The following is a 284,533-nucleotide window of genomic DNA, read 5'->3' as shown; positions in this document are numbered from 1 at the left end:
AGTTGCTTCCTTATAATATTATCTTTGGCCTTGGCTTGCTCATTAGGGGGTTTTTGTAAAGCTGATTTGAGACAATGTTGTTAATAACCGCTATACAAACTTTTTTTTTTTTTAATCTCTGGCCATATGAACAAATACCAGATGTTAAGCTTACCCTCAATAATTTTTAACACCAGCTCCCAGTAATAGATGGTCTCCTCTTCCTCTTCTCTCTTCTTGGAACCTTCCTGACTCCAGCTGATTTGGAACAAGGCTCTGAATGAAGATCGGGAAATCCTTTCACTCATTGTTGTGAAAATGGGTAGGAAATCAACCCAGTTCGCTTTCATTGTATCCCACAGCCTGCCATACGAGTTCAAGCCTTCTGTGAACTGGTTGATCATATTTGATACCCTGTAATTTAAAAATAAAGTTAAAAAAAAGTCAGTTATTAAGTAGCATTTTTATATAGGTGCACTATGTATACAATCACTAACAAAGCAAAAAAACAAACCCACATCTGTTGAAATGGACCATTATTGACCAAATATATAATTATTTTTATAATATAGAACAAAACGTTATAGACATGTTATGATAATGATATTGTTGTGGTGTAATGCACTTTTGCAAGTGGATCAGAAACAACTCAGAAAACATTGTGCCTAACATAAATTAGGAAAAGTATAAAAATGAAATTATTTGAATGATTGCATCTGTAAAATCCATTGAAAATAACCAGGCAAATACAATACTAACTAAATACAGTAACAAACAAACTGAAAATGGATAAAAGGAATTATACAGTAAATGCAATATGCGGCCACATGGTGGCACAGCTGGTAAAGTAATTGTTCAACAACATCATACGTCTAGGGACTTCGAATTTGTTACAATAAATGAACCTCTAGGTAAAAAGTTTAGAAGTGTATGTAATAATAAATGTATAAATGTATTCACAACACAACAATTTCAAAACGATGACTGGCTAAATTAGCATACTAGTGTCTAAAACAAAACAAACACCAGCCAGTGGCCAACCAAAAACAGCATCAATGTGTTAAAATACAACAAACATTAGACAAAATCAAGACTTTTGAACTGAACTAAATAACCACTGTTGTTACTTTTGACGGCTATTCCAGCACGAAGAGCAACCAGAAGAGCTAGCTAACTGCTAATAAACTAGCTTGCTTTTGTCACAGGGATTTAAGTATTGAGTCTTGATTATTTCTTTAAGTCTAACCAAACATATCAACATAAATTTAAATTATTTAAAATATAATATTATTAATCATAACGCCATGATATATGTGCCTTTTAAGTGTCCCTTATAACTTTAGCTGTAATCACCCAGCTAGCCAACTGGTGGTAAAACAGCTTGCATTTCTCAGAAGTAGACATAAGTGGGATTTCAATATTGGATTTAGCTTATTATATTCTTAGTAGTTTTATGAAATAATGGCCTGGCCTGTCAAAATATACATGGGTCATTCTATAATTTGGGGTACATTCCATGTCCAATGATAATAATTATATTTATTCTAACAATTTTCTTTAAAAATGTCATATTTTACCTATTAATGGAAAACATGTTGTTATATCACAAAAACATTATGTGCATCCTATGCTTCATTTAGTTTGAAATTTGTCATGATCTTCCTAAATAAACAGTTTTTGCTGTGTCCATTTTTTAAGTTGAGGGTGCCTTGGTTTCAAAATAACGAATAAAATCATTAAGGGCAACAACATCTATTTTTTTATTTATTTCAAAAGTTTAAATACTAAAGAAAAATATTGTTTTTTAAATTGAGTTTCTCTTTTAAATAATTTAAATATCTTTATTTATTAATGTCCGCAAAAGTTCTGTCAACTATGTTACTAACAGAACTCCACTCAGCAGCTCAAAAATGGTTTGTTCTAAAACTATGTGACCAGCATTACATGATATCATTGTTCTCTGTGGAGGGTATATTGAACAAACTGTGGTGAATGTCCTCTTATTTTTTAAAATATTTTATCTATAATAGAACATTGTCAATGAGTATATTAATTGACTGTCAACTATGTTACATACATTGTTATGGTTAAATTTTTTTTTTATAATTTTAATTCAAATGTATGTTCAAATTAGACATTATTCTGTTCAAGAAATGACATGTGGTCAGTCAGGCAAGGTCTACCACTGAAGTTATGGGTCAAAATAGGGAAATTGTCAAGTATGTTACCTGTCAACTAAGTTACCTAGTAGTCTACATCTACTGTCCCTTTTAAATAAAAAAAATTAATTAATTAATGTTTAAGCTTTGCAAATAGTGGATATGTTACACTAAAGGAATATATTAACTTGAACCACTGATTGTTTAATTGAGAGAGAACATTGTTTTTGTACTTTTTTGGTGATGTGAAATGTACCCCAAATTATAGAATGACCCACATACATTATAACTACTAATTAATGATTACTAACATTAGCCAAGTTAACCTGAAAGCTATGTAGCCTAGCATGCAGGTTCTGAAGGGAAATTGTCGATATACCATGTTTCCAATAATTTACATATGAGAAATGTTAGGGTAAAATCAGGGAGTCTCATTTTCGAATTAAATAATGTCTTTTGTATTAAAGTTTTTATTAGACCAAATGAACAATCTATATAATCAGAATTGGCCACCTCGGAGAAGTTTACCAATTAAAAATTATATTTAAGACATTCTTAGTACACCTAATACCCCACCTGAGGTAAATGTAGTGCCTCACTACATATGAGTAAATCTTGGGAATGTCCTGGATGGAAAGGTTTGGTCCATAAATGCCTGGAAAGCCACAGTCACAAATCCAGTCTCCCAGTTCTTTTTGCATAGTGCAGAGCTCTGCATCTGTCCTACAAGATAAAATCTAAAAAAAAAAAAAAAAAAAAAAAAAAAAAAGAAGAGATCAGGTCAGTTTAGTAAAAAGTAAGAACTAAGGACACTTAATATAATCTGTTGAATAAAACAATGAGCAGATAAAAAGACTCTAACCTTTTGTACTCTTTTTTGGACCTCCAAATCTGGAATAAGGCGCCAGTCAAAGTCTGACAGTTCCGTTTCTACATCACACATGAGCTGGTAAAGACAAGGGTCTAGAGCTTTAAGTCCTGGTCCGCCATGAATTACAGACCAAGCTACCAGTTTCCCAGCCTGCTCGTACTTGCGCTGCTGCAGAGCACTCTGGTCATAGGTGAAGAATAAATGACCCGGCTTTCCCTCGAAAATCCCCAGACTGCTTTGTAGCTCGAGCATCAAAAGTCTGAAAGTCAAAAATGAACTATGTAATCAAACATTTTTAGTATCACAACAAAGTATTTGGACGTTTTATATAACCGTTGGCATTAATTTGAAGTTGCCAACCCCCTTGCAGCTATAACAGTCTCCAGTTTTCTGGAAAGTTTTATTAAAACGTCAAGAATTGGAGTCATAAAAAATTTGCACCCATTCAGGCATGTGGGCATTTGTGAGGGAAGGCATTTGTGTTGAAAGAGAAAGGCTTGGCTTGCAGCTGACGAGGGGTTGAGTTCATGGCTCCATGTAGGCCACTGGAGTTCCTCCACACCAAACTTGACAAATCATGTCTTTTATTTTATAATAATGGCTATATACACCAATTAGCTGCTCAATAATCAACAATTGTGTCCACATACATTTTTCCTTATAGTGTATTTAATGGGGTGGGGTGTATCCTACCCTGAAAAGTGTGTTTTATTATGTACAAGGCTGTCCACCTGTTGCACACTCCATCAATTTGCTTGCTTAATGATATCTGATAATTACTAAAAAAATTATTTCAGTTTTACAGATACTAGAGGATTTATAAAGAATATTGCAAATTGTAAAGATAATGTTATTCTTTACACTAATAGCAAATGACTAATTTCTGCCAAGCAGCTTGGGTTAGCAGCCTACCTAAACAACTCCCTTCTTGGACCCCCGTTGTCGAAAGCCTCTTCACCAGCAAACATAATCTGAGGGGTCTTATTCCAGCCAAAGTTGCTGCTTGATAGGGCATCAAGGGCACTTTTGAGGAGTCTCTTCCTCCAGATGATCACATGCACTTTGCTAGAGCTGATATGCTGCTGCTGAAATGCTCTCAGCAACAACGTGACGTCCTTTTCCTCCTAATGGCCAAAAAGAAAACAGTTTGCGCATTGTCATATCTAAACATTAGCCGGGTCTTACTGGATGGTGATTATACTGTGAATGCAATGCTTCATGAGAGTATAACAATTTATCAAGAAGTGAAAATTGCAAATCCAAGTCCTGAGTCATTACCATTGACGACTGACGACTTTTGTTTGCGTCTTTATCTACGGAAGTCTGTCTGTGCATGGTCCGGTCTGGTCTTTGGGGTGATACTGGTGAATAACGAGGTGATGGCGGGAGACTTGTTTGCCATGTGGATTCTCCTTCGAAGAGTCGTTGGTCTGAATACAAAAAGAATCAATGATGTAATCAGATACTTCCAGAACTTGTCTTGTTGAGTCTGTACTGTGAGGAGATTTCACAACTTCATAGCACACATGACCATCCACAAACAGTAAATGTCTTGACCATTTTTAATCTATTTACATTTGTAATACAATCACTGACAGTGGCATGACAGTTGTCTAAACGTCATCACAGATAAGATTGCATTGCAAAGCTCAGACATGAAAGTGTGCAAATCTTGTGTATGTTGTGAGCATTTTTAATATAAATACTTCTACACTAATTTTGATTTGTACCCATTAGATGCAATTTTTGTAAATCTTATTATTGCATTTGTACTTTTTACAGTTAGGTTAGCATATTTTGTTACAGATAAATGCCACAAAGCATTTAAGTTAAAACAGAGTATGTATCTGTAATATGGATGCTAGTACATATGACCAAAAGTACATGGACACTCTTGTTATCTAATATGTCCAGATGTTTCATGCACTATTGCTAGTGGTGTAAAAAAAATCAAAAATTAATCAAAAATCAAATCAAAAATTTTCTTTAATCTTCAAGCACTTCAAGGGGAGATAAACTTTAGGTGAGGGTCAATCACCTGCCCTTTTCACCTCAGACTAGTTAAGTGTCCTTTATTCTCTAATTTTTTATTCTTTTTTCTTTAACCTCATTATCTTAGTCAGGGTTGCCATGGGTCCGGTTCTACTGGGAAACACTGGGAACCCGCTTGGCCAATAGCACCACTGAGAATTGAACCTGGAAGTAGCTAGCATAATAGGTCACTTCACCACCCAAGTGCCCCCCTCACCCTGCCCCCCTCACCCTGACAATTACAAAGAAACTGATAATGGCCAGCTACCAGATTTGAGTAGTTTCCAGTTCTTTTTTTGTAACTGAATTAGTTTGAACACACATATCTTCGTCCAAACTGATTTTTATAAATTTGAGTTCTTTCGTATGTTTAATGTGGGATTTCGCTTGAAAAAAACCACAACCAGTTAGATGGTTACCTTAATTCTGTGACGCAGAAAGTTTGATAATTATTCTTTGATTTTGTGGCATGGCTTCTTAATTCAGTAAATATTGTGGACTGTATCTGATCACTTTTCTGTGACAGAGAGGAAACTTGTTTAGATGATAATGTATTATCTAAACAAGTTTCTAAACATATGTGTCAGACCTGTTTTAGTGCTTTCTTGTTAACAACTGACTATAGATTCCTACCAGTAAAAGATAACACATTTTTTTAAGCTCAGACATCAATGCACTGACCTTGTGTTTTTATATACCGTATATAAGTGCGCCATTACCTGAATTTACATTCTGATTAGAAATCAGAGTAAGATTTAGCAAGTTGTCCTCCAGTGCTTTGTCTTTTTCTTTTGTTTCATCTGATTGGTCTGATGGAGTAACAGGGCATGATGTGCGATTCTTCTTTCTCGAACCTGAAGCACACATAAATGAAACAAAAAAACACAGTTGTATTTTGAATAACTGTATAATCAATATAATAAATAGTAAAAAAGCTTATTTTAGACTTTTGCAATGTAATTATCTAAGATAATTTAAATTCAGATGCAAATAATCATTTATCAAATGATAAAATCATGAATTTTTGTACATTCATATTGTGTGTCATTTATTCACTAATCCTTAGTAAGTGCTTCATTATGATCAGGCTTATGGTGTGTCCTGTGCCACCTAAAACACTGTGTGCAAGACAGGGATACACACTGGACACAGCCCAATACAAATGCTGCATGATTTTGCATATGTGGGGAAAATATACTACATATTTCACAAACAGTGAATAAAAGACAAGCTGCCAGGACCCTAGAGAAAAATGGCTGTAGTTGCCGATGCATATGAACACTACCCTTAAAATGAATTGTGTGTGTTTGCTTTGATTACCTAAAAGACGCACTGCACTTGTGCTGCCAAAAAGATCCAAAAACACATACAGATGATCATGGACATGCAGTCCTTTTGCCTTCATAAAATACTTATTTCTATCCATTCCACGGATCATCACAAATTTTGCATGGTTCATCCAAAATTCCATTTCTTCACCAAGCTGGCATAACTCCTCAGGAACAGGTGCCACACAGCATTGAAGTGGCTGCATCTGAGCTGTCGGCGGGCTTAAGACAGTCCTTGGGTAGTGGTTCGTAAAACCAACCTTGAAAGCTTTGTGACCATTTTGTGATGAGTCCCCATTTTCGATGCGAATTCGGACCTTTTCGTTCACTTTTACTGGCCGGCAGAGGAAAATGAGTCCGTTTGTGTGGGATGAGGTGTCACTTGAGGCAAGAGATATTTCCTGTGCTGTTTCTTCTGAAAGGAAATGCATTGGACCCAAGCAAAGACGGCCACAAATTCGACCATGCTTTTCTGGAAGGGAACAAACAGTAGACATAAGAGAACAACCAAAAGTTGCTTTCATAGTGTTAAATTACCGTTGACAATGTCTAAATAACTTCTACAATGTTGGATTAGCATCTATAGTGTCAAATTAGCTTTTAGAACACTGGACTAGGATCTACAGTGTTGAATTAGCTATTGATTTGTTTAAATTATATTTATTATATATTTACAATCAAATTGTATTCCGTAAATATACACAAATTTAGAATTTAATGCCAACAACAAGCATTATTCGACTATTCGATTATTTGACTGAACAATAAAGTATAAAAAGGTGTGCTTTATTAAGTAAAGTTTAACATAGTGAATGGGGCATTAACATAGAACAGCAATAAACACAGTGAGCATAACCAGTTCAGCATTCAGTATATGACCTACGTATATAGCACTGTCGCCTCACAGCAAGAAGGTCCTGGGTTCGATCCCCAGGTGGAGCAGTACTGGTCCTTTCTGTGTGGAGTTTGCATGTTCTCCCAGTGTCTGTGTGGGTTTCTCTACGGGAGCTCCGGTTTTCTCCCACAGACAGTCCAAAGACATCCAAGTGAGGTGAACTGGCAGATGTTGGCTTTTGCATATTTTAGTAATAACAGTCTGGATTGACATTTTTGTTCCTGGCACAGAGAACTCAATGAAACATGGACTCATGTGAATCCAGCACAACTTCACACTGTCTTTCAGTTACTTGCAAAGACTAAGCCTTTGGTGGGTCCGCATTTTATACCCAATCATGACACCTTTACCTGTTACCAGTTCAACTGCTTATTGTGGAATGTTTTCAATGATGTAATTGAATATTGTAAAAAAAAAAAATCACTTCTCTATCAATTTTTTTTTTGCAGGCATCAAATACAAAATACAATCAAATCATTCAGCCAAAACATATTATTAAACATAAAAGAACATCGCCTGCTGATAGAGTACTTAAAAAGTAATTATTTTGTACTTTTTAGTGCCACCTTAGCTAAGCTGTTCACACAAACTGGTGCTCACATGCCAACTAATCCACATGAATGCCAGCACCACCCAGTTCAAACCAGCAATAGATCAGTATGTGGCAGCCAAAACTAGCTTAGAGCAGCAACCAGTTAATTCTGGTCTTTGTTGTTCTGTTCTTTTCTTTTCTTGAGCAAGAAAAGAGCTACTTCAGTATTGTATGAGCTAATCAAACACTAAGAGCTAATATTTGTAACAGCTATCACAAACATTAGCATTTTGTCCAAAACAGGTCTAACCAACAGACTAAAACTCTGGATAAGCCTTTATATGACAATCATAAACACAGATATCTAGAAAGCTAGAGTATTTTGAAGACCTTTTGGTGTTAGGTGACAGAGCCTCATCTGGGAGGGCGTTCAGCAAGATTTTGTAGTGTATCAGTGGGAATTTGTGTAAATCACAGTTCAGTAGGGGTGATTCATGGCCCTCTTTAAGTTACTGAAGTTCTTTCACACCAAACTGGTTAAACCGTTTTTAATGGCTCTTGCTTTATGGACACCACACAAGGCTACAATCATGCTGGAACAGCAACAGACCTCTCCCAAACTGTTACTCAAAATTGGAGGCAAGTCATTTATTTTATATACTTAATCCTATACACGTTAGCAATTACTTTGGCTAAAACACCCAAAACTTAACAAGAAGGGCAAGAAGGATGCCCAAATTCTTTTAGCTATTTGTATTAATGTGTATTTATGAAGCCTGAGTATTAGTGATCAACTTATCTTGACATTCAAAATACCACATTAAATCACTATTCCTGTAATGTTAATTGAATTAATGATTTTGATGCCCTCAAAATGACAAATTAAAGTCTAGTTAAAATAATTAAATAAATAATAATAATAAAGAATAAATACATAATAACATAAAATAAAAAAATAAAATTAATACCTTAAAAATAAATAAAAACAATAAATAAAATATGTATCATTATTCCCCAGTTACAAAAACTATGTGCTTAAGTAAACCACGATTAACTGAGTAAGTATTTCTATCAGATGTTAAAAACTGTCAAAGAATTCTACAGAAGACAAAATATTTAACAATAAACAAAAACCGCCATGAGTTTATATAACATTATTTACCATTAATGTTTATCTGACATGTTAATGGCTATGTCATAATAAGAGTATATGTACTTACTCATGATTTGTCTTCCTCACACAGCTTCAGCACAGACGCTCACTAACAAAACAGTTAAAAGTTTTAAAACACAACAGCTACAAAACACAGCTTTACTTTAACGTGTCCATGTTTGCCATGAGACTGAAGAGCAAATTCAACCTGGTTTTTCTTGCTCAACTTTAATCCCACACAGGTGAGAAGGAAATGGGCTGGGCCTCGAGCAGTCAGACATACAGGAAAGTTACCAGTCCAGAAGTCACGTTCTGCTCTTTGTCAAAACATGGTGGCCATTCCAGTGTTAGACAATCTTGAAGGGAGTTTAACAGTACATCATCTTCCTCGTTCTGTAAAATAGTAACTTACCTAAACAAGAAAGTTAAATCTATGAGCGTAAAGTAAAACATGTCTGAACACATGCTTATCTTACTTTTGCTCTACTGTCACATTTCTAGATTCATCTACAGGACCTGCCAAACACATCTGATTATGCAAGTTCACCTGACCTAAAGCCAACACGGGTAGAAAAGGTGAAAAAGTAACAACAGGCATAAAATATTATAAACAGACAAAAACAAACTAAACAACTCCCAAATCTGAACCAATAAGAAAATGACTTTTAAAAAATAATAAATTAAGAAAAGTGGTATTTTTTTTACATTTATACATACATAGTTGTACATTTATAAACATATAGTTTCTCATCTGTCCTTTTCTGTTTTTTGTATTTCTTTTTTACTGTTTTCTTTACTGTTTTGAGTTTCCTGTATGTACATTTACCTTTCTTTTAATTTTTCTTGTTGTCCACTTTTTTCTTTACTTGTCTTTTCGCTGTACCAACAATTATCTGCTTTGTTTTCTTCTTTTTTTCCAATTTACTTAGCCATTTTCTAACCCTTTTTAACCCAGCCGACTGGTAGCAGAGCTGAGGTTCAAACTTGGGAGTTCAGAATCCCAGCACTGGTGTGCTCGCGGATTATCCTGCTGCGACACCTGGGCGCCCACATTGTTTAAACCTTTAGGTACCATCTGGCGTTTCCATAAACTGCTTTCATCATGTTGAGATTAAATGTCATTATTAAAAAAACACATTCAAGAATCAAAAACATGAATATTTAAAGTTTTCTCAGAAGCTAAAGTTTTCTCAGTGTAGTGTAAAAAGCTAAAATACACTTAAACAGGCTGCCAATCCATGACAAGCCATTACGCACTCACCTGTTTAATTATTCATTGTGAGTCATTTTGCATAAAAGCATCGACTAAATGCTGAAAATGTAAATGTTTTACAGACAGTGATAGAAACTTAAATCAGTCACTAAGACCCTGATGCACCCACACTACCATATCACCAAAAATTGAACTCTTAAATTTTTTCTACATCACTTGGCACAATGTTATACAGATGTTCTTAGCAGTTTATCTTGTTTGTTTATTTTTTTTTAGCATTTTAAGCATGACAAAGCATTTTCTGTAAATTCAAATTGAACTGTGAATTTCCTATTTATTAGTACACTGGGACCTTTGTGAAAAACATTATTTACATAATTATTTACATTCTTTATATATGGGTGGCACGGTGGCTCAGTGGGTAGCACTGTCGCCTCACAGCAAGAAGGTCCTGGGTTCGATTCTCAAGTGGAGTGATCCGGGTTCTTTCTATATGGAGTTTGGATGTTCTCCCTGTGTCTGCGTGGATTTCCTCCAGGTGCTCCCTCCCACAGACCAAAAACATGCAAGTGAGGTGAACTGGAGATACAAAATTGTCTGTGACTGTATGTGACATTTAACTTGTACTGATGAATCTTGTGTAACCAGTAACTACCTGTCCTGTCATGAATGTAACCAAAGTGTGTAAAACATGACAGTATGCTGATTATAAATTTAATGTAAAAATTTTATTTAACTTTATGGCATGGTCTACATTCTATTCTATTCTATTCTACAGTTGGTAAATTCTTTGTGTTCATATGAAAAAGGCTGATTTTACAGCACTATTACAACATTAATGAAACAGTCATCTATTTCTAAGGTTGAAAGCGAAACAAAAACTTCAGCACAGTAGTCTTTACTTCATAGGTAGGAGTGATGCATGTTGCAGCAGCTTCTGGTTCATGCCAGTTTTTGGTAGTTCTTGAATTACATCAGACCATCAGGAAAATGTTCCTCTCACTTTCCTTTCAACATAATGTGATGGTTTGGGTTTTTTTCTTGTGACCTTGGTAATGATGCTACTGTTCTATGTACTTCAGTGAGTCACACAGTTAAATTAGACCTATTTAAATAGTCTAACAAGTCATTATAGAATTTGGTTCAACAAATTATTCATTGTAAGTGTTTTCTGTTTATACTTGACACAGTTTTGGAAAACTCACAAAAATTATAAAAGAACTTTGTATTTTTTTCCTAGCTGCAATAGCATAAAGAATGTTGTTGACTGTCAGAAAATAGGAAAGTCCCATTTGAACATTGTTACACAAAATATGCCATGTGAATTCATGCGTTCCTTTCTAATGACTTCACAACTTCACAACTTTCCAACTATCTCTACAGCTTAAATGATTAAAACTAAAACTGAAACTAAAATATATGTTTAAATAAATACAATATCATAAATAAATCTATCTATCTATGTCTCACAAGATTTCTGTCTGCATATCCTATATAATGTGTCATTCTATCAAAAACTACAAAGAAACTAAAGCTAGAAATGTTACTCAAACACTAAATAAAGCTACTACAAAAAAGAAAGTCCCATTCCACTGAGTAAGGTTACTGATGCATTCCTTTCTGATCATCAGACATTATATTTGGATCCACCCCTGCCAAATTGTTTCAGTAAATAAAATGGTGACAATGATAATTAAAACTGTACCTGTTCTATTTCTGATTGTCTAACTGTCACAAACAAAATATGATTCATTTTTTTCTCTTTTTCTCTGATTCCCCCCCCAATTTTCTCCCCTAATCTAGTCATATCCAATTACCCTGAATTCACCTCTAACAATACAACCCTTCACTGCTGACTAAGGAGCTTTGCAACTGACACACACCCCCTCTGACACACGTGCAGTACTGACTGCATCTTTTCACCTGCACGAGGCGAGTTCATATGCAGATCAGCCTTGTGCAAAGAGAGCCACACCCTGATCAGCATTATTTCTCAACCCTGCGCCATCAATCAGCAAGCAGAGGTCGTTTAGTTTTGTTTCTTTCCAGAAATAAAAAATTTGCATTTTGAATCAATGTCTTTTTTGTGAATCCATGTCTTGCTGCATAACCCAAGCTTAGCTTTATCTCTCAGGCAGATCATTTCATACTTCTAAACACATTATGTGACAGACTGTGAAAAGCACAAGGTCACTCAGGTCCTGATGCAGTGCAACACACCCACATCATCAATCTACCACCACCATGATTCACCACTACTATAATGTCATTATTTTAAAATGCTTCATTGATTTTTGCTGGCTGATCACTGCTGGGTAGATTGTAAATAAGAAGCAGTTCTTAATGACTTGCCTGGTTAAATAAAGGTTAAATAAAAAATAAAAAAACCTATCAACTGAAAGAAAAACTCTTATTGTGGTTTGGTGAAGTTAACTTAAAATAGTGTCTTAGTGACAAAGTAATTTTGTAGAAAAAGTGAATGCTCTTACTGGTATTTTGGAAGGTAAAACTGGAGTACCAAAAGGAAACCTAAACTCCACACACAAAAAATTAAAGGCAAAAATTTAACTCAGGACATGGACATCAACACATGATTTGAAACATTTTAGAGTTTTTTTTGTATTTGTCAGATATGAAGCAGTTTACAGAAGCAGTTTTTGAAGCAGAGTACATTACTCACTCTGTAAGAAGCCCAAAGTTTGTGCTGTTCACAATGCTATTGTATTTTTTTGTATTTTTTTAGGTGACATCAAGACCTGACAAGTATTAGGACTGCTTTATTCATTTTAAAGTTAGGTGACATCAGGCACACCCTTTCCTAAGAAGTGTATAAAAACTAAAAGACAATTTATTGGTAATTTAATCAACTTTGTGAAAAACCTTTCCAGAAGACTGAAGGATGTAATAGATTAATAATTTTGGAATAGGATGTCCAACAAAGTCATGCTCAGGTCTTTACATACTGTTGGCTATTCAGTGTAGATATTTTTCTTGTGTTAACATTAATCATAGCCAAACCTTTTTATTACACCAAGCGCTGTCTTAAAACAAGTTTATCCACTTTGATTAGTTGTATACTGACTTTATAAAGAGGACCAGATTATATTGTGGGTGTCGGCTTATAGACATGCCCACACATGCAGACGGAACAAGATGTATAACTTTATAGGACACAAAACATTTTTATTAAAGACATGAACAGTACAACAGCCCTTTTTCAGCTACAAAGGAAATAGGTTTAAAAGCACAGGTTTTCCATGTTTACAACAACAAAGAAAACATACCATGATTTAAAAATGCTAAATTTAGCATGTTTAAAATATGTCTACATTTTAATACCAACACATTTTACACCTGCAGTAACATATTCAGCATCCAGAAACTGTCAGGTCTTGCCAAATTTCTTTGTATGGTACTTTAAAACAAACTTAAAACAAAATAGGAAAGTAAGTACAAAATGATAAGAGCAATGAAGTTTAGTCAGTGATATGCTATTCGGCCAAAACAGTGTGGAAATCTCTCCTAATTATTAGGGTTTATCAGCCACACTTATTGCTAGTGGGTGTAAATTAAAGTTTACACTGCTCATGTTGTTTATTTAATGTTAATCATTATTTAGAAGCTGTGCGGACTGCTACTATTAATTAGCAATCAGCTAAGTTATACAGGAATGGTGAATAAACTGTGCAACTATTGAATATAACACCACAGTTAAAAGGTTTTTAATAATGTTGTGTGGTTAGAACTTCTTGTAAATTAATTAAATGTAAACAACAATGTCAAACAGTGGCAATTTGGTGGTGGTGGGGCTTAAAACAACCCTCCTGTTGCTAGGTCAGTACCTTAATCACCAATGCCCAATGCCCTGCTGTAAAAAAATAAAAATTAAAATTAAAATTAAAAACTGGAATATGAAATATATTACTATTTATATTTGTAATATTCAACTATGTCAGGGATTTGGAAAATAACAATAGAAATGGATCATGAGGTGCAGGATGTTTACAGACAGGTTGCATCAGCCATAAAGTGATAGAAACATTAGCATGCAGTTTCTTGCAAATAAATATCCATGAGAAAATATATTTGGGCTGAATTGTATGTAAATCGCTATAATTTATTCATTAAATTAGATACAGATCAATAAATGTATGAAAATTATAACATCTCCTTGATAACGGGTGGAATATAAAACAGTTCAGGCTAAAGGCAAGGCAAGGCAAGGCAAGTTTATTTGTATAGCACCTTTCATGCACAGTGGCAATTCAAAGTGCTTTACATAAGGAAAAAATTAATTAAAAGCATTAAAACATTCCTGAGATCTAGAACCTCAGAAAGACTTCTTGCAAACATTTAGTTACAATTAAGACAACATGAAATTCAAACAAGAGAGATAAAAAATTAAGGACATGAAAAATTAAAAGAAAATATTGTAAAATATAACCTACAATTTAGGGAATATGAAGGCAGTGGCAGTGACAAAGGCAGTGACTTTGGTTAAAATGAAGGTGAAGAATTCAGCGCCTGTTTATGTGTTGCATAACTTAAACTAAACTAAATTAATACTGGTCTTCTATCAATTTTGGGATTACAAATAAATAATGTTTGTCATAAAAATAAAATATACATTATTGTATTCTCCTCACTGACGCACCACATGATTTGAAAAATGCACAGATTTTGTTGTTTTTTACTTGTGATACTGGGGCCCCCTAGTGGACAAAAGCGGAGTTCTTCATTGTGTTCCGTCACTGCAATACTGTGGCGTCATCTGTATTTTTTAACTCTTTTTTTGTATATTTTGTATACTTTAACCTTTTTCATATTGTTTTTATTTTAGAAAACCGCTTTATCCAGTTCAGGGTCGCGGCGGGTCCGGTTTCATCGGCAAGCACAGGGCGCAGGACAGAAAGACCCTGGACTCTAGATTCTCCGACTGTCTGACTTCTAAATGCAAGAACAGTTGTAGCCTAGCGGTTAAGGTACTAGTAACTGAACTAGAACTAGTAACTGAAAGGTCACTGGTTCAAGCCCCATTACTGCCACGTTGCCACTGTTGGGCCCTTGAGCAAGGTACTTAACCCTTAATTGCTTAGACTGTACAGTATTCTGTCACAGTACTGTAAGTCGCTTTGGATAAAAGTGTATGTCAAGTGCCGAAAATGTAAATGCTACATGTGCTCTAGGCTGTGCAGTTGAGGTTTATGTTAGCACAAGTTAATAAAAGCAAGATTTCCACTGACTGTCTTAAAATAAAACAATTTAAATTAACTTCTAGATTTAGCCCATATTCAAGAGCAATCTAATATACTGTAGTTTTCACTGTAATTAACCACAATTATATTTGTATATCTTTTATTAAATAAATTTTTTTTCCTAATTAAGGGTGCCAGCATTTCAGGGGCTAATATTTTCTTCCTCAGGGCACCTGTATTCAGATAAATAAGTACAAATTTACTCCAAAAAATATTAGAACCCTTGCATTTATTACTTTGTGCTCAGTGCTGCCAAAATATCAGCACTAAGTCTTCTCCTATAATTTTCAATAACATTAAAGACAGAAAAAAGTAACATCACAAGATTCTCTTTGTAATATAGTAATATAATGCTGGGATAAGTCCATGCCAGCTCAAATGATAAATAATACTGTCATTACAGTGAAAGTATATCACACCAAGTACTATAACATTCTGAAAATGTGCGATTTGTAATGATATTGTATTAAATTAGAGAATAATTTTCATTAGTGGTCTCAGACTTTTACCCCCACTGTACACTCCTGGGCAAAACAAAATTAACCAAACACAAAAATTACTTTTAATGGTCCCAATGACAAACTGTTAGTTTGGAAATAAGCAAAAACTAAGAAAATCCACTCTTGAGTTCTGTGGCATTTGTCACTTTGTACTTCTAGTACGTAAAAATAAATTCATAAAAAGATTTAAATGTTTGATATTAACCTCAAACTAACATGGGTGTTCCAAGTTTTCTAAAACATCTTCTGGCTTGTTTATTTTTCATCTAAAGATTAGATGGCCAGAAGTGTGTATACGTTTTCTCCTGTTGATACGTCATTTGCTGTACAGATTGTAAAAACAATCTTGAAATAAATTAAAATTTAAATAAAAAAGTGGTTCAAATAGTGTTTCCAGCCAATGTATATTTATAAATATTGTAACTCAATATATATCGCAGCATATTCCACAAAACCTCTATTTACTTCCTTTTCTTACCTGACAATTCTGACAGCCATCTCAAGTGCTATCTTTTTTTCTGTGTGTAACTGCTGCCTCACACACAGGGCAAAGAGGCCATCAAAAACACACTTATTCCCATCCTGCCACTTCAAAAAGCTATTAATCTGTCACCAACCAATCCAGAGCTGCTAGCCTGCAAAGTGACCAATCAGGCCCAGTGGCACGTTGCACGCTCATGCAGTCCAGGCCCGACAGCTTAACGCTGGTCATCATTATCAAAAGAGTGCCACATCTGTGCAAGGTAGTTCTTATTTATGACCTGAAAGTAAGAAACGGAAATCTGAGGGCATTTATCTGCTGAGTGGGAGTTGGTTACAAGTGGCTAGACGGTTGGTGTTTGTTTTGTGGTTGCAGAGCAAATTATGGAACAAAACAGGTGAAAGTTAAAAGGAAGATTTTTCAAGATTTGCTGACCCACTTTAAGCTGCCAGTTTGGATGGCTTGACTGGCATCAGGCTCTACACCTGACCGATCCTTAACTACTGCTGGACGTATAAAACCTTCAAACTTTCCAATAATCCAGTTATTTGGATATCTTTCCATACTGGATCAAATCAAGACTGGCATTACAAAAGATCATCCTGACGTTAAATTTTAAATATCCACCCTGGATCCATTATTACTCAACAAAGACGACGGACACACGCTGGTTCCCATGGAGCCTAACCTCTCCGGGTCTTTCCTCTTCAACAACCAGTTCCCATCAGACATCAAGGCACCCATGTGTCAGTACTCAGTGCCCAACACCTTTTACAAGCTTGGCCCAACCAACCTGAATGCCCAACTGCAGCCGGGCACACCACACGGCATCACAGACATTTTGGGGCGCTCTTTAGTTGGGGCCCCTGCTAACACCACGTTATTATCGGGCTACTCTAGCATGGGAGGATTCAGTGGCACCATGCCTGCCCCGGGTGTTTATTATAATCGGGATTACACTCCAGCGGCACTGGGAGCTTTTCCCAAACCCAGTGAGTGCCCAGTGGTGAAGGGACGCAGCAGCTGCTGGGTGGAGGGAAACTATGACTGGAGAGGGGCGAGACAACAGTGCAGCAACAGTAAGACAAACTAGTTTTTATTATTATACATTACATTATTTTGTTTAAAATTCGTATAAAAAAAAAACACAAATATGATCTTTTTTTCTTTGTTTTTTTTTCTTAACTGTATGAAGAATGATTATTAATCATGACGAGTTCTAATCATTTAACTAACACTCTTCTTTAGTTAGAATATTTAAATGTGTTTAATAGTTAAACTGCACAAATATTATATTGTTAAATATATGTGTATTCATAATTGTAATTTTTGTTTATATTAACGTCTAATAATTTTGCTTATTTCTTTATAGCAGAACATAAATAATGTTTCTGTATAGCAATATATTATTGTGTAAAAGAATATACTAAAATCTATTATAAATATAATTATTAATGCTGCTTTATAGTGTAATAAATATAAACAAATATAGTTTATTAAAAGAGTAATTTAATATAATAAAAAGTGTAAACAAATATTTTTAGATGTTATGAATAGTATTTTTGTTAATAAGACAAATAATTAAATAAAATAATAAATACAATGTACAACACATCTATATTGTCTAAATAATTGTGAAATGTAAAAATAATTTACACCATTATCAAGTGTAAGTTATTAATATGAAGTAATAATGCTGTGATATATATTTATTCATTAAAAGGAGTTAGGTAAAACATGAAATATGGCATTTATTATTGTATAAAATATTGTTTGTTTCTGTGTAAAAGTATGTCCATCATTTGTAGCATATGGGATTGGTAACTAACAATAATGCTATTAAATATGATTGTTATTAAGGAATAAAGGGGAAAAGACGTGAATGAAAACATACAAAAATAAAAACAATTAAAAATAAAAATAAAGGAATACAAAACTACCTTGACAGATAAAGATTTATAATATAGATATAATATACTATTACTATAACATTGTGTTTCAGATTGTTACAATAGTAATTGTATAAAAAGGTAGTTAAATAAATTTCTAATGTTAAACAATAATACTGCGTTAGGTAAAATTCTAAATGATTGATGCAATTCTAAATGAAATTTTTGCTTTTAATAAAATGAATAAAAATTAAAAATATCTAAATAATAAAAATTTTTACAACATTGTTTCATATAAAATATAATGTACAAGTAATTATAGGACTGATAATTCAATAAAACATTAATAAAACAACGCTAATAAAAATATTTTTTCTAAGAATTTTTTATGTTAAATGTTAATATGTTAGAAGAGTTTAACTACACACTTAAATAAATGATTTTGTTTAGGTATAAGACAACTTGTAATAATGTAATAGTCTTTCAGCTTATTACACTTACTCATAAAACCTCTTAATACAGTTACTATGAATTCTGTAATCACAGTGTAACTAATACTGTAGGCAGGATCTTTCTGAACATACTTATGAATGTATGTGGGAAATGGGAATGAGAAGGAAAAAAACTTTACTTAGATGTTTCGGATTTAAAACACCACTGAAGGCATGAAAGTATGATGTAGACCAGTTCTACAGCCGAGAAAATATAAATGCTATTAATTATTTCTTTAATACGAGAGTATATTTTAATGTTTTGTAAGTAAAAGTACCAAAAACAATTGTGTTTTACAGTAGAAGGTGGCCATTCTGGTGAGACGGTGGGCAGAAAGAAACACACGAGACCCACTTTCAGTGGGCACCAGATTTTTGCCTTGGAGAAGACCTTTGAGCAGACAAAGTACCTTGCAGGACCAGAGAGAGCAAGGCTGGCATACTCACTGGGCATGACTGAGTCGCAGGTCAAGGTAAGAAAATACATTTTTGCCAAATCTTAAAGATTTCAACCTAAACTCTGTCCACCACATCTGTAGTACAAGTGTGATTACCAGTGACAAGAATAGGTTTCTTTTTTTCTGGGGAAAAAAGTGTATACTTAAATTTTATTTAGGGCTGTGAAAAAATTATTTATAATTTTGTTATTGCTTAATAGTTACACCTTAAATTTTAGATCTGTAAACAAAAATACCCAATTCTCAACCACTTGTAAATGGTAAACCAGTTTGGCTAATTGAACAGAGCCAAGGTTGATTTTAGTGAGACTTGCTGAACATAACGCTCACCTAAAACATCTAAACATCTTGAAACTTACCATTCACATCAAGTTTCTAGAAAAACCCTACGCCACAATGGGTAAGTTCCTGAAAAGCTCCCATTGATCTCTGTCCACCTGAAAAGAGTCACAAAGCCACTTTGGAGGCTGTAGGACTTACATTACAGTGAGACTCTTCATATGTAAATGGAGGGAATGGTGAATATACCAAGAAGTGACAAACATGTTACAATTCATTTGATGGTCTAGAAACAGCTTCACAATTTAAAAATCAAGGCAATAATGGAATTTATGAGAGGACAGAAAAAAGTAAACCACAGTTAAACCTGGATGTTTAACCTTTACTGTAAATTGCTGGGTCAGGCCCTGGACAACTTGTTGTTATTAAAAGAAGAATACATTTCAGTCTCTTTCAAAATCTGTTAGGGTTAGAATGTAAAATCATCTGTCCATGAGCCAAATCTGAGGGATAATGGGGTTAGGCAGCTAGATTTATCATACAAAATGACTTTCACAGCACCTGAAAAACTGACAGCTTAGTGTGCATGGCCTTATTAGAACTTATTAAATATGACTGACAGTGCACGTGTGAACCCTCTCAGGTATGGTTCCAGAACCGGCGCACAAAGTGGCGTAAAAAGAGTGCCTCGGAGCCGAGCTCCACTCAGGCGTCCAGAGCCGACAGACAGGACGGTTCAGACAACGAGCTGGAAGACGAAGAGTACTACAAACCCCTCGACCCTGATTCGGATGACGAGAAGATCCGTCTGCTGTTGCGCAAACATCGCCGGGCCTTTTCGGTCCTGCGCCTGGGACCACATCCTGTCTGACTAAAACACACGCCACTCTAGTCACACACATACTCATGTACACATGTATATGCCATAATGCTGCATACTGACACACGGTCATAAATACAGATGCAGACACATGCATTTGATACAATATCACACCTTATACTGAATTATGGATTGCAGAAATTACAATGTGCAACATACCAAGAGGTTCTCACATTACTGTTTTATTAATGTATATACAATTCAAGATTAAGTCTATTATTTATTAAATTTGACCTTACAATGGCGCTAAATTTAAGAGATATTGTGGTAACACTTAGGGTTATATATATAGGGCTGCATAATAATTATGTAAACCCTTTGTGACATCTAACATAAAACTACATAAAATAAAAAGGCATTATCAGTCATTGTTTATTTTGATAAAGTTGACATGATGCTCAATTCAAGTAACAATTTTTACTTCAAATGAATTTTATTATGTTGCTGTGTTATAAAAGATTATTTTATACACATCTCCTAGCCAATCAGAAATCAGATTTTTTTACGTACCTATATATAATAATTTATTTTAATGATCCTAATGAAGGTATAATAACATTTTTTATTTATAACACTTTAATTCAACACTATACCCTATACATTCGGTTCGGGAAGGACACTTCAGTCCAGTCTGGTTAAATTGAATGTCAAAGCTACTTACACTCTTATACACCTGTCACTAGATCTAATATTCAGATGCACCATGTTATGCACCATCAGATTTTAGCATTTGTTTAAAGTTAAGAATCCTGACATAAACAGAATTTTGACTGTAAAACGTCTATTTTCTGTTTTATAGTTTGCTTTAATTCATACTGGGATTTGATACTCAGTTTTAATGTGCACTGTGGTAAACTCTGCCTGTTGCTTGACACCCTCGCTGACCGACGATCACATACCTCCTCCGATCTTTAGTCGGTGACCTGCAGATTCGCACAAAGGACCACGATACTCCCTCTGCATTCTTACGACACTCGTGCTCGACAATAGAAGTTGCTGTTGGAGTGGCAAGGAGATGATTACCCATACGGCATTCACTCTTCCTAAGACAAAGCCAGTTGTGTTGAGTGCCAGAGGGTCTAATTTTATTTTTATTTCTGAGTTTTTACATAAGCTTTTCCTACATTCTTTAATATTGCTTTACATTGTATATGATTTATGTATTGCTTATCAATGGACCACACAGGACCTTCATAATATACCTTAAAATAAAGATATAACTACATCTTCATGTGGGTTTATGTCAGATCTCATGAAGGGCTTATCTACATATTATGTAGCAAGTGTTACCAGGTATCGTTAAGCACAACTTGGTTTTGCTTGATGAGCAATGTAATTAATAAAAAAATACTTGTGCAATACATTTGTGTTGTTGTCTTCACTGTATTATATGAAGTCCAGTTTTGGTAAAATTGTTAAAAAAAACAGTCTCAATTTCATATTTAAGTTTGTTTCTAAACGTACAACAGTATAGCACGTAAAGTATTTGACCAAAAGCACTGTAGCTTGTTGGACACCCCATTCCAAAATCACTGGCATCAATATGAAGTCGCCCCATTTAGTGGCTATACCAACATCTACTCTTCTAAAAATGCTTTGCACAACATTTTAGATTGTGTCTGTGTGAATTTGTGCCTTTGGTCAAAACAGCAATAATGAGAGATCAAGAGAGTTGATGCACCTGTTTGCAATGGGTGTGGCTGACACCCCTAAAATCAATAGAAAGGGTATACCTATACTTCGGCTTTATAGTGCAAGTAACACCCCAGCAAGAATGAAAGGTAAGCAAACACACATACTATTAGATATTTGCTAATTGGATTTGCTGAGGGTTTGGCCATGGTATAATTCAAATATTTAAAATATATAAAAGAAAAGAAAAAAATAATAACAGAACATGGGGAACCTCCTTAGTAACATGGGAAACATTTAGTATAATTAAAGAAGAGCTTGACATTTACCAACATGTTGCTATTAGTAATTATAGAATCAGTATTAATGATAAACAGTATTTTTACTGCATAACTGATGATGATATTGATAGTGCTGTATCAGCAAGCCCTAAAGAGAAGTCATCTTTCAACAATAATGCAATCAGCATATGTCCCGAAAGACACTTGTGTTAAATTGCACATAATGAAGGCAATCAACAGTTCTACACTAATAATTTACCTAAAATAGTCTAGAGTCGAGAGATACTGACCTGATTTCCTACTTTTTATGTAAAATGCACTCTAGACAATGCTGAATTTTAAAGAGGGGGCAACAAGAGTTTTAAACATGGTGACTGGAGCTAAACATTTGTGCTATTGTAAAGAATTGGCTTGCATTACTGAAATGGGATGTTCAGCAAGCTCAAGGTAAGGTGTCCATATACTTTTTGCATAATATAACACACTCTGGAAGCACAGTATATGGACAATAGTATTGAGACACCCCCTTCTAATTATTGACATTTTGTGTTTGTCACAACAAATATCTGACAGGTGTAATACATCAGTTATATCAGAGAAATGACATGCTTCCAACTTTGCAGCAACAGTTTAGGGAAAGCCCTTTTCTGTTCCAACAAGCTCATGGTCAGGTATTTAAACACTTTTGGCCATATAGTGTATACTAAATGAAAAAAAAACGAAAAAAACAAGAATGATTGAATACTCGCTTCCCTAACTGCAGAATGAAGACTATACAGTAAAATGCATGAACAAGGTGGAGGTGATTTTACAGTAAAATGCACATACATTGCTTCTCTATAAACTCAAACGCTTGAATATTGCTTTATTGAAACATAGAATGGGGGTGTGGGGTGATTATATTTTATATCAGAAAGGATGTAAACATTGTGAATAATAAAATCAGTATCAGTAAGTTTTGCAGTAACACCCTCTTACTGATAAGCTACATAAAGCTATCTATATGTGGTTCATTAACAACTGCTGCAGTAACACACAGCAAAACAAAGCTTACATGTTCAACGTTCACATCAGCAGGACAAACTACTACCATCAAACTTCAGTTTTATTCTTTATTTACAGTTTTATACTAAATCTAAGGTAATTATGACTCCGCTCTGTTGAAAAGTAAAAGCTTCAATATAACCTTAAGTAGGAAGCTGACCTTTGAGACAGTGTTTTATCATTTCTTAACAGTGCAAATAAAGGCCTTACAGATAAAATATAGGAACTGAAATGTGATAGCAGGTACCAGCTGACAAGCCATTTAACAAATGTAAGAGGCAATTACTTATTTACAAAATCAAGTAAATGAATTTGTGAATGAATCTGTTAAGGGCTTCCTATTATTTTACCACTTATTATTGTTTGTACCTTTCTCATTTAGTAACAATGTGAACATTTACAGTTCTGGCATTTTGCAGTCACCTTATCCAAAGTGACTTACAGTTGTGACAGTATACAATCCAAGCAATTAAGGGTTAAAGGCCTTGCTCAAGGGCCCAACAGTGGCAACCTGGGAGTGGTGAGGCTTGAACCAGCAACCTTCTGATTACTGGACCAGTACCCTAAACACTAGGCTACAGCTGCCTATAATGGAACATGTACTAACTTTAGGAAGCACACAATAGCACTTGCACTTAAAGCATGTAGTTATGTACAACTGCTGCTCAACAGCCAGGAACATTAGTCTGCCCCATAGGAGTCTCCCAAAGGAGAAAGCTAGGAGTCGAATCGAGAAGAGTCAATGAGTCGACTCCGTATGTGAGGATTCACTCCGAATGATAGCGCCTTTTCTCTGTAGCTTTAGTTAGTCCTAAGTGGAACCGCGACCGTGGCCAGCGCATTAGCTACTCGATCCACCAACACACTGTATTTTCAATGATTCTCTTTCGGCCGTGCTAAAACGAAAAAAAGAGAGGAATCGGGTGAAGTCAATTATCTCGTGAAGGCTCTGAATGAAGTAGAAAGTGCAATTAAAAAGAACGCACTGGCGCGTCAGAATAGATTAGAGGAGCCAGAAAGTGTCCATTTGAAGAGCTCTTTCAAAGTAATGAAACAACACACACATAGACCATCTACCCTACCGGCTTAGTCAAACGACTCAGCAACGCGCCCCAGATTTGGACTCTATTAAATAGAACCGAACACAGGTGTAACGTATTAACGCTGATTAGCGATGCGCCTCCTGGGATTTGTAGTCTTGTTGGGACTACAGCTGGTTGATTTAAACTTCCTGTCCTGAGAGAAAGCTGGCGAAAGACTTGTTTCAAATAGCAGAACTTAGTTCAAGTAACTTAATAAATTCACAGATTGAGAATTTTGATTTAAATGACAGTTCCAGGAATACAGACATTTTCTGTATAAATGACTTGAATATCTATCTATCTATCTATCTATCTATCTATCTATCTATCTATCTATCTATCTATCTATCTATCTATCTATCTATACATATGTCTGTCTGTCTGTCTGTCTGTCTGTCTATCAATCTGTCTGTCTGCAAGCATGCACACACGTTTTTTATGAAGTGGAACAGTATTATAAAATTTTAAGACCCCCTTTTTTCACCTGTTAGTGAGGATTTTAAATGTATATAATTGCCATTTTACTTATTAATCTACACTTAATCAGCCACAAGGACAAATTGAAAACTTGTATTTAATTAACATAAATCATAAAAAACTAAGATCTCTAATTCACATAAATATTTACACAGTTTGCTGTAACGTAAAGTTTTGGACAAATTTTTTGTTTAAATTATTTTTGAGATGTGTCAGGGGTACACTTGTTCAAATGATGTACAGTATATTAACACATGAAATTAAGCAACAAAATATTAAATATCCTGAGTTTATTCTGCCTACAATGAAATAAGAGACAAAGTAAACATAAGAAACACAACATGATTTGTGTAATTTGTATTTTTAATACTGTCCCAAATTTTTCTAATTTGGGGTTATACATAAACTTCTCATTTTAAATAAGAAGACATTCTTTTTTTTTGTTGTTATGATTATGACATCATGACTTTATGCAAATGTGATTATTTTTTGGGGGGTGTTAATATAATTAAGATGAGATTTACCAGGCATGATCCCTCTATCGACTAGCTGGTGCTGAGCAATCAGAAGGAATCCGAAGCACCCGTATCACAGCATCATTAATCTCCTCAAGCGCTAATCACTACCACAAGTCAGTATTTAACTGGCTTTCCTTTTTCACATGCCAATGATCAAGACTGGCTGTCCAAAATGACCTGTCTGAACAAAGAAATTCAAGGAAAAAAAATCCACTTGCACCCATTACTCCTCAAGAGGTTTAAGTCCAATATTTCTTTTGTTTTGGAGCTAGAGTGCAGCTAGCATTAGCAATTTTAGGCAGGTTACTCAGCTAAATGTACACCGAATGTTGTTGATCAGCTGGAAAGTTTTTGGGTATGAAGTTTGCTTCTTTAGTTACAAAGCTACACACAGCTAACAGCTAACAAATCATAGGCATCCAGGAATTGCGCTTGCAATTAAGATATTGTGTATGATTGACATTTGGGCTAAGTGAAATTCGTATAATGTAAAAATAAAATAAATACACCACAAACAAAATAAAAAGGGGAAAAATAAGAATAGTTGAGCAGCACTATTTATTTATTACAAAAGTAAAAATCAGCTTTAACATCAAACATTTAGTTCCAAAAGAGTTTGTGTTATTTTTAATCTCTAAGTCAAACTAAAATGAATGCCTTTTCAAATCTGATTTACCATGCTACAGTATAAAGGGCTGCATCTTCAAATAAAAGTACTGATGTTGACCATTAATGTGCATGTAAATTATGTAAAAAAAACTTGACACAGTTTCACTTCTGAAGTTTATTAGCATGAGAAGTTGAAAAATTACATGGACAATTAATGTAATTACATTAGCAAAGTCTTGTTGAGAAAAGACTAATGGAACCACAGCTTTACAATTTGATAGTGGTTTATGGAGTGAAACAACAAAAAAGAAATTCACAGTACAGTAACAATATGACTTTTTTACATTGGTATAAAAGCATATAATGCTGTTCAAAATGTTTAGCTTTTTTACATTCCACATTAAAATGTGTAAAACAGCACATCAGCAGTGTTAATGCCAATGTTAACAATACACATTTAGGCAGTGGTAGCTCAGTGTTCTGGTTCCAGCACCACCATCACCTTTAGGATGTCACTGTTGGACTCCCAAGCAAACCCTCAATTGCTTGTGTTGTGTCTAGCCACAGTTGTAAGTCACTTTGGATAAGATTGTCTGCTAAATGCCTAAAATGTCAAATGTAAGCATTTCAGTTTGTGTTCCCTTCAAAAACAAATTGGTAGCAAATTTCTTTAATCTTGTGTACAGAACCTGGGGCAGCCAAATGGACAAAATTTTCAATCTGAACATTGTATTTTCACTCTCAAATATGTGATGAGTAAAACGTTTTTCTAATGAAAAATCCCAGACCCTTACTTCAACTACAAAAAAAAAAAATGCTGTTTTTCTCATTTTATATTTTGTTTGTTCTAGAACAGGTGGGTTAAAATTTTAAAAGAGAAATCAGGCTAAAAATAACTGATGTAATATAGTAAAACACAGCATTAAGGCATTACCAGTATGACTATTTAATATGTCCTTATTCGAGTAGATCACCAGATCAATATATTCTCACAGTCCTAATTCAAACAACAACAATGCTTGTTCAAACTCTCTAAAATGCTACTAAACCACAGTGATCAACCTGAATCAATGTACACTTTGATAAAACAAATAAAACACATCCTCAATAAGTGCAAACTTGAACGGCTACCCAAGCCTAAACTGAGTCACAGCTACGAGCAGTGCCATAAATCGCTGCTTCCGTACAAAAGATAAAAACGAGACTGTTAAAAAGTAAAACTGTAGTGTTCAGCTCTCATTATAAAATCATAAACAGCAAATAAACATCAGTGCTTCTCATTCACCAACATCACGGCCTCGTATTGAACTTCAATGCTCTCGAGAGCAATTCATTATGTCTAGCACATCATGGATCAACTCCAACAAGTCCATTATTGACAAATGGGCTGTGCAATTTAACCCTCACACTTAAATTATCGACCTCTTAGTGATTCGTAAAATCCCGTTTGGGGAGGGGGAGGGGGTGTCATTCCGATTGCACAGACAGGGTCAATAAATCCTCGTCGAGTTGAAATAATGGCTCTCTTGTCATCTGTATAATTTGTGTCTAATTAAATTATGGTTAACACATATTGATATTTAGTGAATCAAATTAGCTTTAAATACATAGATTTAATACATATATAAATACATATATTTGAATTGTGATTTCTTTCTTACTTTGTTGAGCCTAATGAGCCATAATTTACCTTAGCCGCATGAATTACAAATATATAATCCATTTAAAGTCTTAAATACAATTAATAAAACCAAATCCATCTTATAGTACCCAAAATATACAAGTGAATCAAATAAAAGTAAAATATTAATAATAATAAATGTAAAGCAACTCAAAAATTAATCTATTAAAAACAGGAGTCAGTATATGCTGAGTGTTTCATACAGGAATATTAAGACACCATAATATAATTCACCTCGCCACCAATTACAAATAAAAGTGTAATATGAATAAAAAAGGAAAACGCTGGGAGTCAGTAACATGATGACTGCTGATGATCAGTGGATCAAAAGTTTGGAACAGTAATTTTAATGTATTATTAATGTATTTTTGATTGTAGTTCATAGAATTCATGTTAGAAATATTTTTAAATTAAGCTTTTAAAATTAAAACATTAATTAAGCATTTTATGTTAAAACAACATCAAATTTTGTATGTGATTTTTTCTTTTTAAAACCTTATTCTTGTTATTTTATTATTATTATTAATATTCAGTTTGTCCAATCTTTGGCAACGCATTAGCACTAATGTCCATTTTTATGGCAAACAGGACATTAAAATGAATTTAATTCAAATGTAATGCAATTAGCTTGGTGTTCACCTAATTAGATATATATATATATATATTTTTTAATTATTATTTTTAATAATTAAATAAACTACACAGTGCTTTTAGTGTATGACTGCCATGAAAACATCCTAAATCCTAAACGTTTTAAATATTTTAAAATTAAGATAAATACACCAGATATTAAAAACTTGGTAATGAACTTGACATTGTTGGTGGAATAAGAAAACACACTCTTGACCTTACAGGTTCTATTAAATCTAGCTCAGACAGTGGTCAGTCCTCACAGTTTTGGTGCTTTCTTATTTGTTTCTGTCCGAAGAAATATTTCATGTGGTGAACCATTCGTCATATTCAACAGAAAAGCCCCACGTTAACAGCTGTGTATTAAGATTCGGTAGCGTTCTGAAGCTCTAATTAAAAATCCGAAGGCCTGTCAGCCAGAGCTGCTCTGGGACAGATTTTCATATTTCACACAGCACTGACGGCTTTCGAATCCGTCCCGGCGGTCAGTGCGTGCATATTCTATTGATCGGAGAATCTGAGTAACAGCACCGTTGAGATACACACAACCACAAGGGCAAGAACAGGGAATGTCCACACTAGGACTGGCCTCAGAATCAACTTAAACAGAAATGTAGACTCCAGAGGCTACAAATGAACGGAAGATTAGACCAAATCCGGAATATCTGGTCACTGTGAGTGTGTTTACTGAGCAGCATGATGGCAGCAGCGAACAGAATGCTGTGTAATTATAATATAATGGAACAATAAGAACAGCCAGTGCTGAAAGCGCCGTGCATGTACATGGCTCTGTCATGCAGTCACACTATGCAGGGTTTGGTCAAAAGATGGAATGTAGGATGAAGAGAAATCAGGAGGACAGTAAAACTGGAGAATATGTCCATGCAGGTTGTGAGTCTGTAGAACAAAACTGTAGAGCAGACCGTAAACCTTCTTTACTGACACACACCAGCAAACCTAAACAAAACAATACAGAAAATAGAAAAATTACCAGTTTATTATAAACTAGTATGTAACTTACCAAAATCTTCAAGTCTATTAAAAATTTGACTTTAATTACATTTTCATTTCATTTTGATGTTTTACCACTGCTTTATCCTGGTCAGGGTCCTGTTGGGTTCATAACCAATCAACCAACCAAACCTGTATGTAGACGCCCAAAATGCCAATAGCACTGCTGGGAATTCCAGCCTTGGATCGCAGTGGTAGTGGCCTCACCAGTCCCCCAACTTTAACTACATTTCAGAACCTTGTTTTTGTGGCTGTATGAGGCGGACAGGGGGAAAAACCCAACCCAGTACCACAATGTGTTGATAAAAAATGTCCATATTTTGATCCAGTAGTGGATCCTTAACAACACTCTTCTTGTCAAATAAACATGAAAAATGCTAATTTCTGGGCTGTGAAGTTCACTTAGCTAGAAATATGCCTAATTCAAGCAAACATGAGGATTATTTATTTATTAGGATTTTAACGTCATGTTTTACACACTTTGTTTACATTCATGACAGGACAGGTAGTTACTGGTTTAATGTTAATGGTTTAATGTTAAACACAGTCATGGACAATTTTGTATCACCAATTCACCTCACTTGCATGTCTTTGGACTGTGGGAGGAAACCGGAGCTCCTGCATGAAGCCCACGCAGACACAGGGAGAACATGTAAACTCCACATAGAAAGGACCCAGGCTGCTCCACCGTGCCGCCGAACATGAGGAAGATGATGACCACTGAGCAAGTTTCCAAGATGGCCAGAACACAAATGGAGCTACTAAACCACATTAAGTCCTGCAAGTTATATTACTTAGGGCTTGTGATGATGCACCCACATAACAACATTGAAGGCAGTGTTATGACAGGACTAGTGAAAAGACTAATTTACATTTACGGCATTTAGCAGACGCCTTTATCCAAAGCGACTTACATTACAGTTACAGTATACAGTCTGAGCAACTGAGGGTTAAGGGCCTTTCTCAGGGGCCCAACAGCAGCAACCTAGCAGTGGTGGGGCTTGAACCAGCCACCTTTGGATTACTAGTCCTGTGTTTTAACCACTAGGCTACAGCTTGCCCTACTCAGAAGATAAAGAAGACCAAGAATAAGCTTAACTGACATTATGATGTGAATTGCATTGTCTAGTACAGGCAACAAGAGACCTATCTGTGCAAAGTGACGTAACATGACCCACTACATACCCAATAACTAAACACACAAGCTTTCTGATTGCACTTACAAATAAGACCAATTTATCTGACCTCCTAGTAAATCCAGACCCCGAAAAGCTAAAGACAGGGATTTTATCATGGAATGAGGACCAAAACAATTAAAACAATTACTGCTTTCAATTTATAGGACCGATATAGAAACCTTAACATCTTCATAATAAGATTTCGATTCAATCCTGAATGATCAACTGCAGTTCTATCCAACAATGATGTACCTCACCATCAGAAACCCGGTCTAATAGCTTTATAACCTATAGTACACACATAAACCTGGCAGCAAAACAAAATCATGGCCGTAAAAATGCCAATACCGGACAGCGGGGCAGGATAGATCACTGACCTGCTATGTGTAACTAATGAACACTGGCATCTTTATGGTGTTTTGCTGGGTGTTACGAACACAGCAAACAGCAAAACACAGAGTATTTAATAGCGATGGATCAGAGAGCTGGAGAGGGTAGAGTTTTTATTGTTCACACGGGAGCAATCCCCCGAGTACTACACTCGTACGGAATAAATGTGAAAGCGTGCACTAGAGTAAAAGTGACTGGACAGGAAGTGAGGAGTCTAAACTTGTGTAGACACATTTTATTCTAACAAATATGTGACTAACATGAATAAAATATAATATGTATATATAACAGTGGTGACTTCTCTAAGACTGCAAGGGAAGCTCAGCTTCCCCTAAAATGTCAAAAATTAAATGGTCAAATATGTACAGTTGTGTTAACATTTCATTGACTACAAATGCATTAGAACACGTTCATCTCGAAGACGAGTTCGTTCAGAATCAGCTACTTATCACAAATCGACTGACTCGAACTTCTCATACATTCCCGTAGCGTCAATGCATTTGCCCGCAGAAGCTGAGCGTCTATTCACTTCAACGGGACTGCATGGAAAAGTTTTTTTCATTGCTTCAAAACTCGCCGGTCATTGGATAAATGCCACGATTTTGTCCCACCCCCGGACGCTGAGCGTCTCTGGAGGTGAATGGAGCTGTGGGCGGGTCTGGACGCTGAGCTTCTGCAAGATGATTGGAGGATCAGTCGAAAGGCTGAATCCCGTTTTGATTGACAGCTATTTTGAGTTCTACACGTCACTTAATCACTGGGAGCTTCATTTTGCGAGTGAAGTCGAAAGACAAACTGCAACCCATTTCAGGCCATTTTCTTGAAAAGGAACAGAGGGCAGAATTTATGTATAAATAAATTGACAAATTTTATGATGTAAGCCGACAATGAGCTTCCCCTCTTTGAAAGACCAGCAGCCGCCACTGATATATTAAGTATTTTCAATTTGATTTATGTTGCATATTTATTTGTTTTTTCCTAAATATATTTATTTACATATTTCATTTTCTTTTCAGTGTTTCCTGGTGGAACTGGACCCACTGCGACCCTGGCCAGGACATGTCGGTTGATGAAAATAAAATAAAAATAAATAAATAAATCGGCACTTCAGGTGCTTGATTGACACAGTGATAAATCACACTACCCACTACCATTGAAAGCTAGGACTGGAATTAATGTGCTATCAGCCGGTCAGGTGTCTACACAGACATGACTGGCTGTATCTGAGAATGAAGGGGTGTCCGAACAACCTAGCCATTGGAAGGTGCCCAAACCGATGCAACCCTCCTTATTTTTATCCGGACTTGGGATCAGCGCTGAGAACGCACTGAGGTGCACCTTCCAATGGCTAGGCTGTTTCAGTCATCACCATTTCCCTCGTACATTAGCCAACCATGTCTGCGCAGATGCCTGACTGGTCGATAGCACCCCTAAGATTCCAACCCAAGCGCCTACATGAGATATATATATATGTAAATATATATATATTTGAAATAAATGTAAATGTAACATGTAAGTTTCAATAAAATTTTAAATAATGACTTAAAACATAAAAAACCTTATCAGTAACTACAACCCCTGGCAAAAATTATGGAATCACCACTCTTGGAAGATGTTCTTTCAATTGTTTAATTTTGTAGAAAAAAAATAAATCACAGACATGCCACAAAACTATCATTTCTCAAACTGTCAACCCTCTGGCATTAAGAAACAATAAAAAAAGAAACAAATATAATAGTTGTGGTCAGTCACAATTGCTTTTTTTTAGATCAAGTAGAGGAAAAAAATATGGAATCACTCAAATCTGAGGAAAAAATTATGGAATCATTAGAAAACACTGCACCATTATTACTTTGTTGCACCACCTCTGGCTTTTATAATGGTTTAAACTCTCTGAGGCATGGAGTTAACTAATGACAAACAGTATTCTTCATCAATCTGCCGTCAACTGTCTCTTGCTGTTGCCAGATCAGCTTGGAACCTTGTCATTGACCATTTTCTTCAATTTCCACCAGAGATTTTCAAATGGATTGAGATCCGGACTATTTGCAGGCCATGCCATTGACATTATATGTTTTCTTGAAGGAAAGTTTTCACGTCCTTTGCCCTATGGCAAGATGCATTATCATCTTGAAAAATGAAGTCATCATCACCAAACATCCTTTCAACTGATGGAATAAGAAAAGCGTCCAAAATTTCAATGTGGACTTTGGCATTTATTGAAGACCATCTCCCCTGTGCCTTTACCCGACATGCAGGCCCATATCATCAACAACTGTGGAAATTAACATGTTTTCTTTAGGTAGTTATCTTCATAAATTTCATTGGACAGACACCAAACAAAAGTTCCAGCATCATCACCTTGCCCAATGCAGATTCGCGATTCATCACTGAAGATCACTTTTATCCAGTCACCCACAGTCCACGATTGCTTTTCTTTAGCCTACTTTAACCTTGTTCTTTTCTTTTTAGGTGTTAATGGTGGCTTTTGTTTGGCTTTTCTGTATGTAAATCCCATTTCTTTTAGGTGATTTCTTACAGTTCAGTCACAGACATTGACTCCACTTTCCGGCCACTTGTTTCTCATTTGTTTTGTTGTGCATTTTCTGTTTTCAAGACATATTGCTTTGTTTTCTATCTTGATGCTTTGATGTCTTACTTGGTCTACCAGTATGCTTCCCTTTTACAACCTTCCCATTTTGTTTGTACTTGGTCCAGATTTTAAACACAGCTTACTGGGAACAACCAACATCTTTTGCGACATTCCACAATGATTTATCTTCTTGAAGGAGTTTTATAATCCTCTCATTTGTTTCAACTGACATATCTTGTGTTGGAACCATGATTCATGACAATCTGCTTTGTGCAACAGCTCTCCAAGGTGTGAGCACTCTTTTTAAACTGAAGAATAATTAGCAAATCTAATCTAATTTTCCTCAGATTTGAGTGATTCCATATTTTTTTCCTCTACTTGATCTAAAAAAAGCAATTGTGACTGACCACAACTATTATATTTGTTTCTTTTTTTTATTGTTTCTTAATGCCAGAAGGTTGACATTTTGAAAAATGATAGTTTTGTGGCATGTCTGTGATTTATTTTTTTTCTACAAAATTAAACAATTGACAGAACATCTTCCAAGAGTGGTGATTCCATAATTTTTGCCAGGGGTTGTATATAGTGCAGAAGTGAAGCTACTTACCATTTCATATTTTGTGTCATTGGATGTTAGTTTTCAGTGCAAAGAACAAGAAAACAGGCTGGAAAACAATTAAATAACAAAACATCACTTTCAAATAAATGTTAGTGCATTATTAATCATTGTTCGTGGTTTTTATGTGTATTATTTACCTTGTGGTCTCCCATGCAGACATTCGGGCCCAGTGTGTTATATACAACATTAGATTCTCCATCTTCTCTCTGTAAACACAACACACAATATACAATGGGGTTCTAAACAACAGACAATTCTGATTAGTCAAAATGTGTTATAATGTTCTATAATTGGCCAGTTATAATACAATAAAATTGATGATATAAAGAAATAACCCATAAGAAAAAGAAGAAAAAAAGAATGCTTTTGTTTGTCATATATACATATACATGAGTACAGTACAATGAAATTCTTTTTCCGCATTTCCTAGATTGTTTGGAAGCTGGGGTCAGAGCGCATAATATACTCATGGAAGAACATCCAATTAGTCCTGCAGTCTGAACAAAACTCAAATAGCTGTTAGAGCAGTGCTCACTCTGTAGATGATGTCCCGTGCACTGTGAGACATGAGGATACGATCACACCAGGACGGGCACCGTGTATTCATGTACTGGGTGGGTTTAGTGTAGTCTTCACTGTAGGGGTAACTGCAACACAACCAAGAAACACAGATCTTACAATGTGTACACATAATAATAATAATAATTTATATTCAGATTAAAAAAGAGGTTGTTCACCTGGGGGGAAAGAGAATCTTCTCTTCTGCAGTGACGTCCTGGAATGCTGCTGTTTCATTGTCGTACTTCAGCAGCTGTGGGAATTAATACGTGGATTTAAGCATACTCATACAAGTCAGTAATTTCTTTCTTGTAGAGCACACCTCGGCATTGTATGGCCCCCGGGCCACATCTGGTTCTTTGGCTGTTTCTAACCGGTCCGCATGAGGTCAGTCGTAATTAGAAATCATACAATGCAATACAATGTTGTTTTTACATAAGTTAACTTTTCTAACGGACTTTGCCCAATTGTCAAATATTTCTTGAAAAAATCTGATTCTAAAGATTTGTGCATCCATGTGGTATTGCTTAAAAATAATCAAAATGCATTAACAAACAAACCCATCACCCCACCCCCCTCGCTATTAGTAAAAAATGATGCTGTATGATGTTTACCTCTCGTCCATTGTTCTCTCTGAAAAGCATGTGGTGTAGGTAATCAAACAGCTTTGTCTCTATATGGAAAAGCACCTGCTGGTATCACAAACAGACAGAAAGAGAATAAATATATTAGGAATGAATTAGGGCAGAGATTATAAGAAAAAACAGAAAGAGAAAAAAGAGACAGATAGAAAGAGGTTAATGCAGGGCACTTTAAGAACAAGCCACTAAACACTGGGAGTACGTCTCTACTAAGGTGGCAGTAAGATGAATCACACCTCAGCATGAGCAATCTTAATGCAGACATGCATTTTCTCCACTGGTAAAAAAAGTCAATATCATCTCGCAAGTCATAAATCTGGCTGGACAGTGTTGGTTATGCTCAGGTGAAAATGGAGAGTGAATGAATCATGTCACATCGGTTCAGGTAATGTGCAGCAGAATAGGCCATGTTCTCCGTCCCAGTACTGGTGTGCAGGCCTGTAGGGTGTTGCCTCTGTGTTCTTTTAACTTGTCCAAAAGTGTTCTGAATGTTCTACATACACATGTGTAAATTTAAGTCTCAGAACCTTTAGAACGAGACATAAGAACAAAGAATTTTGTAGGGCTCTTCATTCTTTTTTAATATGCAGATGTTGTTTTTGCTGCTCTGACCTTTTACTTCTTTTTTCAGACTGAGAGCACATTGTGAAATCCTGTGTGACATACCTGTATTGGGACACCCCTTGTAATTTTTGAATTCATGTCTTTCACCACAACATTTGCTAACAGGTGTAATGAAACACTTATATAAAGGAAATTATATGCTTCCAATTTTGCAGCTACAGTTTATGGAAGGCTCTTCCTTGTTTCAGCTTGACTTGTGCCTCTGTGCACAAAGCAAGCTCTATAAAGAAATCTTGGTTTAAAGAAACTCCAGTGGTCTGCACTGACTTCTGACTTTACGTTGACGTTCAACAAGCTCATGGTCAGGGGTTCAAATACTTTCAATCTTTATTACCCTAATCTTTATTCATATATCCGTATATATCTTGTTCTCATATATCTCATATATCTTGTCTTTGGCTCCTCCTGCCTAAAAACAAACCAAACTGATTATCTTGTACTAAGCAGGAATTACATTCTCCACTTACACTGATTTCTAAGTGTAAGGAGGGAAGCTGATTTAAATAGACATACAAATAATGTGATATTGTGCCTGATTTTTTTCAGAATTCTAAATAAAAATAAATAAGATTCGTTCTCTTTTAAAAATAAACTTGTACCCATTGAGCTGACATAGTGTCAGATTTCTCTAGCAATTACACACCTTGTGGTCGTTGTCTCTCTCTTCATAGATGATTCTTTCCACTTCATTAGTGCTGTCTTTCTTCACAGTTTGCACCTCAGCAGATGTGGAGAGGCTCTGAATACACATACACACTTTTTAGACATTGGAACGCAAAATTTTTTTTGCATAGAAACTAATCTGTACCAATACCACAGATGTCGTGAACACACTAATTAATTATAATTAAAAAATGAACATGACCGTTTTTATAGCATTTATGCACTCAAAGCCATAAAAGGCCATAAAAATCAATTCTTATTCTAACCCTTTTCTGTCCACTGTCTACAAGCGTTTTTTCTGCATTTCTTTTGATAATTTTTCCGTTGACACCTGTTCCGTTTCTGTTATTTTGGCCACTCCTTACTTACGTTAGTTCTCTTGTTTATTCTGGCTCTTCAGCCACAGTATTGTTTTACCTTGACTATTGGATTTCTAAATTCTTGCAGGTACGAAGCTATACCCGGTGCCTCAGTGGCATGGCCAGCCCCATCCCACCCTGTTACACATTCACCTGTCTGTAGTTGTGTTGTATTTGTGTTTGTGCATGCACTCAGATGAAAAAAATACCTGTAGGAGACTTAGTGTGTCGAGGCGGAAGTTAAAATCTCCAAACACGAAGAAGGGCAGAGGACTGTAACTGCTGTCACATACCCTGCAAGCACAATGTTTGTTTCATGTTACCTACTCACACTCTTACATGATTTGAATTTTTTCAAATTTAGTGAAAAAATTTAAAATATCAATTATGATTCTATTTATTACATAAAATGTGTATACTAAAAGCTACCTGCTGATGACATATTGAAGAGCTTTCTGTCGATAGGTGGAGTACACAGATGGACTAGACTTGCATGCTTCAAGGTTAGAAGCATCGTGGAAAAGGTGCACATTTACCAAATCCAGGCCCCTGCAAATAAACACACACACAATTCTTAGAAAGATGTGCCACCAAAGCACAGCTGGCAGACTAGGTGAACATGAGTCTTGAGGACCAGGGTTGAAGCCGCCAAAAAGAGTAAAAAACAACTATTATTCAGTCTTACAGTGCACGTGATGCAATGAGCTGAAATATAAGACAGCATATTTGCTGAATTTGTGAATGTGCGAGAACATTTGTGTTGGTGAGCAACCATGTGTAACTAAGCTAAGTGTGTTTTTATGTGTGTCGTTAAGTCCGCTATAATTAATGAGCTGTCAGAGGGAGTGTCCCTGTCTGAGCCTGTGTACTGTATATGCCTGTGTTAGTACAGTAATTAGTCTCGATATCAATGCTGTCAGTCTTACCAGCTGCTATAATTCAGAAGCTGTCAGGATGTGTGTGTGTGTGTGTGTGTATCTCCCTTTGGTATCGTACACACTGCGCACAGCTGCCGCCATCACTGCTCTGCTATTGTATATCTGATATTAATGCCAATCTTACTGCACTGACACTGCAAATATAAAAGAAAAGCTTTTGTTTCACAGCGGACGCAAGGCCAGGACACACACACACTAAGGAACAGACTTAACGCTTATAAAAGGAATGACTGTGTAGGGCAGTGTGTGAAAGTTTGTGTGTGTTTGTGTGCACTTACTGGTCATGAATCATCCACCGTGTCCTCATGTAACCCTTCCGTGACCACTTTTTCTGGAATAAAAAACATTTAAATTCATATAATCTTATAAAATTAAAAAAAATATATTACTGTACAGGTTTAGTCACATTGTCAATGAAAAAAATAACTATAGAATTATTAATAACAGACTATAAGCAAGCTACTATAAAACTATAATCAATTAACCAATGACTGACTCATTTTTACACTGGGTACAGGGCAGAAAGACAATTCATCGCAGGGCATCAGTCAACCCCCTTCCCTCAGACAGCCAATCATGTCAAGTTAAGTCAAATTTACAGTGGACATCACTTTATACAGTGGACATTGTCTCAAAGCAACTTTAAAGCATCCAAGACCAACAGACTAAAAACCCCTGTCAAGGGCGACAGTGGCAAAGAAAAAATCCATTAAAATTACAGGATGGATTCTGCTAGCACTAGCACTGAGATTCTGAATATCTCGGTTTGAATCTCGGCTCTGCCCCCGGTTGGCTGGGCGTCATCTATCGGGCACAATTGGCTAATTGGCCACTGTGTCTGCTGGGTGGGATGACGGACTATGTGGGTGGGGTCTTTAAAAGCTATGTAAGGACCCTGGTTAGCAGATAGAGGCGCCTGTACAGAAAGCATGGGTGAAAAGAAGGGGCCCACTAGAACTAGGCAGCAATATACCCTCCTTGAATGCAATCAGGGGTCCCCCAGCAGCGGAAGACAAATTGACTATGCTAAATTGGGGGAAAAAGGGGAAGGAAATGCAAAAATAGGAACCACACTCAGAAGGGACCCATCCTCCTTGGGTCTGTGTAGATGATCGGCACAGATATAAAATTTAATTTATTCATGACTTAGAGCTGCCAGTTGGTTTAAATGTTTTTTCCCTTGATTTCCCCCCTCTATCTTGCAATCTAGTCATTTTAAATTCCAGACTGTGAATCCACAGTCACTTGTAAGGAGAACTAAATCACCACATGTTCCCTCTGACACGTGCCCAATCTGCTTCTTATCACCGGCCAGTTCTGGGTGCTCCGTCCAACTCACTCAGGTCCTCTTCAGCACCACTGTGGATTTAAACCCTGAATTCCAGCAACAGAGGGCTAGTGTTGTTTACCGCTGTGCCACCTGCGCACCTTCATGTATCAATCAGTTGGGTAAAAATACGGAATTTTTTAAAGTGATCTACACGTCATACACACACTTACATCAGACCAGAAGTTCCTGGGGAATTTTTCTTTCTCCACTGCGCTGACCACGTCCAGAGAACCCACGTACTTGTTGCGTCCGGTGACCAGTCTGAACTCCTTGGCTAAGGGAGAGAAAAAAAGAGACGAGAGAGGCCGAGGAAATGAGCGAAAGAGAACGAGAGACATGCAAACACGAAAATCAATACACTAATGTTCGCTTTACTCCCACTGCAGCGTGTGCTGAGATCCATAGGACACGAATTTGATGGGGAGCTGAATTCGTCAGCACGCTGAGCTTTATGGTTCTTCTATTAGGCTTCTTCTTAAAGGCTTATTCATGAGACGGCGTGACCAGAATGTACACGCAGCTGAAAGTTAAATTGTCCGTACGACTCCAGGCCAGCTGAACCGAATGAGTAACTGAATTTCTGAAAGATTGTAAAAAAATCATAATGTGATGCAAATAAGCTGCACTGGTGTTTAACTCACATTCCAGTAGAGGAAAACCATCATGCACCAATCAAACTGATAACATGCTCATCTAATGATTAAAATGTAATTATTTGACTGGTGCAGCAGTGTGGCCGCTCTGGCCCACCATCTCTGAGAATTTGTCAACTATGGACCTGGTCAGGCATCTAACACGGGCTGTGCTTGAGGGAGGGAAATCAACAAGGTTTTATATTATACATAAGGCTCTACCTAATTTCCACCACGGACCATGAAATGAGCCTTGTCCCATATAATATGCAATTTGCTGTAAAATTCAAAATTCAAAGTGTGTGTTTAGCGATTTAACGCTTTTCAATCATGTAAGGTTTAAATGCCTCAAGTTTACTGGTTAATTTGCACTATTAGGCCGTCCTTTGAGGTTTTGTCTATTGAATTTCTGCATGTGTCAAACTGGATGGTGCTTCTGAATGGCACCAGACTCAACACAACACTGACCGGGGTAAATAGTTTTAAAAAAATAAGCTAATTAATGTATTAGCTACGTAATTCAAACAAATAAATTCTTACTGTTGAAATCATACAGCTGGCAGTTCTTTAGTGACTTGTGAATGAAGTACATGCTCCCCAGCGCCTGTGAAAACATACAAAGGAAAAGGTTTTATTATTAACATATTACTGGTACAAAACCAAAAAACAAAACTGTGCCAGGTCTGGTATGTGGACCAGATCCGCTGTGGTGACCCCTAAATGTGGGAGCTGAAAAAATATTTAAATAATGAATTTTTACAAGGCTGTAATCACAATATGTCACCCTCATTCAGACATGCTTAAGGGCGGCATGGTGGGTTGCACTGTCGCCTCGCAGCAGAAGACCCTGGGTTTGATTCCCAGGTGAAACGATCCGTGTCCTTTCTGTGTGGAGTTTGCATTTTCTCCCTGTGTCTGTGCGTGGGTTTTGTTCCGGGAGCTCCGGTTTCCTCCCATGACCATGTTTGACATTCAAGACTTGAACTGATTAATGAGTAACTACCTGTCCTGAATGTAACCAAGGTGTGTAAAAAACATGATGTTAAAATCCTAATAAAATAAAATAAATAAAAAAACCGATATTCTTAAAATGCCCCCCAGCTTTGCATAATGTTAGGACCTGTCAGTGTTGATAGTTAACAGTAAGCATGAGTTTTAGCAATGTAATTCCACAACCCACTTACACAATTTTCTAACAACCCAGTTATGAATAAAATAATGTCACTAAAGGCAGATTATTAAAACCCATAACAAACATGCATAGAAATCTGCGCCCCCTCACACACACACACAATCTCAGAGCTGAGAGCGCTTTTAATGTACTGGCTGCAGCCTCTCATCAATCGTGTCTCGCCAAGATCAATATAAACAGAAAATTAAAACAATCACACAGTGATTAAACACGGGAGCAGCAACGCAGTCCTGACGCGGGCTAGAGAAAAATCACCTGCTGTTCTGGGCCACTTCACACCGCAGCGCTAACACCTGACAACTCCTTCAAGACACACACACACACACACACACTCACACACACACACACCTCCTCGAAGCGAGACTGGACGTCCCTATGCGGGAGGGAATAAATCTTAAGTAAAGCAATGTTAGTTTAATATGACGGTGCTTTCTGGTTGACCGGCCCTGAGGCTGGACGGTCCTACAGGGAGCTCTGACCCAGAGGCAGAAAGCCCAGAGTCGCACAAATATAGATGTATTTTTAACCTTAGGGTTCAGATTTACAGGATCAGATACCTTTTCAGGTTTTAAATGTTAGTTTTCCTCTTTAGCATGATGACTAGATCGATTTAGCTAGGCTCGACTTATATAAATATTTTGTCATCAATACTGACAAATTTAACAATCCTTAAAAAATAATAATAATTTTATAATATTAATATTATGATATAACAGCACCAGAAAGTGCTACTAACTTACTAGAAAGTTAACTGGCATTTTAATTCAGAATTAAAGTTGCTGTACATACATTTTTTCTTGACAATTTAAGAAAACCAACAATAAACTTATGTAATAATTATTTTATTTATTTATTTTATTAGGATTTTAATGTAATGTTTTATACTTTGGTTACATTCATGACAGAAACAGTAGTTACTTATTACACAAGATGAACACAGTCATCAAACACAGTCATGGACAATTTTGTATCTTCAATTCACCTCACTTGTATGTCTTTGGACTGTGGAAGGAAACCGGAGCACCTGGAGGAAAACCACGCAGACACGGGGAGAACATGCAAACTCCACACAGAAAGGACCCGGACAGCCCTACCTGGATTGTACCCTTCTTGCTGTGAGGGGGACAGTGCTATAATACAATAATAATTATAATAATAATATACTGTACAATAAGCAATAAGTTTAAAATTAACATTTAGCAATTGTAAAAATATATATAGATATATAGAAACATAAATATATATATAGATAGATGGATAAATATAAATATATATATTTTATATACTTAAAAAAACAAAGGTTGGTCTGGAACACACACACACACGTTAGCCGTGTCCTCATTCTACACTTCTCCGCATTCTCATTCCTCTTACACCGCCTCTATTGATTTGTTATCAGTTTCTGGAGGTTGTAGATCATCACTTTGCTGGGCAGTAGCGTGTGTGTGTGTATGCCAGCAGGCTGCAGCAGTACAAATCGTGTTTTGATAAAAAATCAGTTGTAAGTCAATAGATTTTTATTAAACGCTGCACTGATCTGATTGATGAAGATAGGTGTTGTGCAAAGACTCGTGTGTGTGTGTGTGTGTGTGTGTGTGTGTGTGTTTACCTACTGGAGTTTTTTTTTCTGCATTACCAGTGTATGTGAAATAAAAGTTTATTTCTACCGTTTATATTTATTTGATACATTTTAGGTACTTTAGGTCTGACCCATATCCCCGTGATATGTGCCATTAATTTTGCACAAGCTACATTGTCTTTTGCATATGTTAAATATAGCAAGTAAACATTGTGCATTAAAATGTTTTATACTTTAAAAACAACCAGGCATGTCATTTGACCAGGCATGCTCACAATTAAAAAAAAAAAAAAAAAGTTAGGTTTTCTTCCCATCCTTGGCAAAAGACCACTGTTCCATACACTTGTAATGGGTGCGACCAAACTATCCCGGTTTTATGGGCACAGAAAAGTCACCAGCAGTAGTCTATGACTAACAAGGAATTAGAAGGGAATGACAAAATCAAATGACATTATAATCCTTTCTACACCAGCAAATAAATAATTCATGTTGTTGTGCCGGGTCTACATGTATGTTAGGGGTGTAACGGTGTGTGCGCGTGTGTGTGGTGAGTTTAAGGAGGTGGCTGTGGGGTAAAACAGGCACAGATGTTCAAGATTACCGAAAAACACCCCCCCCCCCCCCCCCCCCCCCCCCCCCCCCCCCCCAAGTTTATTTATCATGGCCAGACTGAGGGTGCTGATCAATAGTTTTAATCTGGACTTAAACGTATTGACTGGTCCTGCTGGCTGGCCACTCCTGCACATTAACCCAGTCCATCAGCCTGTAGCACCAACAAAAAATCCTCTAACACACTCTCACACTTTCCACACACGATGGGTCTATCACTCCTCACCTGGGTGGGTTTAGGGTTAATATCATGCCAATCTCTCTAATGTCAACAATTTAGCCTTTAAATGCTCCACCAGTTCTTAAATACTTTGGCTACAATTGCAGGGAAAGTCGAACCATGCACACACGTTTTCAGCAGGGAATTGAGATGGTGGACAAAATAACAGAAACCCTACCCTTACTTTAAAGTGACTAAATAACAATTACAAACACAGCTACCTGGGTAAGTTCTAATAGATTGTTTTCCAATGAACTGCATGTAGCAGCTTAAAAATGTAAAGATGCAAACGTTTAACCAACAAAAAACTCATTCTTCTGTTAAGGCCGGTTAAAAACACCTCGATTTGTAATGAGAGGGGCCCTACAGATCTCTTTTTCTGTAAAGAGTCGATTACCTCCGCATTAGAAAGTGTAAATTGACTACTCGTAGTACCAGGAAAACTACAAATCCCATGAGATCTAGCGCTCATCAACGTTATCTTATAGCACCTGTTCTCGGAGCCCATTGAAAGGAACAAACATGATTGACTATGTCTGGTGTCCTGGGGATAGCCGATTAGCCTATATATTTGGAGGCACACTTGTAAATGCCCTCTTAGTGTTGGTCCCAAGACTGAATAAAATAAGGAGGGTTTTGTTAGAAAAGGCATTCGGCATAAATCTGTGCCAAGTCAAGTATGTACACCAGAATTATCCACTGTGGTGACCCCTAAATAAGGGAGCAGCCAAAAGGAAAAAAGTAAAAAGTAAATTGGCAGTTATGACAGTTTTACGATTTTAAATTTGCTTCTACACCTCTCCTACTGACCTGACTGTGCCATATTTCTGATCCAAGGTAAATGGCATTATTAGAATTTGCACTGCACATACTGTACTCCAAGTACAGTGGTAGCACAGTGGACAGAGCTTTGGGTTATCAATTGAAATGTTGGGAGTTTGAATCCCAGCTCTGCCAAGCAGCCACTGTTGGGCCCTTAAGCAAGGCCCTTAATCCTCTCCGCTCCAGGGGCGCCGTACAATGGCTGAACCTGTACTCTGACCGCAGCTTCCAAATAAGCTGGGATATGTGAAAAATAATTCATTGTACTGTATATCTGTCTATGTGTCAATGACAAATAAAGGTATTCTATTAATGGGCAGTTGGACAAGCATTCGAAAGGTCGCTGGTTCAAGCCCCACCACTGCCATGTTGCCACTGTTGGGCCCTTAAACAAGGCCCTTAACCCTTAATTGCTTAGACAGTATACCGTCACAGTACTATAAGTCTCATTGGATAAAAGCGTCTGTAAAGTGCCGAAAATGTCAATTTAAACAAACAAACCAGTAACTTAAACACAGTGTCAAACCTCCCCACTCAGTACAAAAAATATCACAACCCTAATCTATTTATAAGTGCTCTGTAGGATGCAGGAAACCAAATGTACTAACGATGAAATTTTACAGGTCAACAAATAAGATTTCAGACCATGGACTAGCGCTCCACCTAGTGGTAAAAACCCGAACTGAACAAGAACACACAGCACTCACTGTAAAGTTGTCCTCTGCTTTGAAGTCTGTGTCTATGTACACACACACTCTGTCAAAGTCTTTCATCTCTGAGCTCGACTCAATGATCCTGCAACATGGGAAAAGCAAAACAAAATGAACACATGCAAGATGTAACGTCCTGAACGGTCACAATTACGCTGGTCGGCAGGTAGAAGAGGCACAGGTGGACGGACAGTGTAGATAGATCCCTCTGAACGACACTTCAAAGCATTCTCTGTGCCTCATCAAACATTACTTGTGACAATTAGTATTATTCGTTTGGCTTCTAACTCGTGTGTGAACAAAGTAGCAAGTATTTTATTGTTTCTTCATGTTGAGTGCATTGTTTCTGCCACAATGTGGTCGCCTACATTATAGTTCCAACCACAATATTGTTCTAGTCCAGTACCTTAACCATTAGTAATCCAAAGGTCACTGGTTCAAGCCAGGTTGCCACTGTTGGTCCTTGAGCAAGGCCCTTAAACCTCAATTGCTTAGACAATATATTGTCACACTACTGTAAGTTGCTTTGGATAAAAGCGTCTGCCCACAGTCCAAAAACATGCAAGTGAGGTGAATTGGAGAAACAAAATTGACCATGACTGTGTTTGACATTAAAGACTTAAACTGATAAATCTTGTGTAACCAGTAATTACCTGTCCTGTCATGAATAAAAAACATGACATTAAAATCCTAATAAATAAATAAATACACTGTATGGCCAAAAGATTCTGGACACCTGGCCATGAGCTTGTTAGGCATGCCGAAATAAAATAAAATCCAAAATAGAGTGATCTCTGCAGGATACTTTCAGCTATAACAGCAGCCACTCTTCTGAGAAGGCTTCTCACAAGACTTTGAAGTATGTCTGTGGGAATTTTTGCCCATTTAGTCAAAAGATTATTTGTATGGCTGGGCACAGATGTTGGTCAAGAAAGCCTTGGTTAATGTTCCAGTTCATTCCAAAGCTGTTCAGTGGGTCTGATGTCAGGGCTCTGTGTAGGCCACTGGAGCTTCTTTAAAACATGCTTGCATTGTGCACAGGGGCACAGACATGCTGGGACATAAAAGGGCCTTTCCTAAACTATTGTTGCAAAGTTGGAAGCATATAATCTACTTTATATAAGTGATTTATTACACCTGTTAACAATTGTGGCTGAAACATGAATTCCATCATTATAAGGGATGTCTGAATACTTGTGTCCATACAGTGTGTCTTTGACTTTTAGACTGGTTTAGAGCGCCAATAACTTTAAAATTTTTCCTGTAAAGAAAAATAAACCTACCAGAAGAAGGTCTCTGCATGGGCCATGTTGGATTTGTAGTCCTTTCCCCCAACCTCCTGAAAGTGCAGGGCAATGAAGCGCGGCTTGTATGTGTCCACAGTCTGTTCATCACACAGAAAAAGAATTTAAAAAATAAATAAAGAATAAAAGACACTCTGCCTTGACTGAGGAGAGCCACAGCCTAACGCGTGCTTCTTTTGATAACAAAAATGGTAACATGCCACTCCTTGATCATGTAACTTCTTTGGAACTCACCGTGAAGAATTCTCGAAGCCAGTCACTCTGGATTTCACCAAGCTAGATAAAGTCAAATAAAAAATAAATAGTTAACATTCTCGCAGGTTATGTATCTGCTGTGTCCATTTACACACATATATTGTATGTTAACATTTATAAGCATACACAAAATTGTGCTTAAAAAGCTAATTTCACAGTGAAAAAAGGATTAAGACACCAAAACTTTAATGCTAGGTACCAAAGCTGTGGTTGGACATTAAAGCTTTAAATCATTTGTATACTTGGGCGGTGTTTTACGTTCTACTAGAGCAGTTGTAGCCTAGAGGTTAAGGTACTGGACTAGTAATCGAAAGGTCGCTGGTTCAAGCCCCACCACTGCTAGGTTTCCACTGTTGGGCCCTTAACCCTCAATTGCTTAGATAATATACTGTCACAGTACTGTCAACTGCTTTGGATGAAAGCATTTGCTAAATGCTGAAAATGTAAATGTACTTGGAAAACTGTCCTCCCCAAAAACCATTCCCCAAAGTAATGGGATACTCTAATGACCTACCAGTGGTAACTGAATTCAAGTCAAGACACTGGCTAGGCCATGCTAGCGCTTTTTTTTTACAAACTTAAGTCTACGTCACAGAGATCATTACTTTACTGAATGTTCGAACAACATTCAGCAAATACAAATTTGACCAGGACAAACAGTATTATGTACATGTTTTTTGGCATTAGTCTGTTGCATAGACAAAACACTAATTGCAATCCAAACAAAGCCACTTTTAGTAAAATTCACACATGTTCCATCATGTTTGTTTGTCATGCAGCTCCCTCACACAGCCGTCACACAGCCAACCGCAGGAGGTAAAAATTGTTTATAAGTGATCTTGTGAAAGCTGTTCCATAAAAGTGGTAAAACAAGAGGTCCAAAAACTCACAAGTACATGTCCACATATTTTTGGCCTTATAGTGTATATTTCTTTTGCAAGTGTATGTGATATTTGACCTCAACTGTATACCGTTGCCATGATACAAAAGTAAATATACAGTGATCATAAATTTTGGCCATATCAGTCATCCTTAGTTTCACATAACTTTTTTAAAACAAACTCACGTCTGTTTTATGGTTTAATCTTTCAGTTACCATGACAACCATAGTATAACTTACCTGAACCTGTGAACAAAACAGGTTTACACGCTGCATACAGAATCTTTCAACCATGAGAATGACATTCTCTTTAAAGCAGATTATGTGCGATGTGGACTATGTTTTTTTTTTCTTTTTTCCTTGACAGAATGGAAAGACGGCAACGTCTATGGAAACTTCTTAATCTCCTGACTCCTGAGAATTTCCTAAATTTGTACCACATCATTTCCTCCCTCTGGGCTTGGATCCAAGGAACGGCCTTTTAAATTATGTTAAGTGCTTTTGAAGCATCCTGTATTTCTGGCTGCACCCAACGTGTTGGTAAGAGAGCCAGAGCGCTGTGGTATGAATGGGCATGTATAAGGAACAATAAAGGAATAATACAGGGTCCTGAAAAGTGCTGTTCAGAGGCAGCTGAATGAGAAGGAAATGACTTCTGGAGTGTTATGCAATGTAATGAGTAACGATAAGACGGTAGCTCTGCATTGTGCAACAGAAGTAAGATCACAGTTTGACCTGAAGAGGAAGAAAGATGTTAAGATGTTCAAAACATATGCAGGCATTTCTTGTTATAGCATGGCTGTGCTCATGTGCACAAAGCATGGTCCATTAAGAAATGATCTGATGAGTTTGTTGGGGCGTAACTCCTTTGGGATGAATTTTGGAGTGTTTACTGCAAGCTAAGGCCTTCTCGTCCGACCTCACAAATGCATCCCAGAGGAGTAAAGCATGTTATAGCTGCAAACAAGAGGCAACTACGTATTAATGCTCACGGTTTCAGAATGGGATGTCTAACTAGCGTATGCTTGGATGTCTAGGTACATTTGGCTGAATATTGTTTACATTAAATGTATTATTGCTTATATACACACTGAACTATATACATATAACAATATGTCAGGTAAAGTTCAGTTCAAATCTGTTGGTCGAGTTTTTTGCTTTACTTTATTTTGGGTGGCACGTTGGCTCTGTGGGTAGCACTGTCGCCTCACATAAAGAAGGTCCTGGGTTTGATTCCCTGGTGGAGCGGTCCTGTGTGGAGTTTGCATGTTCTCCCCGTGTCTGTGTGGGTTTCCTCCCACAGTCCAAAGACATGCAAGTGAGGTGAATTGGAGAGTTTCTGAGTTTCTTTTTGGAAGCTTGTTTTCACAGATCGTACGTCAGAGTTGATCTATTTAGAAAGGTTGAGTAGAGAAATTCTCTGGGGAGAGATATTCATCTGTTTATGATCACAATAAACCCAAACATGAACACTCTCTCCCAAATATGGCCTGAGGAAGCCTGGCACACAGCCAAATTTCCACTGGTGTACAATCACCCCAAAGTCTACACAAACACTTCATAGTGGAGGCAATGCCCTGACAAAACTATTAAAACAACAAATATCAGATATTGAAATGGAGTAAAGATTGTGATCTCAAGCCAAGAGCCTACAAAAAGCATTCCAAAAGGTTTTCTAAGTAAATGAACAAATTTGCCTGGAGGGGAGAGAAGCTGTGAGCAAATGACTGTCAGTGTATCAGAGTTTCCAAGTGTTCACATTTTCAGATTTGTTTTCTTTTCAAACACAAGTGGTGTTTTCGTTAAGCAGTGCCTGTGTAGGACCTTTTATTGTAACTGATTTATTACCAATTTATTATTATAATTATCAGTATTATTATTATACTCTTTTAATAAGAAAAACACACTTTAAATCAAACACACTTCAAAACACACACATTGGTATGCACAAACACATATGCACTAAAACATGCACAAAAGGCATAAAATAATAGGATAAACTACTACTTTAGCTCTGGTTAATCAAATATTCTTACAGTTTTATATAAGGTGAGAGTATCTAATAGAACAGGATGAAATAGAATTATTAAACCTATTTAAGTAAAGTATTACACAACTAAGAAAACATCTGAAAAACACCAAGCTGGACTGGCTTGTTTACATTCCTTCTGCTAGTCACGCTTAAGGCATTCACACAAAAGGCCTTCACTTCACCAAAATCTTTACTGCTCACAAACGCTAACATGTCAGACTGCCTTACTAAATGGCAACGTCTCAAAAGGTTAAGCTAAAAATTTACCCTACGCACCTCTAAAGCTTTTCTATGTTTCGATCACTATTCTTTCCCCTCAGACATAACCAGTCATGAATGTGTACACGCCCCACCACAATGTGCTCTCAGTGCCAGTCCCAAACCAGGATAAAAATAAGGAGAGTTACATCAGGCAGGGCATCTGGTTTAAGAACTGTGTCATATCAAGTATGTGGACCAGAATGATCTGTTGGCGGACCTCTAAAAACATTCCAATGACTACAGTTAAATGAATTATTTACTTTTTAGAGTACTGGGGGTTCTTAACCTGTAACTCAGGCATTATAATGTGTGGTCATAAAACTTAAATTAGGCATTGTGGCTGGGTATTTTCCTTATAGACTGCCTTTTAGAAATATTGTCAGTATCACATTATATCTATAGTGGACACCTATACACTTTTCAACACATGGCCTAAGTAAATCGGCATCAACCTACTTTACAATATTATATACAGAATGTACAGGAATGTAAACAAACAAGCTGCTCCAGCAGTTAAAGGTACTTGTGTGTATACAGCATACAGTAAAGTTTTTTGGTAATAGGACAAGTAATTCAGTAAAAGAAAGCATTGTATAATATTGCAAAAAAAAAGTTATTTAAAAAGTTATGCGTGTATTAATTTTTGGCTTATTCTACAGTACAAATTTTACAGGTGTTATGGGTTAAGGTTCCTGAAACCTGTCAATGAATTCTGCAAAAAGCAACAGACAAAACACATTTTAATGCAAAAATTACTACAAACGATCTAAAATCTAATTGTTAAAAATGACAGAAAAGCCCAAAGTGCTCCATAAACACTGTAATTTTTTTCATCATGCATAAATGGTTTACTTGCAGTTTGGGGCATCCCCTCTAACATTTTTAAATAAAACTTGTTTTATATTAAGCAAGTTTTTACATGTTTAATACATAAATCACAGTTTATTCTTTTTTTTTTCCTTCGGATAAGGCGCTTGGGTGGCGCAGAAGTCTATAGTAATTGTGAAAACCACAAACATGCAAAATGAATAATGCAAGGCAAAGACACTTTAAACAGTGCTCAGTACACACAACTTACTCAGTGTCATCCAGGCTCAGTCTAAAGGAACCAATCCACCTTTTGCATATTTAAGGGGGGTGGGGGAAACTGGAGTACACATTAAGTATATACAAGCAGTGACTAGAAACAAGGTTTGAACCCAGTTCCTCAGGAACCTGAAGTTGTGTGGCAACCAGTGTCTGCATTGAATACCCAATTTACAATTCTGTCATAAAACATGTCATAAAGAAGCTTCCAAAGAATTTCACTGTACTGTACATGTGTATATGACAAATGAAAGTTTCAATCTGTCCTGGATTACCCTGAGTTCAAGGGTTTATAAACGTTTAAACTGATTTGTATGTACAGGCTGCGTTCCAAATCGCATAACAGTGGGCCAAAAAGTGAGTCAGTAGTATTTTAGTAAACACTCTTCAGTACAGTTGTATGCAGTTTGGAACGCGGCCATAAAACTGCCGTCTGTGATGACCGCCGGTCAGTTTCTATTAATACTTATATTCATTAAATAAATACGTTAGTGTAAAGTATATACATTTGTGTTGGGGTTTTTTTCTGTTTAAAATAAAATGTAAAGTCATTTCTGTCTACATTACAGTGCTGCACTGCACTGAACCTTTTAAACGTCTCACCCTGGCGGTCGGCTTCCTGTTGAATTTGAATACAAACACAACCGCGCTTGTAATGGGCGGAGAATCTTCCACAGCGAGTCCAGTGACAGGTGCCCAAAACCCGGGGAGAGGCTGCAACTCCAGTCCGAGGATTCGAAAGTAATGATAGGCAGAGCCGAATTTACTATACTAACTAGTACGTTAAAATAGTACGTACGCTTAGAAGCGTCCATACTACGCAGTACGGTAGTATACGGCTCGTAGCCTAGCGACTGAAAATGATAACGAAGTGCGTAAGAACGCACAAATATTATCGAGGTGTATGAACATTAATGCAACAATGATGTTTTATAATGGTTATAATATATATTATAATATACAATTGTGGATATTATAATGTTTGTTGGCTTGTTTATTGTTAAATTGCTGTTGTATTTTGGTTACCTTAGCACAGTCGCACTAACCGTTGCTAAGTTTTAGAGAGCTGGTATAGCAGGTGTTATAGCAAACTTCTACTTTAGTACACATGGACCCCACCAAGCATCCCAAATATCATACAAAATCAGTACAACACATCCAGTTGTCACCTTATCCCTTGATAAGGGTTATTCATTTAAACATTACACTATTAAATCAGCACTTGTATTATTCCATAAATAACCTGTTACTCAACCTGCAAATAAATATGCATTGGTGTAGTGATGCCTACTTACGTTGTCAAACAAGGAGCCCACATTTGCAGTGACTAGTAAAACGTCCGTCAACGTCTCCATGTTCTCCATGAATTCCAAAAAAAGAAACTAGTCCGAGTAAAAGCTCATAAACGGGAGTGTCTTTCACAACCGGAGCAGTAAAACGATTTACCGATTACAGTAGACTACACTAGAGGCTCTATCTTATCTTCACCACATAGTTCATATTGCTCAAACCGACATGTCTCAGTGTCGCCGTTAACATTGTTCACTTTCTTTAACTTTTCAAATCAAACTGTGAGCTCGACAGCGTTTTGTCTCCTCCTGCATTCATCATACTCGGACGACCGGTTCTTACAGGCATTAACACGAAGCACTGCAGCGTTAGTACAGCACTACATCAACCTCCTGTCTGCCATCGTTTATGCCTAGTAAGCGTCAGATCACGCCCCCTACTATAAACCGAACTGTATTTGGTCACGCCCACCACGTAATGTAAACACTGTACACAGAACACAAACGGGTCTTTAACTCCGCCCACTTGCCTTCAACAATCGCTAACCCCGCCCACAAAAGCTGTGATAAATAGTATGTGAGCTTAACAACGATTGTTAAACCTAGAACAGCACTTTATTTAAACATTTATATGATTTATACCATTTATTTTATCATTTTAAATAAAACCAGAAATACAGCACATTTTAAAATGTAAAATGTAAATAAAATAGGCCTTATACACAGTTAAGTTAAATGTTTTATATACAGTACATGTAATGGACATGTATGTCATGGAAGTATTGATGGTTTTTTAGTAACTAATTCATTAAAACACACACCTTTGTCTAAATAATGTAACTTATATAATAGGTTTATGGCAGGTTTTTAAAAAATGAGCATACAGGAGCAATTCATTTAACTTTGTGATGTCGCTCGACATGATCCTCCACCCAGGACTAGAGGAAGACAAGCATCAAGGCTCTTCTCTGTACTGGCACCCAAGTGGTGGAACAAACTTCCTCTGTCCGAACATCTGAGTCTCTTGCTGTCTTTAAAAAACGATTAAAAACCCATCTTTTTACTAAGCACTTAAGCTGACTTGTACTTACTTACTAACACTATCATTTCTTTAAAAAAAAAACCCAAAAACTTTGGTTCTAACAGGTTTTAGCAGATTTGTGTTCTTGGACTGTTGTTTACTTAAACTAGAGTAAGGTAATGTTTACTATGGAAGCACTTCTGTAAGTCGCTCTGGATAAGAGCGTCTGCTACATGCCGAAAATGTAAATCCTAATACCTCATTAGTGAATATAATTGTCTACAGCTTGTGACTTTCCTGTGCCCAACAGAGTTAGTTTGAGAACACCCATTAAAAAATAAATGGACCTCTCTTGTTCTCATGTCAAAGTCAAAAAGAAAATGCAAACTGCCACATTATGGTAACAGGCAATTTGTTTAAAAGATCAAGTATACAAAACACTCTAAAAACAACCTGCCGTGAATGAGAAGCTGCTGGAATGTGGATGGCACTGTCCACAGTCAAACAAGCTTAACATTACCATAAGCTTTGAGGTTGCTGGACAAAGAAAAAAAGGCATGCCTTTTTTGCATGCCAGTCTCAAGCCCATGGCAGTGTAAAGCTCACTTGACTATGGTCAGAGTCAACCGAGTTTGAGAAGTGTTCAACTTATGGTAGAACTGCATTACAGTCATTCAGTCAGGAAAAAATATTTGCAGAAATTATTTAAATACCCAAGCTGAGATGACCAAAACATATGTATGTAATTAAAAGTGACAATATACCATGTTAATAATTTCTGACTACAGATTCATGTCATTATATATGTTCATTATGTAGTATGTGCACATGTCATTTTCATTAACATATTGAATAATGTGACAGATGTAGAGTATAACTGTAATAACAATAATGATCATATTATTACATAATAATAACTTATTAATTAAATGTGTATGTGCAGTCCTTCCGGACCCATAAACCTGACCAGAATGAAACATTATTTATTTATTTAGTTATTTTTTATATTTTAAAAATAGTCAATAAGCTTTTTCCTACAAGCACAATGTATGAAATGATGTATACTAAAAGTACTATACAGCCTAAATTTACTTGCCCTGTGATGAAGTGGAACCCTGTCTGGTGGTTTTTTCTGCCTATCGCCCAGTGTTTACCAAGAAAACTACTATGGACTAACCACAACCCTGACTCTGACCCTGAATTAAAATGAAATGAGAATAAAATATGCATCAGTATTAGTAATACCACTACACAGGACCTAAAATAAAGCTTTACTAGTACGACATCACGCATGACAAGGCATAAGTTAGAACATTTTTATTGACAGATCAGTTCAGACAGATTCATCAATAGAACTGAGATGTATTTAGCTGATGAATTTGACAATAGCTTAAAACTGATCCAGGGATGTTTTATGAGCCTGGCAGCAGTCTAGTCACTGGCAGCACTGAAAGAAAACCATTATATAAACATAGTCAATACAATGTCTAAAAGGATAAAGCCAGTGTACATTGGCTGTGTTTCAACAGACAGCAAACTTATGCTTCCTACACATTCTTTCTACATTTAGCCTGGACTTAACCCAAGGATGAACATGTTTAAAAGTGTTTGCTGCAGTCTCCAAGTCTTTCATGCAACTGTGTGGGTTTGGTGGATTAGAATAAGTTCTGACTACTACATGATCACTACATGTTCTATCCTATTTAAAAAGCTGAACTCAACACTGGAGTGTGTCATAGTACAGAATCCAAACAGAAATCTTAATTCATGTGCATTTCAGAAGGAGGATTCAGAAACGAATGATCATACAAAAAGCTGCCCGGAAAAAAAGTGCAGCTTGGAAAAGATTATCAGCACAAGTAAACTAGTACGGGAACGTTTTGCACCATTTAGCACTAAGCTAAGCTCTAAATAAGAGGTAGATGTAGTATAATGTCTCCAAATTCTACCATTCTGTACTCCAATAAAAGTATGGCACACAGGATGCAGTTTGGGACATATTCAGTAAATCAACTGTACACAATGTCGCTACCAGTAAAAATGCATTAAAAGTAAATAATGTGTGTGTGCCTCCTTAATTTTGCTGCCAGGCTCTGTAAGAAATTGCACCAACAAAGATGGTACTGGATTGCATAAAAATAAATCTGTGTTACATCTATGTGAACAACATCTACATTGTTTTAAATAATGTAGTAATAAAAGCTGTGTGTTTAAAATGGCAGTGATTTACAAAAACAACCAAACTACCTAATACAGATGAGGTGCTTTAGTCCATTACACACTGTGCATTACAACCTTGTGGAAAGAGTGCACACTTTGCATGTGTTGGGAAGCTTTCAAACTGCTGAAATGTGGTTGTTTGGAGTAAGTAATGCTGTAATGGAGACTAGGTACACATTTAATTGTAAAGGTAAGACAAGGAGAACAAACTGTTTGTAATTTAATGTAATCCCAGTGCATATATTCAATTCAAATTTCACACAATGCCTAAAAAACTGACCATTGTTCTGATTTGCCAAAATGCTCATCTGCACAGTTGACATGCATTTTTGTGAGATTTTTTTACCTGGTGTGTAAAAACTGCAGTTCAGTTCTTTAATTTCATTCACTATAACTATTGCTTCTGCTGCTTTCAGGCCATCCGGTAACTGTTGCTTTTCCACCTTTCTTATCATTATATCAAACTCCACACAGAAAGGACCCGGACCACCCCGCCTGGGAATCGAACCCAGAACCTTCTTGCTGTGAGGTGGCAGTGCTACCCACTGAGCCACCGTGCTGCCCGGTACTATGTTAAAATGTGAATATTTAGAATGAATATATGCACAGAAGTACATTCAATAACAAAAACAAAAGTGTACGAATACTTCACAGCCCAGAAGAACCCCAGTACATCAGTGTTTTTAAGAATTAGTCTCGCTGTCATGCTGACATTCATTACAATGTTCTTAGCAACCAGGTTAGTTTTGAAGATGTGCACATGGTAACATCACACAGCTGCAGCATTATTCATTAATGCCTGGACATTTTTTGTATTTGGTGACACAGACATGAATAAGAACAGAACAGACTGCAGACACCCAGATCCTTTTTCAGGCAACTAAAGCAGGACCTTCAGGCAACTAAAGCAGGACCTCAATAAGACGTGACTGCTTGCCATTTGTTTTCCAGTTTTCAATCGCCTCAGCTCATTTATCGCCTCAGGAGCGACTGCGGTCCTCGTGTGTTCCCACCAGGATCTTGCTGTACAGTTTCTGTTGCTCTTCTTTGAACGTCTCTTTCACTTTGCTGCGCTTCAAGCCGCCATCCCTGCAGACATCGTAAACAAACAGAGATGCACCTAAGCTAACATATTAACCAAAATAAAAAAAAACTTACAATGTAAGTGAGTGTCACAGATAGAAAAGTGAGTGTTGTACAGTAAAATGGATCCTTAGAATCTGGGGTTTGTTCGCCTCCGGGTAATGTCAATGAGGACTTGACATGTTTCACCATGTCCATGTGGGTTTTCTCCGACCTTTTAAAACAAGTCAGTAGCTGGACTAGCTGCTGACTACTAGCTGCTTACTATGTCTGTACGAAAACCTAGTGAGCTCTCTACATAGACAGCATTTTGCATCATCCTACGCACACTGTCCAAATTCTTAGATGCTTAAAATGCTGCCTACTAAGGTGCCTTAGTGATAATCTGAAGCGATAATCTGACGGCTTCCTTAGCGATGAAGGCAATCCCAGCATTCAGTGCAGCACAACTTTTCTCACAAAAAATGACAAATATGACGGACGAATGCAGACCAACAAACAGAGTTCTTTTCAAATGTAAATAAATTCTCACTGATTGTTAATTTGTATAAAGGTGTACACGGGTCATTTGTTTGCAAATTCAGGCTTGTCAGTGACAGTTTCACTGTTTTAGGTACACAGAGTACTTACCACAGCAGATCTACCAGGCCGCCCTGCCTGGCGATTGCAGCTTTAACCCTGTTGGCGAACTGCACGGCATCTTCTCCTTCCTATTAAAACACAACCAGACAAACAGAGTAAATTTGGAGACGTAGAGTGTGTGTTTAGATTTGTTTGTGTGACAGTTTCACAGTGTAAGAGATCATGACCACCTGCTGGATGCAGCATTATAAATAGTACTTTGTGAGCGTTGATGGAGGCAAGAGTGTCTGCCTTTTTTTTGTTATTCACAATACAATCAGCGTGACGAAAGGTCATACTGACACACAAACACACGCATAGGGACAGTGGTAGCCTAGTGGATAGGGCTTTGGGTTATCAACTAAGTTCGAATCCCGGCTCTGCCATGCAGCCACTGTTGGGTCCTTGAGTGAAAAGAGTGAAAAGTTTACAGAATTGGTACATAATTGGGCATAACTGGAGAATTACACAAATGGTCAGTATTTACAAGCAAAGATGCTAAGAAGAAAAATGTCTCAATGCAAGATACAAATAATTTAGCTCTTTCATCATCTGCCATACTATTCTAGTGACATTCAGTACAATCAAGAGTACAGCAGACATGTCAAGGCCAAACCCAGCAGCAAGAGAGGATCACTGGGTTTTTTTCCATTAGCATTCTGTAATATTTAAACTGCCCCTCCTCCATGACCAGGCTGTTTGGCTACCACATCTATTTTGCTTGTTTTCCATGCACTGGTTTAAAGACGCATGACCAGCAGGAGGTGCATTTGCATGTGTTCATGCAAAACCGGACCTTGGCTTCCAAACTGTGGTGGAAAAGGACTGTCTCGCTCAGGATAGATTTGGGAATGATTTGAGTACCAGAAGCACTGATGCAAAGAGAGGGTTGGGCATTCAAGTTAGCAGCTACAAAATCTGGGCATCGTGTGTCATGCTCACCTGTCGGCTCATGGGGGGCAGGTACCACACGCTGCAGACGATTGCCCAACTGCTCATCATGCGCAGGAGATAGTTCACCATGCCAAACTTGCTGCTGTTCCAGAAGGCGTCCCCAAAACGAGGATCATACTGCGCACACATCGATAGCAGACAATAAATACATAATCACCAGGTACAGAAGTCACCAGCTATAGTCCAGCTATACTCATAATAACAAATAAGGAATCAGTGAGTCAAAACACAAGATTAATTGACATTATATATTACATTACTTAATAACATAATTATTTATTAATAATTATAATTATTTAATTATAATAAAAACAATAATCTATATATTCTATACATTATTAGAATAATAATAAAATATAGAATAAAATTCTACATTCTATAAATTAATTCTATGACCCACAATAAAGTTACAACACTCAGATCATTTTTTTCTTGAAGTGGGCCAAAACACAAAATTACATTACATAATTTTTATACCACCAAATAAAAAATAAAAAAAATAATCAATTTCTTCTATGAATTATTCTATAAATTATTAAGATAATAATAATTTATATAATAACACTCTCTTATAAATTCTAAAAAATAATTATTTAAGCCACAATAAGGTTACTAAAACACAAATTCACAAACATTTTTTATCTTGAACTATAAAGATTGTGTTCAGTGGGCCAAAACAAAACATTAATTGACATTATATAAATATAACACCACCAAATAATAATCAAAATAATAATTTATTTATTCTATGAATTATTCTATAAATTATTAAAATAATAATAATTTAAATAATAATAATCTTCTAAAGGGTGTCCCAAAATTCACGCAAGATTTGAATTTGGCGCCATTTGTGCGGTAAAGTGTTGCCAACGAAAAAAAAGACAGCTCACAGTTCAGGGTTATTAAAAATGGAGCGCTTCACGAAAGAACAACGCATTTTCATTGTTGGGCAATATTTTAAAAATAATGAAGGTTTGGCAGCTACAGTTCGCAATTTTCGTACAAAATATGGTCAGAATAGTGATTTAACTTCATTTCGACAAAAGAGTGCGTATGTGCCAGCAAAGCCGTGGAGGCCATTTACCCGATATGCTATTCCATACATAACCCTATACTGTATACTTTATGAATCAATTAAAAATTTACAATTTTTAATTAAAAACCTGTGTTCTCTATCAAAATTACTTCTTGCATGAATTTTGGGACACCCTATATAAACTGTATAAATTAATTCTTTAGGCCACAATAAGGTTACAAAAACTCAAATTCACAAACACTTGTTTTCCTGAACAATAAAGATTGTGTTCCAATAATTCAGTCAGAAAAAAACAGTTGCAGAATGTTAGTTAAGTTAGTTTCAGTTATTTGAGTAAATTGTGCTGGGTTGGAGAAATACAGACCTTGATGGCCACTGGGTAGATGGTGGAAGCGATTTCAAAGCTTCCCTTCTTGAACATCATTACAGATGTATTGTTGATGCAGGTACCTACCACAAAATCACACAACATAAGAGCACATAAAAACCTGAACCTGACCTAAAATTAAAAATCCCTTAGAAGAGCATTTCTGGCAGTGATTTCATGAACTGATTTAAAATCAAATCATTTTCATAATGGAAAAGGGCTTGGCACTTACCTTCGGGGAAAATAAGGATTGGAAGTTTGCTCTTGTCCTCAACGTGATCACTTAGCCTGCAATTATAATGTAGCTTTATGCTGACTTGAAATTCATGCATTTACATTTACAACATTTAGCAGAAGCAAAGTAACTTAGAATTGTAACCGAATACAATGCAAGCAAATGTGGGTTAAGGGTCCTGCTCAGGGGACCAACACTGGTAACTTGGCATTTAAATTTTCCATTTATGTTTTCATGTTTTACAACAGTCCCAGTGTGCGCAACGCAGTACCACACCCATGACAGAACGCCAATCCATTGTGAAGCCTCAGCCAACCCCCTACACACCCCCTAAACACCTCCCCCCCCCATACAGACAGCCAAATGGTTAATAGCAATGATGGGTATCCAAAATGTGGATCCTAGTGGGAAAACCTGAAATGCCATCATCTAAATAAAGAAAAAACTGTATAATCAGGTGTCCACATACTTTTGGCCATACATGATTTATTTAAAATGTCCATTAATAATACCAGTGATAACAAATCCTTTTATCCGCCAGATAATATAATACTACTCAGACCCTAAGATGCTGTGGTTTAAAAACAAAAATGTAATAATATTATTTTCCCTCGCAAATGTTTTGCATTCCCTCTCGAAATATACCATCGAGTCACATTATTATGACCACTTCCTACTTTCAACGGCTGTGGCAGCGTTATTGTCTGGGGAATGTTTTTGTGGCATTCTCTGGGCCCATACATCCATGTGAAAGGCACTCTTAACCAATCTGGGCAGGAATCCATCCTTGCAGATCACGCACACCCATACAGCAAGACAATGTGACATGTCACATGGCTAGAAATGTCCGATATTGATTGGAAGAGCATGACCAAGACTTCCAAATACTACCCTGGCCCCCTAATTCCCCAAACCTGAACTCAACTGAGCATCTGTGGGACCACTTTGATCACTGCGTTCACTCTATTGATGCACATCAGTCAGCATGGCTCTAGATACCTGTGACAACCTACCAGGATCTTATTGAGTCACTACTAGCCTGTCTAGCTGTTGTCCGTGCCGCACACGGCGGTTACTCTAGATATTAACTGGTGGTCAAAATAACGAGACTCAACAGTGTATGTGTTAGTCAGACAATAAACATACATAGGACCAAAAAAGCCCAATAACACTGTCCATGTTAGAGCTTTGTGTTTTTGGCTGTTTTCCAGTTCTGTCTGAGTTTATTCAGCAGTTGTTTGAAACTCACTGTAATTGTAGCTTACTGATATTACAAGAGAACACAACAGCTTAATACACATTCATTACAGGGAAGACCGAATAAGCTCCAGATAGGATCTGTTTTAACATAGAAAAGTGTAGGTCGTGAAGGTGCAGTTCTACCTTTTGGCCACCAGATGTCGGTCTTTGACTTCAGAACGTTCAAACCATATGTGTGGACAAGCCTTTACCATGGACCTCTGAATAATTCCCATCAGCCCTCCGTGGATCTGCCCCACCTAACACACACACAAACACACACAGAGTACTGTATTACTATACCAAGTATAGTTCAGGGGTATTTTTATACATACTGTGATAAACAGTACAACATAAAAGCACTGCACACAGAAGTGTGATTTCGTTTTATCCTTTTTAGGCCATTTGATCTCTACAAGAGTAGCACTGGAAACACATGTCATGTGTTCAACTCGACAGAACACACACATACAAACCCACAAACCCACTTGTTTAACCAACGCTGCACTATCAGATGCTAAACCACATAGGCACTAATGCTATTAAAATAAATACAATCACACGTTCTTACCATTGCATAGCAACCATCGTTGGCTAGTATGAGGACGTCGATGGGTGATGTGTGATTGGCGACGCAGATTCCTCCATTCTTAGGCTTGTTCTCACTAAAAGATGAAATTAAGCACAGACAGACAAAAATGTACATAAATATCTAAAAGGAATATAATCCCTTTCACATTTAAAATCTGTGTAAATGAAATCTGTGTGAATAATTTTTTCCACTTTTCCCCCCAATTTTCTCCCCTAATCTAGTCGTGTCCAATTACCCTGATTGTGTCCTCTATACTGGTTCGACCCTTCACCGCTGACTGAGGACGCCTCTCAACTGACATACGCCCCCTCCGGCACGTACAGTCAGTACAGACTGCATTTTTCACCTGCACGAGTCGAGTTCATACACCGACGGGCACTGTGTACGGAGGGCCACACCCCCATCAGCATTATTCCTCAGCCCTGTGCAGGCGCCATCAGTCAGCCAGCAGGGGCCGCAGCTGCACCAGTTATGAGGACCTATGATCCGACTTTTTACCCCTAACCCTGAACAACAGCCAGTTGTTGTTCATGCAGCCGCCCAACCCAGTCGGAAAACAAAGCAGAGATTCGATACGATGAATTAGAAACTGAGTTTGAGTCTTCGCACGCCCACGGCCTGGTCAGACATAAAAGCCTGTATTTTATGTTCAAGTGCACTGCTGACTGGTATATAGAAGAGCCCAGGAGATGTGGTTGCTGTGTCTGACAGTCCCACAGAAGGAGATGTGGTCTGTGCCTGGCAGTCTCAGTGAGGGTGGCCTATCCTCCCTGCCTTTTATTCCCAATAATGAAGTTTTAAAAGGGTACTGTCTCTTTGCCTGTCAGTCTCAGTTAAGGACTCATTGACTTTCTTTCAATCAGTTTCAATGAAGTTTTAATTTTATTATTAACATAATATTACTTCCATAACTCAAATACTAAGTAGAAACTTGAGCTGTGGGGAGACAGGATGTTACACTGAATGCTGGTGGTGCCTGGCAGAGCACAGCCTGGAAAATTCCTTTCATATCTTACATGCCAGCACAAGTTTTTAAACCATGTCTATAAAACTGCAACTCAAGGGCATATTCCACAACGCAGCATAATATTAAGAACAGAATATAGAATCACTTTTTGTTATCACTTTCCATTTAGTAGTTGGGTTTTAAGTTTTTAAGGAGTTCTTTGATTACAATCAGGGCAAATTTTGTCAGCAAGGTAACAGTACTTTTTAAATGGGTGGTGTCATTTTTTAAATGATTTTTGACAAGTTTCTGATCAGACAAGGTAAAATACATAATAAGGCAGCTGCAATGTATTTATTCAATTATACCTGGACAGAATACCATTAGTACATATATAGTGTGTATGCTCGCTTACCTGTGATGGTAAGTGATGATTGCAGTTAGCGCTCTCGCACAGACACGGTAACACATTAAATGCACTTTCTCACTCAGAAAATTCTTCATCCTACAAGCACATACAACAGTTGGTAACCATTTTTGAACAGTGATTTTGTGGATACACTCACTAACTAACATGAATACATTTGATGTTTACAACTCATTCTTACCTCCCATTAGGCAGAAATCCAACTAAGGTGGTGAGGACAACCAACAGTGTCACACCGGTGATGGCTAATGTCAGTCTGCAACAAAAACATTCTGTTAGTAAAGTGTCTTGAGGGTGCCCGCCCAGGTGGCACAGCGGGATATATTGAACTCCACGGTTCGAATCTCAGCTCTGCTACCGGTTGATTGGGTGCCCTCTAAGGGGCACAATAAGTGGGTGGGGTCTTCAAACACTGAGCAAGGACCCTGATTAGCAGCCAGAGGCACCAGTACAGAAGTAAAGGAGCATAAAGATTGGTGTCTCTCCGTGTGTGACATCCAGCCTCATGTGCAAATCCACCAAGGCAGGGGCGAAAAAGAAGGGGTCAAAGGACTGCGCACGCATCAGAGGGGACGTGGGCCAAGTGAATAAAACCTTCTCAGACGCAGTCATGATCTCCAGCAGTGAAAGACTAATTGGCTATGCTAAATCATGAGAAAAAGGGAGAAAATGCATAAATAAAATGAAGAAACCCTCTCTCAACAGGTGTTTCTAAGATCTCCCATAGATGTTTAACGAGTTGAGATCTGGTTGTAAGGCCATAAAACATGGAATAGGATAGTCAACCTTCCCCAAACTCAATTCATCAAACCTTCTTCCTCAACCTTCCTCAAACACAAGCTCACCAAACTTCCTTCCTACTGTCTCAGATACCAAACACACACACACACACACACACACACACTAGTGTATATTAGGGAATTAATGTAGGTTAAGGTCACAGTCTGGCACCCTGTAATCCCTTTGAAGCTTCACATAGCCTTGAGAAGAAACAGAATTAGCTCAAAATTCAATTTGCCTACAGACCATCTCCAGATAAGCTTCTGTATTGACTGAACTGGTACTAAACCGGTTTCGATTTGAATATTCCAGCTTGGAAATTGTTGGCTTAATAAACCAATACAGAATGGGTGTATTGTGTGTGTGTGTGTGTGTGGGTGTGGGTGTGAGCAAGCGTGTTTGCTTTATTGCCTGTGTATAGATGCAATTTATTGTTCTTCTCTTTTCACTTTATACCAGCTTAGCATAATCAAAAATCATCCAAACTGACATACAGGACTCAGAAAGGTGCTAATAACTTTTAACACTCGTACACATCACCTGAGAGGCAGCAGGAGGCAGTAGCGGATGACCAGGCCAACCCCCCACAGTGCCGTGAGTCGGGTACTGATGTGTCTGAAGTTGTAGTTGCTGCGGGTCAGGAGATTCCAGGACTCCAGCTCCTCTGCGGTAAAGCGCTTGGTCACTTCGTCATCCACGATGCTCTCCACACCACGCCGACAGAAATAAAAGATGTCCGACATGGCAAACTCTGCAGAGGAAGGGGAAGAGCCTGGGGAGGACGTAGTCAGGTCCCGGCTGCTGCCGACACGTCGGATTTCTTTAAGCTCCTCTTCCAGGGAGGTGGGCTCTTTGGCAATGATGCCTAAAATTAAATGAAAGAATAATATGAACTGACTATTATGAGACTGGTAGGGGGTTAAGTTAAAATAAGCACAATTAAAGACATAGCTAGGCAGAAGTACAGTAATGCTGACTTTTGTCATCCTTCTTTTCAAAGCCACAACACCAAACAAAATAATACCTGCCTTCTGAAACAAGCACAGATTTAAAGATTACACTATATGAATTAGGGATGCATCAATACCCTTTTTTCCCAACCGAGTACAAGTACAAGTACATGTATTTTTGTACTTGCCGATACCGATACCAATACCTATTTAGAATGATGGAGTTAATGAGTTAATGAGTTGGAGGTTAATAAATATTTTTGCAATGTTGGTGTTTTGTTGTTATGCTTTGTAGAAAACGATCAGGTCAGAAATACTGTAAAACGTGTGTGTGTGTGCTGGTGTATTCTGATATAAACTATATTATCCCCCTGTCCCACCTGTTTACACTCCTCTCCTGCGTTTCCCCTCACACCGTATCCTGCGTTCTCATTGGCTGTTCGACATGTCACTCATTCCCAGTCGCACATCTCAGATCAGATATCTGACGTGCTAGAAAACTCGATCCGGTCGCCGAGCGCTCGGCGAGTCGGTCGAATCGAGTTGTTGGATAGTTCACACTTAGCGATCGAGAGCCGAGTTTTGATCGCCGAGCGAACGCCGAGTTGCTCCCGAGCCGGCAAATCTAGCGCCGACCAGTCGCCGAGCAAAAATCGTGTAGTGTGAACTAGGCATAACGCAGCAACGTGCACTAGGCACACGGTATCGGATGTTTAGTATCGGAGCCTCGTTTGCGAGGTACAAGTTAATGAGCGCAGTATCGGGCAAATACCCGATACCAGTATCGGTACTCATGCATCTCTAATATGGATAAAAGTATTGGGACTCCCCATCAATAGAGGCTTCTTGACCAACATCAATGCCCAGCCATACAAATGATCTGGAGGGTCAGAAGTTTTTTTATGAGTAATGGTTCACTGCTGTTCAATACAGACATTATAAGGTTAATCTGCACCATGAGACGGACCTAGGAATCCTACGGCAATTCAGTTAGCAATCGGTTAGTCAAAATGTCCAAGACGTTGAAGTCTAAGCAGCTAAAAACACGACGTGGGTACATGAGTTTGGAAAACTCCCAACCCATTCTGTGGATGCAAAAAGGGGTGTGTCAAAACACAGACGAGTACTTTCATCTTTGAGACAGTCGCTATCACAGTTAACTATTAAGGTAGGCTGTGCTGTGTATTGTAGCTTACATTTATTCTATCAGTCAATTTATAAGTGTTATTTAATGACTGCAGTGAAATGTGACAAATAAATGTGTCCAAATGAATCTAGGAATCCAGGTTAGTTTTAAGAACTTTTGAATCTTACTTTACAGTATGTCTGCTGTAGTGAGTACATAATGTATTATGTGTGTGTAGGTAAACACACAGTGAACAGCAGAGCAGAAACATACTGTACATTCACACGCAACACAAGGTCAACACCAAAGCAAACAACAAAACGAGCAGTTAAACACACAGTCAAATGTAACCAGTCCATAGCCTGTTTTATATAATCAGAAAGGGCAGTTTAAAGCTAGAGAATGTAATTTTTTATTATTAATTTTTTGTTATTTATGAAAGGAAAGATTATGCAATACCTTTAATAACTATGTAAATGTAGTTAAATTGATTTAATTCAGCCATATTAAAGGCTTTTAAGGATACGCTGCCCCTTTATAAATATACGTTCTCCTTTAGGATTTTCTGGTAGAGAGCAAAAGTTCTTTTTCCCTCAGTTACTGTAGGCTCTAAAGCAGCAAAGCATCCCCACACTATCACCCTGGCACTAGAATGGTTTTTACTTTTTCCTTTTACAAAATAAAATGATCTATTAAAAGTTTGTGTTTATTTAAGTTTTGTTTGTCAAACAATAGATTTAGTTTGAAGAAGTGAAGCAATTACAAGCGTTCTTCACAAAGTTTCCACACTTTTTAAAACTCTATTAATAAAGTTGAGTGCGTAGCCACTGATGCACCACTGCTTTCACATGAAATCATCATCACATGAAAATCTTCTTCCCCTAAAAGCTTCTTTAAGCGTCCAAAAAGGTGAAAATCAGATGACGCAAAATCCGGACTATAAGCTCTCTCTCAGTTTCTCAAACATGACCAATTACTACTCCTCCCTCCCTCATTTTGGTTTCCAACCAAAATATAAAAGTGCAGAAACTTTTTGAAGATCCCTCGTACAAACTAAAAAATATGCAAAAATAAGAGAATTCAAGATGAGGAACTCACCATTGGCATAGGGTTTATAAACCAGATGATTCTTCTCTTTAGCTTCTCGCTCAATCCTTAACGTAGCCCACTGCAAAACACCCAACACTGTCAGCAACTACAATTCTTTATTATTTTAGCCCAGACTTTTGTATTTTGTTGTATTAAATGTGTTTTGTAGTATGTGTATAATTACAAGCCCTATAAAAAGAAGTTCATTGATTGATGATCGACCGGTCAGTCTTTTTAGGCCAATACTGCTGTTCATTAGTGCAATTAGTCGATGATCGACTTAATTCTGAGCTGGTTGGAGGAGGAGGAGGGGGGTATTCCAACAATCCTACAGCACTAAACTAGTCGGGTAAATTAGTAATTAGTGTTCCATATTGATTTTCTGAAAGAATATTAAATACATCATGATCATATGTTTTCCGCTGGCTCACTTTTAAGTTTGTAGGTGGAAGAGGACGGCCAGCAACAAGATGGATAAATATTATTAGAGGAATAATGAGCAAGCCATTAAAAAGCCTGAAGATCCAAAGAAAAGAGGATGTTCTGGAGAAACACTTATCCATATGGTCGTCAGGAGTCTAAATCGACTTGATAGCACTTAAAATAATAATAAACTAACTTGGTTGAAATTTACTTGCATAAACTATGGAAAACAAAAAGATTATTTGAAACGAATGCTATTTTTGCATCTCATTCCAATGTATTTATTACTTACTGCTGCTTCAGGTTGTGTTTGTTGAAAATGCTAGGCAATAAATCTATACAAGTTTTTTATGATTTTAAATTGCACTGGTTACACTGATGTTCCCAATGTTACAAAACTGCTTCAGACGCCTGAAGAAAGCGATTTTGCAACACTCTCTGCAATAAAACTGGCATGACACAACTCCACAGTCTGGTACATCAGTACACGGTTGCGCCACTGAGTCCTGATTCGATGAAATAATATTTGAGTCAGGTGTCATCTGACATGAACGACTGAACTTCTTAAAGCTTTTCCATTCACATGATGCCACGAAGCACATGCCTAGACTTTTGCATGTCTTGCAATTTGATGCTTCAGGTACTATAAATAAGCACATGCCAAGTTCATTCACTCAGTCTGGTCCCTCTGGTATAAGCTGACCTACATGCAATGCTAGACTTCAATACCCCAAAGATCAATAAAACTTTGTGTTCCAACTTTGTAGCAACAGTTAGGGGAAGGCCCTTTCTTATTCCAGCATGACTGTGCTCCTGTGCAAGGTCCATGACGTACTCTTTCCAAAGTTGTGATATAGAGGAACTCCAGTGTTTTGAAGAGAGCATTGAGCAAAAGAGCCCTCATGTAACATCAGAACACAGCCCTTCCGAAAAAAATAGAATTAAAAGAAAAGGGACAACTTCAGACATGCCAGTAGTTTTGGAATAGGATGTCAAACAAGCACATGATCTAGAGTCCACATACTTTTGGCCATATAGTGTATTTTTGCTGTATAGTGTCCATACTGGACAATTTATGAGTTACAATGGAAAAGATGGTTGAAAGATGAATGATTTATGAATGATTTTTGCTTAGTGAATACTTCTCTTGTCTTGTGAACTTTGAAGCAGGCATCACAGACTCACTCACAGAGATTAAAAATTAAGAAACTACAGACATAAACTTAGTGAATGGAAAGTGTTTCATCTGACAATCTGCAGGGGGACGTTCCTAAATGTTAACCTGTGGCAAAAGTGTTGCATTAACTCAACTCCTGTATTTAGGAATTGCCACAGCGGATCTGGTCCACATACCAGACTTGGTACAGTATTTACGCTGGAAGACCTTCTTGACAAAACCTCCTATTTCTATCTGGACTTGGGACCAGCAGTGAGAGCGCACCCTGTTTCAGCCACGCTTTATCCCCCAGGGCACGGACGTTAGCCAATCATGTCCATGCTGATGCCCTGACCGGCCAATAGCACAGCTGATATTCAAAACCTGGATCCCCAGATCTCAGCAGTAGTGGACTAGCGTACTTTACCACTGTGTGACCCCACTGACTCAACTTGGCATTAAAGTACCAATATTTTTAATATCCTCAATTTACATATATCCTAAAATTTCATACACAGCTTGATACTCACCCCAAACACTTTGAGCAGGGTCTTCATATAGAGCTTTCGGATGCCGAAAGACAGGCCAAAAATGGCTGGCACAATGAAGAAAACCAGAAGCAGAGTAAACCACACAGTGAACGAGATGCCGAGCAGCATGCACAGCAGATTATCAAAAGGAAACCCAAACGAGCCCATTGCTGCAAACACTAAGGACCGGGGGAAACGCTTCTACAAAAAAATTTACTCAGGAAGCGACTGTTCTGACCCAGGTCTGGGTTTATTGTCTCCAGTGCATGATTTAAAACATGTCAAAAATGAGATTTAGTATGTCCAAGAATTGTGGTCCATAGTGTGCCTTTTTTCCAATGGTCCACTTAGCTTCTGCTGTGTAGGAAAATTGCCTCCAGTATTGGTAAGTGGCCTTCCACTATACATTCCTCAACACAATAACAAGGCTTGTATCATTTCCTTTAGTTTGCAGCAGCAGAACTTGTGAAAGGGTGTACACTGTTGATAAAAAGATACCCACAAAACAGCTTCTTATACTTTGTTGAAGTGGATGAAATGTTGAGACCTAGAAACAAAGGAAAACACACAAAGATACAGTTAGTGCACAGTAGTGAAATAAGAGTTGTAGAATAAAGTACAGCTGAATACACTTGTATGTATATCATGTATAGCATGACAATCTTGGGATTAGATTCCTATCCAATTTCTAATATAAAGAACATCACCATGGCTTGTACAAACTAACTGATTTTAAAAAATCATGTTAAAGCGCCCCACACACTAGGTGACAACTGTATACAAAAAGTTAAATAGTAGTAACAGTGGAATCAATCTGGTTAAAAGTTATGTTCTAACTGGCTTTGGGGGATCAGAACAAGGAGCTATTTGAGGTTGTGGCATCCCACAGTTCCAGGAATGGGAGAAGGCTGCCGTGTTACCATAAATCCAGCATTGAATGAAAACGGAGAAGCCATTCATTTAACACTAGCTGGACATGCAGTTCTGCACCACAGAGCTTACATTGTTGGTAAAGATAGCACCGCATATAGAAGAACAGATCAACAAGAATGTGTTGTTCAGCAAGCAAAATGATAGTGAATGTTGTGTGCACATCATCTAATTTGTATTTAATGAATGCAAGAGAATGTAGGCGTTTATTTTTCTGTATATGGTATAGCCTCTCATTTACATTTACATTTGTACATTTACTCTCAAGGCCAGCCATGATCTCTGAAGCAATTATGTCTGGGGAAAGTCTTAGCAAAGTTGGATAGGTAAAACATTTGAAAGCTGTTGTAGACATGCCCCCACGAGCCATAACTTCACTGTGATCCGTGCTGTTTACAAATAAAAAGTTGGCAGACTCCCTTGCCAAATGGACAGCATGGTATGGTATTGTTGTGGTGGTTAACACTCAGCTGCTGTAGTTTACTATGCGACCACTACGGCCCAAAATCCATACCCTCCTGACTAAAACATTCTGACTGCACCTTTAAAACAAATGTAAGCTTTATTGGTATGGAGAGGATGTCGGCTTTTGTAAAGGTATTATGGGAAATGTAGTGTCGTGTAAGGCCCTGTTTTTATGCAATTTTGCTGTGAAATTTAAAATTAAGGTCCGTGTAGTGTATGTAATATGAGACACATTATGCAATATGAGGTGGTCCTAGCAATTAAGTTAGTGTTACAGAATTTTCTGTGGTGTAGTGTGTTTACAATGTTTGATATATGTGTTTACATATTGAGTGTATTTTTGTCCCTTTAAGGATTCCATAATCAATGGAAAAGTGTGCTTCTCTACACACGTGATCATCTCTCTGTAGTCTGTGCTGCGCCTCAAAAGAACAGGACAGCAAAGTATAATGCTCCCGATAGTTTGTCTGTGTACAGTCTATGTACATCTGGGTTCAATAATTTAGTGCTGTACCAGGTTTTGGGATATTTACTTAGTTGGTCACTAACTAAACACTTAAATGTAAATGACATAAAGTAGTAATTTATTAAACATAAATTAGTATTAGATATTTAATAGTATTCTAATAACACTATTATTATACTTATATATGTGTCCAGACTTCTGTATATATAGGATGTCCCTAAAGTCTGGGCACATAAGCAAAATGCATATTTAGCAATATATATATATATATATATATATATAATTATTACTATTACTACATATATGAGGCTGTTAGGAGGTTAGAGAGGATGGATGTACGTTGTCACAGCTGACATTTCAGTTCCACTGCCGCTATAGAAAGTAAGAGTAGAAGTAATGTAACACTTACCAGGTGAAGTAAAGGCGGCCATATAGCTGGTGTAACGGCTGTCAGTTAGTTATTTACCGGTTTTGTCGATTTCACTTCAGCCTTTTCCACCGGACAGAACCGGCACGAGTAAAGACTCTTTTCAGTCCACAAATTCATTTTTTCCCCACCGGTTTTCAGACAAAAAACGCTATCTGGGTTGGGATTGGCTTACAACTGACTTGAGACCCTAATGACAAGTAAACTACCCAATCAGAGTGCAGATATTTGTGTCGGTCCCACCTCCTTCAAGTACAGGAGGCGGAGATAGTTGAAAAACGGTTACAAAAGAGAGTGCAATTCAGACAAGTGTGCGACCGCTATCTAGTGGTTGACGTATTATAACGGTTTTATTTAATTATTTATATATTCATTTTTACTAAATTATGGCAAGAGTCCAGCGTCTCCTGTATTGTTTCGGGCTGCACACATGTACAGCCACTGACCACAGGAAGAGGAATGATTTTTTTTTGTGTAAATGACCACCTCAGTCGTGAATTATTCACATATTTTAAAATGTATGGAAATACATCTAAAGTATGCAAAATGCAGCATACTGCATATACTAATGGGCCAAAACAATTACAGCATTTAGCAGACATTACCAGAATTCAGCAGACCCCTTTGAAAGCAACTGGGGGTGAAGGGCCTTGCTCAATGGCCCAACAGTTGGTGGGGATTAAACCAGCCTGCTTTCTAGTCCAGTACTTTAATCACTGAGCCACAACTGCACAACATTCTTAAATTACAGAATTATTATGTTGTTACAAATTAAGCACTGCCATGCAAAGGTTGGGTGATGGTCCTAATGTTTTGACTCATCTGTATATTCAAAGTATAATGCACTAAAAGAAAGCATTATCTTTAAAAAATTTTAAATGCACATCAATTACAATTACAAAAAAATCTGCAAGTGTATTTAGAGTAAAGCATATTTTTGGTTAAAATGTTTTTTTTAGTGTGAATGAGCAAATGAATAGCAAATGTGTTAGTATTGACAAGCACAGAAATATAAAATAATTCACCAGGATGTACAAAAAATACACCTCCCACATTTCCATACCATAATGCATAAGGTATACCATAATACACTAAAATAACACATTTATTTTAAACATTTAAAACCATCTTCTCAAAATATTTTGGTCACTGGTATTACCAAAAAAAATTCAACGTGTCTTTTCCTGTGTTACATTTTCTTTATTGTGCCAACTGGTATGAATGGTGTGCCAATTGGTACTACTTAGTGGAATAAATAGGCCCAATATGAGCCCTTTTGATGTAAAAATATTTTCCACTACTTGCTTTTTCTTGCTTTTATAGTTGAAACTGTCCCCAAATCAATATGAAAGCATCTAAGATCCAAGGTATCAGTTGATGCACACACCGGAACTAGATTTTGGAATATGCTCTTTAAAGGTCGTGGATGATGTCACAGATGGCCTTTAACCAAAAGAGACAAAGAGATGGATTAAAAAAGCGTTTTGATGTTACTCAGATGTCTGTTTGCCCTGCAGATAGATGTGATTTTTTTCCCTAGAATAACCCAGTTTAACCTTTTAGCTGATCAGCCCAGTCCATAACCTGTCAGTAGGGCAGCTAGATTAAAAGGATGGTCCCTACTAAGAGGGGGCAGGAATTGGGAGACATGTGATTGGCTAACATGGATCTAATACAGCAGGATGTGCAGGTCTACTAGAACATAAATACGTCCAAAGTAAGATGCAGAACGTTTCCCAGCTGTGAGAATTTCACCTACTCAAAAAGTCATCAAGGAGGTAAGAACCAAAGCATGTGAACTTATGATATTGCATTGACAATGCAGGGATATACTTTTTTATTGTTTTAAATTTTTAACTGAAAAATAGAAGTTTGTATTGTTTCAGTTGTTGTTTTGATGTACAGTATAAATTATGAGAGAAAATCAATAATCATAGTTGGGACTTTTTTGTCTTAATGTGTTTGAAAAAGGCTTTGACCTGTTGACAGCTATTTTAAATCTGCAGTTTTGATATAGCTACCAAGGGTCTGCCACAACCCATTCTTAAAAATAAGAAACACATCTACTGGCACAAAACATCATAAATCATGAATATCTATAAAAGAAAATCAGGCATGTAAATAAAGAAGCAATCAGCTTTTAATTTGAAGCAGGAGCATCCAACAGTGACTAATATTTGGGAATCATGAAGTAACAAAAATCAGTGCTGGTGTAGAACCTGTGAGAAGCTGTTAAAAAAGCATTGTAGCGACATTTGTGAAGCCAAGCAACCTGTTGTAAATTGGATTCAGGAACATTCACATTAATTTGCATCCATCAAATACTAATATGGGTGTCATGAGGTGAAAATCAGAGCTAAAATAAATAACTGCAATACAGGCATTGTGAAATCAAGAACTGCTGAAAATATTCTCTTTTTTGTTCACAGATTTTGAATTGCTACTAGAGGTGATGTGGATCCTTCAAAAAGTCCAAGACAGAGCTGAGAGCCTGCCAGTGGAGATCAGTCGACTGGTAGGTAAGAGCTCTGTGGATATCTCAGCTAAGGCAAACCTACTCAACAAACTTCACAGCAACGTCCTGACTCCAGACAAAATCCCAGACTTTTTCCTGCCTCCTAGGCTAAGCAGACGCTCTCTTGAGGCAGTGGAGAACATTGTTACTAATTACCTCTGTGAAAATGAAGCCAACTGCAGCCAGAACTTCCTACCAAAACCTAACATGACTACAGTAATAAAAAGCAATGCTAAGAACAAGGATATCATGGTGCAATTATGTCCAAAAAAATCAATTCCATTTTCATTAAAAAGTTATGAGTCTGGATTTTCTGAGAGTCCAAACACACGGCGCAAGGAGTCACTGTTTCATTCAACATTTTCCAACTACAAGCTGAAACACATAACCAAAAGGGAGGTGCCAAGACTGCCCTCCATAACAGTGCTAAAGGTGAAAAGTTTGGAAAGTGACACCAGTTTATCTGCTGACTCCTCTCCATACAGCTCGCCACCTACAATCAGGAGCAAGCATGATAAAGGCTTCTTGTCATGTTCAACATCCAATGAGTCTCTTCAAAAAGAAGTTCCACAGAGCTCCAGAATTAAGTCTGAAAGTATTACAAAGGCAAATCATGTTGATAAAGTTACCTCATCAACCCTAGCCCCACCCCTACAGTTCCCAGTGGACATGCTGCACTGTCAGGAGCAACTCCATAGCGAGCATGTTCTCCTTTTTCCACACAGAGGATGTATTCGTCTCTCTGCCTGTAGTGTGACCAGAGATCAAGTCACCATCCGAATCCGCGTTATCTCGGTGGAGGACATGCGTGAACCCGGTGACCCCAGACCCCTTCACTGTGGGCTTAACTTGTGCCTGAGCCCAGGCAAGCTACAACGTCAGCATAGTGCCATAATTAGGAACTGTCGCAACCCAGTGTTTAATGAGGACTTCTTCTTTACAAAGCCGGAAGGACAGGAGCTAGGACTGCAGGATTTCTCTCTAAGGGTAAAAGTACTGGAGAAAAGCAGTGGACTGGGGAGAGCAACAGTGCTAGGGGCTGTGGTCAAACCACTCACTGAGCTATTAGCACTATAGCGACACAGCCCTCATGTTTTATTTGCTTTTCTAACAACATCCACTTATCTGAAAGGCTTGCCTTGCTTATGTTGGGTTATCATTATAGCTTACAGTGTCTCAATTCAGCCCAAATGAGTCAAATAGGGTTCAGGTCAGCAAAACAGAGCAGGTCAGTCAAATAGCATACCAAACATTTTTTAGAGATTTGCTTTGTGGTCCATTGGCAATGGCATGCCCAAACAGAAAAAAATAAGTAATTAAAATAAATAAATAAATAATAATTGTCCTTGTATTGATTCAGCTCCTTGAATTTTCTCAATGGGAGAAAGATCTAGACAGCAGGTAGGCCAGTCTAGCACCCACACTGGTCAAATTATGTGCTGATATCCTTCACAGAAGAATGTAGATTTTAAATGCAGTGATGTCTGATAGAACAAAGATTATGGTCAGAGATTTGTATGTGTTTCCATTGAATACCCTGAATCTTTTGATAATATTGTGCACCGTAAAGGATAAAATACACTCAATCATTAAGCAATGTTTTTTTACTGTTGCTGACACATTTATTTAGCAAAGTGGTGAGCATAAACCTGTCCTTGTTTAGGACTAGACTATTTATTAATACTTTTTTTATTACCAAGTCTCTGTGTATATCTTAACAAATGTCATTTTTTACACATACTGTTCTAATAGGACTTAACATTTATACAGTAAGGTGGCACAATAGCACATGTATACAGTGGGGGAAATAAGTATTTGATCCCCTGCTGATTTTGTAAGTTTACCCCCTTACAAAGACTTGAACAGTCTATAATTTTTATGGAAAGTTTATTTTAACAGAGAGAGACAGAATATCAACAAAAAATCCAGAAAAAAACATTAAATAAAAGTTATAAATTAATTTGTATTTAATTAAGGGAAATAAGTATTTAATCCCCTACCAACCAGCAAGAATTCTGACCCCCACAGACCGGTTATGCGCACAAAAGGCACACAAATTAGTCCTGTCCCTGTATAAAAGACTCCTGTCACAGAATCAGTTTCTTCCGTTCAAATCTCTCAACCACCATGGGCAAGACCAAAGAGCTATCAAAGGACGTCAGGGACAAGATTGTAGACCTGCACAAGGCTGGAATGGGCTACAAGACAATCAGCAAGAAGTTTGGTGAGAAAGAGACCACTGTTGGTGCGATCATTCGAAAATGGAAGAAATACAAGATCACAGTCAATCACCCTCACTCTGGAGCTCCATGCAAGATCTCACCTGGTGGGGTAAGAATGATTCTGAGAAAGGTGAGGTCAGCCCAGAATTACACGGGAGGAGCTTGTCAATGATCTCAAGGGAGCTGGGAGCACAGTCACCAAGAAAACCATTAGTAACACACTTCGCCATAATGGATTGAGATCCTGCAGTGCCCGCAAAGTCCCTCTGCTCAAGAAGGCTCATGTACAGGCCCATCTAAAGTTTGCCAATGAACACCTGAATGATTCAGAGAAAGCTTGGGAGAATGTGATATGGTCAGATGAGACCAAAATTGAGCTCTTTGGCATCAACTCCACTCGCCGTGTTTGGAGGGAGAGAAATGCCCGGTGGGGATGGTGTTCTTGGGGTCATATCCAGCATTTCTCTGCTCCCAGCTCCCTTGAGATCATTGACAAGCTCCTCCCGTGTAATTCTGGACTGACCTCATCTTTCTCAGAATCATTCTTACCCCACGAGGTGAGATCTTGCATGGAGCTCCAGAGCGAGGGCGATTGACTGTGATCTTGTATTTCTTCCATTTTCGAATTATCACACCAACAGTGGTCTCTTTCTCACCAAGCTTCTTGCTGATGGTCTTGTAGCCCATTCCAGCCGTGTGCAGGTCTACAATCTTGTCCCTGACGTCCTTTGATAGCTCTTTGGTCTTGCCCATGGTGGTCGAGAGATTTGAACGGAAGAAACTGATTCTGTGACAGGAGTCTTTTATACAGGGACAGGACTAATTTGTGTGCCTTTTGTGCACATAACCGGTTCTGTCTGTCAGAATTCTTGCTGGTTGGTAGGGGATCAAATACTTATTTCCCTTAATTAAATACAAATTAATTTATAACTTTTATTTAATGTTTTTTTCTGGATTTTTTGTTGATATTCTGTCTCTCTCTGTTAAAATAAACCTTCCATAAAAATTATAGACTGTTCAAGTCTTTGTAAGGGGGTAAACTTACAAAATCAGCAGGGGATCAAATACTTATTTCCCCCACTGTACGTATAATAGCACATAATAGCAGGTTGCGTGGGTGCTACATAACAGCAGCGTCAGGGGCGAAACTACTAGGGGGCGATATGTGAGTGACATTCAGCTCAGCCAATCAGAATGCAGCACCTGATTTATACATGTGCATTTGGACGTTCTGCAGTCAGTTAGTTTTGTATATGAGACTCGCCGTATGGCTCCAGCATTGAAGTTCAGGTGCTGGAGCTACCAACATATATGAAATTTGTTGAGGGGGCCCAAAATTCTTTTTTGCACTGAGGCCCATGAGCTCCTAGTTACGCCACTGAGCAGTGTTCTGGGAAATGTAAACCTCCTCTCCAGTCTGTCAGAGATTTGGCCTGAATTCTGGTAGTTGGCATGGTAGTTTATAAATCTCACTTTTTGCTTGTTGCCTTGATCTAGTTATTGTATGTTTCCTCTCTGTTTTAGAAATGGGTTAAAAAAAACTGCAGAAGTGTCCAGTTGTGTCATTGACATAATTAAGAAGTTGATATATTAATGTGATATCTTTGTTTATATTGGTGAATGTAACCAGCTCTTAGCTATAAGTGTAATATATAGTAATTTACCATTATAGTATTTCATACATTCAAGTTATTAGTTGTAAGTTAAAATGAATTTAATTACACAAATGTGTATTTAGATATATTTAAAGGATGTATTTAAACGAACTGTAATAAAATCAATCTTTAACCAAATGGTCTTCTGTAAATTGATATACAGTTGCATGACTAAAGATTGAAAGATAGATGGATTGTTTTTACATTGTTTAAAGCAAATAATGTCCAAATGTCAAATTATTAAATACATTCAAAACAATTACAAGAAAATAAAGTGCAACTGAGGAATAAGCGGTGTATTAGTGGTGTGTAATACTGCAAAATTTGGTATAGATCTGAAACCAATACCGATACTTTTTTTACTATTTTTATGTAAGGGAGAGCAGTGTGACATGATTTATGAGTAAGACATTTATTACTATAATGAACTAAGTCTGAGGTTTTTGTTCAGAACCAATTATATAATAACAAAACATAATTCATCCTTTTCATAGCCCTGTTCTGAAATTAACCCCCCCCCCCACCCAACACACACACACACACACACACACACACACAGCTCCTCTCTCTCTCTCTCTCTCTCTCTCTCTCACTGCTGCATGTGTTCGGCCTCTCAGTGTCCTTAGTCACGTGACCACAACAAAACACAGCAGGACTAAGATGAGCAGTAAGATGTGAGAGGAGCGGCTCTGTACACACATGGTTTCTACTTTCTAATAAAACGGGAGAAACGTGCTGAATGTAGCGGAGAAAAGTAAAACTGAAGTATTAATACTATCGATATAGATGTGCAGTATTCTAACTATACGAAAGACATTACAGCTGTGAGTTCATATCCAAGGTAAACACGGGTACTTGTTAGCTTAGTCGCTAGTGTTAGCTGCTAAGCTAATTGCAGTGATTTCTGTTTTTATAATCACTCTGTGTTTATAACTCTATCATATTAATGTTGTAATACATTTTTGTCAGATTTCTTGTTTCTTGGTGTCTTGCTTTCTTACAATGTTACCATCATGGTGTAATTTCTCTCGGGATAAATAAAGTATCTATCACCACCAAGCGGCTAACTCGTAGTTGTGTTTGCTAAATATGTAAATTTTTTATTGTGACCGAATATTTGTGTTCTTGTTAATTTAAAATAAAATAGATGCTATTCTGTTTACATTTATAAGTACAAAGTCAAAAGAAATTCATCAAAACTAACCCGGCATGAGAGCCTCACTACGCATGCGCAGATGGAATGGGAGCCTCACTACGCATGCTCCGATTCACGAAACTGATCTACGCATCAGGGTCGTTTCGTGAATTTGCGTAAAGTGCGCAAAGTACGTAAAGTGTGTTTGTACTTTACCTGTGTATTATTTACACTATAATTTCTATACAATTGCCCCCATTTCTGTATGTGCAAAAAAGCATTTTCAAAAACGTACAATCTTTTGTCAGAAATAAAAGAAGAATGAAAACATTAAGTAGATCCAAGAGAAAGTTTCAGCATGGAGATTGATACATGCTTTTGCTAGCTTTAAGTGGCATCAAGGACACAAAACAAAATCGTGCACTAGGGCTGCAACGATTAGTCGACGTAGAAGAGAAGAGTTTCATGCACCCCTCAGATGGCTGAGATCTTCACAGACAGCATTCACATGTTTCTCAACGACATGTTATAAATGTTTTTGACTTCCAGAGTGATAACTTCTGAAACATAACAGTTTCTAATGCTGTCCAAAGCTTTCTTATTTCATTGAATTTTTTTTATTGTGATTGTGTATTAATGTTTCAAATATATTTAATTAAACTATCAAGCTTAAGTTTCATATTCATGTTTCATGGGTCATTATTTTAATTTTATATTGGAACTTAAATAACAACAGGGTTTTATGTTAAGGCAGAGATGGAGGGTATGACATAAATAATCGCTGACTAGTCGACTAATCGAAAATAAATAAATAAAATAATCGTCAGATTAGTCGACTACTAAAATAATCGTTAGTTGCAGCCCTATCGTGCACTAATATTAAATGTGGTTTATCGTGCACTAACATTAAATAACCCCACTTTGTTTAAAGTTGTTTAAAGCGGTCAGATTTCTTGTTTCTGGTGCTTTACTTTCTCACAACGTTACTATCATGTCGTATCACCACCAAGCGGCTAACTCATACCATGTAGTTGTGTTTGCTGGGTGAATACATTTGTACATTTTTATTAATGACCGAATACATGTGTCCTTGTTAATTTAAAAAAAAAAAAAAGATGCTATTCTGTTTATGGGTGATTCTTCAATTGGGGGAACTTTTATGTCCCTAAGTTATAAATTTGTGTTAAAAATACTTTATTACAAAACAAATATTTTAGGTATTAAAAAGATCATTCATTGCATCACTAAAAACAATTACATACCAAAATAATTATGATTTTCATTTTTTATGATGATTTAAACATCAGTATTTTGCTACTTTGGCCTTGTCCCCAACCCAGATTTTAAAACTTCTCTGCTCTAATAAAATGCTAAAAAGTGATCAATTCATTATAAAAATCACAATATGAGTTTTATAATAACTTAAAAAGAAACAAAATGGTTTTTTTTTTCATATTTGTACAACCTATGCATATTTTTGAGCAATATATTACTGTCCCCAGCATTATCGTCATTACCGCAACAGTGTATGGTTTCTGTAGGGAATAATTTGAAGGTAACACTTGTTTATGGTGTAACCATAGAAACAAAGACTTGCAAGGAAGCACATGCCAGCCATGAGAGAAGATTAACATTTTAATGTCTGGAAATGTGAGTAATTTAATCATGTATTCCTCCTGATCATAGAGTATATTTATTCAGTGTCATTACCATTTACATCAGTATGGCAGTACTTTACCAAAAAAAAAAAGAAATTTATATGTATTTAAAGTGCATCTTGTACTAGCTGTTGACTAGTTTTAGCAAATCCATGGCGTATCTAGTTTTTTTCTTAAAAAAGTAAAAATTGTCATTACCGCAACACGTCATTACCAACACATAATTACATTTTGCTATGCCACTTCGCAAATAAATATGAAATATTAAAATTCTATATAAGCTCAATTGTAACCATCATTAAGTCTTTGCTCTAGCATTATCTTGACAGAATTAAAACTAAATTATTCCTAATTTTATTTTTCAAAAGTTAAGATGGTCAAAAGAGCCCCCAATTGAAGAATCACCCTTATATTTATAAGCACAAAGTCAAAAGAAAAGTGCACTTATTCACCAAAACACAAACACGGATTAAGAGCCTCAGATTTGCGTAGGTTGCGCAAAGTGCGTAAGGTGCTTCCGTACTTTACGTACGTTTAGTTTGCACTAATATTTCCATAAAATTGCCCCTATTTCTGTATGTGCAAAGCAAAGTATTCAAAAACTTACAATCTTCCAGTGCCTACCAATGTACTGATGTCTGTTAGGATTAACAGCATAACAACATGACGGTACCACAACAGAACACAGCAGAGCAGGAGGGGAGGAGCGAGGTGAGCAGTAAGATGTGAGAGGAGCTGCTACAGTCTGTACACACATCATCTTTACTTTCTGATGAAATGGGAGAAATGTGCTGAATGTTGCTGAGAAAAGTAAACCTAAAGTAAACCGAAGTCCCCTCACACTAGTATCGATCCGGTTCCAATACCAACGTTGGTATCGATAATATCTATATTTGGATCGACTGCGGTAAAGTTAGTTTAATATTCAACATTCGTTTGACATTCGCCATTCCGATCTATATAAATGGTTAAAAAAACACCTAACACCTACTTATTTTACGAATTTTTACACAGATTAAAGTAGGCAACATACTACAAAAATTATTTTATGGTAATTTTAAGATTACATCTATTTATTTAAAGAAAGATTAAAATGGAACCGCTGATCAAGCTCCCACTTCAGCTGACGCGTTAGGGAGCGTCATAAAACTAACAGAGAAACGTAGGAAACATTTACTCTGCACTTATTACAGAGAAATAGATCCATTAAAGTCTTGTAATGTATTGATGGATTCATGTCAAACTATTTTTATACAAACACATCCATGTTTCTCATCTACTACAAACTGTTTTTATGTTTATATTAGATACTGTTTTTATATTTATTTAATTTTAATTTATAGTTAATATCGGTAAATCCATAATAAGTGTGTATCAGAGATAAATTTATTAAACTCTGATATGATTTAATATAATAAAGTCAAATTATTTTTATATACACATATTAATGTCCCTCACATCCTACAAACCTTGTTTTATAGATACTGCTTTTATTTTTATTTTATTTTTATTTATAGTTAAGATCAATAAATCCATAATACTTAATTCAAATAATTTAATATAATAAAGTCAAACTATTTTTTATATACACATATTAATGTCCCTGTAATGTTGGATCGATCCGCCCACCCCAACTGTGTATGGTAATTTTGTTTTGGAGAGCAACATTAGCCATAGGTGCAACTGAAAATATTTTGCCATTATTTGGAATACAAAACGATGTAAAGTGAAAATAAAGAAAATAACATTCAGTGCTTAGAATGTATGTGCTCAATAACTTTATATCTAATATTCACTACTGTATTTAACATTAGAAGTACTATGGGTGTAACATGTTGACACAAGGGGGCAGACATGAGCTTCCTGTAACCAGCCCTGCACTGGCAAAAGTTGAATGGATGAAAAACTGCTTATCTGAAATTACATTCTTTAATCAAAGATAATCGTAATTAACATGTGTAGCATATAAACATTATCACTAATTCTGACCCGTACTCACACAGTGATATACAAACCTGTATGCAGGCTCACATGCTTTATGAGGTGGTACATGTTAGGTTGAGGGCAGCACTGAGCAGGAATAAAGACCTTCTTAATTAGTCCAATAAAACCCCAAGTGTCTGTTCTAATGGACAGATGAATGTGCAGGGGAAGCTACAGAGGACCTTTGAGTTAACCGCTGTCAAACAGGCAATTAGCACAAAATGAATCATGTGGGCACCTTCGAACACTCATCACTGGCGTAAATGAAGGATTAGCATGGCAGAAATCAACGCAAACACGTCAACACTCAAATGCACACACGTGTATTTCAATAGAGTAAAACTTTCTTTATTTTATCATAGATTAATGTGAAACTGTTAAGACATTTACAATGTACAAAGTCTTCTGTATTTAATCCTTTAAGCCTCAGCTGTGTGGTTTATACACCTCTTAAATATATAGTTGCAATCTAAAATATTCAACCCCCACCCCATGTTAAATGGTATTATGGTGACGTGTATAGAACAGAATAAAAATAGACAACATCAAGTCTCAGTAGACAGTGAAAGAATATTCATTGATACATTTAAGCAATTTTTATAAGTTGAAATAATTTTGAGTTTAAATGAAAAACTGTTATTCAACCCCCAGCCTCAGTGCTTGGTGGAGCATAACCTTTAATAAGCTCCTGGCACCTCTCTTGTTTAATCTTTATCCTTTTGTCTAGTAAAAAAAAAAGCTTCCAGCTTATTGAGGTTTGACGACTCCCTGTTAAACAACATTTTTCAAAAACAAACTGGTAATTACTGACACCGATCTGTGTATTATGTCTGATTATGTAGACTGGTTTGACATATTATGATGTAATCAGCATTTGCCAAATACATACACCAAAAGTCTGAGACCCCTAATAAAAATGGTTATATTTCACATATTTATTTAATATAATATTTTAATTAAAAATTTAACATTTGCTTAAAGTAGCAATTGAAAGAATAAGATAAAAAGAAAATCTGACCCTTTATACAAAGCAAGTGACATGGTCATTTTCCCAAATGTGCTCACTTGCTTTTTCACTATTTGTCTTGGACTTTTGGGCATCACTGTATATATATATGGTCTTGAATACATCGCTGCATTAAATGCTTCTAAAGTTTTCCTCTAAGGTCTCCAAAGGAGATCTAGAAACTAAAGTGACCCCTGTATTTATTACATTACTTTAATAATTCATGAGACTTCATTACTGAAAGTAGCCTATTCTGTAATAATTATGTATATTAAAAGCCATCAAATTGAACCTTGTTCAACGCATAGAAATGAAAATTATTTCATTAACCAAAATGCAGAAAGGAAGAATTATTATGACCTCCTTCTCCTGTCCAGGTGACCTCTCCTCATTTCTAGCTAATGCAAGCTGGAAGAGGTTTTTATTGGAGCTGGCTTGGATAATGATACAGAGGACAGGCAGAAGACACATGCTCAGTAACAGAGTTCAGCTGTGAGAGAACTACCAGCTGGTGGCTGTCGAGCAAACCTCTGCCACACATGAATCACTTTGAGAGTTACACAGCCAAACGTTTATGGACATCTCTCCTAATGACTAAGTCCAAGTGTTTTGGCCACATCCATTGCTAACAGGTGTTATCTTTACAAAATTGGTGTTATCTTTACAAAATTGGCCAGTGATAGCTCAGTGGTTAAGGTACTGGACTAGTAAACAGAAGGTTGCCGGTTCAAGCCCCGCCACCACCAAGTTGCCACTGTTGGGTCCCTGAGCAAGGCCCTTAACCCTCAATTGCTCATTGTGTTCCGCTCACTGTGTAAGTCGCTTTGGATAAAAGCGTCTGCTAAATGCTGTAAATGTAAATTTTACATTTTACTATTTGGTATGATCATATTTATAATAAGTGAACAATAGCTTAAAATTTATATAGGATCAAAGAAAATCTGACCTTTAGTACAAAGAAATTGACATGTTCAGCTTAACAAAGGGTGGCACGGTGGCTCAGTGGGTTTGATTCCCAGGCGGGGCGGTCTGTGTCCTCTCTCTGGAGTTTGCATGTTCTCCCTGTGTGTGCGTGGGTTTCCTCCAGGAGCGCTGGTTTCCTCCCACAGTCCAAAAAGCAGTCAAATGAATTGGAGACACTGAATTGCCCTAAAGGTGAATGGGTGTGTGTATGTGTGTGTGTGTCTGCCCTGCGATGGACTGGCGCCCCGTCCAGGGTGTTACTGTGTGCCTTGCGCCCATTGAAAAGCTGGGATAGGCTCCAGCATGACAAACGTGCGACCCTAATTGGATAAGCCGCTAAGACAGTGAGTGAGTGAGCGAGTTTAACAAAAGTATGTGAACACCTCTCCTAATTACTAAGTCCAAGCGTTTTGGCCACATTCATTGCTAACAGATGTAAATGATCAATTATATTAAATCAATTACACGTTCTATTTCGGAATAAAATTGTTCTATTTTACATATTTATTTAATATAATGTTTCAATTAAAATTATATCTTGAGACTTATAATGAGTGAACAATAGCTTTGAACTTCAAAGTCTGAACATGTGCTGCCATGGAAAGAATAGGACCAAAGAAAATCTGACCTTTGGTACAGTACCAGTGGCCTGCTCAGAGCCCTGCCCTAAATCTTACTGGACACCTTTGGGATAATTTGAAACGATGAATCTGAGACAGGCATTCCCATCCAGAATATTTGTATGTATAAATTATTTATGTGTGTAAAAATTAAACTCGTTACTAAAGCAATAGCTACAATAAATTAAACAATGAATCGATCACTGCAATTAAGTGTTTTAAGAAATTAAGATACACCAGTTTGCACCACATTTGCTGGAATATGGAACCTAATACTTTACCAACTTGCTGGGCTGCTACTGCTAATTAGGAACCTAATGAATTAAGCTGCTAATTATAAGGGACGGGTCTTTCAGGTTATTAAGAGGCGATCATAGAATGTCACCTCCAGCCTGTTTAAGTCAAAGTAATTAAAATTAATATCTCATATCTGATTCACCCTGTCAGCAGGGATTGGAGCACCAGTTTAACCAAGACTTTATTCTATTCATCATTTTCAGGTAATTATTATGAAAGGATTAAACATGCAAAAATAACGTGATCATTTACATTGTAATGATGTTTAATCAAAACAATGGTAATGTTGCTTGGTACAAATTCTACAAGGCTCTGAAATGATGTACTCTATTAAATATAATACTGTTCTGTGCTGCAGTGGGTCCAGTTTCACAGGGAAACACTAGGCATAAGGCAGGAATACCCTGGGTAGGGTGCAAGTCCATCGAGCTGTTGTCAGATAGGGTTTAAGTAGTTTTGCTATTAACCCGAATAGAAAAGGCATTTATTTTCTGCATTATTACATTTAATTCTGCCTTAGTTTTAAAAAAACATGTATTCCTCTATTCTAGTTTTGAACAATTTTAAGTTAGCTAATTTTTAAAATAAACACTTTTATTTAGAATGATTAGAACCTTATTTGGAGACTTTAAATATATGAACACAATTTTACTATCAATATTCTAAAACTGCTTATTAAACTTTAAAACATAAAAGCCTTTTAAAACATAGTGGAGTACTGTAATGATTTGGACTTTTAGGAAGTAAACCGACAGTCTGGACCTTTAATTTTAATTGAATATCTATGCTATACGATAATAAACTAATCTTAACTATGTCAGCAAAACCCCTACTGTTCCAAACACCAAATGTGCACTATAGTTGAGAATATGCACACATTTGATTACTTCTTTCTGCATCTGTGCAGATACATATCTTTGGTTTTTGCACTGCTTATCCTATCCTGCCTAGCATTTTTACACGCACCACAGAGGCTTGTTGGATTTTAACCTAGTTGTTTACTACAAGCTTCTGCAGTGTTAACAGGGTAGCCACTTTTGGGAAGATTCATTACTGTTTAAGTTTATTTTTCATTGGGCAATAATGGCTCTAGAACTACAAAGTGCTTCTATATGGTAAGTGAACTAATAAAATGGAGTGTAGAAACAAGGATGTGGTCATAATGTTATGCCACTGTATATATATATTGCTTATAAAGGCCTTTTATTTTAGTGCACATTGCTGAAAATGTTCTATTTAAGTGCAAGTTAGATTAAACAGGACTGGCAGTAACCAAGTCTGGGTGGGTCAAGTGTATTTAAAGCAAATTATCAATTGAGTTCATTGAATGACTGAGTAGCTTAGTAGGTTTGTTTGTTTAATAGGATTTTAAGGTCATGTTTTTTTACACTTTGGTTACATTCATGACAGGAATGGTAGTTACTCATTACACAAGATTCATCAGTTCACAAGTTATATCAAACACAGTCATGGACAATTTAGTATCTCCAGTTCACCTCACTTGCATGTCTTTGGACTGTGGGAGGAAACCGGAGCTCCCGGAGGAAACCCACGCGGACACGGGGAGAACATGCAAACTCCACACAGAAGGGACCCGGACCGCCCCACCTGGGGATCGAACCCAGGACCTTCTTGCTGTGAGGCGACAGTGCTACCCACTTAGCCACCGTGCCGCCCAGCTTAGTAGGTAAATACAATACAAGTTAAAAAAAAACAGGTCAGGTGGTGTTGGCAAACATTCGTCAATCAAAAAAAGCTACAATTTAAGAATTATATTTTGTGTTTACTCAGATTGTTTATGTCATATAAAGACAATAAGAATGGATGAATGGACAGATAGACGGAAAGACAGAAGAATGTATAGATACACAGACATGGCAAGTTTGTCCTCATCAATATTGACTAAGCTTGGCTCCGTGGGTGTACTTTTTACCTCACTCGGCTGCTTGTGCATCTAAATTATTTGTTCAGAAGCAGGTTCTGTACACTCCTAGGGTGTGTGTGTGTGCGCGCGACTGTAGGTGTACAAGTGCGCCTTTGCCATGCTAAACAGTCACACTCTCAATGGCCTGCAGACCGGCAGCTTTTGTCCTCTGAAGAGGACCAGCTTCTGAACTTCAAAGCCAAAATTATGTCAAGATGAGAAAGACAAAACGACTTTATCAAACAGGGGCTTTTGAAGATCAACCTCGGTGTTCTGCGTCCACGGCAGCAGTCATCAATTGTCCAGCACACGCAAGCCATAAACCTGAACCTCTTCACCTACACACTCATACACACACTCATACACACACTCGAACATGACCTTTAATCAGATTCACCACTGCACTAAATTACATCATTTCATTATTCTAGTTACCACTTTATTCTGATCAGAGTCACTGAGTAAAAAGACGGAATGTCCCAGACAGGGCACAAATCTGTCCCAGGGTATTATACCCACTCACTGATACACTCACCCACATGTTTTTGGACCTGTGGGAGGAAACTGGAGCACCCAGAGGAAACCCATACAGAGACAGACAGAACATGCAAACTCCACACAGATAGGACCCTGGTCGCAAGTCGGGGAATTAAACCCAGACCCTTCTTGCTGTGAGGCGACAACACTACCCACTGTACCACCGTAATTACATTCATTAATGTTTTATAATTAAAATGTAAATTATAAACCATTAGGTTAGACATATTAGCAGTAAGTTGTCCTCAATAAGTATGCTACATAAGGTGTACCTAGAAGCATATATTAAGATTTCAATCCATTATGAATACACTAAAATTATTTAGATGTTATCAATAATATTATTTAGACTAGTTTAGTCAATGAATAAAAAAAAATCATGTCAATAAAATGCTACACCTGTTTACAACACATTCAGTAGTGACTAATAATGTATATTGTTGTTCCCAAGGCTTCCGTGGAGAAATAATGTGACTGTAATTAGAACCACACGAGGATGTTTTTCTATTAATACAATCTAAGCTCATAGTAATAATATTAATAGAAGACATAATAAATCAGGTCTGGATTTTTTTTTAAACTGTGTATGTGTGGCTCATTTGTGTTTAACTTTGTCTCCCTTTTGATATCTATTCGGCCCTTGTTTTTTTTTGTCCCATGATAAAGATTTGCAGCAGTCTATGGCCAAAAGCATCTAATCACCTGACCATGAGCTTGGTCATCCCTTTCCAAAGCCATATACAGAACATTTATTTGGAATTAACCATCCACTTATATACAATAGCCTCCTTTTCTCTAGATTTCCAAGGATGTTGGACCAAAAGGCCTGGCTCGTAATCTTAGTTATTATTTATTCCAATAGTATTCAGAATGGTTGAGACTGGTTCATACTGAACTGATTAAACATGTCTTTGTAGAACTCATTTTGTACACAGGTGCACATTTATTAGTGTTTATGAATACAGTATATAATCTGTATATATAAGCCTGTAATATAACTACTCTTTTATATTCTCTAATTTGACCTTATAAGCAGGTATGCTATCCAGTCAACATATAATATAGATATAGCTTATGTAAGGCCATGCAGATATGTTTTTGGTGGTTAGAAAATCATCAAGCAATTAAAAACATTTACATACTGACCAACAAATAGCTCTTACGGTATCTGTGAAGAAAAATAATATGACTATAATTTAAAACAGTAGTATATGTATGTTTATCTGTATCAATATAATAACATTTTTAATACCCACTCTTGTTTAAAAGAGAACTGAAATGAAATGGTCCCAGCCACTAGAAAAAAGTAAAAGATTACTTCTGATTATCAAGCATTAAATGCCAGTTTGCTAAAAAAAAATGAATGGCGTCTGAAAATTTAGCTCCTTTTCACCTCATTCCGCAATGACAAATACAACCCCAATTTTGTTTTGTGCCAGATACCACAGCACACCTTTAGGGGTCTAGTAGAGTCCATGCCTTGATGGGTCAGGGCTGTTTTGGCAGCAAAAGGGGGACCAAAACAATATTAGGAAGGTGGTCATAATGTTATGCCTCATCGGTGTACACTCTCATTCCAAATTTTGCACCTTGGCTGCAATTCGCTCCAAGGTGTATCACTGTTACATTACCTTTCAACAACATTCACAAATGATGTAGTTCTGATAGTGAACTTTATTCCCATTCTTGCTTTATAGAATAATTAAGCTGCTAAACAGTCCAGATTTTCCATGTTTCATTCATAGCACTTTATACTGGGCCACATGTCTGACTAAAGGGAGGCCAGTCTAGCATCTGTACAGACTTACTATAAACTCAATTGTTGTAAGACATGCTGAATGTGGCTTGTAATTGTCTTGCTAAAACAAGCAGGGATGCCTGTACCCATCATGTATGGTTGTAGTTAGCAATGTCATTGCTCTCAACATATTCCCATATCTTGCCAGATTACTACCTTTTATCTTTGCACTAGTAATACTTGAATGGTCCTTTTCCATTTTGTAAAAAATATTAGATAGGTTTACCACAGCACCAAAGACGAAGCCATGAACTGAATTTGGGGGAGACCAAATCTACAAGGGAAGGAAGGGGAATTCTACAATATTCTTGCCATGTTACCAAATTATTGGAACACTGACAAATCCTAACATTACACAAAGCTAGTGAGTGGAATATGTTTATTTATAATTTGTACATATTGGGGGGGCATTTTGACCATATCTGAATATTGGGGGGACATGTGATTATAGCCTTGCACAGCACATATTTTTTTATTCTACATCAGTCCATCTCAGATGAGATTGAGCCCAGAAAATTTGATGCCATATTTTGATGCTTTGATATATGGGTTTTTCTTTGCGCAGTACAGTGATAACTTGCATGTAGAGCCCATGTGGTTATGTACATTACAAAGGCATGTTGGTTTTAAATGCAGCACCATCTGAGGAAAGGTCACCAGCATTGAATTTGGTTTTTAATTCTATAATATTATGACGTAGAGAGTAAAATCCCTAAATCCCTAAATGTCCATGTGTATGTTAAGAAAAATTGTTAGACTATTGGTGAAATTTTAGCCTTATGCTTAGTTTTTTTAAATTCTGTGCTTAGACAGAGTTATAACAGCACCACTTGTTATATATTTACCTGTAATTGTTGATCATTCCCAATTGCCTCTGTCCCAACTTTAAAAATGTGCTGCAGGTATCAAATTAGGAATTAGTGTACCAATAAATAAGTGTATCAATAAATCAATAAAGTTTAAAATTTGCTGTATTTGCTATTTAAATTTACAATTACCCTTGATCACTAGCTCCGACCATTGCATTTAATCCTCCGTCTTTCTTTAACAGCTTATTATTTTTTGTTTATTTATTATGTTTACTTCAAATACTGTTCAATATGAACAAATACAGGAAGTTTTAGTAATTTTCTCCTCAAATTCTTGGAGAAATGGTGAAACCTCTTTAGGTTTCATGTAAATGTAACTAATCTTAACCTATAGTGTTTTATAAAATATGGAAAAATATGGATCTAGGGACAAATATTGCAAATTATTCTATGGCTATAAATATTATGTTGTATTATATTACATTATAATTATAAATTATGTTTGCTTCTTTTTCCTTCTGTTTTAAATTAATAATAAACGGGTAAAAAAATTAGTTAACAAATAGGAAATATAACTGAATAATAAACCAAGTCCATGAATTAAACATAAAAATAAAAAATAAGGATGAGATCAACAAGTTTTAGCTGGTCTTAATTATAAAACATAGATTCCAGGCTTTTCTAATAATAGAATAATACTTAGAGTCTGACTGAAAAGAATATAGTTATAATTGTAGATAAAACTTAAAGTGTTAAACACAGCCCAGAAATAATATTTTATATACAATATTAGGAAATTCTAAATATTTAAAATAATAAAGTGCATTACAGTAACCATACTATACATTATTCAAATAAATTTGTCTTGTAAAAATATGTAATTAAAAATCTTTAAAGAGATAAGTTCTGAAATTTCTGCAGCAACATATGTTAATAATCTGTGTACACAAAATTCTAAATTAATAAAAAATAATGTGTGTAAAGGAAGAATGCAAAGAATTTGACTTTAAATCAAATTAAATTTATTTAAAAAAAGGTGTCATAAATATTTAAAAGTATATTGTTCTCACTGAAAAGCCTCAAGTCATTTATTCTCTGCTTCAGTTTCATCATGATAAATTATTAAATAATACAAATATATTGTAACAATTCCCATATATTAGGCAATTTAATAATTTAGCAGTTTATACAATGTGTCTAGCATTAAGGCTGTTTTATGGGAGTCAATAAAATACTCCCAACATGTTTGAAGCTCATCATAAACGTTAACATTTCTGTACATAAAACATTTCAAACATTTTACAGAATTTACTCATGTCTTACTTTGGATGTGATTTCTTCCTAACGCAGTGCATTCCACAAGAGCATCTTTACAAAGGCAAACATGCATGCCAGGCATGCCATGATCTGTACAAATATCCCAAAATTCATCTGAATTTATACAACTGAGTACAGCATTACAAATTGTTCATACAGTCTAATAAAGGGGAAAGCTGAAAAAGATGAAATTTGGTGGACTACATAGAGCCTCCAAAAATGTCACTTGAATTTGTAAATCATAAAAAAGATAAATCCCATTAAATAGAGAAAGTTTTGCCTTTTAAGCATGATTGTTACTACACATTATATAACCTAGCTAGGATTTGCCAGAAGTGCCATATGCAAAGTCTGGATTCTGTACAGAATAAGATAAATACAATATAGTCACTATTAAATAACAGTAAAATGTTCCACTTTGTGGCATCTTCGTCAGTGCCGCATGCCATCGTTTGTGCCACTCACTTGCCGAAGAATGCAGCAGTACATACCGTCATGACACGGCTGCCTTTATCCTGTATTTCAAAACTAAAGAAGAGATGCGTGAAGTCCTCCGTTTTTGTCCTCCATCAGATCTGTCACTTCTCTGTCCATTCTGCTGCACAACTGAGCCGTTCCAGATGCCAGGCCTGTCAAAGAAGGCATGGCACCTAATGTTGGGGTGGGCTTGATAGGAACAGGCACGGCTGGCATAGTAGGACTACCTGAATGATGATACAACCCCTTGACTGTCACCCCAAACGGTGGGTACTCAGATGACACAGGCGTTGCCTCAGACAGGACACCTACATGCGGCCAGACAGAGTTGACCACTCCAGGCACTGAGTAGCCCAGGTGATGCATGACAGAAGCTATAGGAAGCCCACCTGCCATCACACCCTTGTAGTCTCGTCCGATCAGGCTCTCAATAGCAAAGGGATGCTTGAAACCTCCGGTCTGTCCACCCCCCAGGGCATAGCTCTGGAAATGTGAGAGTCGTCCCATGGTGCCCAGGTAATCAGGGTGTCCCATGCTGAACTTTCCTGCATGCTGGTGAGCATGATGTGGGTGATGATGCTGGGCGTGAGGGTGATACGGGTGCAGAATAGGAGCACTCTTGCAAGCAGCGTGCTCCATCCGGAGGACCTTGAAGCGCTTGCGGCGGCGCAGAAAGCTTCCATTTTCGAACATGTCGCCACAGTCTGGGTGAAGTGCCCAGAAGCTGCCTTTGCCCGGCTGGTCTGGGCGTCGTGGGATCTTGATGAAGCAGTCGTTGAAGGAGAGGTTGTGGCGAAGAGAGTTCTGCCAGCGCTGTGTGTTCTCACGGTAGTAAGGGAAGCGGTCCATGATGAATTTGTAGATGTCACTGAGGGGGAGCATCTTCTCTGATGAGTTCTGGATTGCCATGGCGGTCAGGGAGATGTATGAGTATGGAGGTTTCTGGTCACTGTACGAGTTCTTGCCCGGTCGTGGCATGGCTCTTACTGTTTTTTTTTCTTTTAGAATATTTCAGCTTGAGTCAGTTGAGTCAAGATGAGTCAGTTCAATGGAAAGTAATCAGCTTTTAAAAATGTTCCCGTTGGAGTTAAAAAGGCATCCATCATTTGCAGGTGCACAGCATCTCTCTCTGGCCTGTTCATTGATTTTATGCAATCCTATACAAATCCTATAAAAAACTACTACTCTGCTACTACTTTAAATTAATTCGTGTTCAAATAAAATTTCATATCGCTAGTTCAAAGTTTAAAAGTTACCTCGTTGCGCATTCTGTGCGCCTCACCTGCGTCCTGATGCGCGCAAAGTTACCAGAGATCCACCGCATCCCGCAAGCCTGACTTTTATGTGCTTGTGCCTCCACGACCCTCTTCCGATGAATATTAGAGGTTCCGACCCCCTGCGAGTCTGGGAGGGGGGGTTGTGAAATAGGGGGAGGATCCGATTGCATATGCACTTATAGGCAACTTCATCTGCGCCAATCAGAAGCGCTGTCGACAAATCACCTCGCTAATAATGATCATGCGCCTTGGGATAGATGTGAATAACATCACTTAACAGTTTGTGTACAATAAAATAGGCTAATAGACCGATATTGCGTACAATAACTGTAAACTAACTAAATCTACTTTACTTACTTAAAAAAAAATAAAGCAGCCTGTAATTGTTACTAACCTTGTCACTGACAATTCAGTAAAGTTAATCTTTGTGGCACCAAAATTCTTATTAAAACCAGCCATCAACATGTTTTTCTAAGGTATTTTCTATGTTTTTAATTATGTAAACATGTCAGCTGTTCCTGAAACTGTATAATATTTAAACACTAAAAGGTCCTGCTATAAAAAGTGACAGATACATAAACATGGCATCCTCAGTCTAATAAAGGGGAAAGCTGAAAAAGATGACATTTGGTGGACTATATAGAACATCCAAAAACGTCACTTGAATTTGTAAATCATAAATAGAATAGAAAAGGTTTTGCCTTTTAACCTTATTGTTACTACACATTATATAACCTAGCTAGGATTTGCCAGAAGTGCCATATGCAAAGTCTGGATTCTGAACAGAATAAGATAAATACAATATAGTCAGTATTAAATAACAGTAAAATGTTCCACTTTGTAGCATCTTCGTCAGTTTTAAATTATGTAAACATGTCAGCTGTTTCTAAAGTCTGGAAAATATTAAATCACAAAAAAATGTACTGCTATCAAAAGTGACAGATATGTAAACATGGCCTATACATAAATAACTTCTTAGGATATTATAGATTAGTATAATTATTATTTATAATTATTTTTTTATTGGTGCCACAAAGAAAACAATCAGTTACCAATTGTACATATAGAAAGGTAACATGATCTTTTCTGACACCTTTATTTTAAAGTTTGTCAAAACAGCCAAGATAAACTGACTTTCTATGTATTTTATTTAAACAAAAAATCCTCTAATTAACATAATGCAGGTTCATTCTTGTATATGCCACAAATTACAAACAGTAGAATAAATGCTGTGCTGTAAAAATTTTCGACCTTTGATAAAGCGTTTAATTTCAGTAATAACCGTGAATTGAGATGGCTATAAACTTTTACAGCTGCTCGTATGAATTTTATTATAGATTAAGATGCCAAACTAACTCAATTAGACATTTTAACGTCACAAAAAGGGCTGTAAATTTAATAAAACGTATGTGATAAGTGGATGGAATGACCCTAACAGGCAACTTTTTTACTCAATATCTGCGCTATTTTACGCAATAATAAAAATAATCATTTATTATTGCGCAACAATAATAATAATATTGTTGCGCATATTGTTGCGCATTAATGATCATTATAATCTATTATTGTGTACTATAGATAAGGCGTTCAAATGTATATATGACCGACAGATAAAACGCGAACCAACGCCAGTGCGTCTCACCTCCTTCTTCCTGGCCTATACATATCCTTTTAATCTAAAAGAAAAGTAAAATACTAATGTTTAAGGTGTTAAATTCCATATAACACATTTACATTTACAGGTAAATAAATAATATAAGTCACGTGAGGGAGTAAACAACAGAAGACCTGAGTAGCCCGACTCAGCGCGCGCGCGCCTCGGCTCGCGACTCCCGGCGGCTCGAGGAATACATTAGAATAATTAGACCTGCCGTGATTTACCTTCCTGAGAGAAAAGTCCAGCTATCGACCCAAATTAAAAGCTCTCGGCCTAGATTATGTGATGAATATTCAAAGCGGTGTCAATTAATTGCAGCAGATCTCTCTCATTACGCTGCTGGAGTGTTTCAGTCCTCCAGTTTAAAGGGTCAGTGGTGAACAAGTGCCCTAATGAGATTAACACCTACTGCCCATTCATTCAGTATTCAATCAGAATATTCATTTCAGTAACTGAACATTGTGTGCTAAGATTTACATAGAAAAGAAACCAGTATTTAACCACTTTTGTTTTGTAATTTGATATACTTCCAGTTAGGGCTGGGCGGTATGACAGTACATTCGGTATTCGATTTTTCATATACCGCAATACCGTAGCATAGTTCATTTCATCAGCTGTAGGCTTCAGTAGGCAGCAAATCATATAATATTGTTCGCCGCTAAAAGCACTATAAAGTGCCGTGCAGATTAGATACAGCTCCCGAGTTAGCCAGGTAGTGTTAGCATGACAGTGTTAACAGATAACAGAGGTTTCCTTAATATGGTGAAAAAAATACACAAAAAACAGATGGAGGATGAAGAGAGGAAGACCAAATATGTACTGGAAGAACCTGCCAAGAAAATGAGGCGAGTCAGCAGTTTAGAACAGACTAAAACACTATATACTGCACGGTTTGTCAAGCCACGGCTGCTGCAAACAACGACATTATGAACGCAGTAAGGACACTATTCCTCTACAGACAGTCGAGAAAGAAGCTTTCAGAACAATAACTAAAACACTGGATTCCAGGAATGTCTTACGGGGTGAAAATACTTCAGGTCAGTTGCTAAACCAACGTTATAAGCAAGCTGGACTCCAAGAGAACATGCAAACTTAAAAAAGGATCCTAACTGCCCAGTCGCAGAATATTAACCATGCGCTTCTTGCTGAGGCAACAACATTACCCACTGAGCCACTGTGCTGCCAGGCACTTCTCAAATCTTAGTAAATTCATTTAACTTTATGCAATTTTAGCAACTTTCTGAAATTTTATGTGACACAATATCACATTGGGCTTCCAGAAATTAGGCTATTTTTATCAGTATAAGCTGTTCATTTATAGATACCTTGACTCTAAAGTGACCTGGTCTGGATGGAACCTGTGACAGGTTATTGCAATATATGCTACTATATGCAAACCCCACACAGAGAAGAACTTGCCGCAAGGACTGAACCCAGATCCTCAGGTCTCTGCAGCAACAACAACACCTGCTGTGTCCCTTTAAATTCCTTTTGTTGTACATAGCAAATATAATATTTCTCCAGAGAAACAAACAGATACTAGAATCTTTTTTAAAGAGTAAAGCTCAAGTTCAAAACATGGACTTTATCCTAGTCAGGGTCATGGCAGATCCAGTTTTACTGGGAAACAACTGGCACAAGGCAGGAATTCTCTGGACAGGGTACTAATCCAATGTCTGTGTAGGTGCCCAGTTGGCTGACAGCACAGATAAAATTCGAACACTGATCTTAAAAGAGTGGGCTAGAAAAATAAAATTAAAATTTTAATTGATTTTAGTCTGACACGGTGGTGCAGCTGGTGTAGTGGGTGCCACAAAGAACTATAAAATCCTCGGCTCTGATCACTGTGAAATGTTTTGCCAGTTCTTTGTCTTTGTCAGTTTTTGCCTATTATGCTTTAGGTCTTTATTATAACACAGTGACCTGCCAACTGTTTTCTTACAGAAATTCAGAAATTTAAGCCACACCAAGCACAATGTATGAAACTAATTAATTAATTCATATATTTTTTTTATTTTAATAATGCACTTGTAATTAACCCATATGTTTCTAACTAAAAGTGATCATGACCACACAATTACCATCATATTTATATTCAGTTAGCTCCATAATTATTGACAATAAACTAAACACACTACAATACACACTAAATTATTCTCATTTGCCACAAATAATCAGCAAAATAGACATTTTTATTAATAATGTTTCTACTGTATATATTTTGTATACTGATTATAATAATAATAATAATCAATTTTATTTATAGGCGCCTTTCAGGACTCTCAAGGTCACCGTACATAAAAGAATAAAATCAAAGCAAAAAACATATACAAACAACATAAAACAGCAATAAAAACAGGGAAGAAATTTTAAAAAATATATAAAGTCACGGGAGCAGGCTAAAGACTGTATGCTGTCCTAAACAGGTGAGTTTTGAGGCGTGATTTAAAAATGTCCAGAGAGTCAATATTACGAATATCTGGTGGGAGGGAATTCCAGAGACGGGGGGCCAAGCGGCTAAAAGCTCTAGACCCCATGGTAGTCAAATGGGCTGGAGAGACAAAAAGACTAATGGATAAGGAAGATCTAAACACTGTTTAGTGTTTAGAATGTTTAGAAACTCTAGAAAGTAGTCATCCATGGCATTCTGCAATATGGCTAGATAAGATAATGCACAAATGAAATGACAAGTGTGTTAACCTTCATTAATTATGCATTGACTAAAACAGGTATATAACAATGCTCATATTCGCTGTTTTTTCCCATATTTTTAGCGGTTGCCACAGTGGTCTGCATACCAGACTTGGCACAGTTTTACGCTGGTTCCCCTTCCTGACACAACCCTAATACACCAAGAGCGCACTGACAATTGTCATTCCCAATGGCTAGGCTGTTTTGGCCTTCTTCCCGGACCTTAGCCAATTATGTCTGTGCAGGCGCCTGACCGCCTGATAGCACTAGTGAGATTTGAATCCTGGATCCTTGTATGTTACATTCCTACATTTTGTTAACATGTTAACACTTGTTAACAACATTAATTCTTTAAATCTACAATTAGATGCAATTTGAATGACATTTTCATTACATTTTCATCAACTACTTTATCCTGGTCAGGGTTGCAATGGCCCAGTTTTACCAGGACACACTGTGCACAAGGCAGATATACCATGTACAGAGTGCCAACGACTGAAATTCACACTTGGATCTCTGCGGTGGTGGGCTAACCTTATTGAATAAACATTGGGCTAGCTGGGGAGGAAAATTAAGAAGAAATGACTCAGTTGCCTGGAGGACCTGGAACAATTCTAACTGAGTTGTGCTTTTAAAGTTCTTAATCATCATCACCATAATCATGCATAACGATAAAAGACTTGGTTCTATAAATCCGGAGGTTGCCATTTTTAAATATAATATTAAAATCGTAGGTTTGTATATTTATTTATTTATAAGAATGTTAACGTCATGTTTTACACACTGTGGTTACATTCATGACAGAACAGGTAGTTACTCCGGTAGTTACTGGTTACACAGGATTCATTAGGTTAATGTCAAAAACAGTCATGGACAATTTAGTATCTCCAATTCACCTCACTTGCATGTCTTTAGACTGTGGGAGGAAACCGGAGCTCCTGGAGGAAACCCACACAGACATGGGGAGAACATGCAAACTCCACACAGAAAGGATTTTTGTATAAGGCACTAACCCACCATAAGTAAGAGTGCTAATTCTGGAGCCAACTGTAGGTTTAGATTCTTCACTTTTTAAGTAGTTTACAGCTTAATATATCTGTTTAAGGGAAGTTCGTTTTCTTTAATATATCGTAAGAGTCTTACTTTCTACATGGCTTCTGTAGGTAATTATAATGCAATAAACGTGATCCTTTATCGTTGCCTTAAGAAACCTTGTAGCATCAGGCGCTTTTTGTCCCTTGACCAATAAGGTATTTATAAAAGCACATGAGAGACGTATGATTGCCAAGCGCTGCTTCTTGTCTTGTCACCGCGAGGCCTGGCCGTGTTGTTGGTGTTTTTTAGATCAATATTAAACCTGCTTCCCACAAAGCGCAGTGTTAAGTAGACACCACGCTGCTGATACGCATAAGAAATTAATTAGATGTTTTTCTTCTTTCTTTTTTTTTTTTTAAAAGCAGCATTCAAGTGCTGGACAAATAACAACTTGTAAAGCGCACCTTCTGGGCATATCGAGCATATGCTTGGAATTATCCTTAATGGACTAATTACATAAATTACTCGTTAATTTTACAGCACATCAATTATAAAAGATATATCAATTAATTTGGCATAAATTAAAGGGCTGAACGTGGCAAAAAAGGAAAGTGGGAGATGAGTGTGCGAGGAGGGGGGTCTGCACTGGGGCCGCGAGGCGTGTGTGTGTGCATGCATTGTGTTTGTGTGTGTGTGTGTGATGTAGAGGGTGTGGGGGGGTTTGTCTGTTTGTTCCAAAGATGCTAATAATTATTTTTGCAGCTCTGGGCGAAAGACTGCAACTCTCATTTTGGAATAGGAGGTGAAGAAAAGCCGCAATCACCGAGACAATCATAATGGCAGGGACCCCTCAGTAAGTGATCATGAGGCATTTAAATCAATTAGAGGGGTCCTGCTGGGAAATAGTGTTCAGGGCCACCTCTTGATTTATTAATAACCATAACCATTGTGATGCCTTTAATCCTCCGTATGGTCTGCCACTAGCTTTAAATGTCCAGGTTAATGTTTCGGGACATAGACGCTCCTTTAACTCCATGTTAAAAGTCCATGAATCTTCCATTAATTTCGAAAGCACATTTAAAGGCGTACACTTCCTGTTACTGCTTACTGAATTTGAACATTACTGTAGGCCTATATGCAGAGAATAGCACAATATTTACACAGAATTAATTCCAAACCATATTTTGTGTGCACATTAATCCTGATTTTATACAATCTAGCGTATCATCAAAAAAATAGAGATGCTAAAAAAAGGCATCTTGACAAACATCATCCCCTCCCGGCCTACCAGGATAAAGAGGTTTAAAGGAGATTCTTATAAAGGCTAGAAGGAAATGATATCCAGTGTTTATTTATTCCATTTTCATTTATAAAATTTAGCAGACACTTTTATCCAAATCTATTTACAATTTTGACTAACTACAGTGAAAGACACTAAGTGTTAAGGGCCTTGCTCAAGTGCCCACAGTTGCGGTGGTGTGGTTTGAATCAGCAACCTTCTAATTACTAGTTCAGTACCTTAACCACTGAGCTACTGCACTCATTCCTTAATAAAGAGCTCCTTATTGCATAGCAGTGCCAAATACAAAGCCCATAAAGACATGGCTTGATAAAATAGTATAAAGGAACTTACAAAGTCCTGACCTCAACCCCATTATCCACTCTAAGATAACTTAACAGGATAAAATGATTGCATGCCAGGCCTTCTAGTCCATCCAACAGAGTTTCATGTGGTTGACCTTACAAATGCTCCTTCTACTGAACCCAAAACACACATTTATTTTTACTGATGTTACTGATGTCAGTTTTACTGATGTTTCAAGTGTTCATGTAAAGAAGGCTGACAAATGTAATCAGATCTGATCCGAGTGTTTCTATAATGTTGATTGTTTGCTAGAACGGAAGAACCATATCGGGTGGCACAGCTGGTAGCCAGTGCCTCACAGTAACATGGGTTCTCGAACCTCGCTTTCAGTTGCATGTATTGTATATATGGATTGTGGATTTGCTTCAGGTACTTGCTTCAGCTTTTTTTTCCTTGCATGCCAGGCTTTCTAGTCGACCTTACAAATGCTCCTTCTACTGAACGGGCACAAATTCCCAAAACACACATTCCAAAATCTTGTCCAAAGCCTTTCCAGAAGAGTGCAGGTTGTTGTAGCTGCAAAGGATTTGGAACAAGCATATGGTCGGGTGTCCACATACTTTTGGCCATGTACTGTATGTCTTTTTTTGAGCTTATTAACTTCAAGTCATTTTTACTGATGTTTTAAAGTGTTGATGTAAAAAATCTCTGATCTGAGTGTTTCTATAATGTTTATTGTTTGCTAGAACGGAAGAACCATATCGGGTGGCACAGCTGGTAGCCTCACTTTCAGTTGCATGTATTGCGTATGGGAATTGTGGATTTGCTTCAGGTACTCAGTTTTCCCTTCACCTCCCAAAACATGTCTGTCAGTAAAAGAATTAGATGATGTGTGATGCCCTGCACCCTGTGATGTTGTGATGCCCTGTGAATTCCTGTCTGGCACCCGGCAAACAAATGAATGTCATATAGTCATTTTTTCTGACAGTTTTAAGATTTTTAGGTCTGAGTCCATCTCTCACTTGCCCCCTCGTCTATATGTTTAAAGCCTAAAAAATTTATCCCTGTCACCAAACACACACTTACTGTATGGAGAGAAAGTACACTTAAACACACACAATGTCAAGAAATATACTATGACAAATAAATCAACGTGTGCTTTTATATATACTTACACTCTGGCTTACTGGAATTTTGATCACACACACCCACCTTTTCTATCTCCACACACACACACACACACACACACACATACGCACGGCCTCTGTTTCTTTTCTCTCCCCTGGTGGGAGCTTAGTGAATCGTGCAGTTGGCTGAGTTCCAGTCTGTCTCTCTCCATTACCGCCCCCCACCCATCACCCCTAAGGGGCACCAGTAGCCCTTATCTACTACAACTCATTCTCTCCAGTTGCATCTAATGATAACATCACTATCCCTCACTTACTTCTACCTAACACCAAAAACCCACAGAGACTCTGCACAGGTCCGGCTAAAATATTCAGGGAGCCTCCGAATTTATTCACACACAGTCAGATCATACAAAAACATTTTTGGCAACTACAAGGCCAAAAGTACATGAACACCTGACCATGAGCTTGTCATACAGTTCATTCTAAATCCATAGACACTTCTTTGCAGCTGTAATAACCACCATTATTTTGGAAAAGCTTTCCACATGAGTTTGGGAGGTGTCTGTGGTCATTTGTTCCCATTCATTCAAACAATATTGTCAGGTCAGGCACTGATGTTGGAAAAAAAGTTCAGGCTCACAGTAGAAGTTCCAGTTACAAATCTGTGCAAGCCACTTGTGTTCCTCCAAGCTTTATGTTCTAGCTTGGTCGTGCTGGAACATAAAGGAGTTTTGCCTAAAAGGTTGCCAAAATCTGGAAGCATTTAGATGATTTTTTAAATTGGCCTCAAATACCTGCTAACAAACGGTGGGGCAAAAACACCTGAGCTCAATAATAAGAAAGCATGTTCACATAATTTTGGCCATATTGTGTGAATTTATGCATAAATAGGTAAATATCATATTGAAAAAAAATTTCAATATTCAAACCTGTAAGTTTTCAATGAAATTTGTATTTCATTTTCATGGGTTTTTTTAAATGCATTTTCTTCCTTTTTCTCCCAATTTTTAGCGCGTCCAATCTTTAACCAATTGCGTTATGCTTCCTCTCTACTGGTGCTGACCCCCACCCCTGATTGAGGAGAGCAAATTGACACACGTCCCCCCCGAAACGTGAGCTGTAGCCGACTGCATTTTTTCACCTGCCGAGCCGAGTTCATATACGAATCAGCCCTGTGCACGGAGAGCCACACCCTTATCAGCATTATTCCTCTCTCTGTGCAGACGCCATAAACCAGCCAGCAGAGGTCATAATTGCATCAGTAATAAGGTCCCGATCCAGCTCCCTAACCCTGTATGAAACAACAGCCAAACGTTGTTCATAAAGTTTACCAGCCCAGCCAGATGGCAGAGCTGAGATTTGATACGATGTATTCGAAATCCCAGCTCTGGTGAGCTAGCATATTTTAGCGCTGCGCCACCTGAGCGGCCCTCATTTTCATGTTTTACCACCACCGGTTTACTCTGGTCAGGGACACTGTGAGGCCTGTTTTCACAGAATGACTTGACGCAATTCATTCGATTACATCACAATCGATTTGGCCTTAAAGGGTCTTGCTCAAGGGCCCAACAGTGGCAATCGGGCAGTGGTGGGGCTTGAACCAGCAACCAGTACTTTAACCACTGAACGTGGTGTGACTAGGAACTCCAATGGCCTACACAGAGCCCATCTTACACCTTTGGGATTTTAACATCAATACCTGAGTTTACAATTTCTCTTTTTCAAATGACTGGTCACAAATTCCCATACACACTTAAAAATCTTGTGGAAACCTTCCCAAAACAGTAAACGCTGCCATAGCCAGGGACCTACATTACATTAATGCCCATGATTTTGGAAAGGTCTGGTGTCATACTTGTCAAACGTTCGGCCAAATATCATTTTACCAGAAAAATAAAACACAGCAGACATTAATTAGTCATCAAGGCTAAAATTAATACAAACAACTGATTCAACCGACATGTAAACGCCTACGGCACAATGCCAAATAATGTTGTTTTAGATAAAGAAACACTAAAATGAATTTGCTGGCATTCTTAATATCTTTCAAAGATATTAGGACGCTCTGTGTGTCAGAATACATTTGCAAACCCGAGTGGGGTGCCAAGCTTTGTAACCAAACAGCTAAAGGGCATAAGTAAAGGCAGACTGATATTTGCCAAGTGGCTAATGTACCACTTTCAAGAACCTGTGACAAAGATTTATATAACAGCAGTGTTTACCAGTTTCATATTTCTTTCTTGAGTGCCATGAAACACTGCATGCATACTTCTCATTCAATAATTTAGCAAGTTACTTAATTATTTAGTTAGTCATTTATGTAAACATTAAACTCTAATATCTATATTTAGTATTGAATTTAAAGTCATCTGATATGCACATTCGGGTTTTAGCATGTTTAGCACTAAATCTCTTTACATTATTTAACATGGGTAGCACTGTCGCCTCACAGCAAAAAGGTCCTGGGTTCGATCCCCAGGTGGGGAGGTCCGAGTCCTTTCTGTGTGGAGTTTGAATGTTCTCCCCATGTCTCGGCGTGGGTTTCCTCTGGGTGCTCGGTTTCCTTCCACAGTCCAAAGACGTGCAAGTGAGGTGAATTAGAGACACTAAATTGTCCATGACTGTGTTTAATATAACCTTGTGAACTGGTGAACCCTGTGTGGTGAGTGACTAGGGTTCCTGTCATTAATGTATCTGTGTAAAACATAAAATCCTAATAAACAAACAAACAAACAAACATTATTAAACAACAAAGTGTTAACACATTAGGAAAACCTACAGAAAAACACAGTCTGCAAATCTTTCAATTAAGGAGCAAAGTTATCCAGCACATATATCACTGTTAAAAATAGGTTATTATTTATGATGCAACACAATGTTAATGTTGTATTACAGTAGTAAGATCTTAGTGGTTAAGGTACAGAACTAGGTTGCCACTGTTGGGTCTTTGAGCAAGAACCTTATTCTCAATTACTTTAACTGTAAATGTAAATAGCATAGCATAGCGTAGCAATTAAGGTCGATTGGATATAAGCATCTGCCAAATGCTGTAAATGTGATTGTGATGGACATGGTAATGTAATGGTAGTGTGATGGTGTGGGGGTGCTTTGCTACATCAGGACCTGAATTTCTCAGGGATAATTAGAAAATACAGGAGGAAAATGTAACTTAATCTGTCCATGGGTGGAAGCTGAGGTGTAAATAAAATGATAAAAGAATACCTTTATTTTTAATATATACATATACAGTTGTACAGTACAACGAGATTCTTTCTTCACATATCCCAGCTTGTTTGGAAGCTGGGGTCAGAGTGCCCAGAGTGACCTGGAACCAAAATAGATGCTGTTACATGACATTAAACCAGCATTTTATGTCTGAAATCCAAGTACTTGGACTAATTTAAAGCAGTTCTGGAGTAGAGAGGGTTAAGGGCCTTGCTCAAGGGGCCAACAGTGGCAGAATGAGCCATGATTCAAACTTTTAAACTTTCAATTGATAGCCAAAAGCTCTACCCAATTGGGTTATGATCCAAAATAATCCAAGTTCACATCTGAAATCTGTTAGGGTTCAGTTTTGACCTGGAACCAACAAAGATGCTCTGACATGACCTTACACAAGCATTTTATGTCTGAAATCCAAGCACTTTAACTAATTTGTAGCAGTTCTGCCAAAAATGGTAGAAATATTTGTAAAAGTAAGTATTTGGACACCTGATCATGAGCTTGTTGGACATCCTATTCCAAAAACAAATGGTATTAAAATAAAGTGACGTCTGTGTGATCTCTTCAGTTAGAACAACAACCACTATTCTGAGAAGGCGTCCAACAAGTATGCCTGTGGGAATTTGTATTTGTGTCCATATAGTCAAAAAAGCATTTGTATGCCTGGGCACTGATGTTGGTCAAAAAAGCCTCAATTGATGTTCCAGTTCATTCCAAAGCTGTTCAGTGAAGTTGAGGTCAGAGCTCTGTGCAGACCACTGGAGTTTCTTTAAACCGAGATTCTCTTTATGGCTTTATAGAATTTGCTTTGTTTACAGGGGCGCAGTCATGCTGGTACAGGAAAGGGCCATTCCTAAACTGTTGCTGCAAAGCTGGAACCATATAATGTCCTGTTTGCAATTTTGTGGCTGAAAGATATAAATTCAGCCCAATGCTTTTTGTCCATATAGTGCACCTTTGTTACAATGGTCATAAGAGTATAAAGATCACTTTTTGTTTTTCTATATCTGCTCATGTACTCATGTGCATCTCGTTCTTGGATAAAAATAGAGACAGTTAGAAGAAGGAAAGCATTATGCACAATTAGCAACCAGAAAAACTTGCAAATATTTACAAGCAAAGTCACTCAGGAGCTGGCTCATTAGCTGCCTTTAACCTGGAGTCAATTGTGCTTCAAACCAACCGACAAGAAAAACAGCACAATGAAAATATGTTCACTCCAACAAATAGAGGCAGTATAATGTATTTTTGCTTGTCACTAGGAGGTACCCTCAAGGGTAAATATGTTTTTACCTTTAGTGTGTATATTATGTACATTACATAGGATAGTACACTATTATACTATAAGCTTGTTGTGGTAGCTCAGCTGTTAAGGTACTGGACTATTAATCAGAAGGTTGCTTGTTTAAGGCTTATTGCCACCAAGTTGCTGCTGTTGGGTCCCTAACCAAGTCCCCTATTCCTCAGTTGCTTATATTTTATGCAGTCATAATTGTTAAGTTACTTTGGAAACGTTTCCTTTATATGCATAATACAAAGTTGAACCCTAAATGAGTTTTATGTACCTTCCCATGTAAACCGACATAGTAAATATACACTAATTAAAACCACCTCCTTGTTTCTACACTCACTTTCCTTTTTATCAGTATGGAGGAACAAACTATGCTTTCTGTGTCCTTTAACCAGACAGAAAAAGAAATAGGTAGAATATGAAGTAAATGAACCCACATGTTGTGCTGTTGATAACACTTTCTTAGCATTAAAACTGCTCCAAGTAGGCTGCTCAGGTGGCACAGCGGTAAAATACGCTAGCACGGCTTGGCGGCTATATGAACAACGTTTGGCTGTTGTTCATCCAGGGAGGAAGCCTCATAACTGATGCAGTTACGACCTCTGCTCGCTGATTGATGCCGTCTGCACAGAGGAATAATGCGATCAGGGTGTGGCTCTCCATGCACAAGGCTGATCCGCATATGAACTCACCTCGTGCAGGTGAAAAGATGTGTCGGAGGGGACGTGTGTCAGTTTGCTCTCCTCAATCAGGGGTGGGGGTCAGCACCAGTAGAGAGGAAGCATAACGCAATTGGGTAAAAATTGGACGTGCTAAAAATCGTGAGAAAAAAAGTAATTAAATGTGAATTTGGACGTTGATAGCTTGAATCTATAAGTGTAATCGCTATTAAATTACATTACTGGAGGACAATTCTAATAACCAACGTTTAGTTAAATTAAAGTGTGATTGTAATTACTGATTTGGTAAATGCACCCAACTGACAAAAGTTTTGTAATCAAAAGTCTGTGTACTTATATTTGTTTAGCCAATAGTGGCGTCTTGTTATATCTACGCTATGTTGGTTGTTCTCTGCCCCTTTCACTTCTTTATGATCCCATTAAGCTAGCTCTTCTTTTCCAAGTAACTTTTCCCTAGAATATCAAGCACACGCTGATGAAAACAATAGAAAAAATAAGCACTTGCGCTAAGAGGCTGCAGAGTTCAAAAGATTTAAACCCCCTGCGCTACAAAACTGCCTCCCCAGCTATGAGGCGTCAAGTGTCGTAGACGGCGAGACGATCTCCTCAATGGCCTCTCATACGGCTCCGGCTCACAGCTCTCACTCCGCCTAAACTCTTAATGCTCTCGCCTTCTTGCTGCCTCAGATTTTCATAAAAAGTCGTTTCGCGTGCCCTCGCTGCCCAGTGTGCGATACCGGGCTATGTGTAAAATAAATGATGTATATAGCTGTAGGGGGATATCCGACCTCCCCCGGCACTACCTTGGTGTCCAAGGAACATTGAACATTAGATCCTCGTTTAGTGAATAAATAAGCATTCAACTGAATGGCAGTGTTAGCCACGGACTTCGGTGCATATTTTACCAGAAAAGGAGTTAAGCCATTAGGGAGTTAATATCAAATAAATCTCCACTGGTCGGGCAGGCAGCGAGGGACCGGCGGCTCTGCAGCGCCCTGTTGGGTTACTAATGACCTGCGCAGGATTCAAATGAAGCCGTTATACGCATGTCATTTGCAGTATGTATATATTTATATATTATCTTCTAATTGTGTTTGAGAAGAGAACAAAGCCACGGCCACAGCATTTACGACGACGGCCTTAAACGCTTTACACAGGACTAAACAAACTTATTTCAATTAGTAAGAGATGGCTTGAGTGTGTGTGAATGTGTGTGTGTAGAGAATATGCAGATCAGAAGCAATGATGTGCACTCTATGAGGAAAAATAAGTACAAAGCTGATGGAGCTGGTGATCATTCTACTATGTTATCTCAGTTATTAATTATATCTCAGCAAATGTATTGTTTAGTAATAAGTTGTGTTATCATTTTTCTATAAGATTTTAAGTGTTAAAAGGGAATAACCCTTTGATTACAGATTAATCTGTATTATATATTATTTACATTATTTACATTTAATATTGAAGTGATTTTCTTGAACGTGGCTCCACGTTGTAGTATATTTAATGTTTTGTCACCAGTGATCTCTGAGATGAGCGTCACATGGATTTTGTATGTTTTGCGAAGCTTTTCAATTAAGATATTTCCGGTGAATGTTGCATACGCCTATTAGGTAGAATATACTGTACGTATGCAACATGAATATATGACTTACACTGATCAGCCATAACATTAAAACACCTCCTTGTTTCTACACTCTTTGTCCATTTTTGCCCTTTGTAGTTCTACAATTACTGACTGTAGTCCATCTATTTCCCTACATACTTTTTTAGCCTGTTTTCACCCTGTTCTTCAATGGTCAGGACCCCCACAGGACCACCACAGAGCAGATATTATTTAGGTGGTGGATGATTCTCATGACATTGTGGTGGTGTGTTAGTGTGTGTTGTGCTGGTATGAGTGGATCAGACACAGCAGCGCTGCTGGAGTTTTTAAATACAATGTCCACTCACTGTCCACTCTATTAGACACTCCTACCTAGTTGGTCCACCTTGTAGATGTAAAGTCAGAGACGATCGCTCATCTATTGCTGCTGTTTGAGTTGGTCATGTTCTAAGCCTGATCAGTGTATATGCTTTCCCAGTGTCCAGGTTAATTTCTTCCTGATTCTCCTTTACCTCAACAAGACATGCCAAAGGTGAACTGGCAAATCTAAATTACCACAAAAAGTATGTAAGTGAATGAGTAAGTATCTAGTACACTGCAATGGATTGATGCCCCATCTAAAGTGCATTCCTGTTCCGCTCCCAGTGTTTCCCCGGTGCCTGCAGATACCCTGAATAAATTGCTGTGTAACACCTTAATGCTTACATTTTTGGCATTTAGCTGATGATTTTAACCGACAGTACTGTGACAGAACATTGAGGGTAAGGGCCTTGCTCAAGGGTCAACAGTGGCAACCTGGCAGTGTTGAGGCTTGAACTAGTGACCTTTCTATTACTAGTCAAGTACCTTAACCGTGAGGCTACAAATGCTTCTATATTGTTTATTAGCCCTACATGTTGCATACTGGTTGCAAATAGTATGCGGGGCAGCACGGTGGCTAAGTGGGTAGCACTGTCGCCTCACAGCAAGAAGGTCCTGTGCGGCGGTCTGGGTCCTTTCTGTGTGGAGCTTGCATGTTCTCCCCGTGTCTGTGTGGGTTTACTCCGGGTGCTCTGGTTTCCTCCCACAGTCCAAAGACATGCAAGAAAGGTGAATTGGAGATACAAAATTGTCCATGACTGTGTTTGATATAACCTTGTGAACTGAGGAATCTTGTGTAATGAGTAAGTACCGTTTCTGTCATGAATGTAACCAAAGTGTAAAACATGATGTTAAAATCCTAATAAACAAACAAACAAACAAATAGTATGCGAATAGCTCCTTATGTAACATCTAGCTTGGCTTTGTAGACTGGGCCAGTGATAGCTCAGTGGTTAAGGTACTGGAGTAGTAAACAGAAGGTTGCCGGTTCAAGCCCCGCCACCACCAAGTTGCCACTGTTGGGTCCCTGAGCAAGACCCTTAACCCTCAATTGCTCATTGTGTTCCGCTCAATGTGTAAGTCGCTTTGGATAAAAGCGTCTGCTAAATGCTGAAAATGTAAATGTAGACCAAAAAATAGTCAAATTTTGCTTGTAGAATTAATATAAACAATATAAACACAATGAAAGAATTTACTTTACTTTACTCCGTCACAAGGCACAAGTTCCGTCCATATTTTAAGGCATAGATGACGGGTTTTTAATATATCAATCAGAAGATTATCATGCTTAAATATGACTTTCAGGCAGGTACATCAAAGTGGTTATTTTTCCAAAGGTAAATAACATTCATTTATCTTTTCCAGCACAGCACTTGTTTTAAAAGGAGGAAGGACTTTTCCCTTGTTCTCGAGGCTAATTAAAACTTCTGAAAAAAAAAAAAATTCCAGCGAGTTCTCAGCAGAGCATCCGAGCCATCTGGTGCTCTTCCCTTCTCTTCCCTCTACTCACTTTCTCCATCTTTCTCACTGCTGGTGCAATTAAATACACACGAGAGACCCTGCTTAGTAAACAGCGTTACACTTTCTGTTTGAATTAGCCTCCTATTCCCCAACAACAACCAAAACATCCATTGAGAGGAGCGTTCAGATTAATCGTGCTCCGACATGCCAGTCAGGACGCCAATCTACGAGCACCGTCGTTGTAAATATGCCGTGCTAACTGCGCCTCATTGTTTTGCATGATGTGTAGAATAACAAACTGTTTATATTCGCAGTGTACACAGTGATATTTTGTGGGAAGAGGGGAAAATAGTAAGTGTTGAATCTAAAAAAAATGTTTTGCCTAAAACATCTTACACAAGTTATTAGCATAATGTCAGTTGTTTTTTGTTTTGAAGGTCTATTACATTTCTTATAAATGAGTTTATATACAATATTCTCTGTACTCTATCTAGTCCTTGTTTATGAGTGGAAATTCAAAGGGAAAATTTGTCAGGTGCAGTGTATACCTACCTGTATACGCAAATAAGATCTGTAAAAAAAAGACTATTCATTTACAGTCCTGGACAAAAATGTTGGCACTCTTGCAATTCTTTTAGAAAATGCACCACTTCTCCCAGAAAAGTACGAATGCTCCAGTATTTACATGTTTATTTCTTTTGTTTGCTCCAATCCACCTTGGAGAATTAATTAAACCTTGCATTAAAGCCTGGACAATCTCAAGGCTACAAGTCCATCTCTAGAGAATTTACTGTTCGGGTACCCACTGTGCAAAACATCATTAAGAAGTTTACAGCCCATGGCACTGTCACTGACCCTCCTGGATGTGGACAGAAGAGAAAAATAGTTTGAAGATTGCAACAGGGATTATTTGAATGGTGGATTGATTACTAGTGGAGGAATCTCAAAACAGCAGTTGGCAAAAGAACGGCCAAAATTCCAGTAGAGAAGAGTAAGAAATGCTAAGAGTAATTTCAGTGTGCTACCAAATATTAAGTTAAGGGTACCAATAATTTTGTCCAGTCCATTTTTGGAGTTCTGTGGAATTACTGTATATTACATTGACTTTTTTTATTATAATGTTTTTTCTAATTAGGTTTTTTTTCTCTGCAATTCAAAACAAGCAAAAAAATTATTAATAATATTAACAATAATAATACATTTTAATAACAAAACATTTGCAATTGCAACAGTTTTCTGGAAGAAGTGGTGCAATTTCTCATGACGCTTTTATCCAAAGTGACTTACAATACTGACAGTATATTCTCTAAGCAATTGAAGGTTAAGGGCCAACAGTGACAACCTGGAAGTGGTGGGGCTTGAACCAGCGACCTTGTGATTACTAGTCCAGCACCTTAACCGCTAGGCTACAACTGCATAAAAATCAATCAATCTCTTATTGTTTTCTCTAACGTATCAATTATTTAAGTTGCTAAAGAAAGCAGCTTTAAGGCACAACAAGGAAAAAACTTTTGTCCATAAATGTTTAACTATGTCAGGATTTCTGTTGTCCTCTTTACAGTTTTATTATAAAGTTGTGCATTTTTCCAGGTTTGTGTATGCAGTTGCTATTTTGACCAGAAAAGGCAGAAATGTAAACAAACAAGCTGCTCTATAAGTTAATGTACATATTTAAATTAATTCAGATTTTTATGCAATTTAAAAATAGAGCCGCCTACATAATTTAAAGGAAAAGATAAATGTAGTAGCCTAAACAAGACAAAAAAAATTAATATTATTAATTATTAATAATATATTAGTATATTAGTGTGGCGACAATAAGATTTATAAGATAGAACAATAAAGTTAATGCACTAATTGACTTTAGCTTAAGTATATATTTAAAATAATTACATTATTAATTCTAGTTTGTAGATTATTTTAAAAATGTACATCATTTCAGTACAATACATACAAAAAAGCCTGTATATTTATTATTTATTTATATACTGTTAAGGTCGCTAAGGATTTAATGTGTTTCCTGTAAAACATTTAATTATAAAATTATTAGCAAAACGCATCTAGATTTTCTAATACATTTAATAGTAGTTTTTTAAAATTAAATTTCCTGTAAAAGCTAAAGAATTCGAGCAGAAAATGTTAAAAACATAAGAGTATTTTAAGTGATTAACTACAACATCTATTTTTTTTATAAAGCTTAAGATAAATGTACCAAAATAAATGAAAAGGAAAAGATCTTAATACATGACAGCATGGCAGCAAGCCACCAATTGCTAGCGAGTAGGAAAAAAAACCTTACTATAAACATTTAACTACTACTTTGCATCTATATTTATGGAGCAAAAGATAAATGAAGCAAAGGAAATGGAAAGGAAAAGATAGATATGATAGTTTGGAAGCGATTGTGAGGTTTGTAGCTAACCATGGTCCAGTAATTAGCATGTGCAGACGCTACGTTGGTTAGCAGTCCTCGTGCTGAGGAGTTGATGAACTGTGCCAGAGATAAAAGCCTGGAGCCACACACAAATAAATCTGTCATTTCACACGTTATCATATTCATGAGTGTGTGTGTGTGTGTGTGTGTGTGTGTGTGACTGCAGATGTTACAATAGTTGTGCATCTTTAAAATGTGTTTGGGAAACGATCGACAGCTTTTTCAGACCAGAAGTTTTTTTTCTCCCTCTCAGGGAACAAGAGTACATGCTGCTAGTGTTTTTGCCATTTGGGCGAAAACGAGCAGAGAGCTAACGATGTTTGTCGTGTGACTCTGAGCCGCCTGTTTGTTTATGCTAGGCCAGCTCTGCCCAGCGCCGCCTGTAAATAATTACCCACCCTAATTATGGCCTGGAGTTAGCGAACGCGCTAAATGCTTTTCTGATGAGCACTGCCCTGAGTTAGCAGGTGCTGGGCTGGCCCTCCTAGGGACTCAGATTAAGTAGGGGGGCTCTTTTCCCTCTCGCGCTTTACCTCCTTCCCTCGTGTCCCACAGGCTGATCCGGTTGTGTGTGGGTTTGCGCCCCCAAAGGAGAATACCCCCCAAAGAATAATGTGTTTTACGCAGGGGGGCTGACTCTCCACAAGGGGTGGTATTCCATGTGCAGCTGCCCTAATGCAAGATCCATTACAGTGCCCTAAAAATGGCCTCGCTTTTGACACAACTTGGTCATTAAGATGTGTCTTGCTGACAAAAATCAAAAAGTGTTTGAAGCTTTTACGGTCCTTGGTTCATTCCAAAGTTTTTTTGGGAGATAATGGCCAATGCCTAATGGGTTGAGATTGAATGAAATCTTAATCAGGTTTGTGGCTTTAAAGTTGCAGTGCACAACTTTTGGGCATACTGAGACCCCTCTGGTGGAACTATATTACCACAAACTTACATCATGCAGAAATTCCACGTTTTGCACCTTATGGGTTAAGCTGATGGTGGCAAGTGACACTTAAGTAGACATTTAAGTTTGCCAATCCATCACATGGTTGCAGCCCTCCCCAAGATATTGCCAATCATGTCTGTGTAGCTAGTTGGCTGGTCGATAGCACCGTTGAAATCCAGGTTTGAATTAATTAGTGTAATAGATCACTGTGCGCCACCCGAGCATCATACGATTCTTTATTATAATAAAGAGTGCATAAAATGTCATTGGTGTCACAAGCAGTACTGGTAACACACGGGTAACATGGACCCCACAGTCTCTCAGATTATTCTCACCAAATAAAGTCCTACATAAAATATTTAAATAAATAATTTACCTAGATCAAACTCATTTTCTCTACATGCTACAATACTCGACACCAATGACAAGATTTAAAAAGTGCAGGAATTTATTTCACCTTGAAGAAACCCGTATAGACACTAGAAAAATGTCAGACCTTTTACACATGGTGACCAGAGGACAGGTTTAAAACCCTATAGCGGTGTGACACCCACACTACCTACTACACAACGCTGTCACCCCACAAAAAAACCAAATCATGAAAATGAATCAAGTACTTTGATCAACAACATCAACAACATTTCCCTACATAGTACGGGTTACACTATTGACAAATCTATGAAATGATACAGAAAGGCATCTAATCCACATACTTGCATGGTCTGTGGGACGAAAGGAAACCAGAGTACATGGACAAAGCACCAGCAGACACTGATTTGAGTTTTGCATTTTCTTTGTATCTGTGTGGGCTTTCTGTGGGTACTCTGGTCTCCCCACTTGTCCAAAAATATGACACGGTGGATTGGCCACTGTAAATTACCACTAGATGTAAGTGCAGTGTTGCAACTCCCTGGGATTTCTTCTCCAAGATCTTGGGATTTGGGGGATTGACTTGGGATTTGGAGATTTGCCAAGTAATCTTGGGATTTTTAATTTGCACTCAAGCAATTGGAATGACAAAGCGTACTACTACTAAATAATAACTTTTGGTTGTCGATGGCTACTGTACATTTATTTCCTTACTTACTTTTCTTGGACGCGAGAACGTGACGTCACGTATGTTGTCATCCTGTGCATTTCACTTCTGTTTTTTTGGTAATTGTTGATAGATTGCAGGAATAAATCTGTGTCAATCGTTGTAGTGTAAACAGTTTAAAATTGGATTTTCTCATGGCATCGTTTAGTTGATAGTAATAGTGAATTAGACTAGACTGGACACTCTCTGGGTTTGAAATACATTAATAATTTATTAATATTACAATTTGTAAATATTAATACTGATGATTTTCTTTGTCAGTTAACTTGCGATTTTTGTTTTTGTGAATAATTGTGAAAATACGTTATACTGTATATTACTTCGGATCTTTAGTACAATCTTGGGATTTTTGTGGCAAAAATCTGGCAACATTGTGTAAGTGTATGATTAAGTGGTGCCCTGTCCAGACTGTATTTCTGCCTTGAGTCCAGTTTCTCCTGGAGGTTTCAGACCCAAAACCACCCTAAACATGCAGTTTAAGTGTTAAGTAAAAAGAAATAAATGTTCACAGTGTCTCAAGTTGATTTACCTGTTACTAAATTTCCATTTTGTGTTAAAGATTAAGCACCACATTCCTACAATAAGCTCTGTAAGCATGTCATCAGTGGCACACACGGTGGCACACACATAGGCTTGCAGCTTTTGCCCAAAAGTCAAAATGCAAATGGGGTTGAAGTCAAGCAATGAATGAAAATGTGAAACTTTGAACCTTTACCGTAGGTCTGCATCTTTTTGGAAGAGCTGCGCACGGGGCCATGCCAAGACTCAGCGTGTTAAATAGAAGCATGTCGTAGCATCAAACTTTTACCCCCCATGATCGTTCCCAGTCTGTCTCCAGAAACTTGTGCAGACTTGCATTATGTCAGCTCGCGCTTTGCCACCCCATTTGCTGTAGCCGTACCGCTGTGAGCACAGACAGACTTATCAATCAAACGCGGCTTGATGGATTCTTCAGAACGATTCAGCAATCGCCTCAGAAGAGCCGTAGAGTCTCGGAGCGATTTTTTTTTTTTTGGTTTTGTTTTGTTGTCTCTTTTTTTCTTTGACAAAAGGGTATGCAAAGAGTGTAAATGGATGAACGGTTGATTGATTCTCACCAGCGATGCTGTCGACAGCAGGAAATGTGTTTTTGCATTGACTGTTGTTTGCCTGGGAATTTGCGCGGGACATGAGTTATCGAGCACGAGTTTGGACCTTAAGGCGATTTTACATTAATGTGTATAATGATGACAGGTCGGAGGAGCCGAGATCTGCTGCTTAACAGTCGTTACCTGTGGAGAGACTGAGAAAAAGAGGAAAAGATGGAGAATACATTACAAGAGATCAGAATAAAGTGGGCGGCAAAGATGAGATAACGTATTGAGGACAGACAGATCATACTGACAGACCGGCAACCTTAATTATTGATCAGCAGGTGCTGAATGTTTGCAGTCCCAGTCTGATTCTGATTCCTTATTGTTGTCTTTTACAAAGAAATCCATTCATACCTCTGTGACAACAACAAAAAGTTTACCTACAATGATCAATGAAATATATTGTTTTTATTATTAAGATTTTATATACAGTCCATACATTCACTCCAGCTCCTGATTAGTAGTACTAATACTCTAATGCTAGTAATAGTTGTGCAAGGAGAATAGGTCCCTGTACCACTCAAGGTTTTTTTATTATTATAATTTTAAGGTATTTTTTCCTTGCCACTGCTGCCCTTTTTAGATGTTTTGGAGTTAAGCATGTCTTAAATTATCCTATGGCATCCAACAGACACAAATGGCTGCATCTGTGAATAAGAGGTCGCACCAGGGTTTCTACTATCACAGGAAAAAGGTGAAGGCAACACAATTGGGTATAAAAGAATAATCCACCAAAAGCTACTTCCAAAGAATTAAAGGACCATCCAGTCTGTTATCAGTAAAAGGTGCGGAAAATCTGTAATACGACCAAACTTCAAACAAACTGTAATTGAAGCACAGTAGTAAATTTTGGGGCCCTGGAACTGTGAAGCATTAACACTAACTATGCCACCATACTATCCCATCATTTTAAATATGTGTATTATTTTATAGTGGTTTTATTATAATTAAATCCCAGATAATAATTGCAATTTGTAGAATTATTGACAAATAATGTTGTAGGCAAAACTCTCACAGGCTGGTCAAGGACTGGAACCAACAATCAATCTAATGTGCTAGGACACTACCACTGAAGTCCGAGTTTAAATCTCAGCTGTGTCACCGACCTGGCATCCAACAGACACAAATGGCTGTATCTGTGGGTAAGAGGTTACACCAGGGTTTCTGCTATCACAGCAAAAAGGTGAGGGCAACATAATTGGAAATGAAAGAAGAATACACCAAAAGCTAATGCTAAAGAATAAAAGGACCATCCAGACTGTTATCAGTGAAAGGTTGTGAAAACCAAAATCTATATATATATTATATTATATATTATATATATTGGGGTTTTTAGAGAGACTTTTGCTGCCTATTTGCGGGCTATTTTAGCAAAACAATGTCAGGCCTTCTTTGGCATGCTCTACAACAGTGTGGCTTTGTAAACACAGAAAGTGTGTGCTTAACTGACCTGCCTGTAGCCCAGATCTGTCTCCTATTATAAGTGTATTGCACATCATGAAGAGGAGAAACAGACAACATTGACCAAAAATTTTGAAGATGCTGAACTCGTATTTATCAAGAATGTGCAAAACTTTTACTTGCAAAACTGCAACAATTAGTGTCCTAAAATATTAAAAGCTGTAATTAATAGAACAGGTATTGTAACACAGTGGTAAACCTGTTTTTTGGAGTGTGTTGCATGCATCAAATTTTAAATGTGTTTAAATATACAAAATACAATTAAGGCAGTCAGTGAAACATTGGAAATCTTTTAGGTCATGTTTTCATAGTGGCTTTATCATAATAAAATTTCCAAGTAATATTTGCAATTTGCAAATGACATATGAAGTTGCAAACCTGTTATGAATTATGCTTCATTTTTCCAAAACAAATGTGTAAGAATTCAGCCAGTGGGTGTCACTAAAGGCCCTGCCTTTCGAAGTTATTGTCGTGGCCAAACGTGTAAATGAAATTTACCATTCCTCTTTTAACTTGCCTCGTTGGAACTCGTGTAGTTCCCTCATGTCTGATAGTCTGATTGATAGAGCTCATTTACAGTTGATACATGATGTTAATGTTAATAACCTGTATAGAACTCACCTGGGCTTCTGTGCATTTTGAGACTGTAAGCTTTTAAGCATTAAATCATTTTCTATTATATAAAATTCAGTGTATCAAATCATATTACATTATACATACAAAAATCACATCATAGTCCATTATACATATAAATGCCAAATCATATTTTATGATACATATATAAGAGCTAACTGTAAAAGGTCTTTTATGGTTGAAACACAGCAGTAATTCTAATCAACCTGATAAAACCCATCAGTGCTTTAAACTTTAAATGTGATTCACCAACTTTAAACTTGATTATCTTTCTTATTTAATGAGTAAATCAAAATAGTATCATTGTAAACTCTGTATTGTAATTTCAATCTTTTAACAACCGTAAAACCGTCAAGTATGGCGGCAAAAAATCAACCCCCTAAAAATGATCATTTCTAAGTTATGTTTACATTAAAATTGCTAAATCAAAAACAGAAACTGTTAAGATGACAAACATATCTTTTCTTTTAGCTGCACGGGTCGCCAGAGCAGATCTGGTCCACATACCAGACAGTTTTTACCCCCGATGTCCTTCCTGATGTCCTTCCTCCATATTTTTATCCAGGCTTAGGACTGGCACTGACAAGCGTACCTCTTAATGGCTAGGCTGTTTCGGCCACCACCCTCCCTACAGACATTGGTGCAGACGCCCGCCCTGTCGATTGCGTTTCTGAGATTCGAACCCAGAATCCTTGGATCTCAGTGGTAGTGGGCTTGCATACTTTGGTGCTACGACACCCGAGCGCCAGGATGACAAACATAAGCATTCATATTCAAGTTATAAACATAAATAATACATTTTGCACAAACATCATTTGTAATTAAACTACCTTAAAGTTATTTAAAACTGGATTATTTAAGACAACTCCAAAACATTTTCAGTTCTAACAGTTATGCTATATACACAAACAAAATTAGCAATTATACTGCAGTTGATTTCTTTTTTTGTGGTTTTCTACAAAGAAACTCATAAAAGTCACATTTTTTCAACAAACAAACATTTCTACATGTACTATTCTCCTTCAAACATAAATTAATCGCTGTAGATACTTTTTCTCGACTTTTCTAAACACACACGGGGGTCCCATTACATAGCAGTCAATCTTCAAACGACAAAGTGTTAAAGAAAAAAAAAACACAAGGCGAAGGAAGAGAAAGCCATTCTCCGGAGACAAACAAAACCATTAATTAAAACAAGCTCTCAAGCATCAATCTAGCTGCCTGTCACAAAATTATCATAATCTGAGAATGTTGGGAGTCTGCAGAGTAAACAGTTAATTTAAGGAGCATTAATCAAAAAGTGGCTCTCTCTCTACCCCTCTCTGTGATTTGACACTTGCACTTCTTCATTTAACTGCACTTTTTGACGCCAAATGGGGGCAACTTTTCAATTTTTTACTTTAAAGGCCAACTCTATATGGAAGTAATTCTGTCTCTGAAGTCTTGAACAAAGGAATACAAATGTTTTACAGCCGCTTTACCCTTGTCAGGGTCGTGGTGGGTCCAGGGACAATGCATTAACACACCTTGGACAGGACACCAATCCATTGCAGCACCTTGGCCATTTCCCTCCCTCAGACATAGCCAATCATGTCTATATGTAGACGCCCGATTGGCTGAATCCCATTTGGGGATTTGAACCCTGGATCCCTGCAGAAGTGGGCTAGCTAATTTAGGGGAAAAAGGGATTGGGTTCAAAACATTTTTAGTCCTAACAGTTATGCTATATACACAAACAAAATTAGCAATTATACTGGAGTTGATTTCTTTTTTGTGGTTTCCTACAAAGAAACTCATAAAAGTCACATTTTTCCAACAAACAAACATTTGTACATGTACTATTCTCCTTCAAACATAAATTAATCGCTGTAGAAACTTTTTCAGGCACAATGCATTAACACACCTTGGACAGGACACCAATCCATTGCAGCACCTCGTCATCTCCTTCCCTCAAACATAGCCAATCAAGTCTATATGTAGACAACCGATTGGCTAAATCCCAGTTGAGGATTTGAACCCTGGATCCCTGCAGTAATGGGCTAGCACAATTTAGGGAAAAAGGGAGTAAATTCAATTCTAAATAAATTCAACTTGGTGGCCATAAAGCTCTGTTTTTTTTCTCATATGACATTGGTTCCTTTCAAAGTTCATTGAGCATGTAGTGAACTTGTGATGCTTACATTGTTGGTTAAATAGAAATATTTTTCTTTTGGATAGTCCCAAATTGTATGTTGGCACAAAAGTGGTGTCTAATCCAAAATCCTAAACCTAAGATGCTTGGAGAAAATTTTGCCTCTTCAGCCTCCTTCTCATTTGATGTGGGGGCAAAAATAAAATGTTTTGTGCTTCTGTTAAATGACAATGGGAATTTAATATGTCTTACATATTTATTCTGCATGGAAACAAGAAGTCATGGTGACTGCTTAAGGGTTCCTAAACAATCAGCTGAAGTCAAAACAGTAAAATGTAAATAAAAACCTGTGTAGTAATGCCAATAAGTGTGACACGTTAGTTACATATATGCACGTATGTTCAGACTGAGCTTGAACCATACAAACATTTTCGTGACCCTTTTAGCCATCTTCAACCAAGGGTGCCAATTATTCTTGAACTGATTGTTTATTACAGTGACAGACAACAATATACGAGTGTTAGCATAGAAGAAAATGCATCTTATATGCTGCCAGAGAAAAAATGGAAATCTTTTGTTTTGTATTGAACTTGCTGTGGAGTATCAGAGCAAGACAGATGGTAAGAGACTATCATCCCAGTTTGGATCCGGATAACTTTTCCTTTACAGCAGAGATGGAATATTTTTATGCTTCATTAACCATGCATTACTTGCTTCATTTTAACTCTGTTTTAACCACATACAGTGAGTTATCTAAGACATTCAGAGATAGATCTGATACATTCTGTGAATAACATACCTTCTTTGGTGTGCGCAGAGAAGGAATATTTGGTGCTGTTTTGACTTTATTCATTTTACCACATCTTGAGTGTTTCCAGTTGGTAAAAATACCACTAGGTATACACAACCTCAATAAGTGCATTAAGCCAATCATGGTTTATTCTTGTGAAACTGTTATGGCTTGCGAAATATACAACATACATGCGTCATACATCACTTGTAAATTTGTGAGTGTGATTGCTAAGCAAACCTAAAATGTAACAATGTATCATTTTCTTGTTTGGTCCAGACCAAGAAAACCAAACTACGGTATAAACACGACCGTGATCATTTGTTGTTGCAAAAATTCCTTGTAATTCCTTATGGGGCAGAACGTTGGCTTGGTGGGCAGCACTGTTTCCTCACAGCAAGAAGATCTTGGGTTTGTTTCCCAGGTGGAGCGGTCTGACATGCGATTGTGGTGAATTGGAGATACAAAATTACAAGCTTGAACTAATGAATCTTGTGTAACCAGTAACTACCTGTCCTGTCATGAATGTAACCAAAGTGAGTAAAACATGATGTTAAAATCCTAATAAATAAAAATGTCCTGTTTTGTAATTATAATTGGCTAACTAGCTACTTATAAACTTTAATATTTGCCATATGGCTTTGTTGCTATGTGGTTGTTTGGCAGACAATGGGCTTAACTAAGTTATTTTATACAGACTTCCAGTCAAGTTATGGATATTACTTTCTTTTTTCTATTTTTTATGTTGGGGAGCTCTCAAAGTTTCTTTTTTTTGCTGGACAGGAACAACACACGTGTTCACTGACACATATAAAGCAGCTGATATGACTTCTTACAGAAAGCATGTCCAGAGGACCACACTATACACTCTCCATATTCATCCACCGCTCATACTATGGCAATTCTCCTTCGATCCTTCTCTTCCTCAAACACACCCAACTGTGTATGTTGAGCACCCGGTCAGGTGGTGGGTAACCAAACTTTAATGGGATGGATTCTTGTTTGTTTTTTGCTCAGTGTTTTATTATATATAAACACAAATTATTATTTTTTATGTAAAACATGATAAATTCCATATTTGTAAAAATAATAATAGAACTGCATATATGATACTTCATAATTACAAATGATCGATTTACAGAAAAATGTTTTTCTTTGGAGATTAATATTTTGTTATATTATTTTATAATGTAATTATTTTAGATATATTAAGATATAACAAAAATTGTAGAGCGCATATTATCGGCTACTTTTTTCATTTTAATTTGGTTTGCTGAGTAGCACCTCCAAGTACTGGTACTGGGTATCACCAGCTTTGTTCATGGGACTCATGATCTAACCATTTCCTGCCATTCTAAAACATTCCTGCCATATCAACACTGACGGGTCCTGACATTACGCAAAGCTTGTGAATGTATCCACAAAGTTGAATCAGTTCATCTGGACACAAGTTTGTTGTAGAGATACATTTTGTTCCTGGCCAGAAGAGGTCGATCTTCTATGTTGGGCCATCCATTTCGCCAGTGGCTGTTTAGTTTCCCCGATGTACAGTTCCCGGCAATCCTCCTCCATTTTTATGTCAGTATATTGGAGGGGCATTTTGAGCATATATGAGTATTGGAGGATATTATGATTATGACCTTGCACTGTTCTCAATTTTCATTTTACCTACCTTAATTCTAAATAAGGACAAAGTCTGTATTTTATTGTTGCATTTTCAGGGCCTTGTGTCGGAGATACCTTTCTAAACATCTGATGGCAATTGGGTCGACGTCTGTGTCAAACTTATTTGCAAATAAATGGTGCTGCTCTAGAATCCACTGTAAATCCCCTGCCCCATACACACAAATATTTCGGATATGAATGCCATGACAACGAGGGTAAACTGCATCGAATCCCAGCTCATGGGGTCCCCACTTGACTAGCCGGGAGATGCTGTGAATGTCTGAGATGTCATATTTTGAATGCGGTCGCAGGAAACCCGGAACACCAGGTATGCGCTGGAGTGTGGCCCACAGAAGCTCATCTGGGCTGTAGGTATCATTTGCCCACTCCATTAGCATTTGAGCATTGGGGTCTTCAAGCACAAACCGTACAAATTCCCGGCTCACAACAATATAAGCGCCACCGGAAAATATTTTTAGGGTAAAAGGTGGTGGCTCTTTGTTAAGGTTGGTTGCCCTGATTATGCCATTTATCAAACGGTGCTTTTTCATCCATCTGTGATTTTTACTAGAGGGCATGGTCTCAGTCTCTAAACTGTTGGCACCTGCCAGTGCTTTAAGGGCACGCACTATTTCTAGGTTGGTTTTGATTGGGAAATCCTGCCCACACAAGTTGATGAAGTACTTCCAGTGGTTGCTGACCTGGTAAAGATCCTTCATGCAGTTGATGTCGGCCTGCACGCGACTCCAGCTGGCATAGTAAACACGTTCACGCCTACTGACCAAGAAAACGTTATCAAAGCAAGAAACAATGCCACTTATCCCTGTCATAACGGACATGGGGGCTTTTTTATCCACATGGACACAGTAGAAGTTCTGAGGAGTGTATATAGACCTCAAAAGCCGCTCAAAATTCTGCACTTTGTGGTGGACTACAATAGAATACGCCACTGAGAATGCTTTTTCCTCCGTACTCAGTGGGACTGAAAGGTATTTACGAGACCTACGGTACTTTTCGCAGTTATTTGTAAGCTCGATGTACTGTGCATCAGGTATGTATGTGTGGTTTTTAAAGCTTTTTGTGATGGTCAATATCTTGCTGAGTTCAATTTCATCAGCGTCTCCATTTAAAATCATCTCGCAGTCACAGACATCTTCTGCAGTTTCGTTATCTCTGAAGTCCAGCCAACTGCGGTGGGCTGTCTTCTTTTTTTTATGGGTAACCCTGAAAAGTATGAGCATGAAGAGCAGACCTCCAGTAAACAGCCACCATGTGATTCTTCTTAATTGCATGTTTATAGAAGAACTCCCAGGATCCCTAGGGTGGTAAAATTGTGATATGTCAGGACTGGACATACTCGTATTGTAAGAACACTTTTAAGATTTTATTTTGAATGGACAAAATTACAACCCATAACTCTACACTTATTCAACCACAATGTAAAAGCATGTTTTAGTTGAAAAAAAAACAATTTTATATATATATATATATATATACACACAAATACATACACCGATCAGACTTTATGACCACTGACAGGTGAAGTGAATAACACTGAACACTGACTCTTCATCACGGCACCTGTTAGTGGGTGGGATATGTTAGGCAGCAAGTGAACATTTTATTTTTAAAGTTGATGTGTTAGAAGCAGGAAAAATGGGCGAGCGTAAGGATTTGAGCGAGTTTGACAAGGGCCAAATTGTGATGGCTAGACGACTGGGTCAGAGCATCTCCAAAACTACAGCTCTTGTGGGGTGTTCCCGGTCTGCAGTGGTCAGTATCTATCAAAAGTGGTCCAAGGAAGGAACAGTGGTAAACCGGTGACAGCTTCATGGGCGACCAAGACTCATTGATGCACGTGTGGAGCGAAGGCTGGCCCGTGTGGTCCGATCCAACACACGAGCTACTGTAGCTCAAATTGCTGAAGAAGTTAAAGCTGGTTCTGATAGAAAGGTGTCAGAATACACAGAGCATCACAGTTTGTTGCGTATGGGGCTGCACAGCCGCAAACCAGTCAGTTAGGAAGGTGGTTTTAATGTTATGGCTGATCGGTGTGTGTATATATACTGTATATACACTCCTAACTAGAGGCTAGGGACTTTTATACTGAAGGGAAAGACACATGGAGCTCGTCATGTCCTGCTTTATGTTTACCACCCATTTTTCGCCAAACTCTACCGCATGAGGCGGATCTGTCGGAATATGGGCGGGGAGAAAACTTTGTACTGTCAGTTCTCGTCTGTTCATTTTACAGATCCGTAGTTCCACTTTATTATACAAACATTAAGGTTTCTATACGGCTGTGGGATATTTTTCAGAGCTTATAACCGTGTCGGCCGATGTATTTGTTTTATCTAATATTGTCGTCTTCAGTTGTAGTTCATTGCGACAGTATATTGACCGGTGAGCTCTAGAAGGATCGAGAGGGTCATCAGTAGCTGCGTAAGGTTTTTTTCTCTTCTCACACAGAAGCTAGGCTATAAAGACTTTTTACTACAGTAAGTGTTCATTATTTGGACGCGGACATGAGGTACCTGCCGTATTTTTGCCGCGGAGAAGTGATACGTGGATTTGGGAGAGGAAGCAAAGAGCTTGGGATCCCAACAGGTAAATCATACAGTGGTCAAAGCGGTTACTGTTGGCTGTATATCAAATGGTTGTATGCAGCCTATAAAGGTGATCTAAGTAAGGTGGAAACAAACGGACACTTCACCCAAAATAGTCCACTTAATGTTCTGAAGGAATGTCGTTTGGGATTTAGCATACATACTAGCGACCTCAGGCAAGGGTACAGTCAGCATAACCATCTGAGCTGTATTTGAAATAGCTTTGTATTCTTTATACATGAACACTACCCAGAGTAAGAACTACTAGGCATTTTTCCCATGTAGAGGAAAAAGTGTACTACTCAGTGTACTAAATCTGTCAACAATATGTTATTGGGTATTTAACCATAAACACCACAATGCATGTGACTACCGGCGAGGTTACAGCTATCCAAGCTGTACCTCAAATAGCTTCTTATTTATTATATATTCTCATTACATAGTGTAAAAATTAATTAATGGGCACTTCACTCTACTTAGTGAATTATATCTTCCAGCAATGTATCATTTGGTATTCAGTCAGAAACACCACAAGTGACTACCGGCAAGACTACAGCTAGCATAATTATCTGATCTGTATCTTAAATAGCTACGTGTTCTTCTCATACGCACACTACGTAGGGCATGAACTAACGGTCATTTCACCCTACTTAGTGTACTATATCTTCCCTTGGCTTGTCATTTAGTATTCAGCCAGGTCATTCAGCAGATGTGTGCGACTAATGTCGAAGTCGGTGAAAATTTCTGGGCTGTTTTAAATATATTGGTGTTCACTGTGTATGAGCACTACGTAGTGTATGAACTAATAGTTTATGTGCCGTACGTAGTGCACTACAGTGTGTCATTTAGTATTCGTCCACACATACTAGCGAGTAAATTAATTACCAGTCAGGTAACCAAGCAAAACTAGCTTGTTTATATACAGTGGGGGGAAATAAGTATTTGATCCCCTGCTGATTTTGTAAGTTTACCCCCTTACAAAGACTTGAACAGTCTATAATTTATATGGAAGGTTTATTTTAACAGAGAGAGACAGAATATCAACCAAAAATCCAGAAAAAAAACCATTAAATAAAAGTTATAAATTAATTTGTATTTAATTAAGGGAAATAAGTATTTGATCCCCTACCAACCAGCAAGAATTCTGACCCCCACAGACCGGTTATGTGCCCATGAGGCACACAAATTAGTCCTGTCCCTGTATAAAAGACTCCTGTCACAGAATCAGTTTCTTCCGTTCAAATCTCTCGACCACCATGGGCAAGACCAAAGAGCTATCAAAGGACGTCAGGGACAAGATTGTAGACCTGCACACGGCTGGAATGGGCTACAAGACCATCAGCAAGAAGCTTGGTGAGAAAGAGACCACTGTTGGTGCGATAATTCGAAAATGGAAGAAATACAAGATCACAGTCAATCGCCCTCGCTCTGGAGCTCCATGCAGGATCTCACCTGGTGGGGTAAGAATGATTCTGAGAAAGGTGAGGTCAGTCCAGAATTACACGGGAGGAGCTTGTCAATGATCTCAAGGGAGCTGGGAGCAAGAACACCATCCCCACTGGGCATTTCTCTGCCTCCAAACACAGCAAGTGGAGTTGATGCCAAAGAGCTAAATTTTGGTCTCATCTGACCATATCACATTCTCCCAAGCTTTCTCTGAATCATTCAGGTGTTCATTGGCAAACTTCAGACGGGCCTGTACATGAGCCTTCTTGAGCAGAGGGACTTTGCGGGCACTGCAGGATCTCAATCCATTACGGCGAAGTGTGTTACTAATGGTTTTCTTGGTGACTGTGCTCCCAGCTCCCTTAAGATCATTGACAAGCTCCTCCCGTGTAATTCTGGACTGACCTCACCTTTCTCAGAATCATCAACCACAAGTGACTACCGGCAAGACTACAGCTAGCATAATTATCTGATCTGTATCTTAAATAGCTACGTGTTCTTCTCATACGCACACTACGTAGGGCATGAACTAACGGTCATTTCACCCTACTTAGTGTACTATATCTTCCCTTGGCTTGTCATTTAGTATTCAGCCAGGTCATTCAGCAGATGTGTGCGACTAATGTCGAAGTCGGTGAAAATTTCTGGGCTGTGTTTTAAATATATTGGTGTTCACTGTGTATGAGCACTACGTAGTGTATGAACTAATAGTTTATGTGCCGTACGTAGTGCACTACAGTGTGTCATTTAGTATTCGTCCACACATACTAGCGAGTAAATTAATTACCAGTCAGGTAACCAAGCAAAACTAGCTTGTTTATATACAGTGGGGGGAAATAAGTATTTGATCCCCTGCTGATTTTGTAAGTTTACCCCCTTACAAAGACTTGAACAGTCTATAATTTATATGGAAGGTTTATTTTAACAGAGAGAGACAGAATATCAACCAAAAATCCAGAAAAAAAACCATTAAATAAAAGTTATAAATTAATTTGTATTTAATTAAGGGAAATAAGTATTTGATCCCCTACCAACCAGCAAGAATTCTGACCCCCACAGACCGGTTATGTGCCCATGAGGCACACAAATTAGTCCTGTCCCTGTATAAAAGACTCCTGTCACAGAATCAGTTTCTTCCGTTCAAATCTCTCGACCACCATGGGCAAGACCAAAGAGCTATCAAAGGACGTCAGGGACAAGATTGTAGACCTGCACACGGCTGGAATGGGCTACAAGACCATCAGCAAGAAGCTTGGTGAGAAAGAGACCACTGTTGGTGCGATAATTCGAAAATGGAAGAAATACAAGATCACAGTCAATCGCCCTCGCTCTGGAGCTCCATGCAGGATCTCACCTGGTGGGGTAAGAATGATTCTGAGAAAGGTGAGGTCAGTCCAGAATTACACGGGAGGAGCTTGTCAATGATCTCAAGGGAGCTGGGAGCAAGAACACCATCCCCACTGGGCATTTCTCTGCCTCCAAACACAGCAAGTGGAGTTGATGCCAAAGAGCTAAATTTTGGTCTCATCTGACCATATCACATTCTCCCAAGCTTTCTCTGAATCATTCAGGTGTTCATTGGCAAACTTCAGACGGGCCTGTACATGAGCCTTCTTGAGCAGAGGGACTTTGCGGGCACTGCAGGATCTCAATCCATTACGGCGAAGTGTGTTACTAATGGTTTTCTTGGTGACTGTGCTCCCAGCTCCCTTAAGATCATTGACAAGCTCCTCCCGTGTAATTCTGGACTGACCTCACCTTTCTCAGAATCATTCTTACCCCACCAGGTGAGATCTTGCATGGAGCTCCAGAGCGAGGGTGATTGACTGTGATCTTGTATTTCTTTCATTTTCGAATTATCACACCAACAGTGGTCTCTTTCTCACCAAGCTTCTTGCTGATGGTCTTGTAGCCCATTCCAGCCGTGTGCAGGTCTACAATCTTGTCCCTGACGTCCTTTGATAGCTCTTTGGTCTTGCCCATGGTGGTCGAGAGATTTGAACGGAAGAAACAGGAGTCTTTTATACAGGGACAGGACTAATTTGTGTGCCTTTTGTGCACATAACCGGTCTGTGGGGGTCAGAATTCTTGCTGGTTGGTAGGGGATCAAATACTTATTTCCCTTAATTAAATACAAATTAATTTATAAGTTTTATTTAATGTTTTTTTTCTGCATTTTTTGTTGATATTCTGTCTCTCTCTGTTAAAATAAACCTTCCATAAAAATTATAGACTGTTCAAGTCTTTGTAAGGGGGTAAACTTACAAAATCAGCAGGGGATCAATTACTTATTTCCCCCACTGTATATATATATATATATAAGAAGAGAAACCTACTAAGTTAAACTGTAATTGTGTTTTTAATTTGTAAACACTAAGTTAAACTGTAGATGGTTTTAATAGTACATTCAGTTTTTATTTAAATGAAAAGTTTATGTTTACAGACTTACAGACGAATGCATGTGCAAACGCTAGCATAAAGCAGCCTAAATGTTTGTTATTAGTCCACAGATATTTGGACAGATACTGGAGTAGCTTCAAGCAGGCCATAACTTATTGTAAACACTAATTAAAGGTTTTGTCTAAGAGTCTATAGAGAAACTGCAGGTGAATAATTAAATATCTATTTTATACATACCACAGCAAACTTTCCAGAGTCAGTGGTGGACAGTCTGCCTGCTGATATCATCACTGGCATCTATTACGGCTGGGCACGGGTAGACAGCGGGGACATCCATAAGATGGTGATGAGCATAGGCTGGAACCCATACTACAAAAACACGAAGAAATCTATGGTGAGTGTATGATTTCAATTTAAAATCCAAATACTTGCATTATTATGAATTTGCACTTCCACTCTTTTATCTCTGGGAAGGATTTGTACAAGATTTTGAAATTTGTCAGAGCATCTCCAAAACTACAGCTCTTGTGGGGTGTTCCCGGTCTGCAGTGGTCAGTATCTATCAAAAGTGGTCCAAGAAAGGAACAGTGGTAAACCGGTGACAGCTTCATGGGCGGCCAAGGCTCATTGATGCACATGTGGAGCGAAGGCTGGCCCGTGTGGTCCGATCCAACAGACGAGCTACTGTAGCATCAAAAAGGCAATGGGTATAAAAGGACTAACAGGATCTTGAACATTCCTAGTGATACCATGGAATACTGTCTGGACTGTCCAAACTTGTAGTGCAGCAGCAAACCTGCTTGGCTGCTTAGCAATCTCATGAGGACAACAAAGAAAAACCCCTGTGTCACTGCAAAAAGTTTACAGGACGTCCCGATGAAGGCTGGGATAAATGTATCAGGGGCTACCATAAGATCATTTAACAACTAAGCCTTCTTGACCAGACTCCACATTTATTCTGCTGCAGGAACTGGCATTCTTGACCCTACTAAAGCATATTAAGGAGCAATTTTAGGCCTTCTGGGGTGAAATTGGACCTTGTTGATATTTGGACTTTCCAACAAGACAATGATCCCAAGCACACTTCTAAATTAACCAAAGCTAATCTTTGGTGGTGTTTAAATAAAGCAGTTCCAACATGAAAGCCATTAAACGTCAAAAGCTGGAAGCTTTGACACTAGAAGAATTGTTGACGATACCACATGAGAGATGTGTCAGAAACTTGTTGGCACTCACCAAAATTATTAGATCATATTACAGTTTATAAAGGCAAAAAAATGTGATATAATAATAGTGAACATAGACATTTTTTTAATTGACATAAATTATTTTTTAACATACATCTATATGTTTCACTAACATATGCTGGTATTTGTATGGCTCATTTTTCTGACAGGAAACACATTTAATCCACACGTTTAAAGATGATTTCTATGGCCAGATGTTGAGTGTGGTTATGGTTGGCTACATTCGTCCGGAAAGAGGATTCAACTCACTCGGTAGAATTCACTCACATTCACTAATGTTGTTTGTTTGATTTTTAAACTCCAAAATAGCCTTTTCTTGCAACAAGAAAACAAAAATATGGCATTTGCCTGGAAATTACATTTAATATGTTAATTGATATGTTAACTGATATGTTAATTAATATGTTGCATATGTTCAGATAAATATGTTCAGCTTACCATGTTGATGACAGAGTTGTTAAATATAAGATTTTATATAAGCACTTAGTTGATAGTTTGTTTACACCTACCTTGTAGCTAAGTTTTTCTATTTTATTTCTTCTTTTATAGGTGCACATTGTAGAAGGGTAGTTACTGACTTAGGACTATTTTTATAGTTATAAAGCCTTAGTCCAAACACACCACGTTAGGCAAGTGTAGAGAAGTGAATAAACTCCCCAGCACAGCAACAGTGTCAACAAACAACTTAGTGAGAAACATAGCGGAACTCATTGTGGCTAAAGTCGAAAAATGCAGGATGGGTGTTAGAGGGCACGGGTGGTTGGTACTGATGCACTGACTAACAGCCAAAAAAAACTCATGTTTGTTTTATAACTCTCCAGATGAGCTGAAAGCAGCGATTCACAGTGACATTGAAGAGGCGAAGAGGAAGCTGGACCTGCCTGAGCATATAAAACTTAAAGAGGACAACTTCTTCACAGTGTCTATATCCAAAACAAGCAATCAGATCTTAAATGGTCACTGAACAGAGAGAACCCATCACTTTATCGGTTGATTTAGGGTAAAGCCACTGTGGCATCTACGCATTAAAATGTTATTTTTGTACACAGGGCATTTTTTGCAAGGTTTACTGTTTATGTTTGAGTTTGGTGCCTCTGACTGGTGCAGGCACTGACTGTCTCTGGTTCTCCCTGTACTTTTCCAAGGTTACTTCCTGAAGAAGCTGGATTTCACAGTTTTTTTTTGTTTTGTTTTTTTCGTCAAAGACAGCAGTGATGTTTCCTCTGCCATTTTACAACACTAAATTGAATAATTGTTTCCACAGCGAGGGATGTCAAACATTCTACTAATGCAAGGGATGGGATTTTTCTAGTAGGGAGTAAATCCTACCAAAACTGAAACTTTTTGAGAGTTATGGCTGGGTCTAGAAACCCTGAGGTACTGGACTAGTGATCAGAAACTTACTGGTTCAATTCTTACTATTATTCAGTTGCCACCATTGGGCCTCTTAGCAAGACTTTTAACCCTCAATTGTGTGCATGGCATTTGATCATAACTGTAAGTCATTCTGGATAAAATTGTCCGTAGATGTGAATGTTAGTATCCAAACTACGAGTATATTTGACAGTGTATGTTTTTTCTCTATTTCGGTTTGAAATCCAAATAAAAATACCATTTCTGACTATGTAAAACTTTTTAAATAGTTAGTTTAGGTAAGTAAGGGTCATTACATCTTACTTCTTATGTCTGTATTTATATTACCAAGACTCCTGTTTTTTTTTTTCTTTTTTGGATTCTTTAAAGTTAGATCAATCATAGTAAAGTTAGAATTTAAAATCTAGAGTTATACCTCATCCTCTGGCTTTATCCCAGTCTGGTTGAGTTTATGTTTATGCTCGTGTGCATTTGTGTGGACAGAAAACATTCTGATACGAACTCTGCATTTTCAAATGTATTTATCTGTGTGAATTTATAGTCTGAGCATGAAAGTCTGCTGATCTGACTGATTGGGCACAGTGGCTCAGCAGATGTTGGGATTTCCTCCCACATTCATGAGAAATTGATATGAGGAAGAGAGTAAATGGGTACGTTTGTGATGCTCTGCTGCCTTGTCTGACCCTGACAGAATAAAGTAGTTATTGAGGACAAATGAGAGTAAAATAGCCAGGGTGCCTGAGAGAAATGAAGTAACTGGATGAAGTAAAACCTTGTTAAAACTAAGTATGTCAATTTGACTGATTCTGCTGATTGTAATTTTTAAATGAAGACTATGTTTTATCTTAAAGTGATTGTGTTGCATATGTTCAAATGAATATGTTGAGCTGTATATCTTGATTATAGAGTTATTAAACATAAGATTTTATATAAGAACTTGGTTGATAGTTTGTTTACACATACTTTGTAACTATTTTTTTTTACTTCTTTTCTACTTCTTTTATAGGTGCACATTGTAGTTGTAGTAGTAGTGTAGTTACTGACTTTTTTATAGACATTTTGTCAGCTCTTCTCTACCCGGCCTGTTTGTATCTGAAAGATGAAAAATTTTCATGCCCCCCCCTTGTTTAACTTTGTTAAAAAAACTTCAAAGATCATGAATGTTCCTTTCACCTATATTTCAGTAATTTCTGTTGTACTTGACTTTATCAAACCACTTTTTGACATATCACTGAACTGCTCCTTCAATCAGTCTGCTATTTCAAAAATTAAATATGAAATAACATTTGCAAACACTACAAAAAAGATAACAAAGTTAAATCTGTACCAAAAAAAAAGTAATTTGTGAGAGTTCAAGTCTTACCACTGTATTAGTATCTGTTTTTCTTCATTACCTCTCCATTTTGTATATCTAGACCAGGGGTGCCCATACTTTCGTGGCTTGAGATCTACTGTTTCAGTTGGCCTCATCATTTTTCAAAAAAAGCTTTGAAGCTTTTTTAAATGCACTTCAGTTCCTATTTTGATATTCAGCAGGGCGGGCTGAGGCGTAGTCATGGTAACAAACCGCAAATGAAACAAACAGTGGCCACAGTTCATGTCAGTCACGCTGAGCTGTTTGAAAAACCCCCCGGGCCACACTTTGAGAAACGCTGGTATAGAGAAACACCAAAGTCCAAACACACCGAGTTAGAGAAGTGAATAAACTCCCCAGCACAGCAACAGTGTCAACAAACAACTTAGTGAGAAACTTAGCGGAACTCACCGTGGCTAAAGTAAAAAATAAAATGCGGGATGGGTGTTAGAGGGCTCGGGTGGGACTCTGGTGTTGCTGAAGTGTCCAAGTTGGTCAACAATGTCCATCGGAACCAGTGAATGTAAACAGTAAAGTTGTAAGAAAAGAACAGGAGCACCAGAGAAACAGTTATGCTAAAAAAAAAACGGAAAAGAGGAAGAATGGCTGAAGGAAAACCAAAAATCCAGAGAGAAGCTGCAGCCACAACACGCACTGCGTTCTCTCAAACCGGAAATCTCACATTACAAATAAAAAAAAACAATTTAATATTTAGGGGTTTGATGAGAAGTGGACAGCACAGACAGAAAGCCATGCTTCTCCACTAATCACTTAATCATTAATGAGGGGATTTCATGGGTAAAGTGTTGCCATACTAGTCAAGTATCAAAGTACCAAAAGTCAAAAATGTATATTTGAGTCTAGTGCACACTACACTACGATTATTATTATATTTTTAAAGCTGTACAACAAAATCAAAATCAGTGTCAGGAGTGTATTACAGTTTGCTTTCTGCCATTCATTGTGAACTATTTGTGATTAATTAGCACCACTATACCAACCTTAGAGGTACAGTGAGCAACTAAACGTCTTTGTCCTGGATAATGAATTTTATTATGGCTATTTACAATTTGGGTTGGCACGGTGGCTCACAGCAAGAAGGTCCTGGATTCGATTCCCAGGCGGAGCGGTCCGGGTCCTTTTTGTGTGGAGTTCTTATGTTCTCCCTGTGTTTGTGAGGGTTTCCTCCGGGAGTTCTGGTTTGCTCACACAGTCCAAAGACATGTTAGTCTGGTGAATTGGAGACACTAAATTGTCCATAACTGTGTTTGACATTAAATATTTGAACGAATAACTACCTGTTCAGTCATGGGTGTGACCAAAGTGTGTAAAACATGATGTTAAAATCTAAATAAATAAATAAAAATATATTTTGGCTATTCACAACCAAGCAGCTTAAATAATGTTTTAAAAATTCAGAGTGTGCTGATGTTGCACAGCTCTAGGCTTATTGGTTTGATTCTTTGATCATTTTCTTTGGTTACCGTCTGGGTAGAGTTTGGCTTGTTATCACAACACCTGTGTTGGTTTTCTTTAGATAATATTGATCTTCCCTCATCTACAATTAAAATGCCAATAGGAGAATGGATTGGCTTCTCGGTGCTTGGGGCTAATATTGACAAGAGTCTGTTTATTCTTATTTGATAAAGCAAATAAGTAAATGAATAAAAACATACCACACAATCTAAAAATCTAGTCAGTGGTCCTGTTTTGGTCCCTTTTTATTAAGGATCGATTTAGAGGGGTTAAACTAACTGAATACCAACACAGTGCATTGATATGGCATAGACCTGCAAACTAACCAGTGAAATATGTTACATTGTACAGCCAAATGTATGTGAACATCAGGCAGTGGGCTTTTGGAGACCACACTTCAAAATGATAAGCAGGATATGGTGCTTGATATGGAAGGAATTTGTGTTTCAGTTTATCCCAAAAGTCCTTCATGTGGTTGGGGTCAGGGTGGTGTGATGGTACAGGAGTTCCACACCAAACTCATGAAACCATGTCTTTATTAGCATTTCCAAATTGTTGGCACAAGATTTGAAGCATCAAGTACAATTGAGGGCGGCACAGTGGCTCAGTGGGTAGCCTCACAGCAAGGCTGCGTGAGATTCCCCTGGGAGCTCCGGTTTCCTCCCACAGTCCAAAAACATGCAGTCAGGTTAATTGGAGACACTGAATTGCCCAACAGGTGAATGGGTGTGTGTATAAGATGATGGACTGGTGCCCTGTCCAGGGAGTTACTGTGTGCCTTGCGTCTATTAAAAAAAAACTGGGATAGGCTCGCAACCCTGATTGGATAAGCGGTTAAGAAAGTGAGTGAGTAAGTATAATTGATTGTTTACACCTGTCCACATACTTTTGACCATATAGTGTAAACCTTATAAATTGGCAACAGTGTTTTACTCCTGTTAATCACTCGTAACATGAGTTAATGTGATGTAAAAATAACATGGACTGTATTTAACTGTGAGTTTTGTGCTTCAATGAGCTCAATAATCTTGACCTTATTAAATGAATGATAGTGTGATATGATAGTGTTCTAAAGACACAACATTGATATCTTTAGTACAGTTTTTTGTACACACAGTTCCACACATTTCTCATTAAATAAAATAAAGATAATTAAATAAAACTATTAAAATGTATTATTATTTTTTGTTGTTGTTGAGTAAAATATACTCACTACTAAAAAAGTGTAATGGCACCAACAGACAAAAGCTGCTGCAAGCTGAAATGTAAAAAAAAATATAAATGAATTGAAAAATGAGGGAAATATATACATTTATTCCATTAAAAACATTACTAAGCATATAAAAGTTATTTATTTATTAAGATTTTAATGTCATGTTTTACACACTTTGGTTACATTCATGACAGAAACGGTAGTTACTCATTACACAAGATTCATCAGTTCATGTTTAATGTCAAACACAGTCATGGACAATTTTGTATTTCCAATTCACCTCACTTGCACGTCTTTGGACTGTCGGAGGAAACCGGAGCTCCCGGAGGAAACCCACGCAGACACGGGGAGAACATGCAAACTCCACACAGAAAGGACCCGGACCGCACCGCCTGGGGATGGAACCGAGGACAGTGCTACCCACTGAGGCACTGTGCCGCCTGCATAAAAAGTACTATAAAACATTTTTGCACAAATAGGTATGTGTTCCTTCAACACCAGTGACCAGAATATAACATTATTCTGCATTTAAAACACTTAACTAAAAGTTCCAGTCAGAAACACCTGCAATAATCACATATTGTGTTTAAAAAAATAATTAAAAATCTGGAAGTCATATTTTAAACCCATTTTAAACCCTATTAACACATGGTACTTACTCTACTTCTGTCTCTTGACCCGTATTCAGTTCAAATATTTATAGTAATACAGTTTCTTACCAGTTATTTAATGGATATTGTAGATAAGTTCTCATAACTGACGCTGGACATCACTGTAAGTGATTATTCTGTGTAAGCTAATGAGCTAATGAAGTCAGTGCACTTACAGTTTCCCCTCATTATCTTTCCACGTCAATTCACTTCATCACAATAATCTGATTAGTCCTCGAGCAGCAGTAGCATTTATAAGCAAAAGCAGATTCACTCATAGAAATTAAATTTGAGTTGTGACATGTCACAACTATATGTTTTGAATGGCCTAAACATGTTTTACATATTCAAATGATGTTATACAGTGTGTATCCATGCAGTTTTCCAGAGAAACCAGGTTTAATAAGACTCAATAGTCAAACCGGTTTGGTTGTGGTTCTTTTAAGCTTGAACAATGCTTGTTAATTATCACAAGAAAAAAGACAGTGTTACCTGTGTTTTAAATTAAATTTTAGGTAACACACATTTTTTGTTATTGTGCACTACATTTTTAAACATAGTAATTGTAAAAGTATTTTTGTACATACAAAGAATATATTGAACCTTTTTAAACCTAAAGACTAAACAATATTTTACCAAAGGTGTCTAAACTACAAGCACTAGTACTGACTATGACAGATTTGGATGTAATGCAGTCATCTGTAATAAATCATGTTAGATCTTATTTTGGAAAATGTTACCAAAAATCTTTGGTGAAGCAGTTCTGGGTGATCATGTTTTACCATCATCAGTAATGTTAATAGCTATTATCAAACTTGTTCTGCTGACAGATGTCGAATGAATAACTCCTGCTAAGGGCAATATGCTTCGCCTTTTGCTTTGCCCTTCACTTAAAAGTTTACTTTATAGTCAAGTTTTTACAGTAAAACACTTTGTTTGGCTCTTTTTGGTAATAAAGTCAATAAAGTTATTTTATTAATTTTTGTACTTTTATTAAAACAGTACAGTACAAGATTATTCATCACAGAATTGAGACCAAATAACCAGTTAGATGTTGAAGGAGAAGAATGTTCCAGAACACTGTAAACCTCATTGTTTAAATAGATTGATTAAAATGAGAAATAACATTTGAATATATATTAATCAGTTTTAAAAATTTATAATTATCAAACTATTAACTTTTAATTTAGTACAATAATGTATTACAATAAAGTTGTATTTTAACAGCACAGATAAAAAGCTTGAATTCATACATGAACATTCTGTACATTTAAACTAAATGAGCACTTTGTTTGTTAGTGAACTCTGCTCTCTCTTTCTGCTTCTTCACAAGTTTTGGTGAGTGCTTTTCTGTCATTTCTGTTCTCTTTGGTGAAGTAAATATTTAATAATTAAATAAATAATATTAGTAATAGTAAAATGAAATATGTAAAACTTTATAAAAAACATATAAAGCTAAACTTTCAACGAATTGAGCATGTTAGCAAACAACCTTGGTTACTTTTTAGCTAAAGCTAATGTTACCTCAGACAGACTAGCCAGCTAGCTAACAAGCAGGCAAACACTATATATTTGTATATTTAACATTATGCATTCAAAACCCAAAACTCTTCTGAACTATCTATCTAACTAATATAACTTATATGGCCAAAAGTATGTGGACACATGACCATGAGCTTGTAAACACCCCATTCTAAAACCCTGGGCACTTTTTTACACAGAACTGTGACTTTATGGATTTGTTTTATGCTCAGGGGCACCATCATGTTATTGTTTAGCTTAAATAATAAAGTAAAAATGTTCTAGTCACAAAACTTTTTCAGTTTGACATTGAATCTGAGTGCATCCAGTAAGGTCATTAAGTGTTACAACAACAAGGTATTAAAAAGGTAAACAGGTATATAAACTGCAATAATAAGTCCTAAGCACTTCTTAAATCATAGTTAAATAGTTCTACATCATCATACTCCAAATCTTCTTCCTCTTGATCTACAAGGCCGTACTTAAATTTATGATACACCACCCCATCCTGCCCCATGTACACAATCTCATCCTCATTGTCGTCCTCATCCTCTTCTTCATCATCTTCATCCTTGTCACAGTACTCAGCCTGAATTCTGTCTCGAAGCGTGGCCGTGGTAAAAGCGGGTTCTTTTTCCAGTTTTGTGTAGCCTTTTGATTTGAAAGAGGAGAAGGAGGGCAGTTTTAGCTTTAGGTGTAAATGCATAAAGAGGAAAACCAGCAGCCCTAAGCCTATTAATAGGAATATAGCGATGAGTGTGACAAGGCCAGGGTTGCCTGCAGGAACATCCTCTCTGCTGTGAAAGTTGAAGTTGACTCCAAGTATGCATTCATCTGGAGGAGCTGTAAGTAAGAACATTTGAACAAAATCAGAGGGCCAGAACATGCTAAGACAGAAAAAAAGCAAAATCCTGTTTCTTAGTCAAGTCTGAGATTTGTATTTTGTAAAATTGTGTATTATGGAGAGCTCTCATTAAATATTCTACATTATTCTTATTGCTCAGAATATAAATGTAACCTAATACTAATCCATAAAATCATACTTCCACCCTTTAAGTTTGCACCCGATGGTTTTGAGTTTGACACCTACTCAAAATGTATTAAGCATGAATTACAATACTTTACCATCTCGGCACTGACAGCATTCCCAGGGAAGTGGGGTCGAGTCCATATGTTTGTCCTCTCCGCAGCATGTTAAACACCTCCCATCCTCTGAGCGGCGCTCTAGAGCGTGGCAATCAGTGCAGTTGTAGGGTCCCGGGCCTTTACACTCTGTACATGATGAGTCACATTCTACACATTCAACCTCTGGATTCTGTGCATGACAAGAAGACAGCAAGTTTGGTCTTTGGTATAACAAAGCTAATGGATCTGAATTACTATGTAATTGCATGACATGGAGCCATAATTCCAGCTTACAAGCAACTTTTTAATTGAATCAAATTAAAAGCAAGTCAAGCTGAATCAAACACTTAATTTCCAGAAAAGTTTTGTAAAATGCAATAAAAACAAGAATCTGTCATTTGTTTATTCATTTGAATGTTTATTTAATCGATAAAATTACTTTTAATGATTGCCAGCAACACACTCAAACTATAGAGCTAGAGTTATAAAAGTTATACAATATTCAAGTTCATTTTCAAGTTAGGTGTAAAAGGAGAATCTACCAATGGCTCAGTCTCTGCAAGCAAAGATGGGTTGTGGCTCATTAATTTGAGCCAAACAAACAGACAGAAAGAACATTTTTAATGCAAGATTTATAAATCATTTAGACCTTTTACCGTCAACTGTACATAATATTGTCAAAAGATTCAGGGAATCCTGAGAAATCTAAGTAAGTGTAGGGAAATGTGCTGAATGTGTTGAATGTGTGCGACTTTTAAGCCCTCAGACAGCACTGCATGAAAAACCATCATGCTGCTGTAATAAATAGAGCCACATGGGCTCTGGAGTACTTCAGAAAATCATTGTCACTTAACACAGTCTACCACTGCATCAGGAAATGCAACCGGAAACTCTATTACGCAAAGAAACAAACAGAGCTGAGTAATTTTGAGCTGAGTTCTCATCTCAGATTGACCAAATGGCAGTGGAAATGTGTGCTGTGTATCCTCAGTTCCCAATGATTAAAAACTGAAATTAATTAGAAAACTTTTTGAGTGTGTTACAGGCATCATATTTTCAGTAAAACATTGGAAATCTGTTCATTGGTCAGTTAAATAAAGGTTCAACATGATTAACAAATCAAAACAGAAATTCTTAGAAGAAACCTATGTTCAAAAACTTCACATGTAAATTTAATGTAAAGTACAGACTGCATTACCTCAGAGATAGCATACTGTCCAGCAAGACAAAGTGACGAGCAAATTCCTCCAATTTGTTTGAAGCCTTCGTAGCATGATGAGCAGTGAAGCGGCCCAGATTCTGCAAAATAGGGTAAACAAATATATTACCATTAATACTGACCTTCAAATGAATGTTTTAATAGAGAATCAATGCAAAATGATTATCCAAACACATTGATTACACTATTCAGACAAACAATTTCTAAATTTCTATTTTTTCATTTGTTCACTGGAATACTTAAAAAGATAATCAAACAGTGTTTAGAAGTAACTTACTTTCACAGGTTTTGCAGGATGGGTGACAAAGTTCACACACTCTCTTCCACTTGTCCACAAAGTAGTTTGATGGACACACATGCACACATGTACCCTTCTGCTTTAAGAGGAAGTAACCCTGACTACAGCCCAGACAATGTGTGTCACCTCTGCCTGAACACTCCTCACAGGACGGGTCACAAGGCTCACATGTCCTATTGACTGTGTCACCAAAGAATCTGCATTAAAAAAGTGCAGAGATCATTAACATTTTGTATAACTACCTATAAATAAATTACAACACTCATAGGCACTCGGGTGGCACTGTGGGCTACTTTTTTTTCCCCATATTTTGGGGTCACCAAAGTGGATCTGGTCCACATATCAGACTGGCACAGTTTTTATGCCGGATGCCCTGCCTCATGCAACCCTTCTATTTCTATCTGGGCTTGGGAGAAGTTATTTAATTTCTCTTACATAAACATACATATTATATTTATATTAAACGAAATAAATATGTTATTTTTACATTGCCTTTTTAGGGTGAAATAAATGTGTTAGAATGTAATATTGGCCTTGGTAAATCTGAAAGAAACACAGGTCATTTAGGTTCCTATCAAATTATCCTCATCAATTACAGTGGTACCTTGTAACTCAACATCCCCTAAACTCAAAATCTTTGAAACTCAACGCCCTTCATCGAAAAATGTGTACCCTTAAACTCAACGTTTCCCTTAAACTCAGCGTGTTCAGTTTGTTTTAAAAAAAATTTCCATTATTATTTTCAATTAACAACGGACAGCCTTTTTTTTCAGCGCTCAACTTGAGTGGTGCGGTAAAACTCTGAAAGCCTCCACGTGTCTCTTTGTCTAGCAGGATTTTTCTCCCGTTTCACTTTTAAACTTGTGTTACAGTTCATGGTTCTGAGGATTCTAAGAATCAGCTTTTTATTTTAATGGGGTTTTTTTTATATTATATTTGTGTTATTTTTGTGTATAGGTGTCAAAAACAACCCCATTTTTTTACTTATGCCTAAAATATATGTCCATGGAACAAATTAATAGGTTTCCCATACATCCTTATGGGAAAAAAACCTTGAAACTCAACGTCTTTTAAACACCACTCCCAGAACTAATTGATGTTGAGTTTCAAGGTACCACTGTATCTGTACACAGTGTTACACTGAATTGTATTTGACTTTAGCTTTTTTATTCCTAAAAAACTGGTTGTGATAAATATTTGACATTTGGCCGAAGCCTTCAATGTATTGGCGCCCTGTCTAATGTTTTCCTGTCCTGCACCCACTGTTTTCCCTATATAAATAATAAGGCTAAATCAGTAGCAATGCGTTAAACAAGTGCAGCTGTAAGGTTTTGTTTAATCTTTGAAAAACATTCAAATAAAAAATAATAAAAAATAACTGTATTTTATGTTTTAACAAGATTAAGCTGATTTACCAAAATATACATTTCCTATAGCCCTATTACTAAGCTTTACCAGATGTTAGTAATTCTCCCTATATTTATATGTTTACACAATTGTGTGGTGGCATTTCTAGAAGGAATAAACACAATTTCTAGAAGAAAATAACACGTTATTGTATCAAGTACTTAAAACTGTGCTATATTGTACTGTGTGTTATATACTGTTAACTGAATCCGTTTTTATATGAGACCTGTCATGCTGTAATGTAGACGAGAGCTACACACATTTGTTGTTTGTGAGTGTGGCGCCCTCTAGTGTTGCTATCGTGCCAATTGCTTGTCATCCTGACTAGCAGAATAATTATATTATTCATTTATTAGGATTTTAACGTCATGTTTTACACACTTTGGTTACATTCATGACAGAAACAGTAGTTACTCGTTTAATCAGTTTACAAGTTTAATGTCAAACACAGTCATGGACAATTTTGTATCTCCAATTCACCGCACTTGCATGTCTTTGGACTGTGGGAGGAAACCGGCGCTCCCGGAGGAAACCCACGCGGACACGGGGAGAACATGCAAACTCCACACAGAAAGGATCCGGACCGCCCATCCTGGGGATTGAACCCAGGACCTTCTTGCTGTGAGCATGAAATTGCACCGATGAACTTTATTTTCTGCTACATTTCGTTAATATGAACCACGTAAACAAATTAGAAATTAGAAAACATGCTTTCAGTTTGAAGGCAGACATTTAAAGATACCTGGAAGGACATCTCTCCAGACAGGTGTTTCTTAACCGGAAGTGTCCTTCTTTGCAAGTAAAGCATTCATTACTGTGATGTCCACTGCATGTTGCACAGGTCACATGACACTTCACACACGCACCCTCTTTTATATCGCTGTAATAACCATCCGGGCATTTAGAAACACACATGTGATCTGCACAGACAACATTAATAATAGTATTAATATTAATAATAACAATTAAATAATAATAATGATGATGACGATGAACAGTCACCACCAACAAAAAAAGATGGCCACAACCACCACCAACAACAAAAATAATAATAAAAATTAACAGTCACCACCAACAACTACATGATTGGCTATGTCTGAAAGGGGGTTGGCTAAAGCCCTGAGATGGATTGGAGCCCTGCACTTGCACCTACTGTTTCCAAGTGGAACCGGACCCACTGTGACCCTGACCTGAACAAAGCAGTTGATGACCCTGACCTGAAAGCAGTTCAGTACCTATTACATTTAATTAACTGCTGACTAAGTAATCAAGGGGGCAAGTAGTTTTTAAAATACAATATTGGGAATATAATGAGGTACTATGGCAGTAATAAAAGGTGCATACATTATACTAAACCAGAACACTTTCAGTCTATATACAAATGAAAATCATTTCACTAATTGTTTACCTACAAAGTGGACCGACACTACATGGTCAAAAGTATATGGACATGAGATGTATAACCATGAGATTGCTAAAAATACTAATATAGAGTATAGCTGAAATGGTAAAAAGTGTTCCAAGGTAAAGGAGGACTCACTGTGAAGATAATTGTCAGGGTGGCAGCTAATACACTGATGTTCATTTGGACCTGAACAGCCGAGGCAGTTGACATGGCATGGTTTGCACTTTTCATCTTCATCCATGAACATGCTTAAAGAGCATTTGCTATAAAACTCACAGTGCCCATTAACATCTTTTCTCATGCCGGGCTGGCAGGTGAGGCACGAGGAGGGATGGGGATCAGAGCAAGTCTGGCAGGACTCATGACAGTCTGCAAGAGAGAGACACAGTTAGTATTAGCCATTTATTTTAATGTAATTCTATTTTAAGGAGAAATTATCCTAATGTACAGAATTACATGCAACACTGACCTGTGCAGAATGAAATCAGGCCCTGACTTTTGTGACCAGGATTACTATTTTGAACGTAAGTAGGGTACCTAATGTTTAGTTCATCTGTTTATGTGTTAGGTTGTAGATTTATTTTGACTGCGGCACACTATTTATTTTACTACGTGTCTAGCTTTCTGAAGCCAGCCTTTCAGATTCAGTATTTGTGTAACCAGTAGAGAAAAAACTATGCAGATGTTTGTTATGAAGTTTTGCTCTGTGAGGAGAGTCAACAGCTACACATCAAAAAGTGTGAGAAATGTTTTGATTAAACAATTCTCTACTGCAGCATTTAGTCAAAATACAAATCCATCCAAAGTGAATTAACCAATCAGAGTCATGAGTCAACCAAGACAAACATCAGAAGAGACAAAACATTGGAATGATTTACAGTTTTACACTGACCCAAGTACTTGGAGAAACTAGGAAAAATTTATTGCACTGAAAGCCATATGAACAGCCAGAGACTGTAACAGAAAGCTGTCCAACATCTGTGCAGCATCTGGTTGTGCAATGTCTAACTTTTTGTTTGTACAGTGGCAGCCTTGGCTTGTGTGGTTTGTGTGGTTTGGTTTCCATATTCCGATATGATTCATTTAATTATGACAAATTAGGAGATAAAAAAAAGGTTTTATTTCAGAAAACTGATCTTTAAATTCCAGACTGGATGTTAAAATATTTCAGCCTTAGAATGTACACAAGAATAACTCCCTCTTAACCACCGAGGGTTTGTTTATCGATGTTAAAACACTTAAATTTTTAACTCATTTAATTTCACATCCAAATTTAAAGGGGTGTAAAAATATTATGCTGTTGCTGTCTTTACTACCATAGTCATTCTGATCAGGGACATGGTCAGTCCTGTTCCACCTGAATCCACTGGGATCACTGCAGTAATGCACCCTGATTCATTATTGTGTACCACATACTTTCACATACTCATTCACTCACACATTCACTCACATTCCCAGTCAAGCCAGCTTCATATCATTAGTTAATGATAATTATTAGGAATTTTCTTGGGACACTCCAGATTCTCCAGATTACACAGGATTATGTTTGAGATTGCAATACCCCTGCTGGTGGGTATCTTCGTCGCCTCAAAGCAAGAAGCTCCTGGGTTTGATTTCAGGGTGGAGCGGTCCGGGTCTTTTCTGTGTGGAGTTTGTATGTCCTCCCCGTGTCTGCGTGGGTTTCCTCCGGTAGCTCCGGTTTCCTCCCACAGTCCAAAGACGTGCAAGTGAGGTGAACTGGAGATACAAAATTGTCCATGACTGTGTCTGACATTAAAGACATGAACTGATGAATCTTGTGTAACAAGTAACTACCATTTCTGTCATGAATGTAACCAAAGTGTGTAAAAAACCATGTTAAATTTCTAATAAATAATTAAACATTACCCCTGCATTCAGTCTTTTCCCGGTAGGTGTTCCAGGGGCAGGTGAAACGACATTGTCCGTTGTAACGTACAGCTGAGGAAGATCGACATGATATGCAGTCGTCTGCATCAGGTCCATCACAGGTTGCACAATCATCATGACAGCTTTCACACTTCTTTTCATGCTTGTTTGTAAAGTAGTGTTTAGGACAGTCTTCCAAACATCTGCCTTCATGCAGGAAACTGTACTGCTCACATTCTGAAAAAAGGGCAGTGATTAAACTGTTAGAATTTGTGCACTAGGTTCTAGTGTCTGAATTGACATCGATTTCTAAACTGTCTAATCTGTATTTTTTATTCTTGATAATACACGCTAAGCACATTGATTATACTTTGTCTGAATAGAAAACCTTAATGTTTATTCATAGAGTTTTAGATATCAGATGTCAAGTGTCTACAGTACCAGTGAATGTTTTCAATATTGCACCTCTAGAGTATTACATGCCCCATTTCTGGTAATTTTTTCATTTATTTTTATTTATTTATTCATTTTTCTCCATTTTTCCCCAATTTTAGTGTAGCCAATTAGTCTTCTGCTGCTGGGGGTCCCAATCACATCCAAGGAGGGTATATTTACCTGCCTCACGCCCCCTTTGATGTGTGTGCAGTCCTTCAATCCCTTCTTATTTGCCCATACTTTGGGTATGCACAGGAGGCCGGATATTGTGCACCGATCTCCATGCTCCTTCACTTCTGTTCTGGCACCTCGGGCTGCTAGGGACTGTACACAGCGTTGAAGACCCCACCCACTTATTAGTCCGGTCTTTCCCACTCAGCAGACTGGTGGCCAATTTTTTTTTCTGATGCAGGCCTGCTAGGTGGCGCCCATCCGACCGGTAGCACAGCTGTGATTTGAGAATTTTCTAGTTTTTTAACACCCAAAATGCAACAGATTCATAGTCCTTACCACTACACCGGCCTGCTTCATCACATTGGGTGCAGCTATGTGGGCAGCGTTCACACCTTTCTTCTTTAACGTAGAAGCCCTGAGGGCAGTGCCCCACACAGGTATTTTTGTAGAGCAAGTACTGCTTCTCACAGCTCAAACAATGACTTGGATCATTTTCACACGACGCACACTGTTCACCACAGCTACGGCACTTACCCTCTTCAGGGTAACCCCTGTAGAGAGGACAACAAGGTATGTCTGATTTAGACTTGTGCCAGTATTACATTTATATATGTGTATATGAATGTAAAAATCTAACTGTATTTTACTCAAAATGCAGGAAAAATTATAATAAAAATTACAATAGAATTAATACAGACGGACAGACAGGTCCATGAGAAATTGACTGCATGTGGACACACCTTTGGCACTGGGTGACACATAAACCGTTCTGTAGGTAGAGGTGGTCTCTACATTTAAGGCACTGTTGGGCTTCCTGGCACACAATACATCCTGGCAAGCATTCCTCACAGTGCCCACTTGTCTTGTTTCCAAACAAACCTGCAGAGCAGGACGATACACACGAATGGCTGTCTGGAAGTAGAAATAAACCTGTGCACACAGAGACAGACACATTCACACTTTAGACCCTGGAAATATTCTAGAAATAATGGAAATACACTATTTGACCAAATATATTATAATAGTATTTATAATTCTATAAAGTCTTATAAAGTTCCGGTGTTTCAGTCACACTCATTGCTAACAGATGTATAAAATCATTAATGTAAACCGTACATATGCTTTTGGGAAAGGTCTGTCCCTTTTTCAGCATGAGTGTGCCCCTGTGTATAAGGTGATGTTCATAAGGACGTGGTTTGACAGGTTTGGTGTTAAGGAACTTCAGTGGCCTGGACAAAGATTAAACATCTTCAGATGAACTTTTTTAGGTCAAGCCCTCTTGATCAACATGAGTGCCCTAACTCACAAATGCTTTTTAGAGTTTTGACAGTTAGACACACATAGACAGCCAACTCCATATTAATGCCGTGGATTAAAATGGGCTATCAACAAGGTCATGATCAGGTTTGCACATACTTTTGGTCTGTCGTGGCAAAATAAGGTCAGACGATCAAAGAAAACGAAGATTACAGTTGACTGGAAGGGAGATCGTGGGTTCTTACAGCAGTGTATTAGCTGAAGAGTAAAGAACAGAACTGTGGGCCTCCATTTATACTGCTCTAGTCACATAGTCACATAGTCACATTACTGTTTTAGCACTTAATTCTGTGGTAACTGTTGCTTATTTGCATACAACATCTTGCAATGGCTTAATGACAGACATGTTGCTAATCTCTGTATTCAGATTAGACTAAGCATCAAATCTAACCTTTCCACTACAGGTCTTAAAGCCTGCCTCAGGATTAAAGATTTGTTTACTCAGCACACTTACCATCAGCACAGATATTACAATTGTCAGCACCAGGTCCCCAGCATAGCATACAGGAAGAATGACATCGCTCACATTCCCCTTTACCTATACATCACACATAACGAGGTAAACAAAGCACCAAGTTGGACAATGCCTACTGTTAAATGGTAGATGTAAAGCATTATTTGCAGTGGTACGAGTATTATTAAGTAATAGTACAATTAAACAAAGCACCAAGTTGGACAATGCCTACTGTTAAATGGTAGATGTAAAGCATTATTTGCAGTGGTACGAGTATTATTAAGTAATAGTACAATTAACTGTTTACATAATTAAATATTCATGAAGTCTCTAATCAAGGAAAGAGTATTTATTGATACATATGAGCAATTCTGATAACATAGTTCAACATCATTTTGAACATCTAGTTCTGCAAAAGCTCTCAGCTTATTGAGGTTTGATGATGTTTGTGCTGCAACTGCTTTCTTTAAATCCCACCATTATAATATCATCATTGGTTATTGTCTTTAGGGGGTTGAGTATTTCTGATTGCAACTGTAGGCGTTGAGTAATAGGTTTGATTATGTATGTATTTAGAATAGAATAGATAGAATGCCTTTATTTGTCATATATACATATACACATGTACAGTACAATTAAATTCTTTTTTCCGCATATCCCAGCTTGTTTTGGAAGCTGGAGTCAGAACATAGGGTCAGCCATCGAACAGCGCCCATGGAGCAGAGAGGGTTAAGGGCCTTGCTCAAGGGCCCAACAGTGGCAGAATGGCAGAGCTGGGATTTGAACTCTCAACCTTTTAATTGATAGCCCAAAGCTCCTCCCACTAGGCTACCACTGTCCACAGTCCTCACAAAAGTACTGAAATTATTTAGCCAATAATTTGTAGTAGTTTCTTTGGCTGCAGTTTTACCTGCAGTTTTTTGGGATGCATCTTTACAAGCTTAACACGCATCGATTTGTGCAGTTTATCCCATTTTCCATGGCAGAAAAGTCAAGGGGTCTGAATACTTTTGTATCAATTAACTGTATATTAAAATGACCACTATAAAACTATCTCAGAGACCCAAAGTGCTCTGTTCCTATGTCTAAGGATTAGGATTTTGTGGTGAATTGTGTCAGATGTAGAACTAAGGTGGAGTAAGAGCAGCTCTGCACCAACCTCGAGTCATTCATAACACACACAAGTGCTGTCTGGGTACTATAGTTGGTACAAGCATCTGACTAAAGTTTTTTAAAATAAATAATTAAAAAACAGTCAGATCCATGTTTTGATTGTTTTTGGCTGCACCAATGTTGTCTCAACAGCGTTTGGGGAAAATGCCAGTGGGGGAAAAAAAAATTTAATTCATTCTTTAATCCTTAACACAGTTTATTTTTACTTGTTAGGGTTAAAAGATTAAAAGAAGGTACATGGAGATTAAGTTAAACCATTGAATTGTTCCCTCAAGCCTTTCAGCTATCCTGGATTAAAGCAAAGAAAGAATTGACTTACTGTTGGGAAAGTGGATTGGCCCACAATTCAAAGTCATGTCAGTGCTCACACACTTCCCTTCTACTAAGTGCATGTTGTCTTCACAGGAGTCGCAATCATCATAGAACGGGCCACCACATGAGCGACACTCAGGGTGACAAGGCTCACACTCGTTTCTGGCATTTGCATAAAAACCTTCTTCACACTGTGATACACATGTGCCATCTAAATGTAAACAAGATACATAGGCAGATAAATTTGGTGTATTATTGCACCACTAACTGTTTTAGATGCACAATAATAATCTAATTCTAATTATTCAAGTCATCAGAGAAGCGAAATCCAATAACTTAGACATCTGGATTTTAGCCAGATAGGCTAACTGGTCATTAGCGCATGTAGCCTTAGTCGTTAAACTGTTTCAGCCCTAGAAGAGTCTGTGCCAGCCTCACAAACTACTGCTTAGCTACAGTAAAGGAAACAAGTGTTCAACCACTTATATTTATATATATATATTTTTTTTTTCCACAATTTTCCTCCCAATCTAGTTGCATCCAATTACCCAATTGCATTACGCTTCCTCTCTACTGATACTGATCTTCACTTCTGATTGAGGAGAGCGAGACTGACACACGCCCCCCTCCGACACGTGTGCAGTAGCCAACTGCATCTTTTCACCTAAGCGAGGCGAGTTCATATGCGGATCAGCTTTGTGTACGGAGAGCCACACCCTGAATAATGCATTATCCCTCGACCCTGTGCAGGCGCCATCAACCAGCCAGCAGGGGTCGTAATTGTATCAGTTATGAGGTCCCTATGCGGCTTCCAACCCTGTATGAACAACAAGCCAATCGTTGTTCACGTAGCCGCCTAGCCCAGCCGGATGGCAAAGCTGAGTTTCAAACCGACAAGTTCAAAATGTCAGCTCTGGTGTGCTAGCATGTTTTACCGCTGCACCACCTGAACGGCGAAAATCAATGTTTTAATGGAAGTTTATTATTGTTTTTCATTACTACTTTAGCTTTATTACTTGTACAGATCCAATTGATTATTCTTAATAAGTAGACCTGACTATTGACTGACTGATGCAGAAGTCTTTTATTATCAGATTATCAGTGTGTCTAAGCCTGTACTTGCACTTTTCAGATGACCTTGTACGTAGAAACACATTTAATAATCTACACCGGCCGACCACATGATGAAGAAGGCAAAAATGTTACAAGAGCACAACATAATGAAATACAGTATTCCAAATTCCAGTCTAAGACAGACAGTATTCAGACAGTTTCAACATAGCTATTTCTCCTCTCGGCTGTTATTGGGGTAAGAGGTTGTTATGGGCTGGTATGAGCATGTCTATCCAACCTCACCTGCCAATCATATAAAATCTCTATTTTTTGCCCCTAGGATACCACACACACACAGACAAAAATGCATTCACTTGCATTCAGCCATCAGACACTCAGATTTTTACAAGTGGAATGTATGCATATGCATCCTGTCACCTGAGAGATAGTAGTTCTCTTCACAGAGGTAACACTGAGACTCATCACAGTTGATGCAGTTATCTTCACATTCAGTGCATGTCATTGTATTGGTATTTTCAAATGCCTTTTCTGGACAAATCCTGTGGCAACTGGTCCAAAATCTGAAAAAATCAAACCAAAATTATTACAATTATAATAAAAATTATTGGTACAGAAAAAAATACAGTAAAACATATATTAAACCATGTCATAAAGCACACACAATACCTATACTGTTTGATAATAACCTGTATAATTGCTCAGATGTAATTTTAGTTACATGCTTAATGCTTTAAGCCTTAAATAGATAAAATAGACACCTCTCCTAATTACAGAGTTTAGATGTTTCAGCCTGTGTATAAAATAAATTATGTGTCTCCATACACAAAGCTACCCACTGAGGAGAAACTCCATTGGCCTGGAGCCCTGACCTTAACCCTATTGAACATCTTTCGGATGAATTGAAACGTACACTAGATACAGACACAATCCAAAACCTTGAGAAAAGTCTTTCTAAGTCTTTTGGAGACCAACTCTATATTACTGACCACTATTTCAAATAGGAAGTCTAATACGCTCAAGGTCAGGTGTCCACATATTTTTGCCCTTATAGTATAATAGATTCTGAATAGAAAAATTCAAGGACAAGCTACCAATATCTCACTCTAAGGTTAAGCATTTGTAATGGCATATACAACACATATTGTGTTTTAATGGCTTGCATTTGAGTATAAAATTGCTCCTAGCTTTAGCTACACAAAGCAAAGTCAGGTTACATAATGTATTGTTATAACTGTTCATGCAGCAATCATGCAGAAATAATCCTACATTACACAAGACTTACTTGTAATAGCCACTCAGACAGGACATGCAATGCTCAGGATTAACTGAAAATAAAAAGAGTACGGTTATTATTATTATTATTATTAATAGTAGTAGTAGAAGTATTAGCAGTAGTAGTATTAGTTTGGAGATTATATCAAGCACCAATTGTATTCATTAGTACTAAGTTTAAATAAAATCCTGGTTTAATAAAACAACATATTATATCCAAATATTATAGATGAACTCCTGACTAAAATTGTAGCATTGGTCATTGCACTGGTTGCACTTACTATTGTGTTCAGTAAAATATAAACTAGTTACCTACCAGCACAGGGCATCAGTGTTAACACTGAACACTGCAAACACTGTTTGGATATTGGCTGTAAGAATGTCATTAACTACTTTATCCTGGTTGTCATGTTAAAACCTTATCCTGAATTAACATTGTGGGTATATAATTACTGACTATAGCCCATCTGTTGCTCTGTCTACTTTTTTACCTTCCTGTACCCAATTTATCAATTGAAGGGACCTCCACTGAACAAGTCTTTGGGTGGAGGACCATTCTCAGGACTGCAATGATACTTACATGGTAATAACATGGTAGTGTGTGTTGTACTGGTGTGAGTGTATCAGGTGCAGCAGTGTTGCTGGGATTATGCTCCAATTCATGTGATCACACAGTGTATCAAAAATGCTCATAGACTTCCATTGCAAGTGGTTTTCTGTTCTTTTTACTAGTACAGGCAAACATGTTGAAGCTATTGTCAATGGTAATCACTTAGAGAGGCGGTAGGAAGCGATGAAGTTGTACAAAGGTTCCTATGAGCAAACGCATATTTAAACAGACCTGCCGGTAAGCCTGATTTCAGCCATCTGCCACATCTGTGATTTTTGTTGATTGCTAGACATGTTGTCATTATTTTGTTAAAAAACATCTTAACTTGTTTACCCGACTTTTCAGGATTTACATACTTGCCTAAGGTTTGGGTTTTCACAATGCCATCTGATAAAACTCGACAGAAAATTTTGGATGAAAACCCTCCATGTGGCTCCAAAGAGGGTTTTCATACAAGATCAGTCTTGAAAAGCTCAAACGTTCATTTCCCCACAGACCAAAAAGAGAAATGATGAAACTTGAGGAGCGCTCCATCAGCCTGCATCTCCCTCATGTTTAATCTGATCCAGTTGTCCTGTGTTTGGTTACGCACTTATCCCAACAGCACTGGCGGGCGTCTAGGACTTTGATGATCCACACATGATATGGAGTCACTTAGTTTCATCTTTATCATCTTTCCAGCTCCATAATTCAAACAGATAAATAGAACTTGTGAGAAAAACAGCAAGCTATGGCTATTATCTTTCAATCCCGGAACACTCACACAGGGGCACAGTGTAGCTTGCTTCTTTCAGTATGATAACAGACTGTGTGAGTTAAGTAAGAAGGTTTATGATGGTAAAACCCTCATATCAGCCAGTATCAAAGATTTGAAATTAACAATGCTATGCACTGTGATTGCCCTTCTTCCCAGAGGATTGGAGACTGTTAGAGCAGCATTTAAGGCACCTTGAACATCTTGGTTTAGATCTTAACTGGAAGTTCCGGAGTTATAGCAGTTCCAGGATTTTAATAAGATTTGAACTGTTCCTTTTTAAGAACTACATTTGAAACAGGGGCTTCTTTTTTAGTGATAGCCTCCAAGCCCATAGCTATGTAAAGCTCACTTGCCACCCATGTTCCAGCAGGTTTTAATTCAAGGCGGACCTATTTTTTTTTTAATTATAGACCCATTTCATTTTCTTTCTGCATAAGAGAGTTTTTGGGTTTGTTTTAACACTGGCAAAAAAAATCACAATTCTACATACTTCAGTCAAACTAGCCCTATTAATACAGAGAGGAAAAAATCAACAGCTATAGTCAATCATAACAACTACTAAGCAATTAGAAGAAAAGTTGCAGTAAACCTCATTTGTGCATATAGTCATCAAGAAAAAAAAACCCAATAGCTGTTATGTCAATATAACATACAGTCTGATAAATTCTGAGACTTAAATACAATGTTAGCCTGATGTACAGCAGTACCCTGCTGACAATACCTGCATAATTATCAGAATGTGTATCATAATGTCATGTAATGTCAATTATTTGCAATACCAGTATCATATCATCCTATCACTTGGAATTATCACCTACCACTGAGACACTTCTGACAGCCTTCTTCACAAGGAACACAGTCCTCATGATCTGTGTCAGTAGCCTCACCTGTACAGATGATAAACTATAGTTAGTTAAACTGGTGAAGTCACATCATCATTACATGAAAATGTCCAAAAAGGTGGAAATCAGATGGCGCTAAATCCAGACTATAAACTCTCTTAGACACGGCAGATTACTACTCCTCTCACCCTCACCGTTTCCAACTAAAATATAAAAGTGCGGAAACTCGTATATCCATCCATCCATCCATCCATCCATCCATCCATCCATCCATCCATCCATCCATCCATCCATCCATCCATCCATCCATCCATCCATCCATCCATCCATCCATCCATCCATCCATCCATCCATCCATCCATCCATCCATCCATCCATCCATCCATCCATCCATCCATCCATCCATCCATCCATGGAAAGGAACGGAACGTCAATTTAATTGAAGACCAGGTCTTCTCCATTGTCATTACTGCCTAAAGTTCTAAATGATCATTTGACTAAATAGCAACAAACTTTCCACATATACACTCCAAAATCTTGTGGAAAGCCTTCCTGAAAGAGTGTAGGCTGTTGTACATGCAGAGACGGGCAACTACATGTTAATGGACACAGTTTTGAAATAGGATATAGGAATAGGCTATATGGTGTTATATTGTAAGTACAAACATGTGAGTTTGTATTGGAGAATTGTGTGTGTGGTAAAGAATGAGAACGGGAATGTAACTGTATGTATGTAAGAATGTGTGCAGTGACGTGTAAAGCCCGTGGGACATGGCAGAGGATCTGTTTATACACGTCTGCCAATAATGATAAGAATTTGAGTACTTCAGCTCTGTCGTAGTTTTGCTTATTTTATATGTAGTAAACAGATGATATTAGATCATCTGCACTGCATGATGTCAGATGGTGTTACAAACTGTACTCGCAGATGCAGTAAAAAAGAAGGGTCTGAAATAGAATTGGAACCTTGTGTACTTCTGTGTGTACATGTTTCGTATTTGTTTAATCCTATATAGCATCAACACATCTGTAGATACAGATAAATACAGAAAATGCAATACAGATCAAATTATTTTCAGTACGCGTATCTGATGAGAAAAGAAAAGAAGGTTAAATTGAAACACACTCATAATGCAAATTAAATAAAAGCAATTGTAGTGGAGACTAAGAAATATTTACACACAACCTCAAATCAAAACCGGCCTTGCCTGGTAGTTCCAGTGTTCTTTGAACAGAAATATGCAAGGTACATCATATGGCCAATAATTCTAATTCTTAAGTTTAGGTGTCTCAAACAGAGCCATTGCTAACAGGTGTATAAAATCAACTAAATTTCCAACTTGACATCAGTGGAATGTTCACCAAGCTCATGGCCAGGTGTCCAAATACTGAACTACACTTCAAAGCATGTGTGCCATATCACATGTTATTTGCTACACCTAGGAGAAACACTTTAAAAAGTGTTCCTATGACTCTATTCGGGCCCTTTGACTCCCTGATTTTCTAATTAGCTTCTGTTATATATTCTGCAGTTATATAAATAAATACATAAGCTACAAATATTAAACAGTTCTGGAAAACGGATATTCCACTAGCACACCAGCGCTGGGATTCTGAACTCTCCTGGTTCGAATCTTAGCTCTGCTACCGGTCGGGTGGGAGCCCTCTAGCGGGCACAATTGGCAGTGCCAGTCTGCTGGGTGGAAAAGACTGGATAAATAAGTGGATGGGGTCTTCAAATGCTGTGCAAGGACCCTGACACCTATACAGAAGTGGAGGTCATGGAGATCGGTGCGTGGCTCTCTAAGCGCAATATCTGGTCTAATGTGCAAATCCACCAAAGTATGGGTGAATAAAAAGGGGTCAAGGGACTGCGCATGCATCGGAGGGGGTGTGGGGCGGGCGAATATACCCTCCTCGGACGTGATCGGAATTCCCAGCAGCGGAAATGCATTAAAAAAAAAAAAAAAAAACACTTCCAGAAAGTGCAATACTGATCTGTCTATAGTATTGCTACCATCGATTTGTGTCATTTGCCTGATCCACCTCCCAAAGCAAATCAGAAAATTCAGGAATCTGTGTATAAAATTATGTTTTCTACATAATCTTTCCCATATTGTTCCTTAAAACACGAAAAAAATTACTGCCTGTGTTAAATATATACAATGATGGAAAAAAGGAAAATTAGCAGAAGTAAAACAGTAAACTGACCCTCTCCACATTCCAGTTTAGTACAGATTCCATTCTTAGAGTAGAAGTTGGAGGCACAGTGGATGCAGTGGTTCTCGCTGGTACACGTGATGCAGTTTGGAGCGCAGGGTTCACAGGTACTTTTTGCTGAATGATAGTGTGATGCTGGGCAGCTGTCTAAGCACTCGCCGTTAAACAAGTAGTGCTCCAGTCCAAACCTGTCTGCACAAAAAAACACTCACTTTTGGTTTGTTAATATATCAATTATCTTATGTTTCTTTACTTAGTATATTTACAGGAAGTGACTTCTGAGTAGAAGAAATTTGGCTAGCTATACTAGCATTTAGCTGCATTCTCTAACAGATTTGTAAGGTTTTTGCTAAATACAATTAGCATACAGTATTTCTGTACAGTTACTTAATTTGTTAATTTGTTGTAGTATTTTAGCACAATTAGCATGTTTTATACAAATCTGGTTCATTGTAAACAAGCCCATATCAGAATAATACATTCAAATATCTTTGCCTTTTTTAGCTTATTGTAACTTTGCTTCTGTGCTAAACTGACTGGTGACACATTCCTACTAATCGATAAATCGAGTTTTGGGTGACAAATGATCAATAGCCAAGTCCTCAAGTCTAACAAAGTTTATTTAGAAAAGGTTTGGTTCTCCTCAGGCCTCACCAGCTGGTATCTGTACTTCTGCTTTCAGAGATCAATCAATGCAAGTCAGAGAGACACAGACCCCGTGCGCAGGGTTCAACGTGCTTTTATAATTTTGCCCACACCTTCTGAGTTCTTTGTTCTCATGGTCTGTTCAAACCAGTCCTAATTAATTCTTTCAGATGTTACTTTCTCAGCGCCATTGACCTTGTCCGAGGCACCGGACCGGCCTTATCGGTATAAGGTATTTAGGGAGTTCTTCTATGGAGCTGTGTGCTACCAATTATCTGTTCACTCCCTTCCTGTAGCTACTCACCTCGACCTCGCACCAACACAATCGTAACTCAGTTTTATTATGCTATAACCTACACATTGCTAATTGATGGGGTGTCCAATTTTTATTTTTCTAACACTACCTAGCTTAGCTACTGTTTTATACGTGTTTAATGCACCTTTTATATATTATATATATATTTTTTATTAGTTTTAGAAATTTTTTTCTGTATTAGCTTCTGTGTTGTGATGTGACTAGTTATCCATATGTTATTTCCCCTAGAAGAATATTGATGCTAGCTATACTAGCCTAGCATTTAGCTGCATTCACTCTGCATTCTCTCCAGCTCATAGTGCTAACAGATTTGTAGGTCCTTTGCTAAGTACAATTAACATACAATATTTCTGTACAGTTACTTTATTCATTAATTTGGCTGCTTTGTTGTAGTATTTTTAGCATGTTTTATACAAATCTGGTTCACTGTAAACATATATCAGAGTAATACATTAACTTTTCCTTTTTTGATCTTGGTTGACTGGAGCAAAGCTAATTAGCACAGCTAGCTTATTGTAACTTTGCTTCTGTGCTAAGTTGACTGGTGACACATTTCTAACTAGCTTAGCTACTATTTCATCTGTGTTTAATGCAACTTTTATAAATTATATTTTTCTTTATCAGTTTCAGACATTTTCTATTAGCTTCTACACTGTGATGTAATATTTATTTGATGTATATAAAATATACATAAAGGAGGTCATGTTAAATAGGAACTGAGGTGTATGTTGTCAGCCCTAATCCGTAGCCTGTACACCTTACAATGTTTCAGGAGTTTTAGCTGTTTCTGTGATTTCTGTGACCCTAGATGTTTTATGAAGCTACCTTTGCTGCAGCTGGTGCATTTATCAGGACCCTGGTCATTACACTCTTGGCATGTATGGTGGCAATTATGACACTGCCTGTCCCTTTCATACTTCCCAGAGCCGCACTTAAGTACACAGCTGCCATGATCATAAAACCTGTTTAAAAAAGATCACATTTAGTGTCACAGAGTTTACATCTTCAACAATCGTCCAGTCACACAGCTGTGGGTGTAGGGTCAATGTAAGCAAACAGATAAGGTGGAGTAGGGAAATATGACAAAAGCAATTTTGCCAGCACAATATCTGTATATTGATCAAGCCCACCAAGTACCCATGTTGGCTTTACGCATATATATTCTAGGCTTCCCTTTTTTCTTTCAGTAACGAGTGCATTAAGGGTGGCCAAGCTCTAGTGTTGACCCATATGACCTGACTCAGCTGGCTTTCCAGTGCTAAGGTCCATTTATTTTTGGATTAGAATTTCCTATACTGTGTACACAAAAGCACAAAATTCTCATTAAAGCCACTGTAAGTTGTAGCATTAGAATTTCGCATAGTTATCTGTGTGCATTTGAGCAAGTAGTGTTCTGGCATCTGTAAAACCGATTCTTCTTAACCATGACATACTACAGGGCAGTCCACCTGGGCCCCAGTTATATGTAGAGCTCATCAAGAGAGCATTTTTGTCATTGACTTACCTAGTAAGCAAACAGCTCAGGCAGTCATCACTATGTGGTCCATGGCATGTGTGGCATGTAATGTCACATGGTTGGCATTTTCTCTTATCATCAACATATTGACCTGAAAAAGACATACAGTAATTGTTCAATCTACACCTCTGACAAAAATATGTAAACAATATGACTCTATGACTTCTTTCTGTCACCAGTGTAAAGAAAGGTACTAAGTAAAGTACTAGGAAAGAAAAAATACTTACCCGTTTTACTGTTTTTAATGATTTATATGGGCCTCAGGGAAGCCAAAATTATTCGTTTGAGATTCTAGACAATGCAATGACATTAAAGATAGATAGACAATTTAAAATACTTGTAGCAAATGCATGTAAGCCCCACACCATAATGAAATCACATTTAGTAGTGAGCAACTGGTAATCATCACTTCAAGTACAATTCATTAGAATCACCTAGTGAATCACATTACCTTGAAATTTTCAAAAGATTTCAGTGCACTTGCTAAGAAACAGCTTTGAAAATTTAAAATAAAGTCATTTGGATGTTTTTTTTGTAATACACTGAAACTAAATTCATACAGAAAAAAACATACACTATACATAGTCATTATGTAGTTATAAACAGCTCTGATCTAATCCCAAAACTACTAACAATTCATTGAAACACAGGGCAGGAATAAATCCTGGACAAGGACGACATTTCATCACAGGAAAACAGAATCACACATTTTCTTACTCATATCTAGGTGTATGTTCTAGGGAGGTAAGTGGAAACCGTAGTATCAAGAGGAACCCCATATACTGTAGATACAAAGGCAAAGCTGAAACCCAATGTACAGCAGACATTTTACCAGCTGCATCCTTATGATGCCTCTTTTTTCTATGTTTTAAACTATATTTATTATTAAAAGCAGCTTTATATGCACTATATGGTCAAAACTATTTGGACACCTGACCATGAGCTTGTTGGACATCCTATTTCAAAAACAAATAGTATTAAAATAAAGTGACCTCATGTGATCTTTTCTGCTATAACATCTACTCTCACAAGAATTTGTCTATGGGAATTTGTGCTTGTTCAGTCAAATGAACATTTGTATAGCTGTGCACTGATGGTCAAGGAAGTCTCACTTATATGCGAGTTCATTCCAAAGCTCAGGGTTCTGTGCAGGCCACTGGAGTTTCCTAAATCCAAGCTTTTCTAAATGTCTTAATAGACCTTGCTTTGTGCACATGCACAGTCATGCTGAAAAGGAAAAAGAGCCTCCCCTAAACTGCTGCCACAAAGTTAAAAGCACATCATTAACTTTATATAATTAATTTATTGAAGCTGTTAACAAATGCTCTGGCTGAAACACATGCATTCACTGATTAGAAGGGGTGTCCCAATACTTTTGTCCATATAGTGTGATTTGTTTCCAGTCCTAAAAAATCTAAAAAGATAGTAATACACTGATCCGAGACTGACACTAGCCTTAATGCTGGCTACGTATCACATAAAATTAGACACATTTTCCAGTTTAGACTTCAAGTCTGTGCTCCTGCTGTATTTTTGCATGACTGTGTGTAATGTAAACTGATCTTGCAGACGAACAAGAGACTCATTTCATCATACAAACTGACACAATCACCTAGGTGACTTTCCTAAACAGAATCATCCAGAAAGTCAACATGGTTACTGTGAGGACGTCAGTAATAGCACGGTATCAACCTGTACTCAGAACTCTTACACTGGCTATTGTGTTAAATCAACATTAAACACCTTTGGGATGAATTGGAATGTTGATTGCAAGCCAGGCCTTCTTGCTCATCCTCATTGCCTGGACTTACCAAAGCTCTTTTCACTGAATAGACACAAATGTCCACACACTGTTACAGTCTATATGGGGACCAAGTGCAAATTACTGCCCAAAGTTTTGGAATCGGATGTCAAACAAGCTCATTATCAAGTGTCCACATACTTTTGGTCACATAGTGCACCTTTTAAAATGTTTTAACAGTACATAAACAAAGGCTTTAATATGTTAGATTTAATAAGTTTTTGTCCCTGAAGGAGACAAATGACATTCAGCACGACCTCTAACCACGAACTGATGGATGGATTTGTGAGCAGCTGGGAGATTTCCCATAAAACAGCAGGAGGTCTAGAGCACACCGACCTACGTACTGACCTCAGCCTTACGCTCCAGTACACCCTTCTGAATTCTGATTATCTTTAACAAAACACTCACTAATGACCCTTAATGAACCTTTCTGACCTTACGTAACCCCAATTGTCAATCATTTGTCCTAAAGAGCTGGAATTAACAGGCCAAAGCCACAGTCATACATCATTCCTTGAAAGCAAAGCGTGAACAGATTTCTTCCCGGCTGGCCGATAGCACTGCTAAGATTCAAAGCCAGAATAACGTTATAGACCTCTGCACCACCGGAGCACCAATTCACATCCAATCAAACAAAACTGAATAAATTAATTAGGTAAAAAAATAAAATCAGTTTGTATAACTTAGTATTATTTCTTTTATTTTTACTTGTTAAGACTTTAACGTCATGTTTTACACACTTTTGGTTACATTCATGACAGGACAGGTAGTTTCTCATTACACAAGATTCATCAGTTCACAAGTTTAACATCAAACACAGTCATGGACAATTTTGTATCTCCAATTCACCTCACTTGCACGTCTTTGGACTGTGGGAGAAAACCAGAGCTCCCGGAGGAAACCCACACAGACACAGGGAGAACATGCAAACTCCACACAGAAAGGACCTGGACCGCTCCACCTGGGAATCGATCCCAGGACCTTCTTGCTGTGAGGCGACAGTGCTACCCACTGAGTCAGTGTGCCGCTTGTATAACCCAGTATAATATTAAATAACAGTGTGCTTTTTTTATAATTAATCTACACAACCTGGGATTTGTATTAGTTTGACTAGGATGCTTGTATTAGCTTGACGAGGAGCTTTTAATGTTTGAACCAGGCACCCAGTCCCTCAATAATGACAAAAAAGAAAGAAAAAACTTCTAATAAACTTCTGAAAAACTAATAATATTAGTAATTGGTTGCCAGCTATTTGAACCAGATTGCAATTATTTGATTATTAAGCTCAGAGGGCAATTATATTTTTAATGGTGATATGGGTGTTAAATACTTTGTTAATTGTAATGTGTAATGTTTAAGTTCTCTTTCTGTACTGCTTGTGTTTGGTTGCGATGACTAGATGAGCTGTCCAAGCTACGACGGTTATGAAATTTTAACTGTAAATAAATGACATCAGCTCGCTTTGGGAGGTTTCCAACCAAAATGAAATAAGTAAGAGCAGAAATGTACAGGAATCAGAATTCATCTATTTATATCAAGTATTTTAAATATTTCTTGGCACACACACTGTCAGATTATTTATTTTAAATCCTTTTTAAAGACTTTCTGAAGCAAGAGGGCACAAAAGTGAAAGATCACTTAGAAGGAAATGGGCACAGCTGACAACAGGCTGAAAGTGCATTTATTCTGTCTTTTCTAAACCCATTGTCCTTATTTAATAGGGGTTTGTCTTGCCCCAGACACAAATGACTCTGTATTATTGTGGTCAATCTGTGAATTGTTCTGTTCACAACAAAGAAGCCCTTTTGTGAGAAAACAAGAAAAGCAAAGCATTCATACATCACAACCAACTGAAAATTCTCCATCAGTTTCACACTAAAGTACAACATATAATTATTTAATCCCAAGGAACACGGCTAAATGATAGGTAACGCATCAACTATCAATACAATATTAAATATTTGAAATTTTTTTATGGCTTTTATTTAACTTAAAAATCTAATCAAATATTTATTATTGCAGATCATAACCTTGCCATGTCTAAAAAGACATGTCAAAAACAAACAAAAAAGCATTTGTTTTAGAATAGGACGTAGAACAAGCTTATGTTCCGGTGTCTATATACTTTTGCTCATATAGTGTTTTTCACCAGTATCCTAAGTCAGTTCCAGACAGTTTACATAATTACATAATCACCCATCTTGCTCAACAAACACAGATTTGGCCTTCTGCACCCCTACATTTGTCATAGAGCACAAAAGCAACATGTGGTTGCACCACAAACACGATGTTTTAAATATGAGATGTTTCAAACACTGAAACTACAGAAACAACTTTACTGTGGCTAAAGCATTCTCACAAATACACGTGTTACTAGACTAGTAATCAAAAGGTCGCTGGTTCAAGCCCCACCACTGCTAGGTTGTCACAGTTGGGCCCTTGAGCAAGGTCCTTAACCCTCAATTGCTTAGATAGTACAATGTCACAGTGCTGTAAGTTGTTTTAGATAAAAGCATCTCAGAAAATGTGTTTCATTTTGTGTGGCATACGCTTTTTTAATGTACATCGATTATACCTCCAGTGGAACATGGCAAGCGGATAGTATGATGGTATGTGGGTGCTTTGCTGCATTAAAACCCAGACAAACTCGTTGCTGAGGGTCACTGACTTAATGTCAGGATTTCTTAATGTAGGATTCACCTGTCCATGAGCTGAAGCTGAGGTGGAATTGTTTGTTTGTTTATTAGGATTTTTAACGTCATGTTTGACACTTTTGGTTACATTCATGACAGGAACGATAGTTACTCGTTACTATCACTATCATCACTTTATACAAGGTTATATCGAACACAGTCATGGACAATTTTGTACGAATTAGACAAGTCCTGACTTGAACCCAATATATATAGGCAGTGACCTGAAACCAGCAGTTTAACTCAGTTATATAAAGAAAATTGCAAAGCAAATAAAAAATATATATATATATATATATATAGTCATTACTGCTAACAGTGGGAGTCTGGATCAGTTTGTACATTAAAATAACCACTTATTATAACCACTGGTTTATCCTGGTGAGGGTCGCAGTGGGTCTGGCTTCACTGAAATCACTGGGCGCAATGCAGGAACACACCTCTGACAAACCATTGCCGGGCCTTGGCCAATCATGCCTCTAATGTAGACGACTTTCCAGTTAATAGCACAACTGGATCCCAGTGGTACTGGGCTTGCATAATTTTACATCTGCGCCACCCAATCGCCCACCTCAATGTTTTGCTTTATGGTCTAAAATCATTCGGTGTGACAAATATGCAATATCAGGAACTGTTACTGTCATCAAAGGAACTATTACTGTTTCCACTCCAGTTCTAAAAAGCAAAATGTTCTTAAAGAAGTAATTTAAGAACTTTTCAAACTTAAAAATTAAATAAATAAAAAACATTTGCTTTATTTTTGTTTTCTCAGACGAGCCTTGTTTTTATTTTAAAGTTAATAAAAAGATCAGTAAACAGTACTGTCCAGTTCTCTCTATGAGGGTCCTTACTACAGTTGTGAAAGTTTGCTAAAAACAAATATAAAATTTCATTTTAATAATAATAATAAAAAAACAAATCCCCCATTACAAGGTTATTAGTGTTCAAAATACATATGTACAATAAAAATAAAAACAAATCATCGTCAGAACAAAATAGTTGTGGAACGTATAACATACGGATTTATATATTCCTATAGATAAGTTACGTAACATTTCATATAATGCATTTACGCGTGGCGTGGCGTGACAGGACGAGAACGCTCTTTCGAACGATCCTCTTTTTTAGTCGGATAATCTGTAACATTTTTATATGGAAATTTTTTATAAATAAAAGGTTACATCATCTCAAAGCACATGGCCTAAAATGAAATGAATCCATTATTCATAAATAAACCATAGAATTATATATTTAAAAAACCAAATTAAAAAAAAGAAGAGAAAGAAAAAAAACATGTGTATTGGTGAAATATTTCTAACATGTAAGAAGTACCGTTCATAAATCTAAATACTTTCTCTGTATATTCAGACTGTTTAGAATTCAAGCTCGTCTCTTTAGCAAAAAAAAAAAAAAAAGTACCTGTATAAACATCCAGAGTTCTGCTCATGTCTGTTTAATAAAAGGAAAAAAAAGACCAACGATAAAACTAAAATAAATTCTTTGACTTCACAGATAAGTGTCGGACCCTGTCTGGTACAGTGGTTCCAGCATAACATTGCAGGGGGGATTGGAACTCTTGTCCCCGCAATAATACCACAAATGTGTAACATTCCCATATCAATAGCACCAGTTACATTTGTGATAAACATCTTTCTTAAAAGGAATATATAAGAATGGATTATGCATTATATTCTATAACATATAAACTACTTTAAAAATTCTAGTCTGAAGAATAAACTATGCTGCGCCGGCTGCTCTGTCCTACACTATCAGTCCCACTATCCAAAAACGAGTAGTTTAAAATAGAATTCAAATAATTTGTAATAATTTGCATAAACAGTCACAGGAAGGCTGATTAGAAATGAAAAGATGACGTTTTATTGACGGTTTGATAAACAGTGCAGTGCAGAGTCCACACGTGAACCCATTTCATGCTTGGCAAGTTTTTTCCATTATATTATACCTCATATTTGATCCTTTTTTTTTTTTAAGGGGAGGGGGGTGGACTAGTCATCACAGAATACCTGCTTTCATTCTAGTTATTTCATCATTCGCCGCTTGGACACAATGAGTGCATTTACACGTGTTGAAAATAGAATAATTCAAAGACCTAATCAACAGTTTACCTAAAAGTAACCTGATAACAGGAAAGGGTTTTAGAAAACAGGATCAGGTTTGAGACACGGCACTTTAGATGACTGGCTGAAGCAGCGCCTCACCTCTGCTCCTAAATATTTCATGCTGATGTGCTATGTACAACAGTCCAAAAGAGTGACCTCAATATGATCAGACGTGGGAATTTGTATGGCTGGGCATTGATGTTGGTCCATCAAGCCACAACTGATGTTCCAGTTCATTCCAAAGCTGTTTGGTAGCGCTGACGTCAAGCATGCAAGCCACTGGAGTTTCTTTAAACCAAGATTTTTTTAAATAGCTTTATAGACCTTGCTTAGTGCACAGAAGCACAGTCATGCTGGAGCATATCATCAGCTGAAACACTTGAATTCAAGTGAATTACAAGGGGTGTCGTAGTCATGTAGAATATTTAATCACTTGTGCCTTTACAGTGCACCCTTAATCTTGCACTGTATTAAAATATACATATATTTGAATGATAAAATATTAAAGGAACCAGCTTTTTATATTTATTTAGCAGGAACTGCCTCAATGTGTGAGGAGATGCTGTTTTCTATGGAAGACCTTTCATCCGCTTTTGATTACGTAGCATGCACTACCCTCAGATCACAAATTGACAATGGTACAAGTGCAGTATCCACAGCCAATAAACGCTGAGACTACAAACTCTGCCGCCTGTGCACGCACCAGGTCTGTCTGATGTAAAAGCAGACGTACTGTTAAATAACAGCATAAAACCCAAAAGGAGCAGCTTTAGTCAGGGTGCAACCGAACACTCTTTGTCCGTGGCCACCACACCTGTTACGGCCACATGATTACGCAGGTCGTGACAGGCTACCTGCTCTACAGTAGGCAGAACAAATCGCTTCATTCAAAGCCTCTAAGGTAGTTTGATCTTGTGCGTCATGTACAGATGTTAAGGCATGCTGTGTGGACGTAGCGTTCCCCAAACCCCGCACTGCTGGGATGAATAGCATTGACTGAACGGTCTTTCATTCCATTCTGGAACACCAGGCGCAGGTCCAGTGCTGGACATCACATACTCGGTCATTTATACCCACCTGTTTATGCACACTCACTCACTAAATTGCAGGGGCAATTTTGAGTAACCAATCCATGTAGTGGCTTGTTTTGGGATGTGGAAGGAAATTGGAATATCATCAATGATGTGGTTACTATTTTTTTTTTTTTTTTTTTTCTCTCTTTACACACTAGGCGGTTAAACATGCAGCCGTTTGTTCCAAGTAGTAGAAATACAAATGAGCTAAGATTAAGCGGACACACAGTCTGAATGACATGATTATTCCGCTAAAATACCTGGTTTGAGGATCTTGTTGTATCCTGTTTATACGACTGTTTGAATAATCTGATCTGGTAATGATTGCACATGTAAACACACTCATTGCCGACTATGAATGAAACCATTCACTGGGGACTTTGAAGAAACTTCTTGAGAGGCTTTTATTTTGTTTTGCAAACCTTGTTTGATTAAAAAAATATTTAATACGTATGCTGATATGTTTGGGGGAGGCACACACACACACACACACACACAACAAACATACATTTGAAACAGAGCCTGAGGTGACATATTTCTGAACAGTGAGGAGTTACGGGTAATTACGTTACTGGTAGAATCCGTCACTCCAAATAAGGCCAAACCTTTGCTGTACTGTAGTGTAAATAAAAAAAAAACGGTGTGCTGTACTCCACCATACAGCCGTCCGTTTGCTCAGAGAGTTGTAGCTAAAACGCACTGAAATAGTAAAAGCAATAAGGGCTTCAGCGATGGTTTCCAATTTATTTAAAAATGCACAAACTGGGTTTGTCGTCTTTCATCTTACCTTAAAAAGAAAAACCAAACCAAAGGAACAGCACTTGTTACGGCAGCATGCCTCTCCGATTTTTACCTCTGGACCCAAATAATAACAATTAAAAAAAAAAGATACAAAACATTTGGCATCCATGCTTTGGTCACAAAATACTGACATGTATGATTAATTACCGATCCCAGTCGCAAAACGCCCTGACAGGTTTGTTCAAAAACAAAACAAAATAAAACAAAAACGCACGCAGAGGTAAAGGTAGGTTTGTTGTAGTTCTGACCCCGAGAAACCTCCCAGTGTAGTCCTGTGTCAGAAGTTCCCGGCTGGAAATATAAATTAGCAGAATGTGAGCGGCGGACCAGGCCGTAACGGTTCCTTCAGCCCTTTTGAGAACACGTTCTACAGCACAGCTGTTGCAGAACTTTCCTCTGGCACAGATTGTTCTTTTTCACCAACACACAGAAACTGCCCTCAGCCCATGATTCTTCATTTGCTTTCCACAGAGCAGGAAGAGGAGAGAGGAGAGGAGAAAAAAAAAAAAAAGCCCAGCGACGAGGATCAGGCGATCAGATCGGGACAGGTAGGCAGGAAACAGGGTTGAAATCCAGCAGATCGGGCGGAGGAAGAGACGGGTCCGTGTTTGATTGGGAATCCATTGTGAAAGAGGTGAAAAGGGCCAGAGAGAGAGGAAAGGAGAACAAACATTTAGAAATTGATCAGAAATCACACAGTGTAACCCATTCCGGGTGTCAATTTTACAGTCTCAGGTTCGATTATTGTGATAATTTAATTGATCATAGAAAATAGCTGCAAGTTATAAAAAAAAGGCCCTAATTCACGGCCGTTAATTAATTTGCACTATGAGGTGGTCCTAGTGTAACCGAGCATCTTTAGAGTTTGCTGAGTTTATAAAGTAAGAACTAAACTGTATATAGACAAACTATCAGAAGCATAATACTTTACTGGCTTGTTCTTTTGAGGCACAGCACAGACTACACAGAGATGATCACGTGTGTGGAGAAGCACACTTTTCCATTGATTATGGAATAACCAAAGAGACAAAAATGCACTCAATGTGTAAACACACACATCAAATTAATTATATTATTCAATTTATGAGTGTTATTAAATGACTCTGTGATTTTTTTAAATATGAGGTCCGTGAATTTAGTAAAGCCCTAGTTATAACACAAGTGCTCTTCACTGTCAAAATAACCCAGTATATAGATTTTACACTGGCAGTTATGGGTCCCAGTGCTTTTACTTACTTTTACTAGCTAAAGTTCAGTACCAAAGTCTGCAGTTTCATATCAAGTACTAGATATTTTTCCACTGCACACACCAAAACAAGCACTGGAACGAAACGAAACCAACTGCGACTCAGAAGTTCTACTAAGTTTTAGTTCACTCAAGTTGAGAAATGACTCTAGCACTCAGGTTGCCCACCAGAGCTTATGAGCTCAAATTTCAGCTCTACTATCGACCGGCCGGGAGACTATACGGACAATAATTGGCCGTCAGGATTCCTCATAACTGCTGCACTAATGGCCTCGGGTGGCTGATTGATGGTGCCAGCACAGAGACAAGGGATAATGGGGATTGACACACGACTCTCCATGCGCAATATGGATCTGCATATGATCCCGACTCATTTAGGTGAAACAGAACCAATCGGCTACTGCACACTTGTTACAGGGGGCGAGTTAGTTACAACCCTCCTCGGTCAAAAGTAGAGGTCTGCAGCAGTAGAGGTGAAATAAATTTTTTTTTAAAGTGAATAAAATGGTTCCAGTGACGTTAAGACGTGTGCATCGAACGATTAATCTCCAAGAAGCACCTCAGTTTTCTTATACTGATGACTTTAAAACTGTTCATTCATTTTTTTATATTCGTTTTACCACCACTTTATCCTGGTCAGGGTCACGGTGCAGCTGGTTTCCAGGAATCACTGGGTGCAATGTTGCAATACACCCCGGACAAAATACCAATTCATCACATGGCCTCAGCAGTGAGGTCCAGTGAGTTGCTGGGCTCCTAATTAAAATGTTGCTTGTTCAAGCCCCACTTCTGCAAAGGTGTCACTGTTGGGTCCTTGAGCAAGGCCCTTAATCCAAAAATTGCTTGGACTGAATACAGTCACAACTACAAGTCAATTTGGACTGCAAATGAGACCTGAAGTAACATTCGCTTGCCAAAAATGTTCAAACTAAAATGATTAAACACTAATAATCACGGCTTAACACACAGCATGTCATTAAAAATCTCAATAAAGGTTAATCTCAGGACACTGGCTGTACAGACTGACCTCAGACAGGAACACAACCCCATGATAAAAAAAAGCAAGAGAAAATATTCTACAGAAAGACAGGACTGAATGTATTGTCTATAACTCACCATCTTTGCAGATAGTGCTGATGACACACACCCCGTTTTCTAAGTTATAGCCGTTAACACAGGTGCTGCAGTTCCTCTCCCCCGGGCCTGAGCATGTGTAACACGTGTGATCACACCTGAGACAGGAAGCAAATTAAGGCACTCAGGCTTTAGAGTAACAGACATGTCTCTAATTACCGGGGCGGGCTTTACTGGACAGATAGTTAAGTGTAAGCATGGCGCGGTACTCACTTGCGACAGGATTTCTGGATCTCTCCGTTTTCGGCAGTTTGTTCGGCCATGTAGTAACCGGCGCTGCAGCTGAGCACACAGCGCCACTCCTCAAGATAGTAGCCGTCCGCACATTTAGTGCACGCCTCCATGCCAGTACCTGAAAACAAGACCTGTTTAGACCATCAAGTATTCAGGGGCAGTTGTAGCCTAGCGGTTAAGGTACTGGACTAGTAAGCACAAGGTTGCTGGTTCAAACTCCACCACTGCCAGGTTGGCACTGTTGGGCCCTTGAGCAAGGCCCTGAACACTCAATTGCTTAGACTGTATACTGTAAGTCGCTTTGGATAAAAGCGTCTGCTAAATGCTGAAAATGTAAATATTCAGAGTCTCTGAAATTAGCAATAGAAGTAGAAGAAGTGACCGCTGCAGGGCAGCATTGGGATGCATGGGAGGCATGGTTGGGTGTAGGCTTGCCAGGTGTTCAAAGTGTTTAACTGAACAAACTGTGAAGAACCTTTCTGAAAGATGATCCAAGCTATTGTGCCCCCATGCTCAGGGTTAACAGGGTAATAAATTCCACAGGGATTATTATTTTCAACATTTTTTAAATTCTAAATAAGATGGAACATCACTACCCACTACCCAGATGAGTATGCAAGAAAGTCTTTTGGGTCCTTGTTTCCTTCACTACTAGAACTTTGACTGGAAGCAGGTTCTCTTGTCTGAAAAAATAGATCCACGTGCCTGGGTAGTGGTCGAATCTTACAACAAGACAAGGATCCATAATAAACATTCAAATCCAAACACAAAATGAAATCAAGTTTCTGACAAAGCTATCAAAACCCCTGGCCTAAACCCCTGGCCTACACCCCAGTAAAGCAGCAGGGTGAGCTAACAAGAAGAGACAACAGAGCCTAGAGAATCTAGTCAATACAGAGTACTGAGTACTCTCACATTCCTTGCTTTGGATTTTCCAACCTTATAAGGCAATATAAAAAAATAATGTAATGGCAACACAACTGCACTATGTGTTTTTTTCTATTTATTTCTTTTCCCCTCAGTTTTTCTCCAAATCTAGTTGGATCCATTGACCCAAACGCATGTTGCCCTCTCTACTGCTGATAAACCTCCACTCCTGACCAAAGAGGGCCGTAACTAACACGCTCCCATTGAGATGGAAAGTAGTTGCTGATCTCTTCTTGCATAACCTGCATAAGGCGGGATTATATGGAGATCCGTATTGGGCATATCTCCAGTGTTCCCCGTTTCTGTGGAGGTGCCATCAATCAGCCAGTAGAGGTCAGAACTGCAGCAGTTGAGGAGTCCCTTTCAACCGTCCCTTCCTCAGGCATGCCAATTGTTGTCTATAAAGGTGCCCAGCCAGCCGATAACAGAGTTAAGATTCACTGAGAGTCTGAAAACTGGGCTGAAAACACTATTTAAGCATCCAATCAATAAAAAAAAATTCTGATTTCATTTTCTATAGCAAAAAAATAGCCTTCAATGAAAAAGTGCCAAAACATGGACCCAACTAACAGCTGGTTGTTTCATGTGTTATCTGGATTTCACTCATGGTCAATATAAAACTGATGTCATGTACTGGAAAAGGTTTTGGTTGTCAAATGTAAATTGAAGAGCTGATTTCATTTACATGTGTATAACATCTGGCTGAAGTTTCCTTTTCTACACCGAACATGGGGGTGTTTTTCATCTCAATAAATAAAATCATCATTATTATCAATTAAATAATCAGCTGTATAAGGTGAGAGAAAAGGTGGATACAGGTGGATACCTGCACATGTGCTACAAGTTGGATGGCACTGTTCACACATCCGTTTGTGGCCGTTATAGTATGTGCCAGGTTCACAGTTTAGCTGGCACTTATTCCCTTGTAGACTAGAAGTGACAGAAAGAGAAATAAAAAAGAGAAAGAACAAATTAGACATTAACACTTGCAAACTTTTCTGTGTTGCTTCAGCACATGTTGATTTTTCATACTTATAAACCTTGAAAAATGGATTATTAATTTATTAGACATGCAAATCAACCTGTAAACACTGTTTTCAACAACAACAACAACCAAAATGTTCTTCTTTTAGGCATCATTTGTTTTTAAGCCCAAACACTACATGGCCAAACGTATTTGGACACCTGAGCTTGTTGGTCATCCTATTTCAAAAACAAATGGTATTAAATAGTGAGTGACCTCTGTGTGATCTTTTCAGCTAGAACAGCCGCCACTCTTCTGAAAAGGCTTTTCACAAGACTTTGTCTCTGGGAATTTGTGCCTGTTCAGTCAGTCATGGTGGTCAAGAAAGCCTTAATTGATGTTCCAGTTCATTCCAAAGTTGGGCTCTGTGTAGGCCACTGGAGTTTCTTTAAACCAAGTTTTTCTTTTTTTCTTTGTAGACCATGCTTGTTGGACAAACAGTGCTTGTTGAAACAGGAAAGGGCCATCCCTAAACTGTTGCTGCAACATTGAAAGCATATAATTTCCTTTATATGTGATATAAGTGATTTATTACATGTTAGCAATTGTGGCTGGAACACATAAATTCAATCATTAGAAGGCGTGTCCTAATACTTTTGGCCATATAGTGTATATAGCCACATAAGCAAGTGCAGTTGAACTTCTCAGGTATAGACAGGCACAAAGACGTTATCATATTTAAATAAAGAGTCAACACAGCTTGCTAGCCAGCTAACATTAGTGTACTAGCTAGCACAGGGAATAATATCTCAGCACGCCGCTCATAGAGCGTCTCGTTTTGTGTTTCTTTGCTCTCTGCAGTGCTGCGTGTGAGTCTAATGGCTGCCATATGCTCTGATTCGTACAGGTGTGTGACCAGGCCAATCCAGTTCCATTCAATCAAACCCCAGTCCTGCCTTTCATTATCCCCCCTAATGTGTGATTTAACGTTCAGTTTCTTTTTTACCATTGTCTTCACCACAGCAGTGTTATCATGGTCTCAAACCTGGCTTAGAAATGTATAATGTGCTAAAATTTATTAATAACGGCGGTAGTCTAAATAAGTCTGGCAAGTGAACTAAAGTCAGGATTAAAGTTCAAACCGTGTGGGTTCGGAGCGATCACTTCTGGAACATATTTCAAAATTGTTCACAGAACCCATCTGCTGCACATTAGAGAGGATTCATGACCAGAACCTGCTTCTCTTTTATTCTTTCTTCTTTCCACATCTCTTCCTCCTCTCATCTCTTCTCGCTATAGCTTGGCACAGCTGGGAAATCTGAAATGAACTAAATCTCTACGTATGTTTCATTTCACGTCTGAACCCCAGGACTTGGACCACATGTTTTAAAAGTGGGTTTTTGGCAACTTACATTGCATGAAGAATCAACGTGGAATAGTTTTCAATGATGCAAGAGCACCAGCGACTTAATACTCTGGCTTAACATAAATGGATGGACCTAGGCATGCAAGGACCTAAAGAGCCTCAAAAGTAGGTTGAAAATATTCAACTATTTTTGTTTTGGTAATTTAGTATGAGCACATACTGTACATCAAGCACATATATCTACTTTATTTATTTATTTATTTATGCATTTTCCCTGCCTTTTTGCTCCCAATTTAGCGTAGTCAATTTGTCTTCCGCTGTTGGGGATCCCTGATTGCATTCGAGGAGGGTTTATTTTCTGCTCACACTTCCTCCAACCCATGCGCAGTCCTTAGCGGACCCTTTCTTTTCCACCCATGCACTCTGCACAGGCGCCTCTATCTGCTAATCAGGGTCCTTACACAGCATTAGAACCCCACCCACATAGTCCGGTCATCCCACCCTAGCAGACACGATAGCCAATTAGTGTTTGCTGCAGGCACTGCCAATTATGCCCGCTAGATGGTGCCCAGCCGACCGGTGGCAACACATAGTTACGAACCGAGGAGTTCAGTGTATCCCGCTGCGCCACCCGGGCGCCTACATATATCTGAGTTATATGAGTTTGAATATCATAAGTTCGAATCTCAGCAGAATCACTGATCGGTTAGGCGTCCATCAAACACAATTGGCAGTGTCTGAGGGAGCAAAGGTCGGACAGGGTTTCTTTTTGCTGCCACACGCAAGCAGCCATACTAAATTTGGTCACCCTTCTTGGTCAGGGATCTTGCGTACCTGGGTGGAGCTAGAAACAGTGGAAACCATACATTGGTCAAGTGCAAATGTCACAGAGCCGCCACTGGACTGAGACAATCAGTGGTCAGTGGACAAAATGCAAGTTTCAATCAACATAAGATCAAAAGAGGATGTGGAACGGGACCTCGAAGCCAAAACAGGACTACAGAAATATAGCAAAATCAGAAATCAACCCTATTGCAAATTTGCTCTCAGGGCCTCATGAAGAATCCCATCATCACCTCACCTTCAATAAACTCCTTTTTTCATGAGTACCCATAAGCACATGGAAATAAGTGATAGCACTGTACAGTAGGTACAGTACTGATATTTATAATAGTTTAGGATTTTTAATTAGGAGTACTGTGTTGTACTATGGGTTACCGCACAATGACAAAACACATTAGTTACACAGAATGTTAGTGATGAAAACCACTAAGCCGTAAAGAAAACCAGTAACATTGCAGACCAAATCCTGGCTTGATCGAAACACTTCACTAAATACAATGAACAGGACTCACCTGAGCCGTGGTTTACATTCCGTGCAGACGTTTGCTGAAGTACATTTCTTGCAGTTCTCGCTGCATTTCCGACACGTGCTGGCGTCTGTGAAGGAAAGCGTCGAGTCAGACATCAAATGCAAAGCAATTATCCCATTAAAATCATTAGAAGTCATTAGACGTTGGCGTGTTAGTAAAAATGTGTTCAAGAGTCTGAGGTTTGGAGAGGAAGCGAGTTACTGAAAAGGGTACACAAAATCACACATTTCTCCACTGTGACTCACTTACTACAGCAATGTACCTCTAACTTCAAAAATATGCAGACGCCTCTGGGATGGCTGGTTTCAATGGGCTAGATCACATTACATAAACGTACATTTGGGATTTAATGTAATTATGTATTATTTTTGGCATGTTAAAATGGAATGAATTAATTAATTATCCCTTTTGTCCACACTCATTAGGATACTCGCTTCATTTGCATTTCATACGCATATCTGATTTGGCACAGTTTTTTTGCCAGATGCCCCTCCTAATGCAACCCTCCTATTTATCCAAGCTTGGGACTAGCACTAACGTTGCACTAATGTGTGTTCCCACAAGAGTTAGGTTCATGTAATACCATGCATGGTCTGTATTTGTGAGCCCAGCCCGGGATTCGAACCCCAGCTTTTACTAATGGTGTTTACTAATACGCCACAAAAGCTAAATAATCTAAAAATGGAACACAAATCTTTTTCTTTAAATCTAATCTTTAAAGGCCACAGCAAGTGAGTTTAGGATTTAGATACATGCGATGCGATTGCTATCATAAATGCAAACCATTTCCCTATTGTCTACCTTTTTCACAGATTACTAGTCATCATATTTGTCCTCACAATGCCACAGATATGTTTTAAAATAGAATATGACAGTTCAGCGTTTTGTGAAACACTAAGAATTAGATCCTCCCCAGCATATCTGTGCGTCTCTTCTGGCTACGTCATGTGAGCAATTAGTCTGGTGGTGTAAATCCATGCGACACGCAGCGCTCAAGTTAGCGAAGCTGCAAGGTAAGCGTCAATGCCTCCAAGAGGGACAATGGCACAACCAGCAGATGTTTCAAAGATTAATAAAAGATGGCATAGCCTACCTTAAGAGTTGGAAGCTACAATACACAGACTACCTTAAGAGTTGGAAGCTACAATACACAGACTACCTTAAGAGTTGGAAGCTACAATACACAGCCTACCCTAAGAGTTGGAAGCTACAATACACAGCCTACCCTAAGAGTTGAATGTAAACCTAGAGTACATCCAGTGACTGTCTCTAAAAATTCTCATCAGTGTTTTGACACCCTCCCCCCAGGCATCCACAGAATTGATTGGGAGTTTTCCAAACTTGGTTACCCTAATCGTGTTTTAGCTGGTTTCCACTTCGACATCTTGGACATTTTGATTAAGCGATTGCTAACTGAATTGCCGTAGGGTTGCTAGAACCACCTCATAGTGCAAATTAACCAGTAAACATGAGGGACTTGAAAGGTACACCAATGAAAAATGTTATATTGCTAAACACACACCTTAAAGTTTGAATTTCACAGGAAATTGCATGTTACATGGGAAATGGTTAATTTCAAGGTCCATGGCAAGATTTTTTATGGCTGGGAATTAGGTAGGGTCTTACTTCTGGAGGAAACACATATTGGCATGGAGGTGGGCAGCACACAAAGTACCTGCACCACCATGATGCCAAAATTTGTAAATATTTTGCACTTTGACTATTTTGCATACAAAATTTTTGTATCTGTTCTCAGTGTTTCTAGACAGCACTGAACACACTGCAATCCTGGCCAAGATATAGTGTTCAAAGAAAGCGAATGAATGACAATATGAAAACGTTCAGTGGTAGAAGACAGTGTGAACTGTAACTCACCGTGGTCTAAGTAGGTGCCCTCGGGACAGGTATAGACGCACGTATTGGATCCCTCTCTGAGGTAAAGACCAGGCCGACAGGACGTGCACTGATCGCTGCGACTGCCGATGCAGGACTCGCACAAAGGCGAACACTTCTTACAGCGTCTCTTATCGTCGCGGAAAAAGCCAGACGGACACTCGGACACACACATCCTAAGAGGAAAGCGAAAGAGGAAAGGGGGAGGGGCAGGGAGCAAAACAGAGACATTAAAGGACAAGCCGTTTGAGACAGACAACACAATGCCTGACAGCCACGACGAGAAGCTTTCTCCTGGCAACAAGCTGAAAAACTCATGGGCTGCAGATGTGTGCCTCTGTGTGTGTGCCCGTGGAAAAGTTTTTAGAGAAAACAGAATCAATCACCAGCTCACACAGATGCCTGTAAGTGAGGGATGTTAGTAGGGCCATGCTGGCACACAGCTGTTATCAGCGTGGGCCCTGTTGTTTTTTTCTGTAGCTTAATTGATCTTAACACATTTTCTCTTCAACACATCAAGTCAGATTCACAGGAAACATTTTACAGTCTGCTAAAAACCCCACTGGATTCAATAAAATCTCCCACTGGGACTCAAAGAGTTTCTGAAGAAAATCATAGCACTTAGCAGCTCAGAATTGTTTTTTTAAAGGATTTTGATAATATTGAGAATGCTAATATGCTAGTGCGTATGCACATTTTTCTACTTTCACCTTCAGTAACCACTAATCCATCCTGATAAAGGTCAGTCACTGCACAAGACTGTATATACATATATATATAAATTTTCCTCCCAACCTTGTTGAGCAAATTACCATTACATTATGCTTCCTCTCTACTGATGGTATCTCCACTCCTGACTAAGGAGAGCCGTGACTAACACACGCCCGACACGGTTGCAGTAGCCAACTGCATCTTTTTACCTACACGAAGCGAGTTCATATGTGGATCAGCTTTGTGTACAGAGAGACACAACCTGAGAGACACCCCCGTCTCTGTGCAGGCGCCATCAATCAGCCAGCAGAGATCGTAATTGCATTAGTCATGAGGAATCCCCTCTGGCTCCCACCCTTGAACAACAGCCAAGCGTTTTTGGTGTAGGTTTTGAACCGACTAGTTTGAAATGTCAGCTCTGGTGTGCCAGCGTGTTTTACCGCTGCGCCACCTGAGCACCTTAATATAATCTTAACACGGTACCAGTCCACTTCCCGGCATGTGGCATGTTTATGCAAGCCTCAAAGTCACAGCAACTTACAATTTTGACATAATACAATCCAGCCAATTCAGTCATTCACTTAATATAAATATACTGCCCCCAGTTTCTGATATTTCGTCCACCCCTTTGTATATACTGAGCTACGTTGTACCTGGTGTTGTTCTTGAACTTGAGGAAGTAGTGCAGGCAGTTGATGCACTGGTGGGGTCCAGGGCCCTCACAGCGATTCTCACTGCACTCCGGGTCGCAGGGACCTGACAATAAAGGACCCAATTAGAAAACGGAACCGTAACAGCAAAACCTTGGACATACGATGACTCTAATATTAGCAAGATTAAAGCTCAACGTACCCACATACTCCTCGCTGTACTCATCCTCTACTGGAGACTCCACTACGGAGCGAGGCTTGTCGCTGCGGGAGGCGTACGGGTGCACTGAGGTGCCATAAAGCACCAGCGACCACTCCTTCAGTTTGCCTAAAAAACACAGAAAATGGTCAGAAAATGTTCCTGTTTAACCTGTCATCCAAAATTAGTCTTGATGCCTTAGCATCTGTGGCTAGGAAAACAAGATAGCATAAACAGCTAAGCAATTATGGAGCCAATTTAGGTCACAATGAGTCAATTCTAGGTAACAGTGGGCAGTAAGAACTATTCTTTAAGTTTGATGACTTGCCGAGTGATGTTAACTTGATTGGTAAAAGACTCATTTCAGTAAGACTCATTTCACGCTAGTGGGTAGTAATTAGCAATTAAATTGAATAAAAATATGTTACGAGTTACAAGCTGGGTATCTGATGCGCATGAATACCTGGAGCTTTCTGACTCCGGAGTTGTGAGGGCGAGTCGTAGATCTCCAGGACCCAATCTCCAGCAGCTTTCTCCCCCCAACAGTGTGTCGTCATGAACTCCCAGTTCTTAAAGCCCTCCATTGAGTGGTCAAACAGCCTGCAGTGGACACAAAACTACACTAAAACTTCATGGCATTTTTGCAGGCATTCTGTGATGTACGTTGTGCATAGTCTATGTTCCATAAATGACTGGACACATTCCAAAGCACTTCAGAACCTTGTAGTATCACTAAATATACCAATGATTGGTTACTGGTAGCCATGGGCAACATGTAGATTCTTATTTTATTTATCTGTTATTAATTATAATTGTTCTGATTTTACAAACCTCTCATCTTCTGATACCTCTATTAATTTCGGCAAATGCTGCACCCCAACTGTGCACTTGTGGAAATGTCACAAAGATGGGATTATGGTAATTTTTAAAAGAGGGAATGTAGGGGCACTTGTGTGGCAAAACAGGGACTTGGCTGTGTCCTAAAAATGGAAGGCCTAGATGGGATTCCACATGCAACCAGATGCAACAGCATCCAACTCTCTGGTCAAATGGGCATCATAAACGAATGAGAAAAACCTGAGTATAGCGTGTTCCTCTGTACATTATGGAAAAAGGAAGAGCCAGATGGCTTTGCATGTGGTGTGGGCTAGTATGAGGTCAGAGTGACCGTAGTGATTGAGTTTGAATGATTTTGATAAAGGTAAAATTGTTACGGCCAGACGACTACAATGAAGTATCTCTGAAAAAGTAAGGTGCTCGTAAGCAGTCGTGGTCAGTTCCTACTAACAGTGGTCTGCTGTCAGAAAACATTGAAGCCATGGCGTCTGGTACAGACCAACAGAAGAGCTACTGCATCAAACCCTTCGGTGTATGGGGCTGCATAGTTGCAGGCCAGTCAAAGTGCCCATGCGAGCTCCTGTCCACCATTGAAAGCACATACAATAGACATGCAGGCATTGGAACTGGACATTGGAGCAATAGAAGATGGTCGACTGGTCCAATAAATCCAGATTTCTACAAGACCATGTGGACAGACGGGCATGTGTGCATCGTTTAAGATGGCATCATAGGACGATCCATCCCCCAACAAACAGAAGCTGAAGGACCTGCTGGTAGAGTTGTGGTTCCAGATACCACATGACGCAGCATATCAAGCAGGTGGTCCAAATGTTCTGGCTTATCTAGTACATCTTGGACAATGATACGTATTGTTCTCACGTGTCCAAACTTTACATTACCTGTTGGCAAGGAGCTGTGATTTCGTCCCTGAAGGTGAGGTCAGATTAATGGACAGGTCCCCTCGTCTCGGGTGAGTGATGGTGATCCGTACAACCACGTGCTCCAAATAAATGACGTGATGATTCGCATTATCTGTGCAGCCCGTGGCTTTGTAAACGGACCGGACGACGTGCTCCGGGCGAATCGTCCTTTAAAGGAAAAGATTAAAACTTGTATGAGCTACTTAGACATGCAATGATATGTTAGGGTTGGTGGTTGCCATGGTGATGAGGCATATACTGAGATGAGAGTAAAACTACCTCATCTGCTTATCAGCATTTTCTACACATATGTGCTGCTGAGGGACCTGCTTCCATCGCTCGGCTTCTTTCACCATGGCCTCTGCATCCATGAGCCCGAAGCCGTACAGATGACTCACTGTAAATAAATGCAACAAACACAAAATCAAACTCACATACAAAAAAATGCAACAGCTATTTTATCTTAATAAGGTGCCGAATAATTACATTTCCCAGTAATAAGGCGGTAATAACAAAGAATTGTGTATAATTACAGCCTTACAACAGGTTCTGTTTTGTATCCAAATACAGTGTATGCACAAAAGTATAAGGACGCCCCTTTTAATTTTTGAATTCATGTGTTGCAGCCACAGCAGTTGCTAACAGGTGTATTAAATCAATTGTATAAAGGAAATTATATGCTTCCGACTTTGAACAACAGTTTAGGGACAGGGGCAGCACGGTGGCTAAGTGGGTAGCACTGTCGCCTCACAGCAAGAAGGTCCTGGGTTCAATCCCCAGGCGGGGCGGGGGGGTCCGGGTCCTTTCTGTGTGGAGTTTGCATGTTTCCCCCGTGTCTGTGTGGGTTTCCTCCGAGAGCTCCGGTTTCCTCCCACAGTCCAAAAACATGCAGTCAGGTTTATTGGGGACACTGAATTGCCCTATAGGTGAATGGATGTGTGTGTATGTGTGTCTGCCCTGCGATGGACTGGCGCCCCGTCCAGGGTGTTACTGTGTGCCTTGCGCCCGTTGAAAAGCTGGGATAAGCTCCAGCACCCCCTCCCCCCGCGACCCTAATTGGATTAATGGTTAAGACAGTGAGTGAGTGAGTGAGTGAGTGAGTGAGTGGGTTCATGTTCTAGCATGAAAAAGCAATGTCTATAAACATTAATCGCGGCTTTCCTGACCAGCCATACACAAATTCCCACAGACATACTTCAAAGTATTGTCAGAAGTCTTCTCATAACAGTGGTTGTTGTTCTAGCGAAAAAGATCACATAGAGGTCACTCTATTTTATTACCACTGGTATTAAAAGCACATGATCAGGTGTCCAAATACTTTTGGCCATAAAATGTATGTGGACACTTGACCACCCTGCGATTATAACAGCAACCGTTCTTTTGAGACGGTTTCCACAGGATTTTGGTGCACGTCTGTTGGAATTGTTGCCTGCTTATTCAAAAGGGCATTTGCATGAGAAGGCCTGACTCACAATTGACATTCCAATTCATCCCACAGATGTTTAATAAGCTAGAGGTTAGAGCTCTGTGCAGGCCACTGGAGTTCTTTATGGTCTTTATAGACCTCACTATGGATCTAAGCACTGAGGGACAGTCATGCACCAACGGGAACTGGACTTGTCCCAAAGTGTTGCCAAATTTGGTAGTTAAGTTCCTTTTGTTTTAAAGGCGATCAGGTGTGCGGTCTTTTGTGGTAGCCCATCACCAATGAGATGGGTTTAGTTATCAGTGGTGGCATCTATAAAGACATGATTGGATAGGTCTGAGAAATAGGGATATGGCCAAGCCCTGTGATGGATTGGCGCCCTGTTAAGTTTTCTGAGTTTCCTGGTGAAAGTGGAGCAGCCGTGACTCCTACCAGGATCAAGTATCATCAAGATAAATATGAAAGTGTGTCTAAACCACCTGAATGCAGTATTGAAAGAATTGGTACCGTTGTATCCTGCTGCATTGGTTTTCCAGTCAGGAGCGCTGAGGTGGCCAGCACGCGAGGTTTTTACAATGATGTGCTGTACATCCCTCCAGGTCAGCAAAGGGCTGCACACAAAAAACATAATCAGAACATTCAAAACAAGCAAACAAAGGCACTACAATCTGGTAAGAGCCACACTGCTTTCCTCATTGTGTGTATTCACAAAGTAAGACCAAATGAAGTGACAATTCATTCTAATGTAAGTTTGCAAACACTTGGGATTCCAGAGACAAATATAATAGAAAAATAGCAACATCTGACTTTACTGTTAAGAGTTCATCAGTTTGTGCTAATGTTATATCTAGGGGTGCTCAGGTTGCGAAATGGTAAAGTATGCTAAGATTCGAACTCTGGATTTCAGCAGTGCCATCAGTCAGGCAGGCATCTGCAAGGACATGATTGGCTAGTGTCCAAGGGGGTTTGCTGTGGGCGAAACAGCCAGCCATTGGGGGGTGTATTTGTCAGTGCTTTTTTCTTTTTTTGTGTTGTTCCAATGCAAGCAAGAGAAATTACCAAAGCATTAGTAATTGCAACAACTCTCTAGAGAGAAGATTAAGTAGAAATAGATCATTCACAATCAACATGCCATTAAAACATGCAGTGCCAATCATCCACCTGTCACTTGCTCACTACATAGTGTATAACCCAATTACACTTTTGAAGCTATTTAGTGGACTTCAGATATAGACAGAGGGTATGCTTAGTTAAACCTAGTGGATTAGACATGCTTCTATTCAAATGTGGTCTTACTTTGCCTCCAGTGCGAGAGCGATGATCCCAGCAGCCATGGGAGCCGAGGCTGAAGTTCCAGTGTGACTGTCCGTGCAGCGCTGCCTCAGATCTGTAGTGATCTGCAAAAAGAGAAAGAGGATGAGGTGAGTAAGCTAGGCTGGAAAGAGCATGATGGTGCTGTTGTGAGTGTGAACAAATAAAACAGTCAACAGTTCACCATGTTCAAAGCCAGATGACCATTGCCAGCGTATAAATTTACGTGACACATAGCCAGATACGTGGTAAAACACCAGTTGGCACATCTGTTTATTTTCTCGAATGCCTCTTCAGTAGAAAGAGTTAAACAAAGGGTAGCGATCACAAAACCCACCAAAACGTTTACTGCACGAGATGTGATAACCAGAGTGAACTAAAAACAACACAAATCTACAAAGAAAACACAACAAACCCTCTTATATGATTGGTGGACTTCTTTACATGCACACTTCACAATATTAGGGGGAAAATATGAATAAATATACAGCTGGTTGTTGAAACAGCACCACTGTAGCGGAATTTATGACTTCATGAAGGGATCTGTAAATCCCCTCAGAGATTTGGAAGTCGAACCATAGCTTTGAACTTGTGCTAAATACCTTCAGAGTCTTTGTCATGTCAAGCCGTATTACACAGTACAGTGGATGCATTATAGCGAGCGCTGAGAGCAGATACCTGCCACAACCTCTAACTGAACTGTATTAGTATAGTAGTTAGAAATGAGAGAGTCTGATGAGCCTGAATAACAGAACTGAAATGCATTAGCAAAGAAAAAACGATGCCCTAAAGTTCAAATCCACACTGTTTGGAATCTGGCAAAGCCAATTTCTGAATGTTTCATTATGGATTTATAGAAAGGCCAGTTGTGTGTGATTTTCAGTTTGGAATTCCAATTCCTGAGTTGACTGAAGAATGATCACTCTGCTAGGTTGGGGTCAAAACATTTAAAACACGTGATTAATTTTGGTCGTAATCAAACCTGCCATCATTTGCATTTACACACAGAAGAAGTAATAATACTCGGCCATTTGAACAGTGAAAAAATGTTAATGTTTGTTTGTTTGTTTGTTTTTATAATGCCATGTTGTCATATATATGATATTCACGGCAGGAATCAGTGTTTTATGCTAGTTTTATTGATCTGGTATTATATACAGTATATGTTTCAGTCTTGTATTACTGATAAATTTGAGGTTTATTTCTTTATTATCTTGGATAAGTATTTCTTTAAATGTATCGGATGTGTTTTTTGAATGTGTATTAGGATGTGTTTTATTGCATTCTTTGCAAAGTCTGGGGTCTCCTAGTATTAAGTGTTGGTGTGTCAATCTGGAATGGCCTATTCTACATCTAGTGTAGATAACTTGGTCTATAAGTTTCCCATAGTGTATTTTTGGTTTATTTCTGACATTGGGGTGAATCTTGTGTAGTTTATTATTGGTTTGTGTGTTCCATTCATGCTGAAAAAATGTTATAGATGTGGGTGCTCGGGTGGCACAGCGATCAACTATGCTAGCCCACTATCGCTGGGAACCAGGGTTCTAGTCTGCAGCGGTGCTATTGGCCAGTGATATTGGCCAGTCAGGCATCTACATAAAGAAAAATGGCTACATCTGTTCTAAGGGAAAGGGGATGTAAGGTAAATCGGACCCACTGTGACTCTTGTCTTTATATTTTGGTCCATTTTAATTTCCTTTTTCATTTTTATGGCTGGTTATTTTACGGTAGGTGAAACTGTTCTTGTGTTCTCTTGTGTAAGACTAGTGCTTAAGGTACTGGACTAGTGGTTATCATTTCCAGCTATCTGGCAGGTGATAAGAAGTGGCCACAGATTGATGAGTCGGAGGGAACGTGTGGTTATCCAGCTCTCCTGGATCAGATCGAGGGTTGTGCAAGAAAAATCTGATTCACAAGTATGAAATGGAATTGACTAGATTGAGAGATAAAGAGGAAATATCCAGAAAAAGGAGGGTTTATGATTGGAGCAGTTGGCTGGAGTATGTTTTCCATGGCATGGGTAAGGTGCAAACAAATGCTAGGTCTAAGTGCTGAACGTGTAAAATCACAAGCATATAGAAATAAAACGTACAATTTTACGGTCGTAGTTTTCCCCGCTGCTGTATGTAGTGGTGAGCGTGGAGGCGCACTCCTCCAGGTACCAGGGTTTGCGTCCGCTTTCTGCCGTGCTGCTGATGGAGATTGTGTAGATGCTGTTCGTATAGCCGTCACACGAGCAGTGATCTCGACTCCTCCCACCGTTGCCTGATGCCCACACAAAAATGGAGCCCCGGCCCTTCCTACCCTATGGAGAAACAGTAGGAGAAAAAAGGAAGAGGTCGTTTGTTACCTTGTCAGCACTTTATACTGGAATGTAATTCAGTGTGTACCATATTTGTAAATGATAAAGGGTGCAATATCCTTTTGTACAGGAAGTAGAAAGTGTTGGTAACTACATATTCCAGACTCCCTTGCACTGCTTGGTTTTTCCTTCATAAGCCCTGTACAGTGCAGGGTAAACAAAGTACCATCATACAGAGTATTAAAATAAAATGTAACCCATTTTACCCACTAGTCTACAACTGTCTTCCCATAGTGCACCTTATTATAATGCTGCATCATAACAGCAACACTAAGCACTTAGTTTGAGACACAGTCTCACCCTCTTTAGAACAGGGTGCTGTGCACATGTATGTGACCTGTTTATGGGTGTGGTGGTGCAGACAGGCGGATTAGGTAGAGTATATAATAAGCGCTTTACCTGTCGGATGCCGTTCTCGAAGGCCTGCTTGGCCAGGGCGGCGGGCCCGTCTACGGTTTTCCCGTCGTCGTCTGGACCCCAGCTGGCACTGTAGATATCGATGTGCTGCGGGTGCAAACTGAGCGACCTGGCCTCCACCATGTCCGTTACATCTCCATCCAACATGCGCACACCTGTACGATACAGAAAGCAAACGCTCGTTCTGGAAACGGATCTGAACTGACATATGTAAACGGATTTAATACAAGAAGGCTTTAAACTCAAGGCTTGAGTGGGAAAGAATAGAGAAAGGAAAAGAGAGAGAGGTCAGAGCCACAGAGTTGGGAGAAAATGGGTAAGAATAGCGTACAACACTCACCCCCGATCTTGGCGTTGTAGGCAATACCCACAGTGCAGTGGGAGTTGTTGGCTGATGCAGCCACTTCCCCAGCACACCGCGTTCCATGCCTAAAGAGGACACAGAACATCAGTATATACACAAACAAGCGTAAACAATCAGAGACCTCAATCATGTACGTACTACTAACCACAGCAATGCAATTGCGCACACACAAATAGAGAGGAAGAAAAACAGAAAGATGCATAACAGAGAGGTCAGTGAGAAACTGTGCAATGCAGAGACAATAAGAGAGACATTGAGAAAGACACAGTAAAAGAGAAATGCAAGACTCAAAACGCAGTGAGAGAAAGCCTGAGATAGGGTGAACGAATGACAGAAAATGGAAGAAAGCGAGCAAGAAAACGAGAAAGAGAAACAGAGTAAAAGAGAGAGAAACAGCAAGAGAAAAGGAATGGGAGAAAGTGGAAGAAAGTGGCCAAGAAATGAGAAATACAGTGAGCGAGACAGATCAAGAGAGAGCAAGAAAGATAAAGAATGAGAGAGAGAGCAAAAAATGGGAGAAAGTGGAAGAAAGTAAGCGAGAGAGAAAAAGAGAAAGCGGGTGAGAGAGGAAGAGCGCGAGAGATGAAGAGAGAGGTTACAGGGTTAGAGCAGCAACAGCTGTGCTGAAACTAAACATTCTCTCTTCGTGCCAAGCCAGCTCGAACACGGTGGCTAAATATTTAAGCTGTTGAGGAAAAACATTCGCGAGTTTTCCAGAATCTGCGTGCAGACGGCACGTGGAGGAATTCTTAATGTCACGGCCGACGCCGACCGAACCCAAATAAATCAGATTCACTGGCGAGGAGAAGAAAAAAACGATCCGCTTCTATCATGTCAGGGTCAGAGAGCGAACATGAATTCTGCTGTGGAACCTCCAGCAGAGAACATCTGCAGAGAAAAACTCACGCTGTCATGGTTACCTCCGTCTCCGGTCCCAACTATTTCAGAAGAAGAAACAAACAGCCGCGGCGCTACCAGATCCTAGGACAAGTCGGTGTCTGGTAGCCACGGCAACCATCGGTTTACGGTGTCAAAGCCTATTATATTAAAGCGGAGGATCCGATGTTGATGTGAACAACATCACACTGGTGGGTTATATTTCTTTTCTTTAGTTTGTTTTGCAGGCTGAACCTCAAACGTGGGGGCAAACATCGTCTGGCTATCGACCTGGCCGGCCGACAAACATGCACAATTTTTCATTCTATTTCCATGCATTTTTTTTTACCTTTTTCTGCCAATCTAGTATCCGATTAGTTTGATTATATCCCTCCGCCACTGCTGCAGACCTCTACCCTGGTAGAGAAGGGTCATACCTAAAACGCCCCCTCCGGCATGAGTGCAGTTGCCAAGCGCATCTTTTCACACATGGATTAGGATCACACACTGCTCTCCATTATCCCCTGTCTATATGCACGTGCCATTAACCAACCAGCATTGATGAGCAAACCAGACGTTAGCCAATCGTTGCCAATCATGTCTGCATGTCTGCCAGCTCGCAAGCTTGAAATCTCAGCACTGGTGGGATAGCCTGTTTTACCACTGCGCCACCCGAGTTCCCTACCAACAGGCGCCTACCAACTGTGAGAGAAGGTGCGCAATAGATGATCAGGAAATAGCTAACACATCTAACAAATCTCCAAATACAATACGGCTCGGCTCTCTGTAAAAAATCAGCTAGCATACCAGCGCTGAGATTCTGAGCTCCAGGGTTTGAATCCCGGCTTTGCTACCAGATGGCTGGGCGCCCTCTAGCAGGCACAATTTGCCAATGCCTGCAGCAGACAAAATTGGCTTCTAGTCTGCTGGGTGGGAAAGATCGGACTAAGGGGAGGAGTTATCAGCGTTGTGTACGGCTCTTGGTTGCCCAGGGCGCAGAGATCAGGGCGTGGCTCTCTGTAAGTGAAGCCAACCTCACACACAAATCCACCAAAGTATGGGAGAATAAGAAGGGATTGATGGACTGCGCATATGCTGAAGGGTGTGTGTTAGGCACCCTACACATACACCCTCCTTGAACTCCAACGGGGTGACCAGCAGTGGATTGTCTATGCTAAATTGGGAGAAAAAGGGGGTAAAATGCATTGCCTGTCCGCACCTCTCCTAGGTCAGGCCAGGGTGGTGCATGCAACCGAGTAATTACAATGAGGGAACCTAGAAAGGCTGAAAATGCTCCTTTTACACAGAAAGGTCATTTTTGCGAATGTTTTACTCAGTAAAATCTCAAGACTTTCCTGTACGGGTGTACAGGAACATCCTAAAGCTTTGTTCCGTTTGTTGTTGTGGTACTGGACTGTGTGTCTGTCCACATCTGCAGGATAAATTCACGTCAATGAGAATAGCAGAACATCGTCCTCCTCGGCTTACGCAGCACAACCAGGACAGCATTTTCCACAGCCCACACAGTCACCAAAACGTACGTCTTAAATCAAGAATTACACAAGAAATGGAGAAAACAATAGAATCTTGATAAGATTTATAAAATATTAAAGACATAGTAAGGAGTAAGACTATCCTTTGCTTTCATTTACTGAAATGAAGTCATTAAAGTCCTTAAAAGCTATTAGAGCATTTTTCAGGAAGAGGAACTTCCAGTTCCTCTGGGAATGGGCTGTGCAGATCTTTGCAGTATGTGTCTCCTCCATAGTAGGTGTTTAACTTCATCTAAACATTTGTTAAACAATTCTTAAATAATTTCAGCTGTAAGCATGGGAAGTGGGAACATCAAGAATTCTGAGAGAGGCTGATTTTGGTCTAGTCAGGTCTCTTTTTGTCACTTTCCACTTTTTGCAAGAGCTTCTTAGCTGGAATGGTTCAATAAAGGCTTTTTGTGGTACACCCTGGTTTAGAGGGTGGCCTGACTTGGGCAGTATGGCTGGAATTTCGTATATTCGTCACTTCTATGTGAAGTAATGAACTAAGCTCCAAGCAGGTTTAGTTTCTTTAAGCTGGCCTTGGTTCCTCCTTCAGAACGAGGCTTTTGGAGTTAGATCAGAGGTCATTTTAAAGCTTTTCGACTTTGATTTGCTTTACTGACCGCCTCTTTAACACTGACCGCCTTAAAATTTGAAACATGATTGTGTATTGAAATAGTAATTGAAAGGTTGCAGGTTCAAGCCTCACCACTGCCAGATTGTGACTGTTGGGCCCTCAATTACTTAGACTGTATACTCTCATGGTACTGTAAGTCTGGGCAACAAGCTTGCATTGATCTATTTCTTTTATGTTACTTTTGATACTTTTATTTGTGCTTTTGATACTTTTTGTTCTTTCTACTGTACATCGCGTCTGCGGCCGGTGGTGAACGGTGGATGAGTTTTCCTGGGATCGGCACGATGTTGAACTATTCCGTTGACCAGCTGAGGAAGTTCAACAACTGCACTACTCCATCGTGTATTTCAGTCATCAAACAGCTTGGACTCCTTCGCCGGCCTCGTTATATTCACAGGGGCTCCCGGAGAAAGCTTGTTTATCTTCGAAACGGTAACGCTATTCCATTCTTCTGGTCAGCCGTGCGCACTGTCGCTCCGCAAACACGTCATCAGAGCGCTGCTGCCTTGCACACCAGTAGCGGTGTAGTCTCCATGACAACGCTGTCCACGGAGTGGGATAGGAAACGCGGAGTGGACTTAGCAAATCTCCGTTCTCTTCCTCGTTCATCACAGCCAACTACACAACAATACCACTTGAAAATGGCATTGCTTAATGTTCGTTCACTCAACACAAAAAGTACTGTACTCAGTGAATTTATATCTGACAGTGAACTAGACTTTTTCTGTCTCACTGAAACTAGGCATAAACCCTTGGATTATTTTACGTTAAATCAGACCACGCCAATGGGATACTCGTATATTGATGAACCTCGTATGGAAGGGCGAGGTGGTGGTGTTGCTGCAGTCTATAGGGATGATATTAAAATAACCACTTTGTCTTTTCCTGCTGCTCTTTCTTTTGAACACCTGGCTTTCAAGTTGTCAGGGCCTACTCCTCTGGTCACTGCTGTAGTTTATCGTCCGCCAAAGCCAAACGCTTCCTTTCTCTCTGATTTTTCAGATTTTTTAACCCAGTTTAGTGCCCTCTCATCCTCTGTACTGCTTATGGGTGATTTTAACATCCATATTGATGACAACAACTGTAAATTTGCCAGGGAATTTTTGGAATTGTTACAGTGTTTTAATTTCACACAACATATACATTTTCCAACTCATAAAAAAGGTCATACTCTTGACCTTGTCTGCTCTACTGGTGTCCTAGTTCATCAGCCGTCCAGCCATGACCTTACTGTCTCTGATCATTTGACAATCATCATGGACATTGAGGTCACTAGGCCCATCACTAGAGCTAAACGTAAAATATCCTTCAGGAATCTTCAATATATCTCTCCCTCTGCTTTCTCAGATTCTCTTGTTAAAAAGATGTCTGTCTGTCCTGTACTGTCTAGTAATTCATCTGACCTTGTCGATTACTATAATGACATACTCGCCTCATGTCTTGATGAGCTGGCTCCTTTGAGAACCAAATTTGTTTCATTTAGTCATTCTGCACCATGGTACACAATTGAGCTTCACCAAATGAAATCCCGTAAACGCCAGCTTGAAAGACTTTATAAGAAAACCGGTCTAACAGTACATTATCAGATTTATTCTGATTATCTTCAACATTACAAAGACGCTCTTACGGCAGCCCGATCCACTTACTATTCCGAACTCATACATGCTGGATCAACAAATCCTAAGACTCTCTTTTCCACAATAAATAAACTTCTCAAACCAGTTGACAATACTACCAATTCCTTTACAGTTGACAAGTGTAACTCTTACCTCTCATTTTTTCAAACAAAAGTTGAGAATATCCACAATTTTCTGACAGTTTCCCCTGTCATCTCTGTTTCTCCGCCTATCTCATCTCAATTTATTACCCAGCCTCTGTCTCAGTTCTCACCTGTGTCTCTTTTGGACCTATCTGAGATCTTAACAGGGATGCGAAGCTCCACTTGTGTTTTGGATCCTGCTCCATCAAAACTTGTTAAGGGTTGTTTTCCAGTTATCTCATCACTTATCACAGAGATAATCAATTCCTCTCTTAGTTCTGGCTCAGTCCCTCAATCACTCAAATTGGCTGCTGTTACTCCCATACTTAAAAAACCTGGACTTGACTCTAACATTATGAGTAACTTTCGGCCCATTTCCAATCTTCCATTTCTGTCGAAAATACTGGAACGTGTTGTTGCCTCACAGCTCAAAGATCACCTAAATTCCAATAATCTATTTGAATCATTTCAGTCTGGTTTCCGCCCCCAGCACAGCACTGAGTCAGCCCTCCTCAAAGTCACAAATGACCTTCTTCTTTCCTCAGACTCTGGACAAATTAATATTCTCGTCCTCCTTGATCTTACTGCAGCTTTTGACACCATTAATCACTCCATTCTTCTGTCCCGCCTTGAATCCTCTGTCAACATCACTGGTACTGCCCTTTTGTGGTTAAGGTCATATCTCGTAAACAGACAACAGTTTGTTAATATCAACAATTGTAGTTCTGCCATTGCTCCACTGTCCCAAGGCGTTCCCCAAGGCTCAGTGTTAGGTCCCCTTTTGTTTATTCTTTATATGCTCCCCCTTGGTGACATCATACGTCGGCATGGTTTACATTTCCACTGCTATGCTGATGATATTCAGCTTTACATCTCCTCCAAATCCATTAATACTGAACTTCACTCCACTCTGACAAATTGCATCACTGAAATGAAATTGTGGATGAAAGCTAATTTCCTCAAATTAAACTGTGAAAAATCAGATATGATCATCGTAGGTCCTACAACCCTGGCAAAAACCACAAAAAATTTTCAAATTACCATTGATAATGACACTTTGTCTCCGTCTTCTAACATCCGAAATCTTGGTGTAATTTTTGATAGCAACCTCTCTTTTGACCGCCATGTAAATCACATCACCAAAACTGCTTTCTTTCATCTAAAAAACATAGCACGTCTACGTCCATCACTCTCCTTTTCTGCCGCCGAAACCTTGATTCATGCTTTTATTACATCCAGAATTGATTATTGCAATAGCATCCTTTATGGTACATCTAACAAAATCCTAAAAAAACTTCAGTATATCCAGAATTCAGCTGCTCGCCTCCTTACTCATACTCGCTCCCGTGATCATATTACACCTGTTCTACAAAAACTTCATTGGCTTCCCGTTGCTCAACGCATTCAATTCAAAATTCTTCTATTCACTCACAAAGCTCTCCATAATCAGGCCCCATCCTACCTCACCGACCTGCTCCATCAGCACATTCCCTCCCGTAGCCTTCGCTCTTCTGAGGCTAACCTACTGTCCATACCCTCTAGGACCAAGCACCGGACCTGGGGTGACAGGGCCTTTTCCATAGCTGCTCCATCTTTATGGAATGCTCTCCCCAAACACCTACGAGATTGTCCTGACCTGTCCAAATTCAAGTCACTTCTCAAAACTCATCTATTCAATATGGCATTTAACTTGTAACAACACGAAATAAATGCTTTTATTTTTGCTATTCTTTTTAATAGTTTTTATACTTAGATCACGACAGAAATGTGAAGTCCTAGATCCTAAAACTTGTAAAGTTTTCAGTTTCCTGATTGCATGTAAATCTGTCCTGTTTCTGTCTAATTTTAAGAAATTGTTCTATATTTGTTGTTCTCTCTCATAATTTAGCTAATTTTTAATGAACTGTCTTATGCTGCTCTCTTTGTTTTTATCTTAATTATTCTTGATGTTGATGTACTATTTTGATTTTGTACTATGATTTGTATGGTGTATGTACGTATTTGTTTTGATTATTTGTCTTATGTAAAGCGTCTTTGAGTATCTTGAAAAGCGCTATATAAATAAAATGTATTATTATTATTATTATTATTATTATTCATGGTGCAGCACTTCAAACAAAACCTCAGAGACACCGAATCATATTTCAGCCACTTCAGCCGACAAGGCAAATAAAGCCAATGCAAATATACTCTAGAAATAGTCGCCGGCTTTTGCATATGATCCAGCGCCAATAGACTGAGCGGATTTCATTATTATAGAACAATCCCACAGCCAGTAAACAGTATATCATAATTAGTACCCTTTAAATACATGTCACTTGAATTCAGCAGACATCCAACATAAGAACGCTCCCCGGGCAGACAATATTCTGTAGAACATGCCTATACACGCCATAAAAAGCTTCTCGGAACCACACACTTCCTCCCATCAAGAGCAATAGGTTCAAATTCTCCCCCACAGTTTCCTCGGGCCATGGAATCGCTTATGAATAGTCGTAGTGAAGCTTTCGAAGGCTTTAGAAATAAGCAAGATTGATCTGTCTAGCCGAAAGATAATAGTTCAAACACACTGATGACATCACAGAAGAACAAGGTAGTTTCAGAAAGCTCTGATCAGGAAAACAATGTGTGTGAACTTAGTGGGGAAACTTGAGCTTTAGAAAGAAAGGCTGGGGAAGAAAAACTGCTTAAAAAGATAAACACAAAGAGAACTGAGAACTATATACAGCCAGTTCCAGAATAATTGGCACACTTGGTAAAGATGGGTAGAAATATAATATGTGGTTTGTTAGATTCATTTTTACATTGAAAATAGGATAGAAAATCGAACCTGAAAGAATATTTAAATTAATTTGTCACTGGGAATCAAAACCAGCGGGTGTGAGCTAGCGAACACCATGAACAGAATATAAAAAATTTTGAAATATGAAAGTGTGAGAAAGCACAAGAGAGAGAAAAAAGAGCAAAAGAATGAGAGAAAGTGAGCAAAAATGAGAAACTGGGTGACTGGGAAAAAGAGAAAGAGTGTAAAAAAACAAGAAAAGAGAGAGAGCAAGTGTGAGACTATGGGGTTAAAAAAAAAAAAAGTGTGGTTTGTTAGCTTAATTTTTACACTGAAAATAGTATAGACAGTCAAACCTATCAACCAAATATTACTAGGGATGTAACGATGCACCACAAGACAGTTAAAAATCGGTGCACATGTGCCACAATTCGAATCGGTTATTCATTTAAGGTGAATCGATATTCACTTTAAACAGCAAAGGGGACTGGCACCAGCGCTGAGATTCTGAAATCCTTGGTTCAAAACTCGGCATTGCCACCGGTCGGCTGGGCATAATTGGCAGTGCCTGCAGCAGATACTAATTGGCCACCGTGGGATCTTCATATGCTGTGCAAGGACACTGATTGGCAGAGAGACGCACGCCTGTGCAGAATGCAGGGGCAATAAGAGGACTGTTGGAAAGAGGCATAGACAGCGACGTGCTCTCCTCAAATGCAATCAGGTGTCTTAATTTTTACACTGAAAATTGTAAAAAAATCGAACCTGAATTTCATTTATTCGTCAATGGGAACATTACAAAATGAAATAAAAATAACTTTCTATTTAATGGTCGGTTTCTATTAAACTGCAGCATTGCTCCCTGAAGAGAAAATCTCTGGTGCTGAAAAGGAAACCCAGGCCAAACCTTCCTGCCCAACTTTCCAAAAATGCTGTGCTGCCATCTGGCACGGGCTTACACACACCGGCTGAGTGGAAGCCACAGACCAACATGTACCCACAGCGGGGAGATCCATCTCCTCACCACACAGCAAACATCCACATTCCCAAACCACACGCCACTCTCAGAACTGCTCTTATAAACACTCTCTAGCAGCCTTAATAGTGGTGGGTTCCCCCGGCCGAGGGCTGCACTCTTACTTGTTCTCGTTGCTGACGTCGTATCTGGGCATGGGGTCTGGATCGTCTCCATTTACATCATAACTGGCCTGGTTATCCTGCACATAGACGAGAGGAAAGAAAAAGATCTTAGAAACATTTTAAATAAGAAGACAAAAGACACACCGGTGTTTCTCATAGCCAAAAAACAAACAGTGAGTGTGATAACATGCACATAATCTGATAACTGTAGGTAATAGTTGGATTACTGAAGCTACAAGCTAGGCAGCACCACCACACTCCATAGGACACAACGGCTCATGTGGTTCTCATGTAAATGTGCCATAAGTCTGTCTAAAATCCCACTCAGCAACAATGGTACAATCAAACATTTGCAGGTCACCCACCCATGGATGCTGCCCTATAGCAAGATCTTGGCTTTTTCACCTACTTGTTGTGGAATGTTTCAAAACAGTGTAGCTTGAATATTTTATAAACTTCTGACTCTCATTTAGCCCTGTCCCAAAAAATTTTTAACAGATTCTTGTTTTTAGTGCATTTTACAAAATACCCCAACTCATTCCAAGTAGATTTCTTAAATTAGGTCAATGAATTAAGTCAAAGAAAACTACCTCAGAAACAACCATTACATACTCACATAGTTCTCTACGAGATCTGGGTGGTTCCGCTCGATGCCATCATCCAGAATAGTAACCACCACATCTTTACCCGTGTAGCCCCTTTTCCAGGCACCCAAGATGTTCATGTCCGACTGACAGTTATGAATGTTTTCATTGCAGTGCTGTCAGGAAACAAAGCAAAGAGGTAATCAAAAACGCTGCCATCATTAACCCGACTTAATGAACATCAGATTTCAAGATAAAAAATAAATCGATTTAAGCCATTAGCCAAAAAAACATGATTGGTACCAAATGCAGGATGGAATCTCTGGTGGGCCGTTAGAACACCTGTTGTAATACAAGTTTCAGGTACTTTTCTGATATTCTAGAAGACTAGAAGCAGATGGGAGAGGTGCTAGGTTATCCTTACATGAACAAGAGAATGGTATAATGAGGTAAGTGATACCAAAAAAGACTGTAAAGCACACCATGACATCAAGAGATTTGGTTTTATTTGTGGCATGAATATGGACGCCTTCATCAAACAGCCAAAAATGAAGAAACATCTCTAGTGGAAACCTTTTATAATGATGATTTTTTTTTTAAACGCTTTAAGCATTCCTTGCAACACCAATATCAAGCAATGCCACCTTTACTGAACCACTTCCATTTATTTAAGTAATTATAAATTATATTATAATACGGTACACTGGTAGCCTAATGGGTAGAGCTTTGGGGTATCGTAAAGAATTTTGTCGGTCCAAACAAGACTGTTAGGCCTTTGAGCAAGTCCCTCAACCTTATTGACTCCATACTATTATATTATCCAACAAATGTAACCAACCTGATAACATGAGCACAACACCTTTCTTTAAACCCAGATTTGAAACTGTGGACCATCTTTCACATTAATTGAGCTTTTGACTGTGGCATCCGGGTCAAAGTATTACCATCATCTGATTTACATTAACCATTAACAGAGCAAAGCAGCATTCTCTATAAACCTATTCTCCAATGTGCTGATTTATCATAGATGTCTATCAGTTCCTCTAATTACCGTCCATAGTCCCAATAAATCAAATCGGTTTTTAAATCATGACTAAACAGCTGATGGAAAGACCGACTACAGAACAGTAGCAGGCGGACTGATGAGAAACTAGGACAGAGTGTAAATGAGAAACTAGATCCATGATGTTATATTGATATAAACAGTTAAAATGTCAACATGAAGTCCATGTGTTATAGAAACTGTGTGCTTTAGTACTAATACAATAACACACAGTTACACAATAGGGTCAAAGGTATTTGGACACCTGACCATGAGCTTGTTTGACATCCCATGTCAAAAACAAATGGTATTAAAATAGTGATCCCATGTGATCTTTTCAGCTGTGACGACCCCTAAAATTTCCAAAGAAAAAAAATGATGTAAAAAACTCTTATTATTCCAAACAATAACATCTGTTATTAATAATCCAACCTGGCGTTTTTCAAAATCAAACCAAATAAGGTAATAAATCAGAACAGAAATGACAATAATACAAATCATCATTATCTTTATGTTGTACCACCACTTTATCTTAGTCAGGGTTCCTGGAATCCGAACAGGATGCCAATCCATCCCGGGACCTTAAGCAATCCCCCCCCCCCCCAAGACATAAATAATCATGTTTGTATGTAGACACCCGACTGGCTGATAGCAGTGCTGGAGAATAGAACCCTGGATTCTAGTGTAATTTTCCCCTGCACCACCCCAGCACCCCGTGATTGTTTATGATTAGCTTAATCTTGTACTAAAAGTGTTCAAAAATATAAACTTCAAGTAAATCATTCCTTAGATATAAAAAACAAAAGAGATTTCCAACTCAAGTACAATAGATGATCTGTGATGTTTTTAGTGTTTTTTCTCTTCGAAAGCTCAGAAAAAGTTTAGACAGAAGTATAGATTTGTTTCCAATCTGTCCGCCTCTTTCAAGAAGCTAAAACTGGGTTGTGGTTGAGTATTCCAACAGGACAATGATTTAAAACTTCCCAAAATCCACTCTAACCTCATTTTCATCAGGTGAACACCATCAAAACATGAGATGAGACAAAGTGTAGAATCCTAAGAAAGGACATAAGTGCCTCATTAAGCATTATGGGAGAAGACTCAGTGCTAATGTTTGTCTTGTAATATGAGGTGGACTTAATGTCCATGATTTCAAGACAATCAAAGATTCAGAACAAATATACGATCATTCTAAAAGTATGACCATATGAAATGATGAATTGACTCTTTTCTATAGTGGAAAAACATGGCGGGACAATAAAACAAAAGCGTGTTTATACTGTACAATCCAACAACATGAAATGTCCACGCTTATTGCTACACTACCCACACATGCTAAAAGGTCAAGGTTCACTCAGATGAGCCTATGCTGAAAACAGGCCAGTAAAAGACCCTGAACTGGTCCTGTACGGTACACAGCACAGTTTCCCTAACAAATAAAACTAGGCCTTGTCACAATAATGACATAATCAGGGCTATGTGATGTGGATTTTCTCAGGTGATGGCAACAGCAGCTAAGTAGGATTTTCCAGACAATCACTTAGTAACGTAGCTTAAAGTCTTAGGATGGACGGTCAGCACAGAACTGGTAGGTATGTGTACCGCAGGGTCATAACTGATGTAGAATTTGCCTGTTTGTAGTTTCAATCCTATATCAGTCTTTTAGCTCTTTACATCTGGATATAAGGATTTATTGACATGTTAGCAATTAGCTTAGCATTAGCCTAGCCAATTTACAGAAAATCGCTGTAGAAAGTGGAAGCTGTCAGTACAGAAGCAGGTGCATGAAATGCAGGTACAGAAATTCAATGCAGGACGTGATTTGTTTTACTCACGATGTACCACATGCTACTCCATTTAGCATCATTGAAGAATATGGAGTCAGGCTGGACCAAGCTGGTATGGCTGGCCTTGACAGGACCTGGGTACGAGGGTTTATAATCTCTCTTTACTCTCCTTTTTACCACCTGCTGCTGAATCCACTTCACCTAAAAGAGAGCAAATGTGTTTAAGTTCATTTACTTGTTTACTAATTACTTCTCATGTTTTACCACTGCTTTGTTCTGATCAAGGCTGCTGTAGGTTTGGCTTCCTCGTAGCACCATACTCAGACAGGATGCCAATCTATTGCTGGGCCTCGACCATCCCATTTTCCTTTCAGACATAGCCAATAATGTTTGTATGGGGACGCCCGGGCGTCCAATAGCACTACTGGAAACCTGGGATTGGAAAACTGGAACCCAGCAGTAGTGGGCTAGCAAAGAGCCCTACTTTGTTTATCCAGACATTAAAGTACACGCCCTGTCATGGACTGGCAAACAGTCTGGAGTGTTTCATGCCTTTCGGCCAGTGAATCTGTCCCACCGCGAAACTGAATTAAATGAAGAGGCACCAAGAGCATTAATGAAGTCAGGCTGATGATAAATAAGTAGGCCTGGTTCACAGTCGACATTCTAATTCATCCCAAATGTGTTTAATGTGGTTGAGGTCAGAGCTCTGTGCATGCAACTGGAGTTCCTTTACACCAAACATATCAAACCATGTTCTTGAGGATCTGCAAGGGTCTTCCCCAAACTGCTACAAAAAAGGATTGAAGCGTATTTTTTTGAATCCAGAATTTATTTTATTGACCTGTTAGCACAGGGGATTCACACAGGGCATAAAGTGACCGCAAATCCACTGCTTGCTGGTGAAAAGAAGTGGCCGGCGACTACACGCGTGTCTGTGTCTGTTCTCGTCTCTAATAATTTAATTAGTTAATGGGATTGACTTAAGTGTTGAAACATCACTGCTTGGATTGATTTTTTTCCCAGTGCTTGGACAGTCTCTGTTTTCAATAGCGTTTGTTGGAAAAACGTGGTTTTATCCTGCTGTGCTGAACAATATAATAGGAATAAGTTACTCAACTTATTGGACCATTTATCAATGATCAAAGTTCATTTGTGAAAGGAGCTGATCATATGTGCACAAAATGCTTCAGCACAAGAGCACTGAACTAGACGGTTGCATCAGCATATGTAGACACACATTGTTTATATCAGCATTTCAAACGAGACCGTGACCAACTGGTAGCAGATGTCCGACCAGTCTAATATCCACATTTTTACAATCTGTTTAAATTACCCACAGAATCAACGTTTGCTTTAGAGCGCTGGGCCGAAAAAGTACATATAGACCCGTAAGACACCCAGGTGTGTGGTCTCCATGGTGACAGCCTGACCTTTGGGTCCATGGAGATAAAGCTGTGTGTGCCGCGGCTGGAGAGCGTCGACCTTTTTATCGTCCGGCTGTGGAAGAAGTGGTAGTAGTCCTTCAGGTCGCCGATCTATAGGAATGACAAAAAGCAACAGTTAAGATCCTGCGAACCTCAGAATGCCATCAAATGCAAATGTAAATACTGTAAAAAATGTTCATTCCAATATAGATAAACAGCGCCGCTAAATCGACTGAAATCCTTTGTGCTGAATGGATCCAGGATTCCGGATTTTGCTGTTGTTTCCGATGATTTATAGATAGCCCCTACCAGCAGTGCTGAATATATAGGTAGGTCAACAAGGCCAAGTTTAGACATCTGACTTGAGTTGAGCAAATGTTAACATGGCACTGAATTTGCCTTTCAAGAAAAAGAAAATTTCCTGCCCCGGGTTGTACATTTAAAATCCAAACAGAATTTTGGGACCTGACTCAAAAAATAAATTAGAACAATTTTACCTGGTTTTTATTGTCGTTTAGCATGTTCACTGCCCTCATGGAAAACACAACCTACTGTGAAATATCCACGTCAGTAGGCGCACATGTGACGTTACCACATAATAAAGCAAAAGTAACAAACACTGTCTAGAAATTGCTGGACAGTCTAAACATAGCCTAAGAATATCAAAGAACAGTGGTACAGGGGTTTAGGGACTGGACTAGTAACCAGAAGGTTGCCAGTTCAAGGCCCAACCCTGCCAAGTTGCCACTGTTGAGCACCAGAGTAACAAGGTTCTTAACCCTCAATGGCTCAAGCTGAATTCTGTCATAACTGGACAAGTCATTTCAATAAATAATCAATAATCTGAAGGGATGTCCACATACTTTGTAGGAAAGTGGTAACTCAGTAGTTAAAATACTCTACTGGTAATCAAAAGGTTACTGGTTGAAGACCCACGTCTGCCAAGTTGGCACTTTTGGGCCCTTGAACCAGGTCCTTTATATCTTAGTATTTATTTATCACATTTGTAAGTGGCTTACATAGATAAAAGTATCAAGGCTCTTGCCACCTTAATTAGTCCACAGAATACGATCCCAAAATTCTTGGGGTCATCTGGATATTTTTTTGCGAAACTGTTGTTGTTTATCAGTGGTTCATGCCTTGCAACTCTTCCATGGATGCAACTTTTGCCCAGTGTATTTCTTCTAGTGGCATCATGTACATTGACCTTAACTGATCCCTCTAATCTTTCGGTGCTTGCCTTGGTGCCTTTGTGGCCTCTCGGATTAATCATTGATGTGTTCTTGGTGAAATTGTGGTAGACTGTCCATTTCTAGGAAGTTCACCACTGTTGTAAGGTTTCTCTGTGGATAATTGCTCCTACTGTGGTTCGCTGGAATCCTAGAGCCTTAGCAATGGATTTGCACCCTTTCCAGACTGGTAAATATTAATGACTGTTTCATCTGTATTCAAATCTATTTGGAATTTGCTGCTTTTAAGACTTTCTAACCTGCTCACATGACCAGACAGGTCTAGTTAAGTGATGTTTAGGGTCAACAGCTCTGACAGTAATCATGCCTGGTTGTTGCAAATAAACTGGCTGGTTTAGTAGCTAGGGGGCAATTACTTTTTCACATAGGGCCAAGTGAGGCCTTATTTATTACTTCAATAAATAAAACTTTACTTGGGTTATTTTTTATATTATATCTAGTTTGATTATCTGAAAAATAAACAAAATACAAACCAGATCAGTCAGATGAAAATCAATGTGCATGCTCAGTTTCTTTGTTCTGGGTCAAAGTTTCTCCAAATGCATTTAGTGCGCTTCTCTAATCTTCCAAAAATTATGTTACACATCTGCATCTGTTCTCAAGTTTGTGCAATACATACAGTACGCTTACTCACTGCTTCACTAGATCACTCTCTGACCGTGTGTAGAAAGCGGCTATGGATCAGGAGAAGTGGTGGTGCTTTTTTAAATGCTGCTAAATAAGGTGGAACACAAACTTTGTGATGTTACGGAAAATCAATAACTTTAAAATTAAAAATTGGAATGACATAATTAATCTAAAATAATAAGTGAAAAAAAACTTAATTTGGAGGTGGAAAAAGGTCCAGGACTCCTTTGGTATCTAATATCGGGTCAACTTCTGTAAGTTGCAATTTGGATCATCCAGTCCATCACGGGCCCGGCCATCCACATGATCTTGGAGAACAGGATTCATTAAACCAGTCGACTTTCTTCCATATTTCTGATGTCCAGTTCTGATGCCTGCGTGCCCATTGTGGGTGCTTTTAACAGTGGACAGGAGTTAGCAATTTAACTGGCCACAGAAGGGTCCGATTCCACTGTGTATTGTGACACATTCACTTCATCAGCAGAATTAAAATGATCTGCAATTTGAGCCACAGTAGATCATCTATTGGTCCTTACAAGCTCCATAGCCTTCATGTCCACCCAGCAACCTGGTGGCTGATCTTGGCTTGTCCCTTCTCAGACCACTTTTGGTGGGTAATTATCACGGCTGCATGTGAGCACCCGCTGCCGTTTCAGAGGTCATTCAGTGACTACCATCTTTATGTTAAAATACCATCTGTAGGTAAAACACTAGCACACCAGAGCTGACATCTCGAACTTGTCGGTTCAAATCTCAGCTCTGCTACCGGCAGGCTGGGCGCCTACACGAAAAATGCTTGGCTTGTTCGGAGAGACATTGCCTGAGTGGATTCCTCATAACTGGTCCAGATATGAACTCGCCTAGTGCAGATAAAAATATTGTCACACTTGTTGGAGGGGGCGTGTGTTAGTCATGGCTCTCCTCAATCAGGAGTGGAGGTCAACATCAGTAGAGGGGAATCGTAATGCAATTAGGTAATTGGATACGACTAAATTGTCAACTGTGGGAAAAATGCAAAAAAATGACACACAACTGTTAAAAATATACAGTACATTGCCATGAGCATTTTTGAGCTGTGTTCCAAATGTTTTGGCTCATCACTTCCACGCAGTAGGGCACAGTCAGGTCAGTTATATAAAAAAATGCAAAAATAGATCTGCAATAATATCAGCCCCAGATCCAAGCACTAATAATAATAAAATCAATCACTTAGGAAGACATTACTCGGTGTGTTAGCTTATTTAAGCACCAGCCAGCTATAAAAATATAAAACAAACAGACACATTCAGTAGTGCAACACAAATCTGGGGGCCTCCCAGGACGTTACGAGACAGGGCCCCCTTTACAAGGACGGCCGTCATGCAGAAACTTTAAAGAGGGGGCTGGGTACGACACTAGAATGAGTATGTCAATGGACTGCACACTTGAAGGGCGATGTGAACAGACACCCAAATAGGTTCACTACACGTTATTAATACAAAGTGATCTGTTAACGCCAAAGTATCATGAATGGAATCCCACTATTTTTTCCCCTGAGAATATGTGTAAATTATTATTATTTCAGTACCTCCTAGTGGGCTAGTTAACACTCAGTATTTATTACGCATGACGGGAAACAGACTCATAAATCTGTAGAAATAAAATACAGTGGTACCTTGTAACTCGACGTCCCCTAAACTCAAAATCTTCAAAACTTGGAAACTTGGTCGAGAAATTCATACCCTTAAACTCCTCTTAACTCAACGTGTTCAGCTTTTTTAGAAATTGATTTATTTAATTTCAAATTAACAACGAACAGCCTCTTTGTTCAGCGCTTGGTTTGGGCTATGCAGTAAGACATCAAAGTGCACATATGAGACGAATCTGCATTTGTGTGTAATAACCTGTCAAATTAACTCTAAAATCATCCACATGTATCTGTGTTTAGTTGGATTTTTTTCCTGTTTCACTGTTAAACTTGTGTTAATAGTTCAGGGTTCTGAGAAATTGTAAGAATCAGCTTTTTTAGGGAGAGTCTAAAACTTAACGTGACAATGTATTAAGAGAACGACACAGGAACACTAAACCTCTCTTAATTATTACTGCTCATAAGTTCTCTCCACTAATGAAATTCCTCGCTCGTTTTAGTACAAAAAGTTACGTTAAGCTATTTTGCTGCTTCTTATGTGAATGCGTCTTTACTAAATGGAATACGGTATTCCAACATCAAGTATCTCCATAATTAAGGAGCATAAGGAAACAATAAAGAAGTAAAGGTAAAAAACAGGTTTTATTGTATTTTTTATCGATTTTTAACTGTTTTTCATTGTATTTCAGTGTTTTTTTTTATATTATATTTGTGTTATTTTTAGTGTATAAGTGTCAAAACAACCCCATTATTTTAAATTAGCCTAAAAATGATCAGTCCCATGGAACCAGAAAAATACCTTAAAACTCAACGCCTTTTAAACTGAATACCACTCCCAGAACCAATTGACATTGAGTTTCAAGGTACCACTGTACTATGAATCGAAACATTAAAAGAAGGAAATCCTGACAATACATGAGGAGCTGATAAATCCACTGTGCTGTCCCATATTTAGGGCACCAATACAGCAGATCATGCTGGTCTGCCAACCTGATCTGACCCATCTGACTCAACCTTCTCTATTTTATCCAGGTTTGGGACCTCCCAGTGGCTGGGTTGTTCGACCACCCCAGTCTCAGCCACCCGAGCACTATTAATATACAATGACTCTTCATTGTTCATATTATCATCATTATTTTTCTTAATAATATTCTTATTACTGCTGGCAAATCACATTTCCTGCCTGACAGAACTAAAGAACTCATCAATTCACCTAATCGTGAACATGTTCCTACATCTGTACGTGCATACCTGGATAGGGTGGTTGCATTTTTTTTTTATTAACTCATGAGGTATTAACTGCACACGTGTATTCCAGCATTGAAACAACTGGAAGTTTCCACAGAAGTGAGGCTGGTCTATTATTGATAATCAAATCTAAATGGGTTCACTGGAAATTGACTGATAGTGGAAGTTGATGCCATTGCCGAATTATCTCTTATACACATTCTTCAAGGACTTTTAGACAGTGATGTTCACAATACAAGTCTCTAAACCACAAACCAATGTCTGATTACATTACATACATGTACATTTGGGATACAGTAGATCTGCACAAATCCTAGAAACACTTGTTACAAGCTTGTCTTAGCATTGCCCCCCATGTTTTTTTATTTATGGAAATATCCAAGTCCCCTAAACACTCCATCAACAGTTACTGCTTGCACAACACCCAGGCTGGCTAAGGATGTCTCCAGGCTACCTCCTTACACACATCCTTCATCACATCCAACATAGCAGGAAGGGATTCCCTATCCAACCTTCTCTCCCAAAAACACTGGCAGTGGTTTCAATCCAGGTCAGAGGTGCTATGAGACTGAAACCCATGTCTGTATGGTGATGGGATAGTGTATAGGACCGCTGCACCACATAAGCAGCCAATTTGTTAATTTATCTGCACATTTTAGTGCAAAGTGGACCATATTTAAAGTTTTCTAAAAAAAAAAAAATCAACATTTGTTAATTGTAAAGAATTTGATTTCTTGTGTTTGAATAACTTGAAATGTAAGCAATGGAATTTGACCAGGGGTGTGTAAAGTTTTGCATAAGACTGCAAAAGTGTAGAAGAACTGTAGACAGATCATCATCAGGCTATATTGATTCCAATGAGCGTGTCATTATTGGCTCACAGACACATATTTCCCGGTCACACAAATGACTCAGTGTCCAGAGTCCAATGTTGTGTAATTCACTACGCTTGAAACACTGATTGACCCAAGTTTCCAAGTGATAAAGTAAATAAAAACAGATTTTTCATGCTTTACATGCTTTTTCATACAAATAATAACTGAAAAGGAATCTTCAAAACACAATGTCATGGCTAGAACATTGTGTCCGATTGGGTTTTACACAACTTGGCCGCTAAGCATACACAAAAGTATTGGGACACACTTTCTTCTTAACTTCATGTGTTTTAGCCACAGCGTTTGCAAACAGGTGTAATAAATCAGTTATAAAAAGAAAGTCTATGCCAACATCAGTGCCTAGCCATGCAAATGCTCTTCTTACTGCATGGGCACAAATTCCCACAAACATCCTTCAAGTCATAAATTTGCAGACTGTATAGACTGTAACTTCCTTGTGCCCATTTAAATTGGGCTAGTCTGACTGACCCTATCACAAGGTACAGTATCATAAGAGTAGAACAGTATCTCTTGGCCACAGCAGCCTCGAAGCTTCAGCTTCCTTTCAAATATGCACTTTGCACCCATATAAACAGAGCTGGCTTGACTGGACTCTTTCCAAGAAAAGAAGCTTGCTTGACAGTGGATACTATCATTTGTGTTCTAACAGCTTTATATTTATTAAAGACCCTTTTTTGGTGGTATTGGGATCATATCTGAGCATCTGGACCAAACATCTTTCAGCACATGGTAAATGTTTGAATGTTCTAGGAGAAGATCAATGACCAGGTAGGGGAATGTGTCTAATCTCACCAAAGCTAAATCCATTTCTAATATTGTAAAAACTGGTCTACCAAAGTCTGTTTAGTGTTAAAAAGGACCACCATGTACAGTTCAATAAGATTATTCCTCATTATCTTTAGAGCCTTGTACTTTGGCTTACTTTGCTGTAGGCCTCCTTTACCAATAAAAACACATTGAACATCATGAACTGTTTGGAGTAGGGACGTCAATGATTAACTGGTTAACCTATAACCGACATAGAAGTCATTATTTGATTAATGCTTTAATGCTCTTTGTTAAAATCGCCTTTTAGATTCATTTCCAACAGTTGATGATTGATCCTGACTGAGAGCGCAGCTGCAGTATTAACTATGAGGCTACGTAGACACAGAGTGCGTGTGCTTGACTGGCCTGCCTGCAGTCCAGATCTGTCTCCTATTAAAAATGTATGACGTATTAAAAATAAGAGAATCGGACAACACAGACCACTGAAACACGTCTCTGTCCCAACTGTTTCGAGAGTGTTCTAAGCCATCAAATTTAAATGTGGTTATATTTACAAAATACTCTTGTTTTGTACTTTCATGTTTTTAATGCATTTAACAAGACGTCCATTTGCCTCATTAAGGTCTCCTCGTTACCTCATTAATTTTCCACAAGGAAACTTTAATTCTGTGGACAGAAATCAACTTCTTCTCGTGAAGGAACTTCAGTGGTCTGCAAAGAGACCTGATCTCAACCTAATTAAACAGCTTTGGGATGAACTGGAATGTGGAGCCAGCACTTCTTAACCACCAGTTCCCGATGCTGGTGAAATGCTATTTATACTGACTGAACAGTAATTCCTCATACACATTCCAAAATCTTGTGAAAAGCCCTCCCAGAGATGTGAAACTGTTTGGATTGTGCAACAACACTGAACCTGTCAATCACAAGAGACAGACTTGCTGTCTCGAACCTCATCTTTCTACATCTGATCCTGCAACATCTGCACCCCACGGAAGCGGCTCAGATTCTAGTTCAGTTCTAGTTCATATCCACTACTGTTAGGTGAACCTTTGTCTGCCTTTACGTTCCATGTCTCCATTTCCAATACAAACCATTAAGATCGCAGCCACAGCCTGGATCAAGTCCTCACTTTCCAGGCCTCATAATACTCTTCTTCAGATTATGTACGCTCTTTGCTTCAGAATTCCACACCTGCACACCAGCTCAGAGGGGGCCTGACGTGTCCTAATCCTAGATCCAAGCATAACACCAGTCAAGATCTCACCGTTCTAGTGTCCTGGCTTCTGCCCGAGAAAGGTGCAGTGACCCCTTTTGTTAAATCTGAAGCTGTGCTTGGGATGTCTATTATGCAAGCCGGTTTCAAAACTCAGCGAAGCTATTGGTCAGCTGGGTGTATACACAGACATAATAATCTAGGTCAGGTGAAATGCCTTTATTCGTCATATATACTGTAGATATAATATGTACAAGGGCAGTCATTGTACGGCGTCCCTGAAGCTGAGATGTTTTAAGGGCTTTGCTCAAGGGTGGATTCAATTCCACAACCTTCCAGTTAACCGACAGCTCTACCCACTAGGCTACTACTGCCCCTTGATCGACATGACTGACATGATGTCTGAGAAAGGGTGGCCGAATCCCTGCGACGGATTGGCACCCAGGGTTTCCCAGTGGAGCCAGACCCGCTGCAACCCTGACTACGATAAAGCAGTTAAAGCCCTCAGGTGGCACAGTGGTCTATTATGCTAGCTCACCATCACTGGGATCCTGGTTTGAATTTCAGCTGTGCTATCAACCAGTCGGGCATCTACACAGACATGAAGCCCTGCGATGGATTGGCGCCCAGTCCAGGGTATTCCTACCTCACATCCAGTGTTTCCTAGTGTAGAGCCGTGCTGGCTTTGACCCTGATTAGTCTGAAGACATTCCTATTAGAACAATACCAAAGATAATGCTACCTGTTCACATTTTTACATTTTGCATTTGTTGGTTGTGCATTTTACTCATCTTTAATTTATAAAGTTTAATCCAAAAAACTGGATTGGGAAACACCAAGGTGTAAGACCTGCAGCAGGCCGCTCTTTACCTCTCATCTCTAAAAGTATGGCCAACATTATGCGTCATCATGTTTTGGACCTTGTACTTTGGCCACTGTGCTGTCTACCTACTTGGCATAAACAACACAAATAAAAAGTATGGAGACACTTCAAATAAATAGTTTGCTCTGAAGTTTTTCTCAAAAGTCTCGGAACACATGCAGTAAATACACAAGAAGCTACAGGCCAACAGAATATTCTCATCTTTTTACATTAAAATGTATTAAACTTTTACTCTGGTTGAAACTGTCCAACGTCATAATGTTAAATAGATGCTTTTACATGTTTTTTTGTAATTACTTTGTTTTTTGTAAAAGCAGTGTCTGAGTTTTGGGGGTCCAATTTGGCTCACAGATACAAAAGGCGCATTGCTGCTAAAAATGCGACCTCTGCTGGCCACAGACAATGACGCGCCCCCTCTGACATGTGCGCCAGATACTGCACACTATGGTGCTCTGTGATTTAACCACCCTTTGTACAAGAACCTGAACCAGCCAGCAGAGGTCGCAATTGCAGCAGCAGTGAGGACCTAGTGTAACCTCCTCCCACAGACACAGCAAACTGTTGGATGCTCGGCCAGGCATGGTCTCTGAAAGCGTAAGATTTAGACCGCTGTGCCACACGGGCACCAAAAACGACACAATTTTACATATCAATTCTGCTTTTTTTTTCTTTCAGCTGTTTCTGGGTCGCCACAACAGTTGTGGTCCACATACCTGATGTGCCAGTTTTTACGCTAGACTCAAAACATATCTTCCTTAATGTGGCATGGGCGAGTTACCTTTGATGGTATAAACAATGCAAAGAAGCCTAAAGAGGTCTCCATCATGGCTAAAGAAGCCTTCATCATGAAGAATAAAAAAATATGAAACTATAGCAATGCTGCCTAGGTTAGGACATCACTGTAGACATGACCAACAAACTAGATGGGCACTTGTAGCAATCAGTCATGTAAATATGCCATATATAAGCCAGAAAACAGCCCAAAGTAAATAAAATTTAAATAAACAGCTATGAACACCTGCCCAGTCTGTAAGTTTCAAAAGTGGACAATAAAATCTTACAGAGCAAGTGCACAAAATGACTCAGGAACAAAGTCTGTCAAAAAAGTGGTGTCCAAAAAAAGTGTTAAACTAGGTCAATCTACTGAAATTTACAGATCCATGTCAAATCTTTCCAAAGTGGGAAACTCCAAGTTAGCTCTAAGAGTACAGATGATGCCAAGTGAGGCAGAAGACTCTATCATGAAAAAGTAAACAAATATGAATCTGTAGCCATGCTGCCTAGGTCAGACCAAACTGCATGATTTCAGGTTTAACTTATGGACAATCCTTCAAACCCTAGCTACAGATCTAAACAATCATTTGATTCATAAATTGATAGACAGTTAGTCTTCACTGACATGTCCAGATACATCTAAAACTAGGTGAAACTTCCAGACCGCAGGTCCAGACCAGAACTTCTCAGTGGCGACTTCAAGTTAACTTGGAGAGTACAGATGATGCCAAGTAAGGCAGGAGAAGACTCTATCATTAAGAAATAAACTAATATGAATCTGTAGCCATGCTGCCTAGGTCAGTCCACCCTTCTAAAAAGGGTCAACAAACTAGAAGTGAATATTATAATTTCATGTTTAACTAATGGACAATCCTTCAAACTTTAGCTACAGATCTAAATAATCATTTGATTCATAAACTGGTACACACAGTAAGTCTTCACTGACATGTCCAGATACATCTGAAACTAGGTGAAACTTTTACATTGCCGGTCCAGACCAGAACTTCTCAGTGGCGACTCCAAGTTAACTTTTAGAGTACAGATGATGCCAAGTGAGGCAGGAGAAGACTATCATGATGAAGTAAACTAATATGAATCTGTAGCCATGCTGCCTAGGTCAGACCACCCTTCTAAAAAGGGTCAACAAACTAGTAGTGAATATTATAATTTCATGTTTAACTTATGGACAATCCTTCAAACCCTAGCTACAGATCTAAACAATCATTTGATTCATAAATTGATAGACAGTTAGTCTTCACTGACATGTCCAGATACATCTAAAACTAGGTGAAACTTCCAGACTGCAGGTCCAGACCAGAACTTCTCAGTGGCGACTTCAAGTTAACTTGGAGAGTACAGATGATGCCAAGTGAGGCAGGAGAAGATTCTATCATTAAGAAATAAACTAATATGAATCTGTAGCCATGCTGCCTAGGTCAGACCACCCTTCTAAAAAGGGTTAACAAAGTAGAACAACACTTGTTAAATAAATATTATGATTTCAGGTTGAACTTCAACAATCCTTCAAATCTAAACAGTCATTTGATTCATAAATTGATAGACAGTTAGTCTTCACTGACATGTCCAGATGTATCTGAAACTAGGTGAAACTTTTAGACCGCAGGTCCAGACCAGAACTTCTCAGTGGTGACTCCAAGTTAACTTGGAGAGCACAGAGGATGCAAAGTGAGGCCAGAGAACGGTGTAAATCCGGCACCAGAATGACAGAATTGTGTAAGGAAAGCCCTACCTGGCCCAGGTTCTTGTATCCGTATCTTTGTGCTATATGTTCCGCCAGCTCGTTGCCGCCGGTAATGCGAACCGCCCAGTGGTTGGTGTAAACCCGAGCTCTCGGAGCGGCGATGCCGAAGCACAGAGCCAGGACACACAGCGAGCCCAAACTGCGCAAAGAGCCGTCCACAACCATGTTTATCCCCCGCTGTCTCTCTCTATCCGCTCCCGCTCGGCAAAGCAGTCCAACTCGGTCGTACCGCAGAGCAGGGATTCTCACCGAACTGTGCGCTTGACCTCCACATAGGCTGGAGAGAGAGAGAGTCCGAGCCGAGCTGCTCCAATCCTCGGATCAGTGTGCTTCTACGTGTGCGCATGCGCGTGCGTGTTCCCCGTGTTTGCGTCCTTTAGCCTCGCAGCGCATATAGCGTTCCCTCAGCGCTCCGTACCCACCGCTCCGACCCACAGCCGACCGTGCTCAGCGCGGCTTCGGTCAATTTTGGTAGGAGACGGTTCTGTTAGTTCTCTCACCCCTCGGTTTTTTGGTAAAGTGGAGCTGGAGCTTCTAGCGCCGCCCTCAAACAACTAGCGACACTGTGGAGTAGCTTAAGGGGAGCGTGGAAGAGGTTCGGAACTCCGCTGGGTCCTAAACACTCCCTGACAGGTCTGGACTACACAGTACTAGCACATCAAACGGGCTGCTAATTTATGGGACGCTAAAAGGGTCAGGCCTATAATTCAAGGTTCGAATTACAGGGGGATTGGGAAGGGGGTCTGACCCTCCTAATTAATACCTGGGCTCCCCCAAAAAAGGTAAAAACAACAATTCAGTTGGGTGGTTAGTTTGCTATACTGTAACTTCAGGCAAAAGCATTCACCAGCGTGCAGTTGACAATAGAATTCATTCATTCTTCTTCATTTTCTTATCCGCTTATACAATTAGGGTCGCGGGGGGGGGGGGGGGGGGGGGGTGCTGGAGCCTATCCCAGCTTTTCAATGGGCGCAAGGCACACAGTAACACCCTGGACGGGGCACCAGTCCATCCCAGGGCAGACACACGTATACACACACACACACACACACACACACACACCCATTCACTTATAGGGCAATTCAGTGTCTCCAATTAACCTGACTGCATGTTTTTGGACTGTGGGAGGAAACTGGAGCTCCCGGATGAAAACCCACGTGGACACGGGAAGAACATGCAAACTCTGCACAAAAAGGACCCGGACCGCCCCGCCTGGGGATCAAACCCAGGACCTTCTTGCTGTGAGGCGAATTCAGAATAAAAAAAAAACAATAAAGTGTATTGAATAAGCTAGATAGCTAATTACAGTAATATTAAATACTGTATAATAAACCATAATGAACGAGACCAGAAATTGTATGGTCCATTTTAGCAGTGTCCGAAATCATATTGTTCCAGGCATGAATACGGGAAATATACATATACATTTTAAATATACATAAGTTGACCCCCCCACCAATTTCCACTAAATTGTTAACTAATCAGGGCCGCCATGAGGAATTCTGGGCTCCCTAAAATTACCATGCACTTGAGCCCCTGCTTTACCAAAACCTGTCCCGCTGTTTTTATATTGACATCAATCTGACAGACAGATGAATGGAACGGCAGACAGTTAAAAAGTTGTAAAAACACTAGTGAGGTTGGAGGTATTTAGCGTCTTTTGTTTCTAGTGCGATATATCCACCTAAAATCTACACTAAACGCAGGCCGCTCAGGTGGCGCAGCGGTAAAGTACGCTAGCGCACCAGAGTTGGGGTTTCGAATACATCGAATCGAATCTCAGCTCTGCCTCGAATCTGAACAGATTGGCTGTTGTTCAGGGTTAGGGGTAAAAAGTCGGATCATTGGTCCTCATAACTGGTGCAACTGCGGCCCCTGCTGGCTGACTGATGGCGCCTGCCCAGCACTGAGGAATAATGCTGATGGGGGTGTGACCCTCCGTACACAGTGCCCCTCGGTGTATGAACTCGACTTGTGCAGGTGAAAAATGCAGTCTGTACTGACTGTACGTGCCGGCTGGGGCGTATGTCAGTTGAGAGGCGTCTTCAGTCAGCGGTGAAGGGTCGAACCAGTATAGAGGACGCAATCAGGGTAATTGGACACGACTAGATTAGGGATGGGGGGGGAATCTACACTAAACGCTAAGACAGGAAAATATTATTAAGACTCCACAAATTAATAATATTGCTGCAGTAAGGCTGCATTCACATGATACACGGTAAAACCGCTTTTGTGCCAGCCCTGCTAGTGTTTTCTATGGAGTGAGGCGTTGCCACTTTCCTCGCGGCTAAGCATCAGATTTGTCGCATTGACTCATGATTTTTACCGTTTGCCAATCTGATTGAACTTTGGACCAGTTTGCCGCTATCCTTTTCAAAGCACCAACAATGAGACAAACTGTTAATAAGACATTGTCCGAAGCAAACCACAGACATGGCAGAGAGAAACTGATTCTTACACAGCCAGCAGAATGCGAGCGAAAGGCTTAAACGCTCTGGTAAGCAGCAACATGTGCCCAGCCTCACGGTGAATGAAGCACAAAATGCTCATCATGTGAATACAGCCTACGAAATATATAGCTTTTTGCAACATTATGGTCCAGTTCTGACACATTCTGCTTGACTGATTTTATAAGGTTACGAGGGGCCCTCTGATGAGCTATTCTATACATTTTAACAGGAGTTTTTTTGGAAACTGGCTTTTTTTTTAGAAGTTATCTTGACTTGCTCTGAGTTGTTGCCTTGCAGACAACATCCAGATTTAGTTTCCTGCTAGATTAGATTACATTCTCCTCTGATATGTATCACTTTATGTGTGTTTTCTTTAACAGCACATTGTAACCCAGTTTTTGGGAAAATATCCAAGCCTTCTTCCTCCAGTCATTCTTTTTCCAACAAATGATGACGTATTTTTATTGAATCCAAGTGCAAATTGCACAATCATTTTATTACAGCATAAACAGGAACATATTTTAGGTACATATGGTAGAAACAGCAATTTTGTTTGTTTTGCAAAAGAGTTTGCAAGGAGTTTAATTTATTTATTAGAATTTTAACATGTTTTACACTTTGGTTACATTCATGCCAGGACCTGTGGTTACCAGTTACACATAATTCATCAGTTGAAGTTCAATTTTAAACATCATTACTGGCGATTTTGTATCTTCAAATCACCTAACTTACACGTCTTTAGGCTTTGAGAGTCTTTAGACTTTGATTAAGGTCACTGAACACCTTTGGGACGTCCAGCATCGGTGTCTAATGTGCTGGGCATCTTGTGGAAAACTTTTCCAGATGATTGGGGGCCGGTATAGCCAGAAACTGGGAACAAACTCCTTATAAATGCTAATAGGTTTGGAACAGTTTGGGTTTTCAACAAGCTCTTCGTCATGTGTCCACATACTTTTGACCATATAGTGTAGCTTACAGAAAATTGAGGAAATGTACTTACTAGTGATTGATTGTTTTTGTAACTGTGGCCTGGTTTCTTCCACCTGCACATTTAGCAGCGACCAGCAGTGTGAACCTGCACTAATTACAGCTGACGACAAACGATGAGGGGGGCAGGAATATCACATGGTCCTTGTAAAACCACATGAAAGAGATGCAAACACCCCACCATTCAGGGCTGCATATTCATTTAAAGTAGCCCAAAAAGGAGGAAAAAAACACACACACACATGAAAACTTTGGAGTGAAATCAACTATCCAGCTCACAGAGGAAGCAAGCAGCCCCATTCAGCACCAACTCGCTACCAGGAGAAATGGAAGGGGGGTGCAAATCCTGCGTGACAGCCGTTTACCCCGTGAGACAAACACCCCCTCCTCCTTAAGTGTCTTTCTTTTGTCCAAAGGATCTGAGGATGGCTAATAGTGACAGCTCTGCCCCCAATCCTCCATCTCGCATTCCTATGCACATTCCTATTGCCGCTCCATGCGACATCAACAATTTGGGGAGCATGAATAAAAGCAATGAAGTGTGTTTTATACCAGGGACTGAAATCAACACCCACCACCTGCTAAAAACAGGGCAAAGTTGGCAGTGATGTGTAACTATAAAACTTGCCTAAGTAAATGTTCAAATAAATAAAAATGTCACATGACTTAAAATGACTAAATAAGAATAAACAAATAACGGCACAATTTTGTAATTTGGTTGATTGACCACATGCACAGTTGAGGTCAAAATGGTATGTACACATGCAAGAGACAAATGAGACTTTCTGTGACTAAATGACTGGAACACACACTCTATAAAAATTTAATTTCTTAAACATAAACATAACTGACTACAGTTGAAGACTTAAGTCTGAGCCACAAGCATTACAATGGGAAAGTCCTGAATACTTAGAAAGGGTTTAACAGATTTAACCATGGTTTAATCACGGACGTCGGGAAGAAAGTTTAATCTCTCACTTTTTGCTAAAAAAAGAAATTTGTCCAGATGGTCAGGTACAACCCAGAAACCAAAAAACGGCTGTCATGATTTGGTAAATGCTTTTTCAAAATTGGCACGTTCCGGTTTGTCCTGAGGTTGTTGAACGAAAAAGTCTTCTGTTAGAGAGTCGTGCACTCAGATAAAACAAAGATTGAGTTATTTTACCAAAGTATGTTTGGAGGTGAAAAGGTGTTTCAAACATAGTGGACGTGGTATTATGGTTTGTGCTGAAATGAACTAAGAGACAGATAACCAATGATCAGCTATGCTGTATGTATGAGCGTTCTTCAAAAAGTTTCCGCACTTTTTAAAAACTCTATTTATGAAGAACTTGAAAAACAATTTGCATTACTTTTCTACAGTCACCTTTCCATGCATTTTTCCCAGCGCCTTACCAACTTTTTAATGCCATCTGCAAAAATCTTTTTTGGTTGAGTGTATAGCCACTGATGCACCACTGCTTTCACATCATCATCATATGAAAATCTTCTTCCCCTTAAAGCTTCTTTGAGCATCCAAAAAGGTGCAAATCAGATGGAGCTAAATCCGGATTATAAGCTCTCTCTCAGTCTCTCAGACACGACACGAGAATTACTACTCCTCCCACCCTCAACTTTTCCAACCAAAATATAAAAGTGCGGAAACTTTTTGAAGATCCGTCGTATATTTCATGAGTCATGATTCTTATTGCTTCTAGAAAACCCAGAAAGAATCCAAAATTAAAACGTATAAAAGATCAAAACAGTGCTTCAAAGAGGCCAAATACTGAATGCCTTATTCTTAAGTGTAATAATCCCCCATAACCATTTTAGAAATCATATTGGTGTATGTCAAATGTAAACAAACTGCTTTAGTAAAACTTTATAAAATAGTTGCTAAATGTCCCCAAATTACAGTCACAAAGTAGCCTAACCTCAGAAAAAAATGAAAACCACTACAAGCTTCACAAAACTGGAATTCATGACAGGATTGCCATTACTATTTAAAAAAATACTTAGATTCCTAGGTAACGGAAAAGTCAGTCATATGTTCATTATATTGTTTACATCCAGAGGGATTTTTTAGAGGGAAACCAATTGATGTCTTTAGCCCACAATGCAAAATGCTAAATATAGAGAAAACATAGTAAATATTGAATATATATTGTGTCTTGTATAAATGGTGTGGCTTAATGTTAATGCCCTGTAACAGTAAGCTATATGAGCATTTATCATTAGAACATTATTAGACCACCCCAAATTTCAAACATCCCTAAAATGTGCATACATGGACAAAATGTGATTTATATGAATAGGTTTTGTGCGCACATTCCACAAAATGTTTTGGACCAGCTGATGACAGCCGTCCTCCTCTGAACTGTAGCTATTTGGCTGGTGTGCGTCTGGGCTCTAAAAAACACTTGAGAAACATCTTTTCAAAGGGAGGCCCCCTTTTTTTACTCAATTAGATGCAAGCTTTATTTAGACATTGCACAGACTGCTCTTCTCGACCTGCATGTGTGAGTGGTGCGGGCTGCAGGAAAACAAGCCGCTGCAGACACAATAGTGCCTCTGTAGCCCCTCACTATAGTGTAGGATCCACCAATGTGAGCAGGTGATGAGTGGAACCCCCCAACAAACAAGAACTGGAGAGATGGTGTGCTAAAAAATTGAGACTTACTGTAGCCAAAATTTGTATCTGCAGAACAATGTGTGTGTAAGATTAACTGAATGTGACACACAATCATAAAGGTTTTTAAAAAGGTTTGGGCACTGTTTGACAAATCATGCCTGTTATGCAGTTATGTGCTGCAGTTAACACTGATATTATGGAAAGACAAAATGTTAAATAACATCATAGATCAGTCATTATTTAGCTTAGTTTTTAAAATACAGTGAGCAGAAAGAAGTATTTATCATATTATATATTATACATATTACATATTATATTATATATTATTTATGGCAAATTGTCACGTTTAAGAGGGTCTTATTGGTTGACTTGCGATTTTAAAATCCTTCATTCGTTTTTCCGTGGGATTTAGGTCAGGAGATTGACTAGGCCAAAGTTTGGTACTTCAAAGTGTTCTAACTAATCTCATAATAAGTCTCATGTACTAATGTTCATGTACTAATTTTTTATGAACATTTTTCATCTTGTTTTCTTTTTGTGTGGGGTGTAGAAACAGATGATTGTGGTCTAGTGTTGTGCTTTATTGCTGTTTATGTTGTTCTTCCTTCAAAGTCTTTGCTTGTGACTGCTGACTGATACACTGATCAGCCATAACATTAAAACCACCTCCTTGTTTCTACACTCACTGTCCATTTTATCAGCTCCACTTGCCATATAGAAGCACTTTGTAGTTCTACAATTACTGACTGTAGTCCATCTAATTTTTTTTAAGCTTTCTTCATGTTCTTCAATGGTCAGGACCCCCACAGGACCACCACAGAGCAGGTATTATTTAGGTAGTGGATCATTCTCAGCACTGCAGTGACACTGACACTGGTGGTGTGTTAGTATGTGTTGTGCTGGTATGAGTGGATCAGACACAGCAGCGCTGCTGGAATTTTTAAACACTGTGTCCACTCACTGTCCACTCTATTAGACACTCCTACCTAGTTGGTCCACCTTGTAGATGTAAAGTCAGAGACGATCGCTCATCTATTGCTGCTGTTTGAGTTGGTCATCTTCTAGACCTTCATCAGTGGTCACATGACGCTGCCCACGGGGGCGCTGTTGGCTGGATGTTTTTGGTTGGTGGACTATTCTCAGTCCAGCAGGGACAGTGAGGTGTTTAAAAACTCCAGCAGCGCTGATGTGTATTATCCACTCATACCAGCACAACACACACTAACACACCACCACCATGTCATTGTCACTGCAGTGCTGACAATGACCCACCACTTAAATAGTACCTACTCTGTGGGGGTCCTGACCATTGAAGAACAGGGTGAAAGCAGGCTAAAAAAAGAACTTTAAAGTGCTTCTATATGGTAAGTGGAGCTGATAAAATGGACAGTGAGTGTAGAAACAAGGAGGTGGTCATATTTCATGTTATGGCTGATTGGTGTATATACTATACTGTATATACTAACTGTATATGTCCGCTCAAGCAGCGTCTGACTGCATATACATTCATGATCCCATAAGAGTTCTAAAATCAGGAGAGACGAATGTGGCGGACATAGAAGCTTGCTGCAGGCAACACGTGTATCTCATCCTCTTGTGTACAGAACATTTAGCCTACTATATATAGTGTGGTGTGTGCACAACGTCCAAATCACATACCATCCTCTTTTACAGAATGTGTTATAGACATTAAGCAGCACATACCTGTATATACTTATGTCTGAGATGTCATTGTAAAATGTTGTGTAGTCTAGCTGTCTGGGGATGATTTGTGGTTACTTTTACACATGCAGAAAATCAAACTAGTTGTACTGACAGGGATGTTTAAGCTGTTTGCCATAACTCTGTAGCTGTGTAATATTTTTATCTTTGAGAACTTTTGTTTTATATTTAAGAAGTTTATGTACCTTTGAAATTTTTGCTGCTAATTGTTTAAATTGAAACCAAGTGCAATTTGCACAAAAAGTAGTTTTTTACATTTATTTTATTCAGCATTTATATTTACATACTATTTACATAGAAACTGGCTACTTTTAAAATTGCGACTAAATAGTTTTTTTTAAAGCATAATACCTTTTCCAAACAGATCTTTCCATTCCTAACTCTTTATGCTTAGAAATAAGATAGTATGTCAAAAGCCATTTGACAGTTGTCCACCTTAATGCAAATACACCAGTTTATACAGTCTGTTCAGATCAAAATAATAGTTTAACCCTGTGTTATTTATTAGACTGACCTAGCAGTGTCATGGACAATGTTGCCCTGAGTTGTCATGACATTTATCTGCTCAGTAGTGTCATGTCACCCTTATTGATTGTTTCCATGAAAGCAAAAATGAGCTGTTATACATCAGAACAGCTTGTTGTACTTAATGTTCTGGGATGTCATTTAGAACAACCCTCATAAATGACTGCTCTGATCTAATAAAATCTTGGCTGTCCCTCCACCCAGTCCTGTAAAATTGATATACACACACACACACACACACACACACACACACATATATATATATACAGTGTATCACAAAAGTGAGTACACCCCTCACATTTCTGCAAATATTTTATTATATCTTTTCATGGGACAACACTATAGAAATAAAACTTGGATATAACTTAGAGTAGTCAGTGTACAGCTTGTATAGCAGTGTAGATTTACTGTCTTCTGAAAATAACTCAACACACAGCCATTAATGTCTAAATGGCTGGCAACATAAGTGAGTACACCCCACAGTGAACATGTCGAAATTGTGCCCAAAGTGTCAATATTTTGTGTGACCACCATTATTATCCAGCACTGCCTTAACCCTCCTGGGCATGAAATTCACCAGAGTTGCACAGGTTGCTACTGGAATCCTCTTCCACTCCTCCATGATGGCATCACGGAGCTGGTGGATGTTAGACACCTTGAACTCCTCCACCTTCCACTTGAGGATGCGCCACAGGTGCTCAATTGGGTTTAGTCCATCACCTTTACCTTCAGCTTCCTCAGCAAGGCAGTTGTCATCTTGGAGGTTGTGTTTGGGGTCGTTATCCTGTTGGAAAACTGCCATGAGGCCCAGTTTTCGAAGGGAGGGGATCATGCTTTGTTTCAGAATGTCACAGTACATGTTGGAATTCATGTTTCCCTCAATGAACTGCAGCTTCCCAGTGCCAGCAACACTCATGCAGCCCAAGACCATGATGCTACCACCACCATGCTTGACTGTAGGCAAGATACAGTTGTCTTGGTACTTCTCACCAGGGCGCCACCACACATGCTGGACACCATCTGAGCCAAACAAGTTTATCTTGGTCTCGTCAGACCACAGGGCATTCCAGTAATCCATGTTCTTGGACTGCTTGTTTTCAGCAAACTGTTTGCTGGCTTTCTTGTGCGTCAGCTTCCTTCTGGGATGACGACCATGTAGACCGAGTTGATGCAGTGTGCGGTGTATGGTCTGAGCACTGACAGGCTGACCTCCCATGTCTTCAACCTCTGCAGCAATGCTGGCAGCACTCATGTGTCTATTTTTTAAAGCCAACCTCTGGATATGACGCCGAACACGTGGACTCAACTTCTTTGGTCGACCCTGGCGAAGCCTGTTCCGAGTGGAACCTGTCCTGGAAAACCGCTGTATGACCTTGGCCACCATGCTGTAGCTCAGTTTCAGGGTGTTAGCAATCTTCTTATAGCCCAGGCCATCTTTGTGGAGAGCAACAATTCTATTTCTCACATCCTCAGAGAGTTCTTTGCCATGAGGTGCCATGTTGAATATCCAGTGGCCAGTATGAGAGAATTGTACCCAAAACACCAAATTTAACAGCCCTGCTCCCCATTTACACCTGGGACCTTGACACATGACACCAGGGAGGGACAACGACACATTTGGGCACAATTTGGACATGTTCATTGTGGGGTGTACTCACTTATGTTGCCAGCTATTTAGACATTAATGGCTGTGTGTTGAGTTATTTTCAGAAGGCAGTAAATCTACACTGCTATACAAGCTGTACACTGACTACTCTAAGTTATATCCAAGTTTCATGTCTATAGTGTTGTCCCATAAAAAGATATAATGAAATATTTGCAGAAATGTGAGGGGTGTACTCACTTTTGTGATACACTGTATATATATATATATATATATATATATATATATATATATATATATATAGTTGTACTATAAAACAACTTAATACCATTCCCCTAATTAATTTTGTTTTACTGTGTGTGAATATAAAGTGTATAAATGTACCAGAAGTATATTAAACAAACAAAATTAAACACTTACTGTATTTCCCAGTACTGTGTTTATATGAAACCTAAAGTCATACCTCCCTCTAGCGGTTACTAACAGAACTGCCCGCTCAACACTGGGACCAATGTTATTGTTTATTCATCTCCATCGACCGCATCTTTGTGACTGGGGTCACTTAAGAGTTTTCTTTCTTTCTTCACCCATTAAAAGTACATTAAACAGTAGTATCTTTTTTTTACCTTATGTTTACATGGAAATTTGTCCAGTTGCCACGAATAAGAAGCTGCTGGAAAACAGGAGTTTTTTCAGGAGTGAAGGAGGTGGGGTTGTCATCATGTACATTTTAATGGGTGCAGAAAACTAGGCCTATTTATATAAGCAGCTGTAGTAAAGTGACAAGTAAAACATACACACTAGTACGGATATCAAGGCCCTAGACATAAATCGAATATTCCTGTCATATTAACCACTGATGGGAACACAGACAGATCCTACCTTATGCAGCTATTAAGAGTCATATGTTTATAATTTTGACATCAGTATAATGGGACATTTTGTGCATATCTGGAAATGTAAGAACTTTCTAGACCACTAAATTCATGACTGTATTTTTTGACCCATTAGTTCCAATCCAGCACAGGGCTTTGGTCATACCCAATGCCCCTAGATGTAGCCCATCATGTCCGTGTAGACACCCAGCCGAAGTGGGCTAGTGTAATAGAGCACTGCGCTACCAGAGCACCCAGAAGATCCCAAATCACATTCTACAGTACTAAAGAGTTTGCTTTAACAGTAACTCTTTACCATTTAATGGAGGAGGAAAAAGTTGAGATACAGCCCTTTTTTCTTTTGAAGGTGCATTTAGTAGTAACCACCAGACTAAATCACACTTGGTAGAGCAGAGCAGCCCATTACATCAGTTGTTTGTAACAAAATATTTGGACCAGTGTCGAGTAATCACATTTACTCAAACATAAGAACTATTAGACACGCAAATCTAAAATGTAAATTATAAAACGGATAGTTCCGGTCCTAAAATCTGATTGGCTGAGCCGCGTTCGAAGCCGTTGTAAAATCCCCGATAAACTCACACCTATGACCACCTCACATCATTCCATATTAATACGCCACTGAAAAGAAAAATTTAATGTTATTTTCGCCCTCATGTTGCCTAGCAACACTGTTAATCGAACTATTTTGCGTCGCGGAAGAATGCTTTATTGTAAGTCTATACACGATAAATACATTTATGAATTAAACATTGTTGTATTTATTATATTTTATGTTGACCGCCGTTTTATAAAAGCAATAAGCCACTCGAGACCGTACGTTACTGTTACGATTTTAGCACGGGGAAAGAAGTTTTAGGCACTCCGCTTCGCGTCGTGCCAAAAACGTCATCCCCGTGCTAAAATCACAGTAACGTACGGCCTCTCGTGGCTTATTGCTTTAGTACCTTAGAACATGAAGATAACTTGACTGGAATTTAACCTTTAGAAATATTAGCTTATTTACAGCTGCTAGTATGTGAGGATCCTTTTCTAGTAGCTCAGAAGAAACTCCTTTAAACACACAAGAGAGAAATAAATGCAGCGTACAGCAGGAATGAATAGCTCAGAACCTTTATTTAGAGGGCAACAGAAGTTCAATATATAAAACTTGTGGGTTTCTTGGTGTGATAACCTTTAAAGCCAGTGGAAAGAACAACATCTAGCAGACGCCATTTCTTCCTGTTACCACAGAAAAGCCCGTCATGTAACAACCAAAGCATTTAATGCTTTTCTTTCAATAAAATGAACCTCTCCCGAAATCCCCCAACTTTCGTCTTCCTCCTTTATCAAAACTCAGGCTCTCAAGGCAATGTCGTTTATCCCAGTCTTCCTCCGTCTGCGTTCTCGCTACATCTTTGCCATTTTTAAAAAGTAAACAAAAGCTAAACATCCTTCAAAAAATAAAATGGAGCGACCACGTTTCATGTTCGGCTTTTTAACATTTACAGTATATATAAATACTTACATTAATATTTTACATGAAATTTAATTTGGAGGAGGAAAACCAGCAAACACAAAAGAAATGAGCAGAGGAAAACTATGCAGGGGGGGTCAGGGAGAGATTGTGTGTGTGTGTGTGTGTTCAGGCCAGCTGCAGCTCTGAAAGATGAGGATCATCATGGTGTTTCCAGTATGGGATCAGTTGGCCCAGTAGGGGGAGTTGCTGTAGCTGGACTTTGCTTGGCTCTTCTGCAAGCTGCTGGACTGACTGCGCTGAGCCTGTAGAGAAACACACACAGATTACAATGTCTTTATATGAGATCATGCTTTCATCTTGTTTAAATCTTATTTTTAGGCAAGGCCTTACTCTGCATGTGTTACAACAGAGTACCCTCATAGACAGAGTGCATGTGCTTGACTAGCCTGCCAGCTGTCCAGGAGGGTCCAAAAAATGGGTCGCAAACAGAAATAATAATAAAACAAATTTTAACAGGCACAAAACGTTCTTGTACACAAATGTCCCATTGTGAAGGCTTTACATTACATCTTGTAAACCACAGTGGGACCACATTAACACGATATTTATGAATGAAGTATATATGTTTTGTGTTTCATTTTAAAACATTGTGTTGCCTGAGTCGCGATAAGTCATGGACAAAATGTGGATCGCTTGAGCACCTGAAATGTTGCATTAAACTAGAATGGGCCAAAAATTCCACCAGTAGAACTACAACATTTAGTATAGTTACCAAACCCTAAAAAGTGGCATTAAGAAAAAAATATATATGCCTCTGTCCCAACTTTTTTGAGGCATCAAGCAGGCATCACATTATTTTATTTCAAAATACTTACAAAATACAAGTTAAATTGAAATATTTTGTCAGTTAAATAACAGGTTATGACAATTGACAAATAACAGATGTCCCAACTTTTCTGGAAATGCCGTTTTTATAAGGTAACTCGATCCAACACTTCAGTATCCCTAGGTCAGTTTGTACCTGTGTGTCCTGGGCCATGTGGTGGTGCAGCAGCTGGGAGGGAGGCTGCTGATGAGGCATGATGTGTAGGAAGGGTGGGGCATAGCCAGGTGCTCCTCCTGGGTTCAGGGGGCCTGTGCCTCCCAAAGCAGAAGGAAGGCTAAACGTCGGCGGGGTCACAGTGGGGAATCCCTGTTTATCAAATGACTGGCGACAAATATAAAACAAACAAAATAGTAATTTAGCATTTTAATTCATATGATAATCAAAAATTAATATATGTTTTTTTGGGTGCCAGTCTCATACTTGTGTCTTGCTGTAAACTGTTCCACTGAGGTCAGAGCTGGCAGAGCCGGACAATCCAGGTGCTGCAAAGGAGAAGGTTTAAAGTCAAATGTCACTGAAGTTTAACAACATTAGGCAAAATGTTAACATTAAAAGGAGAATATTTAATATTAAATCAAGACACTAGAATTAAACAGTGAAGGAAAGTACAAAAGACCTTTCACTGAGTTGTTGCTTGACTTGGCTTGTGACTGAGAGCTGCCACCATATCCTCCTTTCACATAATCCCCGGCATGAGCTTGAGACAGGTCATCAAAACCTGCAGGGATATACAAGGGAGAGAAGCATTTCAAATCCAGTGTTCAATAAAGGATTCAGATCAAGGTCGTGTTGTATCAGATTGTGCACCTGTAAACTACCCCCCCTTCAATTTTTGTGCCATATGCAATCATATTCAGCCACCTTCAACTACACTCCCTTGGCCTCCCAGTATAATTACTGAGATCCACAAGTGCAATCTTCTCAAAATAGTTTACCACTCAAAACAGCTGCTCCAGAAATAAAACCCTTGCTGAAACGTTAGCCGGCTGACCTGATGCGTAGGCGTGTCCTCCATAACCCGTCTGATGCTGGTACTGGGTGTGCTGCTTCGCCGAGGCAGTGGGCATGAAGACTGTGGGGCCGTACTGGAAGGCACTGGGAACGCCTGGCATGCCGGGGTAGTAGGGTAAGCTAGTGTAGCCATAGCCGGGTGGCAGAGGAGGGTTGAGGAAGGCCTGGCCAGGATTCTGTGGTGCTTGTGTTTGAACTGTGCCAGGCTCAGACTGCGAAGAAGCGACCGAGGACAGGCTGGTGGAGGGTGCTGGGGACGGCGCCTCAGCCCGAGCAAATTTGGTGGCGTCACCTTGAGGGTGTAATAGCAAAAAGAAAACACTATTAGTGGTAGAACTGATTTAAAGGATTGCGTTTGAAGCTGCAATTTAACAAAGAAGAATAATATTACACCAAAACTACTAGCTCAATGTGGTTTACAAAGAGGGCAGTCACCTGAGTAAGGGTTGTTTGCTAATCCTCCATCTCTGCCAGCAAGTGTGGTCGTACCAGGGAAGGCGGTCATCCCATAATAATCCTACAAAGACAAACAGTTGTTTATTTATTTTAAATGTCACGTGGTACCCACATTCAGTCATTCAGACAATTTTGTATCTCCAGTTCACCTCACTTGCATGTCTTTGGACTGTGGGAGGAAACCGGGGTACGCAGAAGAAAGACGAGAACATGCAAACTTCACACAGAAAAGACCCAAACCCAGGACCTTCTCGCTGCGAGGCGGCAGTGCTACCCACCGAGCCACCGTTCCACCCCAAACAGTTGTTTAAATGTTTTTTTTTTCATAAACCACTTTATACTGGACATGGTTGTGGTAGGTCTGGTTGTACGAGGAAACACTGGGCACAAAGACAGGAATACCCTGGACAGGTCGCCAATCTATCACAAGGCTTCAGCTAAAGACAAACAAATCTGTCTGTGTAGCAACAGTGGTAGGCTAGTGTAATACACTGCTGGACACCAGAGACCAGCGGTAAAATTCAAAAGGAAAACAAGAGTTCAATTACAAAATAGACCATGAAGGCTTGCAAGCTACATTTGTCTAATAACAGAAGCAAAACTGTACGGAAACTTCACACACTATGTACAATAAATATGTATCTATGTATCTAAGGACGGCTGTAAATTTCGGTAAGTCATGAACGAGTAAGCATCGTTACTCACCATGGGCATGCGTGACTGCATCATCTGCAGGTCCTCATAGCCATAGATCTGCTTCAAAGAATAAAGCATTAATTCCAGTGTTTTGCACTTAACACGATCTACCAAACCAGTAAAACTCAAAATCCTCTTGACTTACAGGGTATGCAGGAAGCAGTCCTCCAGGCCCCATAATGTACTGACTAGCCAACAGTGGGGGTACACCTTGAGCCAGGTTGGGTGGTGCTTTACCTGAACAATGGGACACAAAATGGGACAGCGATTATGAATAAGTTTTGATAACAGTGGTACATAAAAAATAATAAACAATGGCAAACAGCTCACCAGAGGTGGCAGTGGTGGTCTGCAGTGGTGCTGAGCGGCCAGTGGAAGGAGCCAAGTGCCCGTTGGTAGAAAGGCCTGGTGCACCAGTAATCAGGCCGTTAGAGTTAAGTGCCGAGTTTGAAAAGCCAGAGAGACCCCCACTGGCATCACCGGCCACCTGAGACTGGGGGGATTGAATAAAGTTATTACAATATTAACAGAAAAATAAATAAACACACCTGAATGAAAAACGAAGTACTTACATTGAGCCCAGTACTGACAGGGACTGTAGAGCCCATCGTGGTTCCACTGCTCACATGACTACTGAGAGAATGAACAAGAAACATGATCAGTAAGGAAAAAAGCAATCTAATATTAGTGATTAGATTCATCCCAATTACATTCTTAATTCCCCCCAAGGCATGCTGACTAATCCTTGGTGCGATGGCTTCTGGTGTGGAGATACCTGCTGAGGGAGGGAAGTGCAGTGCTGGGTGTAGGAGCCGGTGCAGATGATGAGGACGATGAGACCATGCCGTTCTCGGTGGGCAGAGATGTGGAAATGGACTGGGGAGTGCTTAAGGGGGCTGCTAGAAAGAGAAATATTACAGATGTTTATCTGGCTGTACATTCTGTCCATTCAACCAGATGTCAACTATCATTAAACTTAAAAGTATTTTGAGTACCTAGTATACACACTAGCATGCTTAGTATGTATTACCATGTTATATTTACATTCTCAGCATTTAGCAGACGCTTTTATCCAAAGCAACTTACAATTATGACTGATACAACTGGATCAATTGAGGGTTAGGGGCCTTACTCAGGGGCCCAACAGTGGCAACTTGGTGTTGTGGCTTGAACCGGCAACCTTCTGATTACAATCCAGTACCTTAAGCACTGAGCTACCACTGCCCTACCCATGTGATTGACCCTGCTAGTCTGAACACTAGGCTAGTACATTACTGCAATTCCTACCAGAATGTACAATAGTTCTTACAATACTAGGTCATGTAGCAAGGTGTAAGCTGTACACCACATCATAACTGCATATGAAACAAGAATGTGAACTTACCAGCTAGTGTACTTGATGTCCGTACCTCAATGAATCCATTCTGCAGGAAAAAAGACAAGTTACATAACATAATAAAAATAATAATATAATTCTAATGTCATTTATTTAACAATCTCATGTCGCAAACACACCAGAAAAATTATTCTGAAACGCAGACTATATACAGCTATGTTGTTGGGCTTACAGTGAGAGGGGTGGTGGAGGAAGTGGTGGTGGTGGAGGTTTCCTTGCACAGACTGGAGGGTTCTGTTCTGGATGACGTGGTAACAGCAGGAGCTGTGGCACTGGGTAATCCCAGGGAAGGAGATGGATACCTGGGCTCCATCATTGATGTAGGCAGTGCAGGAGAAAGACCAGTAACCGGCTCACTGAAATGACAAATGCTGCAGTTTTTACTGACAGAACAGATTAAATTGTCTCTGCAAACACTCGGTTATAAATGAGCTGCCATTAACGCATGCACATGTCTCAGTCACCTGACAGTGCTTGATTTGGAGTACAGGCTTTTCTGGCTCTGAGAAACAGAAACTGGAGGATCTTGACTGGCTGCTTCTGAATGAGCTGAGCTTTCCACTGTCGACTCGGATGCAAAATCCAGAGCGCCGAACTGCACGTTCAGGCCAGACACATCAGCAGAGCCTGGCATCTCCACTGCCGACGAGGGGATCTAGGGAGCCAAAGTATACGATTAAACTACGTAAATTTCACACGCCTTGTGGTACGTTTCCGCTAGCATGCCTTGGAGCTGGTTAGCGTTTGTATCAGGATGGTTTGATATTGGATATGGTATATCAAGCTTACCACAACCACATTGATTTGTATCAAGTTCTGCCCTGCCTAATAAATCTGTATATGAGCTGTTTACAATGCATTTTAAAGCAAATAATAGAAATGCATACAGTCCAGAGATTTCACTGCACAATTGTTATTTACAACTTTAAAGTTTCTTATTAAGGATGTGTCATTATTAAATCAAAACATAAACTTTTCCATAAAACCAGTGGTCATTTTAGCAGTTAGGGTGACAACAGTTAACCAGTGACCTTCCAATTACTAGTCCAGTAAAATTTTGTGAAAATGTACATTACTGTATAATAAGACAAATGCCCAGAGTCAATTATATTGTACAAAAATGATCTATTACTTTATATCACCCAAAATACTTTTTGTTATGGCCTATGGCGCCATCAGCCAATGAGCGAAGAGAGCGACATGCTTACACTCAAATTACACTCTATAAAACCAAGAAGCCATAACAATACCCAGGAATCTTACTCACTGGTAGACAATGGGCAAGTAAGCAAACCTCATTAAAACAAGTTGAGGCAAATGCTAAACACGCTAGTATTGCAATACTTTAATAGTTGACAATATTCCAACTGTATCCACACAAATGATTTTAACGATGTTTTTCTACCCTGACACACATAAGTGCATTCATTACAGAAATCCTAAAGCTACGGCATGTCTTCCTGATCTGTAAGACAACTGGTCACGTCTATATGCATACTAGAGTAAAAAGAAACACAATAGCATGTTTTGGGGCCTTACCTTAGAAGGTGGGGGTAGTCTGCGTCTCTGGGGCCTGATTTGTTTGGGCTGGTGAGGTTCTATGCTCATGATGGGAGCACTAACCTCTACCGGAGGTTTCAAGGCAGAGCGAGCAGTTTCGTAAGGGGATAGCGGAGGAGACGGGTTTTGGCCCTGAGCTGGCGGGTCCGTTTGGAGCATGGGGTTCTGGTGCTGTGTGAGCTGACTGAGGATGGGGGAGGGTTCAAGCTGAACATTCAGATCCACTGCAGAAAATCATAAGAGACAAGTACTGTACTTTAGTGCCCTGTATTCAAAGTGCTATTGTATTACTTTAATGCATTTGCACTTGAATTTCGAAATGGATGTTATTGCGATATAAAGCAGCATTACTGAGTTTCAAACTCCACAACTCACATGGTGCCACTGTAACCGGGATCTCCACTTTGGGTTCATTCAAAGCTCCAGGTGCAGGTGCGGTAGGAGGACTTGGTTCTCCCATAGGGCTGTCGTTCCTCAGGGAGACTGGTGTCTGGCTGGGCAGAGAGCTGATTGTACTGACTGGCTCGGCTTTGTGTACGTCAGGATGATATGGTCTAGATGTCATAGACTAAAGACAAAGAACAGGAAATAATTGGAAATGACATTTTAAACTAACAACAGACTCAGAGAAAATGAGTAGGTCATGTTTCACAAACAAGGTTCTAATGCTTAAATCGAAGTCTAAACTGGAATTGCTTTTCCACTAAAATAGAGACGGTTGCCAGTCAGTAAAACCAGTTGTGTCAGCCCTGCAATTCTGGAGAGAAAATGCCAGTGACCACTGGTTTCTGTGAAGTTACACTGATGATGCTAATAAAAGCCTCTATAGAACCTTCACATTAATACAAATTAAACAGAGGAATTAAATCAATGATCTGATAATAAAACAACTGCCTAGAAGGAAAAAGGCAACTACATTTCAAAAATAACATGTACAGGCAAGTGTCAGCTGGCACACATGCATGAAAACTATTTATAGGATGCACACTGGGATACAGTTACATAATACAGAACTAAAACTTAAAAACAAACACGTTTTATGTAGTCATGTCTTGAATATCTCACCATCCAGACCAATAAGCATTACAGTAATATTGGCTTAAAGACTATGCACCAAAATCAGCACCATAAAGCTCAAATGAAACATGGACAAAGAAACCCTTTATGCTTTGTGGTTGGTATACAAAAGTTATTTAGTTGCAATAACCAAAAGAAAGGAAAAGAGAAGGCTACCAGTCTTGCCAAAGAGATCTAAATAAAGTTGTACCATACACCTGGTGAAGGCATATGACAAAATAATAGCTGTACTATTTTGTACTATTTAGTTTGACTTATATATTGGCAAAAAACCAAAAGCTCACGTGTGTTCACAAATATCAGTCACTAAAGAACTGCTGCAACAGTTAAATTCCCCAAATAAATGTCACTAATGTGCTTTTATCATCAAAGTGTGTGTATGGCAAACAAAGAGTAGTACAAATGTGTCCACCCCTTAAACCAAGGCAACCACTATAAGCCTTGCAAGTATGTGCGTGCTTGTGTTTACCGAGGCAGCATGGGCGTAGGTACCAGCAGCAGCAGAGGCATAGCTGTTGGAAGCAGCTGAAGCATAGCTGTGGGTGTGTGTGCGAGCTGCATTCTGCTGAGAGTTGGTGAACACCAGGCTTTGTGTAAGCGGCTCTGGGGACGACTGCTCAAAGCCAGCCAGCTCGGAGTCCACCTCTGAAGCTTTAGGCAACAGGGAAGTCAGATCAACCCTGCCAACAAAAAAAATAAAAATAAAAGATAAAAAATTTCAATCTGGCAACAGACTGATGTGATTTTCTTTAAGTAAATTCACCTGCCGGCATGTAGAGATTAGTACATTGGAGTAGGACCATTAATGATTAATTAATAAACCAACAAATTAACCATTGCTCAATTAATGCTGATTTCAACTGGGGTGGGGGCTGTCAGGCTAAAAATACAGTGTACAATCTAGGGAATTATTTAGGGTTAGGGCTCCATATAACAGACATTAAAGCTACTTCTGCCCAAGTCACACACTACAGTGCCAAACAGTTTATTACTGCCAAGTAGTTATATTACTTACAACGCACCAATTTGTCAATCGGGACAGAACTGAGAATTCTATGAAAACAAGGCTTGTAATTTTGCTTAATGATTAAGTAATTTTGCATATGTGGTTGTTTGTGGATTGAATTCTTCCAGCATTATTCATTGCCAATTTTTAATGACTTCTTTTATATGAACAATTGTGTTCAGAAATGGGCAGTTGAGCTCACAGAACCCCCACTTGTAACCCCATCAAGAGAACAGGCTGAATTCCTCTTTTCATGTCTTAAAAAAAGTCATGGAAGACCATTACATTTTTTGTAGCTGTTGGAGTTTACACCTACCCCTGTCCAGCTGTTCCTTGGTTCTGGGAAGTAAGTGCAAAGGAGGCAGTGAACACTTTGGTCTCAGAAAGCTTAAAAAAGAAAAATAATAAAAGTAAAATGAGCAAAACCCAATTAAAACACACTAAATTTGGATAGACGTTTATTAAAACACTTACATCTTCATTCCAGTCTTCTGCAGCCCATTCTTCCAGATTTCTCCAGTTTCCTAACATGCAGAGAGCAAAATCATACTGAGACCCTACATTCATATTTAAAAAACTTTAGGTTATACATTATATACGTCATGTCTGAAAATATATTCTTTAAATAAGACAATATATATAATACTATAACCACAGCTTTGGAGATAAGAAGGAACAATGTACCATCAGTAGTATTGTTGGCAGAGTCTCCAGGATCAGCAGAGCCAGAATTTTCAGGAGGGTTAAATGCTCTGCACACCAAAGAGAGAGGCAAGCAAATGATATTAGATCAAGAGCATCACACTCAGAACCTAAAATGCACCATCTGTAAATTCACGTTTCTGTATATTACTGGTAATTAATTGGTACAAAAATGTCATGCTATGCCGTATGTGTATCAAGTATCCACTACTTGTACCAGTCCCATGAGCAGAAAGCAAAAGGTTACTATCCAACTATCCCTCACCAAACTATACAAACTTCCCTCACCAAAAACACAGTCTACCTAGTTCATTGAGAACCGCAGGGATTTGAATGTAGGAGCTTAAAGTCTCACATACCCCTTTTCCACCAAAAAAAAAACATGGCTCTTGAACCAGTTCTGTTCAGGTTTCTCTGAACCTTGGTGTTCTGTAGAGAACCGACGCGTGTTTCCACCAGTTTTTAAGAACCAAGCCTGCGTCATCAACAGTGGGCGTTACTTAACGAAGTTAAGAGCAGTAATATCATGGCGGAGCGTGTAGATTATGTGCGAGCATTTGTGCTGCTGTTACAGATGTTTGTTTTTATGTAAAGAGCATAGATCTAACAACCGGTGATAAGAAGACGAGACTTGTTTGTCTCAGTTGTTGTTTTCTTTAGTTTATTGACGTGAGAAGCGTTTTGCGCTTCGGTTTCACAGCGACTCTCGGCTCAAATAGCCGATTTGCTCAGCGCTCGACTTGAGCGGTGAAAGATCACTAAAGCTCCACAACACGAACATCCATCTGTGTGAAATAACCATCAAATCCACTCTAAAATACCACATGTATCTGTGTTTAGCTGGATTTACTTCACGTGTGGTGCTTATGCAGCTCGGGGAATTGAAAAAGCTTCACGCTTTATTTGTCACGTTAAGCGGTGTTCGTTCTGTCCGGGTCACTTTTATCTCGTAATATCACACAATTCACCTTTTTAAGGGGCTTTGAAAATATCAGCGGCAAACTGGCTCAAATGTAATCAGGTGAAGTTTAAAAGATAAAAATGCAGCATTAAGCTCCATACGAGACCCCAGCTGCCGGCATTGTTGCTAACGCTATGCTGTACAACATGACACGCCCACTGACGGACGTCACGGTTCGGGCTGAAAAACCAAGTATTCTGTGGTGCCAGATTGGCCCGCTAGTTCGCTGTCTGGAACCTCTTTTTTTCGGTGGAAACACACGGAACCGGTACAAAGTCAAGTTCGGGAACCAGAACGGGCTCCGTGCCACGTCAGTGGAAAAGGGGTAACAGTGGTGGGCTAGTGACCCAGAATCTTTTCAGTTAGTACATGCTCACAAGCTTACTTAGGCCTTTCACAAATTGCTACAAATATGTAAGCATAGAAAATTTTTTACATAAACTGTCGATTATCTTTAAGTAATGTCAGGACAGGTAGTTACTCATTACACAAGATTAATCAGTTCAAGTTCAATGTCAAACACGGTCATGGACAATTTTGTATCTCCAATTCACCTCACTTGCATGTCTTTGGACTGTGGGAGGAAACCCACACAAACACGGAGAGAACATGCAAACCACACAGACCACAAGGACCAGGAATTGAACCCAGGAGCTCCTTTCCCATATACATACACTAAATAGATATACATACACATACATACACTAAAAGCTAAAACAATAGAAGTCTTAATCTAACACTAGAGCATGACCAAGTGCATCAGCACAGTGAGGGGATGAAGTGGGAGTGATGGATTAGAAGCAAAGTAGAAAAATGACACTGTACTCACCCAATTCCCTGAGAGAACCTGTACCCCACATCTCCCCTGCCTCGTCCTCTGCCTCCGGCACCTAAACACCCAAAATGAAATAACATTTCAAACACTGCTGCACACACACAGGACTTTTTAAATGTTCAACCCTTGACTTTTATCCTAACAAGTGACCCCATGACAATTTCCTAATGAATCCCATAATCCAGATCTTTATTCTGAACAGTACACATTAGGGATGTACATTTTGGCAGTTTCTTCTTCAAGCGACCATCATTGTCATTAGCCTACAATAATAATTCCCGACCATATTAGTGTAGTTATTGTAAGCCAAGAAGATTTCTACCATTTTACTGGGACATGAAGAAAGGAATCCATATGTGCAGAGTTCACCATGTAATCTAAATACAAACAAACTAAACAGCTTCCGTTTTCAATTGTAATGTTAATAGATCCATAGACTGCAGCGCACTTTTGTTGAAAGAGTATATACACACAGTTGGTGCAGGCATACTGATAGTGGTTGAGCCTTAAATCAGCAGTCTGAACTCACACTCAACTCAAACCAAGAGTCAGCTGCTGAAAATGAATTTCAACGACCATTTTAAACAACAACTGTAATAAAACAGTGACTTCTCTGTGAGCTATCCGTTCATCATTAGTATCGCTAGTGCACTCTGCAGAAAATGTCATTCTACCTTCCTTACATAACAGAAAGCCACAAACAAGCTGCCAGCTTTTCTACGCATGGCTTACGTCATACGTCCACTTGGTCTCTGCCTACAGCTGCTCTACCCAGTGCATTCCTTCAATTTCGTAGCCTGCTAATGATGTTAAAGCGTGACACAAATAGCAACATAGCATCAAGTACTAAGAGCACCAACTGTGGGATCAGAGTCGAGACCCTTATCAGTAAACCTTCTTTAGACTTCAGGATTAAGTGTGCTGGCATTTAACATGCATTTAATAGCTTTTCTTCTGTGACAAGAGCATGATCTGGAATATCAGGAATCAGGAATTTTTTTAATATAGTCTTTTATTCCTTAAATTAAAGACAGACTTTTCCTCTATATCCTGAAAAAAACTGACGTATATACAAACAATGGTGAGACTGCGATTGTGTTAGAGAGACTATACATAGGTTATATTGTTTTACATGGGTGTATGACTTTACATAAGTCGTATTACAGAATATTTTATTTTACCTCATGACAAATATTTTAATGGTGTAACAGGAAAATATGCTAGTCCACTACTGCTGAAACCCAGGGTCTAAATCACAGTGGTGCTATAGGTCGATCAGGCATGACATTTGTTTGACTGTATGTGGTTTAAATGCTCAGAGTTTGTATGATAATGATGTTATGATAATTTAGATAAATGTTAGGATGAAATAAAAGTGTTTGTTTATTTGGCTTAAGATCATATTTTCACTATTTTACTTAACAATGATTAAAAATAAGGCACGCAATTAATCACTGCCTGCTGTTCTTTTGGAGTGGAACCGAAGTTGTATGGACTGAACAACAGCGCTACATAAAATGGGACAAAGCCATTATGTGACAGAATACTAACCTCTCCCTCTTCCTCTGCGCCCACGTTCACCTCCTCTTTCTCCCGGAATAGAGTCAAACCCATTTTCCTCCGAGCGACCTACAAAAACACTTAGTTTTAATCCAAAAACATATAATCTTTAACTAAACGACATTCAATACTAATGTGTTAAACATGAAAGCTGTATATATACACTTCCACACACCTTCGTAGTTGCGACTGGCTCCACGACCACGTCTGGGTGGCCCGCCGCGACCCCTTCCCTCCCTGTCGATCCGTCTTTCTTTGCTTTCAGCCGGCACACCTTCTTTCCCCACACTCTTCTTTTTCCCCACCGTCTCCCAGGAGTCCTGAATGAATATTAGCCACATACAAGTCAGCTAATCACATTTGTGGCCTGATCAGCTATAAGTGAAATCATTGGGAATTGGACAGTCACTACAGCCAGAAAGCAGTACGCCACATAAGCTCACAGAATGGGATCACAGAGTAATAAAGTATGACTCTCTGGAAGCAATATCAGCACAATAACTATTGGCTAAGAGTTTAATGGATTAGGTTTTCATGGCCAAGCAGCCACACACAAGCCAAGGATCATGAACGTAAGTAAATTAGACCATTATTGGACTCTGGAGCACGATCTACATTCATGGCAATAAGTAGGTGTTTTATCCAAAGTAACTACTAAATGCCATAGCAAATTACAGTTGTCTAATTACATACCAAGAATTGAGGTTTGGAGGTCCTGCTCACAGGCTCAACAAGTACCAACTTTTTAGTGGTGAGGCTTAAACCAACAACCTTCTGAATAGCAGTTAAGCATCCTATTTGTTCAGCTAGCAATGTGTATTTAGAAGACAACTACCAAGGCAACTATAATGTTTGATGAAACTATAAAGGGCTTAATGGTCAGTCTCTGATTTTATTGATTTTAGGCTGGGTGCATTAGTTCAAGTAAAAGTGCTTTACAGCATACAATTAAATTATACAGACTGGTGTGCTTATTGCTCTTTTAATCAGCTTAAGGATAGCAGTATGACATGACAATGCACCAAAGCCCAGCACAAGGTTTATACAGCTTTATATGTCAGGCACAGATAATGTGTAAATAAGCCTAGCACAATAAAGGAACGTGTGACATAAATAAATATCCAGTCATGTTCCAAAATCAAGTAAAATTCATATTGCTAGAGAACAGGCTGCAGCAGGTAGCAGCAAAGAAGGGCAGTGTCATGTTTAAAGCACACGGTTTCTATGTGCTTTTGTTCGTGTAGCCCATTGCAACTAAACCAATATAACAAACAGTGGTTACAGTTGAATACGCAACTTTATGAGTTAAAACACTATGCAGCTAAAAAACATAGACTTCATGGTTCATTTTAATACACTTGGTGTCAGGTGTTTACATATATTCTGGCCACACAGTAGTTTTTAAAATTTCGCAGAAAAGATAATATCCTGCTTACCTTGACAGGAACCTCCTCTAACAGGAAGTTGATGGCTTTGTTGACATCACTGTTGCAGTCATGAAGGGCCACCATGCACTCATCTTGATTGCGACCTGTGACCTCAATAAGCTACAACACACACAAGTTCATACATTAAGAAAATGTCTTTATCTTGGGATAAATGACATTAAAGGCAACTTAACTCACCTGTTTGACTTTCCCTTCAAAATCTGCATCGTTTTTGTCAATCATCTGCGCAAGGCGAATCTGTTCTGCTGTGGCCTGAAAACAAATGGTTACAATCACAGGAGTTACTCTTTGTTTATCGGAATATTGCTAAAATTATAACTCCACAACTATACTTTGCCATCTAGACAATTTTTCAGCTGTTACTGTTCGTAGCTGTGTCTAAAACAAGCCTTACAAATGACAGGTTGACACTGTTGGGCCCCTGAGCAAGACCCCTAACCCACATTTGCCTGGATTGTATAGAGTCACAATTGTAATTCACTTTGGATAAAAGGCTCTGTTAACTGCCTTACATGTATATAAAGGTCAGAAGATACTATAGAATAGCATATTAACATAATTGTTCAAAACAACAGCACAAGCAATGTCTCATAAGCAAATATAATAAGGCCAAACCAAATACATTTCAAAAAAAATTTCACACAACCACCCCCCAACGGTTACAAGTAGGGTGCTTATAATGGGCTGCAACAGAAAATCAAGTATACATGTTTCCTTTTTAAAGCAGCCAGATTTAAAAAACCTTAGTAGGCAGGTTTACATGTCAAAACGTGACAACAGAAAACAGCAGCAGTGTCCATTTTTAGACACAGTCCTTGTTTAACCTTAGTTGGTTTTTGTTTTGGTGGGTGTGTTACCTACCTGGATCTGTTTCTGTGACTGTGAGGTGTGTGAGGTTTGTGGCTGCACTCGGTCCCGAGTACTCCGGGCTGCGTCAGTTACCACTGAAGTCATGTTAAACAGTATATACAAAATAATGTACAAAGTAGAAAAGTCTAGAAGAGAAGGAAGAACATAAAGCATCAATCAATACATGTCTCTGAGACACACATCAAACAAGAACCAAAGAGAGAAATGTGTTCTTAAAAATGTGGGTAAACAGAAATAAGTGACAGGTGCAAAAACAGCAATCACACTGCTAGTCTAACTACAGTACTGTAAGAGTACCACGAGGGCTCTTGGGCAGCTGCTTAAATATAGCACGGTTTAAGGTTACACCATGCGCAATCCCTTTCTAACTTATAATCTGTCTCAAAAACAACTGGGCAGGAAATAAACACTGTGTCATGCGAGCAAGAGTGTGTACAGACTGGGACATAAACTGGTTATTTGCCTTTGTGGTGATTAATATACATGTTATGCAGCACACAAAGACATGCTTTTATGGCCTCAAGCCAAAGACTCACTATTGTCAGAGCCACTCAAACTGGTTTTGTGTCTAAGCTACAAAAAACTGGGTTTAGCAGAATGAATCATCAATAATAATTATGCTACAGCAGTTACCTAAAGCCTTGAATGATTTCAAACAGCTGACATTTCCAACCACATGCAGCAACAACTACTACAGTGTGAATGCACTGACATGACCTGATTGCCATATAATAAGAAATCTGTGAATTGTCTGTTGCATGTTTGGCACAAACGTGCTGACTGCTTATGTCAATATTGCTCTCTGTTCATCTGTCAAACAGGAAGCCAAATTAAACAAACACGAATTTGAAATGCAGTTAATGTCAGATTTGACCAAAGCTTGTAATTTAGAATTTGTGAAGTCTGTCTAAGCTCCTTTAATTATGAATTTATGCTGGCAAAGTCAGGGCAATATCCAACTCTGAGTGAGGTATAGAACAATGTATTAACATGGTTTCTAACACCGTCTACAGTAATAGGTGTATCAGTAAGTACAATGGCTCTACTTTTCAATTAGTAAACTGTGGTATTAACTTTAGACTAATCAAATACAGACATACAATGGGTTTAATCTGTGACCATAACTGACATGATTGATTTCCAACCCCACGATGTGTAAAAGTTGTAAACAACCTTCCAAAGCTCAGGTCGAACAACTCTCCCCCAACTAGTATGTTTACAGGAACAGCTGTTGGGCTGTCAAGCTAGCTTTTATTTGCAAACAAGGCAGATCATTCTGTACAAATACTGTTTTAAATAACCTGACCTTAGGCTACACTTTATTCCCTGCTGTAACACACTGTTTATTAACCAAATTAGGTTTTTATGTCAAGTTAGCAAATGCAAATCCTTACCAATGTGTCGTGGTGTTCCTTATTTAACACTTAAGCTGTTTAAACTCTTTTTAGGGTCAACTTGCGCGCAGAAATTATACTTCGTGATCCAAATGCCTTCGTACAAAACGTACTGTGTTATTCTGTCCCACAGAAGCCTAAAGCCGCCTGATCAGAATGGTTACCAGGTTACATAATACACTACATGTAACACAATGCGGGCTAGCAAAACTCCACAGTTTTGCCCCTAAATGTATCAGTCAAACAGCTGCATTTAAATTCGTGTTTTCTTATCTTATTTAAGACTGTCCGACAACAAACGAGCAAGTTACGTAATGCCTATATTAATATCAACAGCTGACTTTAGCTAAGCAGAAGGCTAACGTCAGTCAGCACGGCGGCGTCTTCAAATGCGCACTACTGTACTAGATAGTACGTAAACTGGTTCACCAGCGATTTTCTACATACTATTTTTAACGTTCTACTTAGTACGTAGTGCGCATTTCGAAACGTAGCCGTGGTTATCCTTAACCGTCACACAAACTGGAGACAAACTTTCACATACCAGTAAATAAACTACTCTACACGAATTCAAACATGTTACACTTTTGGTAATTCCGAATAGAATTAGACTATAGGATTAGAAAAAGAAATTAGAATTATTTCAAGTAACTTAGCACTTCGCTAGTTTGCTAAGTATCAAACGCACATGCTAACTCGGCTAAAGCAAACCAAACTAAACCGAAACAAATACTCGGCTCAATCCCATACGAAGTTCATCCAGATAAGAAGCGCACTACATAGTGCGCGTGGATCAGTATTACATAAATCACCTATAGTGAACAAAACAAGGGTGTAGGACGCAATTTGAAATTGACCCCGCGCCGCAACCGTAATAGCAACGTTAAACTGTCGGATGTTCTAGAAGCCCGAATTTAATTCATTTCAGTTCTATGTTGTTGTTCAAATCATTAAAATACTATACATGTTAAAGCACAGAGTAGAAATGTGACGTTTTAATGAGAATACCGAGCGTGAACACATACCCTCTCAGCTCGGTGAACGGTAATGTTTTTACCTGCACACAGCACACCACGCTTCCCTCATGCAGTGTGTGGGGAGAAGCCGTGTAGCAACAGGAAACAGCACAGGGCTTCAGTCAAAATAAAAGTCCACAGGAATCGAAATGACTACTAGTTTCATGTCTTTTTGTGACTGTGATTAATACACTTCTCTGTCCAAAACATTTAATGATTTGAGTTCTTTCATAAATTTATTGTGTTTTCTAAAAATACCACAAAATCTGTCACACGTATTATTATTTATTTTATTAGTATTTTAACATCATGTTTTACACACTTTGTTTACATTAATGACAGGACATATACAGGGGTTGGACAAAATAACTGAAACACCTGTCATTTTAGTGTGGGAGGTTTCATGGCTAAATTGGACCAGTCTGGTGGCCAATCTTCATTAATTGCACATTGCACCAGTTAGAGCAGAGTGTGAAGGTTCAATTAGTAGGGTAAGAGCACAGTTTTGCTCAAAATATTGCAATGCACACAACATTATGGGTGACATACCAGAGTTCAAAAGAGGACAAATTGTTGGTGCACGTCTTGCTGGCGCATCTGTGACCAAGACAGCAAGTCTTTGTGATGTATCAAGAACCACGGTATCCAGAGTAATGTCAGCATACCACCAAGAAGGACAAACCACATCCAACAGGATTAACTGTGGACGCAAGAGGAAGCTGTCTGAAAGGGATGTTCGGGTGCTAACCCGGATTGTATCCAAAAAACATAAAACCACGGCTGCCCAAATCACGGCAGAATTAAATGTGCACCTCAACTCTCCTGTTTCCACCAGAACTGTCCGTCGGGAGCTCCACAGGGTCGATATACACGGCCGGGCTGCTATAGCCAAACCTTTGGTCACTCGTGCCGATGCCAAACGTCGGTTTCAATGGTGCAAGGAGCGCAAATCTTGGGCTGTGGACAATGTGAAACATGTATTGTTCTCTGATGAGTCCACCTTTACTGTTTTCCCCACATCCGGGAGAGTTACGGTGTGGAGAAGCCCCAAAGAAGCGTACCACCCAGACTGTTGCATGCCCAGAGTGAAGCATGGGGGTGGATCAGTGATGGTTTGGGCTGCCATATCATGGCATTCCCTTGGCCCAATACTTGTGCTAGATGGGCGCGTCACTGCCAAGGACTACCGAACCATTCTGGAGGACCATGTGCATCCAATGGCGGTGCCGTGTATCAGGATGACAATGCACCAATACACACAGCAAGACTGGTGAAAGATTGGTTTGATGAACATGAAAGTGAAGTTGAACATCTCCCATGGCCTGCACAGTCACCAGATCTAAATATTATTGAGCCACTTTGGGGTGTTTTGGAGAAGCGAGTCAGGAAACGTTTTCCTCCACCAGCATCACGTAGTGACCTGGCCACTATCCTGCAAGAAGAATGGCTTAAAATCCCTCTGACCACTGTGCAGGACTTGTATATGTCATTTCCAAGACGAATTGACGCTGTATTGGCCGCAAAAGGAGGCCCTACACCATACTAATAAATTATTGTGGTCTAAAACCAGGTGTTTCAGTTATTTTGTCCAACCCCTGTAGTTACTGGTTACACAAGATTCATCAGTTCGCAAGTCCAACACAATCATGGACAATTTTGTATCTCTAATTTACCTTACTTGCAATTTACCTTTGGACAGTGGAGGAAACCTGAGCTCCCAGAGAAAACCCACGCAGACATGGGGAGAACATGCAAACTTCACACAGAAAAGGACCCGGACCGCTTCACCTGGGAATCGAACCCAGGACCTTCTTGCTGTGAGGCGACAGTGCTACCCACAGATGCACCGTGCCACCCCACAAGCATTACAATGGGAAAGTCTTGAGAGCTTTGTACAGATCTCACAAGGCAAATGATAGGGTCTGGAAACTGTCCCATTATGCTAGGAAAACATTTGTCCACCTGGTCAGATTTATTTTACTAACCACTAAAAACTGTCTACAGTTTGGCATGGGGACTGATGTGCAATTAAAAAAAAAGGTTAGCTTCAAATTCAGTGCCTCAATGCTGTCAAGCATGCCCATGCTGGTATAATGCCTTGGATTTGTTTTGCAGTAAATGAAACGTACATTGCAGAAAATGGAAAGACTAATAGTTCCAACAGGACATATACATTAAAAACCTTAAAATACAAAAATATATTAGGAATGGTCCAATCAGGCTTAAATTAGGCTTGTGGAATGGGCTCATTGATTCATCGATTCCCTGGTAGAAAACCATGAATTTTGATAAAACTTCAAAGCCAAAGATTTAACCAGAAAAAGGTTTTGCCAGCAGCTTTCTGATGATTATTAAACGTGACCAAACAAAATTTTGTCTGTATTTTCTTTCTCTTTTTTGTATTTCTTCTATTTGATATTCCAATTAAATAAACCTTTGCTATAATGAATTGAAGTAATTGAACATTATACAAGAAGGTTTCAAAACTACATTCAGATTAGAAAGCCAATAGTCTGTTTAATAACCTAATTCTGTTTGGGAAAATTTTTGAGTAATTTGTAGTAAATGTATTATCTTATAATCTTAGTGTGTCAACAATCTTAAAACACTTAGTTGTGTCCTTTGTTGCTTAAAAATCTGAAAATCTATTTTACCACAATACACTGTATGTGGTACCACATGTTTACTTTGGGATACAGTTAATGATCATATTTATGTTTAATCGTTCTACAGCAAGAGTTCCCAGTTACAGTATAGGACTGCCAAGATTTACACAAGAGCCCACACATTACAGCACATTACATTTTAAACCATTACATCCTCACTAATCCACATGGACCAATCAGCCAAAAATGACTTATCAGGTTAAAACCAATCACATTGCTCCTTACTGTTATTCCTGCATACACTGAAGCCACTGAGTCAACAAAAAGAACTGATTTCTTAAACTACACTTTTAAAGTGGATCTGTGTGCTCTCTGATCATTTGGTTATTTCACTTCTCATATCTGTGATTAACAGTCAACCAAGAACTAATAATCTCAGCTCTGATATATTCTACTCTAAAGTGTTGGGACATTCTTTCAGTGACACATTTTGTTGGACTCTACTCACTTTGATGACACTGTCCTCTGTTCCACATTTTGGGCAAATATGGCAGCTTTGGTGTCACTTTTCCTGGCTTCGGTTTTAGTTAATACAGCTTTGTTAGTGTCTCAGGTAGAAAAGGTAAGTGAATAAATTGATGATTTGTTATTCATTTAAATAATAGTTTAAAGTCCACTGACCTTTATCTCTGGTTTGGTACATAAACAGTTTGTATTAGATGTCAGAATTGAAATACATGGAAGTGTCTGATTATTTTACCACATGTTTTCTTTTTAACTCACTTAATGTTTATGTGTTTAGAACTAGCACTTTTATAGATTTCTAACTACATCCTATTCTTTCTTTAAATGATTTTTTACAGTCACTGTCACCTCAAGATGTATTTTATTATTTTGACACAATTTCAACATCATCAGGTAATGATTTAGTAAAAAAAAAAAGGGATACATACAATATAGGAATAGTTGTACACATTGGGTCTAAACAGTGTATTCATTTTAAATATGATTTACTTCGTAGTGTCCGAGTTTGAGCTTGTGTGGGTAAATTGCTTCAGACATGAGTCAGACGAAACACATTGTTCATTTCATGCCCAGGGGACGGGCTTTCAGCTCATCCAGCGAAAAGCTGAGCAGTCATTATCTTGCCCCACCAACCTGGAACATGTCCTTAATTTTACAACGAGTGTGATAAAGAAAAGGGAAAATATGTGTTGTGAGACACTTGACCTGCTGAAACCAGAAAAAACAAGAACTCTTGTGTCTATGTGCGATGAAAAACTTGTAAGATGTTTTTTTTCATCCTGTAAAATTATCATGTAGTTAATAATTTCAATATTTACAATATTTTAATGTTATGCTTTCTTTTCTTCACTTCAGCAAGGCCTGCTTCTGTTGCAGTCAAAACAGCTCTACATTCGTCCGTTGTTAGAAAAACATTCGCATTACTTAAGAAATCAATCAGGAGTACCACACCTGCTTCTCCCACACTCACGTCCTTCAGTGACACACCTCCAACAGAGTAAGTGATCGACCACTTTTCAATAGTAGATCATTCGTTTATTTTCATGAACTGCTTCATATTGGTTGGGGTCGCGATGGGATTGGTGCCACCTGAAAACACTGGCCGGCAAGGCAGGAATACAACTTGCATAGGGCATGGCAACACACTCCCTCGCTCACACCCAGAGAAAGTCAATCCATCTTCTGCATGGTTTTGTAGGGTTAGAGAAACTACAAGAAGGAAGTACTAGAAGGAAGAATGTAAATGTGTTTTTTTTCAAATAGTGAAATCAGAAATCAGAAAGTAGGATCAAACCTAGATAGCTAGTAACCATATTGTGCTGCAACCACTTTACCATCTGTGCCCACTCTACCAATCTCTCGAATCTTTCTTAGGTCATCCTAGGCCACAGAGGTCACTTTCAAGTGCAGAGGTCACTCATTTAGAGTTGCTGGTTGTGGTGGGTCCTGATGTCCAAGAAGTTCACAAGCAGGACACAGAAAGATACATCCTCACCAACCTGAACATTGTAAGTATAATCAGTGTAACTATACACTGATTGCTGCCTCAAATTAGGTAGTTGGGTTCCAATCAGAACCTTGATCAAACCTCCAAAACTTTAATACTTATTATTTGCAGCCACTCACATGTGGACGTACCTCTGGTTTTTGGATCTTTGTCCTGATGAATAGCCCAATTATACTTTAACTTTAGCTCTTGACTGAACTATAGGTGTATAACAGCATCTTGGTCCTAATCCAGCAAAGCACCACCACATTATCACACTACCAACACAACTGTCGATGTAACATTCTTACAATAAAAAACTGCATTTTTACCAGACTCATTTTGATGCTTTTATTTGGCAGAAGGTCTGACAGAAACAGATATTTTTCTTGATTAGCAGTGGTTTTCTTCGTGTTTCCGTTCCTTCTTATTTTTGTTGATTCTCTTTGGTATTGTGTAGTCATGAATATAGACCGTAGCTGATGTGAGAGTCATATGTAGTTCCTATGATGTTTTTCTGAGATTTATTTTGATTCCTGTAATAGTTGTCGCTAAGTAACAGGCTGGCCACTCATGTAGATTAAGCATTGTTCCATGTTTCCATGTTTCATGTGGGGCAAGCCATAGCCTAGTGGTTAAGGTACTGGACTAGTAATCAGAAGGTCGTTGGTTCAAGCCCCACTACTGCCAGGTTGCTGCTGTTGAGCCCTTGAGCAAGACCCTTAACCCTCAATTGCTCAGACTGTATACTGTTACAGTACTGTAAGTCGCTTTGGATAAAAGCGTCTGCTAAATGCTGAAAATTTAAATGTAAAATGTGAAAATAATGGCTTTACTGTTACTTAGCTTAACCTAAATGTAGTGAGTCCAATAGATGTTTGCTTCAGTATTTCTGTACTGGCTAGCATGTTGTAGCTAACAAGTATCTTCCCATCAGGCATCAGAGCTCTTAAGAGATGTAACTCTAGGGGCAAATATAAGAGTTCATCTGGTCCGTATGATCATCCTCACCGAGCCAGAGGTAAACAACATTTAAACTTTATTATTTTATTATCCTATCCCATAGTGCTGAGTAGTGCAGCATCATACCAACTCTTTCATTTCCAGCCAGAGATTCAGATCTCAGAAAACATAACTTCCTCTCTAAAAAGTGTATGTGAGTGGGGTCATAAAGTTAATCCCCCCTCTGATTCTGACCCTCTGCATGCGGATCTGCTCCTATACATCACCAGGTACAAACACAACCAGAAAATTCCCTGTAATTACATTTTATGATCATTCATGTGTTTTATTTGCACAGTTTAATTTATCTGTATTTGTTACCCCCTACAAGGTTTGATCTGGTCCTACCCAATGGAAATAAACTAGTGAGGGGTGTGACCCAGCTGGGCGGAGTCTGTTCTAGCCAGTGGAACTGTGTAATTACTGAAGACACAGGCTTTGACCTGGGGATCACTATTGCACATGAGATTGGACACAGGTATCACTACTTTATCCTGTTCAGGGTCATGGTGGGTTCAGATTTCCCAGAATCACTGAGCACATTGCAGTAACTGTCTGTATATAGACCCTCCAATTGGCCAGTAGCCCCACTGGATATTCGAACCCTGGATGACAGTTGTAGTGGGCTGGCGTGCTTTACCACTGCACCCTGAGCACCCATATTTTTGTTGACTTATTGAATCTTAGTGATGGCCAAATTATTGGGTTCAAGTGTTTATTGTTGTGAGGCAAAAAAAGTAAAGAGGACAAATTGCTAAGAATTTGTATTGACACCCACTCATTATTATTACATTTATATTTAACATAACATTACTAATATTAACATTATACATTTTATTTTTGGGAGGGACTTACAATATTTACAATGCTTTACATTGCCAAACTGGTTTTATTTAAGTAATGTTTGAAATTCAACAGGTCTGATATTTATTACACTTTTTTTGGCTAGTGAAATTAAACCCCAGTTGTCACATGAATTTGACAACTGGGGTCAATGCAGGTCAACGCAGGTCGATGCAGGCGCTCAGGTGGCGCAGCGGTAAAATACGCTAGCACACCAGAGCTGACATTTCGAACACGTCGGTTTGAAACTCAGCTCTGCCATCCGGCTGGGCTGGGCGCCTACATGAACAATGATTGGCTGTTGTTCATACAGGGTGGGAAGCCGGACCAGGGACTCCTCATAACTGGTGCAATTACGGCCTCTACTGGCTGATTAATGGCGTCTGCACAGAGCGAGGAATAATGCGTCGATCAGGGTGTGGCTCTACGTACACAAAGCTGAACCGCATATGAACTCGCCTCGTGCAGGTGAAAAGATGCAGTCGGTACTGTACGCGTGTCGGAAGGTAGAAGGTGGAGGGTAGAATCGGTAGAGGGGAAGCATAATGCAATCAGGGTGATTGGATACGACTAAATTAGAGAGAAAATTTAAAGTCAGTTTGATTAGTAAAATACATAAGTGACAAATATGCAAAAATAGAGATATTAAGAAAGGGGCAAATACTTTTTCACAGCACTGTAAGGTCGAATAGGGTTTCTCCTAATTGGCTGTCTGTGATTTTCATTCCAGTTTTGGCATAAACCATGATGGTATCGGAAACACGTGCAGCAGTAGTGGATTTATAATGGCGTCTGATGGTGGTTACAACAGTGTAGATCTCACCTGGTCCCAATGCAGTAGAACCCAGCTAGATAACTTCTACAGGTACACACTTAGTGACTGATCATGCTATACAAACAAAAAGGAATTTTTAATATGTCTGAGTACTGAAGTATTATAAATATAAGAAATATTGTGTAGTACAGGCAAGGCAGAGTGTTTAAAGGACGTACCAGTGCTGGGAGGATCACTGCAGGAATGGAAGCCTGGTCTGTATTATGGTGTGGATGATCAATGTCGTATTGCGTTTGGGAGCACAGCCACCGCCTGCTCCTTCTCCAGCAATGACATGGTGAGAGATTATTATTAACGGCATTAACTCATGTACACGTTCTCAGTTTTATTATGTAATTTACAAGAAAAATTTAAAACCTGTTTTTAGGCTACCTGCCGATTTCTGTCCTGCCACATCGTCCCTGGTGACCGTACTTCATGTACCAGACTTCTCGTGCCGTTGTTGGATGGCACTGAATGTGGGCTGAATCAGGTATCTGCCAAACAGAGACATTCCAGTCATTCCTGTGTGTATAAGTTTCTTTTGCATGATTTGGTTTCTGTAACTGTTCTGCAATAGCTGGTAACCTCTAAATGCCCATATGAATAGAACTAGTTTAATTGCACTTATTAGGCTGTGCAGATCTCAGTGGATCATTGATTTTACAAATTATTGAATTATTATTGAACCTTCTTTAAAGCACGATGGTAGTAGTATAATGTGCTGGAGCTGTTACACAGATGCGTCTACACACACATGATCAGCTATGTCTGAGAAGAGGGATGGCTGAAGCCCTGCAATGGATTGGCGGCCTATCCAGGCCTATTCCTGCTTAGTGCGTTGTGTTTTCCAATGGAGCAGGACCCACTGTGACCCTGCTCAGGATAAAGAGGTTGATGAAAATGAAATTATAAAATGAACAATAAATGATATGTGTAAAGTATATTTTGAACCAGAAAACCCACAATTAACTGAAATGCATGAGGTCATGTTTTGGGGGGTGGGGGTGGGGAAGTCCAGGGGATAAAGAAACATGTTCCAATCATTGGGTCACAGATACGTACATATTTAACAAAACCACTAGAAATGTGTGTTTGTTTTAGTGGTGTCTAAAGGGCCGTTGCGTGTCACCATCCAAACTGAGTGCCTCTATGGTGGTTCATGGCTCCTGGTCATCCTGGTCTGCATTTTCCCCCTGCTCACGGACCTGTGGAGGAGGTATTACTCACCGCAGGAGAGAGTGCAACAACCCCAGGTATAAACGCCAAGTGCTGGTTGTGTGTGTCTGTAACATCTACACATAACCATGACAAGTAAGCAAGTGTATATAAGAAGAACTGGTCATATACGGCTTATTAAAACATGACTCAACAAGGACTGCATGCGAGTCTCTGATGTCTGTCTTTGCTTAGGCCAGCATTCGGAGGGAAAGACTGTGAGGGAGAGAGCACAGAGGCTGAACTTTGTCATCGACAGGTAAAGTTCCACTGGTCATGTTTACAATCGTCCTCCATAGATCAGTTTGTCCAACTGCCGCATCGACCTTACATGATTCAGTATTCAGTGCTTTGATCTATTTCAGGTAGGTCAATTACAGAGAAATTGTGATTGCCTTGAGTTTCTTACAATCAAAATAATACATTAATAAATTATAGATTTATTCATTTTTGTGTATTTACAAAGTTTAAGAACTCATCTCATAGTTGTGATTTATCCATCTGATGCAGTTTTTCTTTGTCTTTGTTGTAGCCATGTGAAAGTAACCAGCTTGAATTCATGGCCCAGCAGTGCTCAGATACAGACCATCAACCCCTGTTGCTTTCTCCAGATTCATCTAGAATCTACTCCTGGATCCCTGCAGTTGGTTTCAGCTCTGGTAAGCAAACACAACAGTTATAAAAGATGACGGTTATGCAATGCCTACCAAAACAAACTTCTCTTCCTGTTGCGTCCAGTAATGTATGGTTCATCTCTCTGTACATGGTGTTCAGGTGATGCTCAGTGTAAGCTGATGTGTCGCTCTCGTGAGCAGGACTTCATGGTGAATCGTGGCTCTCAGTTCATTGATGGGACCAGGTGTGAACCTGATGTTCCTGTGCCTGCTGGCTTGGTTACAGCCTGCCTTAATGGACAGTGCCAGGTAGTAATCCACTAATGTACCTGAAAAAGTTCCAAAAGATACAAGTCAAAGCAATTAAAAATGCCTACATTTCTACCTTTTAAAGAAAGAGAGTGCGGACGGTCAGCAGTTCAGTAATTTAATTCGACCTGAACCTTTTGTAGAAAGAAATTTGACGTTGGTCAGTTTCACAGTAGTGCCAGATACAAAGCTAATTTTGGAAATATGATAACATTGTATAGAATTTTGAAGAAATTACAATTAAAAGCATAGTTTCAGAGCTTAAATATAAATATTATTCAGATCTACTGTTGTCCCCTGGTGGTCTTTTCTTAGGTGTTCGGCTGTGATGGAGTATTGCATTCTCAGAAATTGGAGGATGTGTGTGGGGTGTGTGGAGGAAATGGATCCTCCTGCCACCTTATTACTGGTTCCTACACAGCTGGAGAAGCTCTGGGTGACATATCTTCATTCTGTAGAAAACTACACATTGGGCTGTACAGTTTTATTCAACAAAAATATCTCTTTTTTGTATTTTAGAGTATGTGACTTTTCTCATTCTGCCAGTGAATGCTTCTCGGGTTGGCATTGTTAACTGGAATCCTGTGTTTACACACATGGGTAAGACCAGGGAAAAGCTGATCAGAGCCAATACAAGAAGAATAATACATAGATATGTACATATGGTGTATAATTGTATGCTTTTTTTGTGCAGCTGTGATGGTGAACAATGAATATATTGTAGCTGGAACAGGGGATATAGCGTTGAATACCACCTATCCTTCACCTCTGGAAGAGAATAACATCATCTATAATCTCTACCTCACATCTGATCTTCTACCTCACACAGAAGAGCTTATTCTGTCTGGACCAATCTCAAATAAGATGCACATTCAGGTGTGTGGCCTGACTGACAGTAAATGTTACATTATTGCATGCTGTTTGTGCTAAAACATAGGAATGTTTCTATGAAGTCATTTAAATGTCCATGTGTTAAATATGTACATGGTTTGAATATGTAAAATAAAATGCTGTAATAATTTTGATCATAAGAATTTTGTGTGTAGGTGTACAGAAAATATGGAAGGGAGTACGGAGACATCACCAGCCCAAATATCACCTACAAGTACTACATGCCTGGCACTGAAACAAGGGAGAAGATTGTTGAAGGTCGATGGTCCACCATCATTTTACCATGTTCTGTTACCTGTAGCTCAGGTAAAATAGATTTTTAAAAACTTAGGAATCTTGATAATAACATAAATCAAGCAAAATCAATGTCCAGCAGCATACACACCACACATTTATAAGTGTATATATGATACATGATTTATATTGTTTTAATTTATAATAATATTTATATTTATTATAATATTTATTTTCTGACATGTTCTCTTGTTAGGACTTAAAATGCAGCTCAACTGTGTCTGAATTTTGGTTAGGCTGACTTGTTGACATGCTTTCTACACTCACCGTCCACTGCGCATGCGTCCTTGTATGGCTTTACTCTTCTCTCTAAGTCCCGCCTTCTCCCACGAATGATTGGTCAAACTGCTTGTACACGCATTCGATCTAACTGCTTATCGGTCATTACTGTCAGTACTAGTTGGTGTGCAATACTGCAAAATTTGGTATTGATCCGATACACAAACACATGGAATAAGAGCCTCACTGCGCATGCTCCGATTCATTTGCGTAGGGTGCGCAAGGTGCGTCCGTACTTTACGTACATATAATTTGCACTATTATTTCCATAAAAATACCAATGTTGGTATCGATAATATCGATATTTGGATCGATCCGCCCACCACTAAGTACCACAGCAACAGTCAGAGAGCTTGTACTAGCTTAGCCACATTAGCTGCAGAAACGAAGCTCAAATGATGTCCAAACACAAACTCACAAAGTTCCTAAAAAAAAAAAACATAAAATTTGTTATGCTACTAAAAACTACACAATAAAAATAATTAGTCTAGTGACATATGGGCATCTATGTATCATGTTTGATACTTTCATTCTACTTCAAAGCTTATTTACTTTAATAGTCAAAAATTGATGAAAAAAATTATTTCTTTGCATTTGCATAAGCCCAAAATGATGCCAAATATTTTGTAAAGTGTTTGTGTTGTAATGACTCTGCTACCCAGGGATCCAGAGGGTTATTCAGAAATGTACTGACATAAACACCAAAGAACACCTGGAAGATCAACTCTGTGGCTCAGTTCCTCAAAAACCAGCCATTCTGCAGCCTTGCCACCGGCCCGACTGCCCACCCCGGTACCCACTTTATATTTATGCATATGGTTTTAAAATAAGCTGTCCAACAACCCCAGGGTCAGGTGTCCACATACTTTTGACCAAATAGTGTTAAGTTGATAATTGATTAACATACTTACTGTGGTCATTTGGTGGAGACAAATATACATTTAAAAAAGTAATCAATAGTAAATAAAAAGCAATAGCATTATCCATTACTGTCATTTTGTCCATTACTGTATATGTATGTACCCTGTTACTTTGCAGTTGGGTGCTGTGGGAATTTGGGCCATGCAGCGCACCTTGTGGTGTAGGACAGCGGCTGCGGTCTGTGACATGCATGCAGAAACAGGGGAAAGAAACTGTAGTGCTGGCAGATTTTGAATGCTCCGAGTCTACTAAACCTTCCACAAAAGAGACCTGCAATACCCAACTGTGCCCGGCCAGGTAATGGAGTCTCTTGTAGTTTGGTGGAGACCTTGAACCTCAGAAATGGCTTTCCTAACCATTTTAAGAGGTTTTCTTCAAGATTTTGTTTAGGCCAGGTACTGATTTTGAACGAAAAGTCCATACTTTCAATTAATATTCCATTTCCTCCCAATGGTGTTGATGAGGTTGGATCAGGGTTCTGTGCATGCCACTGGAATTCGATTCCTTCACATCGAACTCATCAAGCCATGCCTTTATGGACCCCACTAAATGGATGCTGCACAAGAGTATAGCTGCAACAGCAAAATAACTTCCCCAAGTTGATTGAGTGATACACCTGTAACTAGAACACTTATGTGGTGTCCACATGCTTTTTGCATTACAGTGTACATTCACAAAGTTGTTTCTTTTTATGTGTGCAGATGGCAGGTCTCAGAGCCTGGAGATTGTTCAGCCGTGTGTGGTCCAGGTGAGGCTCACAGAACAGTATCCTGCATCCGCTCCCACCATGGAGCTGACTCAGAGGTAGATGAAAGTCTTTGTTCACAGCCCAAACCATCTGAACATGTGCCATGCGTGGTGGATGTGTGCCCAATTGGCTGGGAGAAACATGGGGAGGTAAAGTATGTTGTTTATATGATTTTATATTCTAGTGTAAGAAAGCAAAGCCAAATTTACAAATGAGTAAACCCTGACAAAAAATTTATATCAAAGTAATACAAAAATCTGTAATGACCTGATGTGTCTTCTAGGATCAGAAAAGCCTTACAGGGTCAGTTTCTACAATGACCCGGTCCAAAATAATTCCAGTGTACGTGTGGAGTCCTGTGATTGGCCACTGCACCAAGACTTGTGGAAATGGTAAAACACATTATTGGCATTCTGTTCACCATCCAAATAGGCCTAATTTCAGTCAACCAGTTCTTAAACTTGGATCATGTAGATCTAAAGAGCACTACATGTCTCACGAGTTTGGTGACAATGTACTGGTGTGTTTGTGTGCAGGCACTCAGCAGATATGGTTCTCATGTGTAGACCACCAATCACGCCTAGATGTTCCAGAGTTCCTTTGTGACCGCTTAAGTAAACCTGAGCCATATACACAGCCTTGTTCCCAATTATCATGCCCAGCCACGTGAGTATACGCCAACCATTATAGCTTTGTTATGTGGTCTTGTGGTGAGTGAACTGACTATTTTGTGTACTAGGTGGCGTTACATGCAGGGAGTTTGCAGTGTATCGTGTGGAGGCGGTGTTGCCAGACGGGTGCTGTTCTGCTCACAGCAGGCTGCAGAGGGAGGACGAGGAGACGCAGAGGTGGTGCTACCAGACTCCTCCTGTCTGTCTGCCTCTAGACCTCTTGAGGTGGTGTCATGTAACACTGACCCCTGTCCAGCAAGGTGAACCAACTTGTAGGCAATGGGTCAAAACGTGCTCATATTCTATGGATTAGATGTTAAGCATTCTAATATGGACTCTTGGAGCCACAGGTCCATGTCATGTGTGCTAATATGTGCCTATTTTTTTTTCTTTTTATATTGTAGGTGGCAGGCTGGAGAACGGGGTGTGTGTTCAGTGTCCTGTGGTCTTGGTGTGGCAGTGAGGAGGGTCTGGTGTGTACAGTTTGATGGTAGGGTGGAGAGACAGGTGGAGGAGGAGAGGTGTAAAGAAAGCACAAATCCTCCGCTCACAGTGCCCTGCTTCACCCAGGCCTGCTCCTTTCACTGGGCTGTACAAGAGTGGACAGAGGTACAAAAGTGTCACATGAAGAATCAAACTCATTGTGTAATACATATTTTCAATCACAGTGTTAAGATGGATTTCCACTGACATTCCGGAACATTCAACATGATTGGCTATGTTTGAGGGGATGGGGAGGAGGCCTTGTGATGGACTGATGTCCTGTCTGGTATGTGTTACTGCATTGCACCCAAAGATTCAGAGGGACTGGATCAATCACGAGCCTGCCCAGGATAAACAGGTGGTAAAACATAAAAATGAAATAAAACATTTTCACCCCAGTTTTAATCAATAAACAAACAAGTAAGAAACATGTGCAACAACAGTACATATGTATATGTATAGTATATATGTACATATGGCCAAAAGTCTATGGACACCCATCCTCAAAATTAAGCTTAGGTGGTTTAGTCACATCTATTGCTATCAGATAAAAAAACCCACAATAATAAAATGGTCCTGTTATCGGTGACTCCAGTGGAAACACATCTTAAGACTTGATTGATAACCATGAATTTTCCCACTTCCTCAGATACTCTCTCTCTCTTTTTACAGTGCTCTGTCTCATGTGGTTATGGGATCCAGTCTCGTACAGTCTCATGTGTTGGCCCATCCAGTCCTCTGCCCATCAGCCCTCTCCTCTGCGTCCACCTTCCTAAACCCATTACAATCCAGGCCTGCTACAGTGACGACTGCTTTACCCAGACTTTAAGCAATGTTTCTTCTAGTCAGCAACCAGAGACACAGAGCCAGAAGGGAGAGGAGAATACGACCACATCTGCACCTCCTGGAGGAAATGAAAAGTTCTCCGGCATTCTTCCTACAGTGCCTGTTTTGGGAAGCACCACATCAGTACCAACAGAAACACCACAAAGCAGTTAAGTGGCAAGAACAAAAAAGATGATTGTCATAAATTTAAAGCAATATTCGTAATGTTTAATCTTATGTTTATGTACAGCATCTGCTGCATAAAATGGACAGCTGACGCCCATGGAATGTTGTTCAGTACCATCAATAGTCTTCTTTTTTGATGGTACTAGGCAGAATTAGGGGCACAAGACCCCTGCAAATGTGAAAAAGCAATTATAACTTATCCTTATTATAACCTTATCCTTTATTGCTTATACTTCCCATTATATTTAACACCCACAAACGGTACTGTGGGCACTCCAGAGCTGACATCTTGAACTCGCAAGTTCTAACTCGCTGGGCACCTATACAGACAATGATTTGGATCTTCATATGAACTTGCCTCGTGAAGGTGATAAGCAGTCAGCTACTGCATACGTCTCAAAGCAGGTGTGTCACAGCCACGGCCTTCCTCGGTCAATAGAGGAGGTGAAATGCGATCAGGTAATTGAATTGGGAGGAAAACTGGGAGGAAATTTGGAAAACAATACACTCCACAGTACTGCACAGTATGTTAGACAGGTGGGTTCACACAGGGAACAGTATTGGCTATGGAGAATTATGCACTGCTCTCCATTATTCCCTGTCTCTGTGCAGGCGCTATCGACCAGCCAGCAGAGGCTGCATCTGCAGCAGCAATTTAGAATCACTTCGGCCCGCCCACCCTCAGTCATAGCCAATCATGTCCCTGTAGGCGCCCGGCTGGTAGATAGCGTTGATCACTGTTGCAGCCTGTGTCTCAGCTGTAAAAAAGCTTGAGAACCACTGTATGACACTATAGATGTATTACAAACAATTATAGGATAATAGAATATTAATACGATGAAATATTAATATTAATAGATTGAGGGATGCTTGTAGACCTTAAACGAGTTACTCATTGACTATCTGCTTCAGGTTTTTGTGGGCAGCTCTTCCTTCAGGACACGGGAATCATCGACTTACGGAACGTCAGTGAGAAAAGGTGTTTCATCTCAATCGGTCGTCCTCTGGAAGAAGTCATCCAAATCAAAATTGAGTCCAGCTCTCTTAATTGCAGGCACAGTGAGTAAAACTATATTGCCAAACAAATAGTGTCCAGTTTATTAGGTACTTTGTTCCCTGCACTAATTGGACATTTTATTAGTTACTGTACATCTAGCATATGTGAATTTTTTTAATCTTCTAAATGCATTTCATGCCACTCTTTTTGTGTGTGATAAAGCAGACATGGGAACTATTGGTGTCAATATTGTAGTTGGATGTTTTGTACAATATAATAATTAATAAATACTTTTGTATTATGTTATGATCTGAGGGCAGCACGGTGGCTCAGTGGGTAGCACTGTCGCCTCACAGCAAGAAGGTCCTGGGGTCGATTCCCAGGTGGAGCAGTTAGGGTTCTTTCTATGTGGAGTTTGCATGTTCTCCAGTTTCCTCCCACAGTCCAAATACATGCAGTCAGGCTAATTGGAGATACTAAAGTCCCCCTAGGTATGAGTGTGTGTTTCGCCCAGTGAATCAGACCCATTGCACTCATTTGATATGAAATGATTACATATAACGCATAGGCAATAACAGATGCACTTGTACTATGTACTGTATATGGTGATGGCTAACATGGCTTACGTGCATGTGGTTGTCTGTTCAGAGGAGAACCTGGCACTTTATGAAAGACTGTCTCTGAGAAGATTTTGTGAAAAGATGGCTGGGAAGTCCTTCACTACCCGCTCTAATGTTTTGCTAGTGCGCCAAAGCCGTCTCACCCCCGGCACTGGAGTGTTGCTGTCCTATAGCAGTGAGAAGAACATGAAGAAAAGCCATCATGAAGGTCAGTTAAAGAATACCACTAGACATATGTATATTCCCTCTGAAAGAAAAATACTAACACTGGCCATCACTGTTCTTCAGATTGTGACATTCAGCTTTTCTCCTCAACTGGTCTGATCGAGAACCCAGTTAGGGTTGCATCATCTTTATCGCCCAGTGCTCGGTCCTGTCGGGTGTTTATCGATGCTCCGCCCGCAAAGAGGATACAAATTAAGGCACTTTCTGTGTTCAATGCAACCTCCTCAGACTCCACATATGTGCTGGTGAGAAATCATGTCTCACTCAAACAGACATAGATCATATTCAAGATTCATCAAAAGTTTACATACACTTGTGAGGGAAATGTAATTGCAGATTTTTATGCAGCTTTAAGGACTCCCCCTCCGTGTTTAGTCATTTTAGTCATGTCCAATTCTCTATTACAATTCTTGTAACACGTGTCAAATCGCCGGCTGCTTGTTTACACCAGCCAGTGGTGTATGAAACAGCTGTACTGCAAATAGAGCCACAACCAGACAGCAAGAGTTGTGGTTAAGGTACTGGATTAGTGATCAGAAGGTTGCTGGTTCAAGCCCCACCACTGCCAAGTTGCTACTGTTTGCCACAGACTAGCACACACCCCCTCCGACACGTGTGCACTGCCAGTCTTACAGAGAGCCAGATTGTATACAGAGAGTCATGCTATGCCCTCTGTGAATAATCCACCACTTGAGCAGGTGCCTCAACCAGCCAGCAGAGGTCACAGTTGAAGCACCTATTTTATGGCAGCTTCCTGTAGTTTGTGGCTCTTAATCTGAGCATTGGAATTCACATTTATCCCCTTTAATTATAGGGTGATAGTGAGGATTTTCTTCCCAACCTTGGGTAGAGACACCATTAAATCAGTAATCTAAGTTGCTGTACAAAACAAACACAATAATCTTATAAATGAGCTTACGTTTGTGATTTTCTTGCAAGTCACAGAAAAAGAAGTGCCAAGAATGTCATGACCCTTATATAGTGTGTGTAAACTTTTGATCTGAACTGTGTTAACGGAACACTGCAGCATTTTTCAAGCTTATCTTTATCCACTGCATTCATACAAATATTAAGGGAAGTTACCACAACTAATTTAAGCTTATTTACTGTGTTGAGAAATTGTAAAAATGTTGACATACATTTAAAATAGAAGTTAAAACCACATGGCCTGAAAAATGAAGTTAAAACCACAATGTCTTGCTACCTTTTAATTGTAGTTGTTTGGTAACTTTGTACCACATGAGCAATACAATAAAAAGCTAAACTTGAGCTTTCATTAGAGGTAAACCTACGTTATTGGTAACTAGTTCTTTGTTTTATCAACTTAGTGGTATGGATTTACAGAAAGAGCTGAAATGTTTAATTGTGGGCACTGAGTGGCGCTATTCACTAATGCTATAAAAGCGGTCCTCAAACTATATCATCATTAAAGACATCAGGAAACATGATTCAACTTTATGTATTCATGTGTTTTACCTGAATTGTTCAATTGGAGTTCACCAAAAGGCATCACATTAGAATTGGAACTACTTTCTGGTGTATCTGGATACCCCTAGACTTAAGTAAAATAGATATGAATATATGCTTTTATCCAAATAGACTTACAGTACTGTGAAAGTCTAAGCAATTATGGGTTAAGGGCCTTCCTTAAGGGAAACACAGACTAATATGTTTACATAATTAATAAACTATGAAATGGACAGAGTTCAAAACTGGTAAATCCACAGGAACACAAGAAACCAGAAATAAGAAAAACACATGAACAAAGTCTGGCTTAAAAGTAATAACTAACCAGGAGAAATGAGACACAAGCAAGCATAATAATAGAAACAAACCAATAATCAGATATAGTGGAGACAAGACCAAATAAAAACCAAACAACGTACATGCTGAAGATGCCAAATAAATTAGGTTAAAAATGCTTAAATATTCTTTGAACTATTTAGATGAAGGGACTACAAATAAAAAGAAACATACTATAAAATAATTATTTCTGTTAAAAATCCACCATGTTTGTTTTCTCAGATTCGAGACGTGGATGCAGTAAAAACCACAGTGTTCAAGGGGACACAGCTGTTTCAGTGGAGTTCCACAGGAAGCAGGGCAGAAGTGGAATTCCATGGGGAATACCAGCAAATGCAGGGGACATTTAGAGCCGAGTATTCTTATGTAGCACCCGAGGAGTCTAAATGATCCTAACTGTTTAAGAGTTTCTTCTTGAGCTTGACAGGAAACTAGTGTTCTTATGTTCTTTTAATGTATACATTCAACTAGCCCCATTGATAGGCCTATTTATATGGGCACAGAGAAGTTGCCAGCTGGAATTAGAAGGCCATGCCACAAAGCTAAATGACACACAAACTTTCTAGATCGGAGAATTATCAATAATTTGTTGCATGTATATTTGTAACCTAGACTTGTAAAATCAAATTTGTGTTGCAATAGTCATGGATATTCCAACATGTCCCTTGCAAATGTGTGTAAACTTTCAACTTCAACTGTATCATGTTCGTTCTCAGAAACACAAATCTAATTATCTATATATTTTTTTTTTTTACCATTTTGTAAAGAAAGTCAGTATGTCCTAGAGTTTACATGTACTATGTCCAAATATATATTTCTCTAAATAAATATGTAGTTATAGATACACACAGACTTGTTAAGTGCTCGAGTTGGTATGGAATACGGCAAATTTCAGTAAACGGCAACATTAAGTAAACAACACAAACTAAAATACTGGAGGAGCATCGAATAGACGAATAGCTTAGCAACATTTTGTTGTTGTGTTTCCTTCACTAATTTTCCGCCAACGCCAGAGTTTTATCTTGAAATGTTGTGGGGGAAAACAGTCATGGTAAGTTGATAAAAAGAAAAAAATAAGGGCAGGAAAACTGTAGCTTCTCTGGAGTTGATGTTCCTCATGAGAACACATGCTGGTATTTTAAACACATCATGTGTCATGTATCTTCTTCCCCAGTGCGACACAGGTTTCCACTCAGGTCATTTCGACCTGCTTTGTCACTTGGGTGTCTGCTCAAGAAGAGCCTTCATATCAAGCAGAGCGTCCTCGAGGAAGCATGCTAATTTGGTGGCGTTGGTGTCCTCACAGCTGTTAAACGCAGTCACAGCAACATTGATGTGGTCATCCATTGGGTTGTAGCAGACACCATAACCATCTGGTACCATTGGCCCAATGCACATGTAACAGTCCGTCTTTGATCCAACCTGGCAAAGCATGAGGGCACCACTGTGACATCTTTGTTAGCATACAATTTATACACCATGCATAATTTATTCAATAAATTATCCAAATACACTCACATGATGGATAACTTGCTCTCTGTGGTTCTTTTTTCAGGATAAAGCATAGTCTACCCCAGGGCTTTTCAAACTTTTTTTCAAGCAACCCACATTATGTCCATGGCCCCATAAACACATCTGCATCTTATTCTCTTTGTTTTGCTCTGTATAATCTGGTCACACTGTGGTTTACAAGATGTAACATAAAGTCTCCACAATGGGGCGATCACGTACAAGTTCATTGGTGATTATGTGCCTGTTAAAATGTGTTCATTTAATTATTATTATATTTCTCTGTGACCCATTTTTTGGGCTTGCTACCCTTAGCCCCAACGTTTGAAACCCCCTGGTCTATAATACTTTCCAAACAGGTTTCTGAAGCCTTCAGACTAATCTGGACTTCAATAAGTAGAGCTGGGCAGTCCGAAAGACACCCTATTAAAATCTTAAACTGACACGATAGATGTAAATGTTCTACCAGCTTTCTCAACGACACATAAATCCAGCAACTACATCTCTGTAGAGGCCATCCTAGGATGCACATAGATCTCTCAGACTTTGCACCATAGGTGTGTGATTTATGATACAAGATTTGTGCTATCCGTTTAAATATGGTATGTGGGTTTTCTTTGGATGCTATTTCGGAAGCCCTACTAGTACCCATTAGTAAGAGATAAATCCCATACCTGACTGGTGAAGAGGTTGAAATGCATGGCTACAGCAAAGGATGTATCCATGAAAATCTCAGGGAGAGACGTCAGATCTTCAATGCTCTGCATCTTCAGCCCAAGCAGGTGCCTGTCTATAGCCTGCCCATGAATAGCCTGAATACAAACATGATATCAATACAATAATGTCAAATCTTTGCACATAGCACTTATTCTCGCTCCATGTAATAAGACTCCTACCATGTGTGTGTAATCCCGATGACTTTTGATGGCCTTTTCAAGCTGTACCAGCTTCTCTGTGTTCTACCAAAGCATGCATTGCATGTTAATGACAAACCGTCAAGTAATAGCAAAGAGCAAATTGGTAACCATAATGTAACAAGCAAGGTGATAACATTTACATAAACTAAAAATACTGACCTGCTTGGACGAATCATCCATGCATTGGATGAATTTGAGTGCATCTGTTGAAGTTGAGCGGATAGTTTCTGTTCTGCCCAGTTTGAACATGCGTAGTGAGGCACTTTCATAAGTTGAGCAGCACTCCTGGTACATTCTAATCCAGCAACAAGACAGATCAAAGTAAATAAATGGCCTCAAACGGCAAAACAAAGATGCTAAATTATTTCTTTATTGTGTTCGAAGAGGGCCCTATAAAAATCTAATTTGCTTAACAAGGGATCTGAACTTGTTTTCAATGTCTGTAGTAACCCAGTCCTTTCTTTTATTATTATTATTACTTGTATTATTATCACAGGAGTCGATTCATCAGTGTGATTATCACAGTCCTACAATACTGGGGTTTACAACAACAGTTCATGAATGGTTAGTTGTTTAGCCGTGTAAAATTAGCTAATGTATGTGCATACCTGTATCTATGTAAATACCTGTCTCTTAATTGCTGCCTTTCATTTGGATCCAAAGCCTTATAATAAAAGCAAATAAGATCTAATAGTAAAATAGGAGAGTGTATTTAGTCCTCTAGTTCCTCATTACAGTGTGTGCATGTTAGTATTTGCATGTAAGATTTAAATGATACAGCAAGGTGATAAAGTTTACATCGTGTCGTTAAATATGAATGCTGCCAGTGCTAATAAAGTGTCCAGCCAGAATAATAGCAGGCATCACCTCAGAAACCTAACCTACCTGTAATATGCCAGCTGCAGAGCCATTTGGATGAAAGCATCTGGGCTAGTTTTAAACGTCTTGAGGTATTTCCTTCCATAGTGAGAGAAGTTAAGAACTCGTACATCCAGGTCATGCACCATTCTGCAGAGAAGGAGGACTCAAGTTATAACACATGAAATATTTACTGGCAAGTAACTGCTAAAAGTTGTAAATTTAACATGGCCTGACATTGCATGAAAAGCCTTGGAGAAGCTAAACCGAAATATAAAGGATAGTACAAGCATAAGAAACGTTCTCACATGTTCATGTTCTGCTTGGCTTTCTCAATGTCCTTTTTGATTTCAGGTGTTATGTTGAAGCGGAGTTTCTGTGGCATGGGCAGTGGTATCATGGGGGTTCGTACCATCTCTGTTTTTTTCCTGAAACATATTACATCGATTAGGTACAGAGTTTATGGGGAAAGAAAAATTTATTCTTACTAACAGTGTTATAAAAAGTCATTGCCTTTTTTCTGATCGCCTATTATTTCATGTTTATTATTATACATAATTACATATAATTGAACAAAACATTACGTTACACAATAAAAATTATTTAAAACAAAACACTTTTGGTGTAAACATGATTTTATTTTATTGAGCAAAAACGTGATTCAACTATCATTCATTCATTGTCTGTTTTACCACCGCTTTATCCTGGTTGGGGTCATGTGGACCAAGGAGTTACCATGCCGCCCTTCAACTATCATGTTCAATTAAAGCTTTGGGTTCCAAAAAAGAAGTTTAATGGTCACACAATCATGGTCACACAATCATGTGTGTAGACGCTCAGCTGGCCGATAGCATAATATACTGGTGGACTAGAATAATATATTGCTTTGCCACCGGAATGCCATGTTGGAAGGATATACGTAATTGACATGTTAGCAATGGGCGCAATTTTAATACCTGAACCCTCCTCCTCCTCATAGGGACTGTATGTAAAGGGCCGACTGGCCACTAGCACCTCTGGGTGCTAATCTATGTTGGTGTAGTATGTGCTGACCTGCATGTGCTAGTTGCAGTGATTCGTAACAAATACTTACAGTAAACAAGAACCTTTCAAGCACAGTTGCAAACATAAGCTTGTTTTGAAAACACACTCACACACAAAATATGTTTGACACTGTAACCTACATGTACTCAACCACATGGTCCATCAGAAACACAATAGGAGGCCCCTCAGCAGAAGCGTGCTCATACGTCAGTCCACACGATCCATCCTCCCCTACTATAAACTGAGATGAAACAGAAGACGACATAGTTAACAGCATTAGGATTTGGATCTGGTTTACTCTGATATAAACATAAACAAGCTTTTCACATTGGTTTTAAAACACTGCCTTAATTTTTCAGCATTCTAAACCACACACTTCAGACCAATTGGGTATTTGGTGTCAAACAATCCTGCTATCATAGGATTTTTATTTTCACTAAATCAATGTTTTCTGCCAAAAAAAGCTCAAGCTTCGATTTGTTGAGTTGAATTGTGCACAATTGTCATATAGGACGTTATAGGACGAGTCTGCTGCTTTACTGGCAGATAGCACCAGGCCTTCACATGATACACTATATGGCCAAGACTATAGCTGCGTCCGGAATATGCGTTCCATACTCAATAGTACGCGAAATGAGTACGCGAGAGCGGTTAGTATGTCCGAATACATAGTGCAAATAAAGAGGTACGTGAGAAGTACCCGGATGACCTACTTATTGGGCAGCCATGTTTGAGTATGCAAGCGATGCACACTTGCGGTCCGCTAATGTATCCCATAATGCAACTGGAGCTGCGTAGGCATTCAAAGCGGAATAAGAAACAAGAAAGATAGCGGAGTCCTCTGTTTACAAGTGTAAGTAAGTTTTTAAAGACGAATAAATAACAAAAAAGCGATAAATATCCAACATTTTGGCGAGTGGGGTTTGTAATGAGTCTGTAACTATGGTGATATTACGTCATCACGTCCTTACGTCATCACTTGATGTTAGTAAGATGGCGGATGTAGTACGTAGCGGTGTTGTGTGCATACTGCATACTTCTGTACTGAAAGTATGTACTTTTTTACCTGCCGAGTAGTGCATACTTCCTCCAATCTAGTACGTACTCTGTAAGTATGCAATTCCGGACGCAGCTTATGTGTAAAAAACGCACTTGTAAGGGTGGTGTGTGGTGAATAATAATAATAAAGTTGACCTTTATTGCTTTTACTGTTATTATTCACTAGCACATGGTTTGGACCAGGTGTTGCAAGTATTCATTGAAAAATGCGGCGGCCTGTGGGAAATGTAGTTATATATTATACTATGGCGCACCACTGGGCACTTTCTATTTCCCATGGTAGCAGCAGTTCAAATCTCACCCGCGCTATCAGCTGGTCGAACGTCTACACAGACATAATAGGTTATGTCTGAGGGAGAAAGTGGGGTATGCCCAGCCAGGTCAGCTATTGTGTTCCACTATTGTGTTCCATCACTAGCATGTAAACAGGCTCTACCACTGACCTGTAGTGTTTTATCAAACCAGCGGTTACCACTGTTCCAGCGACTCCCTCCGCCATGTAGCATCTGAGCAGCGACTTTACTGTAGTAGATCTCATCTGAAACGCGTGGCATCGGGGCATCTAGACACACTAAGAAGATGCTCTTCTGGATTGCCCTCACTGACTCCTTATTGGTCTTGTCTGTAAAATAAACATCACAAGTCAAACAGCCTCATGTGGCAACGTTAAGCAAAGCTGATTCAGTACTGCTGGTGTAAATTACCTTTGATTAGATTGTTGTAGGCCTTGCCCCAGGTGTTGCGGTGGTTTGAGGTGAGGATGCCGATAGGCTCTTTATTAGACTGTAATGAAGAATTCCAGATCTTTTCTAACTGCATGTAGATCTGATCCACCGTCAGCGGGGTGCCGTCACTGTTGAGGACATCCAACACAAAATACTACACAAAGGAAATGGAAAAAGAGGGTGAAAATTAATGTAAAAAGAGTGAATCTTTAGTTATTGTGGGTGTTTGCTTGTAATTGCTGCTGCTAAATATAGCACAACCAGTTGTTAAGTTTAGGGGGTGATATAGGTGTTGAATAACCTTCCTTTCATTAAATGAAATAATTGCAGGCGCTCGGGTGGCACAGCAGTCTAACACACTATTATGCCTCTGTGGAGTGTTTGAACTTATGACTCTTAATCTCAGTAGAGCCATTAGCCTAGCCAGGCATCCACACAAAAACAGTTGGGCATATTTGAAGGAGGGAAGGTCAGACAGGGTCTTTTCCTGCTGCTAACACAGTTGGCTGTGTTTAAGGTAGGCCTCTCCTTGTGCGATACGACTGTGGGAAGCCAACACTGCCAGGTGATAAGAAGCGGCAGCAGATTGGACACGTGTCAGAGGGGGCATGTGGTGATTTGGGGCTCCTTGATCAGATTAGATAGATAGATAGATAGATTCAACTTTATTGTCATTGCTCAGTACAGGTACAAGGTAACGAAATGTAGTAGTAGGGGTCATGCAAATGCAGCAGATTCACATTTGGGATCTGGATATGACTAGAATGGGATTTGAAGTACAGTTGCATCCGCCATCATAGCTTACCTGGAAATTGTGAACAACAGTAATGTGAGTTGGGTATGTTATTCCGTTAGCGTGGTTAACCACAGTGTCCTTCTTGGGTCCTGGTATTCGACATGATGACAGCACCTGGTAATACTGGTCCATACACAATGGCTTTCCTCCCAGGTACTCAATAGGTAGTGTTTCCCTGCAAAATCAGATACGCACATCGAAGCACAGTGATCTAAATGATAACAGTGTGTAATTAAGTGTGACAAGTGTTATAAATAAAACCAATAATGAATCACCTGTCTAGCATTCTCTTAAAGTCCAAAACTCCTGCAATTAGTTTAGCAGCAAACCTGAAAAATACATTTCATTGGTATGTGAACAAAACACTCATACATTTTTATTTTATCTAGTTGGCAGCTTGAGCGTTTGATGTCCTATACGTGCAATAACACTAGTTATTTACATGCTAATATTGTTCCAGACATCATTAGGTCAAGTTACAGTCCTTGGCCTATCAGTTAACAGATCTCAGGGCAGGTCTGAAAATGGAACATTAGTGAAATGAAAGTCCAAACACTATTCGAGTTTGGCACAGAGCTTAACATGTTGTGTTCTGTTAAAAGATACAACAGGCAGCAATGTGTGCTTTAAATAGCTCTAAGAAAGGAAGAACCCTGTATAAAGGTCAGTCTGCTACTTTAAACCTTGAATCTCAATATCAATCACGAAGCAGTAAATTACATTTAGAAATTAATGGCAGATTGTTTTAACAACTTTATGTCTCTCCAAGCGCAATGCAGCTCTCTATGTGACTGTGCACATGAGAGGGGGCACGTGATAGTCTCAGGCCTTCTTGGCCACTGTGGGGAGCGGTACTAGTGGCAAGATTCCAAAAAGGGGGTTGAAGACAACTAGACTGGAAGCACATGGGCAGCACATTAAATAAACATAATGCTATGAAATCAAATAAATGAGCATGGGTCATGGAGTTTTTTCAGCTAACAGAAGAAGAGGGGTCAGGACAAGAACAGTGAACTGATGTTTTTTACATCATTATAAAGTGTACCTCATCTGTCCCTGGCGGTCTTGGAAGTGCATCTGGGGTAAAACCACTCCAGGACTGGTGTACACTGGGATTGGCATACGGGAGTCTAAGTAGGCTAACTGCATCCACCAATCTGAGAGCTGCAATAACAGAGAATACAATCACTTCAGTGGCCGCTATGGTTTCATAGTGACTGTTGGTTTTAGAAGGTTTGTATGTAATATGAATAAGCAAGACACAGTAAAACACGCTGCTTTACTCACCCAGTTTTCAGTTTTGCGTGCCCTCCTCTCAAGTCCTTTCTGCAGCCTCTCTCCAACGCCGCCAGATTGCAGGAACTCGGCCATGAGCGTGCGTGTGTGGTCCAGTTCTTCCTCGGACACGAGCGGCTCAAGGGCAGCCAGATAACGCTCACACGTCTGTCTGAGCGGAGGAACTGGAAGCTTGGGCAACCCATCCTGATGAGCCAGAGAGTAATCTCGAATCTGCAGCACTATCACTGGACTTGCCAAGCGGGAGTTCACTGCCACGGCCGCCCTTGACTATGAAAGGAAAAGAACATTTGGTATTTGGTACATCACGTATATTGGTTTTTAGATCTTTTTATACTGATAACACACTATTTATTTTATAAAATTAGATTTGTAGCACACAGAATTTTGCATTTAAGGTGTGACCAGACTCTTACTGTGATTTTTTAATACAAACCTTTCCAGAAAAGTTGGGACATTTTGTAATACAACAATAAAACATTTTTGCAAAGAAAACAAGAATCTGTGATTTGTTAAATCTCTTGAATCTTTTTCAAATAAGAAGAGTACAGAGAATATTATCACAGTCCATGTAGGACAAAACCTGAAACCACTGTTGAGCCCTGCGACTTCATTGCATGAAAAACATCATGTTTTTGTGATAAATATTGCCACATGGGCTCCAGAGTTCTTCAGATAAACATTGTTACTTAACACAGTCCACCACTTTATATATCAATTATATGCAGAAGTACTGCTGAGTTGTCTGGGTCCACCTCATCTCGGATAGACCGAAACACATTGGAAACATGTGCATTGATCAGTGGAGTCCAAGTTTTACCTTGCTTTGGGGAAAAAACAGAGGTCAAGAAATGTATGTTGCCATCAAGGTTACATCTTAACCCAGGAAGTCCATGATAATTTCAGCAAGACAATGCCAGGCCTAATTTTGCAGGGCTTTATAGACACATAGTGCATGTGCTTGACTGGTCTCCCTGCAGCCCATATCTGTCTCCTGTTGAAAATGTATGGTGCATCATGGAGCGGAGAATCAGCCAATGCCAAACACAGACTGTTAAGCAGTTGAATGGGTGAATATTCCTCCTCCAAAATAGCAACAATTTGTGTCCTCAGTTTCTGAAACGTGCTTCTGTCACAGCTTTTTGAGTGTGTTATGATTATATTTACAAAATACATTGAATTGAGTTGAAATATCGTGGGGGTGTGTACTGTATGTATGTATATATATATATATATATATATATATATATATATATAGATATAGATAGATAGATATAGATATATATATATATATATATATATATATATATATATATATATATATATATAGATAGATATATACAGTACACACCCCCACGATATCTGCACCCCCACAGATATCTGTCGTGTAACACTTAAGCAAACAAATAGTCGGAAATTAGTCGGACTCACCGCGGCTCTTGCCAGGACATTTATCATTATTATTTTATATAAACCTCCACCTCCAGTTTTATTCAGAAATACTAGAGTACCGCTGACATTCTGCCTTCCAAGGACGAACAGCAATAACTGTCAAACTACTTCAGCTGCCTCACCGCCCCTCAACCAAGCTTGTACACAAACCTGAGGGCTGCTCGTGCAATCAGAGCGCCCGAGTCGCGCCGCGCATGCGCCTCACTGAAGCGCACGCGCATGTTTTGTTTCTGCTCGCGGCTCGGTGTCACCAGAGCCGTAGATAGAGAGAGTTGCGACACTCCTTGATCTCGCCGCTACGCGGTCACGTGGTTCATGTAACCCTCAATAGTTCCAAACAAACTCGGCGCTGTCATGTTCTCAAATGGGACAGGCAGCAGTAAATGAAATATTAAACGGCAAATAATAAACATTTGTACAATTTCTGGGTATTTTCAACTGCGTTTACATTTACTGCATCTTACTGCAACCATAAAGTGGAAGATTGATGTTTATAATGATTTGTTAATAGGTCGTTCTTGTTAACACACAGTACATTATATTAGCATACATTACATAATGCGATATCATTAAGTAGTAGAGACAATATACAGTATAGACATTAAAGTTTTTTATGTTTTGTTTTTTGCATAAACTAATCTCCCTTCACTTTCCTGAGGATTCATAATAATAATCATTTTGGCTAAACACTAAGTCATGTGCTGGATTCATAAGGTTTACCTGCACTGAATGAACAGATTGATAAACACATTACCGTACCAAAAACATTATAGTGCAGGTACATGAAAAAGCATTCATTCATCTCTTATTTCATGAGTGATTAATAATTGATTCCTACATGTAATACATTAATGAATTCATTATGAATATATGCACTAGTTCATTTTGTCTAATGTAAGTGGTGGACAAGGTACACAAACCATGTAGTTGAGTTAAAGTAGAGATATCCAAGGTAACATATTACTCCAGTAAAAGTAGTAGTAAAAGTAAAAATACTCTTTACCTCCACTAAAGTACTAAACTAAATTTACCTTCAAATGTACTTAAGTATGAAAGTAAAAGTATAATGATTTATTGTGGTTCTAATGTTTTATGATCATTTCTGTAACAAGACTCTTGATTAATCAACTCATTTTAGGTGAAAAGACTCGTGTGTCATTAATTAAGCTTAACTGACTAAGCTAAATTGGGTTATACCTATTAATTAAGATAAACATGTAACATTTAGTGCTGAGCAAATGCTAAACAATAACAGTATTAAGTATATTAATGACATTAAATTCATAATTTTTTTAAAACAAAGCAACAAACAGCTAAAAATGTTTGATAAGTAGTGGAAATGAATGGGGCTCTATGGGATGTTTGGAACTATACAGAGCTCCACAACCCGGAAGCTGCGCAGAAAAAATGTCCCGCCCCCTTTCCAACGGTTCCCTATGGGAGTGTCGCCACTCTGTTCTCTCTACCGCTCTGGGTGTCACTATAGGACAACAGAGACAATGTTATAAATGTTAATGTTATAAATGTTAATGTTATGAATGTTAATGTTATGAATGTTGTGTTAATGTTATGAATGTTATGTTAATGTTATGAATGTTATGTTAATGTTAATGTTATGAATGTTATGTTTATGTTCATGTTATGAATGTTATGTTAATGATATGAATGTTAATGATATGAATGTTAATGTTATGAACGTTATGTTAATGATATGAATGTTAATGTTATGAACGTTATGTTAATGTTATGAATGTTATGAAGTATTGTGATTGGTGTTTGTTTTATTTTATTTATAAATAAAACTGGAAGTCAAAGAATTAAGGAGAACCGAACCTCCACAGAACGTTGTTTTCAAGCTGTAAATACGTTTGTGTAAAGTGTATTGCTCGGTGGGTAGCACTGTTGCCTCGTAGCAAGAAGGTCATGGGTTTGATTCTCAGGTGGAGCAGTCTGGGTCCTTTCTGTGGGGAGTTTGCATGTTCTCCATCTTTATTGATCTTCTACCATCTTAATGCAACATCTGGATAAAATGGATCTCAGCCTTACTCACTGCAGAGGAGAACATTATGATGAACCATATTTACAGAAAAAAAAAACATACTGCTTTCTACATTTCCATATTTCTGTAATTTAAGTCACTTTTGCAGAAATGAACCACGTCTTTGCAAAATGGGCTCAGTATCTCCTGTTTTTTAGAATTTAAATTTGATTCGATTTTTGACATGAATATGGTGTTCAGCAAACAAGAAGGAAAAACAACAAAAGAAAAACGAACAAAAAGCAAGCAAGAAAATAAAAACAGACAAACAAATACACAAGTACATTTACAACCGGACAGGTATTGTTGGGGAAAATGTAACATACAACGAATAAATTGTACGAATAAATCCCCCTCGAATAAATCCCCCTCACAGAGCTAACTCACACGGATGTTATGAAGATGATCTGTCCCATGGGTTAACAACGATGAGAATGAATGACTGGTAAAGGAAGTGGTGTGAGAATATTCAAACCACAATGTTATTGTATATATGACTGGTAAAGGAAGTGGTGTAAGAAAATCCAAACCTCAATGTTGTGGTGCATAATTAATGAGTGGAAAATGTTCAAATATATTTGCTGAACATGTTTTAGCTTCAAAACCACAATGTATTTACTCAAAGCTAATCCCGCCTATGAGGCTATAAAAAGGAATGTTTAGGAGTATATTTTGTCTTTAATTTCTTTGATTGCCTAGAGCATAGAATTATTGACCATTGTAGGTTCATTGCTTGAGTTTATTGCTTATAGGGACATAGATATTGTTTGCCTATTTCTTAGAAATAGAGTGTGTAATAGAGTAGAATTCTCAGAGGAGGATTTAAGTTTTATTTTCAAGAATTATTGTAATCAGTGTTTTATTTGTAACTGTTTATTATATTACTTGAGAAAATAAAGCGAATGAGAGATTGCCTCTCAGGAGCGATAAAAGACAACTCCTGACTTAGTGTGAGTTTCTTACTCGTCTCAAACAAGCCCACAGACCTAGAAGAAGCGGGATCAACCACCTAACCCAGATCTTCAACTCATATAAAGTCATTTTGCCTTAAGGTAAAAAGTACTGTAATCAGTACAGGTGATTGGTATTGAAGGGACGGTTGATTTGTGTCTTTGAAAACAGTATACATAGGCATTGATGACAGTGATAGAAAACTAAATAAACAAGGCATCTGCTAGTCACATTGACAAATATTGGCCAGTTGTTCACCATCGTCAGTACTGTTATGTCCCTTTATCAGTGTCTTTACAAGGTTTGGTTGTGTCCTCCAGACAAGTATTGACTGAAACTATCCCATTGTTCCATGATGTTGTATCTCCTGTTTTTTAATGATGGTTAGAAATAATGTTTTTTTTTTGGTAATCTGCCATTACATTAAATTATGTTGTATCAACAAATAGTACAATGTAACTATTCCCATTTAACATCCACTAAGGACTGTAATGTTCAGGCCAAGTTTTATATACATTAGACAGCTTGAGTGGGGTTGTTAGATTTTGTTTAAAAATATATCATTTGACACACATAACTTAAACATTAATGACATAATAATTTTGTGTATTTTGTTTATTTTACAAAAGCTAGGAAAGTGCAATGAAATGGTCAATTTATGTTTTCTTATTATATAATTAGTTCTGAACAAAAACCTCTTGGCTGTCCTAGGTTTTAACATGCACATGATTAACTAAATCATTCATCATAGCACACTGATGATACATTTACTTCAAAAATCATGACACACTGCTCTCCACTACATAAAAGTAAATAAACCTGGGTGATACTGACCCTGTATTTACTTCTGCAGTATCGCACACCGCTACTTATTATTACTAGTTGCTGATTGGTCTTTGTCTGTCACGTGTGTGCCAGTGACGTCACAGATGCGCCACGGAGGATGTATTTGTTGTTGTTAGCCATACAGTGAAAGTAGCAGCAGAGACTCTTACTTTACTGCATTACTTATTTTATTCTTTCGAAGCAGTAAAAGCTGGAGAAACAGACGCGAAATGAGAGGAAACCAAACCGAGACAAACTCAGCAAGGATGCCAGAGAGCGTTATTTGGATAAATTTGTTGTTAAATAAAGTTGTTTGTATCATTCATGCTGGTTATTTTGCTCAAAGAGTGTTTAGTTTTTGTCTGTGTCTGTTTACAAGTACAAATAAAGTACATTTATTGAAATTTTACACAACTGTACTTGATTACTGTCCTGATTTACACACACACTTAAAAACAATGGTTCTTTAGTCGAGACGATGGTTCATTTTCATGTTTTAAGGCTTCTGTGCATTATGAAATGTAGGTTTAATTATCGTTGGAAAAAGCAATAATGCAAACCACATTTAATGTTAGTGCACGATTTTGTTTTGTGTCCTCGATGTCACTTTTAAGATATATACGCTAACAGAAGCATTTGTCAATCTCCCTGCTGAAACTTTCTCTTGGTTCTAATTCATATTTTTCTTGTTCTTTTTTCATTTCTGACTGAAGAGTGTAACTTTCTGAATACTTGGCTTTGCACATACAGAAATAGGGGCACATTTATGAAAATGATAGTGTAAATTATATGTACATAAAGTATAAACACACTTTACGTACTTTGCGCACTTTACGCAAATTCACGAAACGACCCTGATGCGCAGGTCAGTTTCGTGAATCGGAGCATGCGTAGTGAGGCTCTGTTCAGTCTGCTCTCATGCCGTGTGTTTGTTTTGGTGAATAAGTGCTCTTTTCTTTTAGTTTGTGCTTATAAATCTAAACAGATTTGTATCTATTTTTAATTTTTAATTAATAAGGACACATATTCGGTCACTATTAGAAATGTACATTTTATTCACCCAGCAAACACAACTATGTGGTATGAGTTAGTCTCTTGGTGGTGATACGCCATTATGGAAACATTTTATCTTAGTAGTGACGAGAAAGTAAAGCCCCAGAAACAAGAAATCTGACCGCTTTAAACATCTGAATTTATCTACAACCCTACTGAGAGCAGCTACTTGTAAAATGTATGTATTACAATAATATGATGAGTTATAAATACAGAATGCTTATAGAAACAGTAAGCATGGCAATTAGCTTAACAGCTAACAGTAGCGACTAAGCTAACAAGTACCGGTATTGTAAACCTTGGTTATTAAGTCACTTTTGTATAGTTAATGTACTGCACATTGTGCACAAGTCTTTATTGTATATATTTAATAATAATAGTGATGGTTTATGAGTTATTTGGGTTTTAATCACTATCTCAGCTGTGAACTGGTTGGCTAGGCTAGGTATTGACACCACAAGGCTGTTCTAACCTTATTAGTAGGGGTGGGCGAATCGATCCGAATATCGATAGTATTGATACTTAAGTTTTACATTTTCTCCGCTACATTCAGCATGTTTCTATGGTAAGTAGAAACCATAGAATCACACATTTCCACTTTTCTGTACTGTTGTTAAAGCAGTATGAGAAAAGTACCCGGATGACTTACTGCATGGGCAGCGATTTTTAAGTATGTAAACACAGGACATTTTTAATTTTCTTTAGTATTTGAGCTCCTGTACAGACGCAGCTGCGGTGCAGCCACATTGTTTAATGTTTATTTACTCTTCTTTATATAGTAAATCTCCCCGGAATAACCCAAGCTAGCAACTGGACAAGTTACCTCAGCACAGATCCACATGATGGCGCAGAAACACCACAAACATTCCTGACAACGCTTCATTCGGTGAAATTTCTGTTTATTATCAAAACTGTCATGTTATTATTTTCATACATGAAACTGCAATCAGTTATTTCATTTAAATATAAATAAGCAATATTATAATACACATTAAAATGAATGATGTGAATCCTGAGTCGATTTTCAGTAGTTGCTCATATGCCTTAGTCAGTCACTGCATTACTCTTTGTTATTCTTTCGAAGTAGTAAAAGCTGGAGAATCAGACGCGAAACACCAAACCGAGACAAACTCAACAAGGATGCCTGGGATCGTTGTTTGGATAAATGATTATCTGTTAAAAGCATTGATAAGCTAAGTTGTTTGTGAGCGAGTGGAACAGCGACCATGTTGTGGTTGTAGCGGTAAATGTTGGTATTGTTTATGCTGCTTATTTTGCACAAAGAGTGTTTAGTTTTTGTCTGTTTCTATTTACAAGTACAAATAAAGTACATTTATTGAAATTTTACATAACTGTACTTGATTAATGTCTTGATTTGCGCACACACTTAAAAACAATGGTTCTTTAGTTGAGACGATAGTTTATTTGTATACTTAAAGGCTTCTTTGCATTATGAAATGTTGTTAACATAAGTGCTAGTTTAGGTCCCTAGATATTAATATTTATATTGAAGGGATTAATATAATGGATAATAAAATTAATAACAAATATATTAGGAACCATCTCATCCAAAATTTTAGTTTTAGAACTATTTCTCATATTCCTGGAAATAATAAAAAATGGCAGTTAATTTGGACTTTTGTATAAATTTGTAATTAATAATAAAATTAAAGATGTACTTTTTAAAATACTTCATAAATGCTACCCAGTCAATGCTAGATTGAGTAGATTTATTACCATTTCTGATAGGTGTATTTTCTGTAAATGCTTTAGTGAATACATTAATCATTTATATTTTGAATGTGTCTATACATTTTCCTTTTGGGTAGATGTGTTCTGGGATTTGGGGAAAAAATTGGTAAAGATATTCCAATTAAAAGTAAATATATTTTTTATATATTTGATAACCCTATTTTCCGGCTGATTAAGTCTTATATAATTAACTTAATAATAATTCTAGCTAAATATTATATTCATAAGGTTAATAATGCAAAAAAAATGAATATAAATTCAGATTTGAAAATATATTTACAAACAATAAATTCTTTGAGCCCCTTGTTAAACAAGAAATTATGTAAACTGGTTTTAAAACACTTTAAAGTTATATAAGGATAGCATTTTTAAGGAGATTTTCATTTATTTACTTATTTATCTTTTATTGACTCATTTTATATGATATACTATTGGTACAAGATTTATTTTAGATTATTGTAACTCCTCTGGCTTTGTTTCTCCTTTTATGTTTATATTTTTATTTCTTGGCTGTTGTTCAACATACTTTGTCTATTGTTAAAATTAGTGCGAGGTCATGTATGTTAATGTAATATTGTTGATTAAAAAAAAAATTTCTATTAAGAAAAAAAGTGCTAGTTTAGCATTAGTGCACTTAAGGTATGCTCTCAGGTTTATATTGGGATGGTACCCGTCATGTGACTGTTATGACTTACATGCAGTGATGGCATAGTTACCTTGAAAAAGTAATCTGATTACTGATTACTCCTTTAAAAAGTAACTTAGTTACTTTATGGATTACTTGATTTTAAAAGTAACTAAGTTAGATTACAAGTTACTTCATTAGTTATATAATGCGGTCCGCTAATGTATCCCATAATGCAACTGGAGCTGCGTAGGCGATTGAAGCGGAATAAGAAACAAGAAAGATAGCGGAAAACGGAGTCCTCTGTTCACAAGTGTGAGTAAGATAAATAAAAGAATTTTTTTTAAAGACAAATAAATAACAAAAAGACGATAAATATCCTAAATTTTGGCGAGTGGGGTTTGTAATGAGTCTGTAACTATGGTGATATTACGTCATCACGTCCCCACGTCATCACCTGACGTTGGTAAGATGTACTTCTTTACCAGCCGAGTAGTGCATACTTCCTCCAATCTAGTACAGACTCTGTAAGTATGCGATTCCGGATGCAGCCCGTGACTTAGTTGTCGCATAGGACAGACGTCACTCCCCGAGACGCAAGAAGAAAGCAAAAATATATGTTTTTACTAAGGAAAATTACAAAAATAGTAACGCACAGTAACTTGGATAAGTAACTTTAATCTGATTACTGGATTGGAAATAGTAACGCGTTAGATTACTCGTTACTGAAAAATGTGGTCAGATTAGAGTAACGCGACCATCAGTGCTTACATGAGTGGAAATACGCATGCGCCAGTCACGTTTGTTGTTCTTGTTTAGTCCGGTGTGTGAAGTGAGAGCATGCGGGAATGTTCTGCGTTTATAACGTGTGCGGGACTGCTGTAATATGTATTTATGTTTACTAAAGATGTTCTACGTTGTTCAATAAAGAAGAGTGCTTCGACTCATTCGTTCCAGTGTTTTTCTGCTCAACTCGGAGTCAGTATTCCGCCAACTCTGCCAACAAATGTAGCCTAATTATCGTCAGAAGAAGAAATAATGCAAACCACATTTAATGTTAGTCCATGGTTGTGTTTCGTGTCCTCGATGCCACTTAAAGCTAGCAGAAGTGTATATCAATCTCCCTGCTGAAACTTTCTCTTGGATCTAATTAATATTTATTTCGTTTTTCTTTCATTTCTGACAGAAGATTGTAAGTTTTTGAATATTTTGCATTTCACATGCAGAAATAGGGTAAATTTTATGAAAATGATACTGTAAATTATATGTACGTAAAGTACGAACGCACTTTGCGCATCTTACGCAAATTCAACCTACGCAAGTTTCTTGGGTCTGCGCATGCGTAGTGACGCTCTCATTTCGTCTGCGCATGCGTAGTGAGGCTCCCATTCTGCTCGTTTGTTTTGGTGTATAAATGCTCTTTTCTTTTGACTTTGTGCTTATAAATGTAAACAGATTTGTATCTATTTATAAATCTAAATGAACAAGGATAACATATATTCGTTTTCTATTTAAAACTTACATATTTATTCACCCAGCAACCACAACTACGTGGTATGAGTTAGTTGCTAACATTTGACTGGAAAGTAAAGCACCCAAAACAAGTTCTCACCGCTTTAAACATCTGAATTTATCTACAGTCCTTCTGAGAGCAGCTACTTACAAAAATTTATTACAATATTAATATAATAGAGTTTTAAATACAGAGTGATTACAGAAACAGAAATGCTAACACGACTAATGCGACTAGGCTAACCTGCGTTGTTGGCCTTGGATATTAACTCACAGCTGTATTGTCTTTCGTATAGTTAGTGTACTGCACAGGTCTTTATTGTATATCTTTAATAATAATGATAATAGTTATGGTGTATGAATTATTTATCGCACACCACGACTACAAAGTATCTCGGTGAGGCAGGGTAAAAGCTATTCGTCTACGTCATCAACTTGCGCCTTCTGTGTTCTGTAATCATTGTGCGACTGTCAGCCTCACATGGCTGCTGTTATGCAGAATTAGATCGTATTTGTAACTTGACTTTAAATGCACTGCGGGTGTTTTTGTGCGCTGTTGTAATTCTAAAATAAACGCGATCGTGTTTGTTTTTAGTGCGGTTTCCAATGCGCTCAGTCTTTTACTGATCCGGATAGTAAACTTGTATTTCTGCTGTAGTTGAGAGACTTTGCTGCTGTTATGGCTCTCTTCATGATTAACAGGTATGTGCTGCTTTAATCGCATTTATTTATCCATATAAATTATTATATAGTTTTATTTTTGGCTCAGAATAGCACTGTATTGACATTTTAGTTACTAATACAGCCTTGTGAAAGACTGCACCCGCATGTGATTAAATATCTAACAGCTAATGTAAGCACAATATAATCATGATACTTAAAATACTGAAGATACTATAGTATTTGGCATATCTGAGGTTTAATGCTGGTCAGACTGGTATTTGTTGAGTTTGTAAGGTTTTAAATGCTTGACAGATTGATCTGTAATGGTTGTAAAGGGTTTTTAATGCTGGTCTTTGTTTTATAGGGTTTGTAATGCTTGTCAGGCTGGGTTTAGGTTTTATAGGGCTTTTAATGCTGGTCAAACTGGTATTTGTTGGTTTTGTAGGATTTTTAATGCTTGTCAGATTGATCTTTGATGTTTTTATAGGATTTTAATGCTGATCAGTTTTTGATGGTTTTATATGGTTTGTAATGTTGGTCACACTGGTCTTTGATGGTAGTATAGGGTGTTTAATGCTGGTCAGGCTGGTCTTTGATAGTTTATAGAGTTGTTAATGCTGGTCAGGTTGGTATTTGATGGTTTTACAGGGTTTATAATGCTAGTAAGATTGATATTTGATGTTTTATAGGATTTTAATGCTGATCAGACTGTTTTTGATGGTTTTATATGGTTTGTAATGTTGGTCACACTGGTCTTTGATGGTCAAATAGGGTGTTTAATGCTGATCAGGCTGGTCTTTGATAGTTTTATAGGGTTTTAATGCTGGTCAGGCTGGTCTTTGATAGTTTTATATGGTTTTAATGCTGGTCAGGCTGGTCTTTTAAGATATAAACTTATGTTTCTATAACATTCTGGAAACCTACAAAACTTACCTAAATGTTGCCATTAGGTTTTATTCTTCAAAGATATAAAAATATAAACAAATGTTATTTAACATATTAAGACCGTATTCAAATATAAAATGGACAAACCTCAACTTAATAAATACATAGATGGGCAAAAAACTGTGCTGTGACTTTCTTAAAAGCCCTTTGCCACCAGCAGGCTACTGGTGTTTGTTTAGTTACATTATAACATGATATTATCATGAAGTCATAGTACAAAGATACTGTTTTGAGGTTGCTGATGGAGTACAAAGATATCAGTAATGAAATGTTAACCAATCCTATAAACATTTCTCTATTACTGTTATTGGGCTGATGCATAAAAACATTTGTGCTTTTCCAGATTAAACACACCTGACTGATATTGAGAAGATCTAGAAAATTAGACAAGTAAAGTGTGTTTATGAAGGAAAATATACAATGTATGACATTTACAGCTCTGTTGAATATAACAGCACATGTTCCTCTATGCTTCCTCAGATATCTGGGAGATGAGGAGGAGAATAAATCAAACAATGAGTCACGGTCCAAAGCCTTGCTATCCAAGCTCCAGGAACGAGCAAAAGCCAGACAACAGAGTCTAACTACTAAAGAAGAATCACATATCAATGACACAGATCAGCAGTGTGATGCAGGGCAGAATAAACAAACACTTAACCAGCACGAAAAACAGAAAAAACAATTTAAGAAGAAGAGGAAGGCAGATCTGAAAGAACAAGAGGATGCTGAGGACATTACTATCTCTGAGGAGCACACAGATTCGGGTACGAATGACAAGCCCAAGAGGAAAAAAAAGACAAAAGATGTAAAAAACGACAGTAATACAGAAAAGGAAAAACAAGATACAGGTAATTATTAAATTAACAAATTTTGTACAGTCCCTGACAGAAGTCTTGTCGCTTATCCAAGTTGTAGGAACAACAAATAATAACTTGACTTGTAGTTGATCAATTGAAATCAGAACTGGCTTATATGAAAGGCAAATCCCTCTAGATTATGCTTATTATAACAAAAGAAAGTTTTGTATCATTCATTGAGTTTTATCATTTAATTAGGACAGAAAGGTCAGATTTTGCTTGGACATAAGTCTTGTTGTATACAAAAATAATGTTGAAATTATACATATACTTTATTTTGAATACACAAACATGCTACAATAACATTAGAACATAAAGTCATGGTGCCTTGGAAAAAATAATTTATATCGTGTATGACTTCCATGGGCTTGGAGGACTGCATCCATACGTCTTGGCAATGACTCAAATAACTTATTGATGAAGTCATCTGGAATGGCAAAGAAAGCAGTCTTGCAGGACTCCCAGAGTTCATCAAGATTTTTTGGTTTCATCTTCCAAGCCTCCTCCTTCATCTTACCCCAGACATGCTCAATAATGTTCATGTCTGGTGACTGGCTGGCCAATCCTGGAGCACCTTGATCTTCTTTGCTTTCAGGAACTTTGATGTGGATGCTGAAGTATGAGAAGGAGCGCCATCCTGCTGCAGAATTTGCCCTCTCTTGTGGTTTGGAATGTAATGGGCAGCAAGAATGTCTTGATGCTTCAGGCTGTTGATGTTGCCATCCACTCTGCAGAGCTCTCGGACACCCCCATACTGGATGTAACCCCAAACCATGATTTTTCCTCCACCAAACTTGACTGTTTTCTGGGTGAATCTTGGGTCCATGCAGGTTCCAACAGGTCTTCTGCAGTATTTGCGGCGATTGAGATGCAGTTCAATGGATGATTCATCAGAAAAATCAACCTTCTGCCACTTTTCCACTCCATCCTTTCTGCAAGCTGTGGGCCGTGGCAAATGCGACACGATTTTTTTGTTGTCTTCTGTTTAATGCTGGTTTCTGAGCACTAATTCGGCCATGAAGACCACTACGTGAAAGAATTCGACAAACTGTTCTTGTAGATACAGCGTTTTCTGGTGACCAGTTCTCATGTAGCTCCGCTGCAGTTGAAAAAGGGCTGGCCCTAGACTGTCGAAGCAACAAACGGTCCTCTCGAACAGTTGTCTTAAGGGGTCTGCCTGACCTGGGCTTGTCATGAACGTCCCCAGTTTCTTGAAATCTTTTTCTTATTCTCTCCACTTGACGTTTGGATACATTAAAGATGTCTGCCACCTCAGCAGCAGACTTGGTCTTCAAGGTCTTGATGATCAGCACTTTGGTTTATGGTTGAATCTTTGGCATGTTGTCAGAGGTCAGGTTGCACTTCACATGAAAGTCTGGTGTGCTGGGGTTCTTTTTATACACACCTGGGAATGTGTTAATTACATTATTTGTCCCAGGTGAAGCTCTAATCTGTGATTGGTTGAATCATTTAAAGACACGACAAGACTTTTGTCCTTGCAAAAACAGATGTTATGGGCTTTACCAAGCTGTGGACATCAGGACACTTTTTGACAGTTTCATTTTGCACCCAGTTATTAATGTGAAAGCCCTTGGCATTAAAGTGAACCATTTATTGTAACAATTGATTGATTACAAATAAAGTTATATACCATTTTAAGTTACTATGTCCTTACGTGACAAGACTTCTGTCAGGGACTGTATACTAGGGAGGCTATACACCTCATACAGTTGTTATTTAATATACTAATTATTTGTGTCTATAGAAATACTGAATATCTACTTTAAAATTAAAAACGTAATGCCTAAAATGTCTAAAATAAATTGAGAAATTACATTTTCATGTTTTCATGCTTTAAACCATGCTTGTATATAACTGATTACAGAAAACGCTGCATCTGCAGCCTCCACTGGACCGTTAGATGAGACTGAATCCCAAAGATCTGCAGATGTTCAAACAGACCGGTTGAACACAGAGTCAGGAAAAAGCCCAGCCAGCTCCAGCTTTCACATCCTGGGTGGATTTGAGGCGAAATCAGCCCAAAAGGTAACTAATCTTCCAATACAGGCATATATAAAACCATTGTATTAATCTGAGAACATTCAATGGCCAAAAGTTTTTAGACACTGCTTCTAATTAATGATTTCAAGTGTTTCAGCTACACATATTATAAACATGTGTAATTTTGGCTGTATGGTGTATTTCTGTGCTTTATTTGGAAATATGTTCTGCTTTTGTTCTGTCATTTAGGTCCAGCGGGTGCTTCCTAAATGGCTGGCAGAGCCGGATGTAATTGAAAGAGACATTAGGAGCAATTTGGTTCCTCTCAGTGATGTGGTGGAAATTTGTTCCATGCTTAGGAAGAAACTGGAAGCCAATGGGATCCAGAGCTTCTTTCCAGGTAGCTCCTGTAATAAAAAAAGACCCGTTCCACTGAACGGCATCAGTAGCTATTACATGTTATTGTTTATTTTACCTCATTGTACTTCCACGTTTAGTACAAGCTGAGGTGATTCCTGCCATTCTGGAGAGTGTTAATTCAGGGCTGCTGATTGGTCGAGGTGGTTACAGACCCAGAGATATGTGTGTCTCTGCTCCTACAGGAAGTGGAAAGACATTGGTGTTTGTTATTCCTGTCGTACAGGTAAAACAATAGACACAAAAGCAACTGTATTAGGTTCGTGTAAATGTAGATATACAGGTGTGTGACACATTAAAGGAAAAAACTCACTAAAGTGTCTTAAGAAGGTATTGGGCCACCAGAAGAGCTTTAGCATGTCTTGTCATTACAGTTCCAGAGTTTTCTAGAACTACTGGAAGATGGATCAAAGTTCCAATTGCCAAAACTCACTCAACGCTGTCAAAGTGTAATTGTTAGTAATCTAGTAGGTCTATTATAGTGTATTTGTATTTGTTTAATTACAGAAGAGTCTGTGGCCTGTGTTTGCATATTTTTACTCAATCTGGCCCCCAACATGAAAAGTTTGGACACCTCGATTCACATTATGTTCATACCTAGCAAAACTTTATTTGACTCCCATAGATGTGGGCAATGTGGGCATCCTGTTAGGATCTTAATCTTCCATCAAATCAGATGATTAGTTGTAATGATACATTACATCTTTATTTGCAGTGATCCTCCAGTCCAGGAGGACAAATAAATCCAAATCATGCTAGCAAATTATTCTTACTTTGAAGAAGCATCTAAACAAGTATTTTTTACCAATACTTTATTTTTAGGTTTTCCTTTAATTTGTCATCTAAAAAATACAGAGCACCATAAAAGAACTCACAGATGGAAAGTTTGATATTAGACTATGCTGGATACCTGGGCATTGTGGAATATCAGGAAATGAAAAAGCTGACCAGTTGGAAAGAGGAAGAACTCTTGACCTCAAGCTTCCACCAACAGACATCAAACCCCCTCATAAACGACTACATTGTAACACACAAACAAATAATAAACTACACAAGATTTACCCCAATGTCAGAAATAAACCAAAATACATAATGGAAAACTTACAGACCAAGTTATCTACACTAGGTGTAGAATAGGCCATTCCAGATTGACAAACCAACACTTACTTAATACTAGGGAAAGACCTCAGACTTTGTGAAGAATGACAAATACCAATCACCATAGAGCATATCCGAATGCCCAAAGTACAACAGTGAAAGACAAAGACTACATATGCCCAATACACTAATGCCTAGTTCACACTACACGATTTTTGATATTACCAAATATTACCAAAACCACATGGACACCTGATCATGACCTTGTTGGACATTAAATCCTTCAGTTCCTTCCAGTTCAGTGAAAATACTTTTTTCACAACAGGCACTGATGACGCGAGTGGTGTGTGAAGTTCGTGCCCTGGCTGTGTTGCCCACCAAAGAGCTCGCTCAGCAGGTTCCCCCTAACATTCTTTATCTCTTTAATATTTTTGTCCCTCTCAGGGCTCATTCTGATGCTTTTCCTTTAATGTGGTTTTTAATGTGATTTTTATTTTCAGGTTTATAAAGTTTTTTGTAGTTATGCTGATGGAACGGGACTGAAGGTGGTCATGGCTGCTGGACAGAAACCTTTTGCTGTAGAGCAGGCATCACTCACGGAAAGCAGGTAGATTTAGAAATGCTAATGTTAATTATTGTAAAGGTTTTGCTTCCTTAAATATAAGATTAAGTTTTATTGATTATAAGACATTCACATCTTACATGTGTCATTAGCTATACATGTTTTGCTGCTGATTTTCATTTGTTTGATTTTCATAACAAGAGCTTTTATGGTTTGTCTTTGAGACCTCTCATGTAACAGAATGTATTGCAGTTGTTGCGACACTGACAAGACATTGTAGCTATATTAGATCGTCCCGTAGCAGTTATAACTGCTTAGATTTTAAGTAACCTGCATAAACAGTTCTGAATATGTCTCAGAACCAGCGCATCAACATATATACTCATGATATCAATCCAACGTTGGCATATGTGTGCCAGCTGCTTTTATGGCCTCTGCAGACCGACGCCAGAACTTACTAGACATGTTCAGACATGCCTACACATGCATGCCTAGACTTGCCTCTACAAGACAAAACAAGACACATACTGTTGCCGATATATACAGAAAATATTAAAAAAATGCTGATATAAGATACATAATATACACCCAATAGTGTTCAAGAAGCAAAATCTCTGTTGACCGGTGTAATAAATAAATGACTGCATCTTTTCACTTGCACGAGGCGAGTTCATATGCGGATCAGCTTTGTTTACGGAGTGCCACACCCTGACCAACGAATTATCCCTCGTCTCTGTGCAGGCGCCATCAATCAGCCAGCAGAGGTCATAATTGCATAAGTTTTGAGGGCCCGTCCGGCACCCCCCTTGAAGAACAGCCAGTCGTTGTTCGTGCAGGCACCCAGCCTGCCGGATGGCAGAGCTGAGTTTCGAACCAATGAGTTCTAAATGTCAGCTAGCATGTTTTACCGCTTGCCCACCTGAGTGCCAACCTTGTTTTTTAAGATTTGATCTCAGAGGTGCTCACAAGCACAGCGAGATGTGCTGCTATTGTCATGAAGCCTCTGTCATGTTCTGTCTTTATACAGACGAAGTTTGGCAGATATTGTCGTGGCAACACCGGGTCGTCTGGTAGATCACATCAACAAGAATGACGGCTTCAGTCTACAGCATCTTCGCTTCCTGGTGAGGATTTCTTGAGATGCATTTAAGGCAAACCATGTCAAATTATAGATTTTTTCACTATGTTAGTTGTCTTATAGTTTGATGTACCAACAACCCTGGTTAATAATGGCATCTGCTCAGCATTTATGTCTTAATATATAAAGGATACTTTAAAATAGTGCAAAAACCAAATAAATCTACAACTTTCAGGTTGAATTTGAGCTGGATTGTGTTGTAACAGTATATAGGCAAGCTTACATGAACATTTACTAATCTTCTTCTTCCTCGGCCTTTGTCCCGTTCGGTTTCGGGGTCGGCTCTCGGCGGATCATGATCCGCATTGATTTGGCACAATTTTTACGCCGGACACAACCCTTTTTCAACAATTTTTCCTGACACAACCCTCCCTATTGGTTGCCTGGTTTGTGCATCTAGCGGCTAGGTATCTATAGGACAATTCAGTGTTTCCAATTAGCCTGGATGCATGTTTTTGGACTGTGGGAGGAAACCGGAGCACCCGGAGGAAACCCACGCGGACACGGGGAGAACATGCAAACTCTGCACAGAAAGGACCCGGACCGCCCCGCCTGGGGATCGAACCCAGGACCTTCTTGCTGTGAGGCGACAGTGCTACCCACTAAGCCTACATTGCTGCCCACATGAACATTTACTAATCTTACTCCAATACAAGCTCACTTGAGGAAACATAACTGGGTGGGTTAAAAACTGTAGGTTGAATGGTTCTTACTAAGGATGCAAATGTTGCCAGTTTTGTTTAACCTATACCAGCTTCACTTGAGGCTATCTTGACCAGCCATACAAATGCTCTTTTGACTAAATGGGCACAAATTCCCACATACATACTTCAAAGTCCCAGAGGAAATGCAATTTTTTTTCTTCATAATTCTTCAGACTGGTGTTTGTATGATTAATTACCTCAGATCATAGACGAGGCGGACAGAATGATTGACGGCATGCAACAGGCTTGGCTGAGTCAGGTGACCAAAGCCGTCTATAAACGGCTCAGGGACTCAGATTTTTCCATCTTCAAAAGGCTGGAGCCCAGACCAATAACAGCAGCAAGGTACGGCCTGGTTGACGTGTTTTATCCTGAAGAATATCAAAATATTCGTCACTTTCTTACACGTAGGTCTGTTTGTGTGTGTCAGTTTGTCTCCTCCTCAGATGCCACTACAGAAGCTGCTCTTCTCAGCCACTCTGACCCAAAACCCTGAGAAACTGCAGCAGCTGGGTCTCCATCAGCCTCGACTTTTCAGCTCCACACACAGCTCCACGCAGGGGGGCGAACCCATGCAAGAGAGGTTCAACTTTCCTCAGGGTCTAACGGTGAGTATAAGCAAAACACCACCACCTTAAATACAGACACAAATGCAATCT

General features: G+C 38.7%; 12 protein-coding genes and 1 long non-coding RNA gene across 20 annotated transcripts in view; 6 read left to right on the top strand and 7 right to left on the bottom strand.

The window, feature by feature from the left end:
* The first annotated feature begins 16,974 nt into the window (after positions 1 to 16,974).
* Positions 16,975 to 20,716, top strand: nkx6.3 (NK6 homeobox 3). The gene is made up of 3 exons (XM_062998625.1): positions 16,975 to 17,476; positions 19,078 to 19,250; positions 20,158 to 20,716. Exons 1-3 carry the CDS (start codon positions 17,074 to 17,076, stop codon positions 20,383 to 20,385), a joined length of 804 nt encoding a protein of 267 aa, XP_062854695.1. The 5' UTR covers positions 16,975 to 17,073; the 3' UTR covers positions 20,386 to 20,716.
* Positions 20,717 to 28,560: 7,844 nt separating this feature from the next.
* Positions 28,561 to 52,516, bottom strand: inpp5l (inositol polyphosphate-5-phosphatase L). 2 transcript variants are annotated; one of them, XM_062999295.1, is made up of 16 exons: positions 52,130 to 52,516; positions 46,555 to 46,596; positions 46,300 to 46,400; positions 45,014 to 45,101; positions 40,425 to 40,488; positions 39,423 to 39,526; positions 38,201 to 38,253; positions 37,414 to 37,533; positions 37,194 to 37,278; positions 36,606 to 36,701; positions 35,312 to 35,389; positions 34,877 to 34,950; positions 34,675 to 34,786; positions 34,277 to 34,345; positions 34,128 to 34,185; positions 28,561 to 29,305 (listed from the first exon to the last, which is right to left on the bottom strand). In XM_062999295.1, the coding sequence occupies exons 1-15, from the start codon at positions 52,196 to 52,198 to the stop codon at positions 34,144 to 34,146; spliced, it is 1,197 nt and encodes a 398-aa protein (XP_062855365.1). In that variant the 5' UTR covers positions 52,199 to 52,516; the 3' UTR covers positions 28,561 to 29,305; positions 34,128 to 34,143. The 2 variants fall into 2 exon arrangements, with proteins under 2 accessions (XP_062855365.1, XP_062855366.1); XM_062999296.1 differs by having other exon boundaries at positions 35,312 to 35,386.
* A 1,930-nt stretch (positions 52,517 to 54,446) lies between these two features.
* On the bottom strand, positions 54,447 to 71,321 carry LOC134318394 (glycerol-3-phosphate acyltransferase 4-like). Its single transcript, XM_062999294.1, has 13 exons — positions 71,189 to 71,321; positions 68,919 to 69,465; positions 66,819 to 66,888; positions 64,185 to 64,509; positions 63,046 to 63,120; positions 62,853 to 62,942; positions 61,471 to 61,564; positions 61,044 to 61,159; positions 59,658 to 59,713; positions 59,423 to 59,508; positions 58,011 to 58,139; positions 57,078 to 57,157; positions 54,447 to 56,453 (listed from the first exon to the last, which is right to left on the bottom strand). Exons 2-13 carry the CDS (start codon positions 69,084 to 69,086, stop codon positions 56,345 to 56,347), a joined length of 1,398 nt encoding a protein of 465 aa, XP_062855364.1. The 5' UTR covers positions 69,087 to 69,465; positions 71,189 to 71,321; the 3' UTR covers positions 54,447 to 56,344.
* Positions 71,322 to 73,658: 2,337 nt separating this feature from the next.
* On the top strand, positions 73,659 to 74,798 carry LOC134317893 (C2 calcium-dependent domain-containing protein 4C). Its single transcript, XM_062998624.1, has one exon. The coding sequence runs from the start codon at positions 73,659 to 73,661 to the stop codon at positions 74,796 to 74,798; it is 1,140 nt and encodes a 379-aa protein (XP_062854694.1).
* Positions 74,799 to 92,131: 17,333 nt separating this feature from the next.
* Positions 92,132 to 93,100, bottom strand: foxb2 (forkhead box B2). The gene has a single exon (XM_062998623.1). The coding sequence runs from the start codon at positions 93,098 to 93,100 to the stop codon at positions 92,174 to 92,176; it is 927 nt and encodes a 308-aa protein (XP_062854693.1). The 3' UTR covers positions 92,132 to 92,173.
* Positions 93,101 to 120,859: 27,759 nt separating this feature from the next.
* LOC134318392 (beta-1,3-galactosyl-O-glycosyl-glycoprotein beta-1,6-N-acetylglucosaminyltransferase-like) lies at positions 120,860 to 129,177 on the bottom strand. Its single transcript, XM_062999291.1, has 2 exons — positions 129,087 to 129,177; positions 120,860 to 123,714 (listed from the first exon to the last, which is right to left on the bottom strand). The coding sequence occupies exon 2, from the start codon at positions 123,687 to 123,689 to the stop codon at positions 122,436 to 122,438; it is 1,254 nt and encodes a 417-aa protein (XP_062855361.1). The 5' UTR covers positions 123,690 to 123,714; positions 129,087 to 129,177; the 3' UTR covers positions 120,860 to 122,435.
* rfk (riboflavin kinase) lies at positions 124,622 to 132,406 on the top strand. The gene is made up of 4 exons (XM_062999292.1): positions 124,622 to 125,004; positions 129,092 to 129,243; positions 130,246 to 130,348; positions 130,918 to 132,406. The coding sequence occupies exons 1-4, from the start codon at positions 124,923 to 124,925 to the stop codon at positions 131,058 to 131,060; spliced, it is 480 nt and encodes a 159-aa protein (XP_062855362.1). The 5' UTR covers positions 124,622 to 124,922; the 3' UTR covers positions 131,061 to 132,406.
* Positions 132,407 to 137,219: 4,813 nt separating this feature from the next.
* On the bottom strand, positions 137,220 to 210,039 carry pcsk5b (proprotein convertase subtilisin/kexin type 5b). Of its 3 annotated transcripts, XM_062999290.1 has the most exons (37): positions 209,579 to 210,039; positions 198,546 to 198,650; positions 197,161 to 197,313; positions 194,316 to 194,459; positions 193,700 to 193,776; positions 184,947 to 185,035; positions 184,589 to 184,761; positions 183,920 to 184,132; positions 181,813 to 181,913; positions 181,024 to 181,127; positions 179,370 to 179,487; positions 179,070 to 179,258; positions 177,794 to 177,930; positions 177,334 to 177,459; positions 177,135 to 177,237; positions 175,753 to 175,946; positions 173,860 to 173,944; positions 171,001 to 171,104; positions 169,227 to 169,365; positions 168,996 to 169,111; positions 158,131 to 158,233; positions 157,452 to 157,588; positions 155,657 to 155,857; positions 153,422 to 153,490; positions 151,247 to 151,289; positions 150,382 to 150,524; positions 148,898 to 149,101; positions 147,406 to 147,489; positions 146,375 to 146,564; positions 145,971 to 146,185; positions 145,026 to 145,262; positions 143,274 to 143,507; positions 142,476 to 142,653; positions 140,306 to 140,523; positions 140,008 to 140,108; positions 138,810 to 138,999; positions 137,220 to 138,527 (listed from the first exon to the last, which is right to left on the bottom strand). In XM_062999290.1, the coding sequence occupies exons 1-37, from the start codon at positions 209,753 to 209,755 to the stop codon at positions 138,085 to 138,087; spliced, it is 5,637 nt and encodes a 1,878-aa protein (XP_062855360.1). In that variant the 5' UTR covers positions 209,756 to 210,039; the 3' UTR covers positions 137,220 to 138,084. The 3 variants fall into 3 exon arrangements, with proteins under 3 accessions (XP_062855360.1, XP_062855358.1, XP_062855359.1); XM_062999288.1 differs by lacking the exons at positions 137,220 to 138,527; positions 138,810 to 138,999; positions 140,008 to 140,108; ... (12 more) ...; positions 157,452 to 157,588; positions 158,131 to 158,233 and adding an exon at positions 163,682 to 167,094 and having other exon boundaries at positions 209,579 to 210,029; XM_062999289.1 differs by lacking the exons at positions 137,220 to 138,527; positions 138,810 to 138,999; positions 140,008 to 140,108; ... (12 more) ...; positions 157,452 to 157,588; positions 158,131 to 158,233 and adding an exon at positions 163,682 to 167,085 and having other exon boundaries at positions 209,579 to 210,029.
* An 11,442-nt stretch (positions 210,040 to 221,481) lies between these two features.
* ubap2b (ubiquitin associated protein 2b) lies at positions 221,482 to 238,793 on the bottom strand. 5 transcript variants are annotated; one of them, XM_062999283.1, is made up of 27 exons: positions 238,759 to 238,793; positions 236,299 to 236,432; positions 235,615 to 235,689; positions 235,426 to 235,536; positions 234,165 to 234,309; positions 233,981 to 234,058; positions 232,424 to 232,484; positions 230,616 to 230,683; positions 230,406 to 230,455; positions 230,248 to 230,318; positions 229,395 to 229,605; positions 228,224 to 228,416; positions 227,828 to 228,072; positions 226,753 to 226,943; positions 226,461 to 226,644; positions 226,277 to 226,316; positions 225,668 to 225,791; positions 225,465 to 225,525; positions 225,223 to 225,385; positions 225,038 to 225,129; positions 224,902 to 224,952; positions 224,176 to 224,257; positions 223,721 to 224,032; positions 223,346 to 223,447; positions 223,150 to 223,211; positions 222,865 to 223,050; positions 221,482 to 222,145 (listed from the first exon to the last, which is right to left on the bottom strand). In XM_062999283.1, the coding sequence occupies exons 2-27, from the start codon at positions 236,389 to 236,391 to the stop codon at positions 222,065 to 222,067; spliced, it is 3,132 nt and encodes a 1,043-aa protein (XP_062855353.1). In that variant the 5' UTR covers positions 236,392 to 236,432; positions 238,759 to 238,793; the 3' UTR covers positions 221,482 to 222,064. The 5 variants fall into 5 exon arrangements, with proteins under 5 accessions (XP_062855353.1, XP_062855352.1, XP_062855355.1 ...); XM_062999282.1 differs by having other exon boundaries at positions 238,727 to 238,786; XM_062999285.1 differs by having other exon boundaries at positions 224,902 to 224,949; positions 238,727 to 238,786.
* Positions 238,794 to 241,698: 2,905 nt separating this feature from the next.
* Positions 241,699 to 257,921, top strand: adamts13 (ADAM metallopeptidase with thrombospondin type 1 motif, 13). The gene is made up of 31 exons (XM_062999281.1): positions 241,699 to 241,945; positions 242,187 to 242,241; positions 242,345 to 242,607; positions 242,704 to 242,845; positions 243,223 to 243,356; positions 244,272 to 244,355; positions 244,442 to 244,566; positions 244,668 to 244,814; positions 245,910 to 246,044; positions 246,141 to 246,291; positions 246,382 to 246,486; positions 247,098 to 247,249; positions 247,407 to 247,470; positions 247,744 to 247,870; positions 247,986 to 248,134; positions 248,450 to 248,570; positions 248,654 to 248,734; positions 248,829 to 249,010; positions 249,181 to 249,331; positions 250,261 to 250,390; positions 250,637 to 250,816; positions 251,221 to 251,416; positions 251,551 to 251,659; positions 251,804 to 251,933; positions 252,007 to 252,198; positions 252,343 to 252,547; positions 253,094 to 253,415; positions 254,345 to 254,491; positions 255,078 to 255,257; positions 255,338 to 255,519; positions 257,300 to 257,921. Exons 1-31 carry the CDS (start codon positions 241,871 to 241,873, stop codon positions 257,465 to 257,467), a joined length of 4,584 nt encoding a protein of 1,527 aa, XP_062855351.1. The 5' UTR covers positions 241,699 to 241,870; the 3' UTR covers positions 257,468 to 257,921.
* zgc:154046 (Carnitine O-acetyltransferase-like) lies at positions 256,468 to 266,855 on the bottom strand. The gene is made up of 14 exons (XM_062999287.1): positions 266,713 to 266,855; positions 265,273 to 265,551; positions 265,031 to 265,149; positions 264,261 to 264,314; positions 263,995 to 264,160; positions 263,169 to 263,343; positions 262,908 to 263,086; positions 261,546 to 261,646; positions 260,670 to 260,789; positions 260,389 to 260,511; positions 259,663 to 259,798; positions 259,483 to 259,545; positions 259,261 to 259,398; positions 256,468 to 258,499 (listed from the first exon to the last, which is right to left on the bottom strand). The coding sequence occupies exons 1-14, from the start codon at positions 266,737 to 266,739 to the stop codon at positions 258,293 to 258,295; spliced, it is 1,887 nt and encodes a 628-aa protein (XP_062855357.1). The 5' UTR covers positions 266,740 to 266,855; the 3' UTR covers positions 256,468 to 258,292.
* A 4,625-nt stretch (positions 266,856 to 271,480) lies between these two features.
* LOC134317891 (uncharacterized) lies at positions 271,481 to 272,947 on the top strand. Its single transcript, XR_010013295.1, has 3 exons — positions 271,481 to 271,778; positions 272,380 to 272,486; positions 272,688 to 272,947. It is a non-coding gene; the product is annotated as an uncharacterized LOC134317891 (long non-coding RNA).
* A 3,052-nt stretch (positions 272,948 to 275,999) lies between these two features.
* ddx51 (DEAD (Asp-Glu-Ala-Asp) box polypeptide 51) overlaps positions 276,000 to 284,533 on the top strand; it is a 12,165-nt gene continuing 3,631 nt past the window's right edge. The window contains exons 1-10 of the mRNA XM_062998622.1: positions 276,000 to 276,191; positions 277,578 to 277,945; positions 279,840 to 280,000; positions 280,205 to 280,355; positions 280,453 to 280,598; positions 281,796 to 281,867; positions 281,971 to 282,077; positions 283,060 to 283,156; positions 284,077 to 284,219; positions 284,305 to 284,482. Coding sequence (XP_062854692.1) covers positions 276,169 to 276,191; positions 277,578 to 277,945; positions 279,840 to 280,000; positions 280,205 to 280,355; positions 280,453 to 280,598; positions 281,796 to 281,867; positions 281,971 to 282,077; positions 283,060 to 283,156; positions 284,077 to 284,219; positions 284,305 to 284,482 — 1,446 coding nt within the window. The 5' untranslated portion in view covers positions 276,000 to 276,168. The remainder of the gene's footprint in view (positions 276,192 to 277,577; positions 277,946 to 279,839; positions 280,001 to 280,204; positions 280,356 to 280,452; positions 280,599 to 281,795; positions 281,868 to 281,970; positions 282,078 to 283,059; positions 283,157 to 284,076; positions 284,220 to 284,304; positions 284,483 to 284,533) is intronic.

The sequence above is a fragment of the Trichomycterus rosablanca genome, chromosome 7 (genome assembly GCF_030014385.1).
Source record: "Trichomycterus rosablanca isolate fTriRos1 chromosome 7, fTriRos1.hap1, whole genome shotgun sequence".
NCBI classification, from domain to species: Eukaryota; Metazoa; Chordata; class Actinopteri; order Siluriformes; family Trichomycteridae; genus Trichomycterus; species Trichomycterus rosablanca.
Note: the sequence above shows the minus strand (reverse complement) of the source record. Positions and strands in the feature narration are given on the sequence as shown.

What these genes read in the sequence shown, in the direction of transcription:
- foxb2 (XM_062998623.1), bottom strand. Translation starts at nt 93,100, where the DNA reads ATGCCACGACCGGGCAAGAACTCGTACAGTGACCAGAAACCTCCATAC.
- ubap2b (XM_062999283.1), bottom strand. Translation starts at nt 236,391, where the DNA reads ATGACTTCAGTGGTAACTGACGCAGCCCGGAGTACTCGGGACCGAGTG. An exon ending in CCCGGTTACAGTGGCACCAT is followed by an intron (nt 228,073 to 228,223) that starts GTGAGTTGTGGA and finishes GATTTTCTGCAG; the next exon opens with TGGATCTGAATGTTCAGCTT. An exon ending in CAGTTTACAGCAAGACACAA is followed by an intron (nt 223,051 to 223,149) that starts GTATGAGACTGG and finishes ATTTGTCGCCAG; the next exon opens with TCATTTGATAAACAGGGATT.
- inpp5l (XM_062999295.1), bottom strand. Translation starts at nt 52,198, where the DNA reads ATGGAGAACATGGAGACGTTGACGGACGTTTTACTAGTCACTGCAAAT. An exon ending in CATGCAGAGACCTTCTTCTG is followed by an intron (nt 45,102 to 46,299) that starts GTAGGTTTATTT and finishes CCCATGTTGCAG; the next exon opens with GATCATTGAGTCGAGCTCAG. An exon ending in CTTCAATATGTCATCAGCAG is followed by an intron (nt 37,279 to 37,413) that starts GTAGCTTTTAGT and finishes TTGTGCTTGCAG; the next exon opens with GGTATGTGACAGCAGTTACA.
- LOC134318392 (XM_062999291.1), bottom strand. Translation starts at nt 123,689, where the DNA reads ATGCAATTAAGAAGAATCACATGGTGGCTGTTTACTGGAGGTCTGCTC.
- LOC134318394 (XM_062999294.1), bottom strand. Translation starts at nt 69,086, where the DNA reads ATGGGCTCGTTTGGGTTTCCTTTTGATAATCTGCTGTGCATGCTGCTC. An exon ending in CGACATCTGGTGGCCAAAAG is followed by an intron (nt 59,714 to 61,043) that starts GTAGAACTGCAC and finishes TTATAATTGCAG; the next exon opens with GCTAAGTGATCACGTTGAGG. An exon ending in TCTACCCAGTGGCCATCAAG is followed by an intron (nt 58,140 to 59,422) that starts GTCTGTATTTCT and finishes ATGTGTGCGCAG; the next exon opens with TATGATCCTCGTTTTGGGGA.
- rfk (XM_062999292.1), top strand. Translation starts at nt 124,923, where the DNA reads ATGAGGTACCTGCCGTATTTTTGCCGCGGAGAAGTGATACGTGGATTT. An exon ending in AAAACACGAAGAAATCTATG is followed by an intron (nt 129,244 to 130,245) that starts GTGAGTGTATGA and finishes TTTTTCTGACAG; the next exon opens with GAAACACATTTAATCCACAC. An exon ending in AAGAGGATTCAACTCACTCG is followed by an intron (nt 130,349 to 130,917) that starts GTAGAATTCACT and finishes ATAACTCTCCAG; the next exon opens with ATGAGCTGAAAGCAGCGATT.
- pcsk5b (XM_062999290.1), bottom strand. Translation starts at nt 209,755, where the DNA reads ATGGTTGTGGACGGCTCTTTGCGCAGTTTGGGCTCGCTGTGTGTCCTG. An exon ending in GACGTCAGCAACGAGAACAA is followed by an intron (nt 185,036 to 193,699) that starts GTAAGAGTGCAG and finishes TGTCCTCTTTAG; the next exon opens with GCATGGAACGCGGTGTGCTG. An exon ending in CAGCACTATCTGCAAAGATG is followed by an intron (nt 158,234 to 168,995) that starts GTGAGTTATAGA and finishes TGTCTTTTTCAG; the next exon opens with GTCAATATGTTGATGATAAG.
- LOC134317893 (XM_062998624.1), top strand. Translation starts at nt 73,659, where the DNA reads ATGTGGATCCTTCAAAAAGTCCAAGACAGAGCTGAGAGCCTGCCAGTG.
- adamts13 (XM_062999281.1), top strand. Translation starts at nt 241,871, where the DNA reads ATGGCAGCTTTGGTGTCACTTTTCCTGGCTTCGGTTTTAGTTAATACA. An exon ending in CTATGTGCGATGAAAAACTT is followed by an intron (nt 242,608 to 242,703) that starts GTAAGATGTTTT and finishes TCTTCACTTCAG; the next exon opens with CAAGGCCTGCTTCTGTTGCA. An exon ending in CAGACTCCACATATGTGCTG is followed by an intron (nt 255,520 to 257,299) that starts GTGAGAAATCAT and finishes TTGTTTTCTCAG; the next exon opens with ATTCGAGACGTGGATGCAGT.
- zgc:154046 (XM_062999287.1), bottom strand. Translation starts at nt 266,739, where the DNA reads ATGATAAATGTCCTGGCAAGAGCCGCG. An exon ending in GACCGCCAGGGACAGATGAG is followed by an intron (nt 264,315 to 265,030) that starts GTACACTTTATA and finishes TGTATTTTTCAG; the next exon opens with GTTTGCTGCTAAACTAATTG. An exon ending in TTTAAGAGAATGCTAGACAG is followed by an intron (nt 264,161 to 264,260) that starts GTGATTCATTAT and finishes CTGATTTTGCAG; the next exon opens with GGAAACACTACCTATTGAGT.
- nkx6.3 (XM_062998625.1), top strand. Translation starts at nt 17,074, where the DNA reads ATGGAGCCTAACCTCTCCGGGTCTTTCCTCTTCAACAACCAGTTCCCA. An exon ending in GAGACAACAGTGCAGCAACA is followed by an intron (nt 17,477 to 19,077) that starts GTAAGACAAACT and finishes TGTGTTTTACAG; the next exon opens with TAGAAGGTGGCCATTCTGGT. An exon ending in TGACTGAGTCGCAGGTCAAG is followed by an intron (nt 19,251 to 20,157) that starts GTAAGAAAATAC and finishes GAACCCTCTCAG; the next exon opens with GTATGGTTCCAGAACCGGCG.